The following is a 262,908-nucleotide window of genomic DNA, read 5'->3' on the forward strand; positions in this document are numbered from 1 at the left end:
GATGGCAAGAGGTTGGACCTTTAGGTTTTTTCTGCATAATAGTCTGATGAGTTATTGGAGGTAAATGTTAGAAGTTTCCAAGATGGGCCGGCTATAGCTTTTTCTCTCCCTTTGAGGCCTCTGCAATCAGATCCCATAACGATGGTGGTATGAATGTTTGATTGGGAAGATGTGCACAACTCACTTGTGGCCTTTGCAATTTTAGAAATGCATTTACCCTAAACTCGCGCCAATTTAAACTTTTATACCCCACTATGTAGTCGCTCTTCCTAGATATTTACACTCAGTACACACAAGCTGTGAGATTTTTTTTAAATGCTTAGCATCTTACATTTCAGCTGAAACATCATCAGCATTGCATAAACTGTTTTTCCACACAATTAAACCCTATACCTTATCGTTTTTGCCCAAATACTGCTGTTTATGTCAGACTTCCACAAATTAATCCATGCTGTACTTGATATATCTCCATGACAAAGTACACCACTCACATTGATTCATACACCCTGGGATGTGCCCAAGTCAACTTCTAGGTCGCCACAGAGATAAGCTGCACAGAGGGGATCTTGTTTCTATTTCATTCTGCAGCTGAAGAAACATACAGTAATGACAGGGAGTCTTGGGAAGCTGATATAAAGACTGATTTTTGCAAGCTGCTCATTACCATCCAACATTTTTACAATTCTTCTCGAATAGCTGTTGTTCAAATTAAACTCTGAAACAGCCTGCCAGAGCAACAGAAGCTGGGCCAGCTCCTCAGCTGATGTAAAGCAGTGTAGAGAGAGAATGAAGTAGAGAGTTTTGCTGACTTACACCAGATGACGTTCTGGCCCACTATCTCTTTTAATAGCCTGATAAAATGAATGGACAACATTAAAAAAGCCTCTCTGAGGAGAACCCCATTATTTTCATTTCAGTTCTGACTAAATTAGCTAAGATTAAAAGAGCGTAATTGACTCTGGGTGGTCAGTCTCAGCTGATCATGTGGTGAAACGGTTTGGATGGAAATTTTAATGTAATGCAAATAGATGTTTCTAATCAACATCAAAATATCTTAATGCAAGTGATGGACAGCATTAACTGGATGTTTGTTTATTGGTAATGTATGCAGTATTCTTCCAATCATTGAAGCCTTTGCAGAACATTTCCCCACTTTTTGGTATCAGAAAACAGGCGTCAATAAAAACAGTACACTTTCTTCTTAGAAGGCAAATAGATGAACCATTCTCACTTGCCAATCTGTTTGTTGGGCTTCACATATTCAAACATTGATTTGGTCAGATAACGATTCTTATTGGTGTACTCTTGCTTTGTCAATGAAAAGTCAGCATCTAGATTCTGGCATTTCTGTGGGCCATTCTCAGTGCAGTATGCAATGAGATCTTGAGTCACGTTCCACTTGTCTGGATCGTTGGAAAAGGATATTTTTGTATTACTATTGCTGGGAAAGTCTTCAGAGAAGTGGGGTGAGACTGTAGCTAGAGAAATCACCGGAGGCTGCTTCTTTTCTTCAGGTGTAGCAAGTTCATGTGGGCTGGTATTTGCCTGGACTTCCTCACCCCCAGACTTAGCAGGAGGAAAAAACTTTAGGAGAGAAGGAGTTCCTTTCAGCACTACATCTTGTCTTTGCCGTCTTTCTTTGGCCTCCTTCAGTTTCTGCCATCCTCCTTTCTTCGACATGGTTTCTATTGTCCAGTGTAGGCATACCGTGTAGAAAGTTCAATATTGCTTGGCCCCACACTTACTTAGCCTACAAAGACAGAATCACAACCACCATAAATTGAATTCACAATCTTGATGGATTAATTTGTATGAAGCAATATCTAATGAGACAGTATTTCTGATGGCCCCACTACCATTGCCAGCTGTTACTTCAATATGGAATGGAGGGCCTACTGTAGGGCCTAAAAATAGGAGGTCCTAAGGCTATAGCCTTATTAGCCTATGGGTTAATCCGACCCTGTATATCCATTGCGCACAGTTCTGGCTCTGGCCCCAGACAAAGCCATGGGGAGGAAGAGAGGGCGCACAGCACCGGCTCTGGTCCTGGACAAAGCTGCGGGGGAAAGGAGGGAAACATAGAAAATAACCACCCAACCCTGGTTCCTCCTGCAGCTGCAAAGAAGATGAACAGCCCCAACTCTGACGAAAGCCACAGGTTGGGGATGTGCAGCCCCAGGTCTAACAGCTGAAGCCAAAGTCACAGAGGTCTGGTAAAGCCACAGAATCCAAGAATTCCTTGACCTCTGTAACTATATCATATCCTTAGGGATCACATACTACTTTTTTCCACAGGACCTCTGCTTCATTCAGTGCACAAGAAGGACCTGAACTAAAGATGAATCAAGGTTGTATAATGAAGGAGACTGTTGTCTGTAGTACCCGTTTCATTTGTTACCGAAGTTGGAAGGTGTGTAGTGAATGAGTCAGGGGATGGCAGAAAGATAAAAGACGGTCTCATGATTAAGGCAGTTGAATGCTGCCCTGGATAACAGGATTCTATTCCTGCCTCTACCACAGAGTTCCTCTGTGATGCTGGGCAAGTCTCTTATACCAAACTTTTTACAGGTGGCCACTAATTGTGTGTTCCTCATTTTCTGGACACTTGAGATCTGGGTGTCTGATTTGCAGGAGTGCTCAGAACTCTCAATTACAGCTGAAGACAATGGAAGCTGTGCTATAAACATATGAAATGCTATATAATGCTAAGTATTCTGAAAAATCAGTCCTAGTCTCCTTTCCCAGCCAGTTCCAATCACCCTCATCCCAGATCCTTGTCTAATCTGTGTATCCCATTTCCCTGCCCCCCTGCTGCCCCCCACCCTCCAGGGGCTCCCTGTCCTAGTCTGCCTCCCTGAACTCCTAATCTTGTCCATCTTCCAAGTGCATGAGTAGCACTAAGGCTCCTTTAATTTACACTGTTATTTGGACAGGCCCCTTGGACATGCTCAGAATACCAAGCAGTGCAAAGGTGGTGTAAAGCCACCTTTCTCTCCCTCACCCACCCCTTCATTTCTGCACTAAGTGCATCTCTGCTGCAGTGGAAAACTTGGACCCTCAATTCAACCCTGATTCTGACACTGATCCACTGTATGACTTAGCCTTTGGAATCTGTTTCCTGTTTTATAAATTAGTTATATGGCAGCACTTTGCTACTACTGCAATAGAAACTTTAGAAATGCTAATAGGTTAGCTAACAAAGACATACCTCACACCCCCAACTAATCTTTGTGGAAATGTTACATTGAATGTCCCCTGATGGGTGTTTCAGATTATTAGCCTGAAACTTTTAGATGAAGAATGCAATATTTTCTGCTTCATTGCATTGTATTTGTTGTAGAGGACTAAGGGAACCAACATCAAACTGTAGAATAGAAGGTCTGAGCTCTACTTAAAGTCAAATGAGAAGAAAACGTGCTTTATAAAATGGCAATAAAAAAACACCTAATAAATAGAGGAGAATTAATGGGTTGCAGTTATTTACAAGTAAATCATTTAACTGAAAAAAAGAAAAGGAGTACTTGTGGCACCTTAGAGACTAACAAATTTATTTGAGCATAAGCTTTCGTGAGCTAAAGCTTATGCTCAAATAAATTTGTTAGTCTCTAAGGTGCCACAAGTACTCCTCTTCTTTTTGCGAATACAGACTAACATGGCTGCTACTCTGAAACCTGTCATTTAACTGGGGATTCAGTCTACACAGGGTGCTGACTACACGCTTGCCACTCATTACCCTTTCATTTGTACTTAGCAGTGGAAAAAGGAGAACTACTACTTCCCCATCTCTCTACATAAGCAAACTTGGATGCAGTCTGCCAGATTCACTTGATACTTCATACTGGCCACAGTTTAAAATGACTCTCTAGAGTGCTGATAACCTCAGGGATCATGGATACCAATTCCTGCTGTGTGATGAAGGGAGGAAGGTGTTGTGGTGGATTTTTTGTTGTTGTTTTTTAATAACCCTGATCAGGTGACTGGGATCAGGAACTAAAGTTGAGTCTCTTAAGAGCACTCCTGTGTGTCAGACCTTTATTATAGTGTAGTGTGGGATGTTGTTATGGCCCTTTGTTCTCACAAAAGGTTTCACAGCTCCTCACTTTGCAGGATGTACTGCACTGCTGCATGTAAAGTGCCAAGGACACCAATAGTGCTTTAGAAATTATTAGGAATGTGCAGCTCTTCCTTTCTGCTGCAACTGCCAGCTGTGGATGAAACGTAGATAGAGTTTAGCTGGGTGCATGTGTCCTATAGGATGCTGTTAATCGGCATCTATCCTCCTCCGCTAAAGTGGAATGCCAAAGCCCTGTGTCATTGTTCTACCTGTTAGCATAAAATCACAAGCAGGTGATGCAACCCACAGTGTAAACATTACTCATGCCTGCTGCTGCTAGTCGCATGAAAATGATGTAATAACTAAGACTGTTGACAATGAATTGCTCTTAGAACTGACTATCAAGGCGTTAGGCTAGGAGTGTCATAATGAGTCTGAACCTGAATTATAAGGCAAAAGCCCAGTTCCTCTACTTGTGTAACTCCTTTGAAATGAATGGAGTTACACCAGCAGACGATATAACCATAAGTGATTTCCCTCTACTGGGAGCCCTGACTTCAGAACACGAAGTGAGATAGTCAGAAAAGGGACATCTTACTCAATAGGATCTGATTCCTCTGTGTGTTTAGAGTCACCTGATTTAATGGCAAAATGAACCAATAGAACTATGTAGACGGAGCTAAAATTCTAATTCCAGTGCCAAATTCTGCCCTTGGTTACACCAGCGCAAGCCTGTTCTTTAAGATGGGTTTGCACAGTTGCAACTGAGGTAAAAATTTAGTCATGCAGAATCTTTTTTGATGCTGTTGGTGCCTTAGCCAGAAAGAATCCAGCCTGACTACATAGTGCTGGAAGATAGAAAATCCATCTAAATATATGTGTGTTGGCTTTTAAACTGAACAGAGTTGATCTAGATGTTGGGAGATAATGATAACCTAGTCCCCCTTCCTAATTCTGCCACTTTGCAGTAGGTACAGTGAGCTTGCATTATTTTTTTTAAGGGTAGCAACTTTAATCAGCTTTTCTCCATTCTCTATCAGCCTCAGCAGACCTTATAGTTATTCCTCTTTACTGGGAAGTTTGAAATAATTATACTATACTCCCTAATGTAATTTAAAGATGTTTTTGTTAAAAGTATGGGAATAACAATTATTCTAGCTCAACTGAAGTTATTAATGATTAATTCTGAGGGAGCATGGTTTTCTTTGATGTAGGACTCTGGGGACTTATTGATTCGCAATAATATAAACTGCCTGAGTTTTCTATTTGAAATTTTAAAATAAAAAAAATGCAAAGGTTGCTGGTACAGCATAAAAATCTCACTGACTGAACAACTTCCCCAGCAGGAGATTGTAAGGATAGAAGAGTAAAGATGGTTATATAAAGGCCTAATTGTTTTCTTATTGACTTTCTATTTAAAACAAAATAGAGATTGTAAATAGAAAGACAACTGATGCATTAACCTAATGTTATGGAATCCAAGTATCCAATATTGGGCAAATGCTATGTTTAATAGGACTGTTTGAACAGCCATCATGCGTAATAGAGCTGCCAGTTCTTTTACAGTATGCTGTTACTGCTGATCATTGCTCATTAATGAATAAATAACTATTAACACTGTTAGCTGTTCAAAACAGCAGTTTGTTCCGATGGAATGGTAGCATCTTGAACGCTGTTTTGTGGCAATCTGGAGATCCAACACGTGTGCCACCTTCTAGCAGTAGACAGCTGAGAAACCTATTTACAACGTTTTATTCAAAAGCCAAATCCTATAAACCAGATGAATACAAATTGGTGGTAGTGGGGGGAGGGAGGTATTATTATGTGTTTGTACAGTGCCTACTTCAATGGGTCCTGATCCTAATTGGAATCTGTAGGTGCTACCAGAATATTAATAATATAGTGTGTGATATGCCAAGAAAGTATTTGTACAGACCAATAATTTCAAACCTAAGTTCCTAAAATTAGAATCCTAAATGAAAATGGGTTAATTTTCAAAGATGCTGAGCTCCTGCAACTTCCAGTGACTTGAATGGGAATTGTGAGTTCTCCATACTTACGAAAATTAAGCCATTTTTAATTCAGGTCACTACATATGGATTTAGGAAAATAGGAATTGACATACTGGACCAGACCCAAGGTCCATTTAATCCAGCATCCTATCTCTCCTACCGTGGATGCTTCAAAGGAAGATGTAAGAACCTTGCAGTAGGTAAGTGTAGGATAATCTGCCCTCCACATAGGTCTCATCCTGATCTCTAATAGTCAGACTGGCTTAAGCTCTAAGAACAAAGTTTAAAGTTATTGTCATTAATTATGATAACTCTGAATATTCTTGTTAGCCATACAATTAGCCAGTCTTTCTTTGAATCTTGTTAAACTCTTGACATCATGAGGCAACGAGTTCCACAGTCTGTCTATACATTGTGTGAAAGTGCTTCCTTTTTATCAGTTTTGAATTTCCCACCTTTTAACTTCATCAGATACCCCCTTGTTTTTCTATTACAAGTCAGGGAGAATAGATGCTCGTGATCTGCATTCTTTATGCCATTCATTATTTTATATACTTTTACCATGTTCCCTCTTATTAGTCTTCTTTTTAAGGTGAACAATTCCAATCTTTTCAGTCTCTCTTCATAGGATAGTTTTTTTCCAGGCCCTTGATCATTATTTTTGCCCTTCACTGAACCCTCTCTAATTCTGCCATATCCTGTTTTGAGATGGGAGATCAGTACTGCATGCAGTATTCCAGATGAGGCTGCACCATTAATTAATAATGGCACTATAATTTCCAAATTATTCTCCATCCCTTTCCTCTTGTTTGCTTTTTGGACTGCAGCTACGCATTGAGCAGAGGTCTTCATTGAGTTGTCTAGGCACCCAGGTTTGAAAACTCAGGCCTCAATTCTCACTGTATGACAACATAAATAATGAGAAGTGCTGGGAAATTAGGATTTCATCCCCTGTCCTTATTGTTCCTGCGCCATCTGCCCTCATGCCCACAAAAAGCCCCATTTTTAGTTTGTGGGGTGGGGGTTGTGTCGTTTTTTGTGTTGGTTCTCTCACCAGAGAACCAGGAGGCTTAATTAGAGGACCATATTATAACCTGAACTGCTTTTCATCTGGAATTTTACTCACTGTCTCAGCAGAATGTTTACACCATTCTTTATTGCACCTTGGAAACAAATAGAGCCAAAGTTTGCCTTCACTTGCAATGCTGCAGCCCCATTGACTCCACTGGGGTTGCACATAGTGTAACTAAGGGCAGAATTAGATCCCTTGAATGCCTAGAGAGTCTTATTTGAAAATTAAATATGTGCTGATCTGAAGGACCAGGAAGTTCTAATAAAAACAATCTGTTTTCATAACCTATCTTCATTGATTTTTTGCTTAAATAAGATTACAGTGTAGCAGTAAAATGGACATTACACAACATCTTAGTCAGAGCATAGACAAATGTTATGGTGCCTAGTTGGCATAATTGGGAAACTTCTAATCTCTAAGCCTTATGAAGCCATAGTTTTATCATCATCCAGCAAATAACTATTGTTCCAACACTCTTTTGCATAGACATGTATTCTGATTGTGGGACCCAAGATTATTACCTGGTCTGTGCCTATATAAGTACTTCCTAACCATCCCCAAATCTTGTTTCTTAATGCCAGTATGATTAACATTTATTAACAAACTTGCATGGTGAAGCAGCAGCAGCAAAGAGCAACATTGCCCATTCAGTATCATCTCAGCTTCCTGTGTGCATCACACTACAAATCTGCCTGAGAGGAGAGGAAGGCTCATATGGTATTCAGAACACAATGCAGCTGAAAAATTATGTGTGTGACACGTTCACTGCTTTGCCTGAGTTCTGTACAGCAGGGCTCAACTCATGCGAGCCATGCCTGATGTGTGATTTAGTAAGGCTGCAAGCACAGTGAATGAGTAGTGCAGTCCTCACCTAGGCCAGATTAGAATTCTGAGCTCATTCTGGTCTGCAGGCTTTCACAAAGCAGAGTTTTGGCTAGGGTCAATCAAAAAGCTGGTTTCATTGTGGGTTGCCAAGTAGCATAAACCACTCAAGGGCTTTATAATCTGAATGACAAAAGGGGGGAAGTACATTTTGACTGGCACAGAAAGGTTAGACTGCAGTGGTTCATCGTGCCACAATAATTTGGCAGTCTTTACCCTACTACTCATAGAAATTATTGTCTGAAAAAGTAAAGCTAAGCCTTTCATAAGAGTGGAATCTTGATTTTACAAAGGCCTTAGGGGACTCCAAAGCTTCCTTAAAACAGAGTTCATAGCTTGGGGGGAAGGCATTGTACAATGACATTCAGTCAGATAGGAACCCAGATTAGAATTAGAACCTAGATTTAGAATTTTATAAAACCTGGATTCTAGTGGAATTGCAGAAAGTCTTCAAAAGCTGGAGCGGTCTCTAATCAGACCCATTTGAAATGTTAAGTCACCTAAATTATTTGATTCCATGCTGCACTTTTCCCCATGGAAGGGCTTCCAATGGCCCAAAGAGACAACAAAGATTAGGGTAAATTGACAATGAGTAACATTCACCTGCAAAACTCAATGACAGTCATTTGTAGGATCTGTAAAAGTGGCATAACCATATATATCTGGGGCAAGACTATCCACAAGCATAACCGCCACAACTCCTGTGGCCGTGGCAAGCACTGCTCCCCATCCCATCTGGGTGAGGATCTTTGCAAGTCATAATAACTGTAGAGTGCTGACTCCTACCTTTCTCCTAAGGATCTCAGTGAGAGGGTGGTCTTGTGATTAAGTTATGGGAGTGGCATCTGTGACAGATGTGACCTGGACCAAGTTGCTCTGTCTCCCTGTGCCTGAGCTTCCCATATGAACCATCTAAATAGACAAAGGGGGTGAGAAAGGGAGCGGTATTATTTCCATTTTAAGCTCTGTGCCTTATTATGCCCATACACAACACAATGCCTCTAGATGACATTGTAATACAAGTAATATGTATATAGCTATTGTCATGACCACAGATATGGCTGCTGGCAAGAGCTATATGTGCTGGGGCAGCCAAAGTTGGGAGCTATGTCCCATCTAGAACTAATGCTAAGTTGGAGGACCGAGATATAAGGCTGTCCCTTGAACTAGTTACACCACAGTTTTAAAGAGCAGTGTTGATGGAACTAGACCATGTCCCTGGTCTGTTCAAGGCTTTATTCTAGTTACAGGGTCATCAGCATTGCTAACCGCAAGCATTCAATAATCATGAGTCAGCCCTCAAATATCATGAAATGGTCTTAAAAATCATGAGACTACAAAACAATTCATTTTGTGATGGTTCTTATTTGCATTCTAGTTTTTGAGCCTTTAGGATATGCTTGGGTCAGCTTTTCTCTGCCATGAGGGCTGGGAACTTACTTTTTTAAAACCAAAATCTGAGATTCTCACCTAAATACACAACTCCAGAAGATGGAGCTTTAAGAAAAAGAATTGGTGCAAGATAAAAACACAATGCGAGGACACTTTGGCTTCAGCCACTAATTTAAGAGTGATATAGCCAGATCCCATGATGTGACTTGCAGTTATAGCACAGACAGGGCCTGAGACAGCTGCTTTCTTCCATTTCCTACCAAGCTCTCCATTCCTGGGTTGCTTGTCCATTTTGTCTATTATGAGCCTAAAGCTGTGGCTGTTGTTAAACTGAGTTGCCTGTTCTAGAAATGTAGTATCTCAGTCTCTCTCCTCCCTTTAAAGTGAGGTTCATTTAAAGGTGAATATCACAATGGGTGAGAGCACATGGAACGTTTAAGTCCAGTGCCAGGTGGAGGTATCCATTTTATATTCAAATTCCAGACTCACGTACTGGAATACAAATACCTTGACAAGTGCTGGACTCACTCACAAACTATTACTGTGAGAGGAACAAAAACATTTTTAAAGGGAAAGGGATTTGGAATCCCTACATTTTGTAAACCGAATATAATTTTTATTGGGCAAGCTTGCCACTGCCACAGGAGTTGTGGCGGTTGTGCTTGTGGATACTCTTGCTCCAGATATATATAGTTATGCCACTTTTACAGATCCTACAAATGACTGTCATTGAGTTTTGCAGGTGAATGTTAGTCAGTGGACATACAAAGGACATGCAAAGTGAGAACTTTGCTGAAAAGATACATCTGTTTCTAAATTAGACGTTAAGTGGACACTGAGAATGTACTAAATCATCCTAGGCTGAAGGATAAGTATAAATCTCTTCCAATTGTCACCAGAAAATAAACACTCCAGAATCTTTATTACCTTGCTTGAACACAGAGGATCATATGATGGTAAACTACATTGACCAGCAGAGTGAACTCCCTGAGCTCTATTCCCAGCTGACTTGCTGTGTGGCCATGGATATGACACTCCAATGCTCTTCCTCTCAGTTTTCCCATTTGAAAATGGTTCAGAGGAGTGCTATGAGAATCAGTGATTGTATAATGCTATGCAATACTTATATTGTACCTATGCTTACAGGGCTATAAGAATTATGATCCAAAGGTATCACTTGCACAAAGGACAGTTGGTGAAACCCAGTGTTTACATTAATATAAAGTCAGATGTTCTACATCTATCACAAGAAACCTGAAAATGAGTCACTAAAACTGTCCAGTGTGCAACTTCGGTGTAGCCAGCACAAGCCATACATTTCTAGCTCTGCAGTACTGTGTGCTGAAGAACCAGCAGGCTGTATTTTTAACTACACTTAGAATGCATACTACCAAAAGGATGTTAGAAACTGCATTTCTTAGAACACCAAATGTTCTCTCTTATTTTAAATATTGACGATGAACCTACTCTGGGCTCCAGCAGCTTTTAGGCTTATGTGACTCAACAGTATGTGCAATGAAGGAAGTTCTTTTTGTACATTTATATTTCCATATATATATAATTGGATGTCATGGAACTGTTCGTATTATTTTACTGAGCTATTGTGTGCAGGGGATCTCGTTTATTGTGATATTTTGGCTTGAATTAATAACCCATCTTCCACAGACTAGAAGGTTGCTTTAAAAACGGATGCCATAATAAATGTGTTTTCCCTTAATTTAACAGATGTCCGTGAATTGTGATGAAGCTCCTGTGATTAAGATCCTGTCCCCTAGAGGGAAATGAGAGAGGCAAGGGAAATGAGAGAGGCCTGGGAAAATCTGGTAATGTATGGAGTGGCGAGCCCTGAGCCCGAGCATGAGTGTGTGAAATCACTGACCTTCAAAACTAGGTCTATTCTAGCTGAAGTATCATGTTTCAATAAAAATCACTTGACACTGAATCATGTGTCCTGTGGCTCAAGAGACCTTCCCTGGCAAAGTAACAAACATATCTTACGGTGCTGCTCTGTGAATGATAATGCTATGAAAACGAATGTTACCCTGTTAGTATACTGTTATGTATTCTAAACCTAAGATGCAGGACTGGTATGGTATCCCAGCAGGTTGTGCTCTTTGCTGTCAAAGACTTGGTTTGATTTCCATTTCCATTCTCTGATTCACTAAGTCTCTAAGCCTGACACCTTAGTCATATCCAGTAGCATCTTAGTCTGTGACTAGTCAATAGGGCTAAAGTATTACTGGGCATAAGTAACGGTGGCAGAACTTGGCCTTATGCTGGAAAAGCGGCAGAGGCAGCACGTTGACCATTTAAAGGAGGAAAGGAAGCACATCATGATGCTCCGAAGGACCTCTCTAGTCAGTTAAGGAGAAGAGAAAGATACTGAAGGAAATGACAGAGACAAAGTGGGTGAGGTAATGTCTTTTATTGGACCACTTCTGTTGGTGGAAGGTTTGCGAGCTACAGAGAGCTCTTCTTCAGGTCTAGGGAAGGAAATCTTAGGGTACATCTACCTTGCAAAAAAAGACCCACAGCAGTGAGTCTCAGAGCTTGTGTCAACTGACTCAGGCTCATGCTTTGGGGCTAAAAATAGCAGCGCAGATGTTTGGGCTTGGGCTGGAGCCCAGGCTCTGAAACCCAGTGAGGAGGCAGGGTCTCAGAGCCTGGGCTCTAGCCCAAGCCCAAAAGTCTACACTGCAATTTTTAGCCCCATAGCATGAGCTCCACAAGACTGAGTCAGTTGACCCAAGCTCTGAGACTCACAGCTGAGTCTAGCAGAGTTAAGAATTTAAGTTCCCAGGCAAACTACTATGGAAGATATGAATTTTGCCATTTAAAATGGAAACTTCACAACATGAAGGAGGAAGCCAGACTAAACAGTAACATCTACTTCCTGAGCAAATGCTAGAAACAAAACATCATTCCCAGAGGACTTACCATAACTCTGTGACTGCTACATACAACTCCAAATCTGCTGAACAGCTCTGGAGAGGGCCTTTAGAAAAACCAAGGAACCGTCTCCTGCACCTTTCAAAGTCCAGAGGACTACCTCAAACAAGAAATCATCACGTGCTCCCACACACTAAGAGAAAAAAAATCAGGAAAACTACTTGGAGATCATGTAGCAAACCCAAAACAACATTATACATAAATCCTGATGACAGCCATCCAACACAAAAACAAAAAGTGGAACCAACTACAACAACCAACAGAGCACCACCTCCAGGAGAAAACAAGATGCCATGACCCACCATATAGACCCAACACCATGAAATTATCAACATTATCCCTAACTGGCACAGAAGTATCTATACTCTACAAGGGACTAAATTTCTGCCCCACCACAGAACCTGATATCATACGAACATATGGCAAACAAGAAGAATTCTTCCACCAACTCCACCTCAAGTATTCTTTCACAACAAAGTCAACACCACCCACAACTACCACATCTGCACTGACAGTCATAAAAAAAAAATCTGACTGGACACCCCACAGTGGCTGAAACCAAACAGTAGATCATTACATTAATTGCTTCAGGGGAAAAAAAATGACTGTAAAATCCTCAACAAGCATTACATCCACCACAATCTAAACAGAGTGACTTACCTTGGACACCAGGTGGGTCAAGGAACAATCAACCCCCTACAGGCCAAAGTGGATGCTATCCAAAAGTGGCCTGTCCCAAAGTCAAAGAAGCAGGTCCAATCCTTCTTAGGCTTGGCCGGATATTACAAGTGATTTGTACCGCAATACAGCCAAATCGCCGCCCCACTGACAGACCTAACCAAAAAGAAACAGCAAAATGCAATTCAGTGGATTGAAGAGTGTCAGAAGGCCTTTAACCAGCTTAAAGCGACACTCATGTCTGACCCTGTGCTAAGGGCCCCAGACTTTGACAAACCGTTCCTAGTAACTACAGATGCGTCCGAGCATGGTGAGGGAGCAGTCTTAATGCAGGAAGGACCGAATCAAGAGTTCCATCCTATTGTGTTTCTCAGCAAGAAGCTGTCTGAGAGGGAAAGCCACTGGTCAATCAGTGAAAAAGAATGTTACGTCATAGTCTACCCTCTGGAAAAGCTACGCCCATACGTTTGGGGATAGCGTTTCCACCAGCAAATCGACCATGCTGTGCTACAGTGGCTTCATACCGCCAAGGGAAATAACAAAAAACTTCTTTGGTGGAGTTTAGCTCTCCAAGATTTTGATTTCGACATAAACACATTTCAGAAGCTTCTAACAATGTGGCTGATGCACTCTCCTGTGAAAGTTTCCCAGAATCAACTGGTTAAAATCGTCCTTGAGATGTGGAAAATATTGTTAGTCTTTATACAGTTAGTACTATATTTAGAGATGCATGTGTCTTATGAACTCTGTTTTCTCCTAGAGCTCCAGGAAGAAATCCCAGCCAGCGTTTCACCCTATCTGCGATTTGGGGGAGCGTGTCATAAATATAAAGGGAAGGATAATCACCTTTTTGTATACAGTGCTATAAAATCCCTCCTGGCCAGAGGCAAAATCCTTTCACCTGTTAAGGGTAAAGAAGCTAAGGTAACCTCACTGGCACCTGACCCAAAATGACCAATGAGAGGACAAGATACTTTCAAATCTGGAATGGGGGGGAAAAGGCTTTTATCTGTCTGTGTGATACCTTTGTTGGGAACAGATCAAGGATGCAAGCCCTTCAACTCCTGCAAAGTTAGTAAGTAATCTAGCTAGAAAATGTGTTAGGTTTTCTTTGTTTTGGCTTATAAATTCACTGCTGGAGGGAATGTGTATTGCTGTTTTTGTGTCTTTTTGTAACTTAAAGTTTTGCCTAGAGGGATTCTCAATGTTTTGAATCTGATTACCCTGTAAAGTATTTACCATCCTGATTTTACAGAGGTGATTCTTTTACCTTTTCTTTAAATAAAATTCTTCTTTTAAGAACAGGATTGATTTTTCATTGTTCCTAAGATCCAAGGGTTTGGGTCTGTGTTCACCTGCACCAATTGGTGAGGATATTATCATCAAGCCTTCCCCAGGAAAGGGGGTGTAAGGCTTGGTGGAATATTTTGGGGGAATAGGACTCCAAGTAGTCCTTTCCCTATTCTTTGTCTAAATCACTTGGTGGTGGCAGCATACTGTTCAAGGAGAAGGCAAAGTTTGTACCGTGGGGAAGTTTTTAACCTAAGCTGGTAAAAATAAGCGTAGGGGGTCTTTCATGCGGGTCCCCATATCTGTACCCTAGAGTTCAGAGTGGGGAGGGAACCCTGACAACTATAAACATCCTAAAAGAAATGCTGACCAGTTTGTGACTGGTTCCCCCTCGTGTGCCACTGAGCCCTCTGATCCACACCAGCCTAGACTCCCTCTCACACTGTGCTGCTATAACAAGTTACAAAGCCCTCTAAGCTTGCACACAAATAGGGACCACACCCAGCTTCCCAGCCTAGGACCCCAGAGCAGTACCATCCTGCCCTGGTCAAATCTGGCCAGTATATGGGTTTAACTCCCGGTCCATCTCTCCCTCAATGTGAAGAGGATCATACACTCTTGTGGTAACCAAGCTGAGATTTTCCCCAGACCCTTTAGTCAAATGCACACTGGTTTGGATTAAAGCATAAAATAAATTTATGAACTATAAAAGGATAGGTTTTAAGTGATTAAAAGTGATAGCAAACAGATCAAGCAGATTACCTAGTAAATAAACAAAACTGCAAACTGAGTTTAAAATACTAGATAGGTAGGATATGATTTAGCAAATTTTCACCCTGAGTGATAAACAGGCTAGCAGATTCTTAAGGCACAAACTGCCTTGGCTTTTCAGCTTGGGTTTCCCAGGTTTTCATACACAGGCTGGAAACCATCTAGCCTGGGACCATCACTTTCCCTGTTCAGTCTTTTTTTTTTTTTTTTTGCCTCAGGTGTTTCCAGGTGTGTTGTTGTAGGGAGAGTGAGGTCCCTACATGATGTTATTTTCCCCCTTTTATATCTTCTTCCCACTTGCTGATAAGCTCTTTTGCTGTGACCTTGGTCAAACAGTTCCTATTATGTAGTGCTCTCTCTGAGAGGTTTCTATTGTACACAGTTCCTGGGGTAATCCTTGTGTTTGTGTGCATTTCCTCAATAAGCCATTAACATTGTTTGGCCTTTATACTGTTGTACCTGAAAGGCTGAAAACAAAGTGTTTTCAACCTCACAACATGTTTCAGTAACACACACATACACACACAGACAAACTTCATAACTTCACCTATGACGATAGCACATACAATTCAATGAGATATTAATGTCTAGGAGATCAAGACTTTTAGAATGATACCTCACAAGGCATACTTTGTAAGAACATATGTTAATTACATGACGGTGAATATTGCAGTACACAGTTCTCTTCAGCACAGCCATGACTGAAAACTTGCTTTGTAGGCATTATAAAGAAAGAGAAAATGAAGGCTTGTAAGGACACAGAGGACCACCAAGATAAGTAAAAGCAGAAATTAACCGGATTCAATTTCCTAATAGTAATGGTTTAGGGCCCTTGTTTATTGTTGGCTGTTGATTCAGTACTCAACCAGTAATCAAACCAGGCAGCCTTTAAAAGTTAGAATTTATTGGCTGTCTCTTTAAGACTCATTATTGTGCTTGCAAAAGTTAATATCACGGCACAGTCTGAAATCTCAGTGTATTGTACTAGAATTTCACTTCTATACATTATTTACAGTTGCTGCAGCTATTCCAAAAAACTCACCAAACCTCCTGTTTTATCTGCATTAAAAAGCCCCAAGAGACAGCTTTGTTTAAACAGAAAAGTTTAATAGGAAGTTTTGGTGGTGATGGTGGGGAAAAAAGATGTGGTAAAGGAATTTTGATCCACAAACCTTGTAATTGCAATTTCACATCTTTCTTTAATGCCTTGTTTGAATTAGGCAATGAATGTCACTGAAGTCTCCCTAGCCCACTGCCATAAACTAATTAGTCTAAAATACTGTTGATGCTTAAACATAATGAAAAGGGGAAATGACAAAAGAGACAGTAGCCTGTGCCACAAATAGGATTCCTATTATATAGCTTCTGTATCTTAAGTAACATCAACCAAAATTAAATTAAAGAACACTGTGATCAATATTGATCAGTTTACTGAAGAGTTCAACTCCTAAGGGCTGGTCTACACTGGGAACTTAAATCAGTATAGTTATGTCTCTCGGAGATGAGAAAAATTTTTCATTGACCTAGCTACCACCTCTAGGGACAGTGGATTATCTATGCTGATGGGAGAACAGCTCCCATTGGCATAGGTAGTGTCTATAGTGAAGTGCTACAGCAGTGCAGCTGCAATAGCGGTTTAAGTGTAGACATAACCTCAGTATTGTGTAGTATTTTGGCGCTGAAAGTTAACTTGAAAAAGCCAAGGATACTATTTAACAGCACAAATAGCCTGCAACCTTCTCTTCCCTACTCCAACTCAAAATGAATGAACTTACAACTCTATTCCAAAAGATGACCCCATCTTAACTCAACAGATTACTTTAACAAGTAATTATTAAAGTCAATGGAACCTACAAATAAGTAGTACAGGTGAGTCGCATCATACATGCATTTAACTTACACGAATTCAACTATACGCACTTTGCAAAAAAAAAAAAAAAAAAAAAAGAAAAATAACAAGATACCTGTAAATAGTGCGGGTGATTCCACCCACCATTCCACTCAATGAGCGAATGCCCTGGAGTGAGCATGAGATGGGAGACATGAATCTGCTTTTCCCTCAGTTGGTCTCAGTTTCTGTGTGTCTCTCATAGTGTGAGCATCTCGCCACGCTGAGGGTGATTCTAGTGTTTAAAGATATGTATTTTTCGTACAACATGGCCCCTAAACACAAGCCAACTACTTTATCTGGTGCTCAACCGAAGAAACAGCGATCTGTTCCAACACTGGAGGAAAAACTGGCTGTGTTGGACTTACTGAGAGACACTATGTCGGTCTCCAACATGGAGTGTGAATATGGCCACAACGAATCTAGCATCCGTGCCATCAAGATTTGAGAGAGAGAAATTCGTCAAGCCGTGGCATCAAGTGCTCCAATAATTGCTAAGGTAATGCGCCAGGTAAGTGATAAGAATTTAGTGAAGACTGAAATGACATTAAACTTATGGCTGGAAGACATGAACCATAAATGTGTGCCTATTGATGGCAACACATTGCGAGAAAAGGCTCTTAGCCTCTACACACTGTTCAAGCCTCCCACTGAAGAGGACCAGCCTTCTGATGAGAAGGAATTCAAAGCCAGCCAAGGTTGGCTTAACAGTTTTAAGAACTGCTTCAACCTCAGAAATGTGCAAACTCCTGGTGAAGCTGCATCTGTCAATAAAGAGGTAGCAAAAGCCTACCCCGAACAATTAAAGAAAATCATAGAAGAAAAGGGCTATCTTCCGGAACAAGTTTTTAATGCTGACGAGACTGGGCTCTTCTGGAAAAAAATGCCCAACCGCACTTACATTTCGAAATCAGAAAGACAAGCCCCTGGCTTCAAAGCTGCTAAACACCATGTGACTCTGTTGTTTTGTGGCAATGTGGCTGGGCATTTAGTAAAACCGGGCTTGCTCTACAGGGCTGCAAACCCCGTGCCCTAAAAGGCAAGAACAAAAATCTCCTGCCTGTGTTCTGGCAATCAAATAGATTCAGAGATACTAAGGTCAGAAGGGACCATTCTGATCATCTAGTCCGACCTCCTGCACAACGCAGGCCACAGAATCTCACCCACTCCTACGAAAAAACCTCACCTATGTCTGAGCTATTGAAGTCCTCAAATCGTGGTTTAAAGACTTCAAGGAGCACAGAATCCTCCCTCCAGTGACCCGTGCCCCATGCTACAGAGGAAGGCGAAAAACTTCCAGGGCCTCTTCCAATCTGCCCTGGAGGAAAATTCCTTCCCGACCCCAAATATGGCGATCAGCTAAACCCTGAGCATATGGGCAAGATTTACCAGCCAGATACTACAGAAAATTCTTTCCTGGGTAACTCAGATCCCATCCATCTAATATCCCATCTCAGGGGATTAGGCCTATATACCCTGAATATTTAAAGATCAATTAATTACCAAAATCACATTATCCCATCATACCATCTCCTCCATAAACCTATCGAGTAGAATCTTAAAGCCAGATAGATCTTTTGCCCCACTGCTTCCCTTGGAAGGCTATTCCAAAACTTCACTCCTCTGATGGTTAGAAACCTTCATCTAATTTCAAGTCTAAACTTCCTGGTGGCCAGTTTATACCCATTTGTTCTTGTGTCCACATTGGTGCTGAGCTTAAATAATTTCTCTCCCTCTCCAGTATTTATCCCTCTGATATATTTATAGAGAGCAATCATATCTCCCCTCAACCTTCTTTTAGTTAGGCTAAACAAGCCAAGCTCCTTAAGTCTCCTTTCATAAGACAAGTTTTCCATTCCTCGGATCATCCTAGTAGCCCTTCTCTGTACCTGCTCCAGTTTGAATTCATCCTTTTTAAACATGGGAGACCAGAACTGCACACAGTATTCCAGGTGAGGTCTCACCAGTGCCTTGTATAATGGTACTAAAACCTCCTTATCCCTACTGGAAATGCCTCTCCTGATGCATCCCAAAACCGCATTAGCTTTTTTCAAAGCCATATCACATTGGCAGCTCATAGTCATCCTATGATCAACCAATACTCCAAGGTCCTTCTCCTCTTCCATTACTTCTAATTGATGCGTCCCCAACTTATAACTAAAATTCTTGTTATTAATCCCTAAATGCATAACCTTACACTTCTCACTATTAAATTTCATCCTATTACTATTACTCCAGTTTACAAGGTCATCCAGATCCTCCTGTATAATATCCCGATCCTTCTCTGAATTGGCAATACCTCCCAACTTTGTATCATCTCAAACTTTATTAGCACACTCCCACTTTTTGTGCCAAGGTCAGTAATAAAAAGATTAAATAAGATTGGTCCCAAAACTGATCCCTGAGGAACTCCACTGGTAACCTCCCTCCAGCCTGACAGTTCGCTTTTCAGTAGGACCCGTTGTAGTCTCCCCTTTAACCAATTCCTTATCCACCTTTTGGTGTTCATATTGATCCCCATCTTTTCCAATTTAACTAATAATTCCCCATGTGGCACGGTATCAAACGCCTTACTGAAATCTAGGTAAATTAGATCCACTGCGTATCCTTTATCTAAAAAATCTGTTACTTTCTCAAAGGAGGAGATCAGGTTGGTTTGGCACGATCTACCCTTTGTAAAACCATGTTGTATTTTGTCCCATTTACCATTGACTTCAATGTCCTTAACTAATTTCTCCTTCAAAATTTTTTCCAGGACCTTGCATACTATAGATGTCAAACTAACTGGCCTGTAGTTACCCGGATCACTTTTTTTTCCTTTCTTAAAAATAGGAACTATATTAGCAATTCTCCAATCATTCAGTACAACTCCTGAGTTTACAGATTCATTAAAAATTCTTGCTAATGGGCTTGCAATTTCAGGTGCCAATTCCTTTAATATTCTTGGATGAAAAGGCTTGGGTGACGGCAGCATTATTTCTGGATTGGTTCCACAAGTATTTCATTCCGGAGATCAAGCAGTACCTCGAAGAGAAAGGACTTGACTTTAAAATGTTGCTGATCATAGACAATGCTCCTGGCCACCCTGCAGCACTCCGGTTTGCACATAACGATGTTGAATCGTCTTTCTCCCCCGCAATACCTCCTCCAACCTGTTGACCAAGGCATGATTCGCTGTTTCAAGGCCATGTACGTGAGGCTTATGTTCTCATGGATACTTAGCGCTATGGATGCTGATCCCAATCTTAATGTGATGGAGTGTTGGAAGTCCTTCAACATTGCCAATTGCATCACTTACATTAAACAGGCAATGGATGCAATCAAGCATGAAACAGTCAATGCTTGTTGGCAAAACCTATGCAAAGAACGTGTGAACAGGGTCGGCGCTAGGTTTTTTGATGTGCCATGCAAACATTTTTTGGCTGCTTCCCCTTTCTTTCCATGCCCCCCGCCACTGGCCCTGCCACAACTCTTCACCTTCCCTGCCATATGCCAGCCCCTTCCCCAAATCCCTGGCCCCGCCTTTCCCCTTCTACTTCTCCCTCCCAGGCTTGCTGCATGAAATGGTTGTTTTGCGCGGCAAGCCTGGGAGGGAGGGGGGAGAAGCGGAGCGGCAGCATGCTCAGGGGAGCAGGTGGAGTAGAGGTGAGTGAGGGCGGGGGGGCACGAGGAGGGCCGTGGGAAGTAACCCTTGGGGGGGGCAGAGGAACCTCTCCCCGCCCCAGCTCACCTCCACTCCACCGCCGCCTCCTCCCTCGAGCGTGCCGCTTCTCTCCCCTCCCTTCCAGGCTTGCGTGCAAAACAGCTGTTTTGCAGCAAGCCTGGGAGGGAGGGAGGAAGGGAGGGAGGGAGGGGGGAGAAGCAGAGTGGCGGCAGCATGCTCAGAGGAGCAGGCAGAGGTGGAGGTGAGCTGAGGCGTGGGGAGGGTGCGGGGAGCTGCCAGTGAGTACAGAACACACACCAATTTTTGCCTGTGGGTGCGCCAGCCCCAGAGCACCCGTGGAGTCGGCGCCTATGATGGCCGGTGCCAGAATGCCGCCCCTGGAAATGTGCTGCCCCAATCACGTGCTTGCTTTGCTGGTGCCTAGAGCCAGCCCTGTGTGTGAATGATTTTAAGGGTTTCCCGACTATTGACAAAGAAGTGAAATGCATTGTTCAGGTGGCCAGGCAAGTGGGTGGTAATGGCTTTGTCGACATCCTTGAGGAAGAAATTGAAGAATTAACTGAGAGCCATAGAGAAACATTGACTAATGAAGAGTTAGAGGAACTGATAAAATCGTTTACAGAAGACGAAGATGATGATGATGAACAGGAAGAGCCAGCAAGTTGGAATCTTCATATATTTGCTGAAGTGTTCCAAGCAGCAAAACACTTGAATGATTTAATTTCTGAACACAATCCCTCTATGGAAGGAAGCCTCAAAATCACACGTAGTATTACAGACTATTTGAGACCGTATCAAGAATTGTTTGAGCAGCTCAAGAGACAACAGTGACAGTTGTAGATCACCATGTTTTTCAAGGAAAGACAACCAGCAGCAGATGAACCTACGCAATCAACTTCTCGAGCTGAACCAGAGCCAACCACTTCGTCTATGACTCGTTCTCCATCACCCAAGCTCTCCGTCACCTCCATCTCCTGGATCAACATCAAGCCTTGACGACCCCCTGTAGTTACCCCCTGTAATTAAAAATACAGTACTGTAAAATTATATTTTGCATATATACTCTTTATTAGGTGCTGTACATTACTGTATACATTATACATTTATACATATTACTGTACAGGGTTATATACACAAAACCATGTACAGTATACTGTACTTTATGGGCGATTTAAGGGATTTTCAAGGGTAATTTTGACTAGACACGATTTTCCTCTTACGCACGGACTTTAGAACCTAACCCCCGTGTAAGTTGCGACTCCACTGTACTTGAGTGACATTCACCACTGTGCAGAGGACAACCATGAAGCCTATGCAACACTTAAGTCTCACTTAAAAACTCAAAATAGGTTTCAAGTGGTGCATAGGCCTTTTGCTGGCCCTTTTATCCAGGCATGAATTTCACTCTCTGTAAGAGCAGTGAAATCAGGCTCTAAATTATATTTTACCCCGATAGCCTTGCAGACCCAGAGAATAATCTGGATTCTATTCCTTCTCATGCCTCATAAATAGAACTGCTTATTAAGTCCCAATCAATCACATCTGCAAATCAATCAAAGACAATGCGACTCCACAGATGTCACCAAGTACATAATTTGAAAAGAAGGGAACGGCACCTGTGTAAATGAGGGCAGAAATTGGCTTGCAGAATCCTTATTATTGCATGAGAAGGAAAGAGCTCAGTTTGGGATCTCAGATTGTGGTTGCAAAGATGACAGAGAAATCATCTTATTACTTTTATACTGAGTGGATTGGATATAGAAACAGCAGAAAAGCAATACACACTGGGACACACTGTGCTATTTTTACAATCATATCAGAACAGAACTCCCCTTTCAAATACAATCCCTGCTGCAATGAGTTTGGTTGTTCCAGTCCAAGTCCCGATGGACACATTTCCACCTGGCTCAACATAAAACTACACCACCACAAGTAGCACTCATGCTGACAGCCTCTTAGAGAATCCAGCAACTGAATGGTCTTAGAGATGTAACCATCCTCTCTATTCTAAACAGGTTAGTTCCTCTACGCTGGGATTGATGTTTATGGGTAGGGTGGTATGAGGAAGCTTACATTACCACTATTACCACCTGCTATATAGCAAACAGAAAATTCCAGTTATGAGGTCTGTGAAGCCAGCACAATTAGCAGGTATTCCTGTAAATTCACAAGATTGTTCACAAGGGACATGCTAGATGCATTATTTGTAGAGGCAATGGCAGCAGACATTTCTTTAATCAGTATTTATGCCCACTAATTCTTCTAAATTTAGCACCTGTGTCCGCTAATCTCCAAGACATCTGGAAGGCATCAGATATCAAAAGGAAAAGGAAAGTAATTGCTCTGGCTCTGGGGAGTTAAGCATTGAATTTGTGGGGAAGAAGTATTTAGTCAATGGATTTCTTTCAGGACACCCCAAAAATCTGGCTGCTGCAACTGCTTAGTAAGCAAATGCTGAATCAAACATCTGTGTGCCATATAAGCACAACTAAACTTATACAATTACTGCTCTCATTCATTTGCATAACAAGTCACATGCCAATTACTTCACTTAGCCTGTTTGGGAGGAGGAGGATCCACTGAAACAGAATCTGCAGAGCAGCTGGAAGCAATTTCTTTGTCTTCTCATTACTTTCTTTTGATCTTCTCTCCATATTTGACTATGTAGTCACTGCAAATAAGGGGCGTGTTTACCGTGGGATAAGTAACTTGAATTAGTTATCCCACTGTAAAATCCGACTGGAGACAAGGCACATGTAGTTTTAAGCATGACGTACCTGTGGGGGAAGGGTGGTCAACACTGTACCTCCACCTGTGGTTGACCGCACCTATTTAATTCACTATTAAATCTACAGGTGCGTTGTCTCCAGCAGGATTTTACAGGGGGATTGTTAATGCACATTTGTTATCTCATGGTGAAAACACATGGCAATGAATAAAGCCTTTTTGTCTGTCTCCTCTTTCAGGCAGTGGATCTGGGCTGACCATGTTTAAGGGCCCTTAATACAAGGGAGTAGACAGCTTTTTTTATTTGAGAAGGGGGGAAGAGCTAAATAAAATAGCTGTTGAATATCATCTCTGCCTCTGCCACAATAATTAGTTAGTGTAATAACCTAATGTCTCAGTTTCTCTTCAGCCCAGGCTTTCATAAGCATCTGACGGTCTCGGCTGCTTGAAGTTCCTCGCCTTCCCTTGTGGTATCAGCTGGCTCGTGGTAGCTGGGGCTCTGCTGAAGGTCTCTCCTGTAGCAGGCTCTAATTCCTTTCTTCCCTGGTTGGGAAATGGTTCTGCAACCAGGATCTCCTGTTCTTGTGAAGTGGAACTCTGTGTGCCTTGGTGAGGTTCTCCTGTCTGTGCTTTTCCCACTCTTACTGCAGCAATGCTGGCTATTTCCCTCCTCTCAGAAAGGCTAATGATCCTCTGCCTTTCTATCTCTAGGTTGTGCATCAGAACTTCTGATTCCCCTCTCTCTTGAGAGACCTGGGACGGGCTCGTCTCCCCCCACTACCATGTGCTCTTTTCCAAAGAGAGTGGGGAAGCCAGTCATCATGAAACCCAAGATTCTTTGGCAGTCTTTTTGCAGCCTTTAACATGCTGGCGGTCAAAGGGCCTCCAGCTACCATCTTATTTATAGTCTTTTCTTGCCAGAGACTCTGGGTGAGAGAGGACCGCAGAAGGTATACAAGAAAAACATAAAAGCAATTGTTTTCCAATGTAATCAACTGCTGAGGTGCAGGCTGTTCCCTTTCTTCATTTTCACACATTCCAAACAAACTGTTTTACAACAAATGCAGTGACTATATAAAACCAAGAGGACAGCTAAATGTTTGAGTTTGCCAGACTGTTGTATGTGTGTGTGTTTTAATTCTGCAATTCTAAGCCATTCTTACTGAGTAGCAACTGAAGTACAAAAACAATGTATATTTTCAAGATGCTAAAAGGAAATAGTTTTAAAAATGACTGATTAAAAAGGAAGACACTACTCGTCTTTCCATGTGTGTAACTTTGGAAAACTTTGCTCATTCTGGTTTGATGATTTTCAAGGATTCCATTATTAGGAAGCTAGTGATGACATGCTTTCTTTGCACCTAAAAGTTGTACAATAGTAGAAACTACGTTTGGTTAACTACACAGATGAAGCTTTCACACAGTCTCTCTTCAAAATTTGAAAATTATTCAAATTCTTGATGCTCTCATAAATCCAAATGTAACAGAAATGCCATTTCAAGACATGCTTCAGGTGTATGGTTCCGACGTCAGCCATAATTGACTAATCACTCAGCATCATCTGTTGGAAGCCAACCATCATCTTACAGAAAGATTGCTGAAGTCGGTTCAGAAATATCTGAATTTCCTCAGCTAAACTATACATCGGCTGTTTTCCAAAGTGGACTGTGGCTGAAAAATTCTATCACATTTGGGAGCAAAAATTGTATTTGCTATTATCCTGGTGAAAAACAGTGTTATGTTGGCATTGCTTATGCCATTGACAGAAGGCACATACACCGGCTTAATGTAGTGGAATAACAAAGAGAATGCTATATGAAGGGTTGCAGCATTTGTTTGTGATCCTCTGTTCTTTTATATCCTAGTCATTGAAACAGGCCAAGAGCCAGTATTACTCTTCCCCATTATCATCTACTAAGATTGTTCCTCTTAATAAAGGGATTTTTTTTTTTTAGTTTCGTAGATGGTTTTTCCTCTACTTCCCCCCACGCCCTTCATGACACCCTCTTCCTTTCTCCAAAACTTCCTGTGTTGCATTTTGGATGCTCTCCTGAAGTATGTGAATAGCTCATGTGTAGCTCGGCACTCTTCTTAGGCTGCTGATGGCAGCATTCCTCTGTTGACAAAATGTCTCCAGTTAGTCTCTTCCAGCTGGAAAGCCATTCTAGGAACTTGCATTTCCTGGCTGCCTGCTTAGTTTTCAGATTCCTCTGATGTCCTAGCTTCACTGTGCAACAGAGATAGAAAATTATATTGTAAGTTCAACGGGGGTCACCCAGTACAGCATTTTTTGCATGGCTGATGATTCATACTTGCCCTCAAATACATTGGGTGCATACTGGTGAGCACTATGGCTGATTTTATACCTGCTCCAGCTGAAGTTAACTGGAATTTTGCTATTTATTTCACAGGGAGCAGAAGCAGGTGCTATGGATCGACTCCTGTGAAATGCTAAAGCACCTCCAAGGAGTTGAGTGCCCTGCACTCCCATTGACTTCAACAGGAGCTGATCTAAAGGGAGTGGAACCATTCCTGTTGACTTCAGTGAGCTTGGAATTAGCACCATAAGCACCATGAAGTTGGCAGTGGGCAACTTTCCAGGATTGGGCCTTATGAGATGAGGAAACTTTAGCACTGTACTGGAATGAAGGTTTGATCCTTTATATGGCTTAGGTGTAGAAGAGTGGTTACATCTAGAATCAGAAATCTGCCAGATCTGATTGTATCATATATCTATGATTACTTGGCTGCCTGGCTTCTAGAAGGTTGAGAAATGTTAACCTATCAATGCAAATCTCTTAACTTTAACTGCAAAAATCCTTTGAAAACGAAATAACACATAATATAACATTAGGTAGCATTATTTTTTCCCCTTACAACTCTAGTATTTATCCATTTGTGGTATAATCATTTATTTAATCACAATTTTATTAATGAAAACAAATACCAAACACTGTGCTAAAGCCCAGTACATTCTTTCTCTTTAACTTGAACTAATTGATAGTTTGTTTCCCTTTGAAGGCTTACCTTTATTATCATGCTCATTTAGTACACAATGAGGGGAGACTATACACTCCCACCTGAATATTTTGAAAATATCCATTTAGGACACAAGCAGAGACCTTTACCCAAATCCTCTGCTGGCCCTAGGTGAATGACCCCAGTGTAAGGAGATTGTTGGGTGTGATAGAGCCAGTGTTGCAGCTGGTACAGACCAGCTGGGTGTATATGTAGGGTGTCCCAATGTCCTGATGATGCCCAGCTAGGGTCCCGGCCCAATGGCAGCTGCTACAAGCTAAAGCAATGCATAGGGTGACTGGCCAGGATCCAGGAAGCATATAAGTATCTTAAAGCCTCCCTGTACCCCAATCCTGTGCAGTCCTGTGGGCATTCTACTTTCTATTCCCCTTGTCAACTTTCCTCGGTCTGAGTACTGGTCTCTTCTTGGTTTCTTTATATAGTCTGGCTGAGTTTTGGGTGAGAGCCTTCTCTGTAGGACTTGCCATTCAAAACAGCCTTTCTTCTCTTCCCAGATTGTCTAACACCCTGGCTAACAATATCACTTTCCCTTAGTCCACTACTTCATCATTCTCTTACCTGTGGCTGCTATTTAACTCTACAAAGCACTTGGGATATTGGTCTATACAAAATAAAGTTTAATTTATTCTTTAACCACCTGATCAACATCCTCTACAGCAAACAGAGAAAGATTAAGAATGAGCTCTCAAAACTGGATACTCTCAAAGAGAACCAACCTTCCACACAAACTTCCTTGTGGCTGGACTTTACAAAAACTAGACAAGCCATCTACAACACACACTTTGCTTCTCTACAAAAGAAAAAGGACCCTAAACTCTTGAAACTACTACATGCCACAAGGGGCCACAACAGTGGTTCCCTTAACCCACCCAGCAATATTGTTAATCTGTCCAACTATACTCTTAGCCCAGCAGAAGAATCTGTCCTATCTCGGGGCCTCTCCTTTTGCCCCTCCACCCCCACGAACATGATACAGTTCTGTGGTGACCTAGAATCCTATCTTCGATGTCTCCGACTCAAGGAATATTTCCAACACACCTCTGACCAACATATTAACCCACAGAGACCTTCCTGCCAGCACTACAAAAAGAAGGATTCTGGGTGGACTCCTCCTGAAGGTCGAAATAACAGACTGGACTTCTACATAGAGTGCTTCCACCAACGTTCACAGGCTGAAATTGTGGAAAAGCAGCATCGCTTGCCCCATAACCTCAGCCGTGCAGAACACAATGCCATCCACAGCCTCAGAAACAACTCTGGCATCATAATCAAAAAGGCTGACAAAGAGGTGCTGTCGTCATCATGAATAGGTCAGAATATGAACAAGAGGCTACTAGGCAGCTCTCCAATATCACTTTCTACAAGCCATTACTCTGTGATCCCACTGAGGGTTACCAAAAGAAACTACAGCATTTGCTCAAGAAACTCCCTAAAAAAGCACAAAAACAAATCCACACGGACACACCCCTGGAACCCCGACCTGGGGTATTCTATCTGCTACCCAAGATCCATAAACCTGGAAATCCTGGATGCCCTCTCATCTCAGGCATTGGCACCCTGACAGCAGGATTGTCTGGCTATGTAGACTCCCTCCTCAGGCCCTACGCTACCAGCACTCCCAGCAATCTTTGAGACACCACTGACTTCCTGAGGAAACTACAATCCATCGGTGATCTTCCTAAAAACACCATCCTAGCCACTATGGATGTAGAAACCCTCTACACATTCCACACAAAGATGGACCTTAAGCCATCAGGAACAGTATCCCCGATAATGTCACGGCTAACCTGGTGGCTGAACTTTGTGACTTTGTCCTCACCCATAACTATTTCACTTTTGGGGACAATGTATACCTTCAAATCAGCGGCACTGCGATGGGTACCCGCATGGCCCCACAGTATGCCAACATTTTCATGGCTGACTAAGAACAACACTTCCTCAGCTCTCGTCCCCTAATGCCTCTACTCTACTTGCGCTACATTGATGACATCTTCATCATCTGGACCCATGGAAAAGAAGCCCTTGAGGAATTCCACCATGATTTCAACAATTTCCATCTCACCATCAACCTCAGCCTGGACCAGTCCACACAAGAGATCCACTTCCTGGACACTATGGTGCTAATAAGCGATGCTCACATAAACATCACCCTATATGAGAAACCTATTGACCGCTATTCCTACCTACATGCCTCTAGCTTTCATGCAGATCACACCACACGATCCATTGTCTACAACCAAGCTCTACGATATAACCGCATTTGCTCCAACCCCTCAGACAGAGACAAACACCTACAAGATCTCTATCATGCATTCTTACAACTACAATACCCATCTGCTGAAGTGAAGAAACAGATTGACAGAGCCAGAAGAGTACCCAGAAGTCACCTACTACAGGACAGGCCCAACAAAGAAAATAACAGAACGCCACTAGCCATCACCTTCCGCCCCCAACTAAAACCTCTCCAATGCATCATCAAGGATCTACAACCTATCCTGAAGGATGACCCATCACTCTCACAGATCTTGGGAGACAGCCCAGTCCTTGCTTACAGACAGTCCCCCAACCTGAAGCAAATACTCACCAGCAACCACACACCACACAACAGAACCACTAACCCAGGAACCTATCCTTGCAACAAAGCCCGTTGCCAACTCTGTCCACATATCTATTCAGGGGACACCATCATAGGGCCTAATCACATCAGCCACACTATCAGAGGCTCGTTCACCTGCGCATCTACCAATGTGATCTATGCCATCATGTGCCAGCAATGCCCCTCTGCCATGTACATTGGTCAAACTGGACAGTCTCTACGTAAAAGAATAAATGGACACAAATCAGACGTCAAGAATTATAACATTCAAAAACCAGTCGGAGAACACTTCAATCTCTCCGGTCACACGATTACAGACCTGAGAGTGGCTGTCCTTCAACAAAAAAACTTCAAAAACAGACTCCAATGAGAGACTGCTGAATTGGAATTAATTTGCAAACTGGATACAATTAACTTAGGCTTGAATAGAGACTGGGAGTGGATGGGCCATTACACAAAGTAAAACTATTTCCCCATGTTATTTCTCCCCCCACCCCACTACCACTGTTCCTCAGACCTTCTTGTTAACTGCTGGAAATGGTCCACCTTGATTATCACCACAAAAGGTTTTCCTCCTTCCCCCCCTCTTTCCTGCTGGTAATAGCTCATCTTAAGCGATCACTCTCCTTACAGTGTGTATGATAAAACCCATTGCTTCATGTTCTCTCTGTGTGCATATAAATCTCCCCCACTGTATTTCCCACCAAATGCATCCGATGAAGTGAGCTGTAGCTCATGAAAGCTTATGCTCCAATAAATTTGTTAGTCTCTAACGTGCCACAAGTACTCCTTTTCTTTTTTATTCTTTCATCATTGTTCAGCAGAGAATGTAACGGTTATAAAAGAAACAGGGTCATACTGAAATCTTAGATGCACAAGGTGTAAAGCATAGCACACATCCTAGTGTATATAGAAATAAGTAATTGGTACATGTCCCAGTGGAAATAGTTTGTTTTGGATCAATATTCTGTCCCTTAGTAATTTTAAGACTTCAAATATTGACCTGTAGGAACCCGTGAGAGCCCAGCTCTTGGCAGCAGTGACTCAAAGTTACTGCCATCTGATATCTGTTTGATCAACATAAAATGGAATTGATGGGTTCTATTCCAGTTGTGGGTAGTGTCCAAACCCCTTTGCAATTGGCCCTTTTGTCAGATGTCTTCAGGAGAAAGGCCAAGGATTGTACAGGCACCAAGACTCTTTCCGGTATCAGAAATTGTTCTAAATCAGAGGAAAATGGCAGGGGAGGGAGAATTGGGGGAAGATTTACACTAATACTGCTCAGGCTGTGTTTGTTCTGAGGATGGCATTTCAGTCTTCAGAGCTGTCAATTTGACACACTTCCCCCATAGTAAATTCACTTAAAAAGTGCCTCAGAAGCCAGAATTTTCTGCCAAATACCCTTGTCCAGTGTCTGGGCTGGGATCTGGGATGTACCATGGGGTGGAAGCTGGAAGGATATCCCCTCTCCCCAGGCCATTTGTTGTGTGGCTGATTCCACAGGGTAATGGCTGGAGTAGATTTTGGAGTCAGACCACCCTTTGCAAGACTGGAAGAGCTGTATGACAGCAGATTCTCTGAACCCACCACTCCCTCATCCCCAGTCTCCTCACTCCCCAGTACAAAGGGGGCTCATTGCCTATGTGGCCTCCCCAAATTCTTGCCATGCACACTTGTTATACAGAGTTGTATCCGGGCTATTGTAATAGAGCTCCCTGCATCAGCAGGTGTTGGGGGAAGACAAGATTTGCCCCTTCCTAATATTTTTAAATAAGTCTAGTGCTATGGAAATGGATAGTTCTGGTTTCTAGCACCAGTTACAATAATTAGTTCATAATCATCTTTTACTGGTTGCAACTTTTGGCTGGATTAAGCTGCTCTCCCTTCACTGCTACAGAACAGGATGAATAACAAAGACTTTGGGTTTCTCCTGTAAAGGAAAGCTCTCCACTGGGCATGTCTTCTAGTTGGAAGGGTAACGAAAACCTGGAGAAAGTGCAGGGAAATATTTCATGTTCAATAAAGTCTTTGATTACAGGCTCTATTTTTATTAAATATGCCAATTTAGTCCTGTGAGATTGGAACATGGTGATTAATATATTTGAGGCAATTAGGCTTTAAATCACAGTCCTTACATTTGTCTGGTACTTTCTGTAGCATGTAAACACACTGGCACAGTTAGTGTGCATTGAGGTGTAATTTATCTGTCTGCATTCTGAGTCAGAGAGTTCCCTTAGGGCACCTCTGACTACTTTACTATCATAACCCTCAAGGGAAAAGGAGTACTTGTGGCACCTTAGAGACTAACAAATTTATATGAGCATAGGTGTAGTTCATGTTTTCCTTGCTCTAGAAATCAAGTTACAAAGTAAAACTGACTGTGACCCTCAAAATGTAGCAGCCAGCAGTTCCCATTACAAGCAACAATACACCTTTCTTGCTTATGAACTGATAGTTAATATTCTATACCATTATCACAGTATCTCAATTAAAAGATGGTCACCAGACTGCAGTTTCACAGCCATTCTGCTGAAAAATATTTTTATTTTTGTTACTATTGAAAGATTGGAGATCATCTCATGCTTTGAAGGGCATGTCAAATGGGGACTGTCTCAAAGTCTGCAGTTTCTGAGCTGGGAGAACAGCTCAAATCCTGGGCCATTTAATAGTAAACATTTGAGGATTTTTAAAAAAAGCTATTGAACTGACTTTCTTTCAACTTGATTTGATTTATACATTTCATTAAGACTTACAAACCTAACCAAGTCTAAAGACTGTATGTACTGTTCAGTAACTTACTGTGCTGTTGTTTAAGAAATTCCTTTTTATATTGTGTTGTTTGACAACTAATTTATAATTACACACAAAAAACTCATTAAAAGAACATTCTTAAGGATTCAAAGTCAAACACTAAAAAATGGGAAACACTGGAATTAAGGCTGACCTGCTTCATTTGTTGCAGGAGTTGGGAGATGTGTACTATTTGTAGTACTGGGGCAGGCTGCTCTAGGTACGCCCATGACTATAGGCCCTCCCCTTCGGGTAAAGGGGAGGAACCACTGAGCCCAGGCTACAATTGATTCTGGGGGCAACAAATGAAAAAACAGGCCTGGGAGTGAGATTAGAGGTAAAGAATAAGGGGATTGAGAGGTGGACAAGGAGCAGAGAACCCCAGACAGCACCAACTGCTCCTCAAAGGGGTCTAGGAAGTCAGTGGACATGGTCTATAGGAATTCTGCTCTGAGGCATGACTGGACAAGGGAACCAAAATAGGCCCCACAGTCGTGAAGTATTGCCTGTCAAACTTTCTTCTCCTGGAGTGATGAATGGCCATCTTGGCCAGTGTCAGGAGGAGGTCCTGTGACTTTGTGGGGCCACGGATAGGCTGTGCATAGATCAGGAGATGGGAGCAAAAATGCAGCCAGAACCTCAGTAAGAGGTTCAGGAGGAGCTGGAAGAAGGCCTGCAACCTGATGCACCCTATGTAGATGTGCACCAGGGTCTCCTCATCGCAAAAAAGACAGGTGTTGGGGGAGTTCTTGAACTGCACCAGGTACATGCCTGGGCTCACAGCTCCATGGACGAGCCACCAACCTGGTGGGCATGGAACCAGAAAGGAGTACAGAGTGGCCCACTGGGGTTCCTTGCCCTCTGCTGGTTGGTAAATAGATAATGAATCAGGCAGGGTATTACAGGAAGAAAAAGGATGGTCTCATGGTTAAGGCAGTTGAATGCTGCCCTGGAGAAATGGATTCTATCCATGTTTCTGCCACAGCGGCCTAGACTCTGAAAGGTATCAAGATACCTATTTCCCATTGAAATCAATGGCCATTCACAAATAAATTGTTTGCCTAAATGTACTAGCAATAGCTTCAATCTTACAAACACTTTTATAAGTGAAGTTACTTTACATACTGTCTGTCTACATGCACCATTGTTTGCAGAATCATTGTCTATAGAGTTTTTATGATTTCCACAAATCTGAAATTTTTGCTGTTCTCAAAGGTATCTGGCAGGAAAAAATCCAAAAGGTAAAATTGACTGTAAACAAAAGTAACACTCACTAGCCTTTCTCCCAGCCTAGAGAAATGCAAAGGGAAAAAGTATCAGCATTTATTGTGAAAAGTATATTATATTTACAGTTATTTTTAGATATTAGATTTTATTGGTAAATGTTGGTGAATGTCAATTTCACCATAGGCTCACAAACAGATGAAAAAATATTTCCATTGATAATCAAAATTTACAAACAGGCAAAGAAAGAAAAAGGCTGCTTGAGAACTTCTTAGAGTTGGATTTTAGGATATTTACTTTATATATTTAGAGTGTGATGTTGACAATTTGTATTTTAATGGTTGTACAGTTTTAACTTTTTGAATCTCAACAGAGTAAATAATTCACATAGAACAAGCCAACGTTCTTTTACTCCCCCCCCATATCCCCCCACCCTTTTAATTAGAAAGGAACAACTATCAATCTTGGAGCTATTCTTCATGTTCAAGTCTTTTTTGCCCTACCATTAATAAATGAGTTAATTGTGAAGGGCTTTGCATATTTCCGTGAAAAGTGTCATGTAAGTATAATTTGTGTTGTGGTGTAAACATGTTCACAGAACTCATTTACAAGAACATACGCCAAATGTAACAACTGTTACCCAAGACAGTGTTGCAATGCGTTTCCATCCTACCCCAGCGCTGGCTGCATTCCAGTGGTGGGTGAAAGCAGTTATAGTTTATTAAGGGATGCTGGTGATCTTCCCGGAGGATATACATGTTGTTGTAAAATACAGCACTACCTCTGCTGCAGTAGTGACACTATCTTGGCCACCTGAATGGGGTGTTATTAGGCTGGATTCATTTTAACTCTACCCCGTTTTATTCTCCTTACACTAACACAATGTCATATCCAACCCATAGGGGATAAAAGCATCTCTTTACCAACTCACAGCGAATAAGCCATTTGTCTGTGTACATTTAAACAGCTTTAAGAGACCAGAGAGATATCTCAGCACTAGCCAAAACAGATACCCCAGTGGGACGTGCTTAACTGAAGAGACTCCGGGAGAAGGAAGCCTAGCACGAAGACCTACTCCGATTCCTTTAAACTGGGGGTAGCTAGAGTGAGGAGGAGAGGAACCAAAGCGATCAGAGGTGTGTGTGTGAGTCGATCTTGTTTCAAAAACTGCTACGTTCGCTGACCGCCCCCCCCCCCCCCATCGTGCCACCCTGCTGCTGCTGCTGCTGCTGGCTGACACCCCATCCACCGCCTAGTGCCTGAGCCAAACCCTGCTGCTGTTCAGCGCAAGCTCCTAAATCCTCCTCCACTTTCCTAGCCGGCTCGGTCCGCCCCTGCCCCAGAGAGCCGGAGCAGCAGGCGGCGCAGGAGCTCAGCGGATCTGGCAGGGTGGCCAGTGAGCGCGCTGGATTTCCCCCCTGTTCTGCTGATCATAGCTCGAGCTCGGCTGCCGGTGGAGGTGCCTGGGGTGGGGGAAGGGCTGCGCCCGGCTGCTCCCTGCAGGGGGAGCCAGGCTATCGCCGAGGGCCCGGGCGCCAGGCGCAGGTGCTGCAGCTGTTACCTTTACCTCTGGGGGAGGGCCGGGGGCTGGCTCTGCAGGTTGAGGCTGCCGAGAGAGGCGCACGCGGAAGGGAGTGGGGAACGCTCCCCGCCCCTTTCCCCCGGTACGTGCAGCAGCAGCCGGAGCCGAGGCGAGCTGCAGCCTCGGGAGAGAGGAAGAGGCGCCGCCACGCACTGGAGCGAGCTTCGGCCGGGCGCAGCGGCTCTCGGGGCTTCTCCCGCAGCCCGGCGGGCCCCGGAGTGGGGGGACTCGCCCCCCCGTGGCGCGGAGCCAGATGTGCGGGGCCAGGGGCTGGAAGGAGCCAGCCAGGCGGTGCCGTGAGCTCTGCCCTGCGGGGCCGCTGCCCCCGGCTTGCCCACGGGACCCGTAGCGGGTGCTGGGGCAGGGAAGCCGCGGCGTGGCCGTGCGGAGCCGAGCGTCGCAGCGGCTTCCCCAGCGCGGCGGGGCAGGCTCGGTTGCGGCTGCCGGCGGCGGGGGCGTCTCGGCCGAGCCCGGCTTGAGGCGCGGGGGCGGGGGCGGGGGGTCCGCGGGCTGCGTGGGCGGCCCGGGTCGCCCTCCCCGGGCGTGCAGTTGGCAGCTCCGCGCTCGCTTCGAAGCGCCCAGGCTCGGAGCGCGGCCGGCCCCATCCCGCCCCCTCGGCTCTCTATGTGAGGCTCCCGGATGGCGATAGACCGGCGACGGGAAGCGGCCGGCGGAGGCCGGCAGCTGCCCGAGGAGAACGGGTCCCTGCCGGCCGGGGAGGCGGGCTCGGCGGCAGCAGCAGCAGCGCCGGCGGCGGCTCCCCCCGCCGCGGCCGCGGAGATCCAGACCCTGCCGCCGCCGCCTGCCGCCGGCTCCTGCAGCCCCCTGCTGCTGGACTACGATGGCTCGGTGCTGCCTTTCCTCGGCGGGCTGGGCGGCGGGTACCAGAGGACCCTGGTGCTGCTCACTTGGATCCCGGCCCTTTTCATCGGCTTCAGCCAGTTCTCGGACTCCTTCCTGCTGGACCAGCCGGACTTCTGGTGCCGGGAGGCGGACGGGCAGGGCAACGGCACGGGCCACTTGACCCGGGGCCCCGCTAACCACAGCCGGAGCGGCAGCGGCGGGATGCTGGGGGCCCCGGCGCTGCCCACCCCGCCTCCGGGAGACAACGCCAGCCAATGCCACTGCCAGGAGTGGCAGTACCAGATCAGAGCCGGCCTCGCCCAGAACGTCGTGAGCAAGGTAAGGAGCGAGGGGGGCTCCCCCTGGGCATCCCCCGCCCGCAACGCCGCCCCCGCGCTGCGCCCCGGCCTCTCTGCTCCGGGGCTGCTGGCTTCTTAGCGGTCCTTAATTTGTGCCGGGTCTGAGCCCCCACACCTCTAGGCTTGGCCGTTCCTGGCCCTCGCACCTGTGAGCTTGTTGCCTCAGTTCTGAGAGTGAAAAAATTGCTTGAGCCTTGACGCCTCTTTCATTACAAATTAAGTATTGCTTATTCGTCCCTCCGAGCAGGGGCGCTGGAACAATTTGTGTACTGGGGGTGCCTAGAGCCATTGAACCAAACTGTAAACGCTGAAAATGATGGAAACCACTTAAAGCCAGGGGGTGCCAGAGCACCCCTAGTTCCAGTACCTTTGCCTCCAAGCTCATTAACACAAGCCAGCCTAACAACTGCATAGGTTGGCCTGAGGGGCTACAGAAGCTGGGGGACAAAATATGCAAGGTGGGTTTGACTGTGGAGTCCTTCCCCCTCTTAAACTTGTGCTCAGACATCCAGGAAGGAAAGCAGGCCAGGGGGCAACTAGCTGGTGTCTGGGTCACATGCTTCTGAACCCTTATCTACTCCCTGAGTGCCAGATTCTTTATAGGTTTGTTTTTCTAATGGGACTGGCATGAACGCGATATATTACCGGCAGGTGTTGGTCAGAAGTTACACCCAGCTGTGTCATTGAACCTGAATCCTTGACTCGCAACAGCTCTTGTTAATGTAATTCTGGGCCTCTCCTAAACACAATTGTCAGTATTGCCAATTTTTGTGGCTGTTTTGAACATGCATATGCACAGTTCACTGAAGAATAAGTTGGCACCACTGGGCTTGTCATGAAGCATTTGAACCCACACATCCAGAAGCAAAAGCAATCAATGACCCATTAGCCAGCTAGCCTTGAATAAATCCCATGCCTTGTATCCTGATGTACTCTTTGAACTAATGTATTTAAAACCCAACCCCTTTTTTCCTTTCCTCCTCTTTCCTATCTACTCCAATATTTTTCTAGACTTCTATCTCAGGTTTGTTTGAATGCATTTTTGTTACTACATTACAAAGTCTCGAGGGACAAGAAATAGGACATGGGGTCTACAGTCAGTGGCTCTTTTACTGATATACTCATCTAATCTTCACAGTTTTCAGTGCTAGCACTAATCTCTCAAGAACTACAAATCCATTGGGCTAATGAAAAGACTATTTTAAAATAAAACCTTTCTACAGTTGTATCATGGTTGTCACCAAACAGCAAAAAGAAAACACTTCTGAACAGAGAACCTCAAGTCATTACACAGGCTGCCCCTGAACCAATGCAGCATACTAAGTAGAACAGTTTTAGATTACACAACAAAAGCTGTTGAGGGTGGCAGTTAGTGAGGAACATAGATTTGAGAATCACACAACTAGTATGCACTGTGAAATATAAGCGTTTCTTTTTGGCAATGTACTTAGTGAAGGAATAAAGGGAGACGTATGCATTTTAGATATAGAAATCATTCTAATCAAAAGGAAAAATGTATACTGTTTGCTTTGTATTGCATAAAGTAATCCTGTAAATCATAAATATGGTTTATAATTAAAGCTACAATGAACTGATAGTATTTCCATATATGCTAATTAGCATATGTATAGGATCACTTTGCCGTTACATGTGATGAATTTTTAATATATGTTTGTTTACGTTAGCAGTGGTGCAAAAGTCTTTTTTGTACCATCTGTATACAATTCATTGATATTAGTAAACAACTGTAGCTCATGAGATATAAAATGAAAATGTTACATCATGATTGTTCCCTTAATCTCAAACCCCCAAAGCTCAGCAAAAATTAGTTCTCTCATGGGAACTCTGTTTGGATTAACTGTGCTGCATTGCTTTCCACAACTAGACATGCAATAATCAAATGACCAGTCTCATTGCTCTTTCTTGCAGCCAGCACAGGCTCATATCAGTTATTGGAAAGCATTTCAGTTTTTCAGCATGTCCCTCAAAGTGTACATGGTGTGGAAAAAATCAACCAGATACAGAGCAAGCAAATAAACTCCAGAAAAATTCACAAGCACAACGGGTCAAAAATCTGTCATATTCCCTCTGCAAAGATGAACACACACGCTGAATTTAGTGTTATGTGATATAAAACTGCAAATCTGAAATTCAGTGTTTGATGGGGACAGATTTTCTTCTGTTATGACTGGAGACTGAGCTATGCATATGTTCTAGGGCAGTAGTTTTCAACCTGTGGTCCATGGATCACCAGGGGTCTGCAGACTGTGTCTAAGATTTCCAAAGGGGCTCACACCTCCATTTGAAATTTTTTAGGGGTCCACAAATGAAAAAATGTTGAAAACCACTGCTCTAGGGCAGTGGTTCTCAACCGGGCTACACATACCCTTGGCGATACGCAGAGGTCTTCCAGGGGGCACATCAACTCACCTTATATTTGCCTGGTTTTACAACAAGCTACATAAAAAGCACTAGTGAAGTCAGTACAGACTAAAATTTCATACAGACAATGACTTGTTTATACAACTCTATATAGTATACACTGAAATGTAAGTACAATATTTATATTACAATTGATTTATTTTATAATTATATGGTAAAAATGAGAATGTAAGCAATTTTTCAGTAATTGTGTGCTGGGACACTTTTGTATTTTTCTGTCTGCTTTTATAAGTGTCATAAAAATAAAGGGAAGGGTAACCACCTTTCTGTCCACAGTGCTATAAAATCCCTCCTGGCCAGAGGAAAAGCCCTTTCACCTGTAAAGGGTTAAGAACCTTGCTGGCACCTGACCAAAATGACCAATGAGGAGACAAGATACTTTCAAATCGGGAGGGGGGGAACAAAGGGTTTGTCTGTCTGTGTGATGCTTTTGCTGGGAACAGATCAGGAATGCAGTGTCAGAACTTCTGTTAGTAAGTAATCTAGCTAGAAATGCGTTAGATTTCCTTTTGTTTAATGGCTGGTAAAATGTTCTGGATGGAATGTATATTCCTGTTTTTGTGTCTTTTTATAACTTAAGGTTTTGCCTAGAGAGATTTTCTATGTTTTGAATCTGATTACCCTGTAAGTATTTACCATCCTGATTTTACAGAGGTGATTCTTTTATCTTTTCTTTAATTAAAATTCTTCTTTTAAGAACCTGATTGATTTTTTCATTGTTCTTTAGATCCAAGGGTCTGGGTCTGTGTTCACCTGTACAAATTGGTGAGGATTTTTATCAAGCCTTCCCCAGCAAAGGGGGTGTAGGGCTTGGGGGGATATTTTGGGGGAAGACGTTTCCAAGTGGGCTCTTTCCCTGTTCTTTGTTTAACACGCTTGTAGTGGCAGCGTACTGTTCAAGGACAAGGCAAAGTTTGTACCTTGGGGAAGTTTTTAACCTAAGCTGGTAAAAAATAAGCTTAGGGCATCTTTCATGCAGGTCCCCCACATCTGTACCCTAGAGTTCAGAGTGGGGAAGGAACCTTGACAGTAAGCAAGCAAGTGAAGTGAAGTGAAACTTGAGGATATGCAAGACAAATCAGACTCCTGAAAGGGGTTCAGTAGTCTGGAAAGGTTGAGAACCACAGTTCTTATGCCTAAAGCAGGGAGATAGCAATCCTAAAATACTGTGTCTGTGTGTGTATAAAACCTTATTAAAATACTGAGAATCTTTTGAAACTTATTGTGAAGTTGACAATAAAAAGAGCAGAGAGCACTACTCCTTTATCCTGTAGGCTATAGCCATGTTTTAAAAAAATGCATACCTTGGAACAATTTAGCACATAGGGCAAATCGATTTTAATGGATAAATAAACAGCTGCAGTCCCTGCTGTCTTGTTTAATAAAAAAACCAACTTTAACAGACTTCAGAGGGTTTTTTTAAGTATAGTTTTTATTTTTGGTGTGTGTTTGCTTCTTAAAACTTGGCAGATCTTTCCCACTAAGCTGTAATACTATATAATTACAATTATAGCATTTTCTAAGAGTCAGGATGCTTCTTCAGTTCTGGTTTATTACAAAGGAATGGGGAAAACATGCACACAACAAAGCATCATTTCACCCTGGCTCAAGCTTTCTCAGGTGAATCCGTGGGAGTTTTGTCATTGATGTAACTGGGAGCAGGATTGGGCCATAACCGCTAATTCCCATATAGGTATTCCAGCTTCCTTTGTAAAATGGAGCTGCAGTGACTTATTCAGAAAGATATGGATGCTCAGGTCTCCCTCTTTCCCCCACTAAATAAACTTGCTCTTATTATACAATGTTCCGATCTATCTAAATAGTTTTATGTGATGTATCTTGGACTAATATACACTCAGCTGTGTGGTAGCCAGGGGTTATATTGAAACAGCACACAGAGCCAAAAAAATGTAAATCAAAAAGGCACTTTAACTCGGCCAGTATATCCTCTATTTTTAATCTGCATTGCTCCCAGGTAATAGAGGAAGAAAAGTGAGCTCTGTCACGTTCACCTACAATATCTCAACTGTAAAATCATTCATGTTTTTTGGTGCAAAGTGTATTTTGAACTTTTTGTTTTGTTGCTCTCTACTTCTTTTGTTTCAGAGTAGCAGCCATGTTAGTCTGTATTCGCAAAAAAGAAAAGGAGTACTTGTGGCACCTTAGAGACTAACAAATTTATCTGAGCATAAGCTTTCGTGAGCTACAGCTCACTTCATCGGATGCATCCGATGCAGTGAGCTGTAGCTCACGAAAGCTTATGCTCAGATAAATTTGTTAGAAAAGGAGTTCTTGTGACACCTTAGAGACTTTTTTACTTCTTTTGTGTGTGTGTGTGTGTGTGTTTGGAATGTCACCTTCCTTTGTTCCTCTCTGGCAGGCAGTTGTCCATTAATTAAATGGGTCACTAGAACTAGCTTCCCACCCTCTCTCCTCCCAGTACCCTTCAACAGATTGTAGCCTTTTACCCAATGTTATACCTGGGACTTGCAGGGTTGAGGTCTTGTCACTTTCAGCACAGCTTTTCAGGGTATCCATTTCTGCCTCTTCTTGAGTCTTTGTTGGTTGTAGTGTTGAGTTAGCCGGTTGATTAGTCTGCAGCAGAATGTTGGTTTCCTGGGGCCATGCATCATTCCTTGCCTTTCCGATATTTTTCAAGAAAGGCAAAGCTGTTCCAGGCATGAACGAAGCATTGAGTTCTTGACTGAGTTACAGGGGGAGCTGCTTTTGACAGTGCTGTCAGTCATGAGGAGCTGGAATCAGTAAAAAGGACCACGCTGTTTATTATTTAATATTGTTGAAATAATTACAAAGAAGCAGCTAACTACATAATTCAACCACATAGAATCTCAATGGCCATATTATATCACAGATCTGGATTACTGTCCTGATTCAGTGCATAAATCCTGAACCTCGGCATGGTACTTAAATTAATCTTCTTCTCTAGATATATTTATATATTATTACAGTTGTTAAATGTTACTTTGAGAACTTGGACTTGTTTTGTTTGTTTGTTTTCTCACACGATTCACTTATCAGATGCAAATTTAGATGAGGATACTTCCTGTTCATAAATGTCCTGGGCTGAATAAATTCTTGAGACAAAAAAAAGTATCAGTAATGATCGTATCCACCTTGATACTTTTATGTGGTACTTTTCATCTCTAGGGCTATGTCTCGACTACTGCGGTAAGTCGACCTACGCTATGCAACTCCAGCTACATACCTTAGGTTGAGTTACCATGAGGTCTACGCCGCGGGGGTCGATAGGAGAAAATCTCCCATCAGCTTACCTTACTCTTCTCGCCTGGGGTAGAGTACAGGGGTCGACTGGAGAGCGATCTGCAATCAATTTGGTGAGTCTACTAGACCCGCTAAATCAACCTCTGGTGGATCGATCTCAGAACGTTGATCCCCACTGTAGCATAGACCTGCCCTCAATCTCAAAGCACTTTCCAAAGGAAGTAAGTAGTATTACTCCTGTCAAGCTGTCTGGCTTTCCCAGTTAATCTGGTTAGGAGAATAGGCATCTGCTTATCCTCTGTGATATAGTGCATCCTACATTGTCACTCAGGGCATGGCTACACTGGAAACTTCAAAGTGCTGTCGTGGGAACGCTCCTGTGGCAGCGCTCTTAAGTGCAAGTGTGGTCACGCGTGAGTGCTGGGAGAGAGCTCTCCCAGCGCTCCTGGTAATCCACCTCCATGAGGGGATTAGCTCCAAGTGCTGGGAGCTTGTCTACGCTATCGCTTTAAAGCGCTCAGACTTGCTGCGCTCAGGGGAGTGATTTTTCACACCCCTGAGCCAGCAAGTTAGAGCGCTATAAAATGTAAGTGTAGACAAGCCCTATGATGTGGACAGATATACTCTTCTATACAGTCAGTTTCTTTATAAATTGGGAAAAATTTTCCCACTCCCTTGTGTTGTGGAGGATGTACGCACTGGCCGGGGAAGCTGCTTTTGCCCTTCCATGAGCTTCCAGCTGCCTCATGTATGCCCTGTTCTCAGCTTCCAGTTGATCCATGCCTCTTTGTTCTGCTTTCTCCTCAACTTCTTCATTGGCCGTATGCCTTTGGTAGGCTCTCTCCTTGTTGGTCTTGACCGTGTCCTGGGCTGCCTCGGTCTCCCTGATCTGCAGTTCTGCCATCTGTCTCTGGTGCTCGTGTTCTTCCTGGGCTGCCAGGTAATGAACTCAGGCCAGTTCCACTGCAGTGTTTTCCTCTGTGGTGCCTGCCTCTGTGGTGTCTGAGGCAGGAGGGTCCTTGGATGCCGGGTCAACAGTTATGAGAAAGCATAGCACTGAACTGAAATCTTAGCACCTGAACTGGAATTTACTTTTTGTGGGATATTCCCCTCTCTTTACATAACTGTTCAAGTCTTTTCTATCAAGACCATCCTATGACTGGGTTCAATCACTGTGTCTCTTCTTTAGCCTTTAAAAACTCTCAATGTCAAGTTTAAACTTTTAACAGTGCTGGGTTATGATCTATAAACCCTGTTGACGTGTGGCATATGAATCCTGCCAAAGCTATGCCAGTGTCAGGCTGTCTGGAATGGCTCAGGAGCATGAGCATCATCCTCAGGACAGACTGTTAAGGAGAAGGGCACATACTCCAAATTGGTTGTGAGTTCTGTAATTAGATTTCACCAACCAGGTATCAGGTGTGAATTCCTCAGGCACTACAACAGCCTCAACATGGAGTCACAGACACTCCTATCCATTTTGCCCAGGCAAGCTTGCCTTTGTGATAGATGGTTCCATACACCAAAAATCACAACAATTTTCAGATTTCTACCTGTCGCAGAGGACCGGTCACTTACTCCAGTCAGTTTACTCCTGGGGGACTTCTGCGCCAAAAAATTAAATTCTGCACACAATATTTTAAAAAAAATTGACAAATTTTATTTGTCAAAATAACCCTGCCTAATCAGGCCAGTTCCAATTATTTTGGTAATTTATTTCAAAATGCCTGTCAGCAAGTATTTCTCTAACAACACAAACAAACACACAGAAAAATTGCCCCAGGAGTAGAGAGTTAAAGAAACCCCATGACAACCCAGTTCTTGTTTCTCTGCCCCCTCCTACCCCCAGAGCCCAGCCGGGGAGCCAGACACCCACAACCCCTCCCTCCCAGAGCCCAGCCATGCCCCCCCGGCCAGTATACCCAAACTCCTTCCCCCCCAGAGCCCAGCCGTGGGCCTCCCCAAACTAGATGCCTGCACCTCCTCCCCCCAGACCCCAGCTGTGGCCCCCCCAGCCCAGATCACTGACCCCCTACCCCCCAGAGCCAAAGGATCCAGAGGGAGAAACAGCCTGCTGCTCTGTCCCAGGCTTGTGTGGAGTTTCGTGCACGCTGCTGTTGTCTTCCCTCAGGGTTTTTGGGGAACTGCAGTTGCTGGGAACTCTCTACTCTCCGCATGCCTTGCAGTGTCTTCTATGTGCGAGCTGGCCTCTGCCAGGTCCAGAAGCCTCTTGGGCTGCAGTGCTGCTGGCCACCACATTTTTAGGGGGTGGGGGGAGGAAATTGTGTGCAAAAAAACATTAATTTCTGCAAAATTCTGCATTGCACAGTGGCGCAGAATTTCCCCGGGAGTATCAGTTGAACCTTAGATCTCACCAAAGACCATACTTGTAGCTAATCTTATAATAGATTAACTAAAGATTTATTAATTAAGGAAAAGAAATTAGTTATTTAGAAGGTTATAACTGCTAAACATACACATACAAATGAGTTACCATCTTAGGTTCCAAAAGGTAATAGAGGCTGCTGTAATACGTAAGACCTATATGTTCTCTACGGCTAATCCAGTCTAGGGGTTCCCTTGCTTAAGCCTTCCCAAGCAGCACAGAGATCCAGTTTCTTTCTGTCAGGGATTTTTATTTCCTTCACCTAGAGTTCAACCTGATGGGATGAGTCCTTGTGTACATCCACACCCATGAAAAGGAGAAGCAGCAGACAACCAAGTCTTTTGTTCTCTGATGTTCTACAATGGTTTGTCTGGTGTCTGTGGGCCATCTTTTGTTGGGCAGGAGATAACGCTTCCTGTGGCAAACTAGTATGTCACACTTACTAATGCTTTTCTCCTGACTGGGTGGGTGGGTGTATGAGACAGTTTGAACAAACGCTTTTACAATTACAGAGCAAACACTTAAATATTACCTTATAACACAGTATGCAGATATTATAAGTGAGATTAATGCATGTTACAGACCAAACACTAAACATATTTTTATAAACCAAACACTAAGCATATTTTTATAAACCAAATACCTATTTTACTAATCCTAACACACAGGTGATCCAAACTGGTTTCCAGCTGTGCCTTTTTAAATATTCAAGTGATGCCTAGAGGTCTTGGCAGGAGCTAGCACCTGGTCTACCTGCATCACTACCCCCATTTTGCAAATGGGGAAACTAAGGCACAGAAAACTGACATGATTTGCTTAAGGTCACAAGAGCATTAAGGAGGAACACTGTGGCATTACTACAGTGAAGTGAAATAGTTTAGAGACCGTGACTCCTTTTCTTTTTTCTTTTCTTTTCTTTTCTTTTCTTTTCTTTCTTTCTTTTGTCAGTCAGATGAAATAAGTTGAAGCTGCCAAGTCTGTGAATGTATCACGGGGTGGTGAGTTCTGAGAACCAGTAGCAAATCAGTTCAGGGATTTAGCTGATGTATAGCTACTTAGGGCAATGTGCCAATAAAAAGAGGCAGCTGCAGAGTTTGGGGAGCTCCAAAAGGAGTTTGGAATTAGCTCTCTTCTCTTTAAAGCCTGGATCTATTAATCTTCTGGGCGCTCTGCAAAGCCTATCTTTAATCCCACAGCTCTGGGGATAGAATTGAGGTAATGTGAAGGTTTCACTATGTTTTGTTCTTTTCTTTTTTTTTTAAGTTTTTGTTGCCCTTCTCTGTACTTTTTCCAATTCTAATATCTTGTTTGAGGTGGGTTTTTTGACCAGAACTGCAACCAGTATTCAAGGTGTAGGTTTATCATGGATTTATATACTGGCATTACGATATTTTTCTGTTTTATTTCTATTCCTCTCCTAAAGGTTTCCAACATTCTGTTCACTTTTTTGACTGCCACTGCACATTGAGCAGACGTTTTCAGAGAACAAGCCACAATCATTCTAAGATCTCCCTCTTGAGTGGCAACAGCTAATTTAGACCCCATAATTTTGCACATAGAGTGCACATAGGGATTATGTTTTCCAATGTGTATTACTTTGCACTTATCAACATTGACTTTCATCTGCCATTTTGTTGTCCAATCACCCAGTTTTGTGAGACCCCTTTGTAACTCTTCAATCAGCATTGGATTTAACTACTTTGAGTAATTTTGTTTCACCAGCAAACTTTTCCACCTCACTGTCTACCCCTTTTCCATATCATTTATGAATATGTTGAACTGCAGTGGTCCCAATACAGATCTTTGGGGGACCCCACTGTTTATCTCTCTCCATTGTGAAAACTGATCATTTATTTATTCCTAAACTTTGTTTCCTGTTGTTTAACCAGTTACTGATCCCTGAGAGGACTGCCTCTCATCCTGACACTGCTTACTTTGCTTAAGAGCCTTTGGTGAGGGACCTTGTCAAAGATTTTCTGAAAGTCCGAGTACACTATATCCACTGGATCACTCATGTCCATGTGTTTGTTGAACCCCCTCAAAGAATTGTAATAGATTGGTGAAGCATGATTTCCCTTTACAAAAGTTGTGTTGACTCTTCCCCAGCGTATTGTGTTCATCTATGTGTCTGATAATTCTGTTTTTTGCTATAGTTTCAAGCAGTTTTCCTGGTAATGATGTTAGGCTTGCTGGCCTGTAATTGCCAGGATGGCCTCTGGAGCCTTTTTTAAAAAATTGGCGATTACATTAGCTAGCCTTCAGTCATCTTGCACCAAGGATGATTTAAGCGATAGTTTGCATAGCACGGTTAGTAGTTCTGCAATTTCATGTTTGAGTTGCTTCAGAACTCTTGGGTCAATACCATCTGGTGCTGGTGACACCTCAGTTCCTCAGATTTGTCACCTAAAAGGAATGGCTCTGGTTTGGGAATCTCCCTCACATCCTCTGCGGTGAAGATCAATTTAAAGAATGCATTTAGCTTTTCGCAATGGCCTTATTGTCCTTGAGTGCTCCTTTAATATCTGGATCATCTAGTTGCGCCACGGATTGTTTTGTGGACTTCCTGTTTCCGATGTACTTAAAGAAAAATTTGCTGTTCAGTTTTTGCCTTTTACTAGTTGCTTTTTTTTTTTTTTTAAAAGGAGGGTTTTTGGCCTAACTATATTTATACTTTACTTGCCAGAGTTTATGCTCCTTTCTATTTTTTTCAGTAGGATTTGACTTCCAGTTTTTAACAGATGTCTTTTTTAGTCTCTAACCACTTCTTTTACTCTGTTTAGTCATGGTGACTTTTTTTGGTCCTCTTTTGTTTTTGTTTGTTTTTTTAAATTTGGGGTATATATTTAGTTTGAGCTTCTATTACAGTGCTTTTTAAAAGGTTTGTTTTTAAAGGTTTGTTTTTGACTTCTTTAAAGAGTCAGTACCCAGCAGCTTGCCGCATTAACAATTACTTCAATTCAAACACAATATTAGAATGGTGTAGATTAAAATAAAACAAAGTTTATTAATTGGGACATGCATCCGATGAAGTGAGCTGTAGCTCATGAAAGCTTATGCTCAAATAAATTTGTTAGTCTCTAAGATGCCACAAGTACTCCTTTTCTTCAAGTAAAAGAAATAAAGGTAGAGATGGTTACAAGCAGATAAAAGTGAAAACATGGGTCTAAAGGTCTAAAACTTAATCTAGCAAGGTACAGTCTTTGCTTAAGATGGTTTCTGTCAGCAATTATTCTTTGTCCAGCATGCCTGACTGTTTCTCAGCCAGGACCTTCCTCAGAAGTACGAGGTGATGGTTTCCCTTATTGCTTTCGGTCCCTTATATTCCTAAATAATTGTCTTTGTTCTCAGTTAGGAAGGTCTCCTAGGGATTCAGTCTCCTGTGTCTCTCTGGGGTGCAAGAACCATTTTAATTCTCCTTTTTTTCCTCTCTCTCTCAAGTTCAGGCTCGAGACAGCCCTTGCTGGTTTGTTTGATAGCTTTGTTTATAGATAATATGTAAATTGAGGTAAACCCACATTCCTTTGTCTAGAACAGACCTGTTTAGGCTGTCATCTTAAACATGTTCTAGTAATATTATATAGAGGGAATTCATAGCTTCACAAATAAGTTTAGCATGCATTTTACAGTGATATTAATGACCAGCATACTATTAGTTTTCAAATGCTGCCTCACAAGTCTTATTTTGTACAAACATCATTGCAGTAATGTGTAGGTGTGACTACTTGGGTCATGTGACTACTTGGCTTAGGGTCACACAGTTCCAGGAGCCTGTCACAGGGGTGCTCAACACCTTGCAGGATTGAGCCTTTTCGTACCTGGGGAAAACAAGGCGTGCTTTGAAGCATTCCCAGATGACTGACTAATATGGACTCAGGCAAGATGGGTGGAGAGAGAATGGGTGTTTGAGCACAGAATGGTGGGGAAGGAACTGAATTTCAAAGCTTGAAGGCATCTCACGAGAAACCTCTGCCAGCATGTCCTTTCTTATTAAACTGAGGGTAGTTGGTACAGTCATCCCTGCTACTGTCAATTGCAGTAGTTTCACATCAGGTGAGCCTTCATATAACAATGTTACAAATCACTTACTGCCTTTATAGAATATAACACCTTGCTCGCCACCCAGAAAATAATCAGTAGTTGGCACAGATGTGAAACACAGGTGTCGTATGCTCTTTGTGATGCAATATCCTGCACCCGCTTAGTATCTGAATAGTTTCAATGTACAGACCCATTTATAGTTCTCTCAATATGATAAAGACACATAGTAGGTGATGGCATCAAGGTATACTCGTACAAAAGAAATGATCACCATGTCCTTTCCAGCTACAGATGGAAAAAATATATTTTTGGCCAGTGCTGCTCTCTGAGTATTCAGAAGCAGACCAAGATCTGATAAAATATCTAAATTATGAACTTACTTTGCAAAAGATGAGTTCACTTCTTTAGTCTGGAAATGCGGATATAATATAGGCCACTTCTGGCTGCATCCTTCAAACTGCCAATGTTATCTCTGTCTTGTCAGAGTCAACTCTCAGACAGCTAGCCCTCATCCAGCCTCTTAAAGACATGGGTTCGTTGTTTCCGCTGCACGAGCTGGGTCAGAAGTGATACAAATGAAAAATAATTTCTGTTCCATCTTACGCCTTCACATAGCACAAGAACATGAAATTAATAGGCAGCAGGTTTAAAACAAACAAAAGGAATTTCACACAATGCACAGTTAGCCTGTGGAACTGCTTGCAAGGGGATGTTGTGAAGGCCAAAACTATAACATGGGTCAAAAAAAGAACTAGATAAGTTCATGTAGGATAGGTCTATCAATGGTTATTAGCCAGGATGGTCACAGATGCAAAACCATGCTCTGGGTGTCCCTAGCCTCTGTTTGTCAGAAGCTGGGAGTGGACAACCTGGGATGGATCACTCAATGATTGCCTGTTCTGTTCATTCCCTCTAAAGCACCTGGCATTGGCCACTGTCAGAAGACAGGACACTGGGCTAGATGGACCATTTGTCTGACCCAGTATGGCTGTTCTTATGTTACCTACATATTAAATATGCCCCCCTCCCCCCGCCAGTTCAACAGCCTCACATGCACATTGAGTAGGAAGAGTGACAAAACAAGTTCCTGCAGTACACAGGATGAGTTCCAAAATTACTCTGAGACACCTTGCGGGAAGTAAGAATGACCATTCATTTCTGTGGAGGGGGTGCAGATGTGTCAACAGAACCTTACATTTAGAGTTACCCAAAACAGTTGACAGATTGAGAAGAATTGGTATGCGTGCTGCTTTGTGCAGTTTGATACTTTGACTTTAGATCTGTTCACAGTCATAGTTGAATTCCCACCAGATCTTTCCAGAAAAGTTTATGTAAAAACAGCTTTTATAGCAAGTACTGCCGCAGAGGAAAGGCTTAAAATATATATTTTTCTTTTACAACAAATGAATTTTAAAACTACAAAACACTGTGCATACTCTGAGAATTTTCAAGCCATCATGAGCAATTCACACAAAGAATTAAATAATCTCTTAAACTTGTTTGAACTAGAGAGCATGTGGAGAGTCAAGGACCAGGCTAAATCCACAAATCTCCTTTTATTAGAGATTTGAGGAGATAGCAAAATTGCATGCTCTGAAGATTTTCTAGAATTACTGCTGGAGATTAAATGTGGTGATTGTGTCTTTCCTCACAGTTGTTTTATTATTGGTCATCAAGGTACTAACATAGGAAACACTCAAAAAGCAATAGTTATTTGTAATGATGGATCAAATTAAAGTGTGGGATTTGGCCAAATGAGGCAAATCATGAGGGTGGTTATTTTGTGTGTCCAGAAATTTCAGAATTGCAAAGATGTTGATGGACAATGCTGTATAAATATAAACAATGAATTATTTTGTGTTTGGTGTTGAAATCGTGCAAAATTATCTGGCTGAACTACAAATACTTGTTGGTGAGCTAATGTACCATATTTGTTTTTTTGACTTTGGCTGTTTTGGGATCAAAATATTTTTAAATGGTCAGTCTGGGAAATACAGAATTAAACTTTTAATCTAATGCTGCCAAGGCAAATCAAGAGACTTGTATGTCTAATGCAGATTAGTATAATTTTTTTCCAATTATATAAATAATTGAAATGTGTTGGCTGGCCTATGTCCTCAATATAAAATACTTCATACCTGAGAATCATGACTTTAACCTACCATAAATAAAGCTTGTAGTATTTGATGGATTATTGCTAGTATTAGTTTAATTCTTCTCTTCCATATAACACGTTGAAATCTCTCTTCAATCTATTTAGACTTAATATAGATTCTTTCATACAATTTATATCTTTGTGTGAGACCTGCAGTTTTTTGGATGGCTATATTGCATTGTCAAGTGTATATTAGAATTTTTCTAACAAAAGTTTGAGAGTTAGTCATTTATTTTGCATAAGTGAACTGTTCATTGTTGTGATTAGAAAGTTTTTTGCATATCTTTACAGTGTTTAATTACCAGTTCAGGCTATCTAAAAACATACTTCGTAGTTGCTCTAGTGACTTTGCTTTATCTTAATTTGCGCTCATAGCTGACAGTCTTTGGTTTTAGGAAAGGTATATTGGAGAGGATAAACTATATTTACCACAGAGCTAGACGTGGTTCTCTACCTTATCTTCCTTAAGGTGACAAATTTGGAGGCAATTCTGTCACTTTTGACAGGGTAATATTGAGGTGAGATTTTTTTGGGTGGCCAAATTGTCAATGCAACTTTGTTTTCTATTTAATAAAATCAGGAATATTTCTCATTTATTATGATTTTTGTGATCTTGCTTTTTTGTTCACCTTTAACAGAACCAAATTATGAATTTAAATTTTCTAAAGCAGTTCTTAAGTGGAACTAAATTTAGAAAATGCTAACATGAATGTAATGCTTTTGTGGACATTGGTTTCTGCTTCCCTATTAGAGTTCTTTACCTTTCTCTGTCTCGTTCCATTATGTGGTCTGTGCACAGTACAAGTATTCTCTCACACTCCCTCAGTTATAGTCTTTCCTTTCTTTCTGCAGTGTTACTTGCACACTCTTGGTAATTATATAATTAATTAAGCTTAAAGGGCCAGTTATCTTATTGAATTAGAAGAAATGGACTCATTCATATTAAGACAGAAAATGATGCCAATTTCTGAAATGATTGTTTATATCCACTAGCAATAAAGTCCAAAAGAATAAAGAATACTAGTTAAAATAACCATTAATAATATATACTGGAAAACATGACATAATTAAATGGAATTAGCATTACAGTATATGATGTCTTATCTGAATGACTCTGCACTTGTTCACACTTTTCAGAGTGTATGATGTACTCTGGTTCTCCCAAAACATCTCTCAACTCAGACATTTCTTCAGTCTTATTTCTGATTAAATGCCTCGTCTCTCTGGCTCTACAGCATTTAAGAATTGCTGAATCTCCTCTCATTCTTCTCCAGACTAAGGTTCTCTTGCATTTATACAACGCTGCAATATCTGAGTTGCAAATATTACCAAGGATTAAGAAACAAATAAAAGCCACAGAAATGTGTGTTGGTCATTGGTTTTATAAAAACTTCACTGCGCGTGCGCGCGCACACACACAATATCTCTCCACCATTTTTTAGGTCAATTTAAACTTGACCATCTCTGTTTTAAAGATACCTTTTCACATTAAAAAGGAAAATTCTACCATGCATAAAAAATAAATATTGAGGTTTTGGGATATACTTGATTTTTTTTTTTTTCAATTTGAGATCAGGAGTGAAATGTGCTTATTAAAAAGCAGAATCTAGCCATAGGAATTTACTTTAAAAAAAGATATTTTTTTTTATTGCTAACCATTATTTTGTTAAGGCCTGATCTTGCAAATACTTATCTTTGTGAGTAATTTTACTCATGTAACTATTATGCCATTGAGATAAATGAGCAAGATTTCCTCACATGAGTAGGTGTTTGCTGAACCAGCTCCTTAGTTTGATCTTTTCCTGGAATTCAGCAAGAACACTTTAAAAGTATTCATCTTCCTCTCCAAATGCAAACAGATGGACATCGTACCAAAGGGACTGAAGGTAAAAAATCCATTACAATCTACATACCACACAGAGTATGCTGACAGCTTGTGCCACACACTCTCAAAGAAACTGCGGAACCACCTGATCAACATCCTCTTCAGCAAACAGGGAAAGATTAAGAATGAGCTCTCAAAACTGGATACTCTTTAAAAGTATTGGTAACAATTTTTGGTTCTGTCTTTGGGGGGTCCTCAATAGTTTTCCTCCCCTCCCTTTCTCTACTCTCCTTCATTCCAAAAGCTGTAATCTGCAAAATACAAGAGAGCTGTCAATTCTTTGGGTCATGGTGGTGAAAGACACTTAAAGGATGAAATAGAAGGCATCAGTTGAACTCAGTTGGACACTCTGACGTTCAAAAGGTCAAGCACTTCTCATCATGAATGTTAAGTGTGAAAATAGATCAAAGCCTTACATTACAACTGATATTTCCAATCTTCCTGCTGGTATTTCCCACCTTTCTTTTGAAAGAACATGTTTTTGAGAGTACTTCTGAGAGCCCAATATAAGAGAGCAAACCAGTTTTTATTCCACTCCAACTCTATCTAGGTTGTGAATGTATGGATTCACTAAGCATTCAGTTGTCTGAAAAATGCTCGCATTCAAAGCGTTAAAAACTTGTTCAGCAATCGGATGAAAAGAGAGTGTTAATATTTAACTAAAACGTTTGTGTTTTAAATGGTAAGGCGCTCTTTATGATTGGTAAACTGGTCTGAAAACTTGTTTAGCTTTATATCCAGTTGTCACAGAGCCAGTGCCACAAAAATGTTTTGTTTAGAACAATGGTCAGCAGCAGTAGCTGAAAACTTAGCAATGACAATTGTAAAACATTGGTTTCCAGTACATTTCACTGTTGATTCCTGGTGATGCATGTTTTTGCTCCCAGAAATTTCATGGTGCTGGGATGAGGGAATTGGATAAAGTTGTCTTTTTTTTTTTTTAATTGATGTAAGGATAAATCAGTTTTGTGATACGAGAGTGTCATTTTCATCTGAAAAAAACTGTAATATTAAAGATGCATGATTACAGCACAAAGACTGGATTTCTTTTCATGGGGGAATAGGCTAAGGGTCAGAAGTACTTCTCCCCTTGTGTTTTTTCAACTGATTGCTCCCTGTGGCATGAGGGGAAACAACTAAAGAGGAAATAGTCACCTTAGAAACTAAGTGTCCAGTTATTTGTGCAACACAATTTACATCCTTTGTTTTTGTAAATGTACTACATAAGATATGATACACACAGAAGAATTCACATAAATGAAGAATTCTACTGAACTTTGAAGAACACGGTAGCCTCTGGCCTAATGGAAAAAGAGCAATGTTCAGTGCTGCTGCATAGAAGGAGCCATGGGTTCAGGAAGTAAATGGCATCTGTTGACTTTCTGGGCTGGTAAAAGCGATTATACAGATCATAAAGAAAATGGCAAACTTGTGCCTTGATCCTGCTAGCACTTGCGTACATGCTTAATTTTTAGGCATGCATGTGAGTGTTTGCAGGATTGGGGGAGTTTGGGAGAAGCACACAGTATTGCTAACCTTAAGCGTTCAAAAATCATGAGTTGGGCACTAAACAATCATGAAATTAGCTTAAGAAACATGATTTTTAAAGATAATTTTTTGATTGTTTTTATTTGCCTTCTGGATTTAGCTTTAACATTTTTGAGATTTTCTCCGGAAGTATGTGAACTAGAGAAGTGCTTTTTTTTTTTTTTTTTTTTTTTTTTTTTTTTTTTTTTAAACCTAAAGTAATGTCTCTGATCTTCACAAAATCACAGCCTGGGCTTTAAGAAAAATACCAAATACTACAAAACTTGGAATGAGATCAGATGGCAAAATACTGTACAGTACTTTTGGGGGAATCGGAGCACAGGTTTCTGATGTTCATGGAAACTGAAGGCAAAATTATTGTAAGTGACTGTGTAATGGGATTGAACCTGGGACCTCTGGAGCTAAATGCATGAGCTAAAAGCCATATGGCTCTTAGCTAAGGCTGTAGAGCAGACTCATTAATCTCTCTCTAAGTGGTCTCGGTGTTCCTAGATGGGACAGAACACCACACCGAGGAGGTGTGTAGGTTACAACTGTTGTAGGCATCATGATAGATCTCCCAGGACTTTGATGTTGGGCCAAGATCAGTGTTGACTTTATTGAGGTGAAAAAGAGACTTTGATCATATCAACTGAAGGGCAAGTAATCTGGAAGTGGAAGTCTCATATTTTTGGGGTGGGTGAATTCTAAGATGCCTGGAGGTAAAGGCATATCCCTGCCTCTAAAAATAAACAGGAGGTGGGAGAGAAGTGGGAGGTTGATGATGCTACTTTGATTAATTTAGTTCCTTTAAGCAGTTAGAGCATTGTTTGCGGGACATATGATTTAACAAATCAATATTAGCAATGATTGTGTAATTAGTAAACTTTCTTCCTTGTTTTTCATAAAAAGCATGCCAAATCTGTTATCAAATGTATGTACCTCTTACTGGGGCTGAGGAGCAACAAAGCTGCAAATAATATTAGCTGTTCCTGATAAAACTGAAACATAAGAGTAGATGATCTTTAGTGTCATAATACTAGAATTTCAGAAACTTTTACATGCCTGAGATCTTGCTGGGATGGTCAGTGGATTGTTTGAGGATTTTTCAACAGCATAGGTTTCCAAGATACTATGATGGGGTTATCAAGGGGTTAATTTTTATAAACTTCCCAGTGTAATTGGCATAGCCATGGAGCAAAGGTATTTTTCCTTATGGTTCAAGAGGAAGAAAAGGCTTACTGTATTAAAGTATAGACAGGAATTCCACTTCTGTTGTTAGGTGTTAACTTTAAGCTTTGTGTGTAGAGCTTGTGTGGGATGTAGTAGAATGTACTAGGTTGGGGTGTGACATTATGCCCCATATCAGGGATGGCCAACCTGTGGCTCCGGAGCTGCATGTGGCTCTTCAGAAGTTAATATGCGGCTACTTACATAGATGCTGACTCTGGGGCTAGAGCTACAGGTGCCAACTTTCCACTGCTCAGGTCCTGCCCCCACTTCACCCCTTACCCCAAGGTCCCCGCCCCTTCCTGCCCCCTCCCCTGAGCCTGCTGCACCCTTACTCCTCCCCCCTCCATCCCAGAGCCTTCTGTACACTGCGAAACAGCCGATCGCAGTGGGCAGGAGGGACGGGGAGGCGCTGATCGGCAGGGCTGCCAGCGGGCAAGAGGTGGTGGGGGCGGGGTTGGCTAATGGGGGCTGCTGGTGTATTACTGTGGCTCTTTGGCAATGTACATTGGTAAATTCAGGCTCAGGCTGGCCACCCCTGCCCCATATCTTCATAGAAATATTATGATATTAATATGGCATAACTGAGATGTTTTGTGCAAGATGGGGATCATGTGAGGTATCATTGGAAAGGTTATGATTTACGGAATATGATTATCAATATTCCTAACTTCAGATACAGTTGTAATTGTTACATATTTCTGTATATGTATTTGGGCAACACTCAAACCAGAAAGTATGCAATCAGCCTGGATGAGCTGTTAGGAAGGATAACAGGACTTTGAAGATACTAATCTCCATCCTTCCTGAGAAGTTTCCTGGGATGCAGCTTTGACACTGCAGGGTCATGTGATTGTGTCACCTGGTACTCTTCCATAGGAAGGGGTTGGGGATCAAAACTGGAAAACAAAAGATTCCCACCATATGCAAATCCTATTTAAGGCTGGGGAGTAAATTAATCTGGGCTCTTCTCCACTGCCTCCCCGCCTAAGAATGAAAACTGCTGAGAACACCTGAAGAAACAAAGGAACTAAGCTGGGGGAGACAGGTGCTGAGTCCAGGCAAAAAAGGTCAGCCTGTAAAAGGAATCCCTGGAGATTTTAGCTGCAAGCAGTGTAGTTTTTACCTTCAAGAAACTTTGCAACCTGCATGAAACAACATTTAGAGTGAGAAATTATTTGTAGCCAGTATTCCTTAGTGTATTAAGTTTAGTTTTCGTGTTTTGTTTTGTTCTCTTCTCTGTAATCTGCTTTGTTCTGTTTGCTATCCCTTATAATCACTTAAAATTTACCTTTTGTAGTTAATAACCTTGGTTTTTGTTTACTTTGATATCTAGTTTGTGCAATTCTTAAGTTGGGGAGGTGGGGAGAAAGCTGTGCATATCTTCCTCCACCTTGAGGGAGGCGGTGAATTTCATGAGCTTACGCTACACGGATCTCTATACAACGCAAGACACTATAATTTTGGGTTTACGCTCCAGAGGGGGTGTGCACTAGAGTGCTGGGCAATTCCCCCGAGCTGAGTCTTCCCACACAGAGCTGATGTGAGATTCTACAGCTGGGTGAGTCACTACCTGTGTGTTTGTGCTGGAAGGGGCTTGAGAGCCTGTCACAGCAGCACAGAGTAAGGGGAACCTAGGCTGGTGGGACAGGTGGGCTCAGTGGGACCCCAGCACATCAGGTTGCACCCCAGAAGGGGGGGTCCAACCTGTCACACGGGGGTTCTGGGGAAATATAACATCTTTTTTTTTTTCTTTTTTCCCCCCATAAGAAACAAGAAAACCATATCTTAGGGCAATTCTATAACTGGGGATGAAACCACAAGATCAAATACAGTCCTCTAGAGTAATGCAATTGACAAATCACAGAATCTAACAAGAACCATAAAATCAATAAATGACTTGGAATTGCACTAGTTTTCCATCTCTCCAGCCACAATAGAGACAGAGCAGAAGATGATAACTTTTCTCAGAGAAAGCCTGCAGTATTTCTAGCATGTTGAAGGCGAGCTGTAGCTGATGGGTTTTATTTACCAAGCTTGTGGGTGGGGGTGCAGCCTATAGAACCTACAAGAATGCATCTTTTAAAAAGATGTGATTTTTATTGCTTATATTGGTTGGAAATGAGGTGAGGGGGAGCCCCATGGTACTAAGTAACAGTTTAATGGACCATTCAGTGTAAAATGATTGACACACACAGAGCTATTTGGGCCTCTGCCATAGAAACCTGGGGCAAGTAACATAACCTGTGTGTGCCTGCCTTTCCATGTAAAATGGGGGTGAGTAGACTTGCTTCAAAAGAGTGTTTATAAAGTGTTGGGATGGCAGATGATCACACATACGTATGTAGATAATAAAAATGTTAACACATCATCTCAGTGCAATGTTAACATTGAAATTTCCACATTAACTTTTGAAATGTCCTGATTTTCTAAAGCTTGATATTTCAAAGGGTGACATTTTGGGCAAATTACAAGCATCTGAAAATGGTGTTGCAGAGGGTATTTTTTTTGGCAACTATAACTATGGCCCTTGCTAGCACTTGCTGTATTAAACACGACATGAAAAAAATTATTAAATACACAGCTTTGTGATATTCTGCAGAAAAGTAATTTGAAGGATAAGGATGGGAAACTGTCTCATAAATACCATATACACAACTTTCTTTGGAGGACTATTAAGCACTTTTGTCAAAGCCTGTAGCTTTGTGGCAATGGTGAATAGTATTTTTAATTATAGGTAGTGACACCTATAGTTAATGTTGCCTGGCACTTTCCATTTATAAAACCCTATTTTCAGTAGCATGTAACTTTGCCAGGATTGATCTGTTGGGGCTGAAATTTGCTATGTTGGGTGTCTGCCTCGGTCTGAATTGTTTTGAAAAGTGTCAGCTAAAATGCAGTTTCCAAGAATTAGGTGAGGGGAAAAATACGTTATGTCTATGGGTTTAAACAAAATAAATGAATTACACCATTTTGCTGAAAAGCTCTAATGGTTCAGAGCAGGGACTTGAAATTTAGTGGGAGTTGTCAGCTGGTGCTTTTTTGCAGTCTCTATGAAAATTTACCCAAATTTTGGCCAAGTTATAAGCCTCCAAGGGTGTGTCTACAGTGCAATAAAACACCGGCTGTTGACCCATGTCAGCTGACTCAGGCTCATAAGGCTCAGGCTGCATAGCTATAAAAGTGTATTGTAGATGTTCGGGCTCTGGGATTCAGCCCCCCCGTAGTGGGGTCCCAGATCCCAGGCTTCAGCCTGAGCACGAATGTCTACACTGCAATTTTATAGTCCCGCTAACCTAAATCAGCTGGCAATGTAGACATATCCCTAGAATCTCAGTCTACACATGCTCTGTAGAGACTTATTAGCCTTTGCAAGCTAACTATTTATTTAAAGTCTAGGGCTCAGTTTCAGTACTAGTACGGCAGCCATCTGTGATGAAGTTAGGAAGATTTACAGATATCTTTTCGCTACTTGGAGTCCAGCATCCTAAAGCAACGTGACCCTGAAACAAGGAAACTTGTTTTCCCAAAACCTCAAAAGACTTGTTTGCTTTCTGTGTTTAATTATAACCATTCTGATCTAGATTTCCAATAGCACTTGTTTAAAACTAGCTCTTGGTAACTGAACCCACTGTTTTCCAACTAGATTGAAGTATGTTTGATTACAGTGTAGTGCTTTTTGTGATTATTTTTCCTCCCCTCCTCCCCCACCAACACAAACACTCCCCATTCATAAAATCAGAAGCAACTTAGGCAGAGAAAATATTTCAATTAGTGCTGGTCAAAAATGGGTTGGGGGATTTTTTATTTTTACATTTTAAAAAAAGTTTTCCAATTTTTCCCCTTTAAAATTTCATCATTTTTCTAATGTCAAAATTTCAACTAGCTATATAATTAGTCAAAACTGATGAAAATTTTACATAAGAATGGCCATACTGAGTCAGACCAATCACCTATCTAACCCAGTATCCTGTCTTCTGACAGTGGCCAGTGCCAGATGCTTCAGAGGGAATGAACAGATCAGGGCAATTATCTAGTGATCCATCCCATCACCCACTCCCAGCTTCTGGCAGTCAGTAGTTTATGGACAACCCATATCATGAGATTGCTTCCCTGACCATCTTGGCTAATAGCCATTGATGTATCTATCCTTCATGAACTTGTCTAATTCTGTTTTGAACCCAGTTATACTTTTGGCCTTCACAACATCTCCTGGCAACAAGTTCCACACGCTGACAGTGTATTCTGTGAAGAAATGCTTCTTTATGTTGGTTTAAAACCTGCTGCTTATTAATTTTCATTGGGTGACCCCTGGTTTGTGTGTTATGTGAACGGGTAAATAATACTTCCTTATTCACTTTTCTCCACACCATTCATGATTCTATAGATCTTTATCAGACCCCCCCTTAGCACTTTTCAAAGCTTGAACAGTTCCAGTCCTTTTAATCTCTTCTTATGTGGAAACTGTTCTGTATCCCTAATAATTTTTGTTGCCCTTCGCTGTACTTTTTCAATTCTAATATATTTTGTTTGAGATGGAGTGACCAGAACTGCACTCAGTATTCAAGGTGTGAATGTACCATGGATGAAAATTTCATCAAAATTATTTTTTTTAATTACAAAATGTTATTGAAATTTTGAAACACTTTGATTAGTTCTACTGTTGATGTTTGCAATTCACTCCAGCTTTCTCTGGTCATTCTTGTTGACTTGCCTGATCATAACATCAGTTGCCAGGCCAACAAACAAAACTATTGGTCTACAGTTAGGTGTTTTGGGGCTACAATTTTCTTTTCACTGTAGGAGTTTGCAGTCCCCGACCCCCTTACTTTATGTATCAAATAGGAGCAGTATTTTCAGCTGAATAAATCAGTGTAACTCCATTGTAGTTGATTTACACCAGTTGAGGAGAGAATCAATGAAATGCAGGGCTTGAAGGGACCTTGAGAGGTCATTTAGTCCAACACCCTCTCCTCCCCTTCCCTCTGCCCCCCTCCCTCACCAAAAAGGCAGGACTGAGTAAACCTAGACCATCCCTGATAAGTGTTTGTCTAACCCTGTTCTTAAAAACCTTCAGTGATGGGGATTCCACAACCTCCCTTGGAAGCCTATAACAGAGCTTAACTGGTATCTTTCGACAAGGCAATCCTGAAGGAAAACATTTCTAGGGAAGATTGGAGCCTCCTGGACGACTTCGATGGTGATTATGAGAACTTCAGTAAGAGACTGAAATGGTGTGTGAAATCAGCTGTTCGTGAAAGACCAAGGAGAGCTAGCGGAAGAATCTCTGAGAATACAAAGACTTTATTGGAGAAGAGGAGGAAAATGAAAAGAAATGGCAGCGACAGGCTTGAGTACTCCCTTTTGTGCAAGCTCATATGAATGAAGTTGAAGGAAGACTTTTTGAGAAATTTTGAACCAAAAAGCTCCTAAAGGCTGCTGAAGATCTTAAAAGTCTCAAAAAATGCAAACAGGAACTGGCGTTATACAGGTCATCATTATTGGCTGTCAAAAGAACAGGGATGGAAAATCAGTAACCAATCGAACAGAAATGGAGGCAATTTGCAGGGATTTCTAAACCCAGCTGTTCACATCCCATATAGAAGTCCCAATGCCATCACTTCAACAAACCGATGAACACGTACTCCTGGTTCTCAGCAGTGAAGTCAGTCACACAGCCCATTAAATGAAAGAGGAGAAGGCTCCAGGCAAGGACAGTCTGACTGCAGAAGTGCTTAAGGCAGGAGGTCAGGAACTTTGGAAAGCTCTCGCCCAAAGGTTCAGCCGCTACCTGGAAATCCAGAAGATACCGTCCCGTTGGAAAGAGTTCAATGCCATCTTGCTGCATAAGAAAGGCGATGGAAAAAATCGAAAGAACTATCACCCGATCTGCCTGCTTTCACATATCTATAAGTTGTTCACAAAATAGTAACAAATCGACTGATGCGAAACCTGGATGAACAGCAACCTAGAGAGCAGGCCGGCTTTCAAAGGAATTACAGCACAATAGACCACATCTTCACTCTAAACCAACTACTAGAGGGTTCAAGGGAATACAAGTTCCCTTTGTGTATTGCCTTCATGGACTACAAGGAGGCATTCAACAGCATAGAGACTAACGCTGTTCTTGAAGCTTTTTCAGAACAGGGCATTGGTATGAAATATATCACCTTACTGAAGGAAGCAAACTCTGGCTGCAGCACGGACATATCGCTGTTCGATACTCCCCTCCGAATCCCCATTAAGAAAGGTGTGAAACAAGGAGATACAGTTTCACCAAAACTATTCACAGCCTGTCTTGAATTGGGTTTTCGAGCAGACTTGAAAGCGGGATTAATATCAACGACGAGCGGCTAAACCATCTCAGGTTCGCAGATGATATAGTGCTGATAGCCGAAAATACAGCCCAACTTGAGCGAATGCTTAAAGAACTGAACGCAAAAAGTAGTCAAGTCAGATTAAAAATGAACTGGTCGAAAACAAAATACATGAGTTTAGATATTCTGCCAAGAAGCCAAATAACTCTTGGAGGAGAGCAGATCCAAGAGGTTGATAAATACGTTTATTTGGGCCAGGAGGTCAACATGCGCCATGATCAGAAAGGCAAACTGTCGCACAGAAAAAAAACTGGATGGTGTGCATTCAATGAGATCAAGGACATCCTCCAAGGAAAGATCAGCAAAACAACTCGTGTGAATCTTTTTAACTTGACAGTGTTTCCAGCGATGTTATATGGCAGTGAAACATGGTCGCTGAAAAAAGATTGAAGAACATCAGCTGTCTGTCACACAGAGGGTGATGGAACAAACGTTTTTGGGCATTTCGCTCCATGATCGCATCCCCAGTGAAATAATTAGGCAGCAGTCTGGAGTGCGAGACGTTGTCAAAAACAGGCTCTGCAAAATTCGGTGGGCGGGACATGTGGCCCGACTCAGCAACCAACAGATGGACCGCAGCTATATCCAAGTGGTATCCACTCTATATCCAAGTGGTATCCACGAGAACAGAAATGGCCATGCGGTCGACCTCCAAAGAGGGGGGATGACTTCCGAACAAGGAGTTATGGACAAGCATGGCGAAGGATGGCTAGAGCAAGAGAAGATTGGAAGTTATGTTGTGATCGGCTCAGTCTCAACTGATGAAGGACCAACAGTCTATGCAACTAGCCTTATAGTTAGTTTTTTCTAATATCTAACCTAAATCTCCCTTACTGCAATAGAATCTGGCCCTAGAAGCTCAGTACTTCAGATTTGCTAGTTTAAATGTGTATCCTTGTTTCTGATGATTGGAAGGTGCACAAAGAGTGTACAGTGTTGTAGTTGTGCGGATCTAGGGGTAGAAAAAACTGTTAATAAATATGGGCTATGACTGCCTCCATAATTCTTAAGAATTATGGATGTCAGCAAACCACCAGAAGCAGAACTTCAAATGTAATAGTTGATCTGGCATGTCGCCTTGGAAGGTCCTTCTTTTGGTCATTTTCATGTGGCATGACTGCATGGCTATTTCAGTTCAGCATTTTTTATTATTTCTAGTGTGTTTGCATATTTTAAAAACTTCCTTATGCAAAAAGTGTGGTCAGACTGCATCCCTCTTATGAAGAAGGATGCATTTTTTTAAAATGGTTTTATTGTCTCTGTCTTGTGACATGGCAATTCTGGGTACCAGCTGCTGCCCAGCTCTTCCATAGTCCAAGGGAATCTTATTTCATCTGTACTTAAAGGAAAAATGAGCCCATGTACAGGCATTATGATGCAGCGTACCAACTCTTGCTTGTTCTTTCTTTGTTGGAAGGGGTGGTGATTGTCTGAGCAGCTTGCTTTGCTAGCTTGAATCATGTCACTCGTTTCTGTCAGATTCTCTTCTTACTCCTAAAGGCAGATTATTAGTTTCTGTTGGAAATGCCTCAGATAGTGAGATACTATACTGAAGAAACTTTATAATGATGTCTCAACAGAATTTATGGTGGAGGTCTTTCTGTAAGCATCTAGAGACAGGTTTGTCTTTTCATATATTTAGCATGTCCTCTAAATCATAATACAAAATGAATAATTTGAAAAACAGTTTGATAACAAAAACTGTAGTTCTCGTTTCTGGATCATTTGTTTAAATACATGCCTTTAAAGTAGTTTTTTAAACTTCTCTCACCCATTCCCAAGATTTAGTTTTTGCACGGCTGTTATGCAGTAGGTATGGAGAGAAAAGACAGATTCAGAGATGTGCAGGAAAACTGTCAGGATTTGGTGACCACCTGGATCTAGGGGGAAGGAGGAGAGTGGGGAATTGGAAATGACCTTAGAGCTGTAAGCCTAGGTGAGGTGCAAAGTCTGGATAGAGGTTTTTGATGCTGTTTAATAGCATAGTGAATGCAGACTACTCCTGAGGTAATTCTGCACCAAAAAAAAAAAAAATTCTTCACACAGTATTTTAAAATTCTGTATTTTTTTTGTCAATAAATAAATGTGGAGGCTCCAGCATGGCAGTGGGGAGCAGAGGCTACTGGCTGCACAGAGGTGGGAGATCACCCTACAATTTCCTCCCCTCATCTCTCCGGGACATAGACTCAGCGGTTTGGCTGCACCCTACCCTGACACAGTGCAAGGGCCAGGCCTGCCCCAGAAATACCCCAGGGCCCTTTTCCTCCATACCATGTGCACCAGGTATGGGACAGGCAGGCTCAGCCCAGCAGAAGCCAAGCATGGAGAGGCTTAGTGGGCGGGGGGGGAGGGGATCCAGATGTGGGTTGAGAGGGTTCTGTGTGGGGAGTCTGGGTACAGCGGGGATCTGGATGCACAGGGGCTCTTGGGGTGGGGGTCTGGGTGCATGAGCAATGGGACTCTGCAGGGGTGTCCAGGTGAAGGTGATTGGGGCTCAGTGGGGGGGGTCTGGGTGTGTGGAACTCAGCAGGGGGGTCTGGTGCTTGGGGAGTGGAGCTTGGTGGTGGGGTGGTCTGGGCTTAGTGGAGTGGGGGGTCCAGATGTGTGGGGTTTGTTGGGGTGGGTTAGAGTATGGGGGGGTCTCTGTGCGGGTGGTCTAGGTGCAGGGGCGGAGGTCCAGATGCAGAAGGGAAGGAATGGGGGGCGGGGTTTCTGGGTGAGAAAGGAGGGTGAGGCTCATATCATGGGGGCCAGATGCACCGGGGATGGGTGAATGGGGGAGCAGCTCCCTGTACAGTGACAGAAAGGGAAGAACCTTTATTGATACACTAGTCACCTTAATAATTAACAAACTTAGAGCCACGTTCTGAGGCAAAGCTTCAGCTGACCTCATTGTGAGTCATGAATTGGTAAACACTGAGTAAGACCTGTGGATTTGGCCTGTGATAAGGAGGTTATAAAATAGTTACTTTTCAGGTGTTTAAGTTTTTGTCAGACACACAATGAGACGAAACATTGGAATAATCTGGTTTGGTTTTAGCCTATGGTGTAGTGGCTTATCTAAATAAGGTAAATGTCAAGATCCTAGGTTTTGCCAAAAGGTACGGTTACATTATAGAAACACTTGCAACTTGTTACCAACAATGTATTAACATATGGCAAACTCTTTAAATTGCTGTGGTGTTACAAACTGACTTGGTACTGGTGAATTCTTTAGGATTTCTTCAGTCATTTTGAAATACAATGTTAAATGTAACAATTGTAATCTATTACCTCAAATTGTCATTTCATCCAATCTCCCAAACCAGGCAGGGTTGGATGGGAGACATCCAGGGCAGGGTCAAGGAGCTGTTGTAAAAGGTGTCATAAACTCAGCAGGCAGCACTCTTCCTTCTGGGTCAATATTGTACTAACTCCCCACTCTGGTGTTGGGAGTACAGCGCTGCCAGAGGTGCTCTCTTTTGTTAAGATGTGAATATGGTATATCCATATTCACCACTGTCATGTAATTAGGATATGTTTTGTACACAGTATGTCTTTTGAGGTATCATTCTAAAAGTCTTGATCTGCTAGACATCAACATCTCATTGGATTGTATGTGCTATCATTCTTGGTAAAGTTATGAAGTTTGGCGCTGTGTGTGTTACTGAAACATGTTGTGAGGTTGAAAACACCCACAAGCAGCCTTTCAGGTACAATAGTAAAAAGGCCAAACAATGTTAATGGCTTATTGAGGAAATCATAGAATATTAAGGTTGGAAGAAACCTCAGGAGGTCATCTAGTCCAATCCCCTGCTCAAAGCAGGACCAATACCAACTAAATCATCCCAGCCAAGGCTTTGTCAAGCTGGGCCTTAAAAACATCTAAGGATGGAGATTCCACCACCTCCCTAGGTAACCCATTCCAGTGCTTCACCACCCTCCTAGTGAAATAGTGTTTCCTAATATCCAACCTAGACCTCCCCCTCTGCAACTTGAGAACATTGCTCCTTGTTCTGTCATCTGCCACCACTGAGAGCAGCCTAGCTCCATCCTCTTTGGAACCCCCCTTCAGGTAATTGAAGGCTGCTATCGAATCCCCCCTCACTCTCTTCTCTTCTCCAGACTAAATTAACCCCAGTTCCCTCAACCTCTCCTCGTAAGTCATGTGCTCCAGCCCGCTAATCATTTTCGTTGCCCTCCGCTGGACTCTCTCCAATTTGTCCACATCCCTTCTGAAGTGGGGGGGGGGACCAAAACTGGATGCAATACTCCATGTGTGGCATCACCAGTGCCGAATAGAGGGGAATAATTACATCCCTTGATCTGCTGACGATGCTCCTACTAAAACAGCCCAATATGCCATTGGCACACTGTTGGCTCGTATCCAGCTTCTTGTCTATTGTAATCCCTAGGTCCTTTTCTGCAGAACTGCTGCTTAGCCAGTCGGTTCCCAGCCTATAGTGGTGCATGGGATTCTTCCTTCCTAAGTGCAGGACTCTGCACTTGTCCTTGTTGAGCCTCATCAGATTTCTTTTGGCCCAGTTCTCCAATTTGTCTAGGTCACTCTATCCCTACCCTCCATCATATCTACCTCTCCCCTCAGTTTAGTATCATCCACAAACTTGCTGAGGGTGCAATTAATCCCATCCTACAGATCATTAATGAAGATATTGAACAAAACCAGCCCCAGGACTGACCCCTGGGGCACTCTGCATGTTACCGGCTGCCAACTAGACATCGAGCCATTGATCGCTATCCGTTGAGCATCACAATCTAGCCAGCTTTCTGTCCACCTTATAGTCCATTCATCCAAGCCATACTTTTTTAACTTGCTGGTAAGAATACTGTGGGAGACAGTATCAAAAGCTTTGCTAAAGTCAAGATATATTACAGTCACTGCTTTCCCCATATCCACAGAGCCAGTTATCTCATCATAGAAGGCAGTCGGGTTGGTCAGGCATGACTTGCCCTTGGTGAATCCACGTTGACGGTTCCTGATCACACAAGCTCAAGGATTACCCCAGGAACTGTGTACAATAGAAACTTCTCAGAGAGCGCACTACACAATGGGAACTGTTTGATCCAGGTCACAGCAAAAGAGCTTTCCAGCAAGTGGGAAGAAGATATAAAAGGGGGACAATGACATCATGATGGTACCTCATTCTCCCTAGAACAACACACCTGGAAACACTGGAGGAGTAAAGACTGAACAGGGGGGAGATGATGGTCCCAGGCTAAGGGATTGCTAGCCTGTGTATGAAAACCTGGAAAACCCAAACTGCAGAGCCAAGGCAGTTTGTGCCTTAAGAATTTGCCAGCCAGTTTATCACTCAGGGTCAGAATTTGCTAATTCACATCCTCCCTATATAGTGTGTTACGCTCAGTTTGCGGTTTTGTTTATTTACTAGGTAATCTGCTTTGATCTGTTTGCTATCACTTATAATCACTTAACATCTACCCTTTTGTAGTTAATAAACTTATTTTATGTTTTAATCCAAACCAGTGTGCATTTGACTAAGGGGTCTGGGGAAAATCTCAGCTTGGTTACCACAAATGTGCACGGTCCTTTTCACATTGAGGGAGAGGCAGACCGGGAGTTAAACCCATATACTGGCCAGATTTGACCAGGGCAGGACGTTACTGCTCTGGGGTCCTAGGCTGGGAAGCGGGGTGTGTCCCTACCTATGTGAATGCTGGTGAAAGTGCAAGCTTGGAGGGCTTTGCAACTTGTCACAGCAGCACAGTGTGAGAGGGAGTCCAGGCTGGTGTGGGTCAGAAGGCTCAGTGGCACCCCAGTTCTAGGTGGCACCTTGGGGGGAACCTGTCACACAGTCGTTTTGAGGTTATTGATCCTAGGGTATTATTTGCAAGAGCAGGGGTGTTATGCTTGGTATCCTGGCCAAATTCCAATTTGAGTAAAAGAATCTCCCAATGTAAATTCCCCTGGAATTTCAGTTAAATATAGTAGTCTTCATGTCTTATCTTAGGGCTTCATCTTAAAAAACATTTAAACACATGAGTACCTTTTCTCCCCCAGAATAAATTACTGTTCTTCTTTGAGTGCTTGCTCATGCCCATTTCATATTAGGTGTGTGTGCTCACCACGTGCACTGGTGCCAGAAAATTTTCCCTCTGTGGTATCAGTAGGGGACCGACTCTGGCACCTTCTGGAGTGGTGTGCACGTGCCGCAGTATAAGGAGTGTTACTGGCTCCCCCCACCCTCAGTTCCTTTTTGCCGCCAGTGATGGTGCTGAAACGTCTGCTGCTTCGGCTAGCCCTTTTCACTTAGTTCAGTATTTCAAACTTTCTTGTAAAATAGTTGTACATAGTTAACAGTTTCCCTTAATGTAAGTGTTTTACTTAGTTGGTCCCGAATGGGACTTAGCCTAGGGATGGGGAATTAGCCAGTCCCCAGGCATTAAGCCCTGCGATCGCTGCAAGAAACTGATGCCCATCAGCAATCCGCGTAACAGCTGTTTCAGATGTTTTGGTGAGTCGCTTATAAGCAACAAGTGCCATATTTGCAAGTCCTTCAAACCTTGGACTAAGAAGGAGAGGGACTTCTGCCTCAAAGCACTCCTCATGGAGTCAGTACTAACTCCAGCACCGGAGCAGTAGAGATGCAACTCTGCCCCGAGCACCACAGCATTGGTGCAGAGTGCCCCACTTGTGCCAATCCCCGTCCCTGGCATCTTCCAAGAGGCTAAAGAAGACCGGGAGAGGAAAATCTCCTACATCCCTGCTAGGAGAAGGAGAGGGCAGGAGGGGAGCCAAGGCCCGAGGCGGGCGGCTTGATACCTCCTATCAGGAGTCAGGCCCCAGCTCAGGTTGAGTGGTACCGCCCACCCCGACCCATGTCTGCCACACCGGACAGTGACGGGGGCCTTCATCAGTTAGAGGTCCCGTCAACACCTTGCAGGCAGTGCAGGATATCCTGGCGCTATTGGTGCCGCCCACACCGGTTACAGCAGTACCCTGGTCTAAGGGTAAACCCAACTTGGGTCCTTTCTATAGGTCCCCATCTCAGTGGCACCATTCCCCATTGCAGGGGACGTTCCTCCAGCGCTTGCTTGCATGGAGCCACCAGGTCTCGAAGGTAGAGAGGCAGGCTCAGCGAAGCCCTCATCAGTCTCCGGACTCAGAGCACAGCTCGCAAGGTTCGAGGCGTGCCTCACGTGTGACATGGCGCAGGCCTACAGAGGTCCACCCTTCCTGGCATCAACAGCACCAGGACCAGCCCAGTGCTTTACCCATGGCTCGGTACTGGTCACAGGCCCAAGGCAGTTGGTCTCAGCAATGGAGTCATCAACTCGTCAATACGCATCACCGCATCATGGATCCCCTAGATTGGGGAGTAGGTTCTTCCTGGCGATCGAGCTGCTCCAGTCCCGGTCCTGCTCTAGTTGAGCAGTGTGACTGAGGTGTAGATCACTGGGACGTCGTCATCAATCCACCAAACACTGTCGGTCTCCAAGGACTCGCAGAAGGGACTCGTCCTGGACAGACAGCTCCCAGTCCAGGTGCATACAACGACAAAGTTCAACTGTGACCCCATTTGGCTTTTCTGCCAAAGCTGGTGTCTTCCTTCCATGTCAACCAGGACATCTTCCTCCCAGTGTTTTGTCCCAAGCTGCACTTCACTAATGAGGAAAGAAGGCTGCACGCCCTGACATCAGATGTGCCCTGCTGTCTTACCCAGAGCGTACCAAGCCCGTCCCCTGGTCAACCCAGCTCTTCATCACAACAGTGGACAGGATGAAGGGCCTTCTGGTGTCATCCCAGGATTTCCACCTGGATCACCTCCTGCATCCGGACCTGTTATGAGCTAGCACAGGTCCCACTGATGCCAATCATGAGGGCCCATTCAACAGAGCTCAGGCGTCCTCGGCGGCCTTTCTGGCGCACATTCCCATCCAGGACATTTGCAGAACCACGACGTGGTATTCGGTTCACACGTTCATGGCGCATTACGCCCTCACACAACAACAGGCCAGAGATGACTCTGGGTTCGACAGAGCTGTGTTGCAATCTACACGTCCATGAACTCCTACCCGCCTCCGTTTGGTGCTGCTTGGGAATCACCTAATAGGGAATGGACATGAGCAAGCACTTGAAGAAGAAAAGACAGTTATCTGTTCCATAACTGGAGTTCTTTGAGGTGTGTTGCTCATGTCTGTTCCATGAGCTGCCCTCTGTCTCCACTGTCAAAGTTTCCAGCAAGAAGGAACTGAGGGTGGGGGGAGCTGGCAGCCAGGGCCGGCTCTAGGCACCAGCTCAACAAGCAGGTGCTTAGGAAGGCATGTTCCTAGGGGTGGCATTCCAGCGCTGGCCATGCCGCCCCTAGAAATGTGCCTCCGCCGCCCCAGCTCACCTCCGCTCCGCCTCTACCTGTGCCCCTGAGCACACCACCTGGGAGGGAGAGAGGGAGGAGAAGCTGAGTGGTGTCGTGCTCGGGGGAGGAGATGGAGGTGAGCCGGGGTGGGGAGTGGATCCTCTACCCACCCCCCCCCCCGTTACTTCCTGCGCTTCCCCCCCAACCCTCGCTCACCTCCGCTCCACCTGCTCCCCTGAACGCGCTGCCTCTCCCTCATCGGAGAGGGATGGGGGAAAAGCGGAGCGGCAGCGTGTTCAGGGGAGCAGGCAGAGCAGATGTGAGCTGAGCAGAGGTGAGCTAGACGGAGGGTCGCGGGGGAGGAGGTGGGGCTGGGGATTTGGGGAAGGGGTGGAGTTGGGGTGGGGGAGGCACGAAATAAAAGCGGGGGCTTGAGGACAAGTTTGAATTGAAGTTACTGGGATCCAGGAGAGGAAACTGATGTGAGGCCACTTGCAGGTTGCCCTGAGGTCATGAAGGGTCACTCGGGAGGAGACCACTCATTTACACTCCCCCTTTGGAGTACTACAATTTCAGCAACTGAGATGGTTTTAGAGTGCAATTCCAGCACCACCTTATCCTGGCACCGTAAAACGGCACTGGGGAAAGAGCTGAATCAGGCCGACACAGTTGCACTTGATTCTCCTACTGCTCTTCTTACCTTTGTGTCAATAGAACGTAGCCTTTCCTAAGTGCAGGCTGTTTTTCTTACACCATCGTCCCATCTTACTCTAGAGAAAGTGGAGTACTGGTGCAGGCTACTATACTGTGTTGCAAAAAGCTTACCGTCAATTGGTCTGAAGTAGCCTGAACCTGGTGATTCTGAAGCCTGTTACAAAACTGATCATCTTCCCCAGGCATTTGAAAACAGAGGATTAAGGAAATCTGAGATTCGAAATTGTCTGACTTCCTCGTGGTGGTTTACATAGAATTCTGCTGCTGCACTTTTGACATGTTGGGGTGGTATTTGGATATATTTTTAAGTTAGTTCAAGACTACCTAGAACATATGGATAGATGCCCATTTTTATTAATCCAAGTAAACAAACTTGGGAAGAAAGATTAAATGACCAAACTTATTAGTAAAAAGAAAAGGAGTACTTGTGGCACCTTAGCAACTAATAAATTTGAGCATAAGCTTTTGTGAGCTACAGCTCACTTCATCGGACGAAAGCTTATGCTCAAATAAATTTGTTAGTCTCTAAGGTGCCACAAGTACTCGTTTTTCTTTTTGCGAATACAGACTAACGCGGCTGTTACTCTGAAAATTATTAGTGTATAACTAAGCACCTGATCCAACTCTCACTGAAGTAAAGGAAAAGGAGTACTTGTGGCACCTTAGAGACTAACAAATTTATTAGAGCATAAGCTTTCGTGAGCTACAGCTCACTTCATCGGATGCATCCGATGAAGTGAGCTGTAGCTCACGAAAGCTTATGCTCTAATAAATTTGTTAGTCTCTAAGGTGCCACAAGTACTCCTTTTCTTTTTGCGAATACAGACTAACACGGCTGCTACTCTGAAACCTGTGAAGTAAAGGAGAGTCTTTTCATTCCTAGTAATGTGAGTTGGATTTGGACTTGAATTAAGAATATTTTTAAGTGTGAACACTAAAACTGAAAAGAACAGCTACAACTACATCTGTATGTTTAAATGCACCAGAGAGGAATCAAGTATGTTTCAATGTACCTATCTCTTTTCTTCTTTCAGTGGGATCTCGTTTGTGAATCTTCCTGGAAAGTCCATATTGCTAAATTCTCCCTACTGGTAGGCTTAATTTTTGGCTACTTGATAACAGGATGTATAGCTGACTGGTGAGTGAAAAATCTTTTAATGCTATATAATTTAAATGAATAAAGATGCTAAGTATCTCTCTAGTACTTTTTAAAAAGTTCCTATTCAGGAAGAACCTTTTAATAATTAGATCTGCAGACCTCTGAAAAGAGTAGCGTGAATTGGCAGTACAAAACTGTTTTAATTTCTTGGGCTGAGTCACTTATAGCATGATAAATAACAAAAGGAAAATACTTAACTATTGACTTCTAATTATTTGCTGTTGACACACTTTGGTACTGCTGTCATGACAGAGCAGAATTAAATATTTTCTAATTATTTAAAAATGGAGCCTTTGTTTTAGATAGCACTAGCCTCTAGTGTTCTGTCAAATAGATACTACAGTCACAAATTACTTTTTAGCCATATTTGCTGGTAAAAGGGACCATGTCAATTCACATTTGGCCCAGTATGCTCATCTTATTTTTAAAGGCCTTTACAAACCTTTCCACTGTTTTGCTATTTTTTTTAAAGTTGTTTTGAAACAAATGAATATTCCCCTGCAATGTTTGAAACCCAAATATTGCAGCATTAAGAACATGCATATCTGCATTTCTCAAAGTTGTGGGTGTACATCCCTCTGGATTACTGGGGAATGGGAGCACTGATGGAACTCTCAATTGTTCTCCAGAATCTGCTTTCACTTTAAAAAAAAAAAAAAAAAAAATCTCTAGCTGTATGATTACAAAGAAAAACTTTATACTGTAACCAAAGTGATATATGCTTGAGCTTGCAGAAAGCCTGAAACAATAGCTTTATGGTATGAACCTGCCCCATTCATTCCAGTGGATGCTAACTCAGTTGTCAATTATACTTTTTTCACTACTGATTGAAGCATGGAAGAGATGAGAGGAGATGTGGTGTTATGAAGATTTACATGATTACTGCTCACTTTGGTGTCATACCTCACAGCTGTGAGTAGGCGAACCCTGCTGCATGTGTGAAGCAATGTGGCCCAAAGCTTCACAGTATCTTAATTTCAATTTTAAATAATAAAATAATGTGCATTGAAATATTTATTTAATGTCCAATATTAAATATTCATTGCTCCTTAAAATAAAGCTTTATGGATATGTATGATGGCATATAGTTTTATTTCATTTAAATAAAATTCTAAAATTAGGGTAGATCTTAAACAACATGTGACAGAATTGTGGGAAGATGGGTGAGAATATATGATTTGTTTCATTGCCCTGCAGAAGGGCAGGGGTAGGGTGCTCAGCTTTTAAAAGTTTGGGGGAAACAGATGTAAGTGACCAAATTTACAAAAGAGAACCTGACTTAATTTATTTGCATTGTCTAAGTTGAGAGAGATGCATGAAATGAGAGAGCCTAAATAGTGACATAAATTGGATTTTGAAAATTTTCACTTTTAATAATCTGAGCTTGTGATAGTTACCTAGATAAAGAAATTTGTTTGCAGCATACAGATTTTTAAGTTGATGGTGTTCCCTTAGAAGAAAACTTCTAAAGCTATAAGTGATGACCCCGTGACACTATAGTGATTTTCATTCACCAAGTAATTATTAGGGGAAACCTTAGCTGTGTGGGTAGGTTATAGGTGGAAGATCTATGGGATCCAACATGTGGAGACTCCATTTATTCAAACTTGGGACCAAATCCTTATCCAACAACCAGTGCATTATGGATGGCAGCACGTGTTCTAATACAGTGTGGTATGGGCAGTTTGTCACACTCTGGGCTAGCACAATGTGCTACCAAAAAACGTTTACTGCTTCTTTCTACAGGAGCACCGTGATCACTGGAAATTGGGCTTACCTAGAATTTTCAGTGTATGGCAATATTCATATTTATATATGCACAGAGTTTGCCCCTCACATGCTGTCTTCAGACCATTTTTCTTTTGACAGCGATGCATATTTTATAGCATTAGATGCATGTATCTGCAAGTGCATCTGAATATCCCATCCCATACACTGCTGGTTGCACAAAGGTCCATGGCTGCTTGCATTCTTTGTCCAAAACAAAATGGCAGGTGTCTGGCTGCAAATAATGTTGAAACCTGTGGCCCTTTGGAAATACTCCACGTTTCATAGCTGGTGGATTGTTGAATCCATGGGGGTGCTGATTGAGATGAATAAAGCAGTTCAATCCTTTTAGAGGTATTGCTTCAGGCTCTCTGAAGACTCGGGAAAGTGATGCTTCTTCAGTTTATACTTGGTTTACGTTTTTGAGGCTGTTTCCACAACCACAGGGGCTAGAAACTTAGTTTTTAACTAAACGAAAGCTGAGATTTGTGGAGCTGAAGCATGTGGCAAGAGGAGAATTCGCTGGTAAATGTAATTGGCATGGAAAATGTCTCTTCTCTTGAGGGGAAGCTTCTATTAATCAAGTGACCTTTCCTCACTATGGAAAACTAAGGGCTTTTTCCCAAATCGCCATCATAACTTTTGTTAATGGCCTGCACTTACTGCAATTTTTATATATTTATTTGCTGTTTTGTTCACTTTCAGGCTTTGAAAATGTCTCTTACATTTAATAGTGATGCACTAAATGCTATTTGCTTTAATCTGTTCATAAATGAATTTGTCCAAGAAATCTTTGCAAGACTAACCAAAGCAATAATTGAATTTAATAAGCAGAAATTTGAGAAGTGTCTGTGTGTGGAGGGGGGGAAGTGTGTTGGCTACTATTAAAAATTGGTAGCAGCATTTGGGAGGAACTGTGTAATTTGTTCCCAACTGTGCTTATGTCCTCTACAAGACATAAGCATCTAATATTGTGTCCACCTTGGATTTTAACACTATTCTCCCTACTTTCTGTTTGTAGGGTTGGTCGACGGCCAGTGCTACTCTTCTCGGTTATATTCATTCTGATATTTGGACTGACTGTGGCTCTCTCAGTAAATGTGACAATGTTCAGCACGCTCAGATTTTTTGAAGGGTTTTGCCTGGCTGGAATAATCCTCTCCCTGTATGCACTGCGTGAGTATTACCTTCATAATTCAGCCAAAAACATGTTTTGCTTAAATACACGGGCTGCTATGTGTTATACTTCCTGCAGTATGTCTTTCAAGAGACTTGTACGAAAAATAGTTGAATCCCAGAGTTCTTTTGAGTCTACTGCATTGGTTTTGTTCCTGGAAATTCCTCCTCCCCCACCCCAGTTCCCATTTTTTCTTGCATTGGTGGAGAATCAGCCGATGCAGAAAACGTGTTCATGAGTTTGCAAATGGAAGAAAGGATTAAACGATGTTTATTCTTTTGAATTTCTTTAACTTGGGAGTTGCCTCCTGTGTCCTGGCAACGTTCACGGCATAACAGATGTCAACATGATTTCACAACAACTCTTTTCAGCGATTTGAAAAATCCTTGTCTCTTTGAATGTTTGGCGGCACGTGATTTTTACTGAGATGTCTTTGATATTAGTAGCTGGGGTTATTCCCCTATATAGTCATTTAGAGAATAGCGAAAGAGAGGGAAAATTGGTGAAGGAGAAGTCTCGTGCTCTTTCTTTGAGTCGCATTGTTCTCTGAACTGCTTTGCTTTGTTTGCTGAGAGAAACTGGACGGAAATCTTGTGAGAAACTAATGCTTGCTCACTGTCGTGTAAGGAGAGAGAGGACTGCAGGTTGATATGGTACACCTAAATGATGTCTACATTGCAGTTAGACAGCCTCATGCCAGCTGACTCAGGCTTGCAGGCCTCAGGGTCAAGGGCTGTTTAAATGTGGTGCAGACATTTGGGCTCAGGCAGAGGTCCCGGTTCCGGAAACCTCTCAGGGCCCTAGATCCTGAGCTCCAGCCCAAGCCCGAACATCTACACTGGAATCAAACAACCCCTTAACCCAAGCCTTGTGAGTTCGAGTCAGCTGGCATGGGACAGCAACAGGCTTTTAAGTGCAATGTAGATCTACCCTTACTGGCTAAGATTTTCAAAAAAAGCCTCTGTTTCCGGTTCTTTCTCCTCTCTCTCTCTCTCTCTCTTCCCCTTCCTCCCCCACCTTCCCCCCCCCCCAAGGTTTTTGCTCAGCACTATATGAAAATCAAGCTCCTTTAAGGCATCTAAGTCAGGGACACAAAAGACTAGTCACTTCTAAAATTGGCTGCTATTTTTATTAATCAGAACGTTAAAAACAGTTTTTAAGTGCGACTTCCAGCTAAATTAATAAACATTCTTCAATGTCCAACTCATAGTTTAGGCAGAGAACAGAGAAATGGCATAAAAGATAAATCCCTAAATCTGAAATTTTCACAGGTCTCTGCCTCTTTCTCTCTCCACCTCTCTGCATTATACTGGAATATAGATAAAGATATTCCCTTCCCAGGAGCCAGGCAAAACTGTTTTGGTTGGCAGCTGTGTCTGGAGTACTGCCGTAAATACAGTAGAATGATCATGTAAAGTAGCATGACCATAATTAGAAGCTAGTATCTGATCAAGAGGAAAGTATGGCATTTTTTTCTTTTATTTCTGGCACTGAAAAAAAATTTTATCAAAATATATCCTGGAACCTTCAGTACAGTTCTTCATGTTTTATTTACTTCCTATTGTAAAGTAGATTAATATTCAGCCCATCAGATCTCAGGATTTAGCACAACATCCTTAACCTGCACATACATAAGATCCTTCATAGTGCTGGGTTGTTCTGTTTTTGTTTTTTTGTCTTTAGGTTACATTGAGAGGAGATAAGGTGATTAATATATACAAGATTTTTGTTCAGTGTGCCATAATAAATTATATGGTACGTGGGATACATTTTCTTCTCCTGCCTTTGGTCATATAATTCAAATCCGGCCCCAGCTTTCAGTGTTACTGAGTAGAAGTAAACCGTACAGGTGTTTACAGCCTGCAAAGGTTATTCGCCTGCCACAAAGATGTGATTTAGCTTGCTAGTTATGATTTGACTTATGCCCACCTAAGGGAAATTATAAATAACCATCTCAGATGCTTTGGGAATGGAAATAGTGTTGCTTGAAAACATAGGACTGCTAAGTTTTAGTTTACTTGCAAGGCATTTGGAATGGCAGAGTTAGAACAGCTAATGGTTTCTTTCCTTCTGAAAACCCCTAATACACTAAGGCAGCGGTTCTCAAACTATGGGTCGGGACCCCAAAGTGGGTCGTGACTCTGTTTTAATGGGGTCACCAGGGCTGGCGTTAGACTTGCTGGGGCCCGGGGCTGAAGCCGAAGTCAGATCCCCACTGCCCAGGGCTGAAGCCGAAACCCGAGGGCTTCAGCCCTGAGCGGCAGGGTTCAGGTTACAGCCCCCCTGCTCAGGGCTGAAGCCCTCAAGCTTTGGCTTTGGGTGGCGGGGCTCAGACTTTGGGTTTGGCTTTGGGTAGTAATTTTTGTTGTCAGAAGGGGGTCACGATACAATAAAGTTTGAGAACCCCTGCACTAAGGGTATGTCTACATTGGAACTACACCTGAGCTAGTGCAGGCATGTCTACCCGAGTTGGAATTACACCTTCCCTAAGTGCATTAGGGTGTTGGGGAGGAAAGAACCTAGCAATGTATCCATGGCCATGTAGTGGGCTAGCTACCCAGAATACATACTTTGCGTCTTGGACGAGTACATACTGGGGTGGCTAGCCTGCGCTGCTGTGGCTACACCTCTCTTTTTAGCGCACTAGTCCGATCAGAGGTAGCACAGGTATCTCGAGCTGAAAAATCGCACCTTCGAGCCCCTCATTGAGCACTGGAGAACTCGCATTCTTTCAAAGACAATGGTGAGATTGAGTTATGTGTGAGAGAAGAGAGATATCCAAGCCTCAGAAGGGTTTAAAGACACACATGCTCTTACAAGAGGTCAGATGATTGAGAAAGAGGTTGAGGCGGAGACTGTTGGGAAGAAGTCTTATCCCGCAGAATTTGTGGGAGCGGGGCTCTGAGTTGAGAGGTCTACCTTAGGTAAGAGAGGTGTGTATAGGCTGTTCATTGTTTTAACAATCCTTTTCTCTTGCTATGCTGTGTTCCTATGTTAAGATTAAACAGTACTTTGTTTTTTAAAAAAAGGCAGTTCTGGATCACTTTATGAACCACTGGTCACAGGTTCCAAAGGGAAGAACTGAAGGTAGCTGAACCTAGTCAGATCTGTTGGGGGTAAACGCAGTTGATGCACAGGGCACTGTAACCAAGGACTCTGCCTCAGAGTGGGAGAATTGCAGAATTCTGCCTCGGAGAATTTGAAGGCTCGAGAGACCGGAGAGACGGGCAGTCAGACACACCAGAAGAGGGGACAGAGGTGCAGCTAACCCTGACACGTGATACACACGCAGCAGCCAGAGGCATGCTCTCTCCCACTGCTATCCTGAATTGGTTTGCTTGCGGCCTCCCCCAGGTCATTAGTCATACTGAACAAAGTACACTCAGCAAACATGACAATTGCTGAGCATAAGCATGTGATGAGGAAGACACTGATCATTTTTTTTGGTTCTGACACAAAGGTAATTCCCCATCCTTAGCTCGCTTAGTCTTGTAGGGCCATTGCTCTGAGAGTTGTTGTGATTGACTTTTGCATGGTACCCCCATTGCTTACTTTAGCTTTATATTTAAATAGACAGGAAAACACTACTAAGGCCCAGTTCCTGCCAATGACTCTGCATAAATAGCAATTTGTGACACATTTTGCTCCATTAACTTCACTGGAATTCCATGCAAATGCAGGGGTCCTATAGTGTAAAATGCAGAATGGAGACCAATGGCACTTGGCATGTGATTTTCTTATTGCTAAAATGCGATGACACTTGTCATCTTCATTAAGAAGGCACAGTCCTCCACGCTAAAAATCTTGAAGGGGAGAGTATCTTTCTGGGTGAGTAGAACTGGCGTACTAACATCCGTGCATGTTCTTCTCTTTTATCATTTCAAATGGTTTTGTGCTATTGCAAAGAAACTAATGTTATTGCAATGCATCCCTCTCAGTGTACTGGAATGAAGAACAGAGCTGGAGCATTGCCTACGAAGGCATAGCACAAAGCAAAGGAAACAGGAAACTAAAAATGATATGGAAAGAGACCGCCTGCAGTGCAACTAAGATTTTTTTCCTCCCTTACTTTCCTGATTTTGAAGTTTTCTATAATGTGAAGCAGTGTAGTGATAAAGGAAAATGGAGATGATGTGAACTGAGGTCTCTCATGGGTGAAAAGGTTATTTTCTGCCAAATGCTGCTGGTAGCTTTAACAGGCCATCATTGTAATGTCCTTACCTGAGCCTAGATAGCATGAGCAATGGCACAGATTTGCACACAATCATAGAATGCTCAGTAATTTCATGGGTGACTGAGCTGCAGACTGCTTTGAGAAATTAGAAAGCATAAACTTGAATGAACAGGTAAATAGGCTCTGAAAATAGGTTTGTTATAAAGAAGGAGATGTATTTCCATGTCACTGCAAAGGGGTTGGTGCCCGAGCCTCAGTGCACAATAAAAGGAAGTAGGGCCATGTTGTTCTAGTCTCTTTAAATTTCTGTGGAGATACCTGCTATGGAATTTTTAGCTCATTCTTCAAAAGACAGTTCAGATTGTCCAGTAATCTTTTCAATTGTGATGTCTCTGTATAATTAATAAGCTTTATGGCTTTCTTTTCTTAACCTTTTAATCCTTTAAAATGGACAGAGGGTGACTTTAAGTTGACAGAAGTTTAGCATGGATCCTATTGACTCAACAAGAAGGGAGGCTGCCTTTTTTATTTTTATTTTTTTTTTTTTTTTCTGGAAGACTTGTAACCTGTAGTCGAAGGCTAGAGTTTTAGCTGAAGAAAGGTGCAAGATCTGTACAGAGCAAATCCAGCTGCTAGGCTCTGGGCTGTCAGGGCCAGATTTGCAAAAGAACGATGCTACCATTAAAGCAACAAAACAAATGGTCAGATTTTCAGCATGGTAACGGCTGAGCTTTTTTCAAAAATGTAGCTATATGTGTGGGAATGTGAGCTCCTGGGTTCTGAGCACTTTTGATAATCTAACCTTGAATGGGTACGACCACTCCAGTGTCTAGTCAGATCCTCAGTGCTCCATTATCTTCCCCCAGCCCTTCAATAACAAAACGAACAAATGTAGCCGAAGCGAGTTATGTTAAGTTATGTTAGAGAGAGAGAAATTGTTCAATGCAGTCCAAATCTGAACGACGGCATGACTAAAGCTATGAAATGAATCTTTCAAGTAGGGGAGGGGAACATTCAACTAGTTTCCCCGACAGACTGAAATGAGGTTTGACTTTGTGGTGCCTTGATAAGATTCTGTTCCGGTGACAAGATCAAGGTTTTAAAATTATTAACTTCTTGTTTATATAATCGGTGTCTACCCTAACTAATTATATTCAGCTTTGGTGCAGCAAGAGTGATCACAGACAAATCCTTTGAGAGAGGTTTTCACCGGATCTCACTTCAGTGTATCAAACAGTGCTGTATTGAGTATTGCTCAAAGAACAAATTCAAATTTCTGAAATATCTGATCGAGGTGCAGGTTTCTATACATTGTATATTAGTAATTTTACTGCTACTTAATTTTTTAATTGCTGCTGTATAAGAAACATTAAGTAAAATAATATAAATTAGGGAGCCCCCAAACTGCTCAACCTAGGTCTGTGTTGACAACCTTTCAGTAACCCCCTGTGAATTGTGCTTAACCTGCACAAAATGAAGCAGGATGCAGTCCACGAAACTACAGGTCCCAACATGCAATATTCCATTTAAAAAAAAAATCTCCCTTGCTCCACATTCTTTCTCAGCAAAACCAAATCTTGACCTCTGACCTTATCAGGTCACCTCAGTTTCTTTATTCCTGCTCCCCATTATTTTGTGTTGTTTTTTTTTTTTCTTCTTCAGGGCATATACTCTCCCTTCAGGACATTTGCTGACTGCTCCATTTTAATCCTTACATCTTCTGCACTTTAGCATTACAGTTGCTCCAGAATGCATTGCTCCTTTCTGACACTTGTCAACCTTCTCTCCTCCCAGAAGTAGCATTTGAAGATGACAATATCCCAGCTGTGACCCTGAGATTACATTGAGTTACGGTTGGAAGTTTGTCAGGAGAGGAGAGGAAGTATTTAACTTTTTGGGAGGTGAGAAAAAGTTGGAATAATTCAAAAATTGGAACTGGGTCTTATTTAATCTGAATCAATTTACTCATCCTAGTTACTGGAATATTTCAGGTATCGGCTGTACGGCTAAGAGAAATGCATAGAGTCAATCCCACATGAGATGTAGAATCTGAACTTTTATTTAATGTATTTTGAGCATAATTGGAAATGCAGCCCAACCATAGTGCTGTGGATAAATACTCTTGTGGATGACCGTGTTATCCAATATAATGGGTCAGATGAAATAAAATCAATCCAACAGTTTTCCCTGCTCAGAATTCAGCCTGCAGTCTCCATATGAAGTATCCTCTTCTAATTGTTCCAAAAGAGCTTCACTAGCTTTGGTATTCTTGGTGCGAGAAGTCTGGTCTATTTCACAAACACATTATATTTCCGGGACAACAGTTGTGGTTTTCAGGGCTATTTTTATCAAGACACTCAAATAGGAAAATAAGAAACTCCTCTTAACTTAAATACTGAGGAAACTTATTCTCATTTACACTAGGGTCCTTTTATTAGAGCTGGTTGAGAAATAGTTTTTGTTCCCATGAAAAGTCTTCACAAAAACTAACAAGTTCTCCTTTTTGTTGAAATTTTTTTGTCAAAATTTTTTTTACATTTTGTCCAAAAACCCCCCTGAAAACTGAAATTTTAGTTGAAACCCTATGAGACACTGGCTTCCTCACCAGCCAGGACAATTATCAGCCACACCAAATAAGTCTTTAGCTCTTGGTTTCCAGCTCCATTTATTGTCCAAATGATCATGTACTCACGCAAGGAAAACAAAGCTTCCATTTTGGGACTTTCTACCCAGTCACCATGTTGCCCAGTCCTGACCACTAGAGTCTTCCTTCCTTAGGGACTGCTGCAGGACACTGTCCTTTCCTGCAGCTTCTCCCCACACTCCCCCCTCATCTGAGCCACTTGCTGACTTTTGTAATCACTTTGTACCCTGCGGAATGTCACAGGGACTATCTGTACCGTTGAACAGCTGTGTCCCCTCAGTTCTTAACCTGGGGTGCCATTTACACTGCTTTGCTGTAAGAGCAGCCACTCCTGGCCTGTTCACACTAGCATGTAAATTCACTCCCAGCTGAATGATATGAGTGCTTCTAGTCAGCCATTCCTGAATTATATTGCAGAGCAACACCAGCAAACTCCCAGTCCCAGATTTGTCCCCAGAAATGTGCATTTTGTACTGCCTACCTCTTTCCTTCTGGACAATACGCTCTCGTAATCATTAATAGAAAATGACAAATCCTGTTATCTCAAATGGAAGTTTCCAAACACACACTGTCTTAGATAAAACAATAAAACAAGTTTATTAACTACAGACAGATAGATTAGATAGATTTTAAGGGATGAGGCATAAAAGTTAGAATTGGTTACAAAGGAAAAAGGTAAAATGCAAACACTTAACTTAATAAGCTAAGTGAACTTGAAGCAAAGAGGTTTTTTCTCACCACTTGCTCATAGCAATCAGGCTGGCTCTTTCATCCCTGACCACTGCCCCAGTTCAATCGTACTTTTTTTGTCTTTCCAATGGTGTTTAATGCTATGAGTAGAAAGAGGTGATTTGTGGCCTCTGTTTCTCATTTTTATACCTTTTCCTCCTCTTTTATACCTTTTCCAGCAAGTCTGTTCGTTACCAAAATGTAAATTTCTTGCTCATACCCTTCTTCATGCTAGAGAATAGCCACTTAAAACTGGTGATAGTCTGTTTGATTATGCTGACATCTGGCTGAGATGCTGACTAGTTGTTCATCTCTGAGGAACTGGTTTGGGCTGCTTCCCCAGATTTAGAAGAACATCATAGAGTAGAATCTTATACCTTTACATACAGAGTTGCCACACACATTTTACCAGTACAATAAAGATCATCAAATGATGAGTTCAAATGATACCCGACAAGGCATACTTTGTATAAAATTTATCATAGTTGTGTAACAGTGGTAAACATAGGGTACAGATTGTCCCTTCCCAGTTGGTTCTGATGATTCACCAAGGCTGGCTGGCTGGCCGGCACCATGCCTCTGGCCCTGAAGAGTATGTCTACACAGCCCCCAGAAGTGAGTCCCCATTCAGGTTGATAGGCTCAGATTAAAAAGGCTCACGCTACCACTCTAAAAATATCTGCATAAAACCAGGTGGGCTTCAAAGCCTGAGCTCCAGCCCAAGCTGCAACTTGAAAACACTGTCTGTATAGCTATTTTGAAGGAACTAGCATGAGTCCAGCTAGCCTGAGACTATCAACTGGATGTGGGAGGTTTGCTTCTGTGGGCTGTGTACACATACTCTAAAGTAGCGGTTCTCAACCGGAGGTCCGCGAGCCCTTTCAGGGAAGCTGCAGAGCCCCATGGCTGAAACCTGATTTCCCCCGGGAGAGGCATGCGGCTGAAGTCGGCAGGCCTCCCTCTTCCTGAAACCAGGAGTAGTGGATGGCTGAAGCCGGGAACCCCAGAGCCATGCTCCTTGCCCCCCGAAGCTGTGAGTACCACTGGGAGCCCCCTATGCCCCTTACACAGCCCTTAACTACCCTCTGAGCTACCTCCCTGCCTACACACAGCTCCTAGCTACCCTTTCCTTGCACCCTGAGCGGTTTAAACTGAGTCCCACTTTGAGTTATATTTTTGGTTGTGTCCCCCCACAGCCCAGACAGGCTGGGTGGCCTCATGAGTGAGTCAGGGGATGGAGGCAGTGTTCCCTCCCTGGACATTGCTGTGTGGAGTTGGCTCCAGCCCCTCCACCCCCCAAATAGAAGTAAAACTATGCCTATGCCCAAGGGTCCCCACATGGCCCAGAGCCCCATGCTCTCCCTCCCCCTGCTGGGCCCTGGCATTTTTATAGCATGTTGACGGGGCCTCAGCAAGAAAAAGTTTGAGAACCTCTGCCCTAAAGGGGCAAGTCACCCTGTTACAAGCCCTCATATCCCCCCGTCCCCCATCTTTGTTGAAAAGAAACATTTGCTGTGGACATTTTTTTTTTTTTTTTTTTTAATGAAAGGCATTTTTGTTGGGGAGGGAAGGGGGAGGGAATACAAATGAAAAATCCGTCCCAGCTCTACCTTTTACATCACTCTGACAGTGTAAAGGGGTGTTAAAGTGGGTGTAAATTTAAGTTTTGAAAAGTTTCCATCTTGACGCTGCTTTACACTGCTAGATTAGTAGATAGAGGCCTTGGTGTAAATGAAAATCATGCCCTGGATTTCGGATTGACAGTGAGGAAATAACTTTGATTCTTTCACGTGAACTTGTATTTTTTTCTGTCCTTGCCTTTTGTGGAAGAAACAAAGGAGCATTTTTTTGTTCTGTAAATCTGAAAACTTCACAACTGCTCTTCTTTTGGCACTATGGTCTCCCTCCTGTATTGATTCCAAAGGGGTGATCAGTGGGGAAACCAGTGAAAGATGCTTTTAATTTTGAATGCTCTTTGCACATACATGAGATGTCCTAACTTCAGTGTACCTGGTCTAATCATGCCAGGATGCTTCTCCCGTTCTAAACTCTGACTTTGTTCTCCAAGGTTATTTTCCCTTCTGCACTGAAGTAAACAAGTACAGCTTTTAGTGTCATATATATTGCTGTCTGGCTGTATGTTTAATGCAACATATAAACTAATATTGGAAAAGTTTAGCAACATTAAGGCTGAGAAATCATGGAAAGGAATTGAGAGATCTGAGTTGAGATTTAAAATGACAGATGAGAAAAGTGAAGGGAGAGAGTAATGGAGCTATTATTGGTACTATAATAATTGTATGTTCTAAAGATAACCCTGCTGTTTGCCTCAGGGACCAGAACACAAATATCAGTGTTTGAAGATAGCCATTGCTGAGTTTCTATCCCCAAAACACAATTTCAAAGCAAAATAATGCTGTAGTCCTGGGAGGGTAGGTAGCTTTTTTTTTTTTAAGAAGCATTTGATTTAAAAGGAAATTGTATCAATTCTGTACTGAACATCCTGTCAGTCCTCAAACCTAGGAGTTTGTGAGTGAGCGAATAGAAACTGTATTGCAGCAGGGAACACTATATCATCTGAGTGTTGCCTCCAGCGAGGATTCCCTATGATTGATGTAACAGTTTTATGTGGATACAGGGGAACTTCTGAAGGGTCACAATGCTTCTGGCAGCAATAGGGCTACCAGCTTGTCCAAGCGTGTGTTCTGTTCCTTCCTGATGTTGTTTACTTTCCCAATTTGGTTGGTAGCACTGCGGGGAGAGAGTGTCTTTCTAACAGAATGTTTGTTTGCTGCCAGCAACCATAAACTCCATGTTAGCCTCTTTTCCAAGGATTCAACTCTCCATATTTCCTGAACCACTGGGGAATTAACAGCTCTCTAATCTTTGCTGCACAAACGATGGCATTTGTCCATTCTGTTAGTGAGACCATGAAGATTCTTCTTTCTGCCATGCTAAGTTATTGCATTTACATAGAATAGTTACCTCAATCTTTGTGGTCACAAAAGTCTTTGTCCTTCAGTTATCACGGACTTACAGTTAGCATTGTACATCCAGGACTTTCCTGTCAGAAGTGTAAATGATTCAGAGATGGAGATGTGAAAGGCTCCCTGTGTTCTCAGTAGGTTTCAGTATCTTTCCCAAGTGAGGATCTGCTGTATTGGAGTGTTCCTTGCCAAAGCCATTTGTGTTCAGCCTCTTCTGGTAGAGTTTAACGTGTAAAGAGCTGTGGGACCTTGGATGAGAAATTGCACTGGAGTGCAAAGCATTATCAACATCATGTATCACTATTAAAAATCTAAACTTGGGGACAAATGCACTCAAACATAGAAAATGGATAATTGAAACACCTAGATAACATATATGGCAAAAGGTTAAACTAATCCCCTGAGGAAAGGGTGACAGAAAAGAAGGATTGTCTTCAACATAAAACACAAAGTAATTATGTATCTGTTGAACAGATGGTGATTTAACACATTGACCAGGTGGTTTTTGTAAAAAATCCTTTAAGATTTGTCCTATATAAAGTTACTGGGAAGAGGAAGATAGAGTGGAACTCTTGGGGAGCTCGCATTGATACTGAATAAAGGCCTCTATCCTGCATGGAAAACCATGTAGGCAGGCAGCTGCATTGTGATTGGGGCCTAAGAGAAACTCTTCACCATGTCAGTAGTACTGTACATCCAGTATTCCAGCCCTCTGGGAGAGGCCAGTAATGAGAGAGGTTGGGAGAAAATGTGGGGGAAGTAGAAAATACAATGTTGGGGGGAGGGACTGAAGACAATTATAAGAAAAGATAAATCCATGATTTATTGTAGGAAAGCAAATGGAGTAAAGTTAGGGAGGAAAAACTAGAGACTTATTAAAATTTATAAATTGGGAGAAGCAGCTTGTCCATATTATGGTTCCATTCTAAAACCCGATATAATAATTTTGGCTTAGAAAATTGACTTAGTCTAAAAGTTGACATATTTACATATAACATATGAAGGCAAAAAAAATGTTTCTGTGAAGCGTGTGGGGGGGGCGGGGAAGCTTCATAAAATAGCTTTTGATCTGAAAATTCATTAAAAATTACTCTGCATTAAAACTTTAACCTCTTTCTAAGTTTTATTTTATTTTTTTAGTCCTCTGTCTCCAAAAGTGATTTTATCCTTATCCTTTCTCTACTGGGCAAAACTAAAATTTCACATTTGACCACTTTGGAACTAGTGTAAGAGAGGTTTTGAAATCAGAATCTGGACACCGGCAATATTAGCGAGGCTCAGATTTGGCTCATGATAGAGAGAGGTTCGAGCAGTGATTTTTGTCTCAAGTTTGGTCCCATCTCCTACTTCGGGTTTTCATTTGGCGTCTATGCTAGATCTGGAATAGCATACTGAGTACCTGATTGTATTCATGGATCTTTACCAGGTGTGTTTGGCCCATGTCTAACCCCTTCTTCAGGTGGCACACTTCTTCTTCTTCTTCTTCGTCACCTGTGACTGTTGCATTTCAATAACCTATAGTGCTCCAAATATCCCTCCCAGTGATATCCTTTAGATCCAACCTCCAAGCATTGATGAGAGCAAGTAGCACACAGCGAGATGGAGGACATGGGTGTGGTTAAAAACCATTTCACTTTAGCTAGAAGGAAAAAACATCATTTACATGAGAGTGAGGCACGCTAACAATCAAAGGTTTCACATAGATTTGAACTATGCATCACCTAGTTATTTGAAAAAAGAAAAGGAGTACTTGTGGCACCTTAGAGACTAACAAATTTATTAGAGCATAAGCTTTCGTGAGCTACAGCTCACTTCATCGGATGCATTTGGTGGAAAAAACAGAGGAGAGATTTATATACACACACACACAGAGAACATGAAACAATGGGTTTATCATACACACTGTAAGGAGAGTGATCACTTAAGATAAGCCATCACCCACAGCAGGGGGGGGAAAGGAGGAAAACCTTCCATGGTGACAAGCAGGTAGGCTAATTCCAGCAGTTAACAAGAATATCAGAGGAACAGTGGGGGGTGGGGTGGGGGGGAGAAATACCATGGGGAAATAGTTTTACTTTGTGTAATGACTCATCCATTCCCAGTCTCTATTCAAGCCTAAGTTAATTGTATCCAGTTTGCAAATTAATTCCAATTCAGCAGTCTCTCGTTGGAGTCTGTTTTTGAAGCTTTTTTGTTGAAGTATAGCCACTCTTAGGTCTGTGATCGAGTGACCAGAGAGATTGAAGTGTTCTCCAACTGGTTTTTGAATGTTATAATTCTTGACGTCTGATTTGTGTCCATTCATTCTTTTACGTAGAGACTGTCCAGTTTGGCCAATGTACATGGCAGAGGGGCATTGCTGGCACATGATGGCATATATCACATTGGTAGATGCGCAGGTGAACGAGCCTCTGATAGTGTGGCTGATGTGATTAGGCCCTATGATGGTATCCCCTGAATAGATATGTGGACAGAGTTGGCAACGGGCTTTGTTGCAAGGATAGGTTCCTGGGTTAGTGGTTCTGGTGTGTGGTTGCTGGTGAGTATTTGCTTCAGATTGGGGGGCTGTCTGTAAGCAAGGACTGGTCTATCTCCCAAGATCTGAGAGAGCGATGGCTCGTCCTTCAGGATAGGTTGTAGATCCTTGATGATGCGTTGGAGAGGTTTTAGTTGGGGGCTGAAGGTGATGGCTAGTGGCGTTCTGTTGTTTTCTTTGTTGGGCCTGTCCTGTAGTAGGTGACTTCTGGGTACTCTTCTGGCTCTGTCAATCTGTTTCTTCACTTCAGCAGGTGGGTATTGTAGTTGTAGGAATGCATGATAGAGATCTTGTAGGTGTTTGTCTCTGTCTGAGGGGTTGGAGCAAATGCGGTTATATCGTAGCGCTTGGCTGTAGACAATGGATCGAGTGGTATGATCTGGATGAAAGCTAGAGGCATGTAGGTAGGAATAGCGGTCAGTAGGTTTCCGATATAGGGTGGTGTTTATGTGACCATCGCTTATTAGCACCGTAGTGTCCAGGAAGTGGATCTCTTGTGTGGACTGGTCCAGGCTGAGGTTGATGGTGGGATGGAAATTGTTGAAATCATGGTGGAATTCCTCAAGAGCTTCTTTTCCATGGGTCCAGATGATGAAGATGTCATCAATGTAGCGCAAGTAGAGTAGGGGCATTAGGGGACGAGAGCTGAGGAAGAGGTTGCAAGAACAAAAATGCAGGACAATTAAGAGTACTGACCATAAAAAATCTATCAGAGCCTAGTGACTGCTAATATGAGAGCAGTACTGCTGTGTGATGCCATGCTATCACAGAGATCCCATCATTGGGTTTCAAGTGGCTGGTGAAATTTGCAATGAGATATTAATGTCTTTAACAGTTAGTCCCAATTTACAGTGAGAGACACTGTTGTCTGTTATGATTATGAAATACTCTTATTTACCCCTATTCTCACACTTCTATTCATGCACTCTCCCCATGACAGCTTGCACACTGAATTTATAGTCTAATGTCGCTCTGCCCACAAGAATGAAACATGAAGTAAAATATTTTATGGGAGATCAGTTGTTTCAGAAACAACTCCACTGTCTGTACTAAGTGGATTAGAGAGGCTTAACGAAGGCTGCCTCCCCCTGATACCTAGATGGAATATAAAATTTTAAAATATCTATTCATAAATCTAGCAAAAGTTTGGCAAAGTTTCATACTCTTGTCAAGCAGGTTAATGGCAGGTTCAAGAGCACTTAATTGTGTCTGCTGTAAATGCAGAATTGTATAATCCCCATCATTGACACTGTTTCTGCAAGGTTATTTGCTTGTACGTGTAGTTATTGGTTTTGTTTTTTCTTCTTGGTAACAGGTTGTAAGTATCCAGTTTACAAAAACATCCTGCATTGGTATCAGGAAATAAATGGCAAAATTACAGAATATAGTAGATTATATGAAGTGGTTGTGTTTAATTTCACTTGCTAAAGATTACTGAAGATGTGAGGTTTTTTTTATAAGCAGCCTTTCTCTGCAACTATGCTAGAGAGAGCCAACTTTAAAAAAAAAAAAAAAAAAAAAAAAAAAAAAAAACAGGACTTCAAGCTATCTCTGTTTTAAATAAAGCAGCCATTCTTAATTGAGGAATCTCCACTGGTGAAAGAACGCTTAGTTCTTGTTGACCCATTACTAGGGACACTATCATGTACATACCTACTTGTTCAACATATGTAAATTTCTACAAAATTAGGCCTTTTAAATTACCAATAAGCAGAGCTAATACAGATATAATCTTTAAAAAGCCCATAATGAGCAAGTTTTGAAGCTCCTCTAGGCTTTAAAATTGCCCACCTCAAGAATTTCTCAATTTACAGGCCTAATTTTGTAGAAATTTACATATGTTGAACAGGTAAAACTTCTTCCCAAAATGGTCATCTTCATTTGAGCTGACAGTCTTCACTTTTTTTTTTTTTTTTTTTTTTTTTTTTTTTTTTAGGACATATCTGTCCTGTCATAGAGAAAAATTAACCAGGCAAAAGAGAAATGCTTCTTGCAGATCCTTTAAAGAAAAGCATGTCCATTATCGGTATCTGTGGTTCTTCTTTTAATTTAGCACCTTTCAGCTCTTGGAATGAGCAGGCTATATCCTTGGGCTCATTTAAAAAAAAAAATCCAGTGAAAGTTGATTAGAGAACCAGATATGATCAGGTCTCAGTTACTGGACTTCCTTCTCGCTGGCAAGCTTTTGCTAGCAATGTGCGAGGAGTTTCAGCAGAGAATAAATAGAAACCTACAGTCAGCAGATGACAATAAATAGTCTGTTGCTCAGAGTAAAGCTGTCCAGTGACTTGGCAGCGAGTGACTAGGCCCTCAGGAGCAGAAATGCAGCATTGCAACGTTACAGTACTGAAGGACAGCTTCTTACATGGAAAAATGAGAATACATAGCTTCATTGTTTTCTTTTTCTTCACTGAGCTTGTTCTTCAGGAGATGGCTAATTTTTTATAAGCTTGTTGTATGTAGTGGGTGAATAAAGGAATAGATGTTGCTGTCTGTGTCCAGTGTGCAAGAATTGAAAGATGGTTACAGGACTGACCTGTTTTTCAACCTCCCGCTCATATGTATTGCAACAGAATCTTGAGATCTTTATTTGGAACTGCAGTGGCATGTTTTGTGTTTGTTTTTGTTTTCCCTTCCCCCCTCCCCGTTTCTTAATTAATGAATTTTAAACTGTCACTTAGGAGTTGACATGAAAATGTGTTGCTGAGTAATTATTACATATGTAAACTGGGCATAATGGGCTTTTTTAGGACATCTCCACTGGTGAAAGAACACTTAGTTCTTGTTGACCCATTGCTAGGGACACTATCATGTACATACCTACTTGTTCAACATATGTAAATTTCTACAAAATTAGGCCTTTAAATTACCAATAAGCAGAGCTAATGCAGATATAATCTTTAAAAAGCCTATAATGAGCAAATTTTGAAGCTCCTCTAGGCTTTAAAATTGCCCACCTCAAGAAATTCTCAATTTACAGGCCTAAAAAACAAGGTCAAAGGGGATTTATTATGCTGCACAGATTGGAAAAACATGTAAAAAAGAAGTCTGAAGTAAGAATGATTAAATTTCTGATACATCTGCGTTTTATTTGGGTCACGAATTACAGCGCTGAGGAAACTCAATTTCCATATCTAAAACAGATAGGGAAGAGGAGTTTTTCCTTGGAATAATCTATCTTTTGAAAAGGAGAGAGAATGGAAAAAATCAGACATGATACCTCAATCAGGTATGCTGTTGGTTTGTGCTAACAGATATGTAACAAGTCTCCACTTTTGGAATTGATTTAAACAAAAATACCTTTATTCTGGTGGTATTGGACTTGGAGTATTGTTTTGTGAAGTAGTATGATGCTTTCTAAATTAGGATGATAGAATTTCAGGATTTTTAAAAAAAAATACATTAAAGTAATACATTTAAAATTAGCCAAAGTACATAATTTCCAGAAACTATACAGCATTAGAATTGCATCTCTCTCTCTCTCTCAATTGGGGATCTCAAACTCAAATCACCACGAGGGTCACATGAGGACTAGTACATTGGCCCGAGGGTCGCATCACTGACACCTTTTCCTACAAAGCTACAAAAGCCATCCCCCCACTCCACCCCTGCCATGAGGCCCCGCCACTGCCCCAGCTATTCCAACCCCTTCCCCAAAGTCCCCACTCCAACTCCGCCCAACCCCTTTCCCAAATCCCCGCCCCGGCCCCGCCTCTTCTCCACCTCCTCCCCTGAGTGTGCCATGTCTCTGCTCCTCCCCTCTCCCTCCTAGAAAGTCCTAAGCCCTGCCAAACAGCTGTTTGGTGATGGGAAGCACTGGGAGGTAGGCAGAGGAGCAGGGACTCAGCGGGAGGTGAGGGGGGGTTATGCAGCTCACGGGCCACGTGTTTAAGACCCCTGCTCTAAATCTTTAATGAACCCAAACTGTTGTGAAATAGAATTTACATTTCATGGGGAAATAAATGTATATACAATACCAATAAATTTTTAACGTAACCTACTGAATTTATCTAAAAACTAAATTGAATTAAAACTAAACCAATTTAAACATAGCAGAAACCTCAATGCGCTAGCACAGACTTTATTATTATGTGGAATTTTCTGTTGGGGAAAATTAAATTAAATATTTTATTTTGGGTTGACTTTTATGTTTGTATCTTCTTGAGCTGCAATGGTGCTTTGTGGGAGTTGCAATTCTGGATTCTTCATACCCCCATTCTGCCCTAAGGGCCCAGCTCCATGGACTACATTTCCCATGAAGCTGTGCAGTCTCTCCGTGATGAAGAGCCAACATGATGCATCATGGGATCAGAAATGGGGAGAGATTGGGATGAAAACAAATATCAAAATATTGGAATGTCTCACTGGATGGAAATTCTGTTTTTCCATCAGTTCTAGTATATTACACGGACAACTTAGGCACAATAAATTTATTCACCTCTTCCCTTTACAAATTTGTTGTGAATTGAGACATTTACAAGAAGATCTTCAGTAAATGTGATTCAAAATGTCTTGTAACATTCCTGGATGATGATGGATAATAGAGCTGAGCATGTAAATATTTTATTTCTGCAAGGCATATGCAATGGACTCCCTTCTATTAAAAGTTTGCAGTTATCACAGGAATCACAGTAGCCATCTACACTTACTTACTGCAGTTCCTCTTATACTGTGTTTGATTTCCTCTAATCCTAAAATTTAAGACTTGAAGGAAGAGTTCTTTTCCTGTGTGGAGCCCCGCTAAAGTCCTCAAATTGCAGGATGAAGTCCTAAAATTGTGTAAACCATCTTCTATTATCATTTGGGATCCCAGTGTAATTCTCAGTTCCTAAGGAAAATGAGTCAGTACATGCTGCTTTGTATTTTATTTGTGGATTTTTGTATCCATATCATACCTACCCTATATATTGCTGAGGTAAGCTGACAATTTTTATTGTTACATGAATTCTGTCTGGAGTTAACATTGAGACTTAACATTGAGATTTAATATATATATATATATATAATTAACTCCAGACAGGATTCATGTAACGATAAAAATTGTCAGCTTACCTCAGCAATACATAGGGTTGGGGTGGGTGGGGGTGTGTGTATAATTCTCATTCTCTCTCTCTCTCTCGCACACGCACAGAGAAAGCTATGTTAAAAGAACATTGAGTGCTTGCTTGACTTTGTAACTTTAAAGTTAGGAAATGCCAAAATTAAAGTTGCCTGTGCAAGCATAAACAAAATATTGAATATCTGCTCATTAACTGAGCACAGCCATCCTCTGTACTAAATGAGACCAGTATCCTGTGAAGAAAGTAGTGTATGACCATGTAGATGGTATCATAAATGCATATGCATGACAGGACTGAATTAAGGTTAAATGGGCAACCTTAATTCTGTCATTTCTTATCTTTTACTTTACAACCTTAATAATGTTCTTTTTAACATAAGGATTTGTGTGTGTAATCTCCCAGGGTTTTAAAAAAGCAAACTGAAAAAACAAATTCCATCAGGTGGCATCATATTGACATCCATCCACATGAGTCATCATCAGGTTTGGAATCATTATATCCACCACAGAGACTTCTGCACCTTGATCTAACAGAGCAACTGATCGCAGTAGTACGTTGTCATCCTTTATGTACTGACATTAGATGGGGATGGGACACTTTGGCCGTGGGTTTCACAGACAACAGAGAAATGAGGAGACTCTGGAATCTTGGGTTGCATTCCAGGCTCTGGACAGGAATGAGCTCTAGTGGGTGCATACACTTCTGCCCCATCCCATACAACTTGTCCCTGTCCCAGTCCTATTTCTTCCCCATTCCTGGCTCCTTGTCTCAGTCCCATTCTCCTCTCCTAGACAGTTCCAGTGTCCACTCCTCGAGCTTCTCATCCCAGTCCCTTTCTTCTTGCCCAGCAAGACCTAATTTCACTCCCCCAGACTCCCAGTCTGCGTTCTTCCCCAGTCAGTCTCAGTTTTTCCCCTCCTAGTCCATTTTTTCTCTCTTCCTCCCTCTCAAGTCACCTATGTTCCCTGTCCCTACTGGTTCCTAATCCAGATCACCCACCCCAGGCTCCTCATCTAATCTGCACATCTCCTCCACCCTTCCCCAGCTACTTGTCCTAGTCTCTTTTCACAGCAAGTGCCCGTTCTCCCCTTGTGCCCTGACTCTTTCAGATCTGTTTCTCCATGCCCTCACCTCCTTCTCCTCGCCCCACTGGTTCTCAGTCCCATATATTCCTCTAGTTCCTCATTCTATCTCAGCCTCCCCTCCTACCCTCCTCCCATTTCCTTCCCTGGCTCTCACTCTATCACATTTTGGGATTCAACCTAGACCAGTGAGAAGTTGCATCCCCAACTGCCCTGTATAATGTTTGGTGCCTTAAATGCTTTGCTGCTATGGCTCACAGACCAGACACCAACCAACAAGTATGCAGATTCCTGTGTGTCTGTACTCTGATTCCAGCAGCCAGCTTGTTGCACCCCCCAGTCCCAAATTTCTCCCAAACTGTCTGCCCTGAAGTGCCTTCTCCTGGAATATTCAGGGAAGTAATAAGGTCCTTAGTGCCTTTAAAGAGACAAAAGCAGAGTTTATCACTTTAACTGGAGCTAACAATCCTTTCAGTTCAAATGCAGAACTGAGTTGGATTATAGTATAAATAAAACAGGTTTATTAGCAAAAGGACATAGACTAAATTTGATACCAAGTAGAAGGAATTGGAGGTAGAATAGAAACAAACAGTAAAAATATGCTTTCTAGTAGCTAAGACTTAACTCAACATGGTACAGCCTTGGTTCAAAGTAGATTTCTTATCAATCTTCTTCTTTCCAGCCTTGACTGACTTTCTCTCAATCAGGACCTCCCACAGAAGTATAAGGTGCTAGTTTCCCTTGACTTCCTAGGTGGAAGATCTTTGCCTAAACACGTTTCTCATATATTGTCACTTCCCAGAGATTTCAACCCTCTTGGTTGAAGAACCCATCCTTCTCAGTTTGCAGGAGCTCCGGCCCTATGTCTGTCCAGTGATGGATGCCAAGATGGCTATTTTTCTATTTATATCTTCCCAAACTCACTGTTTTGGCCTCAGACTCAGGATGACCTCATGCTGTTCTTCCTTTCTTGTGGATTTCCCATCCCCCTGCTGATTCGTATGTAAATGAGGCTTACATTCTTTTGATTCCACCATGCTTAATTTACATTGGACACAGGAGGGTAGCTGCCTGCTCTCCTGTCTGGGAGAGAACCTGTTTCTCTCCGTTTATTTGGTCACAAACTTTAGGGCATAATATTAGTGAGTATCCCTAACTCCTCTTATAGTGTTAATACCTACATTTCACAATGATATTTATCACCAGTGTGTCACCAGTTCGCAGATGACACCTTATGTGACCCATTTTACCTACAGGTCATGACAACAATGAGTTGGGGAACTCTGGGCTGGTCAGGCTAGCTGAAACTCACTGCTACATACCAGGGAGTCCTTAGCCATCTGGCACTGGGGTGCTCTTAGGGTCATACCTCCCCCATTTACAAAACAGCAGGAGGGTTAGTCATTTGTTGACCTTGAGGCAGCAGGTCAGAGCCCTCTTTTATGGACAGGGCATCTGCCACCATATTTCCTTTCCCCTTTGATTGGAAAAAAATACAACCCTGTTTTGTCTCCTTTGTTCACAGTCTCCAACACACAATGTCAGAGAGTATCCATAATTTCACCTACAGTGTTGTTACAAACATTTCACAGTGATATCAATAATCTGTGTGTTGCTAGATTTCAAACAATATATTCCATGTCACCTTTTCAATAAATACCACAACACCAGTGTGTTGGGTATAGTTAGGTCAGGCCTGACGAGAGCTGTTGATACAGAGTAGTGAACAATTTCCCTCTCTGGCTCCCACTGCCAGTCGTCTTGCCTAGCTAATTCCAGTCTCCCCCAACTCCCCATCCTAGTTTCTACCTACCCCACCCCCAGGCTTCTTGTCCAAGTTGACTCCCATCATCCCTGTTCCCAAAGGTCTGGCTTTTGTCCCTGTTGCATTTGAATCAGGCAGCTTCTTCCTCTACAGTGGTTGGACTTAGCAGTGGAGACACTGATAGCACAGGAGAGACAGGCTCTCATTTCAGGGATCCAGACCTGCCACAGCCTACAGCAGCCCATAGTTTGAAAGTCCTGCTCAGCTCCAGGGTTGGAGCATGGCCAGTGCGGATGAAGTCTTTGGGAAATTTAGCTCCTATAATCTGTCTACCAGCCCTGCCTACGTTTATAACTTTCAAATTCTTGCAGTGGTAACATTACATTCTTGCAGTAATGACATTGACTTCACTCCAGTGTGAAGAAAGAAGACAACATTATTTCATAGCTATGATAAATTTTTGTCCAGATACTTTGAGCCATTTCCAGTGACAGACCAAGAGAAAAAATAAAAGAAGAAAGACAGTAAAGACTAGTTAATGAGTTTTATTTGTATATATTTATTGGGTTGGAGAGAATGAGGGGGAAGACATGCATTTGCAAATATTTACCTTCAAAATAACAAATCAAAATGAGACCACCACCCAAAAACTGCATAGAAAGGGAACTTAAACGTCATCCTGAATTATAATTATCCCAAAACAATGTGGGGTCATTATTCTCTAAATTTCAACTCTGATGATATTTTGATAGACTGTACAGTAAATGGCAAAACTTTTACACCTCCCAGGGTTACACAGGATTATATGTAACAAGTATGTGTAACATGGGTATTTTAAGATGATGAACATAAGTAAGCAGACCTAAGGAGGCAGTGTTTGCTGGGTTTAGGGCTCTAGTGAAGTGTTCAGGCAGGGAATTTTCATCACCTATTCAGGCAATTGTACCTGTATTTCATGCTGCTGTTAAACTACACAATGTTAGTATTTTCATTAAGAGACTATCTTCACCTCTGTCATGTTATCAAATACCACATGAATGATTTTGCCCTCCAAATTGTATCCTTATGTCAAACAGTAAAGTATTCTGTGCTACTTCAGTTGCTTGTTTATTATGCAAACAAACTAATTGCATCTCATAAATTCAGGAAGCTTATTATACACACAACTGTGGAACAAGTACGCCAAGTTCTTGCATAAAGGCTGAGTAGTGCAGTTGTTTTTAGGACTTCATCAGTTGCTAAGGAAAAAGTACAAAGGCTATGGGATACATGTGTGGCTGGCAAACTACTTTTGATTCAGTGGTTCTCATTCAATTGTTTTGATTCTTCCCTTCTTCAGAAAAGAGGTATATGATGTAAGTGTTTGTAGTGATCATGATTTCCAGATAAAGCTCTTAATGCTGTTTGTTAATTTGGTGTAACACCTCAACTGAAATCCCCACGCACTGTGTCTTAACCCTGCAATGTCCTCCATCATAATGACCTCTTCTTCCCTTGTGGAACGCTTTCTCCTTGGAACTTATGTGCTAATACTATTCCAGAGCAGTAATTTGAATGCTTAAAGCATCATTAGGATTGTTCACTGTGCCAAGTTTATTTATTGGCATAATTGTCCTAATAAAATATCTGTTTGCAGTGATGATGTGACCTGAAGAAGAGTTCTGTGCAGCTCGAAAGCTGGTCTGTTTCACCGCCAGAAGTTGGTCCAATAAAAGGTGTTATCTGGCCCATCTTGTCTCTCTAATAAAATATCTAACAGATCATTATTATTAACTTGGTTATTTACAGATATGTTTGTCCTCTTGCCAAAGGTCAAAAAGAAGCTCTGTCCATGGCTATGGATGTTCTAAGTGAAAAGGAAATCATTGAAGTATGTGAGATTTTACTCTTAATTTGATTTCATAACTCAACACCAGGAGGGATAGCAAATCACAAATAAAACTGGTGTAACTAGCAGGAAATATGTGTGTCCCCTATTCTGTGGGGGACAGTTTTACATAGAGGGACTTTTGGGAGATGTATCTTCAAATAGATGTTATCTTTGTGCCCCATTAAACAAGAAATTGGTTTTCAACAGCACTTCACTAGTGCATCCAAGTCAAGGCAGACTGATTAGCTGGAGGACAGCCAATTTTGTGATTGTCATCTCCTGTTTAATACTCACCATGTGTTTTGATACACACATCAATGTTAAAACTCCTTCCCTCTGAAGAGATCAGTATACAATATAGTAAATTTAATTTGTTAGGAAATAACTTGATAGAACCAAACATCCAGCTTCCCTGCAAACTTTTCCTTTTAACGAAGAGAAACATTGTTAGCTTGAATCATGTAACTCAGAATTAGTCACAACAAATGCTGCAAACCTTTATCTGTGCTTTTCTACATTTGATTTATAAATGAGTGGTCTGGAATACACTGAATATATTGAAGTGCAGTTTGTTTCTTCTCTTATCTTAAATGTAAGATATTCCACATCTATACATAGAATGTGTTCAGATAGGTCACCTAGATTTCAGGACAGAAAACAATTTTTAAAGCAGTTTTTGTACGTGTGTATTAGTGGGAAAGAGGGTCTTCCAAAATTACTGTGACCAAGATTGTCAAAATTTGGGGGGAAAATGAGTATTTCTTGTACCAGTTACTTGCTGTTTCCCAACATAAGAATGGCTGTACTGAGTCAGACAGTACTGGGATCTTGTTTAGTCTTCTGATAGTGGCCAATTTCAGGTGCTTCAGAGGGAATGAATAGAACAAGCAATGATGGAGTGATCCATCCCGTCATCCACTCCCAGCTTCTGGCAAACAGAGGCTAGGGCCACTGAGAATATTGTGTTGCATTGTGCCCATCCTGGCTAATAGCCATTGATGAACTATCCTCCATGAATTTATCTAGTTCTTTTTTGAACGCTGTTATAGTTTTGACCCTCACAATCTCCCCTGGCAACGAGTTCTACAGGCTGACTGTGCATTGTGTGAAGAAATACTTCCTTTTGTTTGTTTTAAACCTGCTGCCTATTAACCAGCTCTACTCATTACATTCTTTCTTGCATTAATTTGATGAGAAGAAAGGATGGAGGTGATAGAACGCCCTGGAACTAACTGCCTATGGAAAAATAAAGTGTGTATTTGAATTAAAGAACAAGACCAAATCCCCTATTGTAGCATCTTGTCTGCCCAATATATACTAGGTCTCTGAAATACTAAAGAAGTTTGATTGCTATGACTGTTTTAATAATTCATTTACCCTTTGATGGCTGCAGACTTTTTGTCTAGAGTCAAATGTAGTAGTCGTTTCATATCTCATGTGTCCGCCATTTAGGAGACACTGCCCTGCAAATGCAGGACACGAGTCTGATATGGGGAGTTTTTTCCATCTCTGATTAGTGTAATCATATCTATACATAAGCATTTATAATGACCACCACAGCAGGGTTTGGACACAGGACTTCTAGCTCTATAGCACAGACCTCTACTACTTGAGCTAGAAGGGTAACTCCATTAGCTGGCAGTAGGTTGTTACCTTCCATGGGCTAGCTTCTAAAAGGAGATATGATCTACGAGTGGTTCTCGAACTGGGAGTCATGACACTCTCCGAGGATCATGAGGTTATTATGTGGGGGGTCGCGAACTTTCAGCCTCCACCTCAGAGGCTTGCTGTGTGAAAGGGGTCACCAGTACAAAAGTTTGAGGACCACTGCTGCGCGCGCGCACGCGCGCACACACACACACTGCTAGTAGTCTGAAAATTGTCAGCCTGAAAGAGTAGATCTTTATAGATGGAGAAGGAGCTGTTTCCCATGAGCTAAATGCTGACTCAGCCCCTGCCTGGGTCCCTCCCACAGCTCCTGAGAGAGACCCTGTTTGGCTCGGCATTGCTGGGACCTGCCAGCCTACACTTTGATTTTTGGGCATGTCTGTTGTTAAGAATCATTTCTGTTGGCTTGTTGTGTTTAAGACAAACACAAGCGCATATAGTGTCTCAGCTTTCTGAGGGTGCTCCAGTGAATGCTGTCTGTTCAGTGAAAGTGTCATCAAGTAGGTGTGTGCAGTATTTCCCATCCCTCCTCCTCCCTCTTTGCTCCATGGCCTTCAGTTATTGAAGGTCTGTCAGGTGTCATTCTCCTTTTGGCATGGCTCTTAACTTTTCATCATTCTGGAGTGTGATAGAGAAAAATAAATATTCTGATTTTGTTCACGCCAATCCTCTCCTTGTTTGAATTGTGAATATACTGGACTGATTGAGTATAATATGACCATACTATGATATATAATTTAAGAAGAGAATTTTAGAGGCAGTAGATTGTAGATTATGGTGCACAAGAGAGGACCAATGTAAATCTCTTCATACATCCTTGATTTGTGGACCCCTGACTAAAAAGCATCCCTCTCTTCAAGAGGTGACAGAAGAGGAGGGATTGGGAAGGCTGAGTTTTGGAGTGTTACAGAGGCAGTGTTCTTACTCCTTGGGGAAGGGTGTTCCTGGAGTCAACCAGTAGCAATCACCTTGGTCCAATTAAGAGCGGTTTGTAAAGGCTTCTACAGGGAGCCATATTCAATTGTTTGGCTAAAGGAGGGGAAGCTGTGATTGTCTTTGGGGGCTAGGGGCAATGAAAGAGAGGGAGATGGAATTGGAGGGGAGACTTGGAAAGATGTCTGTTGGCTGGGGAGAGGGACGGAATGGGGAAACCTGCAACAGAAGGAGGCAGAAATATACAGATGCAAAAATGTTAGGAGTGTAAATTAAATCCAAGGGGTGGGAAGAGACAGAAGTGAATAGTTGAATTTTAGGACTGTATTTTAAGGTTGGTTTACAGATACTGGTTGAATGGATTTATGGTCAATACAAACTCTGATTTAAACCTCCCCCTTTCCACCTTGCAATCCTCTAATTTAAACTGCGTGTTCATGCGTGTCTGATGAAAGAGAGAATTCCCTGCATCACAACAACTGAAAACTACATTGAAGCCTCTTCTGCTGTCAGATTTGTGTGTGTGTATGGGGGGAAGAGGAGGGAGGGAAAGAGAATTGTGGCTTTGTAATGTGGGAAAATGTCCAGGAGAGATGTGACAGGGATCATGAATCTGGCTTTATGACTGAAGTCATGTTTCAACCCATTTTTCTAGAGACAAAATGCTGGCGTGATAACTCCTTACTCTGCCTAATCTTTTTGAATCAGGATATAGAATTTGTCTTGAGTGTCTGTAAGTCAGAGCATGCTAATTACATGGAATGGTGGAGTAATACAGTTTCAGAGAAAGGTACCTTACCTTTTTGGTGAGACAGTTGTCTGTTTTCTAATCAGTAATCTAATCTGTAGTCACTCAAAACCAATCCATGTTGCACTGTTCCCCTGTGCTGGTGTGGTTCATCACACATCTGAAAAGTCCTGGTCAGAATCAGTGACCAACAGAAAAACAGCATTGTGTTTATATTTACTTTTCAATCATTGTTCCCAAATATGTTGTTGGACAAGATGTTTTAGCTGGAAGCCAAAGAAAGCACCAAAGTCCTTGCAGAGTAGATTATGCTGCTCCTTCCCATGATCATAGAAATGCAAACTTGTGTGTGTCTGGTTTTTAAATTGCTTTGACATACAAAATGTTAATACAGTTGCGCTTTGCCTCATATTTAAATCAGATCATTACAGTGATGCTGTCGCAAAAATATGGCCTACTTGCTCTTATAAATCCATGTGGAATTTACTCCAGATCTTGTTTATAAATGTTAATTTTGTTTAAAATTCACCATTCTGTCACCAACAAATATATACACTTAATCCTCCCTTCCCCATAAATCTATTAGTTTAGGTATGAAGGTCACATTAAAAACAATGAACATGTTAAGCTTCATTCATCTCCTGTAGCAGTAACTTCTGAACAAAAATTATAAGGCCAGTTTTCAAACTTTGTTGTTCATATTAGGGAAGCTAATCCTATGTATGTCAGGTGTTTGCTATATAGACATCAAAAGGCCCATTTGAGCACCCAAGGCCCCAGACCAGTAACATGCTAACACATATTTGTTACTGTAAGCATTTAAGGCTCAAAGTTTAAATGTGTCCATTTAAGCACCAGGCCCACTGAAGCCAGTGAGTGCTTTCTTCCATCCCCCAGGAAATGCGTGAAGTACACAGTACTTTGCGTGAATTTCTTTACCACAAGTAGTTATGTTGTTGTAACTGTGTGTCCTCTGGAAAATGACCTTGTCGTCATGCTGGTTATTACCCTGTGTAGTAAAACAGCAAAACAAATACTAATTAATTGGATGTAGAGATGGGGAAGGAAGCAAAATTAACATGGAGAAAAGAGCTTCAAATATTAATGTTGTTTTAAAAGGGAAACAAATATATTTATGGAAAATGAGGCAACCTTGTCAGGAATAAGTGAATGGCCAAATATAATTAACAAGCCTTTTGGAAAACTTGTATATTTCTCTGTCTTAATTATGTCATTAATGTAGCTGCTTTGTGATTAAATTTCTCAAATGTGTTGAATGCCCTAGCATACTCTGTGCTTGTGGTGCCGGTAGCACCTGTGATCACTACTGGAGAAATGAGTCTGCTTACTTGGGGCCAGTGGAGAATGGGAAGTCAGGTTTATTTAATATGGATCTGATCTCTGAGCTTGTTGGCATTCTTTCTTTTACAGCTGGCAGACTATGACAAAGAGAGAGAATCTTGGAGACCTGCTCATAATTAGATAAAATGGGACTGCTAATTATGTTTGGGAAGCTTGCCTAGATTGTCATAAATATTTCTATTCACCTTTAAGACCAATTTTGTTTTAACAAAATATGAAAAGGGAGAAGAATCCACAGTGATTGTCATTATATTTACATACATTCCTCTCCCTCCTTCCAGCAGTGATCTGCTTTTGCTTAGACCCTGGCTTCTCTATGCATAAATATAAATTAAATACTGAATTTATTCCTCTAGAGATAAGTCCGTACAATTCAAAAGGTCAGGGCATAGCTACCCCACCCCAAGAGCAGGGCAGGGACAAGATTGTGACCTTGCTTCACTCTTGCTGAAGGTGGGGGAAAGTAATCTGTGTCAGGCTTAGTTTCCCCTCTATGCCAGTTCAGTTCTGGGGTGCTGGATAGCATGCTGGGCAGCAGAAGAAAGGCTTCCCCCAATGCCCACTCGTGCCCACCCACCTGCTTGGGACTGGGGTAGAAGCCTGGTAGAGCTGTGTACATACAAATATACAGGCTCTGGCCATGTAGGTAACCTCCACAGGGAGAGCAAAGGGTCGCCTTGTGTCCTGTTACTCCTATGCACGTGACCCAGGACTTGCAATTGAGTTACTCCTGGCAGAGTTCTGCACAAAAAAATTAAAAATTCTGCACACAATATTTTAAAATGCTGCATATTTTATTTGTTAAAATAATGCAATATAATCATGCTGGTTTCAATTATTTTGGTAATTTATTTAAACTATAATACAATGGATGGAGAATGGGAGTGGGGGCATTGGAGGAAGTCACCAGACCCCCTCTGTCTAATAGTAACAGAGCTATTTACTTCCAGTTAATGGTCAACAAATATATGCAGCCATAAGTTCAGTTACATCACAGTCGACTGAAGAGCAAGTGAGGGCTGGGGACTCAAACTCACAATTTATACTGGCTACTGACAATCTCCAGAAAGGTCAGTAGCAAACAGTTCATAGAGCACATTTTGATAGGAATTTTTTTTCAGTCCAAAAATTTAGACCAGTTCTGATCACTAAAGCACCATAAGCATTTATAAGGCCACACTGTCCTTTACAATAAGGCTCCTTTATAGCACTCTGGCAGTGTAAAGGATCCTTAAAATTTTTACACCTGTTTTATGCTCCTGGGGGAATTCACTAAGAACAATGGGAACAATTCACTAAGCAGGCAGGCTGCTACGTTCTGCTCTGGCTGAGGGAACAGAGCCTGCCCTGTTCTTATCTCCTCAGAAACACCCCAAAGCCCTGTCCCTCCATTCCAAGCATGCCACAATAGTGAGCGAGAAGGATAGTGTCTGTCTATCTGTCTCTCACACGCATGACTGCCCAGCCCCCAGCAGTGATTTAGGCCCCAACCGGCTGCTCTGAGTGCCCAAATTAACCTGCCTACAGTGCTGGGGAGGGGTGTGTGACCGCTCTTGCAGTTTCCCTTTGTTTTCCTGTCAGAAATCATTTTTCTGTGGGAAAGCAAAGAAATCTGCGGGGCCATGAATTCTGCGCATGTGCAGTTATGCAGAATTCCCCCAGGAGAATTGAGTGCTTGAAGAATAGGGAAGCGTCTTAGTCACTCGATTATTTCTTTGTCATGCCTTTTGGCTTTAATCTTTAAGAGATATAAATGGGGTGAAGAAAACACTGCATTTTAGGTGTGTATTCTACTCCTTTGCTGATCAGGCTGGGGAGAATCTGCCTACGTCTTGATTTCATGCTGGTTTCCTTCTATACCCTCAGGTCTCCCCCAGCTATCAACTAGCCTATCCAAGTGCATAGGTTGGGTGGTATGTCTGCAGTTCTTCCCTCATCCCTTGTCTCAGTTGAATCCAGTCTCACGCTGTACTGGAGTGTGTTTTTCAGTGTATTCCCTCCTCTTCTTTTAGGTTGTGCAGTAGCACAGCAGAGCATTTGTTATGCTTGAGTACTATTTATAATCTGTGACATGCATAATAATTGCTGCCTATGTTTCAGGCCCTGTGTACTTTGTGACACATTAAACCTAAATTATGTGTCAGCGGTATCTGATTTATGGGGCAGTGCTGCACTGAATCCTGGGACAAACTAGAAAAAGTGCACCACAAAATGAAAATATAGAACCACTGCATATTATTTACTTGCCACTCAGCAGAGAAACGTCATTCCTGTGAATTTTAAGAGTTCTGCAAAAGGGGAATCTTTATGGGCTATGGTCAGCTGCGAGGAGTAGGGGTCAGACCCCAGTAAGAGGGGCGGAAGTGGCTGAATCAACTGTGGGAGAGAGCAAGAGGGGGCTTGCAGGAGGAAGCAGCACCTCTTCTGTGTGACTTATGAGCTCTGCATGATAGGTACATGCCTCTGTTGCACAGCCCCGAAGCCTTGCAGGGCTTCTGCAGCAAACCAATAATATTTGTTTGTATTACCATGGGGCCTAGGAACCCTAGTCATAGACTTGGACCCTACTGTGCTAGGCGCTGTACAAACACAGAACAGAAGACCTCATCCTTGCACCACCAATGGCCTCCCTTTAAGACTTCTTTGTGACCGAGCATTGTGTACGTCACCTCAAATGTATCTTGTTCAAAGACTGTATGGATTATAAATTGATGATCATGAGAGATGAGGCTAAAGGTGTATTTAGCTGGTTCTTCTCTGTAAAGAATATATAGTTTTTCCTTGCTGTGATCCTGTTCGTAAGGGTGGTGGAGCTCACATGTTACAGAAATGTTACACTGGATGGACTTCAGGTGGAGTCTTGATCAGCTCTCTTGATGAGAGAAAAAAGTGGAGGGAATTCATCTGAAGGCAATTTACAAGATGTGGTGAAGTAAAAATGTGCTGGTAATGGAGACCCTTCGGCCATGGGCTTTTTTTTTTTTTTTTTTTTTTTGAGTAACCCAAGTGTTTGTTGAAATTGCAGGGTGAGGCACTATTTAAAAGTGAGACTCTTCTAGTGGCAGGCAGGCTCTGTAGACTAAACAAAAAAATCCCTAATTGCTAAAGGACCCATTTAATCCTGGATACTCTGGATGCATCAGAGAGCAAAATTTGGCTTGGCATGTGCTAAGGATGTTGTTTAGTCCATTATTGAAAGAGAGGAAATATACGCTTACATTCCCTATCTCCTGTGGCCCAAATTGTTGCTGGTCCTATTTGGGTGTGCCAGAGGCAGACGAAGGTGCAGGAAAGATCCTTCCAAAAACCAGCATGCGGGAGACATCTGTAACATGGATGCTAAGGTGGGGATTGCAGTTAAAGAGGATGGCTAGTGCTACCCGCAAAATGACTGTCCATGGTTGGAGTAGCAATGAGGCCCATAGCATAGTACCAAGAGCACTGGGGAAGGACAGGGTGCACTATTTCAGAGGTGTAACCAGGCCCACTACCAACCACGCTCCCTTCAGCCAGCAACTCTGGAGGCTATGTGCCTTGTGCTGGTATAATTCTTCCCAGGCCTGCTACTCAGCCAGTGCACTGCCTCCCTGCTCAGCCACCTCTGTGAGAGCTCTCCTGTGATTGGCAGGTAATCCGTCTGTCTGTGCTGAAGGTGAACTTGTGCATTTGGACAGTCATGCAGACAGACCATACAGTGCTCAAACTGAATGATAACTGAATGAGGATTCTTTTTAGTTAAGTTAAAACAGATTTTTTTGTTTGTTTTTTAAAACAATTAAAAAGGCAGCCTCTATGTAAAACATGGCCAGGACTTACACCACCGTGATGTAGTGCATCCTCCCAGGGTTTTCTTTAGGTAATAGTTTGCTCTGTGGCAGTGTGACCTCTTGCATTCCGAGCTATTCTTTTTATTAAACAGGCAAGATGCAAGGAAAGAAAGGGGGAAACATGGGTAGATAGCATTGCTTAAGTGCCAGTCAATTCAATACCGTGGTTCCTCACAGAGTCATCGTCAGTCTTCAGGAAAACGTTTGAAGGAGACAAAAGGGCTCATCAACTGAACTAAATTATTCATCAGAATATTGAGAGGAGTGTGCCAAAAAGGGGGGAAAAATGTGAACCTCACACTCGCTACTGCAGCCTGTAATGATCTAAAAATAGAGCTTCAGTCTCTGGGAAAGACCAGAGAATTTTAATTAGCTCATTATGCTGAGCCGCTTCAGTGTGTTTCAGCATGTTATACCCAAAGGTGCTGCCAGGCTTTCTTTACTGTTATACTAATTTTTCAGTTGTTTATATAAAAATGGTGTGTGTGCGTGTGTGCGCGTGCATGCGCAATCAGTTATGCCAGTTACTTAACGTGATAAATTTTGTGACTAGGAGCCTTCTGTTCATTCTCCTTTTATTTTCCCCCTTTTCCTTCTTTCCTTTCATTTTTGTGTAAATTTTTTAAAACTCACTGATGTTTATTCTGTCATTATCCATTTCAAACAAATTATGACCTATTTCATAAGATTGCACTCCTTGATAAGTTTTTTATCCTCACTCTTCCTTTTTGAATTTACTTTTCCATACAACCTTTTTGAATGTGTGTGTGGTTTTTTTATTTGAATGTTATAATTTCAAAGCTTCTAAGATGCTCCTTTAGTTGACTGACTTATAGCAACTCCAGATGGTTGAAATCTGCTAACCGTTTGCTGGCCTGTGTTAAAGAAGCTGGCGGTGTCCGCTTATTTCCTTGTGGACAGGCGTCTACCCCCTTACTTGTCAGCTTGTCAGCACAAAAATGAGTGATCCAGTGGGTGGTTGAAAGCTTCTGTTCTTCCCCTTTTCATCTCTTCTCCTTCCCCCCGTTGCTGCTGTTGTTGGAAGTCTAGGCTAAAGAACTGAGGCTTTTGTTGTGTTCTGAACATGGTTAGGTGGTGGTGGTAATTTACATTACCATAGCACAGCGGTTCTCAAACTGTGGATTGGAACCCCAAAGTGTGTCGCGACCCCATTTCAATGGGGTTGCCACTGCTGGCTTAGACTTGCTGGGGCCCATGGCTGAAGCCCAAGCCCCACCATCTGGGCCAAAGCCAAAGAGCTTCAACCCTGGGCAGTGGGGCTCAGGTTACAGACCCCCTGCCCAGGGCTGAAGCTTTTGAACTTGGTCTTTGTCCCCCTGGCCTTGGGTGGTGGGGCAGCGGGGCTTGGGCAGACTCAGGCTTCAGTCCTCCTTCTTGGGGTCATGTAATAATTTTTGTTGTCATAAGGGGGTCACAATGCAATGCAGTGAGAATCCTGGTCATAGCACATAGGAGCCATAGTTATGGACCAGGATCCCATTGTGCTTAGGCACTGTACAAACACAGAACAAAAAGTCCCTGCCTCAAAAAGCTTATGGTCTAAGTAAAGCTGCAGGCAATAAAGTACCATGCTAGCTGGTCCCTCTTTCTGAGTTTCCCCATCCTATGTTTCTGGCCTTGCTGGAAGCAGGATGTACCAGAAATCTCATGTATACAGTCCCTAGCCCACGGGGAATCTACCAGAAATAAGATGCTAATAATTATTTCCAAATTAACTTTTGTAGACCACAGTCTCAGAGAAACATCTGAATATTTTGGATGGTGGTTTGAACAAAACTCTAAACCTGTGGAGGCTCGCCTGTTGGAGCTAGTCAGAAACTTTCTGTCACAATGTTTTTTATGATTTTTTGACAATATGGGAATTTTCGTGAGAGGGAAAATCATATTTTTCTGGAAGAACTGAAAATCATGAGAGATTTCAATTGTTCAGTGAAAACTTGAGACATTTTGACAAAAAAAAATGTTGTTGATCATTTTCAACATGAAATAACTCCCCAACAGCTATATTGCCCTTCGATAATGTAGACATCTCCCCATTCGCCTTGGATGTAGACAAAGGGTTATGCACCAGGCAAGTAGCAGGAGTGAAAAGGCTATTTTAAGAACCCTAAAATGTGTTGATTCTTTGCAGGGAATTTTTCATTTGGGCATTCAAGTGCTGATAGTATCTTAAGCAGTTTTTATTTTTTAAATGTATTTGTGGTGCTTGGCAACAAGTTGGGCACTTTCCAAACTGAAAAGAAAGTATGTTCTGGCCCTGAAGAACTCGTAATCTAAAGACAGGCATACCAAGAGTTGGGGGAATAAGTAAAACACGTATACAGTTAAGTGAATAAAATTATTTACCAGTCACTCTTCAAGCTTGACATTCTCAGTCAGTACATTTTCCATAGGCATCTGTACAGAGCTGGCCCTTCATAAGGGTCGGAGACATGAAGAGTGTAAGATACACTGTCTATAGTGGGTGGCATGGGAGAAGTCACGGAGATCTTTGTGTGAGAAGCTGAGAAAGAGTCAGAGGAGGACCGCACTGTTCATTGACCCATTAGGATGTGAAATTGGGTTCTGCTGGTTAAAAGTTACGAGAGTGGTTATCAGTTGCATAGTTCTCTCAATGGAGAGAACTTTTCTATAATAATAATAATAGTCTTGTCTATAATAGTAATAATTAATAATTCTGTAGCACTGTTTGTGTAGTTTTGTTTTCTCTAGCCGTTTAGCTACTATGGTTGCTCTTTAGGTGTTTGTTTGTTTTGTTTGTTTGTTTTTGTTTTGTTTTTTTACATCCCCTCTCAGGCTATGTCTACATGGCACACCTTTAGCTGTGCATGTAGGGTAAGTGTGGCTACATGCTGTAGTAAATAGGTTGCATTCACACTACTGTGTTAGCTATCTGCAGCAGTGAAAGGCTCTGGTAGTGGGGTGGCAGTGGGACATTATGCTGCTAAAAATAGCAGTATAGATAGGAGAGGCTCTGCTTGGGCATGTAGAGAGCTGTGCAGGGTACATAGTCTAAGGGTTCAGGCATGTCTTTTAACCTACTTGCCTAAGCGGTGTCTCACAGTCTGTGTTGCTATTAATACCCTGTGCTAGGGGTGTGTGCAGCCTACGTACTCTACACGCCGCTGTAAGAAGTGTGCAGTATAGACCTACCCTCAAATATCTTCCCAGCCAAGTCTGCCAGAAAAGTTTATCATGAAGCCGATCTAGTCTAGTTCATTGCTTGTAGACTTATTAGGTTTTAAGTATCTGCATTAAGTGGCATTTACCATCTTTAAACCCAGACAATCCTTACCTACTGTAACTCCTTATTTTAGGCTGCATTGTTCTTACTTGTTTAAAGTTCTATCTAATTTGAAAAACCTTGGATTTTGTACCATTACAAGAGCTGTCACGAATCTTCATGTTATTATTGGTGGCCTGAGGACACTGTGATTTGACATTAATGAAAGATATGTCTCTAAATCCCTTAGATTGCTTTGAAAATCATAATAATCACATCCAACAAGGCCCGTAGAATGCCAAGAAATGTGCATACAGCCATGGTGCAAAAATAATTTGGAGGTTTTTTCCTCTATGGATTCAAAAAAAATTGTTTGGGTTCTAGCTATCTTGTTGTTATAACTATAGGGATGAAAATGGATTTTTAAGCAATGTTGGAGTCCAGAATGTCAAAGGGCAGGTTTACACTAGCGCTTACTTTGATATAACTTAAGTCACTCCTGGGTGTGAATAAGCCACCTCCCCTGAGTGACATAAGTTACACTGACCTAAGCGCCGATGTGGACAGCACTATGTTGGTGGGATACGTTATTGGTCAATAATTAAGTTACAGTGATGAAAGGTCACCCTGATTATCACTTCAATCTTCTCTCCCATGGCTGAGTTTTGAGGATTGTTTTCTCCTCTCCTCTCTTCTTCGGTTGTTAGATGTGAAACTAACATCTGAGGAAATGGCATGGAGAAACCACCCAAGTCTCAGCCAAGCAAGAGGGATTAAAAAGATAATATGGTCCAGATGTCCAGTCTTCAGGAATGATGATTAAACTAACCCTGACCTCGACATCACTCATGTCAGAACACTGGTGTGTCAGAGATCATTGAATCTTTATTGCTGCAGCGGAAAGGCTAATTGTAGTAAATTTCTCTTGCAATAGAGCTGATTAATATTCTCTATTTATGCTGATAGTCAACGCACACAGAAGCCCCACTAATTGTTTCAACAGAGCAATAAGGAATCTAAATTCCCATGGTAACTTTTTTTTTAAATGCAGATATTTGTCATAACCAGACCCAGGGTTTCAGGAAAGATAGACATGGTAGAACTTGTCCAGAACCTGATGGAAATTCTGTCATCTTTAATTGATGTTCCTTTTTGTAAGCTGCATATTTCAAAAAGCACACATCCCAACTTCCTTTGTGTCTAATTGATCTCCAAAGCGGGATCCAGCTCAGGCCCATCAAGCAGGCTATGGAAGCTCTGTGCTTCCACCCATGCTACCTTAAAATTCATGATGCTATTAAGGGACAGGCCTCACTTCATTAGGCCAGCAGCATTAGACTGAACTGACTGGTGTTCTGCATATGGCAATGAAGCAACATTTCATATTGACGATACTCTGAACACCAGTTCCAACAACATGCATAATAAGCAAGTGAAAACATTTAGAGAGCAACTAGTACTCCTTTTCTTTTTGGAGGACTTGTGGCACCTTAGAGACTAACAAATTTATTTGAGCATAAGCCATCATGAGCTACAGCTCACTTCATCGGATGCATTCAGTGGAAAATACAGTGGGGAGATTTATATACACAGAGAACATGAAACAATGGGTGTTACCATACACACTGTAATGAGAGTGATCACTTAAGGTGAGATATTACCAGCTGGGGAGGGGGGGAACCTTTTGTAGTGATAATCAAGGTGGGCCATTTCCAGCAGTTGACAAGAATGTCTGAGGAACAGTGGGGGTGGAATAAACATGGGGAAATAGTTTTACTTTGTGTAATGGACCCATCCACTCCCAGCCTCTATTCAAGCCTAAATTAATTGTATCCAGTTTGCAAATTCATTCCAATTCAGCAGTCTCTCGTTGGAGTCTGTTTTTGAAGTTTTTTTGTTGAAGAATTGCAACTTTTAGGTCTGTAATCGAGTGACCAAAGAAACTGATTCTGCTCAAATAAATTTGTTAGTCGCTAAAGTGCCACAAGTACTCCTTTTCTTTTTCCGAATACAGATTAACACGGCTGCTACTCTGAAACCTAGTACTACAAAGTAGTCCATAGCATCTGAAAGCAAAGTGGTTCAGCAGCTGACACAGAGATGCCTACCCTAATGGCACAAAGCGTGCAATTCCAAATGTACTGCAACCAGCATCCTCAGCTAGTATTGGAAGATGCTTTTGTTAAAACAAAAACAGACATTATGTGGTGGTTGGTTATGTGGATTTTACCTACGGCTGGGATATATTTACTTCTGTATTTATTACTAAGGGTGGAGTTCTGGAAAGGTGGTATCTTACATACCAAAATAAGTTACATATTGTACTCTGTCCAGAGTCTGAATCATCTGACTTTGTTTCCTTTGGGACTTTTATTGGAAAATCATCAGACATCAGCAAACTGGTGACAGTATAGTATGCAAAGCAAAAGCAACTGAAATGAAATAAATTTTTGAGTGAGGTTAAAAAATAAGCATGAGTTACAATCTCTTTTAGAAGTCTTGTTTAGCTGACAACTTGACAAATAAATTGTGTATTTAAATTCTGGTTTCCTGTTTTTGTCTCTGAGTTTGCCCTTCAATTTAAATAATAGTTATATAACAGGTCATGATTAATTTTATTACATTAAATACTTAACCATTAGTATCACTCGGATGTCTTGGGATGAAACTAAAGTTGGAATGAAAGGGCTTGTAGTGGATTTCTGTGTGATAACATTCCTACTTCCATACCTCTCTGGTGTGGCTTCATACCACAGAGCTTCTATTGCAAAGAAAGAGAGATCACTGCATCTTCAATAAGTTGTTAAATGCTTGTGTGTTTTCTTAAGCTTCCTTTTGGTGTACTACATTGAAATACAGTTCATTAGATTGTCTGTACAATAGAGCAGGAATAAAGAGAATATTTTGCTTAGTGTCTATCCTGCCCCAGACCAGGTTGAACTGATAATGGATGTTAGTATTTAATTAAACCCTGCTAAAGTTATGAATGTTACTCACGGTGCAGCCTTTCCCGCATGTTAGCGGTTCTCACTACTAATAATGAAATAATAGTTTTATAGACCAAGCACTGGAAGATTCTAAACAATAAATATAATCTAAAGTTGCTTTTCCAGCCACTAAGTACTACATAATTTGAAGCTTTGTTAATTGTTGGATCTACTTAAGTTTCTCTCCCAAAAACAAGGGTCAGACTTTCTTGGCAGAAGCCAACATTTAACGCTTCGTTTCTTTAATCCAAACAATCTCTACTTTTGGCAGCCAAACTGCCTATGCGGCTCCATGCTCTATTGTGCCAGCACATTCTTCCTCCCCTATAATATTCTGTTTGCTTGTAATCTTGTATAGTGCATCTTAAGTACAGACTTCTTTGAAGAGTGGCAAACTGGCTTAGTTTGAGGGCAACACCCCTTTATATGTGGGTTATTCTGATGCTTCAGTTTGCACTCTGTATTTCATATTTTAATTTCTGTTTTTCTAAATAGACCATTCCTGACAAAATAGAGGAGTAGATAAAATCTCAATGGGGGAAAAATGAAGCTGCAGGAGTACTGATTGGTAGGTTTCATCTGTGGTACCAATAGTGAAACCTGTGGTGTGGACAGGACTCAAGATCTTCTTACCACTGTCATCTCTACAGTACAACTCCCACCATTGCTGCCACAGGTGAAGCTGCACCAGTGGTGAATTAGGGATCCAGTTGTTGCCATTGTAGACAAGGCCATGGTGCCTAGCTGAGATCTTGGCTCTGCAATGGTGCTGCAAGCATGAATGGAGATGAGCCAGGAGAAAAGTCCAAGAGATGAAAGCCTTCTAGCATTGCTTGTTGGCAGTTGAGGTGAGGTTATAATGTATATCAATTTTCATATTTTTTTTTGTGCCTGTATAGTCTTTCAGTGGCTTGGCAGCTTGTATCTGAATTCATAGATCCAAATCAAACTCCTTGGAAGTAGTTCTTGCAATCAAACTTTGTGGCTTATTTGATTCAGTGACAGTGTACCTCAATGCATTATGCCTCTGTGTAATCTAACAATTTAAAATAAACTTTTAAGGGCTCTCTGGCATGCTGATAAGCCAATAGCACTTAGTTTTGATGGAGTGTCTGTCCCCATATGAGACACAAGTGTCTTTCCCTGGGTTCTGTAATTTGTCAGCTATGGTTGTATCTGTTTTTTTCATTAACCTAGTTGTCATTTATCCAGAATGAAGTGTTAGTGGTCAGAGCATAGACCTGGGAGTTGGGAATCCTGAGTTCTGGTTCCAACTCTGCTACTGTCTCACTGTGTGACTTTAGATGCGTTACTTACCCCTTTGTCTTAATTTCCTCATCTGCAAAATTGTGGATAATATGACTTAATGTATTGGGAGTTAATGTATATAAAATAATTTAACATTGTGTGTGAAATGCAAAGTAGTATAGAGCCACAGTAGTGTTTCTAATTCCATTGTCAATAGCAGTAACCATCTGTCCATCATAATTCTACTATTTTATCTACCTTCGATACACTCACTCCTTTTTTCACATATGTATGCTTTAATAACTCTATCTGAACAAAAACAAAGCCTGGCTAAAGTCCAAGTATTCTGAAAGTGATTATGGTAACTCGTTAATAATAAATTCTTTTTCAAATACACGAGTATTTGCAGATTGTTTTCTTCAGGCATTCTTCATGTACTAGTGATTGGTTTCAACAGTAATTTGTCATCTGTTGGACCAAAGAAACAATTGTACTTTCAGCCCAGTTAAGTAAAACCCACTTTGTTAATCCTGGTCCAAAAAAAAAAAGAGTAATCAGGTTTCAGAGTGGTAGCCATGTTAGTCCATATCAGCAAAAAAAACCAAGGAGTCCTTGTGGCACCTTAGGGGGTCAGTGCTAACAAGCCAATTCAATTAAGGTGGAAGGGCTATTCAGGGCTATTCCACCTTAATTGAATTGTTTTTTTTAGTACTGACCCCCCCACTTGGTAAGGCAACTCCAATCTTTTCATATGCTGTGTATTTATACCTCTCCACTGTATTTTCCACTCCATGCATCTGATGAAGTGAGTTTTAGCCCAGAAAAGCTTATGCCCAAATAAATTTGTTAGTCTCTAAGGTGCCACAAGAACTCCTCATTGTTTTTAAAGAGTAAACAGGTTTATTTTATTTGTGATAACTGTCTGTTTACACACACACCCATAAAGCATATTTAGGATTTGTCTTGAATTTGTTTTTAAATGCTGTGCTGCTTATTTCACAGGCTGGCTTTCAGAATTAATCAATTTTAAAATAAATAAAAGGTGCTCCTGGCTAGAGCTGGAATTTTAGAGGGAAACAAACACTGCCCCCCCCCCAAATTTTTGGGACAGGGATTTATGAGGTCCCACTAAAAATATGGCTGTGAACTGGTCAGTTATGTAGGTGCATTAAATTGTGCAGTTAATGTAGGCGGTCAGTTATGTAGGAGTAACAGAACAAAGAGTGAAATAAGCAGAGGGAGAATTAAATTTTTGTTAGTCACCCAACTCCAATTCTGATGGTAGGCAATTTAATTGCCCTTAATATTTCAGCTTGTTGGCATTTGTATTGTTTCATTATGTTCATACTGTACTTACTAAGTAGATCAATACAGCAGATAAAAATTTCCAGCTTCCTGCTACAGTATTGCCAGCTCCATGCTTTCAGAAATCATGAGCTGATCTTCCAGAATCGAACGACTGGCTTAAAAATAAAATAATAATTTTTGGAATTTTTTTATTTGCCTTCTGGTGCTGGAGCCATTAGTATTCATGTTTTCTCTGCAACCAAAATAGCTAGAAACTTTATTTTTTAATGAAAGATGAGATTATCACATAATAACCTGACTCCAGGAACTGGGACCTTTAGGAAAATAATAAAAATTGCAAGACTTAAAATTGTGAGAGCTGGCAACTAGTTAGCTCCAAATGACTAATCAAATATGAGAGAGGAATAAAAAGAAAAAAAAAACACCCCACCCTATGAATTGCATTTGTATTTAAAAGTCATATGGCTCACAGATTCAAGCTAATACAGTGACAGTATGTCTGCATAGGAAAATATAATCTGGTGAACATTACTTATCCAGTGAGAGTAGCTGAGAATATAACCCTATAATATTTATTTGATATTTTACAGAGCCTATTCATAATACTAATTGCTTCACAATATTTAAATGAAACAATATACTGCAACAATATAAACCTGTTAATTGAAGTGTCCATTGTAAGAATGCCCATCATAGTAATTGCCACATGAAACACATCCTATCTCTGACTGGGTTGGTTCAAGTAAAACTGGGCTCCCTGGAAAGTTGTGGATGAAAGGCCTACATCCGTGAAAGCCCAAAACTTAAGTATGAATTTCTACCAGTGAGTGTGGGGGTTAGAGCTGAGCTCCATGACAGCTATGTGGGCATGGAATAGGTAATGTGTCCAGAATTGGAGAGGGGTTGGTGGGTGAGGGGTTGGAGAGTGAGTTACAGAAGTAGTAGGTCAAAATTTCCAGGGAAATAGGAGATGGAGTATAACCTGTGATTTGCCCCCTTCTGAACACATCATGATTCTGTAGGAACTGCAGAGTTCCTGTCTCAGAGCTCTCAGTCAGCACGTTTTCCCAACCATGCGGCCCTGAGAAATAAACAGCACATTGGCTCTGGTGAGGCCTCCATGACCTATGAGCCACCTGAGGATTGGGCAACAGTGTCTGAACTTCTTCTGTCGCACTCATCTATCCCACCTTCTCAGCAGCTGTTCAGCCACAGCCTTCCCAGACACCCCAGTGGGAGAGGGGGGAGTAGTGCTTTGCAGCATGCCAACAGGGGTAATAAAACTAGGATATGGCAGACAGTGAAGGGATGCAAATTCCAGAACAGAAAACCCTTTCTAAGAATGTGCTGCTAGCAGCCCTCTGCCCTTTTTTAAATCAAAGGGGCACCTCAACTGATACCAACTCGGGTAGTGTCCCAGGAGAAGAGCTGATCTTTGAGATTAAAATAAACACCTTGAATTCCACCCAGAAATGTATTGATAGCCAGTGGAAATTATGGAGCATAAGAGTTGTACTCTGCATAATCCACCAATACATGACATGCTGTATTTGCACAGCTTCAGTTTCTAGCTAGTCTTTCAATGCAAAGCACTGCACAGTTATCTAATATCGAGGTCACAAATACACGAGTAGTCACTACAGTGTTGTTGACTCTAATGATCTTTCCACAAGTGACATGATTTTGGCTGGGGCTGGAATCAGTCTCGGGATAATGAAAGAAGCTCCTCTCGCAAATTTGAGCCCTCTGATTGGCTGCCTGCCCCACTTGCCTGCCTCCTAGGGTAGAATAACCAGTCAGCTGCTGCAGGCAGAGCTCTCTCCGCTCCCTATAGCAACCCAAAGCCATTCTCACAGGAGGGCAGGGGGGACAACGGAGCTAAAGAGCCCAGGAGTTCAGAGTGACTCTGCTCCTTCTTTCCTCCTGTGAGCAATGGGGACCAGGATGGTGCTTCTACTCCTTCTCCTTCCTCCCTGCAGCACCCAACCTAGGAATGGGAAGCGGGGGTGAAAAGCCTGTGGAGCTGTCTCCCCCAGCCTGGGAGAGGGGACCCCACTGCGGTCTGGGAGGGAGGGTGAAGAGCCCCAAGAGGAGCAGAACTGAGGCTGGGGAAGGGATAGCGGAACTGATGGGGTGGTGGGAGAGTGAATTTATGGAGGTGGGAGCAGAGTAGGTGCAGAAATTGCTGGGCAGGGAGTGAGCAGACGGGGGAGGGGGGAACGAGCTCCTGCAGCAACAGCCAAAATTGCTTTACCCAGTAAATGTGAGCGCATTGGCAACACTAGCTGTCATGAACACATTAGGGATGGGCAAGGGGGAGTTTAAAAATCAAAAGACAGACCAAACATACACGGTACAGTCTTGAGGTGGGGTGGATGAGGGGGAGAACTCACGCCATGATTTTTTGGGGTCTGACTCATGATTTTTGAGTTGGCAGGACTGGTAATGGTGGCAACAGTCTGTACTGAGGGAAAAGGCTGCATGCTCAAGTGTGCAGGTTTCAACTGAGGCTTTGAACTGGAACGTTTTGTATCCATTGTCACTGAAAATTTTAAACATAGAGTGTATTAAATTATACCTGTACAATCTTAGTGTGCGCAACTAATTTGTGTTCAAGGCCTTCAAAGAGCATATAACTTTAGATGGAAGGACAAGGCAGTGATTTGCACTGATTTTAAGTGGCTAGCAGAATAGGTAAAAGCTCATATGGCATTTAAACATTGCTTGTCACTGCCAAGTTTCCATGAATAAAATATCAAACGCACCTTTTAAACGTGAGATCTTAGTACACGCCCACCTTCTTTGTCAGCGGCCAGGGAGAGAGCTTTTCACGTCAGTATGAGTTTTATTGTATACAGCTCTGTATAATTGTTATAGTAACTGATCTAATGATAGTCTCCTTATAGGCCTCAAATTTTGGCTCTCCTACATGGTGTCTTATTAAAGAGGAGTGAGAGTGATGGAGCTAAACTGGTGTTTCTAAGTCTCTCATAGCTGTACTTTCTCAGAAAATGCTTGTGCATCTTGAAGCCTCCTGGACAATTGATTGCTTTAATGTAAACATTCCAGGCCTTGGAGCTTAGAAGTAGGTCATAGGTGGTAAGTGAAAAAGGGAAGGTGGAGTGGTTTGGAGATACAAGGGAGTGGCCTCCATTTCTAGATTGAGATAGATAGCGAGGTGGATAGCATTCAGAATGATTGTTCTGACTTTGTTCCCAGGAGACTTATTGAAATTTGTGCTGGGGCAGGAATTCTGATGCTCATGTAATTTTACCTTGGATTATGAGATCAGATTCAGCTAATTAACCTGCAGGTGTGAAAGGGTAGATGCTGGTGGTGGTGGTTGTTAAAATATATCTTCAGGTACCTTGACTCAATTTAGCAGCAGGAGGCAAGTTCAGTAGTGGACCCTCCTTTAGTGAGAATATTAAATCCCACACCTCAGAACAAACACTACTGTGCCCTATGCTCAGCATTTCTGTGTGGGCTGGCTTTCCTGAGTGAAACTGAGATATCCTGCATTAAAGGACTTTACCAGAAGGGTCATACAGTGCTCTCATTGAAAATCATATAAATGTAGGGCTGAAAGGGACCTCAAGAGGTCATCTAGCCATCCCCCGATGTGGAGGCAAGACCAAGTATACCTATACTGTCCCTGACAGGATTCCACAATCTCCCTTGGTAACCTATTCCAGGACTTAACTACCCATATAGCTCAAAAGTTTTTCCTAATATATAACCTATATTTTCCTTGCTGCAGATTAAGCCAATTACTTCTTGTCCTACCTTATGTGGATGTGGAGAATAGTTGATCACCTTCCTTTTTATAACAGTCCTTAACATATTTGGTATCTCCCTCTGCCCCCCAGTCGTCTTTTCTGAAGACTAAACGCACCCAATTTCTTTAACCTTTCCTCAGAGGTCAGATTCTCTAAACCTTTTATTATTTTTGCTGCTTTCCTCTAGATTTTCTCCAATTTGTCAGTATCTTTTTCGACATGTGGGGCCCAAACCTCAACACAGTACTCCAGGTGAGGCCTCACCAGTGCCAAGTGGAGTGGAACAATTGTCTCCCGTGTCATAGATATGACTTTCCTATTAATGCACCCTAGAATATTATTAGCCTTTTTGGCAACTTCATCACATTATTGGCTCACATTCAATTTGCGATTCACTGTAGCCCTGAGATCCTGTTCAACAGTACTACAGCCTTGCCATTTATTGCCCATTTTCTATTTGTGCATTTGATTTTACCTTCCTAAGTGTAGTAATCTGCATTTGTCTTTATTGAATTTCATTTGTTGATTTCAGACCAATTCTCCAATTTAGCCAAGGTCCTTTTGAATTCTAATCCTGTCCTCCAAAGTGCTTGCCGCTACTTCCAGTTTAGTGTTAGAAGTATACTCTCCACCCTAGTATGCAAGTCATTAATGAAAATATTGATTAGTACCAGACCATGGACAGACCCCCGCGGATCCCATTATATATATCCTTCCACTTTGACAGTGAACCATTGATAACTAGTCTTTGAATTCATATTTTCAACCAGTTGTGCACTCACTTTATAGAAATTATATCTAGACCACATTTCCCTAGTTTGCTTATTAGACTGTCATGTGGGACTGTCTCAGAAGGTTGGCTAATATCAAGATAAATCACATCTACTGCTTCCTCCCATCCTCTGGACCAGTGACTCTGTCAAAGAAGGAAATAAGGTTGTTTTGATATGATTTGTTTTTGACAAATCTGTGTTGGCTGTTATTTATTACTCTATTATCCTCTTATTATTCCATTGTCTTTCCAGATACCAAATTAGGCTATAATTGCCCAGATCCTCTTTGTTCCCCCTTTTTAAAAATAGGTACTATGTTTGCCCTTCTCTGATCCTCTGGGACCTCCCCTGTCCTCCATGAGTTCTTGAAGATAATTGCGAACAGTTCTGAGATTGCTTCAGCTAGTTCCTTAAGTGGCCTAGGGTGAACTTTATCAGGCCCTGCTGACTTGAATACATCTAATTTACCTAAATATTTTTAATTTACCCAATGTATCTGACCCTTGTGGTCCATCCTAACCTTGTGATTCTATGAATCTGTTCCTTCCCTACTCTGGTTTGTATTTCTTCCCCCTTGTGGTTAATATTAATTGTGCTAAGCATTTGGTCACAATAAATGTTTTTAGTGAAGACTGACACAAAATAGACGTTAAACATTTCAAACTTCTTGATGTCATCAGTTATTAGCTCTCCTTCCCCACTAAGTCATGGATTGACACTTTCCTTTATCTTTCTCTTGCTCCTTCTGTATTTATAGAAACTTTTCTTTTTGCCTTTTGTGCCTTAGCCTTTTTGATTTTTGTCCCTATATGCGTGTGTTGTTCTTTTGTACTTCTCCTTGGCAATCCATCCACGTCTCCACTTTTTGTAGGATGCCTTTTTTGATTTTTTCATGTCACTAAAGAGTTCCTGATGCAACCATATTGGCCTCTTACTAGTCTTCCTATCTTTTCTTTGGATCAGGATAGTTTGCTGTTGTGCCTTTAAATATTGTCTCCTTGAGAAAACTGCCAGCTCTCCTGAACTTTATCTGTTAGATTTTCTTCTCATGGGATCTTTCCCATTGTCATAGCCTCGAATTTGGCATCCCATTTAACTTGGCACCCTAGGCGACTGCCTAGTTCACCTATATGGACAGGATGCCCCTGATCATGAGAGGGGGAGCATGTAAAGGGCCAATGGGTGGGCAGCAGAAGCAACAGGTAACTGGCTGCCACCTGGCGCCTGCCCACACTCATCAACCACCGCAGCACGCAGCCAGTGCCAGCTGGAAATAGGATTGGGGCAGGGCTCAGCTGGCTGAGAGCGGGCACACAGCGGGGACTGCGCTGAGGGACCAGCAGGGGAAATGGCCTGCCCCGCATGCTGCAACTTTGCCCTACTACCAGCCTTGCACACCCATCCCCATCGTTAGTCACTGGACCCCCCCACCACAACTGGTGGGCGAGTGGCTGTGAAGCAGGGATCCAGCCAGCACCAGGACCCACCAGTATTGATGGGGCAGGAGACAGAAAATACGGGACAGTTTGCCCGTGTTTAAGAAAAAGTCGGGATACCTGCAGGAGGGCTTAAATATGGATGGTGCCTTTAAAAACAGGACATCTGGTCACCCTAGTGTGCAGCCAACCACCTTAACTTTGTCCTTTTACTTATTTAGGCTGGGTATTTTTAGGGGAACCTAATTCCCATAGGATCCTCTAAAAATTCCAGTTTTCTTTCTTTCTGAATCACAGCTTCTTGGAAACAATAACTAAATAACAGGGGCATGTTTGAAAATAGAGTGGGGTTTTCATGTATTATCTGGCATCATCACAAATGTCAGAAATGCACGTAACATGTCATTTCAAAAGCTGTTGTTCATACAAGTGAATCCCTCTCCAAGGAATCTCTGAATTTAAACAAATAAACCATTATTTTAACAGAATAAAAGATGAATCTAGGATGTTGCACTACTTTCATGGTACCCACTATGCAGACTTTTTGTGGCATGGCTGCAATTTTCACACCAGGTGGAAATGTGGATTTTGTATTAATAAATCTCTCAGGAGATCACAAATCATTCCTCTGTCAGGAATGCGGAGGGAAAATGTCAGTATCAATGTGTGTATATGAATATATTAAAGCTGGTGGGAAAACTCCAATTTTATTTCCATGATAAACTTCTAGCAAAAATATTTTTATTTGAAATATTACACGGAAATAATATTTGAACACAATGATTTTGTTTAACGTTTTTGTGGAAAATTTAGGTTTTTTTCATTAAAAAAAATCAAGGAACAAAAATCTCACTTGAAAATGAAACAAGTATGCGAGCATGCGTGCACGTGTGTGTGTGTGTGTGTGTGTGTGTGTGTGAGAGAGAGAGAGAGACAGACAGACAGAGAGGCGCAGCCCTAAAGGAAAGATGTTGGATGACAAATCAGATGTCTCACCGTTTCCAGACACTTTTACTATTTTTCTTTTAATACAAGTATTTCCTCATGAAGAAGTAGCAAGCTAAGGAGTATTTTGTTTCAGTTTAGCGACTCCTTTCTCTTTAGGAGATTGTTTCAGTGAGGTAGAACCTATCTGTCACAAGCTATCTTTTCTTACAGATCGAACTTGATTTTGAGTGGTGTGTTGGAGGGGATGGTAGTAAAGGAACCCATCTAATGCTTTTACTTGACCACCTTGCTTTCAGATTTCACATTCAAGAGACTGTCTCAAAATCTGATCAGAGAGAGAAAAATTGTTTTTCCTCAAATAGCTATCTCTTTAACTTCCTTTTCATTTAATAAGGTGAGGAGAGGGGATCCTCTCTGAAAAATCTCCTAGCTGAAAGGAGGTCCTATATGCAGAACAAGGCAGAACAAGCACCTTGGAATATATCCCTCTAATTCTGACCCAGTTTGGATTCTGTCCTGATGTTGATCATTTCCTAGCAATATTGATCTAATAGCATCCCTTGGCTAAATCCCTAGGGCATCATCAGGTTCTTACCTCCCTTCTGGTTGTAGACTCATGTACTGAACAACAGAGACTTGGCTTTTTTAGGATAAACTTTAAACAAACAAGCCCACTGAATATTGCTCTGAAATCAGTTACTGTAGCATTTTGAGAATTCTGCGTGCCAAGGCTAGGGTTAGGAGCAAACAGCATAGAAAAAGTCACTCAAACTGAATGAAAATGGAAATTAGAGGAGAGGGAAGTGAAGCTACTCATCCTTGAAGATTGCTTCTTAATCTCAACTGTACTCCTTGGTATTAGATACAGAATATATAGCTGCAGATTGGTATGCATTTATTTTTTAATATAATAGGTTCTAGAGGTTTGCTTCACTGCCAGCATTGTAAATATACTAAGAAATTGTTTATCTATTGCCTTCCCTTCTCTCATCCCGAAGATGTTAAGCCACTTAAGGTTTCCCAGCATATTACATTAGCTTCAACACAGAAATATCAATTTGGAACTCTAATAGCAGTATGTAACAGATTTCTTATGTGGAATATGCTTTACAGTGGTAGAGAATTTAATTTGCTAACAGAGCTCTTTAGCTGTTGCTTCCTTTGCTATAATCCTATATAAACTGCATTGGTCTTCGGAGAGTTCTTGGTTCTCAGTTACTGACCACAAAAATTATATTATAGGGACTAATTTTAATGTCTTATCAGTGTAGCAAGTGGTTCATATGAACATTTTGTCTTTTTTTTCCAATTTCCAATCCTTTGCATTCAAGAATCTCTTGCAGTCATCATCCACTAAAATCACTTAAAGTTCCCATATCATTAACGAATTCTAGGTGCAAGGTTTAAAACAAAACACAAATGCATATGAGAGAATACACACATTTGAGAATCCATTTCTCCTTCCCTTACCTGCCAAGACCTGAGGATTCTTCTCCATTTTATCATCCATAGATGATATCTGATGCCTATAAGATTGTAGGGGAAAGTGCTGTTTCCAGTGTTTGTGAGGCCAACCATTGCAGTGAAAGCAGAATCCCTGGTGCTGTTTTTGACAGGAAGCAAATGTTCTCCATAGTTTGTAACTTACTCATACTGCATATTGTGGGAACTTAAATGCTTTCAACACTTTTTGTAAAGCTTTACTGTTCACCTTTAAAAGCAAACATTAATTGTTGAAATGGGCTGTAACACGTAGCGCAATAGCTGTGGCCTTGGTTATGTGAGGGCAGAATGGGTCTATTATGAGATGCAGCTTCTCCTGTTGTCTTTTCTCCCAATCTCTCTTCCTTCTACTCTCTTGGCAGGCTAGTTCCTTCACTGTCACTTTTAATCAAGGGAAGAAGCCAGAATTTAGGTCTGACTAGCTTACAGTGGTCCCTTCTGGCCTTGGAATCTATGAATCGACTGCTCGTTCAAAGCAGGAAAACATGGTAGTGTTTGATAGAGGATGTTGTTGTCATTAAGGGATATCGATCTTCACTACATTATGGATGTGGAAAGTCTATGCCCAGGTGCGCCTATGTGCAGTGCAAATATATATATGTTCTGCCTCTACAAACAGACATGCATATTTGAAGAATCATAACCCATTGGTCTGAGATTTATGTTAACCTCTATTTTTCTTTCATCAATTAAATATATTGAATTCTCTTACATAATTTAAAATAATTAAAAATAAAAGTTGGTATGAAGAATTTTTTTTCTCCTCTTTCCTCCTCCCGAGCTAAAAATATTTGGCTGAGATCTGAAGGTTGTTCAAGTGGGTTGGAGGTTTTCAGATTTCCTCCACCCACACCCAAAGTAACAAACTAACTTTTGTGGTAAAATGAATCAAACACTAGTGTATCAGCTGCACATATGATAATAGTATTGTCAGGTATTAGGCATTGTAATCCATAAAAAAAAAATAATTCTGCATGCAGTAGAATGTAGTCAATCATATTTTTATATTTCATATTTTTGTCAGTAAAATATTTCTTTTTAAATTAAGCAGTATTAAAATAGGTGTTGCTGTACTTTGGTAAACAGCGGTAGTATATGTAACGGTAGTGGTGGCATTTCAGCAGATGGTAAAGTGGTTCTTCTATATTTCAGAAACAGGATCATTGGTATTCGGATCCTTTGAGGATGAGTGTAGTATAAATGTAGGTCATTATTATTTATTTAACTGCATATAATAAATCATGCCAGCTACTGTGTTATATGTGAAATCAAGGGAGAGAAGGATGGAGTAGAACCCCACATTCAGTTTAGTACTAAATACCAACTATAGTATGGGGCAAAAGCATTAGAAATAAACTCTAGGCCTTACACAGTTTATGTGCATTATATTTTAATTAGGGTCTCGCTCGTCAGAGGTAGGAATGTTCTTCCTATAAAAATGTCTGTCTGTGTCACAATGAGATCATTGAGCAAAGACCCATAGGTTGTTCACTGCTCTGTCAGCAATTCTTGTCAGACCTGAAATACTCACTACACCTAACACACTGTTGTCGTAATCTATATCTAAGAGGTGTCGTGTAAGATATCGTATGTAATGTGGTAATGTGCTAGTCCTGAAAATCATTGTATAGTGTATGTATGGGGCGTGTACAAAGAGTTATAAATATGTGCTAGAATTATGTTCTTAAAATGTGTTTGGCAAGTTATGCACAAGCACAGTCTGCCCTAGACAAAGGAACATGTATTTGCTTGTCTGACCAGCCTGCTCATCAGGAAGACACAATGAAGGTACGTATACATAAAAAGTGAATGAAGCCATCAACCTAGTGATAGGGGAGATAGTCTCTTAATTTTCACGATGAGGGGGAGGAGGAGACTGCAAAAATTAACATGGCGTCACTCCCTGATAGACACAGCAAGCTGAGCCCCCAGGAGGGCTTCCTGCCTCTTGAAGCAAGGTCAGTGAGCTTTGGGATGATATAAGGAGAAGAAAAAGCTATTACTTAAGGTATTCAAGGGGCCAGAGCTTTGGCTCCTTCAACCAATGGGGTTGAAGTCTCTAGGAACCAAATTTAGGGGAGAAATCAGCCTCGGCAAAGATTCTAACTTGCTGAAATTGTTTTACCAGTAGAAGTGTATGTGGTTGCTTGCAACGCTTTCTATCTTTATTCCTTATACTTGGTATCACTTAATCCTGTGTCCTTTTGTTAAATACATTTGTTTTACTTTTACTATAAACCAGTTCAGTGCTGTGATTGAAATAAGAGTATTTGTCAAACCCCAGTTAAATTAATGAGCTGCAGAGTATCGTCTCTTTAATGCAGCAATGAACTGAATGATTTCTGAGAATGTTCCACAAGGGCTGGACACTGCAGGGCAGGTGGTTTTGGGGAAATTTGTGACTGGGAGGGTGTCACTCTTTAATAAAAAAAAAAAAAAAAACAAAAAACTGGGTGGTGGCAGCTAGGGTGCGACCTTCATGCTTATAAATAGCTCTTGGTATCAGGGCTGTGAGCCACAGCATTTAAGGCACCCAGAGTTGGAGGGCAAGTGGTGACACAAGCCTTTACTGGTTTGGGTTGAATCCCAGAGCATCACACGCACCTAACTCCCAAGTTTTTAGTAAGAGGGGCTAAATGGGGTAATGGCAAAAAGATGGTGATAGCAGGTGGGTGGGTGTATTTGCTTCACAAACTATAACAATGTTGTTTCAGACAGAGCGTAACCCTACAGAAACCCTTCCAGAAAAAGGCTGATTGCTGATCCCATGGTCTCAAAACCTTGTCAGCTAAAAGCAGAAAAGTGAAGGAATTCTCTGAAAATGTTCCTCTTAGGGGTATTCTTTTGAGTTGTATCCTAAGATGTTCCACCGTCTACTGTACTTCTGTTTGAAAGAAAGTTTAAAATTGGAAGGTACTGAGAATTTCTTTGAGGTGATTGAGTTTTCTCTTCCATATTGAAATAAAGTGTATATATAGTATTAATGTTTTCAAAAGGTTTAGGGAGAATAAATGACTACCTTTTGGAAGAGTGTTCCAATTTTCTGCTAAAAATAATGATCTGCTATAATATGCCAAAATAAATAAATAGACCAAAGTGTTCAGACTCGGGTGTTAGGCACCTAACATTTAGGCACAGAAAAAAATGTCCTGAGTTTCCAAAGTTACTTGAGATCCTGAAGCTTCCACTGACAGCACCTTCAAACAGCTGGGCACTTGTTTTAGGTGTCTCAGTATAGAGGTGGGTACCTAGATTTAAACATCTGAGGCCCTGATTCTGCAAATACTTTGCATCAGTGTAGCTTTACTTTTTGTGAATAATCCATTACGTTGAAAGTTACTTAGATGTGTAAGAATTTGTAGGATTGGAGCTGGCCTGAGTTTTTGAAAAATGTGGTCTTAGTGTTTATCCATGATGTTTACTTGGATTCTGAAGAAATTATATCTTTAAAAGATTTTTCTTACATCTAAATGAGGGTCTCTCTTTTTAAAAATTGACTTATTTACTTAGACTTGTAGTAAAGATTTGAACTGCCTTTTCCATCTGTGTGTTTACCCTTTAGCAATCATTACACTTAATTTCTAAATGGAAAAATATTTTGGAAGTATTTTTCATTCATTTTCATCTGCTGACTTATCTCTTATTGGATCATCAATGATTAATCAGTACAACTGTACCGTCATTTTTTCTCTCTACACTACCTGGTCTGTAGTGTAATTACCGTACAGAACTTCCATGCTTTTTAATTCAGACATAGTACACAAGACGTTGTTTTTTCCTGGCTCTGGTGGACTGCCTGCTGATACGTTTCTTTTGAAGGAGGATTTTGAAGATGAAGCTGCATCAGTTCTTTGAATTCTAATCTCCAGTGATATTAGTGAATAGTTCTGTACTAGTCGCTAGGTCAATATTAAAACCAAGCACTGCTGTCCAAATTACTGTGATCTGTATCAGTATTGTCAGTTTCTGTTATCTGGAATTCAGAAATTGGCCCTAAGTTGATCTCCACAAAATACAGAAGGTTATAAGTGACAGTCCTCAGTCTATACCCTGGCAGGCCCAGTTTTAAGAGGTGCTGATTACTCTTAACTAAGGCTACAACTTTGGCATGGACATTTTTAGTAAATTTCATGGTAGAGATTCAGGGGGAAAAAAGATTAATCATGGAAAAGGTTCTATCAGGCAGCAGCAGACACAGATCGACCAACCAATTACAGTCCTGTACTGTACCTGTATTGCATCTTAAAGGTAGGCACATCTGGTTGCCTGTTCCCACCCTCACCCCTTCTCACCATGGCATGCGGCAGCCACTTACAGGTAGGAGGTGGTGAATGCAGTTTTCCCCTCTTCCTCCGCCCTGGCTAGGACAGAGACAAGCTTGCCGGGTCAGAGCCTGGGAAAGAAACTTCCTCAGCTGCTACTGAAACCAGGCCTGGAGCGTAAGCTCCTGCCTGCATGCTGTGCTCTGGAGGAGCAGGTCAGTTTTAAAGGGCCACAGCCTGCACTGTGCGCCCGCTTAGGCTCCAGTGCCCCAGGGGTGCCTCACTCATCACCCTTGCAGCCAGGGGGCTATAGCCAGCTGCCTGCCCTGCCCCCGCTCCGAGCAGTCCACCCGTAATGGCTTGTTCAGAGTTACAGACATTTGAGAGTTACCAGCAACCTCCATTCCCAAGGTGTCTGTAACTCTCAGGCTCTACTGTACACGAGTTTAATGCGACTGCTGAAACGTGAAGCTTGGGGTGAAGAAGGGGGTTAGAGGGCGAGCCACTCCCGCACTCAACCCACAGAGGGGAAGGGGGGAAGCGCCTATCCTGCAGGACTGGGCATTGTGACCTAGCATACAGGGTCATAGAGCTATTCAGTTTTGGCCATCCACTTCTCCATCTATGGCCGGGCAGACAGGCCAAACCTTTGTAGTGCCGTGACCCCATGCACCAGGTGACACCACCACTCAGTTTTGGGGCCTAATCAAATGTGTCTTTATAGCCAAGATGTCACAGACTTAATTGAAATTCATGATTTCAGTGACCTCCATGACAAAGTTGTAGGCCTGCCCTTGACTCTTCTTTACTTAGCTCGGCATCTCCCCGCATTGAGCCAAAAGTGAGTAGCTGTCATAAGGAAACAGCCACTCTACTTATTCCAATAACCCTGCCAAACTCAGCAATTAAATGGTGGAAAGAGTAACAGACATGCTCTGTTCTCGGTTTCATGCTTTGCTGAAATACAAGGTCCTACCAAGGTCAGCTTCGCTGGCAGTTGCTTTTCTCAGCCAATTGTATATGTGTGTTTAATGTCAAGCACTTTTTATTTAAAAAAACCACATTAAACACTTCTATAGTTTAATTATTTTTCATGCTCCTTAGTTTGTAATGTCACCGCACCTTAGAAGCTTGAACATCACCTTCTCCCTATCAGCCGTGTCCTTTTCCTATGAGGGTGAATGTATTGAAAAGGCTGGGGTAATCTGCATTTCCAATAGAGCTGAGTTCCCATGGCCATTTTTGTTCTGATTGCTTCTTTAGTTAGGCACAAGCATTGTGTCAATGCAACTGTGAAACTGCGGGTAGTTAATTCAGTGAGTTTCAAGCTTTAAAACCCTAAGTGCTCTCTTATCAGTGTGTTTCCATGTTTAAAGACCCTCTCTTCTCTAAGATAAATGTATTTTAATCAGAATGTGTGGTGGTGATTTGGCTGTGTTGGGCATGTGCTATTTTCAGCAGTGGAATTGTTTCAGCTGTGGAGTAGCAGTGTTCTGGGCAATATTACTCTTTCAGTAATAATTTAGTAATTCAGTGTAGCCCACCGTCCAAGGGTTTTGTTGCAAGGTGGTGTTTTTTTCTTTAGACTTGTTGGGTTTTGTTTTGTTTTTTTGCGTGGCTACAGCTCCCAGAGTTTTCTTAAATTATTTGTCCATTGTGGGAGTATTGGTTTTCTTCAGCCGCCAGCAACGTTACTATCAAGCAACTGATGATAAAATACAATACAATATAAATTACCCAATTTTAGAATAAAGTTTGTCCATGCCTAACAAAACTTCTGGTGATACTACTGTGTAATCCTGTCATGGAAAGGAGTACATGCGGGGGCCTGATCTCCACTTCAGTGACTGCTTTTTCTCTTTAGGGAGCATCTGAGTTAGTGACCCATTCCCCTGCTGTGGTGTCACCTGTAAATCAGTTACTGGAGATCTCCATTTCTGAGGACAGCTTGGCTGGCCTACTGCCTGCTCTGGACCAGTGAATGGAATCAAGTAATTTCTCCATTGGCTTTTGCTGTTCTTTCCCTTTAAAATTTGAGACCCCCAGAGCAGTGGCTCTCAAACCTTTTTACTGGTGACTCCTTTCACAAAGGAAGCCTCTGAGTACGACCCCCCGCTTATAAATTAAAAACACTTTTTTATATATTTAACACCATTATAAATGCTGGAGGCAAAGCAGGATTTGGGGTGGAGGCTGGGGTGGAGTTTGAGAACCCTAGCCCTAGAGTGCTTTATGCTATTTGAAAGGCCTTCCCTTCTTTTCCACATAATCAGTAGTTCTTGCAAGAGGGAAAGGAAGGATTTCCTGAGCTCAGAGTACTCTGCAGGGTGTGCCTTTTAAACTAGAAGATGGTAGGCCAGTAGAACACACTGTGTCTGTCAGCAATAGACCAGAAACACCTGCTTTCTACAGAAGAGAATGTACATCAGAATGGGACTTGGGCTGTTTAGATCCCTCTGGTCTCTTTCCGAAGAGCAAAGCCATACATCGACATGGGCATGAAGCTAGTTGGCTGCATGACCTTTCTTTTCATAACCCTCCCCCCCCCCGTCAAAATGATGAAGCTAGTGGGGAACTAGGGCCTGTTGAGAGAATGGGAGATGTCTGGGGAATATTGGAGGCGTAGGTCTCAGAGCCACAAAGATTTAGATCCCAACTTTTTAGTGCTTATCCAGACCCAGACTTTGAAACTTCTTGAGATAACTGGACAGTTATACCCACTGCATTCTTAATGCCTTCATAAGGACTTCACAGTACCCAACAGCAGCTGGAAATGCAAATTAATTGTCCATTTGGTAGGTAGTGATAAAGCTAGTGTGCTAAAACAGAGGTTGAGGGCATAATAGGGTCCCTTCTTCACTCCTCCATTGCCCCCATGACTCTATAGGAGAAGGTGAAGTGAATACATTTTAGTAGGTAAAGGGTATCCTTCTAGGAATGAGATTGACGGAGCCACTTGATATGCTGGGATGGAAATCTGTCAGTGCTGACTGGGAAACAGCCGTGTGGGATTCCATGGCAACAATGTGTAATTTAATTCTGTTTTGGTACCAGTCTTGGTGGTACTTCTATTGTCAAACCCTGCTGTAAATACATTGGAGTCGCATGTAACAGCAGTGAATGTTAATACTGAGAGTCCCTTGAAGATGCTTGAGGAAAGAAAGGAATCCTTATAAGAATAAGGAATCAAATTTGGATAGAAGTCGAAAGATGGAAAATGGGTAACTGACTGCCTTATTTTTCATATTCATTTTAGTGGTATGGAAAAGACCATATATCTGTGACCATCAAAATTTATCAATTTTTCTCAGTGCCTAATCTACAGCTGCAGATTTTGCCTGCGTACCTTGAACTGACTGACATCTTCTCCTTGAGAAATTAAATTTAATTCATGTACTGTAGAGCCTTGCATTCCTTTTATAGGCAGGTCTTGACCTATTTATACAGAGAGAGAGAGAGAGAGAAAAAAATGTATGCACCTAAAACTCGCTCAGAAATTGCAGGTAAAAATTAGTGATTAATGCCATAGTTAGTCCCACTATTTTTTAAAGTATAAAGCGAACAGAGCATATTGTACCTAATATGTGGACATGCTCGGGAGGTCTATATTTTATAGTCTCTTTAAGTAAGTATTTACCATACAACGAATACAAATGTGATGGTTAAATTAAGGTAAAACTAAAAAACATAGACACCAACATAGATGGCCTTAAATCACCAGGTGAGTGTTTGCAGTGATGCAAACCAGTGCTAAAGACCAAATAAAATAAAACCTCACGAAACAGGCTCCTCTTTGGACTCCAATAGATCACATGTTGTAAAGAAGGTATTTGGCTCTTCATTCAACAGCTGGCAAGGATTTGTGTCCTTCAAGTATTTAGTGAACCATAGACATTTCCATTGCTTAGAGCGAAGATAAGATTGCAAAGGAAGCAGGTTTAATTTGATGCTCTTTTTATGTTTGTTTATTTATCAGTTTTGCTGACAAGGTTTAATTGAAGAAGTGTGGAAATGATGTTACTTAGCAATATCAAATTTAACTTCTGGCTAAATTAGAAGCCCAGTGCAACAGTTGTCCGAACTATTGGTCTTATTTTCATATGGTTAGTTAGCTAACATGCTGTGTCTCATTTAACAGTCGATATCCATTTATGACCAATATGATGACCAATAACACATGGCACAACTTGCCTAAGGGCTTCTCTATACATGAAAATTAATCTGAAATAAAGTAGAATGTGAATTTAAAGCAAATTAACTATTCCGGATTAACTCCATTTGCGGATGCTTTTATTCGGGAGTTAGTGCCTTATTCCAAGTTATTTAAAATCCACTTTGGAAGTGAATTAAACTAATTCAAAATAAGAGTGTCCACAGCTTAATGGAATAGCTGTTCTGGAATAAATCCCCACAAAGACAAGCACTAAATATTAACGTCTATTAAAACAAGAGAATAGGAAGATACAGGAAAGGAAAATAGCAATGCTAATAAGACTATCTTTCTTAAAAGCATATGTTTAACATTGTTGAACTCAAACACTTCTGTTTTCAGTGCTTAAAGCAAGCAGAGATTTTGAATGCCATTTCCTTTTAAGAATGATATAATTGGTGGCTCTCCCGAGGGCCCAATTTGTGCATGTCCCCCGTTCCTTCCCCTCCACCCACAAATGCACTGACTCCAATGTGAGTTCTTGGTTTGCAAGGAATATAGGTTCTGGCCCTTAATGCAAGAAAAAGGTTCATAAATGCTTATGTTTAAGGCCCTACTTAACTTGCAATATTGTGGATTCTGCAATGTTAGGCTTTCACCATAGTTTTGATTTTAATTAGCTTACTTTGCACAGTCCACAATTTTGCATACATTTTGAGGTTTGCAACACCCATTTCCCCCCCCCCCCCCCATTAGAACAGTAGAACCCCATTTATCAGAGCGGCTAGGGCTCTGTGTTAGAGAATAGAATAAGTTCTTCACCCTCTCCCCTGGTTCTTGTCACGTAGACAGAAAGCAGAAGTCCGAAGCGCAGACAATGCAATGTTTATTGGGATTAATTTCCAAGCAAACATATTCCAAAGCCCTTCACACCAGTCGGATTTATCGCTATATGCCGATAGTCTGTGCTCCAGTGTTCTGTTCCTAGCTCTGACGCCGCAGAGCATTTACCCTGTGTCCCCCTTCCCAGCTCTGATGCCGCAGCCAGGCCTGTGTCCCTGTTCCCCGTTCCCTATTCCTCTTCCCTCCCATTTAACAAACATGATTCCAATTTCTTATCCCCACACTTCCTGTTTGACCCCAGTTTATGTAATAATATTGTCAGCTATACCTTAACCAATCATTTTACTGAAATTTAACAACCAATCCTAACATATTGTAACATAATTCTGTAACCAATTATATCCCACTACCCTAATTAACTTACACCTAGCAAAATTAATTATACATCAGACAGAAACAATTAGAGAACCAGACAGATTAACCATAGAAAAGTGGGAGCCATAAAGATAAAGCAATACAAAAATGAGGGTTTCACAACCACAGCCATTGAGAAGTGATTTCTTGCCAGACAGGATGCTAGCAAACTAAGTTTTTCTTTAACCATCTTAAGATCTGTTTCTTTATCTGGTGGTGATAGACACTGTCTTCCTAACAGCCCAATACCACCTTATTTCAATGTGAGTGGTTTGGAAAGTGAGGCTGTCATCATATGCTTCCTAGTTTATGGCTGCCCCCCCTGCTGCTTAGTCAAAGGTCTTAGCCTAAGAACAAGGCCTCAGAATAGCCAATGAAAGAAGGTCCATACGCAGGCGGACTGTGATTTTGATTCTTTGTTTTTATACCCCTGTAACTAGCTAAGTGATAAAAATACACCTAAGTTCTTAAAGTATAGGCCTTTACAGGCAGGCCTGAATATCTATAGTCTAACAGTCAGGCTCTCAGCCCCATGCATTAATGACTGTAATATAGTTGCAGAAAAATGTGTGGTTATCAAAAAAAAAATCAGCAGGCATAACATAATACTTGAGTGTTTATATTGTTCTAGCTAATTTTTCTTTAACAAATAGGTCTTCTCTGGCTTTTCCAAATTACTGCAATTAATAAAGGGTCATTATTACTTGTCCAGTCTTTTCTGTAACTGAGCCACAATTATTTGACAATCATCCCACGATTCAAGTAGGGCCTTACTTATGTTCTAGGAATTTTTGGCTAAATAAAAAGGTAATTTTAAAATGAGGTTGTCACTATCTAATTGACTACAACTTCCTTCTTACTGATGTTAAATCAAGAATCTTCATCTGCTCTCTGGTTAGTATTTTTACAGTCTCTTTTGAAAGCTTAAGCTGAAGCTGAGCTAAGGTCTCAGCCCTTTCTTGGTCGAGCTTTTTTAGATGGAGATTTAGTAGCTTTGACTTTATCATATCGCTTGATCTGGTCAGACTTCCTGGATGCTATTTGTGCTAGGGTTCACAGGCTGAGGCCAGAAGGGATTATTGTGGTAATTTAGTCTGGCCTCCTGCACAGTGCAATATATAGAATTTTACTCAATGTTGCCTGTATCAAGCCTCATAACTTGTGGTTGAATAAGTTCTTGACTCAGTCCTGCTCAAAACAGGCAATACTTCTGGCCCTGTCAAGAAGACTGCATTATAAATAAGAGACTAAAAAAGAAAATTTAAACAATAAAGCTCCTTGATTCCTGTCTTGATGATGTGTGTCTGGATGATTGCAGATTATTTAATGTTCTAATTTTGTGTAGTTACCTTTGTTTTTGAAAGATTTACAGTAAGAGCTATTTTTTAAAAAGATTTACATTGCTCCTTGGTTTCTTTTTCGCTCCAAATTCAAGACTCATCCCAATTATGTAGCCTCCTCTGAGCTTTATCCTTCATTGAGCAAATACCAGATTTCAGTATAATAAATATGACTCTTGTCTGGCACCATTTTCCGAGTGTCTTTGATAGCTGAAAGGTTTACGGCACACTCAAATGTCTTTAATCTTTTTTTTTCCCCTGATTTTGACCTCAAACATCACTCAGGGATACAGATGAACTGTTCACATCTTCCTGGGTTTGATAACCTTTATTTTAAAAAAGAGTCATGCATCAAAAAATATGGAGTTGCAGTGACTTCGCTTGTTTCATTTTTTCCAGTACCTACCTTGTGTTCAATTATTTTTAGTTAGTGGCATTTAAACTGGGATACCGTGATTCATTAGTGTCTTGGTGAAATCTGCATGCTGGGTGTTCCATTGTTTCCTGGATGGACTGTGTGGTGATTATCTTAATGCCACGGGAAACCCTTGTGCGTAGCTCAAATGAAGTCTCAAGTGAGCCCTTAAAAAGTTACTACTCTGTCTCCATGTTTTAACAATTCAGTCTTATATTAACTCATCTGAAAATGTGAGATTTCATTCTTGAAGGCAAAAATGTAAAACATTAATTACTCACGACTGTTTCTGTAGAATCATTATTTTTAATCATAAATTTGCAAACTTAATACTTGACTATTTTGTGAAGAAATGATGCAAGGGAATGCTGCAAAGTACAATTTAGAATGTTATTCATTAGATTGTCCTTTGAGGCCTCAGTTCAGCAAGATACATGCCTAACTTTAACTATTTGAGTCTAATAATTTCATTAGAAGACAATAGAATTATTCAACACATACCTTTGTAAATAGATGAATCAAGACCTGAGTGCCTTAGATATTTTTGATGTCTGTTTGTAATAATCTATAAGTCATTCATGACATGAAAATTCCTGTTGTATTTTATTTTGTGATAAAGTTTCTGTAACAACTTCAGGCCCCAGTCCTATATTAGGATCTGCTAGTATGGGTCTTTGTAGCTTTGGGCCCATTCTTCATGAGTGCTGAGGTCTGTCATTCTGTCTGTCTAGGTTCTTATACGGACCCCTAGAGCACAGTGTCTGAGCACCTCATAATCCTTCATTTTCCACCTCACAATAGCTTTGTGAGGTAGGGAAGTATTTTCCTCATTTCAGAGGCACAGGGCAGATCATAAATAGACACTGTGTCAGCGCTGAAAGATGAACCCAGGTCTATCTGTGCTAGCGGATCCCAATGCAGATCTAGACCCATCACTTTTTGAGTTCTCTTATGTGGAACTACTGACTGATTGTTCATGGCTCAGTGTGGGGAAAAGAGAACCAGATGTGAGGAGGGTGCATTGGAGCTCTAGGTCTTCCCCGTGTCTCAGAATCTGCAATCATTCTGTTTGCCTCTGTTGCCATTAAAGGGGACGTTAGGTATGGGAGCTTTTCTTCCACGTGACATGTCAGAATGAGTCCATTGTCCAAAGGAGTGGTGACTGGTTGTGTCACATGTCCCTAGGACTGCATGTGTGACAAGCAAGGTAAAGGTCATGTTGTCACTTGCATAATGTAAATAATATGAGTGTTTCAGTAGAAACTAAAACAATTTGATCGTTGTCATAATGGAAAGATAACTGGTTTTTTGGGTGTGGGTATGGGTGTGTGTGTAAAATCTTTAATATTTGCCTACAAAATATCACATTGAAGAGAAAAAATTATGCTAAACAATGCTGTAGTTAGCAGTAATTACAAGTCTCAGTCTGTGAAATGTATAAAGAAATATTTAAGATTCGGGAAGGAAGAGTTAACAGCCAAAGCTGCATTTCTAGCACACACTATAATTATTAAAGAATTATTTATACATTTTCTCTACTTTTTTCAGTTAAAATTACATGATGTGTGCACAGTTCATTAACCTTTTGAAATCAGAACAAGTCAAATACATTTCTCTTCAATGCAACTGGACATTTCTCAAGAAACTCAGTTTCTCTTTAATTTTGTGTAAATTAGTTAAGCACATTTTTGTAGCTTTTGCTTAGACCAAACCATAAAATGTCTTCTTAAAATTCTTAAACAAAGCATTGCTATTTACAGAAACAAACCATTTGTTGGAGAAAAATGATTGTCTTTTCAGGAAGATTGATTATGCAAAGTGACTGAGTACTGTATTTCTCCAATGTACTTGTTAACATACTTCCTTCTTGGATGTTAACACTGAGAATACTGCAGAATTTAGCTACTGTAAAACAATAGGAAATGGCAGGACTTGAGCTTCTAGCAATATACTGATGCAATAGCTGTCTTTATCCTTTGAAAACAACACTCATGCCTTGGGTGCTGAGTAGTTTAATAACTTTATAGATTTTTCAAGGCCAATTCTGAGAAAATGGCAAAAACTGATGGATGATGTTAGGGTTTATTTAATTTACTGCATGTTTTTTGTGGCAACTTTGGGGAAAAAATGTTGAAATGCCAGATGTCAGCTATTTACTGAACAGTTACTTTGTCACTGCTCTTCGCCTTCAAGTGAGATTTTCCGCTTAAAATAAAAAGAAATTCCCAGAAAAAAAACTTTGAGGTAAAGTTGAAGTACATATTGGTTACCCAAGGATAAAGTCCTTTCCAAATGTAGTTAGTAAAACAGCCATTTAAAAGTCGGGAAATTTTGAGTTAAGATGAAATTTATCAAAACCCCCAAATTATTATTATTTCTATTGGGATAGCACCTCAGTTCCCTTAGGGGGGACCCCAATGTCCGAGACATTGAGTACACAAATAACAAAAAAACGTTCCTTGCCCCAACGTGTTTGCAGTTCAAACATTTCTGTCAAGCTCTTCTTCCAGGCTGTCCAACTTTAGCTTTCAGAAGCTGGAGGATGCAGCAACATGCAATAACAGGAAGGTTTCTGTGCTACTACATGGCAACCGTGACCCCTGTGTAAGAAATCTCATAATCGTAGATTAAAAGTGAGGGGTGAGGGCTCTGAAAATTTGCCCAGAATCCTTGGTGCAGGTAGCTGCTGCTGAAGCACTATGAGATAAGTTACCCAGAATGTCCCACCCACAATAATTGGTAATACTTTAGGCATGGATTTGAAAATGTGTATGTATGTGTACACACACAGCATCTTTTCTGGCATCCCAAATTTTAATGTGTTACTTGTAACTAGTTAAGTTAACCATGCCTCTGCCTGGTTACAAAAATACTATGCTTAGTTATATTGGGGATAGGGCCAAAGATATAAAAATGGCAACATTTTATCAGCTTTCTATTGTGGAATCCTATTTTCTTTGTGAAGACAGCCCTTCTTAGTCAGGAGAAACAGTCAGTCCAGTGAGGTTTCCTTCCTCAAAGCTTTTCTAAGCAGAAGACAAGATAATCAAAACACAGGAACCTGGATTTCCATCCCTCCTAGAACTTCCCACCAGATAATCAGACCGGGGTTGCAGTCCAATGTGTTCCATAGTACTGCTGTCACAACCCTCTTTTTCCAGCATATCCTCTGAGAGAGCTCATTTCCTCCTCAGCCCCTTCTTATGTTGCAAGCTTCTTCCAAATATAACTTCCCTCTCCCAGAAATTAGCTTGAAGTTTGCTGTATTTGTAAGGAATGATGAAGCTTAAGATAACAACCTTATTATGCTGGAAAGTGGGTGGGGGGAACCTTCTTTCTACATCAGTTGGAATGTTACCAGTTTAGGGCCTAATTCTGCAAAGTCTCTGTGCACAGAACTCCCATTAACTGGGAATTCCTTGAGCAGCAGGACTCTAAGACCAGACCTCAAGATCTATCCCTTTCTTTTCTCAATTTTAAGTTAGCGTCTGCCCTATCATGCAGCTTACCTTGTGCTTCCCTGTCTGTGTTGACTGGTTGTCTTTCATCATATGTTTATACCCTGATCACATAAGTGCTTTCTGTCACGCTGTCTAAAGTGGCTCACAACAATGTGTAGGCAGATACCCTATAACTCTATAATTAGATTTCATCAAGCCAGTAACAAAGGTGAACTCCTGGATCACTATAACAGTTTTACCATGTTTCAGAGTAGAAGGCGTGTTAGTCTGTATTCGCAAAAAGAAAAGGAGGACTTGTGGCACCTTAGAGACTAACAAATTTATTTGAGCATAAGCTTTCATGGAATCACAGACAGTCCCTTTAGACTCTTCAGTCTATCTGGACACCCAGGCAGACTGGACGTAGTGATAAGTGGTCACTTAGACCAAAAATCACACAACATTAAGATTGCTTCCAGTCCCAAGAGACCAGTCACTTACCCCAGATCAACTGGTATCCTAGATTTTACACCAAAGAGAGTGCCAATCCTGTAATGAAGTATCTAAATGTTTATTAGCTAGGAAAGATAAATAAGAGAGTTATTTACAGATTAAAGCCAGCAAACATACACACACAAATGAGTTACCATCTAAATCCTAAGAGTGACAGAGTTGTAGTGATCTGTCAATTAAAAGTGTCTTTCAGAGTGGACTGAGGAGATAACTCCCCAGGGCTGTCTAGCTTTGATTTGGTTTCTCTGGCTCTGTGACAGTTCAAACAGCAAAGAGATGAAAAATCTTCACAAACTATTTTTATTTCCTGCTTCCAGCATTCAAATTGATGGGACAAGGCCTTCTTCACGTACTTCTCCATGGGTATGATAGGGCCATTAACCAATCCTTTACATTGCAATGTACCTTGATGGCCCATCTGATTTTGATACTTCTTCTGGATGGGTGGGGGTGTCAGCGGACAGGATAATTCATGTGTCTGGGTTCACAAGTTCAGAACAAACATTTTCCAAGTTCTAAAGCAAAACTTACATGGTTTCTCATAGCATGGAACAATAGTTCTCAAACTTTTTTTTTCCTGCAGACCACTTGAAAATTGCTGAGGGTCTCGGCACACCACTTAATGATCTTTCCAAATGTTGTTTGTACCATTAGCTAACTATTGTAAAGCGCTTTGGATAAAAGTGCTATATAAAGAAAACCTTAATAATAATTAATAAATTATTTTTTTGTTCTACGAATAAAAGCACACAACTCATACTTTAATATCTGTAGTCTTGCCTTTCTAATGCGATGGATGTGTCCTCTATCCCCTGCCACGGCAGCCCCGAGCTGGGGGTGAGGGGGGGAAGTCTCTCCCAAGCCACAGAGTTGAGGCTGGGAAGGAGGGCCGTCTCTCTCCAGCAGCCGCAGCCATGGAGCCAGGGAAAGTCCCCTCTTTCTCTGGCCGTTGCAGCCCTTCACATCCCAAATTCCCCCCACCCCCTCTTCTCACCCCACTGCCTCCTCCCATCTACACCCTATTCCCCCCAAGGCCACCACCTCACCTTACATGTGCATCTTCTCCATGGTTCAGGCACCTAATTAGCGGAGCCATGCCTGCCCGGCTCCACTAATTAGGTGGGTGGCCCTTCATTCTCTCGTGTGGCCGCCCACGCACACTCCTTAGTGGGAACTATCCATGGACCACCTGAATGGAGCTCGCTGACCACTGGTGGTCCGCAGACGACAGTTTGAGAACTTCTGGCATGGAATACAGACATTGCAAGTGAGATTAATGTATGCAACACTTTACAAGCATTTCATAGCCCTGGTCTACGTTACGGGGTTAGGTCAAATTTAGCCACATTAGGTTGACTTAAAAATGACTGCATCCACACAATCAACCCCGTTCCATCGACCTAAAGGGCTCTTAAAATCGACTTCTTTACTCCTCCCCAACGAGGGGAGTAGTGCTAAAATCGACCTTGCTGGGTTGAATTTGGGGTAGTGCAGATGCAAATCGACGGTATTGGCCTCCAGGAGCTATCCCAGAGTGCTCCATTGTGACTACTCTGGGTAGCACTTTGAACTCCGATGCACTAGCCAGGTACACAGGAAAAGCCCTGGGAACTTTTGAATTTCATTTCCTGTTTGGTCAGCGTGGCAAACTCAGCAGCACAGGTGACCATGCAGTCCCCCCAGAAACGTAGAACGTTTCTACGCTCCCCCTATCATCTCCATCCCTGAGGTTATCGCAGATTAGAAGGCGAAAAAAACGCACTTGCAATGACACGTTTTCCGAGCCCATGTAATCCTCCTGCACTGATCGGGCACAGCTTAATGCATGGAGGGATCAGTGGCAGAGGCCAGGAAAGAATTAAGTGAGCGCAAAGAGCAGAAGCAGGAAGCGATGCTGAGGCTAATGGGGGAGCAAATGGACATGATGAAGTGTCTGTTGGAACTGCAGGAAATCCAACAAGAGCACAGATCCCCGCTGCATCCACTGTATAACCGCCTATCCTCCTCTTCATGTTCTATAGCCTCCTCGCCCAGATGCCCAAGAACGTGGGGCGGGAGGCTCCAGGCAACCAGCCACTCCACTCCAGAGGATGGCCCAAGCAACAGAAGGCTGTCATTCAAACAGTCTGATTTTTAGTATGGCTACAATAAGCAATGTGGCCTTGTCCTTCCCTCCTCCGCCACTCCACCCCACCCGGGCTACCTTGTCCATTATCTCATTTTTTTTTTAATTTAATAAAGAAAGAATGCATGGTTTCAAAACAATAGTTACTTTATTTCAAAGTGGGGAGGGTGGTTGGCTTACAGGGAATTAAAATCAACAAAGGGGGCGGGTTTGCAGCAAGGAGAAACGCACACAACTGTCATGCCGAAGCCTGGCCAGTCATGAAACTGGTTTTCAAAGCCTCTCTGATGCACAGCACACCTTGCTGTGCTCTTCTAATTGCCCTGGTGTCTGGCTGCTCAAAATCGGATGCCAGGAAATTTGCCTCAACCTCCCACCTCACCATAAATGTCAACAAGCAGCAGTAACAGTGGGAATATTGGTTGCACTGAGGTCTGACCAACAGTGCCAGTGAGCTTTTAAACGTCCAAAGACACATTCTACTTTCTCAGCCTATAGTTGAACTGCTCCTTAGTACTGTCCAGGCTTCATGAGCCATGAAGCAATGGGTAGGCTGGGATAGGTGCGACCGCGCGGTGCTGCTGATTGGGAGAGCAGCCTGAGGCAGAAGCCTCCAGCTTGCAGGAGAGCAGAGTTGCAGTGGAGCCGTACACCATGCCCTGGAGGTTGCTAGGAGCCAGGCAGGGAAGATGTTCCCAGAACTCCTGGCCAAGCTACATGTCCGATGAGGATGGCTACCAGTCCTACTGCAACGTCTGCTGCAGAGTTGCAGGAGAGCAGAGCTGCAGTGGAGCCGTACACCATGGACAAGGACGACTAGCAGTCCTACTGCACCGTCTGCTGTGAAAGCACTCAGGAGCTGCTGCTGTGTAGTAATGTCCGCTGCTGCAGATGCTTCAGTGTCAAATGCTTGGAGGTCCTGGTAGGGCAAGGTACCTCTGCCAAGGCAAAAGAGCAAGAGTCCTGGAGCTGTTACATGTGTCAACCACAGAAGTGCTACAGTGCCAACCGGACTGGAATGTACGGCTGCAAGATTTCTTCACCAGCGACAAAGGACAGGAATATGATGCACCTGAAATCTAAAAAGGTCCGCACATTTCCCAGAGTCACTACCCTTGATAATAGAATGTCAATGATTGCATGGGCTACTTGAATCACTCCAGCCCCACAGTAGACTTGCCCACAACAGCAGTGGTGATGGTGAGCTGAGTAGGCTCCATGCTTGCCGTGGTATGGCATCTGCACAGGTAACCCAGGAAAAAAGGCACAAAATGATTGTCTGCCTTTGCTTTCACAGAGTGAGGCGTGACTGACATACCCAAAACCACCCGCGACAATGTTTTTGCCCCATCAGGCATTGGGAGCTTAGCCCAGAATTCCAATGGGTGGTGGAGACTGTGGGATAGCTACACGCAGTGCACTGCTCCGTGAGTCAATGCTAGCCACAGTAGTGAGGACGCACTCTGCGACTTAATGCGCTTAGTGTGGACATACGCAATCGACTGTATAAAATCGAATTCTAAAAATTGACTTCTATAAAATCTACCTAACTTCATAGTGTAGACGTACCCGATAGAGTCTGAACACTAAATACATTCTTATAAGATTAATACCTATTTTGAGCAAAACTAACCTAGAGATGCACTGATCTGGTCTCCAGCTATGAGTTTGTCAGTTCTTAGCTATGCCTGTAGTCTTGGCAAGAGCTGGCACCTGGCTTGCCAGTGTCACATTTTCTCACGTGCTTAACTTTATACATGCAAATCTTTGCAGGATTGATATCTTATGACAAGATCTTGGGGGCAGGGACTACCTTTGGGTTATAACTTTGTACAATGCCTAGCACACTGAGGCTTGGATCTCTGGTTTGCGACCTCTTCATGCTATTACTACCAAAATGGTGTTCGATACATTTAGTTGACAAAAAAATGGCTGTAACATGATTTTTTTTTTTTTTTTTTTTTTTTTTATAAATTGGTATAAAGTTAGTGTTTAGGTAAATGAGGGAGTAGCAGTGGCTAGAGCCTGGCATATTGCAGACAGCAGCTTCACAAGCTTCCTTACCCAGCTCCTTATAATGCCTCTGAACTCTTCCAAAGCCAGGCAACTGACACAGCTCTAGGTCCCTCTTAAGCAGAAAGTACTAATTTTGCCTGACTGTTACCTAATGGAGACCAGACTCATTTCACTTGTTAATTTCAGTAAGTAGGAATTTGAACTATGTCTACAAAGGTGAAAGGCCAACTGACTTCACCAAATACCTTCTTCCAAAATTACATTTGATGGCCCTGATCCTGCAATTGGATCTATGTTGGCAGACCCTTGTGAAGCCCCATTGGACTCAGGACGGGCATCATGGATCAGACTGTGGAATCTGGGCCTATGTTAGGTATGCATTAAAATCCATGTGTTAGACTCTGTACAAAGGTGTAATAGTCAGTCCATGCTTTGAAGAGCTTATAGTCTAAGCAGTTGAAAATAAAACATGGAAACCTGTCATCTGAATGTTTTAATTCCATTTCAAATATATAACCCCCTCCTAATTTGAAAACAGCCTCGTATCTTCAACAAATATTATCTTTCTAGGTGTGTGTATCATATGTAGAAATCATTCCATCAAAAAGTGAATCAGAAGTGAATTTTTCCTCCAGAGAATAACTTACATTTTCTGTATGTTCACACAAGTATGCTACTTAGCAAATAAGAGCTGGTTGGAAAATGGAGGGGGAAACATTCCCTGTCCTTTTTCCAACTGTTTTGTTGTTGCTATTCTGTTTTTTTTGTTGTTTTGGTGGTGGTTTTTTTTTTGTTTGTTTTTTGTTTTTTTGGTCGACTAGAATTTTCCAACCAGCTTTACTAGCAAGGTCACATTATATCATTTTAATATTATCTTTCAGTTAAATTTTGTCACTGAATGTTTTTGGAAAGTGTAAGCAAATAACCTTGTCCTTCTGCTGTTTTTTTTGCCATACAGCTATAACCTGCACTGTGAAGTTCAGTCCTTTTTGTTGATCGAGATAGGTATTTTACCTTCAAATGCTTCAGTATAAACCCTATATCATTGTTTTTGCAATGGGTATGTCTGCCTTCAGCAATAACATGCTACAATCTGTCACTTGCAGTCTGATCGTCTCTCTTTCTCCAGTGAATGCACGTTGATGGCAGCAGCTGACATAATTTGCCATGTCTAAATCTCCAATTTTCACATCACGTAGGACGAGCCTGTCCAGAGTGCATGACATTAATCTTTAAAACAATTATACCTTAGAGGCCAAATGTGTGACAGCCTTTTACAACCATGTTTACTATATGCTTTTGATGTCTTGGCTGTCCCGGACATGTTCTCTGATCTGTTCCATGCAAACAGAATATGGACTCTTTCTGATGCTGGTGTAATGGTGATTTCCTCCCTTCCCCTTACAGTTCAACTCTTTTACAGTGCTGATAGGCCCTTAGAGTAGGACACTAGCTTTGTTTAATAATTTCCCTTGGTATCGTATAGAGTTAGAGTTAGAAATACTTGTAAAAATATAAAATGTGTAAAAGGTGAACAAAAGAATGTTGGTTTTGTTTTGTTACTAAGTCTGTACTAACTATAAGGCAGGACCTCATTGGTGTTGCAGATCTAATGCACAGATGTTCCTTCGGCTGGGGATATGTTTTTTTCAGATTAGAGGATAATCTATAAAATAGAATATTTGCATAATTGATTAAAATCTAAGGAGCTCATGAGCAGGGAGTATGCAACAAAGCTATCCATGTAAAGGTCTCCTCTGTGCCCTTATCGCTCTAGGTCAGTGGTTCACAACCTATTTACCATTGTGGGCTGCATATGCAGCTCTCTGTGTTATAAGAAAAGGAGTACTTGTGACACCTTAGAGACTAACAAATTTATTTGAGCATAAGCTTTCGTGAGCTACAGCTCACTTCATTGGATGCATTTGGTGGAAAGTACAGTGGGGAGATTTATATACACACACAGAGAACATGAAACAATGGGTTTTATCCATCATTTCAACAATTTCCATCCCACCATCAGCCTCAGCCTGGACCAGTCCACACAAGAAATCCACTTCCTGGACACTACGGTGCTAATATGCAATGGTCACATAAACACCACCCTATATCGGAAACCTACTGACCGCCATTCCTACCTACATGCCTCTAGCTTTCATCCAGATCATACCACACGATCCATTGTCTACAGCCAAGCTCTACAATATAACCACATTTGCTCCAACCCCTCGAACAGAGACAAACACCTACAAGATCTCTATAATGCATTCTTACAACTACAATACCCACCTGCTGAAGTGAAGAAACAGATTGACAGAGCCAGAAGAGTACCCAGAAGTCACCTACTACAGGACAGGCTCAACAAAGAAAATAACGCCACTAGCCATCACCTTCAGCCCCCAACTAAAACCTCTCCAACGCATCATCAAGGATTTACTACCTATCCTGAAGGACGACCCATCACTCTCACAGATCTTGGGAGACAGGCCAGTCCTTGCTTACAGACAGCCCCCCAACCTGAAACAAATACTCACCAGCAACCACACACCACACAGCAGAACCACTAACCTAGGAACCTATCCTTGCAACAAAGCCCGTTGCCAACTCTGTCCACATATCTATTCAGGGGACACCATCATAGGGCCTAATCACATCAGCCACACTATCAGAGGCTCGTTCACCTGCACATCTACCAATGTGATATATGCCATCATGTGCCAGCAATGCCCCTCTGCCATGTACATTGGTCAAACTGGACAGTCTCTACGTAAAAGAATAAATGGACACAAATCAGACGTCAAGAATTATAACATTCAAAAACCAGTCGGAGAACACTTCAATCTCTCCGGTCACTCGATTACAGACCTGAGGGTGGCTGTCCTTCAACAAAAAAACTTCAAAACAGACTCCAACAAGAGACTGCTGAATTGGAATTAATTTGCAAACTGGATACAATTATCTTAGGCTTGAATAGAGACTGGGAATGGATGAGTCATTACACAAAGTGAAACTATTTCCCCATGTTATTTCTCCCCCCCATTCCACTCCCACCCCCGTTCCTCAGATGTTCTTGTTAACTGCTGGAAATGGCCTACCTTGCTTGTCACCATGAAAGGCTTTCCTCCCCCCTCCCCCCCCCGCTGGCTCATCTTAAGTGATCACTCTCCTTACAGTGTGTATAATAAACCCATTGTTTCATGTTCTCTGTGTGTGTATATAAATCTCCCCTCTGTATTTTCCGCCAAATGCATCCGATGAAGTGAGCTGTAGCTCACGAAAGCTTATGCTCTAATAAATTTGTTAGTCTCTAAGGTGCCACAAGTCCTGCTTTTCTTTTTGCAAATACAGACTAACACGGCTGCTCCTCTGAAACCTCTCTGTGTTATGTGGGCCACATCCACACTATACATATACATAAACACTATCTGTATGGTCCTGAGGATATCACATGGGCTGCAGCTGTGGGCTGATTGGGCCATGGATTGAGAGCCACTGCTCTGGCTGATAAGCTAGACAGTGAACAGTTCAAGGCCTGTTGCCTAAGTTTTTCCAGCAATACAGAGTTCCATCAGGAAAATGCTAGAATCAGAAGGCTGATGTAAACCTATTCACTTGCCCTGTTGAATGAAATAATTGTAGAAGCAGATTCTCTCACCGAGTGCATTTCTTGTGCAGAATTGGCACCCAGAAAGGCTGAAATGCAGTAGTCTGTCTTTGTGGAGAGGGTGGCTCTGGAACCCTGCTAGTGCATATGAGACCAGTCTTTCACAATGCTTGGCCGTCTGTTAGCTTGGAAATGCTTACCAGACCCGAAACAGGATGATAATGTGCTGCTTGCTTTTGAAGACCTGTATCCCTTGGCTCTTTTCCCTATTGTGAAATGCAGTGGAGCTGAAAGTGACATTAATTGAAATTCACAAATGGCTATTGTGGATTATCACTCCCTATTTATTTAACAGAAGAAATTGTTATACAGTTGCATATCTGGTGAATGCCTTTTCGCTTCCCTGATTGAAGTGATTGTAATGTTATCAAAGTTCTGAAACAAATATGCTTCAAATGAATAACTCCACCATCTGCAGAGGAAAATTAGCCCCCATGACACCTCTTGCACTGTGTTTTGTTTTGGCTATTCCAGTTTGTAGCATGCACGTGGAATGTTTTGCTATCAGAGAAAAGAAAAAAAGGCCATCATGATTTGATTTTACTACAACAAAAGCAGCCACCTGCTATGAGCAGCAGCACTGTTAGATTTGCATATGACCGAGTATTTCCTTTGGAGCAGGTTACCTTCTAGAGGGAAAGGTCTAATGAAGCAGCCCCGTGTCACTTAGCATTGTTATAGTATGGAATTAAATATATCATAAAAGTTATCAGTATAGTGACATTGTGAAAAAAGGAGGAAGAAAGAGACCCTGAAATGGGAAAAGAAGGTATAGAATGAAAGGAAGAAAGACATCATTTATCAGAATGGTAGATAGCACTTGTGAGGACAGACTGGGTTTTGGCAGTCCTGAGCTGCTTTTTTATAATAATCTCATTAAGTGTACAATTCCAGACACTGGGACTAGAGTGTGTATGGTGAATCTGTATATTACTTGGTGGTGTTCTAGAGCTTTTGTAAATTTATTTTGGGCCCATCTTTTCCTTTTTTGCTGTATATTGCTGATACTCGCATACAATGGTTGTCATTAAAAAGCTCCAATATTTGCCAGGAGTTACTTTATGGTGGCATAGAAGATACCACAATTTTCTTCTAGAAGTAGATTAGGAAACAATTATGGTAACAATAATTCTGTGGTATCCATTAACTTGTAAATGGCAACTACTGTAGTTTGCCAAGGAGGTAGGGGTGGGTGGATGGGTGTGTGCGTGTGTGTCTGTGTGTATTATAACAGGGAGGGAGAGTTCATCTTGAATAATTTTGACTCTTCTCAAATATTGTGAGTAGCAGAGTTTGAATAGAACATTATTGTCGTGTTTAGGAGGGACTGGGGTGACTGGAATGAAGAAACCAATTTTAAGGAAAGAAACTAATCTCTGCCAGCCCAGATTTGGGAGAGGAGGAAGAGATCGGAGGATCTTTCTGTAATATACAGCTCAGTCTTCAGCTCCAAGTTGATTTAAGGTTTAGCCCCATATTGGAGCACACTGCGATGTTCTAATATCTAGATGACAAAGGCATGGGTTGCGGTAGCAAGGCACACATCTAGAAAAAGTGGCAACAGCTTCCTGGCCAGAAGTGGATGAAGGAGAGCCATCCTGGCACCACTGCTATATAATTATCTAAGAACAGCTAGGAATCCAACAATATCCCAAGATTATGAATGTACCAGGTAATAAAAGACAGACACGCATCCTCAATTAAACAGGCAGATATCATCCTCCCCCATCCTACCAGACCTAACAGCCTTCCCTGTCACAGAGTTATCTGTAAAACATGGTAACCTGTGAGAATGAATCTGGGGATGGGGTATACTTGTGGAGGGGGTGGGGAAGGGGGTGGGGGGAAATCATTAGACTGTCCTGCATACTCTCAAGAGAGTAGTCAGCTGCAGTTGGCTTTCACAGAGCCTTCTGGAAACTTGGGTTCCATTAGCCTCAGAGTGTGGCCTATCAACACAGGTTTCCTTGTCCCCCATCGAGAGATGTACCACAGCCTTAAGTCCATAACATTTAATGATTGGTCCTTGATTGGTTAAAATTTCGTATTGTCTCATCTCCGGACCCAGTTTATACTCCAGATCCAGACTCTGGCCAACTGTACGAACAGCGCCAGCAGCCACCTAGGACAGTCCTGTACCATCATGGTGGCTGTAATATGTGAACTGTCACAGAATCATTGTCATCAATGTGGATGTTAGATATTAAGCACTGTTGGCCTTGGTCCTCCAGTTCCATCTCAGCGGGGGACTTCAACAGACGACAAAAAAGCTTTACTGTGCAGTGGGCTGACATGTACTTTAGCCCCCATTTTAGCACTATCCTGGCACTTGCATACAAAATCGATGTGCTGCATGTAGTTCAGTTTTGGGGGTGAGAGACCTCCTGAACTTCAAATCAGATACTAACACCACAGTCACACCTGGAGCCAGCCTGTCAATCCTTGTATTGAATACCTGGCTAGAGCCAACTGGGCCAGTGGTACCATCTACCCAGGTTTGTCATACATAGAGAAATCATTACCTTAAAAAAAATGCCTACTATTTGTGTATAGTTCACATTTTAATGCAAGTGTGCACGTAAGAAAACATGAGCCATTCTGTGTGGAAACCACCCTTGGAAAGCACCTGTGTGGATGCATTTTAGATTAACTTGTGCTATTTCAAGACAGTGGAAAGTAATCCAATTTCTTCTATTCAGTCAATGCAGTTTAGTCTATTACTTCTCCCTCTACTTGATAAAGGATTGGATTTCTCCAGAGAGTGAATTTGATTTCTCTCTTCTTTCTCTGTCCCTGTCTTTTGTTTACATGTGTTGTCTCTGCATTGTGGGGTGTGATAATCTTTCCTTCTGCATTCTGCTTTTATTTATTTATCTATCTATCTTTAATTAACAGAATTTCCACGCAGTCCTTCCTTATTTGCTTCTGGTGCCAGCACAGATGATCAAGGAAGACCGTTTTTTGTCTCAACTCATCCAGGAGTGAACACAGCCTGCAGCTTATGCTATTGCAGCCACGCTGAATCAAAGCTGTGTAGGCTGGAAGCAGAGTATACTCAGCATATGTATGAAGTGTGCAACATTTGGAAGTTTGGGTCTGATAAGCATCTGGAAATTGGGATATTGATCCAGGATTTTTGTCTGCGAAAGTGGGCCAAAAAAAAAAATTGGGAGGGAGATCCTAAATGTTGTTGTCTTTCTATTTTCAGTAGGGCTAGGAGCCCCAACTAAGTTTGGCGGCTCCATTATGCTAAGCATTGTACAAACACACAGTAAGAGATGATCCTTGCCCCAAGGGGAGCATTCCGTTTAAACAGACAAGTCAGACAAAGGGTGGCAGGTGACACAGAGGCACAGAGAGATGGAATGACTTTGTCCAAGGTGTTACACAGCACGCCAGCGGCAGAGCCAGGATTAGAACCTAAGTGTTCTGGATCTCAGTCCGCTAGACCGATTGGACCAGAACCACAGGGAGACACTCATTAGGCCTTTTGGCCATTCGACTTCAGCCCTGGCTATGCTCAGGAACCTTGGGAGGAGGGGAGAATGAAGAACTTAAAAATGAAAAGTGTATTTTTTTTTAATGGATGATTTCATTTTTGAACCACTGAAATTTAGTTCTTAGGCTTTTATACTGTCACCCTTAGATCTGAATCCCTCCCTAGTAAAATTGATAGCAGTGTCTCTAGTGGACTTCAGAGTCTCTGGCCCTTTCTCACTTTTTTGTTTGTTTGTTTGGGGGTGAGAGGGGCATGCTGTGGTGGTTTTTTGAAGAGTAGTAGAAGGGGGTGTCTGTTGTGTCACTCTTGTTATGATGGAAACGCTTTGTCAAAAAGGTAAGTTTTTTGCAGCATTTCCTCAAGATGGTCATACTCTAGAGATTCATTTCTACTCTGAAATTTGTTCCATAACTAGATTCTGTCAAAAAGAAAAGGAGTACTTGTGGCACCTTAGAGACTAACAAATTTATTAGAGCATAAGCTTTCGTGAGCTACAGCTCACTTCATCGGATGCATTTGGTGGAAAAAACAGAGGAGAGATTTATATACACACACAGAGAACATGAAACAATGCGTTTATCATACACACTGTAAGGAGAGTTTCAGAGTAGCAGCCGTGTTAGTCTGTATTCGCAAAAAGAAAAGGAGTACGTGTGGCACCTTAGAGACTAACAAATTTATTAGAGCATAAGCTTTCGTGAGCTACAGCTCACTTCATCGGATGCATTTACATCCGATGAAGTGAGCTGTAGCTCACGAAAGCTTATGCTCTAATAAATTTGTTAGTCTCTAAGGTGCCACACGTACTCCTTTTCTTTTTGTAAGGAGAGTGATCACTTAAGATAAGCCATCACCAGCAGCAGGGGGGGGAAAGGAGGAAAACCTTTCATGGTGACAAGCAAGGTAGGCTAATTCCAGCAGTTAACAAGAATATCAGAGGAACAGTGGGGGGTGGGGTGGGAGGGAGAAATACCATGGGGAAATAGTTTTACTTTGTGTAATGACTCATCCATTCCCAGTCTCTATTCAAGCCTAAGTTAATTGTATCCAGTTTGCAAATTAATTCCAATTCAGCAGTCTCTCGTTGGAGTCTGTTTCTGAAGCTTTTTTGTTGAAGTATAGCCACTCTTAGGTCTGTGATCGAGTGACCAGAGAGATTGAAGTGTTCTCCAACTGGTTTTTGAATGTTATAATTCTTGATGTCTGATTTGTGTCCATTCATTCTTTTACGTAGAGACTGTCCAGTTTGGCCAATGTACATGGCAGAGGGGCATTGCTGGCACATGATGGCATATATCACATTGGTAGATGCGCAGGTGAACGAGCCTCTGATAGTGTGGCTGATGTGATTAGGCCCTATGATGGTATCCCCTGAATAGATATGTGGACAGAGTTGGCAGCGGGCTTTGTTGCAAGGATAGGTTCCTGGGTTAGTGGTTCTGTTGTGTGGTGTGCATTCCTACAACTACAATACCCACCTGCTGAAGTGAAGAAACAGATTGACAGAGCCAGAAGAATACCCAGAAGTCACCTACTACAGGATAGGCCCAACAAAGAAAACAACAGAACGCCACTAGCCATCACCTTCAGCCCCCAACTAAAACCTCTCCAACGCATCATCAAGGATCTACAACCTATCCTGAAGGACGAGCCATCACTCTCACAGATCTTGGGAGACAGACCAGTCCTTGCTTACAGACAGCCCCCCAATCTGAAGCAAATACTCACCAGCAACCACACACCACACAACAGAACCACTAACCCAGGAACCTATCCTTGCAACAAAGCCCGTTGCCAACTATGTCCACATATCTATTCAGGGGATACCATCATAGGGCCTAATCACATCAGCCACACTATCAGAGGCTCGTTCACCTGCGCATCTACCAATGTGGTATTTCTCCCTCCCACCCCACCCCCCACTGTTCCTCTGATATTCTTAAAAAGAAAAGGAGTACTTGTGGCACCTTAGAGACTAACAAATTTATTAGAGCATAAGCTTTCGTGAGCTACAGCTCAGCTCATGAAAGCTTATGCTCTAATAAATTTGTTAGTCTCTAAGGTGCCACAAGTACTCCTTTTCTTTTTGCGAATACAGACTAACACGGCTGCTACTCTGAAACCTCTGATATTCTTGTTAACTGCTGGAATTAGCCTACCTTGCTTGTCACCATGAAAGGTTTTCCTCCTTTCCCCCCCCTGCTGCTGGTGATGGCTTATCTTAAGTGATCACTCTCCTTACAGTGTGTATGATAAACGCATTGTTTCATGTTCTCTGTGTGTGTATATAAATCTCTCCTCTGTTTTTTCCACCAAATGCATCCGATGAAGTGAGCTGTAGCTCACGAAAGCTTATGCTCTAATAAATTTGTTAGTCTCTAAGGTGCCACAAGTACTCCTTTTCTTTTTGCGAATACAGACTAACACGGCTGCTACTCTGAAACCTAGATTCTGTTAGCCTGCATTGCTTTTTTCCTGGGCTCTGTGTTTGTCCTAGTGGAGCACAACTATCTTGATGGCTGATAGGTTGAAATCAGGTGGGATGTTCCAAGGTACAAATGGCCGTTAGCACCTGGAAATCTCTCTAACATAGCTGGTGCTTGGTCCATTAATTGCTTCATGGTTTGGGATTAGAGCTGGATGAGCTAATCATGGGGACTCTTTCAAAGTGTTTAACCTTTTCCCTCTTCATGTGTTGTTTGCAAACAAGTTGTGGCTTTTTAAAATAAATGTGTTCACAATTCATGCATGTGCAAATACCTAATAATAATCCCTAGCTCTTTTATAGTATTTTTCATCCATAGATCTCTAATGAGAACAAATGTATCTGCTTCGGAGTTGTTGGCAAATGTCCAAAGCAAACACAGTTTGCTATTTACTTGTTGTTACTTCTCTAAATAACAAAAAGAGGAAAGACATGATCAAGTTACCAGGCCTTTGATTTACGCAGATAGAGAAGGGAACTGTGTGTGGGTTTGAAGGAGCTAGGTCAGCATTTAGGACATTTTTAATAAGATCTTGCTTGAGAAGTCACTGCTAGGGGAAAATAAAAAGACACTTGTGCTATAATATTGGGAGGGAGAGCTGAGAAAGAGGATACTAATTCCTGTGCCTGACAATTTCAAATCGATCAGCCTCTTGTAACCTGTGTACAATTTCCATTGCTGCATGTAGCCTGTCGTTATTGGTTTTCTTTTCATAGAGATTTTCTTTTGACCACCTCTAGAATCTTGTAGGAGAGAATTGTTCTGGTCTGGAATGGAGTTGAACTCCAATGAATGTTTCCTCTGTTAAGTTCCTCTGCCTCCAGTCTTGAGCTCACGAGCTTTCAGTGATACGACTGGTGGAAATACTGCCAGCATGCACCAGTCTGAAGCCGTAATCACTCACTTTGTACCATCTTCACACAAATGATGCATCAGCTTGATTTGCATCAGTTTTAGCTTGGCGTCCTTCACAGCTCTTGAAGCTCTAGTCTAGAGACTTGTCCAAACCTGTTCTGAATACTGTACATTGTTCCCAAATCTTCCTCCCATTTAGATTGTGTACAGTGTTGTGATCACGTACATTTTGTCAATCAAGTGGCAATATATCAAAGGCTTCTGCTTACGTAAATCTTAACCGCTTGCTAGCAGGCTGGCGAAGAATGATCGATCTTTACTGGGCAATGCAGAGCCCATTATCTTTTACAAGCTATTTCTAAGCTTCAAAAAGTTATAAAATCAAACCTTTCAAGGCTAATGGCTCTCTGAAGATCCTTTAAGGATTGTGTACAGGTTTAAAATGCACAGTGCCCTGTTTGCCTACTCACATAGGCCAAAAGAGTTACTTGCTTTCTACACTATTTTCTGAATTATTCACAAGACATCTATCTCCACATTAAACAATTTAAATGATATGCACCTCAAACACTGTATAATCATTATACATTGACTTCCTAATGTTGTTAAGCAGTAGTTTTTGTGCTTACTGAAAACACACTGGATGCATTTGTAACATTTCCTAAAATAGCTCAGAATTCTTCCACTTTAGATTGTGGTGTGGCAATGAACTTGCTTTTCTTTGTGGGGACATCAGTCTTTGAAACTACAACTCATTTATTACTGATCTCTTCCAGTTTCCTAAAGATAGTTTGCTTAGTGCGTAGGGTGCTGTTACTCTAGAAACTGTGTTAAGTAAAATGCAGAAGTGATAACAAGGATTGTGGGGTTCAGTGTAGTGAAAAAAAGTAATTTCTGTATTGCAAAATCCAATTTACTAATTCAGTCAGAATCAAGAGTCCCAAGGAATAGCATGATGTTCTATTGACTGATTCATAGGAAGGGATGACACAATTGATTGGAACTCAGATTTGTAGTTACCTTTCATGTAATTTTGTTAACAAAATATTTAGTCTTATCACAGACCTAGTCAAGGGAGTCTCAGAATATATAATGAGGATCTAATTAGTGGTATAGCTTTAGAAAATCAAGAAGGACAAACAGTATGATAGAGCCATCTTTAACATGTGGCCCTCATGTATGTATATTCATTCATAAAAATGCAGCTTTCATGGTTTCTAGGCATGTGTATGAAAAATGCATATGCCACTAAACATCTATCAGTGATAATAAAGAACTCCGTATCCATCTGAGGGGAAAAAATACTCACCAGTCCCCTCCTTAAAGCAACATCTTAAAGAAGAGACTGAGAAAAAATATAACCCATAGGTTCCGTAAGGGCCTGATTCTCCCCTCCTTACACCAGCTTTATGCTGAAACTTGCTGAAACAGATGCATTCACACCGATGCAAAACTTGTGTACTGGATAGAAATCCAGCCCCCAAAGTCTATAAATCTCTGGCTCTGTCCGAGTAAGCTGGAGAGTATGCCAGAATTGAGGGCCCTTCACTGAGAAGGTTCTGTGTTTAAAAACAAATGTAGAAACGGGCAATTCAAGTGTCCCAGCTAATATCAACTGCTTTGTTAGAATGTAAATGGAGAGCCTGGATTATAGAAATTCTACTATTGTGTTGGAATATGCTTGGGGTGGTTGGGGATGGGGGGTGGGGACTAGTTTGAGAGTTTTTGTTTTTAAAAAGAATATTATAATATGATGTATGCGGTCCGTACATTGGTACAGTGGAGATTATCAATTAACAGATTTTTGTTTGTTTGGAGTTTAGATTGCATTATTTGGAACCGCTATTAATGCAGCTACTATCCCTTTTTTGGCTCAGTTATACTGGCATTTAAAGGCCATAAGGGATCGCTGTGATCATCTAGTTTGAAAGCCTTGTTCATGCCTACTTTTGAATCAGGAACCTGTTGCATGATGAGCAAATGTGATCCTCACTGTATTCCAGAAACTAGCCCCTGTGTTAGAACTCAGAACCTCCTGGTTTCCATCCTTCTGCTTAAACCTCCAGCCTACACTGCCTTATTATTTGAAAGGGATTTCCAACAGGCTTTCTAAACAATGTATAATAAATTAATTGTTTTAATTGTCGGACATGGTAGTTATAGATAGAGCCCTGTGTGGATACAAAAAAATGGATCCGCATCTGCGATATTTAACTTGTATCCGACTCGCGATTCACACTCCACTTTCATATGTATCCTCACCAGCACTCTATCTCACTGTTACAGCCCTGCGAGGTTATAAAAATTGGATCTGCATCCAATCCATGAGCCGCAAAGATAGTAAACAATACATCCATATCCACGGATGCAGATATTTGAGGATATAAATGGGTATCCACAGATTTGCAGGGCTCTAGTTATAGATCAAAAATACCCCTCAAAGAGTGTGCAGGAATGTGCAGTTCAAATATATCTGTTGTACACATATGCACATTTCTACAAATCACACATTTCCACACAACTATGTGTATATATAGCTTTTTCCACACACGGAGTAATGGTCCTTAAATTCATGCCAGGATAGGTTAAGTTAATAGCTGCAGCATTCCTGTATGTACCCTGTACTTGCTATAGTGCATATCTTGAATGGAGGCAATAATGAGGTTATCTAAAGAAAAATACTTATTTTCTAAGATAATTGGCAGGCTTTTATGGGCCACCACTCTGTGCATTGATCAAATCCAGTCCTTCATATCTCTGTTTCCCCATCTGTAATATGGGGATAATGATGCTTACATCCTTTTGTAAAGTGCTTTGAGATCTAATAGATGAAAAGCTCAACATAAACGCTAGGTGGTATTATTATTGTATTATTATTGGTATCTGTGATGGGGTAGGCTGCCAGAGAGGGTTGTAGCTCCTAGTGGTCAGCCCACCCTACCACCTTGCTTGGCCCTTTTAAGGGTTTGGAAAGGTCCAATGGATATATGTAGAGGCCTAGGGTCCCCTCTCACCTCATCAACGGGGAAGGATTGGGAGAAATATAGAGACTGCCTCCTCCTACACAGCCGACCGATACTGATAGGAGAAGGCTGGCCTGCTGAACCCTCCATTTTGGAAGGCTAATTGGGAAGGGTGTTGGGCTGAAGGAAGCTGGCAAAAGCCTTGCAACTAACTAAGGTGTAAGGCAAGAGGCCTGACGCGCACAAACCCAGATCCAGAAAAAGGGCTGAAAGGAACACTTGCTTGAAGGAGGGAAAGACATTATACTCCAAGGCAAAGAGACTCTTGGAATACAAACCCAGTCCCGGTGCGAGGGATCTCCTGTTTAGAGGAGACTGATACTGACTGTTTAAGGCGGTGTCCCCAAACTGGGGGAGAGTGCCCACTTAGGGGGTGTGGTGGAATGTTCAGGGGGGTGCACGACAAGGCTTGGGCTAGCCTCCACAAGGGATGGGGAGGGGGTGCCACCCAGTCCCATTCTGCCCGCGGCCCCGCTTCTGGCCCCAGCCCCACCTCCAGCAGTAACCTTGGTCCCTGGCTGCGGCTCCGCTCCTGCTGCCAGCCTCGGCTCCCAGCTGCAGCTCTGGCCCTAGACCGGCCCCGGTCCCTGGCTCCGGTTCCGGACGTGGCCCCTCACCCAGTCCCAGCTCCCTATCACAGCTCCCGGGGCGGGTAGGGGGTGGGCAGATCACATTACGGGTAATTAGGGGGCACGGCATAAAAAGTTTGGGAATCACTGGTTTAAGGCCGGGGCAGAGAACTGCTAGCAGTACAATCTAGTTGCCGTAGGGAAGAGCTGAGACTGGCTTTTAGGAAATTCTTCCGTAGCTGGTCCCAGGAGAAGCTGCGAGGAACTCCACGCTCAGGGCAGGGCAGCAGAATCTGCATATCTTGTAAAAATACTGATGAGAGAGGTAAAGATGAGAGCTGCCAAGGGAAAATGGTGAAGGGACTGAAGGAATGGTCGTTAGTCATCTAAACAGGGTCCCTGGGCAGGAATCCTGAGGAGAAAGTGGGCCTGGGTTCCCTTACGTCTCCCCCAGGCCCAGAGGAAAAACACGGGTATCGGGAATAAAAGAAGCCAGGAACAGCAAATGCCAGATAGAGGCCAGAAGACAGGCTTGAAGGACATTCGATTTTGAATTTCCTATTTTCTGGACTTTTCTGTTAAACCCAGAAGGGGAACGGACTGAGCAGTGACCTGGCCACATATCTCAGACTGTTGTGGCACAGGGATAACTGAATGGACTCTAGGTTAAGAAAAAATCCCTGTAGCTCCACACCCAGACACTAGGAGGCACTCTTGAGGTGAAAGACCCCTTATGACAGTACCATTTAGTGTATGTGGCCAAAAACAAAAGGTGTATGTGGGGGGGAGGGCATGTGGGGGGGAACAGGCTACATAGCATTCCTCCCCCAGAGGAATAGATTATGAAACTCTTAGCTAAATGGGAGAAACATAGGTTCTGTTAAACGTTCATACTATGGATGGAGTAAGTTAGACCTCCATACTGCAGTGGATATGTGTGGGCATACCCCTGAGTCTGCATGGAGTCACATGAAGTCAGTGGTGCCCTGTGTGGGCTTTATTCATCACAGTGTCAGATATTAGTGCGGTATTGTGAGAGCCCTTCTCTTTGACACAGTGATGTTTAGATTGCCGTGTTGACAAGATCAAGAATGCTGGTCTGCCAGGTGTCTGCTGAGAACTACTATTGTAGCTTCTTGTATCTTTTAAGACTGATGCCACAGATCTTTGGGAAGTCCAGAGACTGATCTAATGTATATTATATTTGCATTAGTGATGCTATATTTAATAAACACATCGAGTTTGTGTTAATGTTCCTTGAAAGTCATTCTAATCCAGTAACTATGGCAATTTTTCGTCTTCTCCAGAGAAGTGGGAACAACTTGATCATACATATATGGTAGCCCAGAGATTATTTTGTTTGTTTTCTTCTCTGAAGTTCTTTGCTATTTTTATACAATCAATAATTACTGCAAATGGACAGTTACATCTATTATGCACCATTGAGTCAGAAATGCAATTATACAATTTTGACACATCTTTCTGACTTCATAAAAAACTTGATCTTGTCTCTGCAACTTTTCATAACTGACACTAACCAAAGCTCAGCCATTGGAAAGCTGAACTTGCACCTGTCTAATACAGATTTTTTTGTTTCTATAGCAACAAATCTACTTGTACTTACTGAAAGAATACTGGAGTGTGAGTGACTATATTTAATTTAAAAAATGAAATAGCTTTATGCTTGAAGGCTATAAAAACATAACTTGGAGGACACCTGCCCACCAAGAAAAAATGGAATTGGTTAAACCCAGTGTACTTATTACTAGGAATGATGCCATATTAATGGGATGGGAGCTCTGTGTTTAGTCTTGTTTTACTAATTAAACTGTAAAAGCCTTTTTATATGCAACAGTAAGTGTGTTTGGGGTTTATTTTTCCTCCTCCTCTTCCCACCGCCAGAACTGGGTTGTGATTTGTTTGTGGCTGGGATAATGAAAATTTTGACTGCTTCACTACAGATACATTTTCCCTGGTATTGGTTGGCAATGTTCCTGTTCCAGCAATAACCTGCTAGCCTTGGAACCATGTGATAAACGTTCTGCTCAAATCCCCATCCTACATATAACTTGGCCTCTGATGAAGACATTTTATCTTTCTCTTCTCCCCTTCCCCCAGATTTCCATTATCCATCGTCTTAATCATTTAATAATAATTTTAACAACAAAATAACTGGCAGAGTTCCAAGGAAAAGCACATTGCCTTTGTCAATGCTATCATGGTGACAGACATTTTTGTAGCCTATGTATCTATTTCCACTTGGAGATAAGGGCTGCATAATAAGTATTTGTGGCAGGCTTATTATGCCTCAAGATTAACCCATGGAAGTGGATGTAGACAAGCAGAAAGAAAGTGTAGATTGCAGGGTGCCACTATAGTTCTAGCTGGAAAAAAAACCCATCAACATTAGGATGTAGTTGTATGATCTAAACCAGTTTTATTGCTACATTTCTGTTGATTTTGAAAATGTGATTCTGCTAGCTCCAGCTTCATTTTGACTATGCAGAGTCCAAGGATTTTAAGGAGTTTTATCAAGCAACCCTGTGTCATAAGGGCTGCTGAGATTACTGATGATGTCAGTGGTGATGGATTTCACTGAAGAGGGAAGAAAGGTACAGATGGGAAGCAGTCTTGCTGAAAGTTGAGTGAGATCCCGGGGGGGATGAGGGGGGGAGAAACAGCACCGAAAAGTCCAATTTGAAATGGGATTGAGTACTAGCATGATAAATTTGGAGGAAGGTGGCTTTCCATAGTGGCTGGAGGGCTAGATCCTGCAAAGTGCCACGCACTCGCAACTCCCATGAAATTCAATGGGAATTGAAGGCACTCAACACCTCCTGGGGGTTTTTCAGGATCTTGCAGGATTGGGCCTTAAATCTTTGGGACACGTGAGCTTTTACTTGCCATAAGTCTTCAGTAAAATATTTTCTTGAGCCTAGGACTGAGTGAAATACTTTCTAAACAGACTATTGTATCCACTTGGTAAATCAAATTTTAAAAAAATTGTGATTGATGGTAGTACATTGGCTCCAATGCCATAATAAATTATTAATGAGCTCCTCTGTTGTCATGGATAGCAAAAAAAATGTCCTTGTGTTGACCTTCAAATTTTGCATCTGCCTTTTTGTTTCAGGAATAGAACTCTGTCCTCCTGGGCACCGGTTCATGGTCACCATGGTGGCAAGCTTCATTGCAATGGCAGGACAGTTCCTCATGCCAGGTCTGGCTGCCCTCTGCAGGGACTGGCAGGTTCTCCAGGCTGTCATCATCTGCCCTTTCCTGCTGATGCTGCTTTACTGGGTGTAAGTATTTCTGCCTTGTTTCTTGTTTGTAAAGATGCTCGCTACTAAGGCTGGGTTATGGGGTGTGTTTTGATATCTGGGAAGGCCCCCATTTTATTATAGTCTGTATCGAGCTTTTCTTTTTCACAGTTATAAAATGTCTCCTTCAGCAAATAGGTAAATCTGAAACCAAGCTTCCGAAGAAAAAAACTCTTACTCTCTAAGGTAGCTTCCTCTACTTGCTTTCCCAGTAGTGGGTGGGAGGGAGAGGAGAGTTCTGCTTTGGTGAGCTGCCATATGTGCTTCATAATACTTTGGGGAGAGGACATGTTGCAGTCACCAAGGATAAAAAATGAGAAGAAAAATAGGTTCTTGCCAGCAGGGTGTTGACAATTGTGCCATAGCCTTAGCCCTTGGAGATCCGTGTTTCTAAAGTCAAGTTTTCCCCTCAAACCCAGAGCTTGGTTCTTGTCTGCCCCTTCAGTCTCTTTGGCCTGGGCTAGGTTAAGATTTAAAGCAATGATTTTAGCAGGTATTGGCCAACATGTGCAAACTAGCCTATTTTAAATCTAGTGTAGTCAAGGTACGTTGACCTTAACACATGCTAAGCTCATGTTCCCTGAGAGGGTCTTTGCACAGCAGCTGGGAGGGTATTTCTCATCTTGGGGAGACAGATGTGTAGCACACTAAAATTAATAGTGTGGCCATGATGGCGTAGGCAATAGCTCAGGGAAGCCACCTGAGTCCAGACCCAGGGGGTCAGGCAGGATTATACTCCTGTGGCTAGCGTAAGCCACTGCCCATGTCATAACAGTCATGCTGTTGTTTTTAGCATGCTTGCTCAAGCAAAACCAGTGTGTGTCCATCTACCCGTGCTGGGAAGTATCCTAAGGCTCTCAGGAGGCTTCTCACTCAATCAGCTTAGTGTTAAACTCTACACTGCCTTAGGGCTTGGCTACACTTGCGAATTACAGCGCAATAAAGGAGCCCCGGGCACCCTAGTTCACCACCCGTCCACACTGGCAAGGCACGTAGAGCGCCCGGACTCCACAGCTACAGCGCTCCTGGTACTCCACTTCAGTGAGAGGATTAACGCTTGGTGCGCCTTGGCTGAAATGCCCAGGCATCAGTGTGAACAAGATGGTGCATTACTGCACTCTGATCAGCCTCCAGAAATGTCCCATAATCCCCTTAAGTCAAGTGGCCACTCTTGTCATTGTTTTGGAATCGCTGCAGAAATACGGATATGCCCTTTGAAAACTCCATTTCTGACAGCTGGCTGCTTATCTGCTCCGAGACAAAGCAACCATTAGTGTGGAATGCTGTGTGTGTGAGAGAGAGGTGGGGGGCGGGGTCTGCTGCTGATTTCTGAACTTAGAAGACAGCGTGCTGACATGCTCTCAGCCCCCCCAACCCCACATACACACAATACACTCCCTGTCACACTCCACCCCCCCCCATTTGAAAAGCACGTTTCAGTCACTTGCATGCTGGGATAGCTTTCCATAATGCACTGCTCCCAATGCCACTGCAAATGTGGCCACGCCAGTGTGCTTGAAGCTGTCAGTGTGGACAGGCTGCAGCGCTTTCCCTACTGCGCTCTCCGAAGGCTGGTTTAACTCAAAATGCTCTACATCTGCAAGTGTAGCCATGCCCTTATCTGTGCTGTGCAATGTAGTTGTAGCTGTGTTAGTCCCAGGATGTTAGAGAGACAACATGGGTGGACAAACTTCTGCTGGTGAGAGAGACAGGTTTTTGAGCTTACATAGAGCTCTTCTTCAGGTCTGGGAAAGTTACTCGGCGTGTGGCAGCAAAATACAAAGTGGAGCAGATTGTTTAGCATAGATAGTTAGCAAATGTTCGCAAAAAGAAAAGGAGTACTTGTGGCACCTTAGAGACTAACAAATTTATTAGAGCATAAGCTTTCGTGAGCTACAGCTCACTTCATCGATGAAGGAGATGCTAAAATTCATCTGATTTTTCTTGAACGAGCAGAAAGGGACTGAAAACATTTGTTTAGTTATGCTGGGTGTACAGTACACATATGCTGCATGCATACCTCTCACCTGTCACACGTTTTTAAGTGGGATGCTTCTTTTATGAAGCAGGTAAGGTGTTGTCATTTTTATAGTTCCTTCCCTCTCAACTAGGGTGTAGGAGAGTAGTTAATTGGGCATGTACTGTGTGCATAGAGGGGGGGCAGTGAACTTGCATTTAATTGTAACAAAAGAAAGATTGAAAACTGCCCTTCCTTGTCACTTGTTAATTACCCACACAAAGTAATCAGTTAAACAGTAGAAAGGTCCTGTGACTTACCATATTGTCTCCTCCCTCATCTTCCCCCCGATTTGTGATCCCTAATCCCTTTCCTACTCTGAGAGTGCTGTTCAGTTTCCTCCTACATCTCTGGGTCTAATCTTCTTCCATCTCTGTGCTTGCTTTGTTCCCCACTCACCCTGTATTATAGATACCATGGTGTCATGGGCTGTGTAATACCTAAACAGATAGAGCTTGGAGCAAAACACTGATTGAGAAGGAGGGGAGCGGCTCTATACAAAAGTGCAGAGGTGCAAGGCCTGTAATAGTCAATGACAGAGCTGTGGAATCTGGATAGTCCTAAACATCTGGAAGACCATAGAAGATTGTGCGTAAGCCAGGTCTGAGAAATGCGCTTAAAGGCATGTACATGAAAGAAGTCAGGGTCCTAACTATGCACTTAGGCACAGATTTCAGATCACCAGGATACAGAAGGCTTTCTGTTTCCTCTTTTTGGTATTAGATGCTTCCTGGATTTGGCTGTCCTGAAGGTCAGCAAGTGTATTAATAATTAAAACAAAGAAACACCACATACTAACTAAATGTTAGGGTTATGAAAAGGGCTAGCTGCATTGGGTGTAGGTGCACAAATGCCATAAGCTGAGATTTATCCTTTCCCCATACTCCTCAAGTGCAGCAGCTTGAATTTTAACTGGTTGCCCTAATGCAACCCCCTAGTGCAAACACAGTTTACTCTAGTGCAGTCAGGGCCGTCCCTACCCATACACAAAGTACGCAGCTGCATAGGGCATCAGGAAATTGCAGCTGCAGGCTGCTCCAGCTCCTGCTCCGCCCCAGCCCCACCCTCACTCCACCCCTTCCCCAAAGCCCCCTGTCCTGCCTCTTCCTGCCCCTGCTCTGCCCCCACGCCCCTGAGGACTGCAGCAAGGGTTGGGCCTTCACTCGCCAGTGGCGGGAAGTGCAGCAACTTGGCATCAGCCGTGCCACCGATGAGTGCTGGGGGGCGGTTCTCACCCTGCCCTCCAAGTCCCAAGGCTTGGAGCCAGGGGAGAAGAGCAGAGCAGGCTGGGGCCAGGTCACTCCACTTCCCGCTGGCCCATGAGTGCTGAGTCAGGCCAGACCCTGCACTCGCCGAGAGGCAGGAAGTTGAGCGACCTGGCCCCAACCCACTCCACTCAGTTGGCTTGTGCTGGGGGGTGGTTCCCCCCTTACCTCCCAAGCCTGCTCCTGCCCTCCCGCGGAGGCCTGGGGCCAGCCCTTCTCCCCCCCCACCCCACGGGGGGGCTGCATAGGGCACCAGAATGGCTAGGGACAGCCCTGAATGCAGTCCACTGATACAGTGTACTCTGTTTGCAGGCTGGGGTCACACTCCCAAGTATGCCTTGAAATCTTTGGCACGGGCTCTAGCAGTATTTGTGTGCCAGTGATACCCAGCGCAAAAATTCTGAAAGGCATCTTCTCCCTTTCCCCATCTTCACTTGTGTGTCTCCTTCCTCCTCTCTGCATTCTCTCCTTTTTACTGTCTCTCTCCTGTCCTCCTTTCTGTGTTTTTCCTCTCCCTTTTTAAAAAACTCATTTAGACTTTTTCTGTGGTTTGAATTTTTCCTTGCTGTTAAAGATATTTGTTTTGTTGTTTCAATGCTCCTCATGCTCCTTCCTTCTCTCCCAGTGGTCTCTGCATGGACAGCAGCAAGAACTTCTACACACTGAAACCAGAAACTGACAGTAACTCTATTTTTCCCTCTTCTGTTTTTTCCATAGGTAAAGGGCTTGTTTTACCTTTACTCTAGAAGGAAAGGAAGTCTACAATCAGCTGACTGCAGCCAGCTCAGCTTTAGGCACTGGGAAACTGACCAACCCTAATCAATTACCCTTAGCAGAAAACTTTTTAAGCTCTTTACAGAGAGTACTCCAAAGGGAAAGATGGGATGGATGAGGTAAAAAAGGGGAACTTTGCCAAAGCTAACAACTGGTTTTTCCCCATCTGACTAGAGGAGAAGATGTGGGAGGGTGACCACCCATCTCAAATTAGGCGAGACAGCACCAAAATGCAGAGTTCAAGTCCTGATTCTGGGCTGAGTGACTCCGGAACAGCATTTGTCCCGGATTCCCTGTGTCTCTTCCTGGGTGGGGCTGAGGTGGGCCTTAGCCCCACTTGGCCATGAGGCCTCACCCCCCGGCCAGACCAGAAGTTGGAGCCAGGCAGTAGTAAGAACCACCCAGGGAGTCCTGGGCATTGTGGGGAGCCCCAAACCCTCCACCTGCCCTGGCAGCATGCCCCTGGGTGGGAACGCGGGCTAGGGACTGTTCTTGGGCACCTAACCCCTACCCAGGGCAGATAGAGTGTTCTGGGCTGCCCACAGCAGCCGAGGCTCCAGGGTGGCTCTTACCATGGCCCAGCTCTGGCTTCCATCCTGGCTAGTGGGTGGGGTCTTGGGGAAAGAGGAAGAGCAGGGGCTGGGGCCACAGACGGGGTGGAGCTCCTGCATGTGTCCCATTTTTGCCTTTTGAAAAGGGGGTAACCCTAGGGAGGGGCAGCAGTTTGACAAAAGAGCAAATGAAAGAAAATGGAAACATTTCCTATTTTGTTTGTATTCTGAAAAGATGTTGGCAAAGCAGCTACTTGTAAACATTCTTTTACTATCCTAATTTAAGCCAATGCAAGGAGATACAGTTGTAGTGAACTAGAGATGTCAAATCAGGCTTCGGGGCTAACTTTTGTTTTATTTGCTTGCTTTTCTTTTTCATTTGTTTGCTTTTTTTTGCTTTCAAGTTTCCCATCATGCTGCCTAAAGTTTGGAAGTCAGAGCTGCAAAAATCCCACCTGTGTGTGTGTGTGTGCATGCCACAAGTCTGACTAGTCCTGTTGTGAGTTCACACAACTGAAATTGAAACAGTAAAAGAAAAGTAAAATGCATTAAATATTTAAGAGAATTTTAACTTAATATGTTATTTAATCTCCTGGAGTTGAGACAAAGCAATTCGGGAAATTTATTTGAGGACCTCAAGATGCATGTAATCCTTGATTTTTATCTCCTATTTTTTGGTGTCTTCCATCTCCTGCTGTTGCTCATCAGACTGAGCAAATAGAGCAACTGGAAGTCTTTTGCCTTTGGGCTTGAGCATGTCCAGTGCTGGAATCGTACACAAGCTACAAGGGAATGAGACACTTACTTTTTTTCTGTTTACTCCTGAATGACCAAAACAAAGATCTTGGAGGACTGGAAATCCTTTTACCCTCTCCTCTCCTCTTTTTCCAGTTTATGTCCCTGACAGGCTGCACAGGTTGGAAGCTGTAGCCTGTCCAGTTTTTGAAATATTTTGTTTTGAAACATCTTACTCCAAAAGGAAGTGTTCAGTTAAGGTTGAATGTGTTAGACCCCAATCCTGCAATTGTTAGTGCACAGGCAGACTGTCCACACGGAGGCTCCATGCAGCAGTCCACCTGCTCACTATTACTTTATTGGCTTGGAGCCTCATAGAAGAAAATATCACCTTTGTACAGTCGGGGACAAGATACTTACACAGGTATTGAGGAAGTAAGTGTCTCTGAAGAGGTAGGTGTGTGTGTATGTTTTTTAAAACCTCAGCCCTGAAGATTTTCCTGTGCTTGCAAAATATAGATGCCAGCTCTCATTATGGCTACAACTGCTTCAGGGCTTATTCATGTTTCAGTGCCTATTTTGCTGTGGCAGCTGCTGAGAAACACTGCCTGCCTGCCTTCCAACAGGGGCTGTTGTGCCCAGTGGGCTGTAGGCCAGCTGGTGAGTGCTCCTTGCTCTCCTTGCCTCCACCCCTCTTTGGTGTAAGCAGAATTGGGCACAGTGTGGCTTAGCTCCAGGAGAAGGATGGTGACCAGCAGCTCAGTGAAATGGTGGCAACAGCCCCTAGCCCAGCTCTGCAGAGTGTTGCATGATTGTATGCCCATATACAGTGATTTGGCTGAGCAGCCAGCTAGCCACTTTCTAGTGCAGTCACCCCATTTTCATACATAATTGCCTGCACTGTGTATACAAAATGGGTATCTGTTTTTAAACCGTTTGACCCAGACCATTATTTTTAGTTTCTTTCCCCTCTGTCCTAACTTTTCTCTCCCCAATTGCCACTATACTCTTCCTTTCTACCTTCTTTCATTCTCTCCCTCCCTTCTGTTTCTAACTCCCTCTTTACTAACATCTTGTTTATGAACCACCCCAATGATCTCTTTGGCACTGGGGCTCTCACCTTCCAAATGTATGTGAGGGGAACGTTGTGGAGGGTGAGCAGGAGCCAGAGTGAATCTGAAACTTTCACCCCTCCTTTTCTTGAAGTCAGTGGAACTACTCACATATGTAAAGTTAAACTAAGTGTTTGCGGGATCAGGCCCCACATGTGGGTGAGTTGACTCTCAGCCTTCCTTTTCAGTTACATTATTCTGAAAACATGTATGACTGATGGGTAGGGTGAGTGGGAATAATTTACTTGTCTGTCCTTTGGACTGTGAGCTGCACGAGGCAAGGAAACTGCCCTCTTCTCTGCTGGAGAGCTCCTAAATCATTGTAGCCGCTATTGGAAAGAATTATTGAAAATAAATAATAATCCATGATGCAGCATGGAAAGATTGGGATGAAAAAATGATGCTTTGGTACTTGGAAGGAATTTCTACCATGGAAACCATCTTCAGAGCCGTTAACACAATCCTTTTCCAGCAGTTGCTGTACAAATAGCACTTTGCTATCAAAGGTTTTTCTGGTGGCTTTTGTTCAGTTACTAAGCAGACTGTTCCAAAGGATCATTAGAGTAACAGCTATTGCTGCCAGCTATCAAGGGCAAAACAGTGGATGGTGTGTTGCATTCAGTGGCTTTTTTTGAGTCTATTTGCAAAATGTGCCATTTCCACAACAATATGTTCTGCTAGAAAATTTGCTGAGGCAGACACATGATATCAATGCAGTATAATGAGCTGTCAAAGGGAATGGCTGTCCTATTTGCAATACTTACTTACTGTTCTTCGACATGTTGGATTGTAGGTCATTTTTCCTTTTCATTCTTCTTATTTTAATGCATAAAATCAATATGCTTTTTTCTTCATCTAGGATTGCATTCAAGGCAAGGGTGATGTCTTGACTGTATTAACCTGAAGAGATGGCTGTTCTATGGTTCAGCTGCCTTTACTCCATTCCTTTGTCACCCTGCTCCCTTACATACATAAGAGTTGAGACTGCATTGGTGACAAAGGTCACTGCTCTGTGGTGGAATTTCTGATTAGTATAACTTTATTTTATAATGCATCTGTTACACAAACTGTGTCATCAGATGCCCTAGAAGATTAAATATACTTACTGAGTCAAAGGGAAAGAGAAATTGAGGCCTGCACAAGGGAGAAGACTGCAAATCTTGTGAACCTATTTCAGCTGTGTGTTTTATAAAGTTCCACACATGTCTGTTTGGCTCAGTATGAAAATTAATGGATTTGAAAATATAGAGAAGGTTAATCAATTAAGACAGAGATCTAGGATGAATGTCTACATTTAATGGAAATAAGTGAGAACTCTATGAAAAATATATATTTTTAAGGAGAACCACCCCAAAATGTTGTATTAATGGTACAAATTGTGTGTTTTATATCGCAGCATGAGAGTCCTTTCGTTATTATTGCTTAAACACCTGTATCTGATCAAATGCATTTTAGTTCCTCCTTATTGGATATAGGTTGTGGGACAGCAGTTGGATCAGAGACATAACTGACCGCAAGGAGTGGTGGTGGTGGTTGTTGTTTTTTAATGACATCCACACCAGCTGCCTCTTAGTTCCTGATTTATCAGAGCTTTCATATGTGAACTAGTAATTTTGAAGTTCATATCAAAGGTGGATGTATTTCCAATGTTGCTCATCCACCACCCTCAGGAATAATGACATATTAAGCATATATGGTATGCCCTCTGACTCTCGCTAGTAAATAAATCAAAATCAGAAGTAAGTGTTTTTGAAGTTCCCCTACGTGATTCAGCACTGTTTCCTGTGAGGTTTATATTCAAAGTGGCATTCCGTTTTACTTGACTTAATTCCATATTTGATACTATTGTACAGAGGAGTATCCCATATGGGGTGTTTTTATGCAGTATATCACACAAATAAAGCCATATTATTTTAACTATAGGGAGCTTTCATAGTAACAAAATTTAACATAGTGTTAAGCTACTTATTACATATTTATCTAGACTAGGAATATACATATCACTGCTCTGTCAAAATACCTTAAAATCTGTTTATGAAGCTGGACATTTTTGACTTGTGGGGAAAAAATAGTGTTTTGCAGATAATTTTAAACAATCTGCCTTAAAACAAAATTAATATTGCATTGTAATCATAAACAAGTTCAATAGGGTGTTTTCCCCTTTCAGCTTTAAAAGACAGACTTCCAGTCACTTCCTTAACTAGAGCGCTGGGTGAGAATTGCTATTCGGAAACTCCCTCACTCTTTTACTCGGTTGGCGGCTGGTGGCTTTTGCTGACAGTGCTTCCTAGGGTTTTTCTACATGGCAAGTTAATGTGCGGTAGGCAAGCCAGGGTGTGAATCTGCAGGGCGCCAGCTTGCTGCTCTCTAACTCAGCATGTAGATACTTTGACAGCCACGCTCCAGGACTTTTACTGCGCTGTATCAGTCTCCACACAGAGTTAGCACATGGGGAGCTGGAGCACTGTAGATTCACACCCTGACTTGCCACACACTAACTCACCATGCAGACAAGTCTCCCCAACCCTTTCGTATATTGTACTAATGCGCACAATCTTGTTACCCGGCCTTATTTTGTTTTCTATTACCCCATTTTACAAAAGACGTGATGCAACAGGAATTGGTCTCTTTGTGCATATGTATAAAAGAAAACATGGTGGGAGGGTGAGATATTAAATACTCCTAGATAGTTTATATAGTGGGAATTTTACCCTTTGTTTTTGCACTGTTTGCAAAAAACATGATTTTTTAAAAAAATGTTCAGGCAAGTTTTACTTTACCATTTCCATGTTATTACTTTATTCTCAAATAGTGTAAGTTGACAAATGCAGTTGCCGCCTTGTTGATAGATCCTTGGAAGCATCCACTAACACATTTTGTATCTCTTGAAGTATTTTCCCGGAGTCCCTTCGGTGGCTGATGGCTACACAACAATTTGAGGCATCCAGGAAACTTATTCTTCACTTCACTAACAAGAACGAGATGAACATTGAAAGTGATATCAAAGGAGTGATGCCCGGTGAGTAGGTTTGCCCAACAAGCCAGGCAGTGGAAGTCCAGACATACAAATTGCTTTGTTTTTTGCAAGTATTCATGTGGCATAACTGCCCCGGATTAAATAATCAAGTCACCGTCTGTAAAATTACTCTATTTATTCATTCATTTATTTATTTTACAATTGTTGAAATACAGTCCTGAACTCAGTAGCTGTGTTTAAATTGCTCTGCTTATTGGATAGTCCTAGCAGTTATATTATTTCTCATTTTTCAGTGCAATATGTTTTTAGAGGCATCTCTCAATACATTTCACCATGGCTAGAGAGACCACCATTATTAGCCTTTTGCTATTTGCCCTTGTCTATAAATGAGATTATGCTCTTCAGAACACATTAATTTATTCATACGGAAAAGTGGCAGCAGCCAAGCAACAAATTCTAAGTAATATCAATGAAGCAGATCTAAAAATAGTCCCAATTTCTTTCCATTTCTTAAAATCTTACTTTGCTAGTTATTTCACTTTCCTTTTTAAGTCACTGTGAATTTTTAAGACCATTTCCTGGTGATGGTCAAGGTGGTTTTTGTTGGAAATTTAAACCCAGTTGGCTGGTTGCTTGAAGCTTTTAAGAAGAGCCGACTATTATTATCGCTAAGATTGTCATTGACACGGTGATGTTATTGTCCTTCAGAGCATTTCAGAAAGCGAAGGGCTTTATATGGCTCTGTCTGTGTACAATTATAACAAAGGAGAAAATTTTTCTGAAGCTCCACCATCTCTGTTGTTGCACCTGTCAAATTCTTCTCACGCTCCCCTTTACTCTTCAAAGTACTGGCAGTGCCCAGAAACACCCATTTACAATGTCCCTTAGAATCAGTATCTGAACTGTCAGTCACCCAGAAGCCAGCTAGTATATTTTTTTCAGTGTACTTTTATAGCTTAACCGTTCTTCGGTTAAGTCTGCTCTTTCTGCCCATCACTATGAATTAGTGCATTTCACCCCAGTGCAGAAAACTCATCCACGGCCTCATGAGCAACTGAAATCTCAAACCCTTACCATGGGAATAGATTAATCCATAGGTTCTTGCGATGGCCTCTCTGCACTCAGGTGAATTTCACCCACAGAGTGAAAAATGTCACTATTGCACCAGAAACTAATAGAATAAATGATATTCTTATCCTCAATTATTTGTACGTTAAAAATTGAAATCCTAGCCAGATGTTTGCTTCAGCTTGGTATTTATACCAAGCGGTCAGTTGTGTTGTGTGGCCCAATCTACTTCGTTGTCAAACTTATTTGATTATAATATTGTTTTATGTATATATTGTTGTAAACTGTCAATATATATTGTATCTTAGATTACAGTATGTATATGTAAATTATATGAAATATAAAAAAACCCGACATTAAAAAATGTTATTTAGGAGTTAGGTTGTAAAATAAGTACTAGAAAGTTAGGAAATACATAGAGCACCATAAATTTGGCAGCTTGAATTCTCCTTCATGGGCATCCAACCTGTTGAGTGAATGGGACAGGATAAAGTCTGTGATTCACAACTTAGCTCCTCTGGCACAATGAAACTTTCTATAACAGGGGTCAGCAATTTATGGCATGGATGCCAAAGACAGCATGCGAGCTGATTTTTAATGGCACGCTGCTGCCTGCCGGGTCCCAGCCACCGGCCCCACTCAGCCCATTGCCGGACCCAGGCGGGCAGCAGCGTGCCATTAAAAATTCTTCCCCCCTGCCGCCCCCAGCAGAGTGAAGAAGCTTGGTCCTGTCGGCTGCTGCTGCAGAGTTGGCAGACTCCCCCTGCCTCTTCCCCCAGTGTGCTGGGTTTCTGCCCCTCCTCCTCTCCCTCCCTTCTGCCCATCAGCTGATGGCCCTTGCGAGGGAGGGGGAGAAGCGGAGCCGCAGCGCACTTACTGCTCCGGGAGGAGGCAGAGAAGAGGTGGGGATGTGGTTTTGGGGAAGGGGGGTGGAATCAGGGCATGTCCCCTCCAGCCCCCTGCCATGAGCCGCTCAGGGCAGGGGGCTGGGAGCACCCCCACGACCCCAGCCCACACACCCAGCCCTCTTCCCTGACCCCTGCACCCCCCCACACACACCCCCATCCCTGACTCCAACACCCCCCAAACCCCCTGCCCGGACCCCTGCACCCCCCTCACCACACACCCAGCCCTCTGCCCGGACCCCTGCATGCCTCTCACACACACCCAGCTCTCTGCCCTGACCCCTTCAACCCCCACACCCCAGCCTCTTCCTCTGACCCTTGCACCCCCCACGACCCCAGCCCTGACTCCAGCACCCCACACACATGCACCCCCACACAAATCCAGCCCCCCCACACCCATTGCCCTGACTCCTTTCGCTTCCTCATATGCCCTCAGCCCTCTGCCCTGACTTCTGCACACCCCCCACATACCCAGCCCCCCCACACCCCATGTCCTAACTCTTGCACCCCCCACATTCCCACCCCACCCTGAGCACCAAACAGGAGCTCCAGCACCCCCCAAACCCGCACATTCCCACCTGCACCCCTTGCACCAAATGGGAGCTGCCCAGGTAAACCCTCCACCCCCAAACCTCCTGCCCCAACTTCGAGCCCCCTCCCTCATTCCAGCTCCTGGCCAGACCCTACACCTCAACCCCCCCAGCCTGCTCCTTCTCCCCCAGCTCTGTGCTCAGTGCACTCCCACCCTTAGCTCAGTGCAGAGATAGAGAGAGGAAGAGAATGGGCTAGAACCAGGGAGAAGGTAGGTACCCACTCTATGTGGGCAGGGCCAGGAACCCAGACCGGCAGCGGGCTGAACGGGGCTGGCAACTGGGACCTTGGCTGGCAGGAGCCAGTGGACGGAACCCCAGACTGGCAGTGGACTGAGCAGCAGCGGGCTGAGCTGAGTTCCCGGTCACCGGCCCCGCTCAGCCCACTGCCAGTCTGGTGTTCTGGCCACTGGTCCATTGCCAGCCAGGTTCCTGGCCGCAGGTCCCGCTCAGCCTGCTGCCGGCCTAGATGAACGGAACCCCAGGCTGGCAGTGGGCTGAGCAGGACGGTGGCGTAAGATCAGCATTTTAATTTAATTTTAAATGAAGCTTCTTAAACGTTTTGAAAACCTTATTTACTTTACATATGACAATAGTTTAGTTATATAATATATAGACTTACAGAGAGAGACTTTCTAAAAAACGTTAAAATGTATTACTGGCACGTGAAACCTTAAATTAAAGTGAATAAATGAAGACTCGGCACACCACTTCTGAAAGGTTGCCGACCCCGTTCTATAATAAGGCTAAAGCTCTTTTGTGCAGGAGACAGAACTTTCTTGGGGGCTGGTCCACAACTGTGGAATCAACTCCCCCAGGAATTAAGGACCATCACAAATCTCCTCACCAAATGCAAGGTGCATTTTTTTTTTTACCTTATCTTCTCTAACATAAACATATAGCAGTGAGTGTTAGGGTGACCAGATGTCCCGATAAAATCGGAACTGTCCTGATATTTAACCCTTTGTTCCACATCCTGATCAATGTACGATCAGGATGCCGTTTGTCCCCATATTCAGGTAAGCAGGTGGGCAGGAGGGAGGTGCTGACCCCGTGGGTACTTCGGGGCTGGAGCACCCACAGGGAAAAATTGCAGCCAAGCTCCCCCCTCCTCACCTCCTTCTCCCCCCAGCATGCCGCGTCCCTGCTCCTCCCCTGCTCCAGTGCTTCCCTCCGCATAACAGCTGTTTTGGCTGCGCTTAGCGCTTTCTAGGGGGGAGGAGCGGGTATGCGGCGTGCCCAGGGGAGGAGGCAGAGAAGAGGCAGGGCAGGGGTGGGGACTTGGGGAAAAGGGGTGGAATGGGGGTGGGGCAAGGGGGGTGAAGAGGTGGGGGGTGGGCGAGCACCCACTCTGCAGAGGGGAAGTCGGTGCTGTAGGGGTGAGTGGCAGGCAGGTGAAGAGGCAAGTGGCGAATGAGTGGGCAGCGAGGTGAGCGGTGGGTGGGGGACTGAGGAGGGACGCAGCAAGCCAGTGGTGGGCAGGGGGATGAGGAAGGGTGCAGTGGGGGGGGCCTGAGCAGGGAGGGGGCGGGACGCGGAGCAGAGTGGGGGCGGAGCCTGGGAGGAGTGAGGGTGGGCTGTGGGCGGGGCTGATGGCACCCCAATGTGTCCCGATATTTTAGTGTGGTGATCTGGTCACTCTAGTGAGTGTGTGTATATTATTGAAAACCAAACAAAAAAAACCACCCAACTTCCAAAACAAAATACATGATAAATATTCCTTGTGTTGTTTAATGCACTGCTGGAAGGTGCTCAGATACTATAGTGAAGAGGGTAGTCTAAGAACCTATATAGAATAGAATATCGTGTCCTATGTCATGTAATTAAAAACTGTATCCTAATGCATATACACAAGGAGGTCAAATTAAAGGCACACAGGCAACTTTAAAATGAGCATATCCTAACTTTATACTACTTGAATTTGCAACCTAAATAACCTTTTTTAACTGTGGTGGAAGGGCTGATTTTGTGTATTTAATTTATGTATGTTTACAATTTGTATTCAGTTTAGTGAGCTGCATTGACTTGAAATCTTTTATTCATCTTATATTGTGTGCTATGGCATAGGGCTAAGGTGTTCTATTAATTAAAAACATGGTTATTTTTAATGTAATTTCCTAGGGGTTTTTTTAAAAGGAAAAAGGTAAAAACAAATTCTGTCACGTACAACGATAAACTACAGGAGACATTTTTAACAATATTTTCAATGGAGGAAGATGAATTGCTAACTATCAGGTTTTATGGCTATTATCACGCATAGTCATAGCTGGTTATTTTTTCACATCAGTGGTCCCACAGCAGGGACATATAAAGATGACTCCCTGTTATTTATTATTAAGAGGAAGCCTTATTTCTATGTGTGAGACATAAGAATGGCTATACTGGATCAGACCAATGGCCCATCTAGTTCAGTATCCTGTCTTTTGACTGTGGACAGTGCCAGATGCTTCAGAGGGAATGAACAGAATGGGGCAATTTATCAAGTGATCCATCCCCTATCATCCAGTCCCAGCTTCTGGTAATCAGAAATTTATTGACACCCAGAGCATGGGATTGCTTCCCTGACCATCTTGGATAATAGCCATTGATGTGTCTATTCTCCAAGAACTTATCTAATTATTTTCTGAACCCATTATAATTTTGGCCTTCGCAACATCCCCCAGCAGTGAGTTCCATAGGTTAGCTGTGCATTGTGTGAAGAAGTACTTTTTTGTTTGTTTTAATCCTGCTGCCTGCTAATTTCATTGGGCGGCCACTGGTTCTTGTATTATGAGAAGGAGTAAATAACATTTCTTCTTCACTTTCTCCATGCCATTCATGATTTTATAGACTTCTATCATATCCCCCGAAGAGAATTTCTTGATGCTATAGCTTTTGTCTCCATCTCTGGATACATCCATGCACATCAGCTGTCAAAAAATTTTGCTGACGCTACCCTTTGCAAACTTAGTCGAGATACTGTTAAGAAACAGGACATGTCTGTTTCTGCCTCCTCACTGATGCCAGTGCTATCTTTTTCTCTCTTCCTAAGTTTTTGTTCAGTTTTCTTTGTTTTTGTTTTGTTTTAAACTATCTTGGCAGCCCCATACATTAAGGTTTTCCTGTCTGCCATGCTGAAGGGATGCATTGTAGAAAATACTAGCAAGAGGGCAAAATGTTCTTAACTGAAAACCTTTATTTATTTGCTTAGGTTAATGTTATAGGTTAAATCAAGAGTGTGATGGGGGATGTCAGAAAAGTCTTGGTTTTGAATTATCAAAAACCTGATCTGCATGTAAACTGTAGATTTGTGACTACACAGGTTAGTAAGCAGAGAAAAACAGATAATCACTGTGGTCACCAAGGCAAATCCTAGAGAGCCATAGCCATCCAGCTCCATCTCTTGCTAGGTTCAAAAGGTGATCTGGCTGGATATTCAGTTTGTTTATTGGCAACCTTATTGTTCAACCAGAGCTTTTGGTGATCACGTGATTGCCAGCCTTGTAGCAGCATTCCTTGGTAAACATGCTTTGTGATTTGCTGGTCTTCCGGTCTAATAATACATCCATACCAAGAAAGCCACGAAAACAAACCAGTGCTGATGGAAGCAGTTATGGAGTTCATCTACAAAAACCTTCACTGCTGATCTTGTCCTGCCTCTTAATATGCAACAAGTGACAAGCACAACAAAAACATTTTTTTTAAAGTCAATCTGTTGTTCTTCAGTCTTCTTTGGCACCCACATTTCACTGACATGCAACTGAGTTGGTATAATTGTGGTTTTATAGATCTACAACTTTGTAGAAACCTAGATGCCTCCACAGAGGCCGCTGAAAGAGCTGGAACATGGCAGTGGCTCCTACTATAGGAGCATTAGCATTTTTCCAACATCCTCCAGCACTGTCTATGATGCTTCCCACGTATTTGAAAGTTGCCGCTTGCTCGATATCAATCCTGATGTATTAATACTGAGCTGGCTGTAATGGAGGCTGCTTGTTGATAATGGTCAGGGACTTAGTTTTTTCTGGTTTAATAACCAGAGCAATGTGTGTTGCTTCTTGCCAGAAGAGAATGGCTCTTAGCTGCAGTGATTCACCAAATTGGGCAGGGAGATGTCATTAGTGTAATTCGCTGTCTCAAAACAAACTGACGTGCAGCTTGATGCCACCGAGAGTGTCTCATCAAGTTTATCCATCAGCCAGTCAGTGGCAATATTGAGCAATGATGGTGACAGGATGCAGCCTTGCCAAACTTCTGTGGGAAATACAGAGCCAGGCCATGTATCTGCCACTGATGCAAACACAGCTTTCTTTTCCATGCTAACGCACTGCTGTCAATGACAGTATCTTCCCAGGAATGCCGTATGACCTCATGACATCCCACAAACTTGCTCGATGCACTGACTCAAAGACCTGACAGAAGTCTATAAAAATGCTGTGCCTGGCTTACTAAATTCAGCCATCTTCTCAAAAAGCTGTCTCCGGGTGAAGAGCTGCCTGAAAGTGGAGGGATCAGGTCTGAAACTGCACTGAGTATCCCGGCGATTGCCCCACAGTGCATCACTGATTCAACATAAACTCAGAAGCAAAGACATTCCCTGGGACCAACAACAGTGTAATACCTCTAGCTGCTACAATTGTCCTTATCATCCTGTTCGGAAGAGGCAGAATAACACCCTTCTTCTAGTCATTGAGGATGATGTTAGCATGCCATATGGTCTGGAAGAATATGCAGCTATGGAACAATACTCTTCTCTGTTACCCTACAGGGTCAGTGCATTCACAGCATGAGGGCGTTTCTACTGAAGCTGACTGACCGTCCTGTGACAATCCGCTCAAGCGTCCTTGAAGCTGAGAAGGTCAAGGGTTTGTGTCTGCCACTGGGGCAAAAATGACTAATGAAAACCTGGTCATCAGTGCAAAAGGGCCATCCTGGTATCTTGCATGTTGGCAGCAAATGAGGAAAGCAGATGCTTCTGCTTCATGTTTTAAGTGTCGAGTGAAGGATGGGCGATAAGCTTGTATTTGTACACAACTGGTGTCGGGGGCAGTATCTCAACATCGGTGCAGAAATTCCGTATTTTCCTATTGTAGAGCTGTCCACTAGTCTACTTTAACAGTCTTGTGTCTTCCAGCAGAAAATACAGTGTATAGCTGTGCTTTAGCTAGGATCCATTGTGTCTCAATATTCTGACGCACCATATAGCCATGTGTGACAGAATTACGCAATACATCTAAATGATAGACTGCTTCTGTAGATCCCTAGCAATGAAAATGTGAAGCAATCTGCAGCTGGAAAACCCACTATAATTCTGCTTGTATGTTTCCCTCAAATTAATGTGTGACACAACAGATCATCACAGCAACTACTTTAGTCACAGATGTGCCCTCAGGAAGTTGGTGAATGCTGATTCTTTATTACCGAGCTTATAAATGGGTGAACCAGTTTTTGGGTGGAGGGGGAAACTCCTTGGACTTGAATTTCAGTCCAAACAGTGAACAGATTCTGAGCCCTTTATAAATGTTTGATGTTATTCCCACTACTTGGTGCAAGTTCTCATCTGTCCACGTGCTGGTGATACTGAGACTCAAACTGCCTCAGTGTGCACCTGAACCAAAGCCTACTGAAGTCAATGGGAAGATGGACCACATGATGAAAAAAAGTAAGGGGCAGAAGAATTGGAACCCCCTGGAAATTCATACAGTAGAGCCCCTCGGGTGAATGAACAACCTCCCAAGACCACTCTTAAAGGGTCTCTCTGTAGGAATAAATGGAATGATTTAACAGCAGTCCCATCCACACCTGTAAAGGTATGCAGTGAGGTCAGCAAAACCTCATATAAGGTATATCTACACCGGGGCTAGAGGTATAATTTCCAGCTTGGGTAGCTGTCTGCATTCTTTGATCAAGCTATGTAGCCACGGCAGAGTGAGGGGCTAGCTGCCCAAGTATGAAACTGGCGTTTCAGATGGGCTCAAACTCGAGTTGGCTATCCCATTCCACCACTGAGATGGTTATGGTTATGCTTCTATTTTTAACATGCTAGCTCAATCACAGCTAGCATGGGTATATGTAGCCAAGCTGGAAATTATACCTCCAGATCCCATGTAGACTTAGCCATAATCAACAGCGTCAAAAGCCCCTGAAAACGCTGGCAGAGACATCTGATCCTAAGTTATCATTAGGAGCACAACCTTATCCAACAAGACAAGCACAGTCTCACTGCCATAACTGCACCAAAAAGCAAACTAATGAGAAAAAACAAGCTTATCTGAGGACTCCTAGATGACTGCAAATTTGCATTGCTCCAACCTTCTCAGTAGCTTTGCACAGAGAGGTAATGTGATGTTCATTATAAGCTATACTTTTCTGACACACAGAATAAAGGAGAAAACTTCTCCTCTTCTGGTATTTTTATTTTTCATTGCTTTCAAGCCACTTTGATTTTTGCCAGGAACAGTTTGTTTCATGAAGATATTTTGCCTTTACAAATCATATTGTCACCACCAATTAGAAACTGAAGCATACTAATTAGAGTTGATTTGAAAAATGAAAAACTAGTTCAGAAAGAATTTGAAATTTCTAAGTTTTTAATTTCAAACTTCATAATCACCCCTTTTTATTGAATTTTTTATGAAAAAACATTGTCGACATTTTTGTTTACTAAAAACCTGTTTTTAAACAGAAAATCTCAATAAGTATGGTGATAACATTTTTATAATATTTTTGATAAACGTTTGTTAAAATGTAACTTTTTTTCACAATAAAGGAATATTGTGACAGTGTTGACAGGAAAAATTTTGCATTCAAAGAAGTAATGGGAAAAACTTCCACCAGAACTAATCCAAGTGTTTCCATCGGTGAGGCATAGAAACAATCTGCATTTCAGGGTAGCTAAAAGACAAGTTGTTTTTAACCAAACAAGACTGTAAATCACAAGGAAGCATATAAATGACAGATCATCCTGAGGAAGGAGAGGAACTGTTTGTTGAGGGATTTTGAAGTCACAAAACTCCATTCTGCTTGTATATTATTAAAGGGTTGTATTCCATTTTAAATAGTTTGTATATTGTGGTGATAGGATACACTCTACACTTGAGACAAAGGGCCAGATCCTCAGCTCATGTAAATCAACATAACTCCATTGAAGTCAGTAGAAGTGCACTGATTTACACCATGTCCGGATCTAGACAATTATTTACAGTTAAGTAAAAGGTGACTACACCACTGTTTTTCTTTATGCTGTGCTATGGGCTACTTGAAAGTCTATACTGGTAATTGTCTTAGTTTCAGACCTGATACTTCCATGAAAACCTGTCTTTGCATTGTTTTTTGTAAATTCCTTGATGAAAAATAACTACTTGACCAGACTGAACAACCAAATAGTCCCTTCTTTACTTATCTCTGAATGAAAATCTGATCTGGAATGCCTCTCTGGACATTCAGGAGGCAGATGTTCATTTCCAAGATATGGCCAATCAACATAAGAGAGTTGAAGGAATACTTAAAGTGTACAGGGAAAAAATGCAGATAGAATTGCAAAGGCAGTCAGCAGAGAGTGAGTAATCCAATTAGAAATGAGAACTTGCAGGGAGTTCCATGTGACTCAGAAAAAAAAAAAAAAGGTGAAATTTGCAGCCTATTTCTAAATCACAGGAGCAGAATTGCTTCTGAAATAATATACATTCCTTAGCCCATCAGATGTATTACTATGGTGATATAATGATGACAAATGCTGTATGTCAGTATAGTTCCATATGTGCTATTTGGTTGTTTTTCAGCTCTGTGTGTGTGTGTGTGTGTGTTTTAAGTAGGAAGCTACATTTTAAAAAAACCCAACATTAAAATAAGCATGCAAAGTCAAGCACTCAGAAGTTAGGAATAGATTGCCTGTGCAGCCTTAATTTGGTCTCCTTGTGTGTATGTGCTATGAAACAATCTTTAATTGCATGATCACACACTATTTTTTCCACAGGACCCCTGCCTCACTCAGTGCACAGGATGGACGATGCTCCTGGAATGAAGCTGTTGTCTGTAGGATCTCTACCTCATTTGTTTCAGAAGTTGGAAGGTGTGTAGTGAATGAGGCAGAGGATTGCAGGCGGAGAAAGAACAGTGTCATGGTTAAGGCAGCTGAATGCTGCCCAGGAGCACTGGATTCTTTCCCTGTCTCTGTCACAGAGTTCCTCTGTGATTCTGGGCAAGTCACTTAAACCAAACTTTTCATGGGTGGCCATTAATTGTGTGTTCCTCATTTTCTGGGTGCCTGGCTTGATTCCCTGGCATCTGATTTACAGATGAGCTGAGCATTATCAGCTGTAGCTTAAGTTAATGGGAGCTGTGATTTGAACATGTAAAGTTCTATATAATGCTAAGTACTCTGAAAAATCAAGGCCTATGTTTATTCCAGTAGGGCACTAAAAATGGTGGATATCTTTGACAATTTCAGCCTAAAACTCTGTGCTTCAGTTTTCCATCTATAAAATGAGGGTGGTAATACCCCTAGGCTCACTGAAAAGTTGTAAAGATAACTTCATTGATCTTTGTGAAGAGTTCAGATGCTCCAGTGAGAGCACCATAGAACTGCTCACAAGGAAACTAATAATTTTGTATTCAATACAGGGTTTGGATGGTGTGTATGAAATAAGGCGTAAGGCCACACATTGAACAAGGAGGATAAAAAGAAATATTAAATAACTCCCCATTCACTGCATAAAGAGGGAGTCTTGTGGAAAAAATAGCATGTGATTAAAGACTGTATCATAATGCATACACACAAGGGGACTGAATTAAGGTTGCAAGTGAAACCTTTACTCTGGCTCTTCCTAACGTGTATTTGGAACCTTAATGTTTTTAACATTGATTTTAAAAAATGTAATTTACTACAGGTGGGCATCATGGGCTAATAAAATGAATACAGGGTAGGGAGTCAGGAACCCTTGAGTTCTAATCCTATCTCTGTCACTGGTGGACTGACTGGCGGTGAGCAGGTTACTTCCCCTCTCTGTGCCTCAGGTCTCCCTCCTGCAAAATGGGTGTTGTGAGGATAACTTCTCTGTAAAATACTTTGATGATGAAAAGAGCTGTGAAAGTGTTTAAATGTTATTGCTACTAACATTTGAAAGTGTAAGATATGCATATTCCCCTCCAGGGCTCTAGAATCAAACAATGCCCATGGACTACAGGTGATTTTGAATGTCCTTTTGCTGGGCTTTGGTTGATGAGCTTTGCTTCATTCCCTTTGTCACAAGGCAGAAGGGAAGAGGTAGGCAAAAGCATTATAAATTTTGGGTTGGTAATAATGGGCTCAAATTAGTTGCATCTGAAAGCAGCACTTCCCCCCTCTCCCCCATCCCATTCCCTTCATTTTCTTTACTTCCCCAGTGGTTTTTATTCATCTTCTTTTATCCTGTATCCCATTAAAAGGTTGGGAAAGATAGAGGTACTAGAGACAGCCAGACTGTTAATGTATGTATGAAGTGAGCTGATGCAAACTGCTGTGGGAGGCTATGTTGCAGTCTCATAAGCAGTCAGTATATATTGTGACTGGTCCAAGACTTTTTGAATGCATAAATAGGGGAATCTTGAGTAGGAAGTAGAGAGGTTATTTTACTCTCTATTTGGCGCTGGTGGGACTGCTGCTGAAATACTGTGTTGAGTTCTGGTGTCCACAAATCAAGAAGGCTGTTGATAAATTGGAGAGGGTTCAGAAAAGAGTGACAAGAATGATTAAAGGATTAGAAAACGTGCCTTTTAGTGAGAGATTCAAGGAGCTCAGTCAGTTTATCTTAACAAAGAGAAGGTTAAGGAGTGACTCCATTATTAGTACCTACGGGGGGAAAAATATGTGATAACGGGCTCTTCAGTCTAGTAGAAAAAGATATAGTATAATCCAGTGGTTGGAAGCTGAAGCTAAACAAATTCAGACTGGAAATAAGGTGTAAATATTTACCAGTGAAGGTAATTAACCATTGGAACAATTTACTGTAGGTTGTGGTGGAGTCTCCATCTCTGGCAATTTTTACACCAAGATTGGATGTGTTTCTAAAAGATCTGCTCTAGGATTTATTTTGGGGAAGTTCAATGGCCTCAGACTGGATGATCACAATGTTTTTTCTGGCTTTAGAATCTATTAATCTAGAAGTGTTGAGGCAGGTACAGTTTGTACTGCTGGAATGTGGAACTGCTGTGACGTTTCTAGCCACAGCTGCTTAAGTTTTTACTGGGCATTTATCCTTGGAATCGTTTCTAAGTGATCCAATATCTTGGAAAATATGATCTAATATGTTTATGTAGCAGCTAAATTAATCTCAGGGGATTAGATGTTTGGGTAATACAGTTCTCTTCATTCTGTTTTGTACCATTCAGAGACTGTTTTTGTGCAAATACCTATTCTCTAAGGGTTGTCTGTATTCCACTACAAAATGGCAAAGACAAGAAAGTGTATGGCTACCTTGGCAGGGTTCCGACAGCACAGCGTGAGGGTCAGTCAGGCTCACAGCCCTTTCTTGAACTCACAAACGGGCAAGATCTTCGAGCACTGAGCGCCGCTTTAAAATTTGAAGGGATTGCTATGATGAGCCCCACATCATTTTTGTAAAAAAATATTCCTCTGTTTAGTGTCTATCAAAATTACTTTAAATGACTGAAGTGGAGGAGAGACAAAGTGGGTGAGGTAATATCTTTTATTGGACCAACTTCTATTGGTAAAGAGACAAGGCTTGGAGCTCTACAGAGCTGTTCTTGAGATCCTGTGGAGCTCAAAAGCTTGTGTCTTTCCCAGCAGAAGTTGGTCCAATAAAAGCTATTATCCGTCTCATCTCTCTCCTATCCTGTGGCTAGCATGGCTGCAACAACACTGAAATTGAGGAGGACCAATGATGTATTGTGTAACCTTCTAGCCATTTATTTCTAGAAACCTGCGGTTAGAGATGAACACATTGAATGAGTTTGGCAGTCTCCATTCCACTTCTTAGATAGTACAGATCCATATTACAGAAATGTTATCAATTTTGTCACTCATGTGAGGACCCTGTCTGTGAGAGGCATATCACTAGCAGAGCGTGTTGCTGATTAGGACTAAAGTACACCGGAACGTCCGCTCGTGTATCAGGCAACTTGACATTTCTCAAGGACCATCCATCTACATTCCATCCCTAACTCCCCAATTTTTTTTTTACATATATTTTTAAAATTGTGAGTAGCATTGGAATCTGCAGGGAGCCACATGCAGCCCTCCAAAACTGTAGAGAGGATCAACAACACATAGAAGGATAAGAGAGAAACAAATCAAGGAGTGAGTGTGTGTGTGTGTGTGTGTGTGTGTGTGTGTGTGTGTGTGTGTGTGTGTAGGGTGGTGTGGCATCCTCAGAGCTCTGAGGCAGGAGGGAAGGAGAACCCTGCTGGCCCTCTTCCCAGAACATCCAGTATAAAATCTGAAATCCACTGGCTACTCTGCTCCCTCACTACCAAGAGAATGATCTTCTGTTTTGTTTCAGAGTTGGAGAAGGAGCTTACCAGGAGGCCCAAGAAGGTCTGCATTGTTAAAGTGGTGGGAACCAGGAACCTGTGGAAAAACATTGTAGTATTGTGTGTCAACTCGTAAGTCCAACATATTCCTGTCAAGTATGTTGAATGTTTTCTCTGTTAGTAAACTGAAAGTAGATGTGGACGGTTATGGAAATATAGAGACTCTTCTGCCCTATTACAGGACCCTTAACCCAGTGTCTTAGATAGCTGATCTTTGATAAGAAGAGTGAGCTCTACCAGAAGAGTGATCTCGTGTAGAAGCTTAAGGAAGTAGTCATCTGACATTTTAAGCTGTGGAGCAAAAAGCATAAGGTGCTTTCTTGGGAATGGTAGCTGTGCAAGTGCATTGTTGTGTCAGTGACCAACTGTATATCTCTGTCTTGCAAAAACTTGCTACTCTGGGTAGGATTTTCTGAATGACAAGAGCACAGGTTGCATTGACTTTCACATGAATTCCACCCTCCCCTCCCAGTTTTGACAGGACCTGTGCTCCTAAGTCACTTAGGGTAAATCTACACAGAGTTTTAAAATCATGGTAGCAAGTCTCAGGCCCTGCATCTCAGACTGGGGCTCATGCTACAGCGCTAAAAACAACTGTGTAGATGTTTAGACTCGGCTGTAGCTCAGGCTCTGAAACTCAAGGAGCAGGGTGGGCTTTTGAGCCTGAGCTCCAGCCCAAGCTGCAACGTCTGCACTGCTGTTTTCAGTACCATAGCTGTACACCTAGGCTCTGAGACTCACTGCCACAGGGTTTAAAACAGTGTCAATGTACTTTTGAAAATCTCATCTTATACTTCCAATGGATAATGTCAAGGAAGCAGATCAGTCCAAACTGGTTAATGTCTTTGGTGTATTCGATGCTTCCTTTTTAAATTTAAACTAAATCGTTCAGTAGTTTTGTGTTGGGTCTTGTTGAAAATTTCTCTCAAGTGAGAGGTCAAGCTGTAGATTTCCATTATCCTGGATTAAAATTAATGACTACCAGTTTCATTTGCATGTCTTAGATTATCTGGGATATTATAAAACTGTTTGCATAATTTATCTACAATCTGTTTAATATTTTCTAAAATTTAATGGATTAATTTGGCAAAGGAAGAAGTTGCCTGGCAATAAATACTAAGCTGTGGCCTGTATAATAGCTGACCATGATGTCCTGAAAATTGGACAAAAAGGGCTTCAGTTTCTCCAAATCATTAAAGGGGTATTACAGGGACAGTGTACTTTCTCAAATACAGTAGTGTGACACCTACATTCTAAGGCCTCAATCTGGCAAACATCTACATGAGCGAAGTTAAGCATGTGCTTAAGTGTTTACAGGATCACACAAAACTGAGAGCGCTTCTCAAGAATGAAATAAAAGTAAATGTACGGGCTTGAAGTCTATTTCAAAATGACTCTGATTACTTTTGAGGGTGGGGAAGGGAACAGGAGAAAGTGAAGGGGCAGCCATGGTGGTGTTTCCTAGTATGTCAATTATATAAAGTGCCCATTTGGATCACCTGTGTGATTTTTAAATTGGGATGGGATGGTGGTAGTAAGACCAGAAGTTGCCCTAGAAAAAATGTGTAGAAATACAAGTTCCTTGCCCATAGTTGGAATTTCCACTTGATTTTAGGGCCCCGACCTGTAATCTTCATTCTCATGAGAAGTTACAGTAACCCATATGATTATGAATTGCAGCACTGGATCAACTGATCCTGCCTGGGTGAGGCCTATTGATTCTAAGGATCTGTCTGTGCTGAATCAGTTGCCGGATCAGCGCCTTAATTTACAGTGTCAGTTGGTGAAAGAAGTCGTGGGCTTTTAATAACCACTGCGGTGGCCTCATGTATTTTGGAGCAATTTTTTTGCTGCTAGACTGAGTTTATAGCTACAGTAATGTAAGTGGATTTCTGAACATTGTCTCTGGATGAATTCTCCCCTTGCCCACCCCACTTTTAATTAGACTTGTTTGGAAATTCCCAAGACCAGAATAAAAACAACATGATTTTTGGCCATTGTCAGTGGAGAAGTTGTGCATTCTTTGAAGAGTGTGAATCATATTTTTGTTGATTAGGCAGATATCAAGTTTATTTTAGGGAAAGAAGAGACTATTTTTCGTTGTTGTTGTTGTTGTTATTGTTGTTATTATTATTATTATTATAATTATACCTTTTGCATCATGTAGTCTGTTCTGAGATTCAGGCAGTTGTGAATTTTGGGAAAAGTAAAACATTTCAGGGGAGAATGATTTATTTCAAAAATAAAAGTCAACTGTTTGAATCTCCTCAGAATTTTAGGATGTTAGAATAAATACTAGGGATGTGGATTAAAGGGAAGAGCATTATACATTATAAATTGTATAATGAATTCATTTATCTCATGGGTCTTCAGTTTATCACATGGATATCATCTCTGCATATATTTGTGTACTATATTAGTGTTGTCTAGTTGTGTGTGTGTGTGTGTGTGTGTGTGTGTGTGTATATATATATATATATATATATATATATATATATATATATATATATGTATATGTGTGTGTATATATATATATGTATATAGTTTGTAAGGTAGCAAGAACCAGAGTTGACAGAAAATAAATTCTGTACAGATTATTCTGTAGATTTCAAAAGCAAATGAAATTTTGTACAAGAATAAACAACTACGTGTCCTGTAGTGCATTCTGTCAATGTAAAGTATATCAGTTCTGCAGTTCCAAAAGGTGCACAATTCTATCTTGGCTTTCACTGACTGGTCTGCTATGCACAGGGCTGTCATTCACTTAGCTGTTTTAAATCCCCATCATTTTTTTGTTTGTTTAAAAAAACAAAAAGCTTTCCATAAAAATTGTTTCAAATTCCTGAAATTAAGTAGGATAGATGGTGTACTGATGTAACATACTAGCCATTCATTCTGGAGACTTAGGCCCAAATGTGGCTTAATGATGCACATGTGGAATGAATTTGGCAATATTTAGTCTACTCCTAGTTAATGTAGCAGGTCACGTTACCTAAATGCTACAGAATTTGCCACCGATAAGAGGCACTTTTCTGAGAGAGGTGTCGCACGGCCTGAGGAGGTGTTGATAGCACTAAAATACACCAGTAGCTCTGTCCACACATGAAATGATTTTACTTTGCACTAAGATCTGGCACTATCCATATGAATCTCACCGTACCCGCCATTTATTTTTTTAATAAATATTTGAAACAGAGGAGAAATGGTCAATAGAGGAACCTGTTTTCATGTAAAAAAAAATAAGTGGAGGAAAGTAATACTGAAGTATGGCATGAATCACAAGCCATAGATTTTCTGTTTCATAACAGTCATAGTAACAAATTAAATACAGGTTCAGTCTGTCACTTTAAATATTCATTTTAAAAGTTATTTTGCCAGCAGCACTACCTTGGGGAGTGAGGTTACTATCTATGGTGTGATCTGTTTCGTATTATGCTTCCTTGCAGCTCAACCATACAGCCCTTCTTCATAAAACTGATCACAGCAGTACTCATTCTAAAGGTCATGGGTCAGATGTTAGATAGTAACAGAAGTCTATTAAATTAATCTGAAGGCAGCTTCTGATTTGTTTTCATGACTGATTTCAGGTTGCTTTCAATCACATAATAAAAATGTAATCTCACATGGCTTGATTTGGGAACTGCTGTTGCTTAGCACCTATTAGAATCAGGTCAGTTGATCACAAGTCTTTTGGTTTGATCAATTTTTGATCAGTGTTTATTTGTATTACAGTAGAACCTTGAGGCCTCAAAGGAACTAGGTGGGCTAGGTGTTGTATACACTTAGTAAGAGAAGTCTCTGCCTCAAAGTTTTTCCTTTTCTTTCCAGCTCCTTGTTGCATTGCAGTATTTGCTTGCCTGTTCAGAAGTGGTCTCCCATTGTCACTTTCTGTCTCCCTTAGGCTGACCGGGTTTGGAATACATCACTGCTTTGCAAAAAGCATGATGGGTCATGAAGCGAAGATGACCATCACCCACAATTTCTATGCAGACTACTATACCATGGCAGGGATTGCTCTGGCATCCTGCCTGGCTATGTGCCCAGTCGTTGGGTTTCTAGGGCGAAGAGGAGGACTGCTGCTGTTCATGATTCTGACAGCTCTGGCATCACTTCTACAGTTAGGCCTTCTCAACTGTAAGTGAGGGCATAAGTGACTTGCACCTTGATACTGGTCAGAGAGCATTACCTTGCAAAGCTGTATGAGGCCTTGAATCAATGGCTGTTCTCATCTGACATATGGAAAAAACCCGTCTATTGCAGAACAGAAGAGCAGTAAACCAGCTCTCTGTGGACGGTGCAGATTCATATGCTCTACAATCCCACTGAAAGTGATAGGGAATGTAAGTTACTGTAGATTTTGGCCCATTCTCTGTACATATTTGACTACAGTGAAACTCTTTTGTTCTCCTTCCAATTTCCCCTTTATTCTTTCGGTTCATTGTTCTAGGTGCAGGGATTTATTCTTGTAGCAGAGCTCAGAGCTAGTCACCCACGCTGAGAAGAGTTAAAAACAGAGTGGATTTCAATCTCTGACGATGCGTCAAAATTGATTGTCTGGGTTTCTAAAAGGGGGGAAAAAAGAATTGTCTTAAGACAGAGGTGGATAAACTACGGCGCGGGACTGTCCTGCCCGGCCTTTGAGCTCCTGGCCTGGGAGGTTAGCCCCCGGCCCCTCCACCGCAGCCTCAGCTTGCCATGCCGCCTGCGCTCTGGGCGGTGGGGCTGCGAGCTTCTGCTGGGCAGCGCAGCGCTGTGGCTGGCTCCGGCCAGGCCACGCGGCTGTCAGTCCTGCTGCTCTGAATGGCATGGTAAGGGGGTGGAGAGTGGGGGGGGGGGTTGGATAAGGGGCAGGGAGTCTCAGGGGGTAGTTGGGGGACAGGGAGCAGGGGGGTTGGATGGGGATGGGGTCCTGGGTGGGCAGTTAGGGGCAGGGGGTCCCAGGAGGGGGCGTCAGGGGACAAGGAGAAGGGGGGGTTGGATGGGTCAAAGGATCTGAGGGGGGCAGTCAGGGGGCGGGATGTGGGAGGGGGCGGATAGGCGGTGGGGGCCAGGCTGTTTGGGGAGGCACAGCCGTACCTACCCAGCCCTCCATACAATTTCAGAACCCTGATGTGGCCCTCAGGCCAAAAGGTTTGCCCACCCCTGTCTTAAGAGAATTCATGGAAATGGCATATAAGTTTTACCAGATTTTTTTTTCTCCAAGGAGGCTGCAAAGGAAATTTGTTTCCCATTCTTGGTTCCTTCTCTTTCTCAGATTTTCTGACATGCAATGAGCATGCTTAGGAAGTTGAATTGATTGATAGCAGAGTCCCAAAATTCCCATCCTCTTAGAATTGCAAAAGAGGCAGTCTCTATCAGAGACAAGAACAGTATATACCAAGTTTGTGGGTAGATGCTGGCTGAGTTCAGGTTGTTTCTGTTTTGCCACTCTTATAAAAATAGTAAAAAAAAAAAAAAAAAAAAAAAGGGGGGGGGGGGCAAGTATCTGAACATCTGTCAGATTGCCTTTTGGAGAAAAAGCCAGAGGGGAACATGTCTGACTACTATAAAGTTAGTGGGAACAGTCCCACCCAAACTGGAGGTATGTTTTCTATCTCCTCCCTCCCCCTTGGTAAATTTGTGTGGCCATACATTGGCAATACACAGGTAGCAGTGTAATTAAGAAATACGTATAGCACATGCATATGTCTAAATAATTATTGTCACACTGCCTGCTATGGAACACAGCTAAGAACACCAATCTCAGGTCAGACTGCCAGAATACAGGGCATATACCATAAACTGGTGGTTTAGTCTATCATAAGACTTAATCAGACCAGTAACAAAAATGCGTTTCCAAAATACTGTACTGCTTATTATGAAGCGAAAGATAATTCCCCTCAGGCCCTCTAGCCCCTCATGCAACTCCCAGACAAACCAGACTACTATGGTAAATGATTATTAAAACCAAAAATCATATGTATTAACTTCCTCCAGTTCCAGAAAACCAGACACCCACCTGAGGTCAATATATACTTCTGGATCTTACCAAATACCACACTGTAGTCAATCTTTAGTAAACTAACTAAAGATTTTTTTAATACACAAAGAAGAGTTATTAAATGGTTAAAGTGAATCATATACATTGCAGATGATGGCAGAGTTTATAGATCAGGAGAATAGCAGTGATATTAAATCTGCTAGCTTGCAGTAAGTTTTCCTGGATCACCCAAAACATTGGGGTCCTCAGTCCATGTTCAAAGCTTCCCTTTGTTAGAAATCATAGTCCAGAGATGTGGAGCAGGCAAGAGGCAAGGACGTGATATCATAGGGTCAAATTTATACCCCCCCAGTCCATGTACCTGGAAGGTTACTGGCACAAACATGGAAGTCAGGGATCACATGTTCTGTGTGCCCCTGCTGAGTCATGAGGCATCCATTGTCTACATATTCTTTGAGGCTTAGGGAGGGGCCCATCGGAAGAGTTGATTTCCCTTAATGGCCCAACAACCATGGCTCACTGGTCTTGATGTAAATCTGTCTTGTGGGTGTTACCCAGGAACACGTTTGAGATACAAACACATAGCAAAGATTCATACAATGATGATACATGTGTATAAACAGGGTAACCATTGTTCAACAGATTACAACTTTTCCAGTGATACCTTACAAGGCCTGCTTTGCATAAAATTTATCACAATTGTGCAACAGTGTTGATACATCAATGGTTGCAACAGTGTCAATACATGAGTGGTGATACCTAAACCTGGTCATCTTCCTTTTTATACAGTGTCACAATAATACTCTGCATAACAATGAACTACAGAAAGCATGCCTTTGAAGAAACAGAATTATGATAGCTAGATTACAATTATTTTTGTTCTGCTGTGTTCCATTCTGAAACTTGAAGATGGACATAGAGAACTAAGGAGAAAATTTCTGTCATGCCCATGTTAAAACGTTCTGTTCCCAGCTGCTGAGAGCGACCGAAAGTCAACAAGAGGTGCAATTTATTGTCATTGCTGCACTTCTTCACATACTGGGTTTTTCAAATGTGCCCCCATCATATACTGTTTGCCCTTTGTCCCCCTCCCATTTCTAAAAACTGCCCATACAAAAGAAGGAGGAAAAGGCAGCCTTGAACTCTGGAACAGCTTGTATCCTTCTACTGCGGGCCATTCCTCCTCCATCACATCCCATCATCACTCCTTATAGGCAGCTAGGCAATGGTGTGAAGAGAAATGAATGGCCATGCTGTTTGTGAAATTTGTTAAAGGGTGTGGGGGGGAGTGGGGGGGGTAGGACCTCTGACAGAGGGATCTTCTTCCAGATTTCAGGGTTTCTCCTGAGTCAGAACTTCTTTAAGCTCTCTGGAGTAACCCAGCTGCTGGGATGTTCTGCCAGCTCGCATAACTATCGTTCCACTTTTTATGTAGCATTACTTAGCGCCGCGTGGGAACGTGGGCCAAAAAGCAGCTTGTGAATAATTCTAAACACTGTAAACTCACTTTGGATTTTGGCAAGGGAAAAATGTGTGTTTTAGCAATGCAGGGATGCTGATTGTAATGGTTTCCTTCTCTAACTAAAGCCCCTGTGGCCATTCCCTCAGGGTTACAGCAAAGCTTGACTGCAGTTTCTTTTCCACCTTTGTTACCAACAAAGAGACTTTTGTTTAATTTCAGTGCTAATTCTGGGTCTTTTCAAATGATTTACCACTGTGCGTTTATTATCATCATCTCATTAGAATTCTATCTTCCAGTTGGGAATAGGCCTGGAAATTGCATGCCATGTCAAACTGGTTTTGAAAGACTATTGCAATCCAGTCATGATACTGAAAGGAAAGTTTATGGGAAGGAGGTGGAGGGCTGTAGTTTGGTTTGGTATAGGGGGGAGGGTGTTGTGTGTGTGTTTGGTTTTTTTTCACTTTGAATAAATCCCATATTTAATTCTCTCTCTCCCTTTTTAATTTATCTTTTGCGGATCCAGTGATTGGAAAATATAGTCAACTTCCAGACTCAGGTACTGTTTACATATGTCTATGCAGTGCTTTAGAACTGCTTGCACTCGGACTGGGTGTATCTGAAAGGCTAAGTCGCTAAGGATACAGAGCCTGATTGCAGTAACTGCTAGTGTTCATGTGCAAGGTTGCTGTTGAGCTCAATGTCCTAGGACTCTTCTTGTAGAGCTGGTTGCTTATTTTTACAGCTCCTGTTCAATGCACCTGTGGGTCTGATCAGTTGCAGCATAATGATTTTTTCTGCAGGTCTGTGGCAGAGATGAGAACATTTTATTTATATCTTCCTCTATTGCAACATCTGCAATGTCTCAACCACAGAATTGTACTAGGTCATGATTAATTCTGGTTGTCTCCATATGGCTACCAGATTTGGGTGGGAAGTGTCCAGTGCCTGAAAAATTGTTTGGAGACATTTCTTGAGCTTTACCTCTTTGTGATGGCTGTTGATAACAAAGTTGGAGATTGTTTTTACTGCTATTTTTTGGCAATATGTTATGACATTTTTATTTATGTTTTGGTAGTTGGTACATGGTTTATTAAATATTGATTTAAATAAACATTGGGGGAGGAACTTGCATCTAAGGCAAATGAATGACTTGATATGGTATTCTTGTTTTATTTCTTGGGGACTATATACTGATTGTGCTGAGCTAAATTTCCGTGTGCATATGTCTGTCTAACAGGTATGAGTGACAGCGTCAAAGACAAATTCTCTACTGCATTTTCCATTGTGGGTATGTTTTCTTCACATGCTGTTGGAAGTCTTAGTGTTTTCTTCTGTGCTGAAATCACACCAACAGTAATAAGGTAAGACCTCCGAACTTCCCATGTTGGGGTGGGGAACCAGTTCAGATGTTCTTACTTTATTAATAATGTATTGTGTAATGCAAACTTTTATTCATGCAAGGTGAAATCTCTAATAATCTGATACTGTCCAATGGACTCTGGGATGTTCTGTAGTTTGAGCAGTCTCTTGGGAGCTACTTTGCATATAAATAAAGAGAGATTTATTTACATCATTTCAGACAGTTTCACCCTTTCTCCCATCATTATAATTCAATATTTTAATTAACAACTTGGATGTTGGAATGAAGAGAACGCTTATAAAATTTGCAGATGACACCAAGCTGGGAGAGGTTGAAAGCACTTTGGGGGACAGGATTAGAATTCAAAAATATCTTGATAAATTGGACAATTGGTCTGACATCAGTAAGAGAAATTCAATAAGATGAGTGCAAAGTACTTCACATAGGAAGGAAAAATCAAACATACACATACAAAATGGGAATAACTGGCGAGCCAGTAGTATTGCAGAAAAGGATCTGGGGGTTCTCCATGTCCACCAAGGGTAGGACAAGAAGTAATCATCTCTGCTTGCAGCAAGGAAGATTTAGGTTAGATATTAGGGAAACATTTCTAATTATAAGGATTATTAAGTAGTGGAATAGGTTACCAAGGGAGTCTGTGGAATCCCCATCATGGGAGGTTTTAAAGAACAGGTTAGACAAACAACTTGATGTAGGTATATTTTATCGTGACTCAACATTGGGGGAATGGCTAGATGACCTCTTGAAGTGCCTTCCAGCCTTACTTTTCTATGATTCCTTAATTATCAACAATACTTTTTACATTAAGAATCGCATGAGGCGTTGTACCTAAATTTGGTTTGATCTCCAGTTCTTCCACTGTGTTGTGCTTCAGTTTTCTTGCAGGCTGTGAAATGATTGTGTGCCTGCTGAAAAGTGAAGCCTGTACTTACGTGCTTTGCTTAATTGGAGGATAACAATTAAAATTATGCTGTTGTCACTTGGTTTAAAAAAAGTACCTCTCAGTATCCCCAGGGGTTTGTGAAAGTAGTAAACACATGCATGCATAGGTGCCAACTTTTACTTTTCCCCGGGGGTGCTCCACATCCTCTCTGTCTGAGGCCCCGCTCCCACTCTGCTCCTTTCCCCAAGGCGCCACCTTCATTCTGCCTCTTCCTGGCCCCGCTTTGCCCCCTCCCTGAGGCCCCACCTTCGCTCTGTCTCTTCCCACCCCTCTGCACCTCCTTCCCCCAAAGCCCCACCATCACGCCACCTCTTCCCGCTCCCACTCCACCCCCTCCCCAAGGCTCCCGCCTGCCTGTCATTTGCTGGTCTCTGCCTCCACCCCATTCTGAGCTGCTGGTGGGTGCTGAGCACCCACTATTTTTTTCCATGGGTGCTCCAGCCCCGGAGCACCCACGAGTCGGCGCCTATGCATGTATGCATCTCAAGTCTGCACCCATTCCGTTGAGAGAGAAGTTTATGTCTGGCCCGGTGTGAGTGTTTTAAAGGGGGGAATAGGCACAAGCAGCCCTGCTTCCAGCCAGTGAAAGCTTCAGCCAAAATTCGGTGGCAGGTTGGTGAAGAAAAGAGGGGGGGCAACCAGTACAGCTAGCAGTGATAACAGCCCCACAGGTGATGTCAAAGGACTGCACCTTTTAAAGGTGTATCATTTCCCTCTGCATTCATCCCCTCTCCTCCAGCACAAGTGGTAGAATTATGCCTTTCAAAGGCCGTTTAGTGGACTGCCTCTTCCCTCACCTCCTCAACACAGGCCTATCTTAAAGGATTCAAATATTTGCCCTAAATATGGCCTTTGATACCCTGGATAATAGTGAAAATGGGAAGGTAGGTCTTTTCTGGGAAGTTTCCCAGTCCTTTCTTTGCACTATCAGTTTTTTCCATTTTATTTATTCACTTCTCTTCTTACAGCATAATCTCATGCACTGGTCATACACTGCATTTGTACATTCTGGATAACAGTTGAAATAGTGCCAAAATGATTTAGGTGCTTTAAGTCCCATTGACTTTCAATTGGATTTAGGCTCTTTAAAAAGGGAAGTGGGGAGAGGGGTGGGGAGAGAGAGAGAGAAAACTTTCCAAAGTGAAATGTCCTTACAATATTTTGTCATCTGTGTAGCAAAGGGTCAAACCTTTCTTTTGTTTAACTCAGTTTTGTTTTTTCCAGCAGTGTGGCGTGAGGTACATATTTCACAAATGACATCATTTTGCAGGGGAAGCTATTGGTTGTAAAGAAGAGAGTGTAAGCTAGTTTGAATCATTACTAGCTTTTGCTTGCTAAGCAAAACTCACCTGAAGCAAAACTCACCTTTCATTTGCTATCATAACTATGAAAGGGTTATTTTAGGACATCATTTCAATAGGTTGTGTTCTCTAGTTAGCTTTTCCTAAATTACAGATGAAAACATTTGTACCTTAGTTATTTTTCTCACAAAAGATGATAAAGTGGAAAAGATTTTCTAGTTATTCATGAAATTAAAAATTTAAAGGGATACATCAACATGTAATCAAATGAAGTTTTTGGGTTTTTTTAATTGTTTCAGGAACTGTGACTGTTTTGACTCTCTGACGATTTTTATGGTTTTACAATAGATTTTTCTTTTTTTAAATTTTCTCCCTGTTATATGAAAGAACTAAACAGAGAGGGAACTGACCGACTGAATGACTATGCAGAAGAAACAGCTAAATGTTGTCAAATGCACAAAGCAAACCAAAAATGTCCTTTTCCTCTAATCCCACACCAAAGGCTGTTAAGCAAAATAAACAGTCATGGGATAAGTGGAAATGTCCTTTCAGGGAACAAAGGGTAGGAATAACTGGCCAGCGTAGAGAGGTAAATAGCAGGGTTCCCCAAGGATCTGTACTTGGACCTGTCCTGTTCAATGTATTCATAAATGATCTGGAAAAGAGTGTGAACAGTGACATGGCAAAATTGGCAGATGATACAAAATTACCCAAGGAAGTTAAACCCAAAGATGACTCTAAAAAGGGATCTCACAAAACTGGATGACAGGGCAACAAAATGGCAGATGAAATTCAATGTTGATAAGTGCAAAGTAGCACACACTGGAAAACATAATCCCAACTACACATACAAAATTAGCTGTTACTACTCAAGAAACAAATCTTGGAATCATCATGGATAGTTCTCTGAAAACATCTACTCAATGTGCAGTGGCAGTCAAAAAAGCTAACAAAATGTTAGGAACTAGTAGGGAAGGGATAGATAATAAAACAGAAAATATCATAATGCCACTATATAAATCTATGGTACACCCACACATTGAACACTGTGAGTGCAGTTCTGGTCATCCAGCTCAAAAAAGATACATTAGAATTGGAAAAGATACAGAAAAGGGCAACAAAAAATGATTAGGGGGATGTAACAGCTTCCATATGAGGAAGGATTAAAAAGAATTGGACTGTCCAGCTTGGAAAAGAGATGACTGAGGGAGGATATGATAGAGGTCTAATAAACCATGAATAATGTGGAAAAAGCGAATAAGGAAGTATATTGACCCCTACAGATAACACAAAAACCAGGGGTCACCCAATGAAATTAATAGGCAGCAGGTTTAAAACAAGAGGAAGTATTTCTTACACAGGGTGCAGCCAACCTGTGGAACTCGTTGCCAGGGGATGTTGTGAAGGCCAAAACTATAACAGGGTTAAAAAAAAGAATTAGATAAGTTCATGGAGAATAGATACATTTATGGCTATTATCCAAGGTGGTCAGGGATGCAACCCTAATGCTCTGTGTCTGACTGCCAGAAGCTGGGAATGGACAGTTTTGATCATTCCCTCTGACGCATCTGGCACTGGTCACTGTCAGCTGTCAGAAGACAGGATGCTGGATGGACTGTTGTTCTGAGCCAGTATGACCGTTGTTATATTCTTAACACATTTGAGACAAAAGTGTGATTGCTAAGCTGATGATATGCCTTTGCTCAGGTGTCATGAAATAGGCATCTGGCCATTTCTCCCTCACGCCCTTTACAGGGCAGTTGTCTTTATGAAATACCACCCATAATGCATTGCAATTTGGCAAAGCATCTTATTTACAGGACTTGACCTATATTCAACTGATGCTCCAATCAGAGTCTTGTGGGAGGGCATAGTAAGGGAATTGGGGGAGTCATTGGGTTTTTCAAACTAATTCTTTATTCATATTTTGTTTGTGAGGAAAAATAACATCAATATTAAGGTGCTTACAAGTAGATTGGCTGTTGTATGATTGCTACCATGACAATCAATAGCATTTGCCAACACTTCTACACTGTTTTCAATAAGTAAAAGGTTGTTTTTGAATAACCCCAACATCAGGTTCCAAGAATTTATCTTTTCCTGCTAGAATCTACAATATATGTTTCAGAGACCTAAAGACTCTCAGGAATAACACAAATATTTATTGTTGAGATCCTTATTACCCTGATATGTTAATGCTCGTCAGCCCTGATTCATCATTGAACAGTTCTAATTCCTTGTGCCAAGGAGTTCATTAAAAAGCTCCTTTCAAACACTGAACTAAAGCACTAAATGAAGTTGATAATCCTCCTCCAATAAGCATGATGACAGAGCCTCTGAGGGTTGTGCTACTTACCAAAGAGACCAAGGTTTTAGAAAGGAGTTGATTGGGAGACTGTTTTGTTTTTCTCCCTTCTTTCCCTCCCCTGCCAGTTTCTAAAAGGGGGAGAACAGTACCGGTTCCTAGATCCCTGAGGATAGGGAGTAACTACATATTGCTTGGCCTTGGCATTGCTAATTTTTCTGTTAGTTCGTGTACTACTTCCCCCTCCCTACTGATAGCAGCAGTGAAGAGAAAAGGTATGTGGGAGGAACAGTGGGGATTTTAGCCATCAGCCACTGTCCACTGATGGCTCTAACTAAAGTAAATTCCCAGTGGAGATGAGGAGAGTGGAGATTGCTGAGGTTAAAATCAAATAATCACATCAGGATTTTAAATCACAGCACTTCACACAGTGGAGTAAGACTGGGGCTCTAAGGCACAACTGCAATACAAAAAAATAATCTTTTCAATAATTGAAAGGGTTTTTTGTTCTCTGACCCATTGTCACATCAGACCACTTGCATTAGAAAGGGTCAAACACTTGAGAAAAACTAAGGTGGGATTAAAATTGCTCTTTTGTGCTTCTAAATATTAGAGAGAGGTGCAAGCCATATTCCTGGATTTAGTTTCACTTCAGTGAAGAATTTCTGAGATAATATTTTGCTATTGTTATTTTAAACTCTTATTAGTAAAGTGTTCTGGTGATGTTTAAAACTCTAGTAGGCCAGAAAAAGTTCTAAAATATGAATAGGGAAACCTTTAAAGACTACCAATTTTGAACCAGGCTCTTTCAATGTTTGTACCATTGAGGATTACAAGAGCAGTTTTACAGTCTTATAAATTGTCCTCTTGTACTATTCTCGCTCTTATTAGCTTACATAAATGTGAGCAAAGCCTACTCTCTAGTGGTAATACAGAGAATGGCAGAAGTCAAATATAGTAGCTGCTTTCTTAAGATCTGATATGATGTAATGTAATCTTTGGAGGATATACATTAATTAAGACTGAAAAAGCCACATGAGGAAGCTATTTTACAAATTGAGAAATTGAGGGAGAGGTTTGATTTGTCCAAGGCGTTGCAGTGTGTCCATTTCAGACGCCCAAACCATAGCGTGAAACATTAGGCCGTAGTCTATTAATATTCAAAATGTTAGAAAAAATTGAAACAAAAAACTGCACCATCACATCTCAGGAAATGTCTTGAGTGAGGAAGAACAATATCTAGGAATTGAGCACCCCAGAAAAGTTCGAAATCCTGCCTGCTGTCATACCACGCATGAGAAATAAAAGTGCAGCACACTTTTGTAGTTCACTTTTCAACATAGTTGTTTGATTGCTTCACTCATGCATGTCTATTGTACATGTCAGCAAGGAAAATATCTGCAAATGTTGAATTGACATTATTTTGGATTATAAAAAAATGCAACAAAAAATAAATAGTATAGTGTTTTCAAGCATTGATGGTGCTCTCTGATTTTGTTTCTAGTATACATAGTCTCTGAGAGACTCTCTCTCTGACTTTATTTTTTTTTCCCTCTGACTTCAACTACAGTGCTACTTGATATACAATGAATCTAAAATTGTTCCTTCTCCCTTAGTTTTCCTTGCGATGCATTTAAATTCCTCATTTAAATGCCTTTAAAATCCAGGTGAGCATTTTTTTTTTCCAGTCTTTGAGGTACAATACTGAATAGATGACGGGTTCTCAAATTGGGGGTCATGACCCCTCAGGGGGTTATGAGGTGGTTCTGTGGGGGTCATGAGCTGCCAGTCTTGAGCCCACATTAAATTACATTTTAATTAACTCCCTTGTTTTTAATTGGGGGGGAGGGCGCAGCATGTCGTCACACTCAGAAGCTTCCCATGTAAAAGGGGTCACCAATACAAAAAGTTTGAGAACCACTGACTCTGTGGACCTGATTTCCCATTGCCCTGTCCCTAGCGTAGTCATGTGCACCAGTACAAAATGAGCATATCGTGCTGCTGTGGTAGAATTTTACACCCTCTTTGCACTAATGTAAATGACTGCACAATGTGCAGGGCAAAGGAGAATCAGCCCTTTGTCCCTATTGCACCAATTTGGGGCGTGGTCCTGCTAATATGTCTGCATTTGAATACCTAGTCCTGTGGGACTACCCTTTCGAGTATAAATTCAGAAAGTTATTTAAGTGTGATGGGGGGATTTAATTGCAGAAACAATAGATTTAGGTAGGTTTTAATTTTTCAGTGAAAAGTTGGCTAAAGCTTAATGCCAGACCCCAAAATTTCTACTACCAACACAAAATCCAGTAAACCCTGCAAAAATCCAGTTTCTTTTGTAAAAGCCTGGGGAAATCACTCTTTGTCTCTGGAAAATGAAAGCTAAATAATTAAACATTGCAAGGAGGGATTGCTTTGCTCTTGTCTGCTGATCTGAGCAGCATATTTTTGGTGTCCTACACTTCCTGCACTTAAGCAGCCCAGCTGTAAATCCATGGATACTGAAAAGATCTGGGATATGGGGATTAGCTTTTGAGCAAGATGGCTGGTGGTCAGAGAAAATCTAGAAATCAGAGATTTATAGTGCTAGGTTTTGTTTATATCGTAGTGTATAACCTATATAATGGTAATAAAAAATGTAGCAGTGTGGATTACCACCGAATTTGAAGTTTTAATTGGGTGGGAAAGGGAGGAAATTGAGCACGGGGAGGACTGGAACATGTAGACTCACAGGAAAGTACTGTCTGTGCACCAAGGACATAGAATTTAAATGTAATGGGGCAGTATGCAGGTATCAGGCCTTGAAAGGGTACCACAGAGGGTGTTATGGGTCTTGGGATCATCATGCTGTTGCAGTAGTGGAGTGACACAGACACAAAAGCTGTGGCTGACAAGTGACTGAGTTCTGTGCTGAGAGAGGGTACGGGAGCACAGCAGAGAAAAGTGCAAAAGAAAATGGGAGTTACTGGGAAACTTGCTACTGGGTTTCAGGGCAGGGGACAGATAAGCCCTATCCAGCAGCCTGAGGGAGAACCTAAAGTTGTTGTTGCTGCACTGAGGACCCATTGTAAGGTGAAACCAGTCCTGGGAACAACTGCTTAGGGTCAAAGCTGCTGTCAGAGAAAAGTGCCTGAGGGAATCCACCTGCATCTGGAACAGCCATTCTACCTAGACTGTAGGGCTGGAATTTTCAAAGGGGCCCAGGGGGCTAGTTCTGATTTGCAGGCATGCTGAGCATTCACAGCTGCACTTGAAGTCAGTGAGAGCTGTGCTCTGAAGATATGAAGTGCTATGTAAGGATAAGTACTCGGAAAGATCAGGTCCTAAGTGTCTCAGATTGGGCAACCAAAATTAGTGTATACTTTTGATCTTGCATCCGATGAAGTGAGCTGTAGCTCACGAAAGCTTATGCTCTAATAAATTTGTTAGTCTCTAAGGTGCCACAAGTACTCCTTTTCTTTTTGCGAATACAGACTAACACGGCTGCTACTCTGAAACCTACTTTTGATCTTAATCTCTCTGCATAGGTGGCAGCCCCCCATCAGCTCCCCCTCCTCCCCCAGTGCCTCCCACCCACCAGCAGCCTAATCAGTGCCGCCTCCTCCCTCCCCATGCCTCCTGCCCAACGCAATCAGCTGTTTCATATGGTATACAGGAGGTTCTGGGGGACGGGGGGAGCGGAACTGGGCAGGCAGAGGCAGAGCGGGAGGGGAGGAAGAGGTGTGGTGGGGCCTTGAGGGAAGGGGTGGAGTGGGGGCAGAGCAAGGGGTCCAGCACCCCCCAGCACATTGGAAAGTCGGCACCTGTGTCTCTCTGTGCCATAATTCCCCATCACTAAAACAAGGATAATGATTCCCCCCACCCACCCCACCTCACAAGGGTGTTGTGATTTATTTTCACAACGTTTATTGTTTGTGGAGCCCTTAGATAGCATTGTGATGAGCACCATAGAAAAATCTATGAGGACGTTTAAAATTGTCTTCAGAGATGGGTTTGAATAGAGAGAAGTGGTCCATACATTGAACAGTGAAAACAAAATTTTGAAGAGCTGCTCATTCAGTGAGCACCATCATTCTGTGCACTGAGTGAGGCAGGGATCCTGTGAAAACAATAAAATGTGATCATGTAATTCATGACTGTATCATAATGTTCACACAAAAGGGGACCGAATTAAGTTTGCCCAGATAACTTTAATTCTGATATTTCCTAACTTTTTTGAGTACTTGACTTTGCACCCTAAATAGGGTTTATTTTACGGTGTTTTTGTGTGTGTAATCTAAGGGCATCTCTACACCAAAAACTTAAGTGGAGTTATATTGGGTCAATTTACAGTCACTGATGCATGTCTAGACTACCCTCCTTGGATCAATGGTGTGTGTCCTCACCAGGAGCTCTTCCACCGACCTAAGAGGGGCAGTGTGGAGAGCTAAGAGCCTGGTCTCCCAGCAGACTGCTCCCCACCCCGGCTCCCTGTTCGCTGACGGGAGCGTGGTCTGGCTGCCCAGGGCTTCTCGCCCCAGCTCTCACGCTGGAGAGTGGGGCTCTAGCTGGAACTGTGAAACTGACAAGAGAGCTAACAGCTAATGTAAATAATGCAGTGTCTACACAGACAATGTCGCCCTAACTACACCGACATAAGCGCTACGCCTCTCATGGAGGTAGAGTTATGATGTCAGTGTAGTAGGGCACTTACATCAGCGGGATAAGGCTGTAGTGTAGACACTGACATATTTAAGTCGAAGTAAGCTGCCTTACGTTGATCTAGCGGTGTAGTGTAGACCAGGCCTAAATATATGCCAGTGTTCGTTATAGTGTAATGAACTATTTATAAAAATGGTTTGGCTTAATAAATGCACCTTTTTGTAATCTCAAAACATTTCAGAAATGCTAATTAACCTTCACAGCACCCTTGGTAGGTATTGTCTCCATGTTTCAGATAACATTGCTCTGCCTCAACTTCCCTATGTGACTCGTCCAAAATCACACAGTCAGGAACAACTCTTAACTTCCTGTCCTCCGTTCTGACCACTAGACAGTGCTCTTTTTTTTTAAAAAAATCTACATTTTCTTACTGTCCCAAAGTATTTGCATCCAATAGCACAGCGCTTTATAGAAGAGGGATTTCAGAAGCTAGTATTTCATATAGCAGATCAAATCTAATATCGTGTCTCCATCAGTAGCCCATGTAAAATACTGCAGAGGCAACAAAAGCCCTCCCCTGCACTGAATAATGCACCAATAATTTGTTATTGGGCTTCCTTTGGTCTTGTCTAAACTAGAGATATTTATCATGCTAAGGGAAGTGTGGTTTCCAGAGCATGATTGGACATATCTACATGGGGGAAATTTCTACAGAGTTGTCTACACACACAAGTTTTACCACTTTAATTATAAGGGGTACAGCTTCACCGCCCCACCCCCTTTGTATGGACAAAGTTATGCTGGTATAAAGGTATTTTTCTATAGTAGATTTCAAACTGCTTTACAAAGGAGGTCACTATAGAGTCATAGACTTATTGCCAGAGGGACCATCAAATCATCTTGATTGACCTGTACATCACAAGCCACTAATCCTGCCCAGTTGTCACTACAATGAGCTGAATAACCTGCATTAGACTGAATTATTCCAGCTCTCCAGATACTATTGTGCGCCAAAGGCGGAGAATAGAGGGACTGAGGTGCTCCAGTGCCTGAGGCTCCTGCAATGGCAGGGAATTGATTGGTGAGATACAATTATCCCCATTGTACAGATGAGGAGACTGAGACATGGAGAAGTTAAGTGAAGTTCCCAGAATCACCCAGCAAACAAGTGGCAAAGCCAGGTATAGACTCTTCCCGTGTGGGATTGGGAATAAACAATCCTAGACTAAAGCAATTTATAGCCGTATAACTGCATCCCTGCTAGGAGCCATACCTGTAGAACTATTTCAGTAAACAGTCACCACTCCCCCCCCCCCCCCAACAAAACCAGTACCATAACTGTGTGTAATCAGGCCTGTTTTTAAAATAATTTACAGTCATAGTGTAGACTTAGTATAGATTGGCCTGACCCACTTTTAATGAAACTCTGTCAAGATCACATTGGATTCTGGTTCTGTAAAAGCAGGGCGGAGTGCCTTAAGTCATCTAATCAGGTCTACACAATGGCTCTAATAGGGTTAAAACCAGTTAGAAAATTACCCCAGCACAGAGAAGCCATGCACAACAATGCCCAAGGTACTTGACATGGGTGTGAAACACAGCTTGGATGGGACTTGCTTTCAGTAGGGCCAAGTGTTAGTTTAGGCTGAACCATTTCAGCCTGCATCAGTTTAGTGACAGCATGGGCAGCACTGAGTCAGTTCAGACTGAAGCCATTCAAGTAGTTCACCTCCTGCTGTCCCACAGTGCGCAGGAGACCTTTCAGAATCTGCTGAAATCCATCATTGCTGGGAGATGCGCTGGTCATTGTAGCTCAGGTACCTAGAGAACGTTGCAAGTGAGACTGTCTATACCAGCTCTGGGGTGAACCTGGGCAAAGGAGCAATGGTTCAAACATGAGCATGGACACACTGAGCCATCTGCACTTCATGCAGGGCAGTTCAGTTAGGAATGGATCAGGTGGCTGGTGTAGACAAAGTCGTCATGCTTTGAGAATGAGAATGTAAGCTTTGCTGACCTCTGCAGCCACTGTTTGTTTGTGTTTTTGTTTGGTTGGGGTTTGTTTTTTTTTCAAATACACAGCTGCTATATTCTGTATGTGTTGAGACTGTTTGTCTTTGTAGGGGAGGTGGACTCGGACTTGTCCTGGCCAGTGCAGGCTTTGGTATGCTGACTGCACCTATAATGGAGCTTCATAACCAGAAAGGCTACTTTCTGCATCATGTGATCTTCGCCTGCTGTACGCTCATTTGCATCATCTGTATTCTTCTCTTGCCGGAGAGCAAGAACCAAAACCTGCCTGAGAACATCCCAGATGGCGAACATTACACCAGGAAGCCCCTCCTGCCACACAAGAAAGGGGAGCAGCCCTTGCTTCTGACAAACTCTGAACTCAAGGATTACTCTGGCCTCCATGATTCATCAGCTGTGGGTGACGGGGTGTCTGAGAATACCACTGCCAATGGGATGTAACTGGGCAGATTTTTTTATTTTATTTTATTTTTTTGGGAGGAGCACTTTGGGTGGAGGTGTTTTGCATAGGTTTGCAGACCAGTGATGGAACAGATGGATACATGGGGGAATTCAACTCTGCTGCTAAAGTCATTTATTGTAAGAATCTTCAACTGGTGTGCAAATTACTTTTGCAAAGGTTATGAGGGAAAATAACGCATCTGAGAAAAGAACTGGCCGGAGATAACCCTTCCAAACTTTCCTTTCCTGGAATTAAATGTTTGTATTTATTTTGATTATTATTTTAAAGAAGCACTTTACTCCCTTTTCCTTTCATTGATCACATGAATGAAGCCATCTTATTTCAAGAGGTGAAGCCATTCCAAAAAAGAAATGGTGTGATGTTTTTTGTTTTCATTTTTGTTTTTTGTGTTTTGTTAAAGGAAAGAGGTATCTCTGCTGCAAAGTTGAATCCACTGAAATTTACTCTAGCGCAACATTAGTTCTGCCTGTCTAGAAAGTCAAATCCCCCAGGTTGCCTGCTCTGTTTGTACAAACAACACAAAACCTGTTGTGATTCAAACTCTGACTGCATTTGATTTAGCATAAATTAAGTTTTAATAGTGTCCCCATATGTATTTAAGTTATTTTCTAAATTAGAATTGATTTTATACTGTAGTTAAAGCAGTCAGCAAAATACTACACAAATTAGCTTAGTTTTTCAATCAGGATCAGCCTTGTACATTATCACAGTCAGCTCTTTTAGAGATTTCCTGCAAGTGATTAATAATAATATAAACAACGGAAATGTGTTGACCAACAGTGATAAAATTAGTTTTACCAAGAATGGTTTTAACTAACAGGAGGTCCAATATCTGTGTCCTAGTGTTCCAGAGAATATTTTTGGTTAAAGGAGACAAAATGTAGGAGTATTGGCTACAATCTAAAATGCTTGCTCCAAAAGGGAGTTTAGCTGAAATTTCCACTAGTACAAGAGCTGTGACATTGCATGCCCTAATTGTTTAAAGCCTATTCTTATTTAAATGTATAAATATTTGAGTGACTATTAGAAGAAAGGGGAATGAATTGATTATTTAAATAAATACTGAAGATGGAAAAAAAAAGAAAGGGCTGCTTAAAATGTTACTTAAGTAGAGGTCAAGAGGGCACTTCCTATGAAATGGGTCATCTTTAAATATACATTTTAAAACCTCCTATCCCAGCCAGAATTGTAATTACTATATATTTTCCTGTCTCTTGTTTGCTATTTCTGACCCAAGAATGTGCTCTTGTAAACTCTCCCTTTAAAAAAAAAAACAAAAAAACCCAAAACACTATAGAATCACTTTTTTGATTAAAGTAATTTAAAATGCCTCTGCTTAGTAAAGTAAGAAGCAAATCGTTCATTTATTGTAAAGATGGCTTCTTGATAATAGCGGGGTGACCTCCTTCTTCCAGTCCCCAAGCCAGCAACAGATTTGCATTGGCCATCAGATTTTGATTCTTGTTGTGTGAATGTCTTAAGGATCTAGTTAATACAAGGACATTCTGATCTTAAAAGCTTTTTGTATCATTGTTAACAATACCCCCACCGCTACCTTCCTTACCTTATCCACTCAGGCCATGCATTTTTGATTTGCCCAAGTGGTACAGCCATTTAAATGAACAGTGCAGCAGGATGTGTAATGTTGTATTGAGCATCCATATGATTGCCACTTTGTTTGATGGACATCTTGCATTCATAGGCATGGAAAGGCTAATCTGCACTTTCCTCTTTTTCCCTGCCCCTTCTTTTGCTCTATATATTGTCTGTTAACTACTGTACCTACTATTACATCCTCCATTAGGCTGCCTTTGTCCTCTTGTAACCCACAAGAAATCAGCAAGTCTGTGAGCAGTGTACTAAGCCACACAGCTGCAGATGCTGATGAGTGCAAGAGGATGAGCAGGTCTGGAGAAGTGACAAAGATTGTTGTGGTTGGAAAATCAATGTTGTCTTTTGTACAGAGGATGTGGACATTTGGGTTCTTTTGGAACCACATAAGAAACACTGGACCAGTTGATGGTAATTTTGCCTGGAGTTACGCTACTGTTTTCATCTTAGACTTGCTGTGACAGCAACAGACCAATTTTTCTTACACTCTCTAGTTACTGAACGGTTTGAAAGTGGCCACCTCTCCTTTGTTTTGTTCTGCGTTCAGATTTTTGCAGTCTGCATTCACCTTGAAAATAAGGCCTTTCAGTTTGTGCAGTATTCATGTGCCAAATTAGTGTAATAACTTTTGCCTTTTATATGAAGCTTGTTACAAGCCACATATCAGGAGAAGTGGGTTTATATCAAAATCTAGAAAATGAAACAAATAATAATCAAGGGAAGGAGGCCTTGACACAGGAGAGCAATAGAGAGAGCAGAAGATTGTTTGAAATCAGGCATGCACACAGGCTCAGAGCTGTTACGCAGCACCTTGCAATCCATATACCACAGAACAGCTTTTTAGTTCATGGTCTCTGTGCATATATACTCAGGCTACAATACAAATCATGTAGACCTTTCACAAGCCTATTAGACGGATTGCATTTTGCACTGTTATGGTCCTGCTGTGTCATCTCTGTTGTCCACAGCACTTTATAGTTTCCTATTCTGGTGTTTTGCTTTTTCACTACAAACAGTCCCAGCAAAAAGAACTGTTTAAACATATCAGCCTATTTATATAAGAAATAAATACATTAGGTGACAGGAGCACTTGGCAATTTTTTTTAACTTAATTTTTGTGAAATTGACTTTTGTATTTTGTTTTGTTTTTTAATTTGCCTGAGATGAGGCATTTGGTACTGGTCCTTTAAAATGAGGTCCCAACACCTACGGTTTGCTTGACTCAGCCATAGCAAAGCCAGTAAGTAATAGTCTGTCTCGGTAGCTCTGTTATAGCTCATTTGAGAGGATGAAAGCCTGTTTTTTAAAAAGATATTAGCCATCAGCTTTTGTGGAGTGTATCTGAGGCTGGAAAGTTTCTGGGGAGAGACAGACAGGTACTAAATGATGCAGGAGGTTATAAACAAACATCAGTTTCCTAATGTGTTCAGTCTGGTTCTTTGTACGGTTGGGTACTCTGGCAGTTTTTTAACAACTGTCTGTCAAGCCATAAGCTTCTCAGTCATGGTTCTCCACAGCGCAGAGGAAATGCTTTTCTCAGACGACTACTGTTCCCAGTCAACGCAACAAGGAAATCATTCAAAGCTTTTCTGTCCATTTAGGCCCATTTCTTTCCATGAGCTCTCAGTTATTCTAGCACACTAGTGGGGTTTTTAGTTACCATTTAAGGGGTGTGTGTTTTTGTTTTTAGAATTTTTAAACAGAATGTGAAAATAGCATTACACTTGATCATTTTAAGGGGTGTTTTTTTCAGCAATGTTTCTATTGCCAAACACACTGAAAATAGATAAGACAGGAAAAATCATGTAATCTCTTTGCCACTTTTGAAAAGTGTTGTTTTGGTTAAGCAGGGTTTTGTTTTGTTTTAACATTGAAGTATTTTTCTTAAATGATGCCACTTCCTGGAGCCAAATGCTTCAAGATCACCAAATTGGAAGCAGAAGTGCCATTAAATGAACTCTGTGAATGTCAAATCAAATTGCACCTGTAGCTAGCACATAAAAGACAACACTTAAGTGCGGGTTGATCTCCCACACTTTAACTTTAAAAAAAAAAAAAAACCTCATTTTAACTGTATTGTGTGAAATGTCTTGGGAAAGGAGTACAGTGTGTTTGTCTAGTGGGTGAGACTTCCCTCCCCCCCTCAGTTTCTGATGAAGTTTTATTAAAGAATCGTGTTACTATATGTTTTGATCATGAGTAGTCTGGTGGTGCTTATTCATAGCACAAGCTTAAATCAAGTACTGAAAACAGTCTTACAAGCTAACTGTCTGCATGATGTTACATCTGTTGTACCTACTGAAAAACTTTATATGTAAATGTACAGAAATAAAAAGGTGTTGCCCCATTAGCATACTTCCTTTTGAATGTTTTTCTTGCCTTCAGTGGGATGAGTGTTTAACGCTGTGCTTTCCAAAATACCCCAGCTATTGAAGAAATTGAATGAAATTTTTAAAACCTCCCATAACACCACTCCTTTTTATTTAAAAAAAAAAAAAAAAAAAAGGATTCTCTAACTAAGGGTACTTCAGCCACCACTTGCCGCCTTAAGGTTGTACTTCAAGGAAGAGGTTATGTTGCAGCTGAAGCAGTTCTGCTGCTCAACTACATGTTCCATTTGCAGAAAAGACACAGCATGATCCACGGGCCTGGGACTCAAGACCAGGATTCTATTTCTGACTTGCTGTGCAACCTCAGACAAGTCATTTCACTCATCTGTGCCTGTTTCTCCTCCCATGCTTCGTCTGTCTTGTCTGTTTAGACTGTAAGCTCTTCAGGACAGGGGACTGTCTTACTATCTCTTTGTACAGTATCTCTATGCACTACTGTAATCTTACTGTTGCTAATAAAATTTCTTCTGGGTTCTAGAGTCCATGTGGAAGGAACCAAACAGTGTTGACTTTAGTTGGGGATAGACAAAGCATCCTTTTACAATAGGTTATTTCTGGGATCTAGCTGTACATAATAAGTAACATTTTCCACCTTCATAATTTCAGACAAGTCTGGATCCTGAAAGAGCCCAACCTACGGTGCTCTCCTTACTGCTACTGAATTTGGCTAAAATATCAAGGGCAAAAATATTGTTTCTTAGTTGGCTACTAACCCAGAGGTCAGGCCAGCTGACTCTGTGTGTCTGTGTCTCGAGATGTCATCCAATGCTTTAGTCAAACCTGAGAAGATAGCTGGCTTTTGGAGGATGAAGACCGCATACAGTTTGACAGCTTTGGTATGAGTATCACTGGCATATGCTATGAGGCTTCGGGAACCTTGATTGGTGATTGCATGTCACCTATACTATTGATGTATGCATTAATTCACCATGATTTCACAGAGGCTGGGAAGCTGCTGCTTTCACATCAGGAAAGCTGATTTGGTACATTTCATTTAGTTTTCCATTGCCTATATTGCCTGATTCCCTCAGTATATTATTGCTGTTTCCTTGCAAGCATCTGGCAAGGAAAATGGCAACTCATCCTTCTCACTTGCCTAAGGCAAGTGAGGTTGACACCATGACCCAAACTGTCATGAGTGCTCTGCTGAGTGAAACAGACACAATTTACATGTAGAATCATGCTGCATTTATGTCGCATTAGGGCCATATTTATCCCTTCCCCCACTAGGACCAGAGAAAAAGGAGCCTTCCCACATCTGTTGTGCATATTGCACAAGACCCAGGGACAATCGCAATCTCTGCACTTTTAGAAGCACAAGGATAGCTCTCTGCAGGGCCACACATTGCTCCAAAGAGGGTGGGGTGGTCCAACCCACCTCAACTAGCCAGGGAGCATCCTGCACTATCCAAAGGGATGCTTCAGCATACATGCTCCTACCTGAACACCAGTGGGGTGGGCAAGAAGGGAAAGTACAACCTGAGAGACAATCTCTCTCAGCTCCCCCAGGGCAATGCTGGCTCCATATTATGCCAGTGTGAGGCAGTATACTCCAGTGGCTAGGGCACAAGACTGGGAGGCAGGAGATACGGGTTCCTTGCTTTGACACTGACCTGCTGTCTGACATCTTGCAAGTCATTTCATCTCTCTGTGCCTTTGATTCCCCTCTGACCCTTTGTCTTGTCTATTTAAGATTTTAAGCTCTGAGGAAGGGGCTGTCTCTGATTGTGTGTGTATAGTGCCATGGGTCCTACACTCAGTTGGGGCCACAACTTGGTGCTATAATACAATTAGTTAAATCATATTGACTCCAACTCTGGCTAATTATAATTTAACCATTAGTGTATACGCTCTTAAGAAGAATTCACTCATTGTGTGGCCAGCAAAACAATGCTTGGTGAGGATGGAGTTTGTACTGTTCTGTCTAAAATACATTGCTTAGAAACACAGGTGGTGAATGGTGACCTGGGAATGAGACCACCTAGTATAGTACATAAATACACAACAGAAGGGTTAAGGCTGCTGATCTGAACTCAGTTTCCAGGCTTATCAATAAAAGCACAACCTTAGCTCTGAATTAACACAGCTTTTGGTTGATCATAGAAGTGTAGGATGGGAAGGGACCTAAGAGATCATTTAGTCCAGTCTCCTGCATGCAACATAGAACTAAGTAATAACTACTGACAGGTGTTTGGCTAACCTGTTGGTAGAAACCGCCAATGATGAAGATTCCACAACCTTCCTAGGTAATTTGTTCCAATGCTTAACTGCCATGACAATTAGGAAGTTTTTCCTAATGTCCAACCTAAACCGCCCGTGCTGCAATTTAATCTTATTGCTTCTTGTCCTATCCTCAGAGGTTAAGGAGAATAATTTTTCATCATCCTTCTGTAACAATCTTTTATGTACTTGAAATTGTTATGCCCCAACCCCCCCAGTCTTCTCCAGCCTAAACAAACCTAATTTTTTCACTTTTTCCTCATAAGTTATGTTTTCTAGATCTTTTATCATTTTTGTTGCTCTCTGGACTTTCTTCAATTTGTCCACATCTTTCCTGAAATCTTGCACCCAGAACTGGATGTAATACTCCAGCTGATGACTTATCAGAATGAAGTAGAATGGAAGAATTACTTCTTCCAGAATGATGTTTGCTGTTTGTTTTTGTTTTTTTTAAAATAGTGTTACACTGTTGATTCATTTAGCTTATGATCCACTGTGACCTCCAGATCCCTTTCCTAGGCAGTCATTTCTCATTTTCTATGCATGCAACTGATTGTTCTTTCCTCAGTGGAGTACTTTTCATTTGTCCTTATTGAATTTTATCCTCTTTTTCAGACCATTTCTCTAATTTGTCCAGATCATTTTGAATTTTAATCCTGTACTCCAGAGCACTTGCAACCCCTCCCACCTTGGTATTGTCCACAAACTTTGTAAGTTTATGCCATTATCTAAATCATTGATGAAGACATTGAACAGAAGTTGACCACCCCACTCAATATGTCCTTCCAATTAGACTGTAAACCACTCATAACTACTCTCTTGGAATAGTTTTCCAACCAGTTATGCACCCACCTTATAGTAGTTCCATCTAGGCTGTATTTCCCTAGCTTGTTTATGAAAAGGTCATGTGAGACAGTATCAAAAGTCTTACTAAAATCAAGATATACCATATCTACCCCTTCCCGCTATCCACAAGGCTTGTTACCTTGTCAAAGAAAGCTATTAGGTTGGTTTGACATTTTGTTCTTGACAAATTGATGCAGTTACTTATCACCTTATTATCATCTAAGTGTTTGCAAATTGATTACTTGCTCCATTATCTTTCCAGATACTGAAGTTAAGATTACTGGTCTCTAATTCCCTGGGTTCAACTGAGGCCAGGTGAAAGCATAGGTTGTGGTCCTTACCTTTATACTCTTATTGTAGAAATAGGGGCTGGCAACAGATACTATGTATTATAATTTATTTATCAAAAAACCTCTGAGCAGAGACTAGATATAACCAGAGGTTGAAGTTGTATTCTCTAAATAAGCGTTATTTGCTATATCTACTTTTTAACTACTGACCATGAAACCATAATAAACTAGTCTGAGATGGCTTTTCTAGAGCCTGCCAGCTTCTTTGTTTCCAGAGAGCTATTCTAGCAGCATTAATATTTTATACTTACAGTGGAGACTTTCCATGCACTCCAGCGTGAGGTTTGTTACTTTACAAATGGGGAAACAGGTTATGCAACTTCCTCGCTGTCACAGAGCAAGTCAGGGGTTGGACAGAAATAGAATTTGTATCTCCTGATCTTCAGTGCCCCACTGTTCAATCATGAGAAAATTCTGCCTTTGTGCTACTAGAACGTAAACCCTCAGGCTTTTTTAGGTAAGATTCTCATACACTACTTCAGAAACTCCCTTTTAATAATAGCTTGCATCTTTGTATAGCATCTTTCACTTAAGGATCTGAAACTGTTATTTAAGCTTTGAGAGATGACAAACCCCAGAGGGCTCAGTGAAGGGAAAGATGAAAAAAATCCTAATTTCCAGCCCATTTAGCATACTGACAACAATCACTGGGAATAAAGATTCATCTCTACAGCCATCAGATTTCCACTGGTCCCTTACATCAGTGTTTTTCAAACCATGGCATGTAAGGCGCTGGGTCGCCTTGCTCTGGTCAGCACTGCCAACCAGGCCATTAAAAGTCCTCATTAAAAGCTGAGGCAGGCTAGTGCCTACCTTTTCCAACACCACGCTGCACCGCGGAAGTGGCCAGCAGCAGGTCCAGGCTTCTAGGCATGCGCACTGCCCCCATCCTGAGCACCATCTCCACACTCCATTGGCCAGTTCCCAGCCAATGTGAGCTTTGTGAGGGGGGCAGTGCCTGCGGGCAAGAGCCATGTGGAGCCACTTGCAAGCCTCTGCCTAGGAGCCAGACCTGCTGCTGGCTGCTTCCAAGGCACAGCATCGTCCACCGTGTACCCTGGCTGCACCGTTGAAAAGGAGCCATTGGAGGTAAGTCTGTGCCCCAGCCCTGAACCCTCCAAAACCTGGAACCCCTTTCTGCACCCCAAACCCCTCATCCCCAGCCCTGTGCCCCCTCCCACACCCTGAACCCCTCATTCCCAGCCCTCACCCCTGCACCCCAACCCTCTTCCCAAGCTCTGAGCCCCTCCCACACCAAACCCCTCATCCCCAGCTCAGTTGGGTCACTGGCATCAACAATTTTCTTCAACTGGGTCCCCAGAAAAAAGTTTGAAAACCACTGCCTTACATAATGCCTGTGTAGAATTACTTATTCCAGTGCCCTTCATGTCAAACTACCCCACTGTATTTTCCCCTGTTTAACACCCTTCTAAAGTGAAGCTCTACTCTGAAGTGGCAGTGTGGTGCTACATGGCTATTGCATCTAACTCAGTGGTCGGCAACCAGCGGCACGCGAGCTGATTTTTAGTGGCACTCTGCTACCAGCCAGGGTCCCGGCTGCCGGCCTCGATGGACAGAACCCCGGGCCAGCAAAGGGCTGAGCGGGGCTGGCGGACGGAACCCCAGACTGGCAGCAGGCTGAGCAGCAGCAGACAAGACTCTGGATACATAGCACAAACTTACTAAGTAATAAAGCACACTTTAGGATCAACAATTTATTTCCTTTTCAGTGGAAAATTCCTTTCCCTTTGGAAAGAACACATTTCTGTCATTCTCCCACCATACTGCAAATGAAAGTCATGTCAATGTGACTTCCTTTTATTTAATTTGCTGATTTTTCACAACAGCATGCCAGGCTTTCACATAAGCACTAGAAGAGATTTGTTTTCTCTTGCTCTAATTATGATACATAGTATATTACATGTGCAACTAAAATAGAGAGAACATTCCCTGACTGATTACAATTTCTTGGTAGGTCAAGCTCCATGCATACACAAGTTTACAATATCTTGCTTAACTCAAAACATTCCTCCCTCAATCCCCTTTCTCTACCATCAGACAATCTCTAACAAAGCAGAGGAACTCAAAAAGTTTGGAAGAAATACATTTTTTAAGTTCTACTCAAGTTTGGCCCAAACAATTTTGTAAAACAAACACTAACAAACACTTCCAAAATATTAACTCAGTGTCTGTCAATATGGAAACCCAGTCAGTTTTTCTTTTTAAAAAAAGTAACAAATTAGCTTACAATGATGCAAAGTTAGAACTTCTCTGGAAAAGCCATCATTTCTTCCTTGATTCTGTTCTCTATGTGTAATGTGAAACTGCTGTCTGTATTCTGAAGATTGTAGCTGACGAAGATCTGTTTTTTAGTCTTACTGGCTAAAATACAAAACAAAGAACAGTCATCCGTTACTCAATCCTATATTAGTGCTGGTAGTAATCAAACATTTTATGGAGAGAAAGGAGGCAAGTTTTCCATTCCACAATACAAATGCACTGACCTGGAGGAACCACCTCTAAAGTAGTCTATAACCTATATACCTACTCAGTCTGGCTTGTTAGCTAAAAACCTTAGGTAGCAGATAGTGATGAGTGCTGTGTGGCAGATATGGCAGTTAAGTTAGGGCCTGATTCAAAGTAGTTAATGGAAAGGCTTCAATTGGCTTTGGATCAGGCTCTTAAACATAACGTAGTACAAGATAAATTATAGGTTATACTGGACTCCTTACCAGATTACACAAACTAAATTGAAGAGATAATTTATGCTCAAAGATGCTTTGGGAAGGCGGGGGGATAGAATTAAGTAATTAGACATTCAAAAAAGCCTAGTAGAAAAAATCTAGCATAATCTAATGATGAAGTAGATACCATATTACCTGATCTATGTACATTATATCAGTTATTTTCCATGGCAGACCTAACAGTGGTGGTTTAAAAAAAAATAAATCCCCAAATTGTGGAAAGATGGCTCTAAACGATCAGCAGGGGAATGGATGACGTGAAAACAAGTTACAGTATAGAAAACAGACTTCCTAATTTTGATAAAATAATACCTAGGCACTCATACAATGCCATCTTTAATGAACTGTGCAAACTAAGCAATGGGTGATATGTTGGGAAACCTGAGGGACAAAAATTGAGTTGCTCAAAATGGTAACTGGTGATAGGCTGAGATCCATAAAGGTATTTAGGCTCCTGTCACTGAAATAAATTGCAGTGTTATTGTAGCCCTTTTGATCCCAAGATGAGAGAGAGACAAGGCAGGTCAGGTAATACCTTTTTGGAAGTGAGGAGCCCTTGTAATCTTATTCATGGTGTCAGAGCCAGAAAAACTCAGGTGTTTTGAGCTACTGGTCCCATGGCCCTTTTGTATATACGGCCCAATCTGTCAAAGCACTTAAGTACAAACTTAAATGCTTTGCTGAATCATCACCTTAGTACATCACTCTCACGGATCTTGGGAGAAACACCAGTCCTCACTTATAGACATTCCCCCAACCTGAAGAAAATACTCACCAGCAACCACACAACAAAAATGCTAACCCAGGAACCTATCCTTGCAACAAAGCCCGATGCCAACTCTGTCCACATATCTATTCAAGTGACACCATCATAGGACCTAATCACATCAGCCACGCCATCAGGGGCTCATTCACCTGCACATATACCAATGTGATACATGCCATCATGTGCCAGCAATGCCCCTCTGCCATGTACATTGCCCAAACCGGACAGTCTCTACGCAAAAAAATAAATGGACACAAATCTGACATCAGGAATCATGACATTCAAAAACCAGTAGGAGAACACTTCAACCTCTCTGGTCACTCAACAACAGACTTAAAGGTGGCAATTTTGCAACAGAAAAGCTTCAAAAACAGACTCCAACTAGAAACTGCTGAATTGGAATTAATTTGCAAACTAGATACCATTAACTTGGGCTTGAATAGAGACTGGGAGTGGCTCGGTCATTATACAAATTCAATCTATTTCCCCATGTTAAGTATCCTCACACCTTGTCAACTGTCTGAAATATGCCATCTTGATTATCACTACAAAAGTTTTTTTTTTTCCTGCTGCTAATAGCTCATCTTAATGAATTAGCCTCTTAGAGTTGGTATGGCAACTTCCATCGTTTCATGTTCTCTGTATTGTGACAAAGCTCTGTCCTTGCCTCCATGGGTCCCGCGTTTCCTGGCAGATTTCGCTAGCCTCAGAGGCTCACTGTTACCCTCCACGTAACCCTTCTTTCGCTAGAGACAAGGGTCACAGTCTACTGAGCCATTTTTATCATAAGCCAGCGAGGGAGGTGAAGAGAAGTTATCCTTCCTTGAACAGTCTCTGTTGTCTCCCAGTCTCAGTGATTAAACAGGGGGCAAAGGTGTGGGGGGGGAGCCCCGGCCCACCCTCTACGCTGGGCTCTAGCCCAGGGACCCTAATAGTATCAGCAATGGTAGCTGACCTTTTAGAAACATGACATGTACAATTCCCTGGGCTACTTCCCCCACAGCAGCTCTTACTTCCTCAAGCTCCACTTCACCCTTACCTCAGGGCCTCCTTCCTTGTACCTGATATGGTGTGTACTACTCAGCCTCTCCAACCGCGCAACTTCTTCCCACAGCTCCTGACATGCACACCCACCTGACTGACTGGGAGGCTTTTAACTAATTTCAGCCAGCCCCTGATTGGCTTCAGGTGTCCCAATCAACATAGCATTCTCCCAGCCTTCTGGAAAGTTCTTAATTGGCCCCAGGTGACTTAATTGACCTGGAGCAGCTTCCATTTCACTTAACCTGGTACCAGGGATTTGTTTAGCCTGGAGCTAAAATATCTATCTCCCATTACTTTTCTATAGCCATCTGGCCTTGCCCCATCACAGTATGTATATACATCTTCTTACTATATGTTCCATTCTATGCATCTGATGAAGTGGGCTGTAGCCCACGAAAGCTTATGCTCAAATAAATTTTGTTAGTCTCTAAGGTGCCACAAATACTACTGTTCTTAGTACAAAAGTCATTCCTGAACACAAGGCCACAACTAAAAAGGGAAACAGCAAGAAAAATGATTGAAATGGCAATGGGAGAAAAATGTACACCACAGATTTCCAAAGAGGACAGACAGGTATCTTCCTTTCATATATTCTTTCACTTAGATCATACAGGAACAAATAACTTTTCTGTGTACCAAACTAGATATTCATTTAAGACAGGATTGTTCCCCAGAATGTTCCAAGGATTATCTTCTGTATCTTTAAAAAAAAAAAAAAAAAGAGTCAGGAATTCCTAAAAATCTCAATCCACCTCAGCCAGCTGGAAAATCAAGGACAGAAATACTGTACTCTTCTGAATTTCTCTTTTAAAAAGCAATTTTGAGGCAGTTTCATTATTATACCAATCAATTCAATTAACTTATCTTACATTCTAATAGAACGATCAACTTCCTCTTGGCTCAGTGAGACGAGGGAGCCCTATGAACTGCTTCTGAAATGGAATCATTTTCTTTTTAACAATTTGCACAACAACATTAATGGAATGTGGCTTGTTGCGCTAATATGCTACAACTTGAAAAACAAGCATCTCTGCCCTGGTATTGGCCCCTGTGGTACAAAGCCTCGTGTTATCATCAAGGCTTAAAAATTCTCACATTAAAAAACTGGAGTATTAATTCTAAACTGAAAGTTAATTAATCGCCACACCGCTTTAACCAACAGACTGAGTTCTAAATTACTTCTGCACCATGTCTGGCCTTAGTCGTCTGGAAGAGACATGAAATGGAGTTTCCAATGCTTGTGAACGCTACTGGTGTCTGGAAGAGACATGAAATGGAGTTTCCAATGCTTGTGAATGCTACTGGTCCCTTGACACTTTCTGCAAGAGTAGTCCTGTGTCCTGGTCGAAACTCCAATAGGACAGTTAAATCCTGCCCCCATCTAAATTGCCCTGCAGAGTCAACAGGATATATGCCCTGCTCATTATACTCCCTTGAAATGAGAAGAGAAGGGGAGAATTTGTACACAAAATACTACAATGATCTCTGATGTTACTCTGCCTCCTCATCCCCTCTTGAGGGGTGAGATCTGGAACTTCAAAGAACTGGAAGGGTTTGTGCCACTCAAGCTAGTGAAACATCGGCCCAGATCCTTAAAGGAATTAGGTACCTAACTCCCCTTGAAATGAATGTGTTCCTTTGAGGCTCTGAGCAGTAGTTCTACAGCTGGCTGATTCATTGCCACACAGAGCAGATGCCATTCCATGGAGCCTGCCTGCTCTCCTTTAACCTAGGCAGCATGACTAGCTCTTGAGCTGTACTGAGCACAGCAAGTCCTTCTACACAGCGGAAACGCTGGTTAACCAGCAATGAGATTCACAGCATCCTGATTCACAATCTCAACATTGCAATAGTCTTGGAGAAGAAAAGGTCCTGTAGGATTGGGAGAGGGCACAAACATGGAGGAGAGTTACTGCTCCCCAGCTCATGGACATAAAACTCCTGTTCTGACTACTTGTGCTCTCACCTATAACGTGGGTAGAGGGGAGCAGTCAGTTAATGGTTTCACTTTCTGGCCTACAGCACTGCTGTGAGCTATTAGACAGATGCCCCATTTCACTGGTGGGTGAGGTGATGCCTGTGTGCATACTTCCGGTTCCAAATGAGGTGTGTGGTGTGTGTGCATTTCCGTAAACCTGCAATCTGGGCCAATAATTTGTAGAGTGCTTTGGGATCTTTCTGGCTGAAGAGAGCTGTAGAAAAGTAGGATATAAAGGTAGCCTTTATTTACACATGCACAATTCTGCACATATGTGTGCAAGCATCGGTGTTTGCATCTGCAGAGTGTAGGCACATGCACATTAAGCTGTCTAATGCCTGTGCATGCACAGGCACTAGAATTTGTACGGAAGCAATGAAAGACTATTTAAAAGTGCATATGCAAGTGTTTGGGGGGAGGGAGTGGATAGGGAGAGGCCTACCTGAAAGTTTATTCCTGTCCTATATTAATCGCTAAACAAAACACGGGGATTACTGAAATGCAAAGCCCTCATTATATTTGTTATCAATAATGTCCCTCAGCAGCGGTGCCAGGAAATTCCTAGGATAACACTCCTATTACCAGCAGTGAAACCTAGTGCTTTCTGACTTTCAAACTCTGTAGTACAGTAGAACCTCAGAGTTACAAACTGACTTGTCAACCACACACCTCATTTGGAACCGGAAGTATGCAATCAGGCAACAACGGGGGGGGGGGGGCGAAAACAAACACAGTACTTTGTTAAACAAACTTCTAAAACAGTAAAGGGAAAGTTTAAAAAATTTGCAAGGTAAGGAAACTGTTTCTGTGCTTGTTTCATTTAAATTAAGACTGTTAAAAACAGCATTTTTCTTCTGTTTCAAAGCTGTTTTAAGATAATGTTCAGTTGTAAACTTCTGAAAAAACAACCGTAATATTTTGTTCAGAGTTACGAACATCTCATGGTTACAAACAACTTCCATCCTGATGTGTTTGTAACTGAGGTTCTACTGCAGTCATATAGGTGTAGAGAACAGTAGCACTGACTCAGTAAGGTATTTAAGCACATGCCTAACTTTAAGCAGGTGAGCAGTAGAAATGTGAAAAGTTAGGCATGAAGAATTCAAAGCCACAGAATAAAAGTTTTTCCTCAAGAATGATTCACTCTAATACTTTTGCTTTAACACAATGCAAGCTTCAAGCATGGTCAGACAATATTTAAGCTCATGTCTACATGAGACAAACATATGCCTCTTACTGAGAAGTCAGGCAACATTACTTGTAGTGATAACAAAGGTGCTTCATTGCCAAAGATGCGAGGTGAGAGCAAAAACAACCAAAGAATTTAAAGAGGATTCCCAAAAGTACAAGTGTATTATAAAACGTCTGAACCATTCAAGAACGCACCTAGTCGCTGGGCTAGAGAATTTGAGATGGTGTCAGAGGCATCTCCCAGGAGTGATGTAGACACTGGAATGGAGTCCTGAAAAGAAAGCAAAGAATGAGTTATTTATTCTGTACTAAAATTAGCTATTTTTTCTCTGAGGAAATGGCTGCAAGTAATAAGTCACAACACTACTCACTTTTTCTGTTTCGGTTTTAAAAAAGAGGAATCCCAAAAGACTTAGATTTCCTACAGTCATTTGAGTACCTATGTCCTACCATGTCAAGGTGAACTCCATCAAAACAACCACCACCCAAATCACAGTGTCTTTTATATTATATAAAGATGGTGGAGGGGAGTTTCAAAACACCAAGGAGCACTTACAATGAATTTGTAATTACACTGACTGATATTCCCAAATCCCTGAGGCACTTTTGAAAATCTCCCCTGGTGTCTACGGTTTTTTATACAGTGTATCCACTAAAATAGTCTTTAATTACACACACACCCATACTATTTCACAAATAATATTACAGTTTTTCCTACATAGTTTTTAAAAAAGAAAAATTCTATAATTTGGAAATACTTGAGTAGACACCACCTAAATATCCAGTCCCATTCAAAAATCCAATTCTGCAACCCTTGTTCACGCTGAGAAGTAAACAAGTAATTTCACTGAGACTAATCACATAATTAAGTATTACTTATTGAGGAGTGCACAACTGGGCCCTCACTGAGGCACTCCTATGAAGCCTGTCACTGAACAAACACTTCCTCATAGAAAACTTTACGCACTGGACACATTTTCAAGTGTGTGTACCACTGTGCATGGTCTGACTATGTCTACATTGCACTTAGACACCCAGAGCTGGCCTGTGTCAGCTGACTTGGGCTCGTGGGGCTTGGGCTGTGAGGATATTTAATTGCAGTATAAACATACCCTATGAGGAAAGTTTCCTACACAGTCCTGCCCATTTAAAGTGTGCTATATTGGCAGTAAATGATGAAGGACTCCTAACACAATGGGGTCTTGGTGCATACCTGGAGCTCCTAGAGGCTTCCGCAATCCAAATCGCAACACATAGCCACAGACTTTAAGGCTAGAAGGCCTGAGCATGTGGACAAGACGCACTTGGGAAAGAATTTGTTGTAGTAACTCAGAACCCTCCCCATCTATTGTCCCATCTCTGGCTTTTGGAGATATTTTTGAATTAATCAATTCAATCCCCATTTACTCGCTCAAAGAGGTATGGTTCCTTACTATGCAGTAAATAAGATGTACTCTTCCACAGACCTGTCTCATTCAATTCACAGATCTTGAATATGTTAAAAAAAATTACTACAGTCAAAATTGTCATGCTGGCACAGCCTGCTATGTCCCCCTTTGGAATACTTGCAAATTGTTGTCACATATATTGCAATTGTCAAAATCTACTACAGATGAGCAAAGTGCAATTTTCAAAGGCTTATGCTGAGCCAAATTAGCCAGCCAGTTTGTTGAATGGAACATTAAAATGGGAGTCAGGAGACCTGGATTCTAATCCTGGCTCTGCCGACTATCCTGATGCAAGATGTTGAGCTGTTGGGTCGCTCCAATTCTGTGCTTCAATTTCCCCATCCATAAAATGGAGATAACACTTACTTTCTCCTGCAATGCGCTGTGAGAGCTACAGAGGAAAAAATGGTCTAATACAACACCCACTGAAATCAATGGGAGTCTTTTTGGAAAAGGGGTTCAAATGGAAATGCTTGGGTAGTGTGTAGACTAGAAAAATAAATAGTGGGTAAAATTTTCAAAAGCACCTATTTAGGAGCTTAAATTCCATTACTTTCAATTAGACTTACTTTTAATAATGGGATGTAGGCTCCTACGGGATCAAATGCTTTTGAAAATTTTACCCCGGCCTGGTCTACACCTAAAACTTAGGGCTAGGTTATCTAAAGTTAGGTTGGCTTGGCTTCATTACAATGCATAGGGCATGCAGGCCTAGGTACCGCCTCTCAGAAAGGTGGATTTAATACAGCCACATAAGACCCCCTTCTATTGCTGGAGTAAGTGCCTATGCTACATCAGTTTTAGGTGGGAAATGATGTTTAAACACTGGGGGGGGGGGAAAGCTGCCTACCCCCAGCGGCTCTTGGTACAGCCCTCGTTGCGTTTACACTGTGCGACCAAGTTAGGTCAACCTAACCCCCAGTGTAGACACAGCTAAGTCAATCACCCTGGGATGAATTCTTCTGTGGATCTAGTTGTTGCCTCTGGAGGGGATGGGTTTACTATTCCCTCGCTGGAGCAGCCGCCGACTCTACAGTGCGCCGCTGGGGCCTACCCAGCCCCCACTGCACAACTTGGCCCCTCCACCCGGGTTTGCCATCTGTAGAACTGCATTAGCCCGCCCCATCCTCAGCTACCCCCTAGGCGGGCCAGGCCCCGTTCACACCATGTCAAAGGGGATCCGGCCTGTTTACCCGACGGTCTAAAACGTGGCAGCCGCTAAAACCCGCTTTGCGAACATCGTCCTCGGGGGACCGGGCCCGCCAGCCCCCTGCCAGCCCCGGGGGTCCCGCGGGGCCGGGGCTCTGAGCGAACGCCCCGGCGGAAAGGGAAGGAAGGCGGGGGCAGGAGGCCGGTGAGTGGGGAGCACTCACGTGGGGGCTGCACATGGCCACAGCCAGGCTGCGGAGCGCGGGCTCCGCCCCCACCCAGAGGAAGAGCGAGTCCCGCAGCCGCATGGCGTGGAAGTGCACGAGCTGCTCCCCCGCGCGCCCGCAGAAATCGTGCAGGGAAATCCCGGCCGGGGGCGCTCCCTCCGGCGCGCGGCGCAGGGACCCCGCCGCCTCCTCCTGCGGCGGCTGCTGCTGCTGCGGCTCCATCCGCCTCGCGCCCGGCCCCGCCTGCCGCTGCCAGGCCAGAGCAAACGATCCCCGAGCGCAGGCCTGGCCCTTGCCGCGCCCCGCGGCGGTGGGCAGGGGACCAAACCCGGCCCGCGCCACGGGGTGGTAGCTGGGCTCCTCCCCTCCCCCCCCCCCCCCCGCCCTGTCCCTCCAGGTTGTTCCCAGCTGCCCCGGCCTTATTCCTGCTCTCAGCCTTCACCCCCAGCTCCTGTGCCTGCAGCCCCCCCGGGCGCCCCCTCAGCTGAAGCTGGGGCTGCTCAGGGCCTCTAAAATCTGGCTGCCCAGCTGCAACCCGGGCCGGGGGCCTTCTGCTGCAACCCCCACTGCTCCTTTAGGGCGTCGGCTTTGGTCCAAACTGGAGATGGGCCTAGGGGACTGAGGGTCCCCGTATTGTACCCGACCTATGGGGGGGAGCGGTGTGGACGTGTAAAGGCAGTGCTCCCCAGTCTAAGCCTTGTTACTTCCACATCCATCGCGTTCAGGCCGGATCTGGCTAAGGCTTATGCCGCGGGCCCCCGCTCTGGAGGCACAGGAGCATATCACAAGCTCAGCTTTCTTTTCACGGTTGTGAAGCGGCGAAACTTGAAAACTTGACCCGTGTAGCTGCTGTCAGCCGGAGTCAGCAGAAATCCTGATGTAATAGCTCAAAAATTTGAACTGCCCTATGCATCTCACTGGTATGGGGTTGGGGGTGTTTAAATCCAAGACCCACTGCCCTGGAGAACCCTGTCAATTCTATCCATCATTGGATTTTGTATGTGGTGAGAAGCATGCAGTGGTCCAACTCACCCCCCTTGCTCCGGGGAGACATGCTCGCTGCTCCGGGGGGGCTCATGTTGCCACTCCTGAGATGAGAGTTTGGGAGGAGAAAAGACCTCACAGCCACTCCAAGCAGGGGCCAGGCCACTGAAGGCCCCATCTCGTAGTGTGCCTAGGATCCTGTATTGCCTAAATTTAGTCATCCTCTCAGGACGCTCCTGTAGATAGCAGCAAATATACAGCACTCTATCCATAGATCTCAACGTATTTTACAAGGGATAGAAAGCATTATTATACCCACTTTACAGGCAGGGAAAGTGAGGCCTGGAGAGTTTACAGGCTTGCTTTGAAGAATTGCTACGCCACCACAATTGTATTTTAAGTCAATTGTAGGTGCTCTGCACCTTTGAGAATCAGCTTTTTTTATTCAGGAGCCTTCATACGGATTTAAGAGCCTAACAAGGTATCGAAGTTTGAAAATGTTACCTCTTGTCTTTTATAGAAAGATTGTTCTGTACACTACTCTAGGCTAGGAACACACAAAGTTACTATGTACACAGGAAATATTGAAAGGCAAAGATGTGTTTTGTTATTATCCAAAGGAGAATTGTGAAAGTGTGATTGTGGAAGTAATCACGTAGCCATCACTACACACTCGCTTCAATACAGGAGAAGTAGGATTTGATAGGCTGGGGGAAACCCGACAGGTATGGAGGAGCATATGGTTTGGACAGACACATCCCTTAAGGGAGGATCTACTAATGGAGATTCTCTATGTCGTAGTAAGGAGGAGAATATGGAAGATGATAAAATATAGGTAGGATCTGATGAGAAACAGTCAAATGAAAAAAAGTCTCATTCAATTACATCATGTAAAGGGAGACAGCTAAAAAGTGACAAGTTTTTAAAGTGCTTATATACCAGTGCTAGAAGTCTAAATAATAAGATGGGTGAACTAGAGCGTCTCATATTAAATGAGGATATTGATATAATAGGCATCACAGAAACTTGGTGGAACAAGGATAATCAATGGGACATAGTAATACCAGGGTACAAAATACATCAGAAGGACAGAACAGGCCGTGCTGATGGGGGAGTGGCACTATATGTGAAAGAAAGCATAGAATCAAATTCAGTAAAAATCTTAAATGAACCAAACTACCATAAAATCTCTTTGGATAGTAATTCCATGCTCGAATAATAAGAATATACCAGTAGGGATATATTACCGACCACCTGACCAGGATGGTGATAGTGACTGTGAAATGCTCAGGGAGATTAGAGAGGCTATTAAAATAAAAATAATGGGAGGATAATGTTGATACTGTCCTTACATTTAATATAATTAAATTTAACATCCCTGTGGTGGGTGTCCTTACTCAAGTCTGTAGACAGCAAGTTTACTCAGAGGGAGGTTACTGGTATTTGCTGATGTGTCTGAAGAAAGTGCAATCCTGAAGGAAAGGTGCTTCCTTGGGGATGACCACTCTGTCCTCCTTTTTCAACCACCAGGATACAGCAAAGCTGTTTGCTTCCTAGTCCTTCATAAGATAGAACTTTGTTTGTTGTGATCCTCACTGACAACAGCCGATGTAATCAACCCGGACATGTCTACTCTGTTTTCAGGGGCAGCGAGTTATATGGGCCTGTGGTGCCCATGTTCCAAGAATATTCAGGGCCCAGGGGCCCGGCTCCACCAATGTTCAGGACCAGGTCTCTCCCCCGCCCCACTTGCCACCCCTGCATGCCTCTCCCAGAGTGTATCTCAGCCCTGCCTGCTGCCCCTGGGCCTCTCTCCGTACCGCTCCCAGAAGCGGCTGGAATGGCCCTACGGACCCGGGGGAAAGGAGGTCTCCCTGCGCTGCCCCACCCCAAGTGCTGACTCCGCAGCTCCCATTGGATGTGTGTTCCCTTGGATGTCTCCACCAGCATAATGTCCCATAGGGGCCCATTACAACCTGACTCTGAACCAGTCCATGGCATCTACAGGGATAAGAAGAGTGGAAAGGTGGCAAAAAGCCACCTTTGCCCTCCCTCCTAAGTGCATTTAACTCTGGCTCAGCCTACCTGATGATCTGGCTCAAAATGGGTAACATTTCTTTGTATCCTGCTGTATTGTTAATGTGATCACATTCTAACTCTGCATTTAGTGGGGGGTATAATGTAGAAAGATTTATCCAAAACCAGGGAAAATAAATTGTTTTGCAGTGTTGTAGCTGTGTTGGTCCCAGGATAGTACAGAGACAAGGTGGGGGAGGTAGTACCTTTTATTGGACTAACTCTGTTCAGAAGTTGGTCCCATAAAATATATTACCTTGCCCACCTTCTCTCTCTAGGGAAGATTAATGCTATTCATCACTAATGCATGGTGTCTGTCACTGATGCAGAAAGAAAAACAGCGTGACAGATCAATTTCCACCTAAAGGCAACCATACAAATGTAGGGCCAGATTCTCCATTGCATCTGAGTAGAACCTGGATGCAGTGGAGTGGGGTGAGTGCCACCAGGGAGCCAGCTGTGGTCCCCAGTCGAGGATCTGAGGTAGCAAAGCTGCATTCCACCACTCCCCTCCCCACCTCTGACATGCCACCTTATGCTGAGATCGATGGAAGTAAGGACTGCTGAGATTCTGGTTGGGGGCCAGAGTGCTCAGCACCTTGCACGACTGAGCCCTAGATCCTCCAATGGCTCTCCCCATTTCACTGCATCAAGTTCAAACTTCTTATCCTCACCTCTCAGGCCCTTTACTATTCTGCCCCTCCCTACTTGTCTGCAGGGACGCTGGAACAATTTATAGAGTGGAGGGGCTGTAAATCCTGTATATGACGGAACCCATTTCAAGCCGGGGGGGGGGGCGGCAACACTCTCAGCACTTTTAGTTCCAGCACCTATGCTTAGCTCTGATTGTGTTGTCCCCATCGCCTTTGCTTCACCAACTGTAACAGCCTGCTACACCTATTGCCACTGCCTCACACACACATCTGCATGCTATCTTTCATAGGACTCCTTAAATATGAAATCCCCTTCTTGAACTGATTTATAAGGTCCTGTAACCTGGTCCTTCCTGTCGCTTCACAATACCCATCTCTGCTGCACTTATCATATCTAGTTATAATAAAGCAACTGTCTATATTATTTCTTGTATCCCTCTCCCCCCGCACTTCATATGGCAGTTGTCTTCCTGTAGGTCTGTCAGGGTGGGGTTCATGTCTTTATGTGTTTGTACTGTGCCTATGGAGACCTGATTCAATACAAGTGACAATAAACCAATAGGGAAATTTAGGAATGAATCCTAGGCTCTACTGATGGAGGCCCCATCACACATGTTCATCTTCTGCAACAGTGTGTTATATTCTCTGAAAGTTTCCCTGTCTCATTTTCATTTTAATCTCATTCGGTGTTGCCTTCTCTCCTATGTGAGCACCTGCAAAGAGAGCTCACTCACTTGGAAACTGCGCCTATCTCATCATGTTGGGACATGTTTCTCTTCAGCCCATCCAGGGTTTGATTTTATTTAAAAGCTGCTGAGAACTGAGCGCCTTTTGACATTCATTGGCATTATACGTATTCAGCACTCCGAAAATCAGGGTCATAACAATCTGCACAATGAAAAGTCAGGCACAGAAATTCTATATTTTGCCCAACCACAGGCGTCTATCTCAATACATCAGACTTCTGTCTATAGACTGTTCTGCATATTTAATACATCACCCGGAATACAGCTGCTCTATGTGGAATATTGAACACTGCTCTTTAAGACTGAAAGAGGAAAAACACCCATCCAGAGAAGTGGAGGTAATTGTTGCAGTGGGTTTGAAATGCAGCTATGAAACATGCTGCAGAGTGAGTGGACTTGTCTTAGGGCAGATCATTTGGTGTGAAATGAACATATTATTGACAGTTCTGTAAAGGTATAGAGACAGAACACTAACAGAGGGGAAACTAACTATATAACAACCTACACTACCCGTTACCTTTTTAACAATCTCACCTTTATTATATGGCAATGAAAGTTGAATGTAATTTATTATGTTATGTCACATATCCCATTTATGAGGCTGCAATTAGTAGGAGCTGTGGTGTAAAGTTGGCTATCACAATACCAATACAGTAGATATAATAAAGAGTATACACTACTTGTGTGAGTGAATATGATGCTTGCATAGTACTTAGGCCATGTCTATACTGGCACAGTTACACCACTGAAGTGTACACTGTGGTACAGATTGACAGAAGGGGTTTTTCCATCAATGTAGTTATACCCCCTCTCCAAGAGGCAGTAACTAGGACAACAGAAGAATTATAATGTCAACAGCTTAATGTATCATCATCTTTTCCCTTAATACAAAAGAAAATCTTCTTTGATGGGGTTTGTAAGTCAGTTGTTCAAATTTCTCTCAGTAGATTGGCAGGGAGTCTTTATGGAGTGAGCAGGTTCTCTGCCCCCCATAATGCCGTTCTACCAACATGTTCTTTATGTACCACATTGCTCTGCATTATTTTAACAGAGCTCATCCGATGACCAATGTGATCCAATGACCAGCGCACAAATCAAGACTTCTAGATTTCATTCATGACTCTTCTACTGCCCTGCTACATGACCTTGTGCAAATCACTTGTGCTCTTTGTGCCTTATTTCATCTGTCTGTAAAATGGGATAATTAAATAATACTGACCTAATTCCCAAGACTTTAATGAGGATTAAGGGGTGGATAACACTTTTCATGTCAGCGCCTCTATCTGTGCAAAGTAATAATATTTTCCTGTTGTAGAATGAGACATTCTTTTCCTGTTGTTATGTGAGTCACTGGATTAGCTTGTCTTAGATCCAGCAGAATATTCACAATGTCCAAATTCATACACAAGAAGTGCAATGTTTAGTGATTCCCTCGTTCCCTGCAGGGGTTAGAAGAGGTTTTCCCTACTAGGTTCATCTAATAATATTTTACATGATATAGCACCTTTCACTTTGAAGGATCCCAAAGCAGCTTGCAAAGTTTGCCTCTAATGCCTGCATTTTGTGCATAAAAGTGTCTATTGAGACTCGTGGTGTCAAAAAGTTCACCAGAAATTGGAGGTTACATACCTGTGATCCATCTTGTAAGGCTCTTGGGAAAATAGGCAGGCAATGGAGGTGTAGAATGGAAATGAACATTGGAAAGGGTGAGAAAAGCTACGTAGAGTAATGAGTGAGTAAGTAAAAAGAGAGGGAAGAGAATATATTAGGGAATTTCTCACTTCCCATATTTCAAAATTATGTCCCTGGCCTCAATATAATATATGAAAGGGATGATGTATCCTGCTATATTTTGTGTCAGAAATAGCTCTGTGTAGCCCACTTTGTAAGTGTGTGTTCTTTGTCTCCATCTACAGAGGATGAGAGTCTAATACAGCCCCCAGCTACAGAGACTAGCTCTTTTGCTCAAGTTGCAAAGATTTGTGCTTTCTGATCTATAGGTCACTTATTCAGTCCATGCTGTTGACCACGATGGTGGTTGTCATATATATGGGGGCTTGACTAGGATTCAAATTGCATCTCACATGCTTGGGATGAGCTTCCTTTGTCCAGAAGAAAATATGTAACCCACTGGTAAGATGTGTGTTATTGTTGTGGTTACAGAGCTTGGGGCACCTCTGTCACCCACCTGGTCTTGCTGACTTCATCTTTTCAGGTTCAGCTTTGTGCATTTACCTCTCCAGGGGCAGAATTCTGCAATTCTCCCACTCTTACACTGGGCCCTGGGCACCAGCACCCTGGGTATCAATCATGCTTATCCAGTTGGTCGGACTGAGTTCTTGCCCCATGTTTCTTTCCTTCAGGAGTCTGTGACCAGTGGTATCCAGTGACAAAACAGGCTTCTTAAAACAAAGTATTGTTTGTTTTGCAGTAGGAACAAAGCATAAGAGGTTAAAAAAAGTTTTTAAAACAAAAACAGCCTCCATGCATGTCTATCTTACCTAAAGGCTTACCATCCCCCACTGGTAACTTGGGCAGGCCTAGCTTCTTCAGATACCCCAGCAGGTGCCTGCCCTTCGGTCTGGTTCCCCCAGACAAACCCCCCATTTCTGGAGTGGGAGAGACCTTTTTTAAATTACCGGAGTTCCTTTGTTCTGTGTTCCCAGGCTTCGGCCCTTCTGGACAAAACTAGTTTTGCTGGTTGGCAGGGGAGAAGAAGGTAACATTTTCAAATATTCCTGGCGTTGTCCCTTAACAATCCTCAAGTGTTTATGTTAGGGTGGATTTTCTTGAGCCATTCATATATATTCATACAGTAAACATCCCAGTAATCAGGTCAACATACAGCAGCCGTAACTTGTTACAGAACAGCGCCACATCTGCCAGTTATGTGTTCCCCTCTCCGTGCCTGATCGACAGAGGACATGGCTCTTTAGCACAAGCTCTGGAGGTTCCTGGTTCAGTGTCTACCATTGGTTTACATCACACATGTATGTGATTTCCCAGCACAAATGAGCCTCATAGCCACTACTCTCACCATCTAATCAGTGTATCTGCAAAGTGTACATCACTCATTATTACCAGAGGATGCTTTCCAGAGCCATCACTTATGGACCATATTCCTGGATCTAGGGTTAATTGCAAAATAATGTTTAGCACTCTGGAGTAAATCCATAGAAGTCAAGGGAGTTGCTACCTATTTAAGCTGGTATAATGAGAGAAGAATTTGGTCTTTACGCTATCTCCTTTAAATGATTAATGGGCAGAATTCCAAAAGGTTTAATTTGGCTGCATATCTCACTTCAAAAATCTTGAGTCACATCATTGAACTCTTAGCTGATAAATATGATTTTCCCTTCTGCTGCACAGAAAATGCCAGAAATCACACACCCTCCCTCCTTTTCAACTTGTCTTCTTATCTGCAAAGGGTGATGTGACAAGCTGCTGGCATAGCTATGGAATCACAGAAGCAGCTCTGCTCAGCAGAAATTTTTATGCATGTGTATGCCCTGAGTTCCATGTGACATGCATCTGTTATGCATTTTTCATGGAGCAGACACAAATCAGGCGGAAATTGTCCTGAAATACTGTAGTGAATGACAAATAGAAAAATCAGGATAAGAGGAATTCACTGCATTTGGGAATAATACCTTTAGTGCATTCAGGACCTGATCCAATGTCCATTGAAATAAATAGAAAAATGCCCATTGACTTCACTGGGCGTTGGATCAGGCCCTTAATAAGTAAGTATGCACATTAATTGTACAGAGGGAACAGGAAACACTGCAAGTTTGGACTCATGAGTTTCTGCCTGATGGATCATTCAGTTACACAGAACCGCACCCACTGGAAGACAAGTCTCCAAAATTCAGTTTCCCACTGAGACTCAGATCTAACACAGCAAAGGCCATTCACATATAGAGGCCCTGTGTCTCCACCCTCCTCCCTGCCTCCTTCTATTTCACCCCGACTCTCCTGGAAGACCAACTCCTACAGCATAAGGAGATGGTCTGGAGTTGACTCTTCAGATCTGCCAGCAGTTTGAGGCTATGCCTACACTACGAGTGCTACAGTGGCACAGCTGCAGCACTGCATCATGCCGCTGTACCATAGCCACTTGCTACAGCACTGGAAGGGTTTTTTCTATTCTCTGTAGTAAATCCACCCTCTCGTCAGGGGGTAGGTAGGTCCACAGAAGAATTCTCCATCATTCTAGCAGTGTTTACACCGGGGGTTAGGTTGGCTTAAACTAACAAACAAACAAACAAACACACACACACACATACTGCATGACGTTGACCTAAGTTTTAGGTACACCCCAAGCCTCAGTTTGACTAGGACTCTGCCAGCTTCTGTAAACCAATCCCAGGTAATGGAAGACCTTGCTAATACCCTGGGACTGTGTGAACACAAGACTGCTATGCTCAGAGTAAAGCAACACCTGCTCAGTGGCCCCTGAACTCTGCCTTTCTCGGCTGCAGCTAGCCTGCTCCCAGATCTGCTTCCTGCTGCCTCAGGCTGAGTGACAGGTGGTAAAGCAGAGCTGGGGAGACTTCTCTCTCTGTGGCTAGGAATCTGGGTCAGTTCCAGAAGGGGAAGGGGAAGCGATGGTATTGTTAGGGGTTGGGGAGGACATTGGAGAACTGTGGAGGCAGAAAAGGGAACTATGGAGATAAAGGGAAGCTCACTGAGGAATCATGGGTAGAAAAGAGGGAACTGTGGGGCAAAGGGAGAAGCTAAAAGTTTTTAATAATGATTTTTTTTAATGAGCTGGAGGGTTTTGTGTGCATGCTAGTGATTTGAAGGTTAGTTTTCATCCCCTTTTCAACAATATCAGTGTCACCAGCATGTCCACACAACCTTCTGCTGGATGCAACTCATCAGCAGAATTGTCCCCTTGCAAAACTGTTAACATGTGGATAACTATACTCTTCCTGCAGCTAGCTGAAGTCACTCCATGCAACAAGCAAAAGAGAAGGGAGGAACTTGGGAGAACTGAAAAATGCTTCATTTAGCTCAGTTACAAAGATGACTGTTTCAATAGCATTCCTAGCTCCTGCTGGCCCAGGGAGCAATGGACCAAATGTATCTCTGAACTTGAATGCCCAGTGTCACAGTACAGTATTTTGCTACCAGATGCCCAGGTTGGAGTATTTTGCATAAGAAGAGAATCCTTGGGTTAAACAGAAATAAGGTCAAAGCCAAAAGGCTCTAGTCACAAAGAGAGTTTTTCTTCTGCCCAAGAATTCAGTCCACATCTCCTGTTCCTAAAGTAGTTTTACTCAATTTCTCAAGCCATGCAGATAAGGATCAGATTTGCCCAGTCTCATTTAAATTACAAACAAATACCTGATTATGAGATAAAGCACCAAGAATAACCCAGAATAGGAGGTGAATGTTATTATTATTCATGCCTTGTTTTTTCACACACAGCAAATTTGTTCCCCAGGAATCTAGAAACAGCTGTATCAGCAGCTCATGTGTATTGATACTGGAATCTTATTCGTATTTATACCAGGAGAGCACTGCACATAGGAATAAAAAAATCATTTCTTCTATTGACTGGTACACCACACCATCAATATAATTCCTCACTGTGCTTTGTGGTAAATTAGGCTATGAGATTTATTACCGCAAAGAGTCGTTTGTCAATGGGAGGCCTAGGGAAAACCATGGAAACTCTGCCCCTAAACTGACTGCTCTCTGACTCTAACTGTTCAATACCTGCCTAGCCAGGGAAAGCATTTCCAATTCCTCCTAGACATTTTTCTGTGGCTTATATTCTCAGTTGCTACATATAGGCTGAGACATTATTGGACCCTTGTATTATCACTTGCCCAAATAAGGGCACTTCTTTGACACTTAGTAAATAATGGATAAACAAGTCAATACATAACAATCCTTTGTTGGACTTAACACATTCTGGAAAGTACTGTGTTCGCTCTGTGAGCACATCCTGGGCAATGCAGAGTGCCCTGGGAACCCCAGTTGGCTTCTACTGCACACCTACAATCTTCCCAGTGACATCTGTGTGTTCTGTTTCTATTGACAAGAAGACACATGAGAGCTTTCCAAGTGAGACTGGGGATTCCCATCTCAATAGATATTGGGTGGGGTTTTGGCTCAGAGCTTTGGCTGGGCTTTGTCATGGGAGGGGAATTCTGTATTGTTATCTTAAAGCAAAAAATTAGTGAGCAGAGGTGTAACAGCTGGACTAAAAGGTTGTGTTTATTTGTGAAAGTAAAGTAATATATTGTAAACATTAATACATAGAAATTAGGCATGGAGTGACAGGAAAACCTATAATTTCACAAGGTGAAAGTTAAGGTTAATTTATATGTATTGAAATTTTAAACCTAAAATCACCCTGATTTAGGCTCTGCAATTTGATCCACATGGGCAGACCATTATTCACTCATGCAGTCCCACTGAAGTCAATGGGGAATTTGCACAGACATAGGCGTCCAGCTATGAAGATCAGATTTCAGAAGTGGGGGGGGGTCTATGCTTGCATGTTTTGGTCCATTCCCCCATCTGTCATATGTCATACATATTTGAACAGTAAGATTCTGGGAATACAGGCTGTTTGTTTGGGGCAGACCAATGTTGGTGGCCTAGCACAGTGGGCTCCTGATCCTGACTTTGGGCACTCCTTCAGTACAAATATTAAGAAACAAGTTTAAAAAAAAACAATACAGGGTAACTCAGGACTGCGCCCTATATTAAGACCCACAATCCACAGCCCAAAGACCTTTGTGTCAGCTCCCTCCTTTGAAGAATTTCAGGAATGCATCACAGCATAAGAGGACAGAAATATATTTTCCCCAGTAGAGGGAAATGGAGCCCTTTCTGACTGACACTGCAACATGCACCACAAACTGTGCTGCTGTATGAGGCAGGGATTATTTAGTTACTATGAAGTAAGACTGATTCTCTCTCCTGATCTTTTATTACCTGGATCAAAAGGGCCTTTGCAACTCTCTCAGAACCTGGAAGGGACAGTCAAGTCTCTCTCTCAACAGGGAACATTTCAAGTGATGAAGCAGCAGGGTCAGAAAGGGATCACATCCAGCCTGTCTCAGCTGGAAGGATGGTAGCCATGGAAGAGAAGGGTAGGGGGAAGGGTAAAGTGGATAAAACCAGGTTGATCCTCTGAGCTTCATTAGGTAAACTCTCAAGTGACATCATCTTAGTCCTCCTTTCATGAGTACAGTGGGGATAAAAGTATAACCCTATGGCCAGCCCTTTGCTTTATCCTGCAGCAATTTTCCCACTCCTGCGTTTGCAATGCTTTTAAATGATGGGAAAAGAACGACAAGAGTGAAAATGTTGCAGAGGTTTTTTGTTCCCCTCCTTTTTGTGCAGGCTGCTTCTGAGGCTACGTTGGTTGCCTAGGAAACTGCAGCAGGAGGAATTTGATTGAATGTGTGGCCAGACTGAGCGTCAGAGCTGTGGGCAGAGTTTCGATTGAGAGAGAGAGACCCAAAGTCAATGGAAAGATTCTCATTCATTTCAATGGGTTTCAAATACAGCCCTTACATAGAAGGTTGTAATATCTGGTATTTAATTCCCTCCCATCCACTAATCTGAGTTTATTCTTAGTGTTCATTTTTAGGAGTAAATACCTGGGTGGGTTTTTCCCCTTCCGGTATTTACTCAATTGTTTTCTTGGATTAGTTCAAAATTTGGCCTCTGTCTCTTCAGGGATGAACTAAAAGTAGGTGTGGGGGATCTTAAAGGTCAGCATTTCCCTTTGGAATTTTTAGCTCAGAAATACTTGTATTTGGGATGTATATTTTATGAAAACCTAGGCTCAGATTTGTGATTCAGTGGGGTTGTAAATAATCAGTTTGACCTTAATACCGAAAACCTGTTTATACACATAATTATGCATACATTAATAGAATGTATATATTGTATACACTTTTGCACATTCAAATGTTGATAGTTCTGCCAGTAGCTAGCCAATATGCAATTTATGGGACCCAGCATAACGTTTAGCATTGGTAACACAACTATTGCAAACTCCTCCCAATTATACAATTAAATTTGCACTAATTGTGCTGCAAGCTGCAGTCTTTTTTTTAGTACAGTATACATAGCTACAATACAGTGTCTACTGTGAATAATCTATGTAAACATTATTCTGAATCGTCACCTGAAGCATCTAGTGGTCTGGTGAAAATAGGCTTAATAAAATGGAAATTATTTTTAGGAATGTAATTATAAGAATTACATGTAGAATATATGCTTAACCTGCCACAAAAATGTTTGCTTGGAATTAAAACTACACATAGTTTGTAAGTGTAGTCAACCAGATAATTAAATTGCTGCTGGGTTTAGACCTGTAAAAGCAGATTTTTACAGGGAATGTAAGCGATCTAATGTCTTTGAAATCACTTATTAAAGATAAAACCCAACTCAGCAGCTTTCAATCAGACCAGATTGGAAGTTGAATGGCTTTTAAAGGAAGGGACGCCAAAAGAAACAAGTGGATATCCTAACAGTGCTCTGCAGAACACCTTAGAACATCACATCCGATCTGCAATATTCAATATTTAGGCGTACTGAACTGTATAAGGAAGATTTGGAAGGATTCGTCATTGACAATGATTGGAGAACAGAACAAAGAAAAGGAAAAAAAAATGTAGCAAAATGCTGATGTAAATTCTGGACTCTGGTGCATTTTCATGCCAGTGGAATATCCGGCAGATTTATTAATATAAAGATTTGCTAAAATCTGAGGGGAAAGGCTATTTCCTAATCCTATAATATTGAAACAGTATATGCGTTTGGGCTCTGGGTTTATTTAATCTCTAAAATGGAAATTCACAGCAAAATAACTATACATGTGGACATCAAACGAAATGTAAAGTGAAATAGACCATAATATTGGTATCCTACATGATTTGCTGAGCACAGAAAAACATTCCTAGCGCAGCTGCAGCATAAAAGATACTGCTCCTACACGCTTTCAGAGGTTCGATCTCTCTGTCTTGCATTATTACCACTTTCACTATTGAATCATTTGTTCATCCTGCCCCATCTGACATATTTGGAGTTCTCCCAGTAATCAGGATATTGATGTACTGTGATAAAAAAATAAAAGCAAGCAACCTGATGAAACAATTATAGACTACAGTATCACACACATTCAACTTCCCACCTTCTTCGGTCCCTCATGCTCTGATAGCGTAGTGTAAATCTGCAACAACATGACAAACCGCTACAGGTTTGCTACAGTTTGATCGGTTTTGCAGCAGAGGTCAGATGAAGCTATGCAACAAGAAAATTTAGTCTATGTTTTGTGCACGACGATCGCAAATAGCTGCCTGGCATGTGGACAGAGGTCAATGTTACATTGCTAGGGAGCAGCTAGGAGGATTAAATGCAGTCTCTGTTATTGAAATATGAAAAGCTGACCTCATCACCTAGAAAACATCAGGCAGCATTACTCATGGAATATCTGGAAATAGGGCCAAGATTTGAAAAGGAAAATAATAATAAAAAAGCCATTAGTAACATAACCTCTGCGGAGGAAAAAAAATCCTGCTTTGTTTAAATGAACCGGTTTAAAGTCTCACTGCGGTTGATCCAATTTTCTGCAGGCTGTTTCAAAATGATCCAATGTCTCATTCCAGTGAGGAAGGTCTAAATGCAAAAAAAAAAAAAAGAAAAAAAAAAAGGTATATGGTGGTGAATATTTTTAAATTGGATTGTATGCAGATCAGGTTGTGAAGTGTTTTGTTAAGTTTCAGAAGAATCAGTACTGACAATGGTCTCTGATCTCCTTACAGATCCCTTAGCTCCTCCCTGGACACACCTATCGGCAAACAGCTAATTGCATGTACGGTGTATGTGTGTATTTGTGGGGATGGATATGTTAATAAGCAGCAATGTTTCTTTCTAGTATCCTTTTTCATTGTTCTTTTGTTCCACGAAACTGACGAGCTTATTAAAACCCCTTTAATCTACTCTCCTCTGCAGCAAAAATAAAATAATCAAATGACAGTAGAGCTGACATTTGAACACTCATTGAAAAACAGGCTAGGTATCACACAACTGCATGCAGCCTATCCAGCCCGAGCCATGTCTCAGACAGAGCCCATTTTCCTCTATTGATCCTGGAGCGGTCCCTGTTTTCCACCAGGTAGGAGGATGGGTCCCTCAAGAAAACCGGATGTATATTAAAAACCACTTGTAAGCCTCACACTTGTATCTAGCGGCTCTTGAAGGGTCCGAGTTTGGCGATCACCCCATGGGACTACGAAGGACATTTGGGGGATCACACAGCCATTGTTCTGTAAATACAGGAGGGCTCTCAGACGTGGAAGGGGGTGTGTAGAATTGCAGCGAACTCGTCTCCTTCCTCCTCCCCCAGCACCTTGCAGTGTTTGATGCTGCAGCAAAGGGAGCTGCTTAAGAAACGAAAGGCTGAGGAAGGCGGGTGCGGATGGATCGATCTATGTCCGAAACAGGTTAACGTCTTCCATTCGCACAGCCTGGCTTCAGTGCACTCTTTTGTGTAAGCGACAGAAAAGCACTTACGCTATCAAGGCTTCTCTTGTACTGCAAGGGAGAGATTTCCCTCTGTCCAGTTTGCCTGGAGCTACCTGCCCGCAGGGTTCCCTTTGATCTCCGCGTTATACAGTGTCCGTGAATGGTACTAGGTGGAGGGTGCAGAGGCTGGGGCCGTCTCGCCAGGGCTGGGGGAGAGCGGGGCGCTGCTCCGCACCCTGCTCCTGCAGCGCTAGTCTCGCTCGGCACAGGGGGCCCTGGGGGAGCGGGAGACGCTCGTTGCCCCTGTGACAAGCCCCCTCCCCGCTGCTGAGGCTGCAGCTCCCCACTCCGCCCCCCGCGATGGCTCCCTCCAAGCCCCCCGGTCTCCCGCGCCCAGGGGACAATGCAGCAGCCGCACACCGCTAGGCCCCGCCCCGGCATTACATCACCCGCTTGAGCAGGGCGGCGGGGAGCGGGCCCGTGACTGGAGGGGGCGGGGCCAGCAGGCCCCCTCTATAAAAGGAGGAGCTGGGGGGGCCGCGCGGCTCAGCGCTCGCAGCTGCAGGTGCCGGAGCCAGCGCCAGCCAGGGAGCAGCAGCAGCAGCAGCAGCAGCCGCCGCCGCCGCCGCCGCCGCCGCCGCAGCCGTCGTAGCAGTCGCCAGCCGGAGGCAGAGGGTGTTTGGGGCCGTGTGACTCGGGCGCCATGCGTGAGATCGTGCACATCCAGGCTGGCCAGTGCGGGAACCAGATCGGAGCCAAGGTAAAGGGCGGGGGCGGGGGCCCCGCTTGTTGTGACCCTCGCCCTGGGGCTGGAGTTAATTAATGCTCCGCTCGCCTTGCTGCCCGCTCCCTGGCTGCGCCGTTTTATGTCACGGTCACTGTCCAGCAAGCGGAGCCTCCTTCCGAGAGGCGGCTGCTTTAGCGCCTGGTTGGTTTGTGTCCAAACAATGCAACGCTTTAGGGCTTGACCTGCGTCGTCTTGGCTCAGAGCCGCCGAGAGCCTCGGCGAGTCCGGGGGCGGCGGGGAGTCCTCTCTTCGCGCAGCCTGGCTGCCGTGCCCTGGATCACAGCCCCTCTCGCTGGCGCAGCCGCAAGCCCAGCTCCGGCCGCCTCGCCCTTTGCACGCGGGGGTGCGACTTCTCCAGCCTCGCGTGCTCGCCACGCCCTCCTGCTCCCTGTCCAGGGCGTTGCGGCCCCCCCGAGCCATCTACCCCCCCCCCGCCCCCGTCTCCTGCCCTGCGTCTGGAGGAGTCTGAATGAACGGCGCTCGCACTTGCTGGTGACTCTTAAATCCGTTGCCGCTGGTCTTCCCCATCATTGATGCGCTCTCATTGTGGCTCTGCACCTTCAGCTGCTTCGGATGGCGAGACGCCTTGGCGGCTGTCAGTCATCCTGCCGCAGTTATTGCCTCGGTCAGCCCCCTGGCCACACGCTACAGGAAGGGGGGGGGGCAGGGATGTAGATCAGGGCTTCTCAAACTTTAGCAACCTGAGGACCCCCCGTTTTGACTTAAAAATTTTCAGCCCCCCCCCTCCCTGCTCAGCCCTGCCCCCTTCCCCCTGGGTCATGCCCGTGCCCCTGCCCCACCCCTTCTCTGAGGCCAGGCCCCCACTCACTTCATCCCCCCCTCCTTCCATTGCTTGCTCTCCCCCACCCTCACTTTCACTAGGCTGGGGCAGGGGTTTGGGGTATGGGAGGGGCTGAGCAGCGCAGGAGCTGGCGCAAGGGGTTGAAGTATGGGAGGGGGTGCGGGTGCAAACTCTGGGCTGGGGGAGGGGGTTGGGTGCAGGAGGGGATGCGGAGTGCAGGCTGGGGGAGGGAGTTTGGGTGAGGGCTCTGGGCTAGGGCAGGGGGTTGCCATGTGGGAGGGGTGCAGGGTGTGGGTTCTGGGCTGGGCAGGGGTTGATGTGTGTGGAGGGGGTGAGGGGCTTACCTCACACTGCTCCTAAAAGCAACTGGTATGCATCTCTAGCAGGTGAGGGGGGGTCTCCATGCGCTGCCCCTGTCTGCAGGCACCACCCCCACAGCTCCCGTTGTCTGCAGTTCCTGGCCAATAGGAGCTGCGGAGTTGGTGCTCGAGGAGGGGGCAGTAGATGCCATGACCCCCTCTCTGCTGGCCACAGGGCTGTGCATGCCACTTCCAGAAATGTGGGGGAGCCAGGACAGGTGAGCCTGTTCCCCAGCATGCTGGAGGTGTGCCAGGGAGGGGGAGGAGTTTCTTAGTGGGGCCTGCAGACCCCTGGAGTCCCTTCGAGGACCCCAGTTTGAGAAATGCTGCTGTAGAGCATTAAAAGGCCTGTTGCCAGTATGTGGAGGGAGGGGGGGGGGGAGGTCACACAGCTGACAGCCTAATACAATTATTAACTGCCCTTTTCAAAACCACTTTTCAGTTTTGGGAGGTCATCAGTGATGAGCATGGCATTGACCCCACTGGCAGCTACCATGGAGACAGTGACTTGCAGCTAGAAAGGATCAACGTTTACTACAATGAAGCCTCTGGTAACTTTTTGTTTATGGTTCTGTGTCCTCCTGAAATCAAAACTAAATGTTCTAAAGCACATATGTGCATCAGAAGTATATGTAAGTAATTTCAGTGCATTCTACGCTCGGTAAAATGCTCCCTCTGAATTTCTGCTAAATCCTTGGCAAAGCTTTAATGCCTACTTCAAATTCAAGTTGTCACTTCACTCAAGGCTGTTCTTTTTAAATACCATTTCTTCACTTGTCTGGGCAGCAGCAGTCTGTCTCCAGTGAATTCTGAGGAGCACAGTAGCCCATTTGTTAAATAGCTGACTGCAAAGTCTGTAATCTGCCGTTTATTCCTCCCACAGGTAATAAGTATGTACCCCGTGCAATCCTTGTTGACTTGGAGCCTGGCACAATGGACTCTGTCAGATCTGGACCATTTGGCCAGATCTTCAGACCTGACAACTTTGTCTTTGGTATGTAATTGTATGTATCTATGGCTTACTATTGTCATAAAGCTTTAAATTGAACACCCACTCTGTACCTAAAACTAACACAAAATTTTCATAGCTCTGTGAAACTTGCATGGTACTTGGCACAATAGAGCCCTCATCCTTGCTAGGAGTTCCTAGTACTGCTGTAATATAAATAATGTTCTGTCCTAAACAGAGCATGTGAAACTTCTTCATATTCTGGTGACTAAAACGGCATCTTTCCACTCCACCTTCCAGGTCAGAGTGGTGCTGGAAACAACTGGGCAAAAGGCCACTACACAGAGGGAGCTGAGCTAGTGGACTCTGTCCTGGATGTGGTAAGGAAGGAATCTGAAAGCTGTGACTGTCTACAGGGTTTCCAGCTGACCCATTCTCTAGGTGGTGGCACAGGGTCTGGGATGGGAACTCTCCTCATCAGCAAAATTAGGGAGGAGTACCCAGACCGTATCATGAACACCTTCAGTGTAATGCCATCTCCGAAGGTGTCAGACACAGTGGTTGAACCCTATAATGCCACCCTTTCTGTCCACCAGTTGGTGGAAAATACAGATGAAACCTACTGTATTGACAATGAAGCCTTGTATGACATTTGCTTCCGCACGCTGAAACTCACAACCCCTACCTATGGGGACCTCAACCACCTGGTCTCTGCCACCATGAGTGGCGTGACGACCTGCCTCCGATTTCCCGGACAGCTGAATGCTGATCTCCGCAAGCTGGCAGTTAATATGGTGCCTTTCCCCCGTCTGCACTTCTTCATGCCAGGGTTTGCCCCGCTAACTAGCCGTGGCAGCCAGCAGTACCGGGCTCTGACGGTGCCAGAGCTAACGCAGCAGATGTTTGATTCTAAAAACATGATGGCAGCCTGTGATCCACGCCATGGCCGCTACCTGACTGTGGCAGCAATATTCCGTGGCCGAATGTCCATGAAGGAGGTGGATGAGCAGATGCTCAATGTCCAGAACAAAAACAGCAGCTACTTTGTTGAATGGATCCCCAATAATGTCAAGACGGCTGTCTGTGACATTCCCCCCCGCGGCCTCAAAATGTCTGCCACTTTCATTGGGAACAGCACAGCCATTCAGGAGCTATTCAAGAGAATCTCTGAGCAGTTCACGGCCATGTTCCGGCGTAAGGCTTTCTTGCACTGGTACACTGGTGAGGGCATGGATGAGATGGAGTTCACTGAAGCAGAGAGCAACATGAATGACCTGGTATCAGAATATCAGCAATACCAAGATGCCACTGCTGATGAGCAAGGGGAATTTGAAGAGGAAGGAGAGGAGGATGAGGCTTAAGATAAAAAGGCTTAGGAAAATCTTTAGTAAAGGCAGGCAAGTGTTCGGAATGAAGTCTGTTCACAGTTGTGGTGAAGCATGCTTTATTATGTCCTTTGGTACCCTCCACTGTTGCCTCTGTTGTCAGTTTTGTAACCTTGACAATGTAACAGTAGTTGCAAAAGTAACTCTAAAAAATCTTCTGTTTAAATGGTTAACGTCTCAAATATAAAAGGCATCTGTGTTCCAAGTGGTGTCTTAGACTTATTTCTCTCCTCTCAGACCAAGAAAAGCAGAGCTGGAACTAGCTTCCTAATTGCAGTCTTACATTAAATTATGGGTGTGATTGGCAAATAGCCTTAAGTTATGTATCAGTAAACAAGGGATCAGATCACTTGCACTGACATTCTAGTAATTGGTTTCAGAATAGCAGCCGTGTTAGTCTCTATTTGCAAAAAGAAAAGGAGTACTTGTGGCATCTTGGAGACTAACAAATTTATTTGAGCATAAGCTTTCGTGAGTGAGCTGTAGCTCATGAAAGCTTATGCTCAAATAAATTTGTTCTAGTAATTAAGATAATTTTGGAGATCATGTAAGTAAAAAAAAAAAAAAAAAAAAAAATATGCAGTGCCCTAGTGTAAAAGTCAAACAACCAATCTATTGTTGGAAAGGTTGCTTTGACTAATAGAAACAAGACACTTCACTCAAGGATCTTGCAACTTCTGTTTACAGGAATACATGATAGTGAGGTCAGCTATACAGTATTAACTTGTTAAAACTGATTTCACAGTGTGCCTGCAGCCTTCCCTTGTCATTCAAGAGCTCTTCTTAATGCACTTGTTACAGGGCTTCCAGCATGCTGGACAGCTTCACCTCTCCATGACTCGAATGATCCTGAACAGCCCAGTTCCCATTTGTGAAATGGGAAAAGTGTATGCAGAGAGGCAGGAGGTTAGAATTGCATTAGCAATATTGTAGTCATGGTTGAGAGGGTATGTTCATGCCCAAAGAGCTGTTCAGGCAATTAATTCTTGTTCTCAAAGGTGAACACTTTCCCAAATAGCAGCTAAGCCAACTCACCAACATGCTAAGCTTCTGGCCAAACTGGATCATTCTAGTACGACTTGCTTGAAGGTTATACGCAACATAATCAAAACAGAACTTAACTACCCTCTTGCAGCAGATTTTTTTTTTAAAAGAACCCTACGAATGGCTGTATCCCACACTAGATCTAAACCTCTGCAGAATTCCTGCTGGCTGTAACTTTAATAGTAAATGCAAAAAGAAATGCAGTTTGACTTTCACAGGAAGGTCGGAGGAGGCAGGAGCCTTCTAAATTATTCTCCTTCAGTTGGGGATGTGTGTAGGGGGGAAGAGTTAAAAGGCATTTGCTCCTAAAGGCCATAGGTAACCTGAGGGTGAAAATTGCAAGGGGACCAGTGACCCTATAACACATCCTAAGGGGCTCCAGGGGTAGAGGGCTTTTGGGGGGGCTCCCTAAACTGGAGTAAATCCAAACCAGCAATGTAAGATGTTGGAGACAGAACCTGCCCAAAGTGGCTATTTATCTGTCATTACTGCAGGGAGCAGCTCTTTTACACATTAAGACTTTTCATGTCAACAATTCTCATTAAGGTGGCAAGTACAACAATGCATTCAAATATTTTGTTTCAGTGTTTCTCTTTATTCAAACTTTACTTGACACAGCCTTCCTCTTCAGGGAGAAAGTCAAAATGACGGTGGCATAATAGTAGGCAATAACAGAAACACTCCCACTGTTGCTTAATAAGGGCCCTTAAGATATTGAGCTCAATTTCTCCTGAGCTTAGAGCACAAACCAAAAGGCCTGCTCTCTGGCCTTTCGTGAAATGCTTGGTCACGCTAATCTCTCTTGACTAAGTGTGAGCCCCCTATCGGTATTTAACACTGTTTTTTACCTTACTATTTTACACCACTGTGTCTATGCACACAGCTCTAGCTGTGCTGTTGTGATGCTTTATACACTAAGTTATAGTGCCTCTTACTCAACCTCAATTACCTTGGGCCTCATGAGAGCCTTAGGCTTTGTTTTAAAGGTAGATGATTTATTTACTTCCCCACCCCCTGTCTTAGAGTTCAACTTATTATTCTAAACCACAGGGAGGGGGATGCATCATTCAATGGGGGCGGTTCCTGTACAGCTGTTAGATCATGCCTTCTAGCAAAACCACTTGTTGTACCTCTTATACCACAGCAGTGTTATGGTTAAGGTGGTTCTAGTAACTCATTGCACTACACACCCACTCTTGCACTCTTAATAAAAATCACATAAAAGTAGGCTGCTTTGGTTGTCAAAGTAACCCTCCTTTTGAATGGCCTGGTGGGGCTGCACTTGAAATCTTGTCTGCTTTCACGCCTGCTCTAACAGTGTTAGAGGGTACAATGCTGCCTGTGTTGCCTGGAAATTGGGGGTGGTGTAGAAGGGCCAGCACTTTCCTTTTTAGGGATGGTTGCCTTGTGGAAATTACAGAGAGGATAACTATGCAAAGGGGGTAGACTATTCCTCCATTCAGGCACAGTCTGTAATCTCAGTCATCCCTGTGACTCAAATCATATGTAGCTAAAAATTGGTGGCAGTATGGTTCTACTTACTATAGCTGTGATGGTTACAACTCTCATTCGCCCTCAGTGTGTTTAGTCTTCCATTCTATTTTAGCATCATCAATATGTCCATGAGATAAGGGTTACGGGGAATTAGCCTACTAAGTAGTGATGCTTTCAGTACTGCTCATTTGCTAGAAAGCAGCATGCCTTCCTACTCCTTTGACGGTTCGCTGTCCTGTTTGGGTTTTGCCAAACCTCCCAAAGAAGAGAAGCATCAAGATAGATAATAGGATATTTTTGGGTAGAGTATCTTCTACAAAGCTTAGTAACCTGTCAATCAATCCATGCAAGTATAAGGTTACAGTCTATGAAAAATTATCTCTGGGCATGAGGTGGGAAAAAAATTGGATTTGTAGGGGTGCAGGAAAAATAAATTATAAGCATGGAGAGAAGATGGGTTTCACGTTTGGAATAGGTACAGAGGTTCTCAAACTTCATTGGACTATGATCCCCTTCTGACAAAAATTACCATGCAACCTCAGGAGGGGGCACTGAAGTCTGAGCCTGCCCCAGGTGGCGGGCCAAAGCCTGAGCCCTGCTGCCCAGGGCTGAAGCCCTTGGGTTTTGGCTCCAACCCTGGATGGTGGGGCTTGTGCTTCCACTTCAGGCCCGGGTGGTGGGGCTCAGCCTTTGGCTTCTGCCCCAGGCCCCAGCAAGCCTCATGTCAGCCCTGGTGATCCCATTAAAATGGGGTCCTGACCCACAGTTTGAGAACTGCTGGAATAGAAAGATTCAATATAATTTTATACCTAGAACACTAGAATCCAACTGAACATTTAATACCCTGGAGACTGCCAAACCTAAGGATTTCATATTTCAGATAATGAGCAGATGTGCCCTTCACTCCCTTACCATGGTTACACTTCATTCTCACAAAGAAAATTTGTGCATCTAAGCAGGGTTCCAGAATAGAATCTGCCAACCCCTCACTGCTATAAACAAGCATTTGACAGAGGCATCATAAATGTCCAGTTGGAGTGCATCTCCTCTATTATCTTGTGTATCAATGAGTCCTCTCAGATTCGACTGATAGGTGAGGAAGGCTTATGCATTCTAAATACCTCAGATAGTCTCTATTTAGCAATAGTTATGGGTACAATAGAAAAGATTTTGGCAAGAAATATACAACTGAGACTTAGTGCCAACCCTTATTGGCGGTTTCCAGTAAGGCCTCACTCATCATTAATAGTTAGAACCAATGCAGTCAAAAATAAGGGGATCAGTTCCTGTCATGTAATTATGTGAGGTGGATATCTGCAGAATGTACCTAATGGATATGAATATATAAAGAATATAATTCATGCAAACAATTCTGACAAGAAAACTGTCACTGTCGATGGTGTGGAGGTACTACACTACTATGACAGGGCTGGATAATCCCTACATAGCTATATAGGGTTGATTTATTTAAAAATAAAAAAAAACACAACAAGCTCCTGAGGTGAGGGTCTGGTATCAGTGAGATTGCCCCTTCATTTTTTCATTCATTAATTACCTCTGGGTCTCTAGTCTTTCCTTGTGCTGAAACTCTGCCTGCAGAAAGCTGGACTACTTGAGAAAGGATAGGTCAATGGTTACAATGCTAGCCGCACTTTTGGGAGAACTGGGTTCAGTTCCCTGCTTTATCACCAACTTTCTGTGTGACCTTGGGCAAGCTAGTAAGGCCCAGATCCTCAAAGCAATGTATTGGGAAAAACAAAGAGATTTACACAGGAACCAAGGCAAAGTTATTCAATTGCATTGTGATATGCTTCTGAAACTTGGCAAATGCTAAAAAAAACCACAACAGGAAACTTAAAGCATTCTAGCTGAGATGCTTACAAAGAGTAGTTGGTGTCTACTGGTGGAACAAAGTAACCAGTGCTGGTGTGTTACAAAGGACTGGCCAGCAGACTATAGAGACAATGATTTGAGAAAGAAAGCTGAGGTGGTTTGGACATGTTATATGGCAATATCAAATAATATTCCTAGCCAAGCTCCTCACTGGATATGACCTGGGAGAAGATGGAAAAGAAGAGGCCAACCATGAGAAAACCATGAGAAAGATGTTGCTGTTATGCAAACAGACTATAATGGAACAAGAAATGTGGCATTAGATAGACTGAGGTGGAAAGACTGGGTTGCCTCACATCACAAAGCATGAGAGCATCTAATAAAATAATAATAGATCCTCACAGGTATTTAGGAGCCTAGTTATGTGCCTACATAACTTTGAGGTTCTGGGCCCAAGTCTTTCTGGGCTAAATCCACAAAGGGAATTAGGTGTTATAGTCCCTAACTCTTAGTTGCCATGTCACGTAGCGGAATCCATAGCCAGGGATTAGGTGCCTAGGCTCCCTATACAATGCCTGGGGAGCGCTAGGTACTTAAGAATGGGATTCAAATAAGCAAGCAAGCTGAGTGGGTGGCTGCATAAGTTAGCGAGTAGGAAATCCAGAGACGAGTAGGGCCTAAGCCCTCTCATGGAGTTAGGTGCCTGCCTCTGGGCCAAAGGGATTCTCAACTGTGATCAGCTAAGCCAGGTCAACCCTTTCTTGTGAAAAACAGTGGAGCAGGGAAGGTGGTGGTGGTGGTGGTGCTGCTGTCACTGCCACCCCCTTCCTCTTTCTATCCAATAACCCCACAGTGAGAGTACTCACCCAGGGTATGGGAGACCAAGGTTCAACTCTACTCTCTGCCTGATTTGGCTTGGACCCAGGTTGCTCACCTTCCGGGTTAGTGCCCCAGCTGTTGGATATAAAGGGGGCAATTCCCCATCCTTGGTTGCCTTTTATGTGGACTCAGTGTGCTCTGAGAACACCTACAACCAGGCCCCACGAAGGCACTCAGGCTGGAGAACACCTCGTTTGAGAACCCCACCGGGGCTGAGGTATGAGCTAAGGCAGCTCGGTGATGTCAAAACTTAGGTGGCTTTGCACATGCTTACAAGCAAAAACTTAGGGGAATTTACCAGTGGAGGCTTAGGTGTCTAGGGATTTTAAGCATCTACAGGGTTAGGTGGCAGCTGAGCAGAGATTTTTTTGAAGCCCTTAGTGGTGCCTAAATGTTAAACTTACACACCTAAGATGGCACTTAGGTGCTTCAGTACCTTTGTGGATCTAGACCTCTGTGCTTCCCTCTGTAAAATGAGGGTACTAGTGAGGATCAAGGTGTTAAAGAGAGTGAGATGCTCAGATACTATGGAAATGGATAAGTACCTTAGATAGGCTATAGCACTGGTGCTGTGTGTGTCCTCAAGGACTCAAACCCACATGGTCTGTTCCATTGAAGTCAATGTCAATCTTTCTAATGGATGTTAAACTGAGGTCACAGAGAATGAAAATGGCAATGTGGGTTAGCAACATGGAGAAGGAAAGGAGGGAACCCATAATCTTCAGCTCCTCTCTATGTGGGTGTTGTTAAACCCATACCTTTTAGTCAAGTTCTTCATTGTTGTTTAGCTCCCACTGCAGAACTGTGGGAGAGCAGTGTCAAGAGAGGAAGCCAGTTTACAACTCTCAGGGAAGAAGTAAAGGGGGTTTTGGGGTGTCTGGTGATGTGAGGCACGTAGAGGAAAACTTTTCCATTTTTCCCTCCCTGCCCAAACCCTAGACCAGGGGTAGGTAACCTATGGCATGCGTGCCAAAGGCAGCACACGAGCTGATTTTCAGTGGCACTCTCACTGCCCGGGTTCTGGCCACTGGTCCAGGGGGCTCTGCATTTTAATTTAATTTTAAATGAAGCTTCTTAAATATTTAAAAAACCTTATTTACTTTACATTCAACAATAGTTTAGTTATATATTAAAGACTTACTGAAAGAGACCTTCTAAAAACGTTAAAATGTATTACTGGCACACAAAACCTTAAATTAGAGTGAATAAATGAAGACTTGGCAGACCACTTCTGAAAAGTTGCCGACCCCTGCCCCTGTAGAGGGTTAGGGGTGAGGACAAATCCCATTGCTATTTACCTATATGGCATGCTCCAGGAATACTGTATAGGATTAACTTTTCCATAAGAAAGGTAATCTCAGGGGCCTAAATAGGTTTATACTAACATTTGCATACCTAATGCTGTTGTAAACTATTCTAGCCTCTAATTAAACAATTCGTGTTGTCTCATTTGCTACATGATTTTTTGATTTAATGAGCCCTGGCTTTTTTGTTTGCCCCAATTGCCAGGAAATGAAACATTCCCTTAGGGATGCCAGGACTTTCACTTGTATTTGGCTCACACCCTTTCTCCTCAAGGGACTCTTTTTATTTTCCTCTTCCACCTGTATTTGTGGCTCCACAGCTTGAGGGTCTGCTTGTATTTTTCTGGTTCACCTTGAAGCTGTGGGTCAATTGTCCCCCCGAATCCACCCTGTATATGGCAGGCACTGGTTTCTTAATTAGAAACACAAACCCCACCACACACTCTTTCTATGCAGTATTCCCCGGTTCTCTCTAAATACGTGCTTTGTTTTGTAGGAACCAATTATGATGCATTCCAGCTAGTACTAGCTGATGTCAGTCCAGCCAGTTAAGGCCACTTTCACCCCCTTGTTCAATTCTGCAGCATTTACACAATTAAAAAAATATATTAGGAGCCAACTCTGTACCTGGTTATATCAAAGGTTTCTTTCTGCAGTATGTCCCTGATATAAGATTCAATTACAGTTAAGGACCCTTGCAATCCAGCCATCACTACCTGCGCTGTGCGTTCTCCTTGTACAAGTGGGAGTGGCAGCACCTGGACCTAGCTGCTCCTGTGTTGAGCCTCAGACACCTCCATTTTGAATTCTTTCTAACACAGTCCAAGTGCACAGCATGCTCAACTGTATGAAAATTCAAAATAGAGGCATCTGGGCTGCGGCATGGGGCTAGCAAGGTGCTACAGGACCCAATGCATTTTGGGAAAGGAAGGAGACTGATTAGACCCCTACCCCATTGGCCACTACTATAAGTGGAGCCCCCTGGAATGCTCATTTGAATACAAGCCAGTGGGGGGTTGGGGTCATGGGAGAGTTCTGAAAGGACTACCTCCCAGGGACTAAGTAACCAAGAGAAATAGTGCAGGTGATAACCTTTCTGTATCCTCAAGCAGTTTAACAAGGAAATTGGTTTATCACCATTAGTTTCAATCTGATGCAAACTATTTCACGCTCCATAAATTCATGCTAGTAGAAAGAGAAGTGATAGCTATTCAAACACATGTCAAAAGGTTACCAGTTTACATTCTCCAAGCAAGCAAGACACACTTTAAGGTTAGCCTATTCTCCTCACCCGCCCTTCCTCAAAACCTTTAAATGTGGGTGTGATGTTACTGACATCTACTGCGTGCATCTGATGAAGTGAGCTGTAGCTCACAAAAGCTTATGCTTTGTTGTTTAATTTGTTAGTTTCTAAGGTGCCATAAGTACTCTTGTTCTTTTTTTGACATAACCTGTGACTGTATAGATTATTGTTGCAACCACTGTTATATATTTGCAGCAAACATTGTACAAAGGTTGTTGTGTAAGGTGTCTATGGAAAGATTATGATTTGCTGGTTATGATTATGTTATCCGTATGTGTGTATCATTTTTGCAGTTGAAGTTATGAATATTGGCTATGTACTTCTATATCAATGTGTTTTGATTCTAAGTAGCCTCAGTGAAGCATTTAGTCACTTTCTTGAGAAGGGACTATTCTCAGTAAGTGCCCAGTCAAGAAACACTTAACTGATAATAAAAAGAAAAGGAGTACTTGTGGCACCTTAGAGACTAACAAATTTATTAGAGCATAAGCTTTCGTGAGCTACAGCTCACTTCTGTAGCTCACGAAAGCTTATGCTCTAATAAATTTGTTAGTCTCTAAGGTGCCACAAGTACTCCTTTTCTTTTTGCGAATACAGACTAACACGGCTGCTACTCTGTTACTGATAATGGATTTTGGGAGACGCCAATCCACATCTGAGCTTTCCTGGGAACTCAAACTAAGTGTAAACAATGGCGTTGGTCTGTAAAGAACTAAGTCATGCATGGACATGTGGCTTGCCCATGTGACTCCAGGCTCCTTCTTGCTGCTTTCAGAGTAGCAGCCGTGTTAGTCTCTATTCGCAAAAAGAAAAGGAGTACTTGTGGCACCTTAGAGACTAACAAATTTATTTGAGCATAAGCTTTCGTGAGCTACAGCTCACTTCATCGGATGCATTTGGTGGAAAATACAGAGGGGAGATTTATATACAAACACAGAGAACATGAAACAATGGGTTTTATCATACACACTGTAAGGATAGTGATCACTTAAGATGAGCTATCACCAGCGGGGGGGGGGGGGGGAGGAAAACCTTTCATGGTGACAAGCAAGGTAGGCTATTTCCAGCAGTTAACAAGAACATCTGAGGAACAGTGGGGGTGGGGTGGGGGGGGGAGAAATAACATGGGGTTATTACATTATTTATTGTTATAAAATAACAATAGTTTTGCTTTGTGTAATGACTCATCCATTCCCAGTCTCTATTCAAGCCTAAGTTAATTGTATCCAGTTTGCAAATTAATTCCAATTCAGCAGTCTCTCGTTGGAGTCTGTTTTTGAAGTTTTTTTGTTGAAGGACAGCCACCCTCAGGTCTGTAATCGAGTGACCGGAGAGATTGAAGTGTTCTCCGACTGGTTTTTGAATGTTATAATTCTTGACGTCTGATTTGTGTCCATTTATTCTTTTACGTAGAGACTGTCCAGTTTGACCAATGGCAATGGCAGAGGGGCATTGCTGGCACATGATGGCATATATCACATTGGTAGATGCGCAGGTGAACGAGCCTCTGATAGTGTGGCTGACGTGATTAGGCCCTATGATAGTATCCCCTGAATAGATATGTGGACAGAGTTGGCAACAGGCTTTGTTGCAAGGATAGGTTCCTGGGTTAGTGGTTCTGTTGTGTGGTGTGTGGTTGCTGCTGAGTATTTGCTTCAGATTGGGGGGCTGTCTGTAAGCAAGGACTGGCCTGTCTCCCAAGATCTGTGAGAGTGATGGGTCGTCCTTCAGGATAGGTTGTAAATCCTTGATGATGCGTTGGAGAGGTTTTAGTTGGGGGCTGAAGGTGATGGCTAGTGGCGTTATTTTCTTTGTTGAGCCTGTCCTGTAGTAGGTGACTTCTGGGTACTCTTCTGGCTCTGTCAATCTGTTTCTTCACTTCAGCAGGTGGGTATTGTAGTTGTAAGAATGCATGATAGAGATCTTGTAGGTGTTTGTCTCTGTCTGAGGGGTTGGAGCAAATGCGGTTATATCGTAGAGCTTGGCTGTAGACAATGGATCGTGTGGTATGATCTGGATGAAAGCTAGAGGCATGTAGGTAGGAATAGCAGTCAGTAGGTTTCTGATATAGGGTGGTGTTTATGTGACCATCGCGTATTAGCACTGTAGTGTCCAGGAAGTGGATCTCTTGTGTGGACTGGTCCAGGCTGAGGTTGATGGTGGGATGGAAATTGTTGAAATCATGGTGGAATTCCTCAAGGGCTTCTTTTCCATGGGTCCAGATGATGAAGATGTCATCAATGTAGCGCAAGTACAGTAGGGGCATTAGGAGATGATTGCTGAGGAAGCATTGTTCTAAGTCAGCCATAAAAATGTTGGCATACTGTGGGGCTGCGGTGTGATCCTCCTCAAGGCAGAGGATATAAAAGGCTGCTGCAGCTCCTCCATTTTGTCTTCAATCCTGCTTCTTGCCTCTGGAGAAACTTTGCTACAAACTGAAGCTCTGAAAATAGGATTGAATGACCCATCCCAGCTGTGGATGTACTCCAGAGACTTAATTTGAACCTACAGTTTATTCCATCACTGCTACAAGCCTGAACCAAGAACTTTGCCATTAGAGTATGTAATTGATTCCATTTAACCAATTTTAGCTCTCATCTATATTTTTTTCCTTTTATGAATAAACCTTTAGATTTGTCGGTAACAATCTAACTTGTATATTGACCTGGGTCTGGGGCTTGGTCCTTTTTCTTTTACTGGGGTATTGGTTTTCATAACTATTGGTCCCCATAACGAGTGGCACTGGTGGTGATACTGGGAAACTGGAGTGTCTAAGGGAATTGTTTGTGACTTATGGTTAGCCAGTGGGATAAAACCAAAGTCCTCTCTATCTGTCTGGTTTCAGAGTAGCAGCCGTGTTAGTCTGTATTCGCAAAAAGAAAAGAAGTACTTGTGGCACCTTAGAGACTAACAAATTTATTTGAGCATAAGCTTTCGTGAGCTACAGCTCACTTCATCGGATGTTTGGTTTGCCTTGCCTTGGTGTGCAAAGGAACCCTAGCCTTGGGCTGTAACTGCCCTGCTTTAAGCAATTTGTCCTGAATTGGTACTCTCAGCTGGGTCCCACCAAAGCCAGCATCATTACAGTGGAATTCTGAATTCAAGAAAAGGAGAACTGAGTTAGCCCTACTAGTTTTTTATTTAATCTTTGACTTTTGTGCAGTAGCTAACCCTTTCCTAATGTACCTCAGTTTATCAATATGTTTGAACTTGGCTTCCTGGATTAGTCAAAGGCATTATTTTTTCTTTTGGCCATAATTCATCTATAATTGAAGTGATGGAAGTGTTAACAATACTCCATCCCAAATGGACTCTGAACACACTTATTTTGAAAGCCAAGACAGATGTTTTAGGCACCAAGTTATGCCATCTTCGTTGAGTGTCCATTGTTTTGGATTCAAGCAGGTTCTCACATTTTTCTACTTATGCAATCGCAATATACTGCCTATCCCTAAAATTAATAATGAAAAGATCCAAGTGGTGGCGTTAAGCTCAAACTAAGATCTACACATATAGAATGGAATTCTGTCTTATTGATCTGTTAAATTTTGCTTCTTTGCTAAATGCATAATCTCTGTCTTATTATTCTTATTATCTGTATTACAGAAGCATCTAGATGTTCCTTGTCCTAGGTATTGTACATCCATATAGTAAGAGCCAATCTCTGCTCTAAGAACTTACAAACTAAATAGACAAGTCAGACAAAAGGTTTAAGGGAAACAAGGCACTGAAAGGTGAAATGACTTGCCAGGTCACACAGAAAATTAATGATAGAGCCAAGAAAATACCCATTTCTCCTGAGTCTCAGTCCAGCATCCTATCTACTGGATTACACATCCTCTCATCCAGTCTTATCCAGATTGAGCATAAACTTTCAAGAAACTAAATACTACAGCAAAAATATCAGAGTAATTATGATGCTCAGTAAAGCAGGCTTGGATTAAGCAGCTGCAGGACCATGAGAAAAATGAGAACTCGTGTAAGATTCTACTGGAGAGAACCCAAAAATGTTTTAATTGAGAGGAATACTAGATGAACTCCAGAGAAATTTTGCCTCAAGGCACTACGTTGGTTCTGAACTCAGGGTGTAACTGTAATTTCTACTTGCAAACCCATTATAATTAGCAATGTCAAAGTTTATTTGGAAAAAAGAAATTTGTCACCTAGTCAAAATGGTACTTTTATAGCTCTGTTCAGACTACAAGTTAGAACCAACTTCTCAAGCCAACAGATAAGGTTTTGCGTTTGCCCAGTCTATAGTTAAATTGCAAGTAACTACCTAATTGCAAGATAAAGCACTGAGACTAAGGAACAAGGGCAACTCTGACTGGCACGTGATTGTTACAATTCATACCTTGCTCTTGCTGGCATACAGCACATTTGTTCTGCTAGAAATAGCTGTATCGGCATCTCATGTATATTGATATCGGAACCTTATTAACATTTATACTAAAAGAGCACTGCTCACAGGAATAACAAATACATTTTCATCTATTGGATAGCACCCCATCACTATCGTTATTTGCTGAGTCCAATATTCATGGCATAATGTATGTTTATCATCAGGGGCAGCATTTGCTATAGAGTAGGAGGACACTTCTTCCCCCCAGCCTTGGGTTTGATTGCCCAGACTTTTAAGCAGCTGCCTAGGGCAGTAAATTTCTGCACAGCTGCCTAGTGTGGCAGACTTGGCCCGGCTGCCTCTCTATCATGACGGGGCAGCTGGGCCAAACCTGCCATCCTAGGCCTATGAGGAAGAGGTTGGCACACTGAAGATTTGCTTAAGTAGATTTAGTTGAGCAGCCTCCGGCGCCGCTCTCCTCTCCCTGCCGGTTGGACAGGAAGCAGCAGCAGTGGCCTGGGCAAGAGCTGAGTGTGGAGTGAACTAGGCCCTGAATCTGCCCCAGGCCAGTCATGGTTGAGATACGTGACCCCCAGATTGCTCCCCTCACTCCCTGAGATAGGACTGGCACACCACCTTCCTCCAGGATGGGACACCTATGAGCAGCCATAGCTTCAGCAGGGAAGTGGATGCAGGGATGCTGACATAACTCCCCGCCGCCCTCCCTCCCCCAATTTTTCTAAAATGATGCTCCTGATTATTATGTTTATTATGATAGTGCCTAGAGGCCAAATGAGAATGAAGCCCCATTGTGCTAGGTACTGTACAACTATAGAATAGGAAAGACAGCCCCTGCCCAAAGAGCTTACACTCTAAATAGATAAGAGAGACACAGGGTCAGGGAAAAACATGAGTTTCATTCAAAGACAGCAGTTCCTATTGAAGGAAAGTGGATCTTTGTAGAAATAACATCGCCCTATGCCCACAAATTGTTGTGCTGCATCTCTCTCTCTCTCTCTCTCTCTCTCTCTCTCTTTCTATTTTATCCTTAGCCAATCACATGGGAATTAGACCATGTAAAACACAAGTACAGGAGACTATATGCTAATGCCCTTTTTACTTATGAACAAATCAGCATCAAACACAGAAAGCGTATGAAAGCCCGATGCCCTAGCCAGAGTGACCGCAAGTGATGGCGTCACAACAGGCATTGTGTAGTGAAGTTCCCAGATCTGGCTCAATCCTATTAATCCACAAATCAATGGGGCAGCCCCACAGCTGGCACCAGGTAGGGTTAGGGCATGCACCCCTTTGTACGTCAATGGAAAGTTTGAGAGCACGGTGCGCTGGGGTGTTTTTGTCTATCCTGGTGACATGGCCAAAAAGCATGCACTGCAGCTTTTAGATATAATGAGTGACTGGAGTACGGCCAGATCGCTGTGAGACTATGACATTTAGCACAGAGTGAAACCATTTTATACTCAGGATTTGGCATTGATTATGCACATGGAATGCCTCTAGCCGCTCCAAGTCTGCCTGTAAGGTGGTCCAGGTTTCTAACTCATAGAAATACAGGTAGTACACAGGTTTAATAGATTCTGAATTTTGTCTCAGCACAAAGATGTTATGAACAAAGAAGTTTATTTAATCGATCTATACATTGCTCATCACTGTTGTGTCTGATTACCTATTTAGCACATAGTGGGCTGTAATTAGGAAGTAGGAATATTGATTCTTCTTATGAACTTTTATTACATGATAAGCACCTACATAAAGCACCTACATAAAGTTTCCCAGCTCCTTGCTGAGAGGAACTTGTGTTTCTCACCAGTGCATACAGTACTTCAATTGCAGCAGGTCCAAAAGGTGATCTCAGGCAGGCTTCATCAACTGGAAGAATGATAGCCATGGGGTAAAGGGTGAAAGACAAAGTGAATAAAAATAAATTGATCATGAGTAGGGCCTTACCAACTTCCCGGCCATGAAAAACGTGTCGCGGATCATGAAATCTGGTCTCCCCCCCGTGAAATCTGGTCTTTTGTGTGCTCTTACCCTATACCATACAGATTTCACGGGGGGGAGACCAACATTTCTCAAATTAATGGTCCCAACCCAAAGGGGAGTTGCAGGGGGGGTCACTAAGTTATTTTAGGGGGTGGGGTGCAGTATTGCCTTCAGATCTGCGTGTCTGGAGTGTGGGATCTGTTAGTTGGGCACCCAGCTCTGAAGGCAGCTCATCGCCAGCAACAGCACAGAAGAAAGGGTGGCAATACCATGCCATGCCATCCTTAATTCTGCACTGCTGCCTTCAGAGCTGGGAGCTGGAGAGTGGTGGCTGCTGACTGAGGGTCCATCTCTGCAGGCAGCAGCACGGAAGTAAGGATGGCAATAGCATACCATGCCATCCTTCTGTGCTGCTGGTGGTGGCAGCTCTGCCTTCAGAGCTCGGCTCCTGGCCAGCAGGTGCCACTCTCCAGCTGCCCAGCTCTGAAGGCAGTGCCGTAGCCAGCAGCAGTGCAGAAGTAAGGGTTAGCAGTACTGCAACCCTCACTATAATAACCTTACCAAATCCTCCCCTCCCCTCAAACTCCTTTATGAGTCAGGATCCCTAAAATTACAACACTGGGAAATTTCAGATTTAAATAGCTGAAATAATGAAATTCACTATTTTAAAAATCCTATGACCGTGAAATTGGTATGGCCCTAATCATGAGGATTCCAACAGAAAAAGTCTCCAGTGAGTTATGTAGTCTGTCCTCTATGTGTACCCCAGTGAGATTAAAACCATGGCCAGATATCTGGTCTATTGTTTATGCTGCAGCAATTTCCATACTCATATTTGCAATGTTTTCAAGCTATGCGGAATAATTGACAAGAATGAAAACGTTACAAGGGTTTTTGTTTCCTTCTTCCTTGTGCAGACTGTTTCTGAGGTTGTGTTGGTTGCCTAGGAAACTGATGAAAGAGGAATTCGATTGAATGTGCTCCCAGACTGAGCATCAGCATTGTGGGCAGAATGTCAATTGATAGACGTGTATGTGTGTGTACACTCACAATGTATACACTGGACGCTTTGGCCCAGATCCACAAAGGTATTTAGGCTCCTAACTTCCACTGATTTCAAGGTTTTTGTGGATCTGGGTCTTCGGTTTTTTGTTTGTTTTTTTTAATTTGTAATATCAAAGAATCCTGAACATTTATGTTATGTTAGCTATTATATTTTTCTATCTAAACACAGTCTATGGCCAAGATTTAAAAAGGTGGGTGCTTAAAATTAGGCTCCTATAGCCATATTTAGATACCTAAACAATTTTCAAAAGTGTTCCACTGTGGATGCTGTTGTGGGGCTAAGCACTTTTGAAAATCAGGCCAAATTTTCAGGCATCTAAATAAGTTTTTAAAACACCTTGATACTATCCCCAGTTATATATAATATATAGAACAAGTGAAACAAGGTTACAATGAGAAGACTGCTCAAGATTACAAAAGCATGTGTCTAGCAAATTTGGGAATATAATAAAGATTTCTTGACTCACAGACCCATGCTCTAACCTTTACAGCACCATATCTCCTTAAAGAGCTTTTTAAACATCCAGTCCTCACAGGACCAAAATCATAATCTTGGCAACATAAAGCAAACACTCTAGCTGTAGATGTAACCACACAATTAGAATATGCTGAATTCACAGATATTAAATTAGCTATCACAGAGGTTGCTTATTGTTGAGCAAATACTGTTAAGTAACATAGAAATATATTGAACATTATGAGGAAAAAATAATAATACAACCTCGAATGTATAAAGGTTTCAGCATTCAAAAAGTCTGTTCTCAAGCTGATGCAAAGATCTCTGAGCAAGCACAATCCCTTGATAATAACCTGACTGTGTTTTGCTACTGCAAATGTTGTAATAAAATAATAATAATAATAATAATAATAGTGTGGCAAAGATGGTGGGGCAGATCCATATAATTTACACCAGCTGAGGATCTGTCCAGGAGCCTCCTAGAAGATCCCCAACTTGCAAGGAGGAAGCTCCACTGGAGCAAATTGAGAGACTCAAGATTAGTGGCTGCTTTTGAAAATTTGTGCCTAAGTGATATACCCAAGGTCAGAGCAAGCCAGTGTCAGAAACAAGGACAAAACTCAGAAGTGTTGACTCCCAGTTTTATCCTCCAACCATTAGGCAATGCTCCTTCCTTTAGGTGGAAACACCAAAACAAGATTTGAGGTGAACTCAACTACTTTACAATACATATTTTATTATTGTTTTAAAAAAACAAAAACACATTATTGTTAACAACTGAGTCCTTTGCTTCACTGGCCCCATCTGACAGCTCTGTAATTATTACATTTGTAACTTGACCATTATTCTTGATATAGTGATACTGTGACCAACAGGCCATCAATCTGATGATACAGTTACAGGCACAGATAGCCCCAGATTCCCATCTCCTTCCCCCAAGCTCTACTTTCAGCACTGTGAATCTGTCATGAATTTTATAAGTGGACTTGATAGTTTCTGCACAATTCATTTTAGACTTATCAAATTGAAAATCATTCCATGTTTCTTACATGATGAATAGAGCAGTTGGAGGAAATTCTGGGTCAGTATCTCTGGGATGGTTGAAACAAATCTGAGGCTCCCTATTAAGTCTTTGAATTACCCCCAAATCTTGAGCCATGTCTTCTGGTGGGTTTAGTGCCACAAGGAGTGAGGGGAGGATCTGTGAAATAGTTAGAACAGGAGCACATCGTTGGGTAGGTGGGGGCTAACTATGGATAGAATCTGTATATGTTAGCACTGGTTGGGGCACAACAAAGAAAGAAATCCTGTTATCCCAGGGGGATAACATATCATCATCACAGAGACCTCTCTGAGCACAAATCAGCTCTACACCTCTATATCACACAGCACAGGTAGCAAATCTCATGCTAGTATTTCTACTTTTCCTATGTATGGTCAGTCTCCATGATGCAAGGGCCTCATGTCTGCAGGCTTGGGCAGCTGTAGGTACTGTCATTAACAAGAAGCAGATTCACCTGCTGGTGGTTGAAATAGGAAAAGCTGGTCTTTTCACCTAAGCAAGCATCAACCAACATTAATCATGTAAGAACTGGAAACAGATGTGGGTGGAACAATTTAAAAAAAAAAGGCAATACATGCTCTACTGCTATGCTGCAGTTTTCAACAGTAGCAGTACGACATATTCCCATTTAACACCTCTCCCCCCACAATTTGAGCACTGATCTAAAAGAAGCAAACAGATTTAAGACTTTCTCCACATCTAGGTCACTTGATCCCTTCCCAATCACCTGGCCATGCAAAATGAGGTCATTTCTACACAACTCCATATCAACAACATTGTGTGTTTTTTTTGTTTGGTTGGTTTTTTTTAAATACAACTTGAACTATTTATACTATTTCTAGGTTAAACAAATTACCTGTTCTTGTATTTGCTTTGAAAATAAAAAAAGCTATGTAAGCCTTTAATATTATCATTTATTTGCTAAGGCAGGAAATAATAAATCACTAAAAATCACAATTTAACAATTGGAACAAATTATTATAATTTATGCAAAATATAATAAGCAATTTATTCAGGAAAGCAGTGTGCACTTGAGTTTCTTAAGACTGATGTTTTCAACCTACTGGTCTCTGCCATCCACTTTAGGAGATGTGATAGCTTTCTGGTGAGTTCACAAAATGCCTGAATTTTCCCTTTAAAATTTATGCATATTTAAAAAAATTGTGATCAGTTGCAGCAAGCCTATGCATATAATCCAAGTTCAGTGGTTCCCAATGCTGTGTTCAAATTATATATTGGATGTGAAATGGGAGCCCGACTGCAGAATTCCAGATGACCATGGATCTGCGAGTTTAAATTGCGAGAAATCTATTCTAGTACAGGAGGCCTACCTGCAACATATCTTCAATTAATTAGGATCAAGAGAGGTCTAAATCCAGAGCCTCAAAGGTTATTTATAAAAAGAAAAGGAGTACTTGTGGCACGTTAGAGACTAACAAATTTATTTGAGCATAAGCTTTTGTGAGCTACATCTCACTTCATCGGATGCATTCAGTAGAAAATAAAGTGGGGAGATTTATATACATAGAGAACATGAAACAATGGGTGTTACCATGCACACTGTAACGAGAGTGATCACTTAAGGTGAATTATTACCAGCAGGAGAGTGGGGGGGGAGGAACCTTTTGTAGTGATAATCAAGATGGGCCATTTCCAGCAGTTGACAAGAACCTCTGAGGAACAGTAGGGGGTGGGAGGGGGGAATAAACATGGGGAAATAGTTTTACTTTGTGTAATGACCCATCCACTCCCAGTCGCTATTCAAGTCTAAGTTAATTGTATCCAGTTTGCATATTAATTCCAATTCAGCAGTCTCTCGTTGGAGTCTCTTTTTGAAGTATTTTGGTGAAGAAAAACCTTCAAAAATAAAAAAACTTCAAAAACAGACTCCAACGAGAGACTGCTGAATTGGAATTAATATGCAAACTAAATACAATTAACTTAGACTTGAATAGCGACTGGGAGTGGATGGGTCATTACACAAAGTAAAACTACTTCCCCATGTTTATTCTCCACCCCCCACCACCCACTGTTCCTCAGACATTCTTGTCAACTGCTCGAAATGGCCTACCTTGATTATCACTACAAAAGGTTCCCCGCCTCCCGCTCTCCTGCTGGTAATAGCTACCTTAAGTGATCACTCTCATTACAGTGTGTATGGTAACACCCATTGTTTCATATTCTCTGTGTGTGTATATAAATCTCCCCACTGTATTTTCCACTGAATGCATCCGATGAAGTGAGCTGTAGCTCACAAAAGCTTATGCTCAAATAAATGTGTTAGTTTCTAAGGTGCCACAAGTACTACTGTTCTTTTTGCGAATAGAGACTAACACGGCTGCTATTCTGAAACCAAAGGTTATTTATGTGATTTCAGTGATTTCAGATGAAGATGGGCACCTAAATACCTTTGACAGTGTGGGGACTACTGGTTAGAGTACAGGATGGGGAGTCAGGAGACCTGGGTTCTAGTTCTGGGTCTGGTACTTGCTCATTGTGTGGTATTAGGCAAGTTCGTTACATGATTTCAATTTCCCCATCTATAAAATGTGGATAAAAACATGTCCATTTTTGTATGAAAAGTGGTGTATCAGTGAAAAATCTGTCTATTACATGGGGGCAGATAAGAAACAAGTCCAATATTTTTAGACTGAATTTAGTTGTATGCAGAAAGTTGGAGGTTTTATGTTTCTTAAAAAATATTTCCCAAGGGATCAAAAGGTGTCAATGCTCTGGTTGATTTTTCTGGTCCAAAAACACAAACAAAAAAATCCCTCACCCAACCTGCTTTTAGAGTCTCTTCCTTAATAAAAAGCACAAGAAAAAGAAAAGTTGAAAATAAAATTTAGGATAAACAACTGGGTCATTCAAAGGCATTATCCTGCCTCTGAACTGGGAGATTGCAGTGGATAGAGGAATCTGATGATATAAAAACTTTCCAGTCCCTTCCCCCACTATCCTGCAGTATTTACTCATGATACAAAAGAAGAAACAAAGGGCATTACTCTTACTTACCAAATAATCCCTGTGATGTGCTCCTGCCAGGGTGCCACCTGGAACTGCGGTACTACTGAGACCCCACCCACCCACTAGCCTGGGCTCCCTTTACACTGTACTGCTGTGACCAGCTTGCATTTTCACCAGCAGACATACAGGTAGGGACACATCCAGGGCTTCAGTTACATGCAGACGCTGTGATCTGTGCTGCATGGGAGGGTTCCAGTTAAGGAGCTTCCTAACTATTCAGGCATTCCCTCACCCCATCGGAATGTAAACCCAAAGTTATACTGTCTTGCACTGCACAGGGAACTATACAGCACAAGCTCATGAAATTCGTCCCCTCTCTCAATGTGGAGAGAATCTACAACAGCTTTCTGTCTTGAGTTATGACTCCCACAAACTGGTTTTAGACAAAAACAAGTTTATTAACTACAAAAGACAGAGTTTAAGTGATAGCAAACAGATCAAAGCAGATTACCTAGCAAATAAACAAAACATGCAAACTAAGCTTAATTTAGCAAATCCTCACCCTATGTAGTATTCATATCTGATCTAAGTGATGATACAAGCAGTCTGCAGATTCTTAAGGGGCAAGCTGCACTTGCTTACAGCTTAGAATTCCCAGATGTTCCATTCACAGGCTAAAAATCCCTTTAGCCTAGGTCCAGCACTTCCCCCAGTTCAGTCTTTGTTTCTCAGGTGTTTCCAGGAGTCTCTTTGGGTGTGGAGTCAGTGAAGAAGCATATTGATGTCACTCCCCTGCCTTATATAGCTTTTGCATAGGGCGGGAACCCTTTGTTTCAAAGCTTGGTTCCCACACCAGTCAGTGGAAAAAACCTGATATCCCAAGATGGAGACCAGTACAAGGTGACCTGGGCACATGTCCCTGTAGCGTCACAGCAGCCATGCATTGAAGGCTGTCTGCAGCATCCTCAGGAAAGCCCCCGGGGTGGGAAATAAGTTTCTGCTAAGGCCTATTATTCTTTATAATGGACCCTCAACCTGAACGGGTCCTTCCCAGCCAGCCATCTAGACCAGGGGTGGGCAAACTGTGGGCCGCTTCCAGCCCATCAGACATATTTATCTGGGTCTCGAGCTCCCACCAGAGAGCAGGATTGGGGGCTTGTGCCGCTCTGCATGCATCCGATAAAGTGAGCTGTAGCTCACGAAAGCTTATGCTCAAATAAATGTGTTAGTCTCTAAGGTGCCACAAGTACTCCTTTTCTTTCTGCCTGCCCGGCATTCCAGCCGGGGAGTGGGGTTGGGGGCTTGCCCCACTCCTCCCACCCGGCACTCCCCAGCTCCTGACTCACAATTTCCTTGATGAGCACCATCTTCCAGCATGCACAGCCACACTGTGCAGGCACGACTTCACTGCACTGTTTCTAGGATTGGAACCCTGCCCCTCCGTGGCAGCTCCCCCCGATGGCAGCACACCCAGTCCCCTCCCAGTCTCCTATGACCCCAACCTTGAAAGCCTCAAAATCGCCCAGGGGCCGCACCTGTCCCAGCTAGGGTGCCTCTGCCCATGGCAGTGCCTGGTACGGCCACCTTGGTGTCAATGACAAGGCCCCTAGAAGTCCCCGGTACCACCCTTGTAGAGCCTCCCTGCTGTGCCACACCACATGAGTTCCCCCTTCTCCCCACCTCAGTAACATCTCTTATAGAGGCCTCCCCATGCTACACCCCATAGAGTCTCCCTCCCCCACCAGGCATTCATGGCCTGCCAGACAATTTCCATGCCCAGATATGGCCCTGAGGCCAAAAAGTTTGCCCACCCCTGATCTAGACTGAGATCTTTTTGCCTAGTGAGCGTACACAAATGTGTAAACACATTTGTAATACAGATATATAGTCAATATTCCTAACTTCAGATACAAAAATGATACATCCATACAAAGAGGATAATCATATTCAGTAAATCATAACCTTGCCAATGACATCTCATATGACTTATCTTGCATAAAATGCATTATGATTGTGTCATAATCCTATCATAATATCACCATGAAGAATATGGGGTGCAGTGTCACACTCCCCTCTACCTTTAACATATTATACTTAAGAGCCCTGTGGCGCTAGAAAGCTTGTCTCTCTCACTCACAGAAGTTGGTCCAGTAAAAAAAAAAAAAAGGGA

General features: G+C 42.4%; 3 protein-coding genes and 1 long non-coding RNA gene across 6 annotated transcripts; 2 read left to right on the forward strand and 2 right to left on the reverse strand.

The window, feature by feature from the left end:
- The first annotated feature begins 35,106 nt into the window (after positions 1-35,106).
- Positions 35,107-207,744, forward strand: SLC22A23 (solute carrier family 22 member 23). Of its 2 annotated transcripts, XM_038391744.2 has the most exons (11): positions 35,107-35,792; positions 71,159-71,262; positions 74,072-74,226; positions 159,586-159,754; positions 169,118-169,245; positions 179,721-179,816; positions 183,244-183,346; positions 187,176-187,408; positions 191,240-191,272; positions 191,954-192,077; positions 203,408-207,744. In XM_038391744.2, exons 1-11 carry the CDS (start codon positions 35,250-35,252, stop codon positions 203,754-203,756), a joined length of 2,037 nt encoding a protein of 678 aa, XP_038247672.1. In that variant the 5' UTR covers positions 35,107-35,249; the 3' UTR covers positions 203,757-207,744. The 2 variants fall into 2 exon arrangements, with proteins under 2 accessions (XP_038247672.1, XP_038247673.1); XM_038391745.2 differs by lacking the exon at positions 179,721-179,816.
- LOC122458784 lies at positions 139,161-157,048 on the reverse strand. The gene is made up of 3 exons (XR_006279049.1): positions 157,037-157,048; positions 146,331-146,340; positions 139,161-139,313 (listed from the first exon to the last, which is right to left on the reverse strand). It is a non-coding gene; the product is annotated as an uncharacterized LOC122458784 (long non-coding RNA).
- A 5,151-nt stretch (positions 207,745-212,895) lies between the features above and the next one.
- Positions 212,896-222,129, reverse strand: PSMG4 (proteasome assembly chaperone 4). Its single transcript, XM_038393448.2, has 3 exons — positions 221,740-222,129; positions 219,114-219,189; positions 212,896-213,577 (listed from the first exon to the last, which is right to left on the reverse strand). The coding sequence occupies exons 1-3, from the start codon at positions 221,962-221,964 to the stop codon at positions 213,456-213,458; spliced, it is 423 nt and encodes a 140-aa protein (XP_038249376.1). The 5' UTR covers positions 221,965-222,129; the 3' UTR covers positions 212,896-213,455.
- A 15,058-nt stretch (positions 222,130-237,187) lies between these two features.
- Positions 237,188-241,188, forward strand: LOC119850756 (tubulin beta-2 chain). Of its 2 annotated transcripts, XM_043508388.1 has the most exons (5): positions 237,188-237,300; positions 237,349-237,461; positions 239,092-239,200; positions 239,533-239,643; positions 239,899-241,188. In XM_043508388.1, exons 2-5 carry the CDS (start codon positions 237,405-237,407, stop codon positions 240,957-240,959), a joined length of 1,338 nt encoding a protein of 445 aa, XP_043364323.1. In that variant the 5' UTR covers positions 237,188-237,300; positions 237,349-237,404; the 3' UTR covers positions 240,960-241,188. The 2 variants fall into 2 exon arrangements, with proteins under 2 accessions (XP_043364323.1, XP_038245183.1); XM_038389255.2 differs by lacking the exon at positions 237,188-237,300 and having other exon boundaries at positions 237,319-237,461.
- The last annotated feature ends 21,720 nt before the right edge of the window (positions 241,189-262,908 follow it).

This window comes from Dermochelys coriacea, chromosome 2 (genome assembly GCF_009764565.3).
Source record: "Dermochelys coriacea isolate rDerCor1 chromosome 2, rDerCor1.pri.v4, whole genome shotgun sequence".
NCBI classification, from domain to species: domain Eukaryota; kingdom Metazoa; phylum Chordata; order Testudines; family Dermochelyidae; genus Dermochelys; species Dermochelys coriacea.

Excerpts from the sequence above, each read along its gene's own strand:
- SLC22A23 (XM_038391744.2), top strand. The coding sequence starts at position 35,250 with ATGGCGATAGACCGGCGACGGGAAGCGGCCGGCGGAGGCCGGCAGCTG. Across the intron at positions 71,263-74,071 it reads ACAGGATGTATAGCTGACTG|GGTTGGTCGACGGCCAGTGC; the intron begins GTGAGTGAAAAA and ends TTCTGTTTGTAG. Across the intron at positions 187,409-191,239 it reads ACAGTTAGGCCTTCTCAACT|TGATTGGAAAATATAGTCAA; the intron begins GTAAGTGAGGGC and ends TTGCGGATCCAG.
- PSMG4 (XM_038393448.2), bottom strand. The coding sequence starts at position 221,964 with ATGGAGCCGCAGCAGCAGCAGCCGCCGCAGGAGGAGGCGGCGGGGTCC. Across the intron at positions 219,190-221,739 it reads TGGCCATGTGCAGCCCCCAC|GACTCCATTCCAGTGTCTAC; the intron begins GTGAGTGCTCCC and ends CTTTCTTTTCAG. Across the intron at positions 213,578-219,113 it reads TTCTCTAGCCCAGCGACTAG|CCAGTAAGACTAAAAAACAG; the intron begins GTGCGTTCTTGA and ends TTTGTATTTTAG.
- LOC119850756 (XM_043508388.1), top strand. The coding sequence starts at position 237,405 with ATGCGTGAGATCGTGCACATCCAGGCTGGCCAGTGCGGGAACCAGATC. Across the intron at positions 237,462-239,091 it reads GGAACCAGATCGGAGCCAAG|TTTTGGGAGGTCATCAGTGA; the intron begins GTAAAGGGCGGG and ends ACCACTTTTCAG. Across the intron at positions 239,644-239,898 it reads ACCTGACAACTTTGTCTTTG|GTCAGAGTGGTGCTGGAAAC; the intron begins GTATGTAATTGT and ends TCCACCTTCCAG.